We start from the raw sequence: 274,451 nt of genomic DNA on the forward strand, positions 1-274,451 counted from the left end.
ACCCCCAGCACAGGTACTCCCCTTGCCCAAAGGCAGCTAGACCTGCAGCCGCCAAGGTCCTCAGGTTGGACACATCCAGCCCTGACCTACAGCTGCCCTCCCCTCCGTCCTCACCTCCGGGTCTATACCCTGTGTCTCCCCCACCCCTCATCCCCGCAGCGCCTCCCAGGGCCTCGGGGAGCAGGAATAACCCTCACTCCTCCACTGTCAGGCTGAGCCCCCCAAGGTGGGAGCAATGGCCCAGGTGGGGCACGGACCATTGCAGGTGGCAGGTAGCATCGGGATGGGGAGTAAGAAGTTTATTCCCAGGTCCCTGATCTTTCAGCGCCGCCCCTCCCCCCGCCCCCCATTGGCTGAGGTGGGAGAATCTTCCTGTCCTTGCTAGTACCTTCTTCTTAAAGCAAAGAGAGAGCCCGCGGGGCTCAGAGCCCTGGGCAGGCGGAGATCCAGGCAGAACTTCACAAGGTTCGGTTTCCGCAGGATGTGCTTTTACAGTTTCCTCTATCGGTGACAAGTGATGCTGATTTTCCAGTTATGCTAGTTGACATTCTGCGGAAGCTACATTATTTAGAAGTCGGTGGACTGGGAAAAAAGCATGAATTAAATAGCAATTCGAGTAAACAGAAGACATGACAGGAGCCGGAGTGACGTGTCCGTGACAGAAGTTTGGGATTCACTGCTCTGAGGCAAGACGATTGTCGCCTTCTGGGTCAGGAGCTCCTCCTGTTATGTCTTCTTGGGCTTCTCTTGTCTGGGACCTGGGCTCAGGGGGTTTTGGAAGCCGGAAACAACTCTTCCCGTATTAAACAGGTGCATGGCACTTTCTGGGGGCAGCAGGGAGGGGGTGCTGACTGCTTTGCTCATATGAACCAGGAAATCCTTGCTGTCGTCCCTATATACAAGGGAGGCAACTGAGGCACGGTGAGGCTAGCCTGGGTTGGGACCCCGGTTGGCTGGCTCCAGAGTCTGTGCTGTGAGCTCGCACCGTGGGGCCTGCTTCCCAGTCCGGGTGCCCAGCTGCTCCATGGCAACGCTGCCATTTTGTCCCCATGTAGCCTTTTCAAATGTGTCTCTGGGCAGAGGGTGCTCTGCAGAAAAGCCTCAAGTCTCTTGGAGTACACCAGGGCTGCGGCATGGAGTGGGGGCCCCCGCATTCTGGGGACTGGGGGAAGGGAATAGTTCTCAGGTGCTTCCGGCCTCGTCCCCTGGTCAGGCAAGCCCACAGCCAGGGCAGAGTTCGGGGAGAAATGCCACTAAAGCAGGAGCCGGGTATCCTGGGCTCCCCTCTAGGAGCCTGGGAGCAGCCCCACCTGGCTCCTGAAGGGTCGCGGGAGGGTACAGGGTCTCTAGCCCTTACTTTATCTATCGTGTCCTTCCCAGCCTTGCCAGCTGGGGAGAGGGGGGAGCTCGTGTTCTTGGAACGTTTTCTGCTCCCAGATACCACCCAGGATGTGGGGACAGTAAGTGGGATTCTTGGGGGGGGGGAATAGAAGGGAGGTTCTGGTAATCACAGAGAGAGGAAGCTCAGAGAAAGCCCAGAAGTTCCCGGGAGGGGGGCTGGGATAGCCTGTCCCTGGTCTCGGGCAGGCTCTAGATCTTCCCCCAGCTCCCGATGGTGGTCTGCCGGCCTTTGCAAGTAGCAGGAGGCCCCTTGCCCACAGAGAGCCCTGGAGGGCTGTGGTCAGTGATGCAAGGCCAGCACAGGACAGCTGACAGCGTGGCGTCAGACCATCCCATGCGCCATGGGACCTCCTGTACTGGTCCAGAGCCTCAAAGCCTAGGCTGCAGGTCCCCTGAAAACAGAGTCCCCAGCCACTGGGGAGGCACATCCGTCTTTTGCATTCGTGGGCCCTTGGCCTAAATCCCCTTCTCCTGGCTGCCTGAACTGTTTCCACCCAGAGTGTCAGCCCCCATCACGGGCCACCTGGTTTACTTCCAGATGAACACACAGCCACTCCCCCCACTCCCTTCATCCCTCGGGGCCCTCCCTGCCCACAAACTGGCCTTGGCCCTTGGCCTTGGGGCTGAGGAAGTGTGATGTGCCGAAAGGAAATCAGGTTGTGGATGAGCAATGGTCCCTAATGAAATGTGAAACATCCAGGCTGCCAGGCCGCTTCCTCCGGCGCTGGTGACACCGCGGTCCTTGTCAGCTTCACCCAGACAGCATGTGACAGCCCAGGGCCCAGAGCAGCCAGCCCGATGTGCTTTCATGCACTGGGTGGACCACACGGCTGGGTCCGGGGGAGGCAGCCTAGTGCTTGCTTCAGGGACCCTGGGTCTGAAACCATCCAGCGGGACTGCACCCAGGCTGGGGGATCGGGGGGTTTCCCCTGCACCTGCAGGACCTCCCAGGTCCCCCCAAGCAGGGTCAGACACCTCTCTGATGCTCCCGTATCCCTGATCTTTAACATTTATTGCTGCCTTGACGTCCGCATCAAACACCTACGGGCGTTAACTTTACCATGTGCAAGTCATGGTCCAAACGCGCTATGGAGCCTCAAAATGACCCACGAGACAGAAACTACCATTATAATTCCCATTTTACAGAGACAGAAACTGAGACACGGAGAGGCGAGGTCACTGAGCTGGTGAGAGGTAAAGCGGGAAGCAAGCCTGGACAGTCTGTCTCCAGAGCCCTGTGCCCTTGACGGTAGTGCCAGGCTTTCCGTCATGGCCGACCGTCTCCTTCTTGTCTGAGCCTCGGCTCTACTCACCTTTACAGCCGTAGTCATCGGCACAGGACCAGGTCCTCCGTGAAGACCGGTGCTCGAAATGATGGGGGGACGGACAAACGAAGGCCAGCGTCTCCTGTATATGTTGCAAGAGTCATGGTGGGATCCTGTGCAGAAACTCGTTCCCATTCTCGAGGGTTAGACATCCCGCCAGGTCTCAGTCTGGGGCTTTCCCTGCCCATCTGTCCCATGACCTTTATAGCGCGTACATATCCCTTTCTTACTTTGCCTTTTCTTAGCTTCTCAGTCCACTTGGATTTGGGGAGGGGGAGAGAGAGACGAGTGCCCTGTCAGCCATCTGGAACCTCACACCCCACCCCACCCCCCCACCCCCGTGCCCCAAGTGATGCCACTGGGCATGTTCCTTAAATCAGGCTCCTCAGCTGGGGAGGAAGGGGCTGAGTGGGTCCCAGCTGCAGCTAGGTTGAGTCGATGAAGAGCCGATCTGGGATTTACCCGCTGCTAGGTGGAGGGGCTGCGTGTTGGGGAGGCTGGAGGTGGGGATGCAGTGAGGAACATGTCCCCAGGCATCTGTCTCTATGGCTTTCCACGCAAAGAGCACATTCTAGCCCGGCCTGGCGGGGACACACGTGCCATCACCCTCCTGCGTCATCCAGCTCCTTGCGCCATTGCCCGATGCGGCAGAGGACAGAAGTCAACGTGACACGGCACTCCGTGATCACGCCTTCAGATGCCCTGTCCCTCTTTTATTCAGCAAACACTGACCAGGGGCCTCTGTGCGCCAACAGGGCTTGGGTGCTGGGGAGGTGAATGTAGATTCTACTCAAGAGGTCTGGAGTGGGGCTGAGCTCTCGCATATCTTTCTTTCTTTCTTTTTTTTTAAGAGTTTATTTAGTTTATTTATTTATTTGACAGAGAGAGAGAGACAGCATGAGAGGGAACACAAGCAGAGGGAGTAAGAGAGGGAGAAGCAGGCTTCCTGCTGAGGACGGAGCCCCATGCAGAGCTCAATCCCAGGACCCTGGGATCCTGACCTGAGCTGAAGGCAGATGCTTAATGTCTGCATTTCCACAAGCGCCTGGATGCCCTGATGCTCTTAGTCCGTGGACCACACTCTGAGTAGCGAGCAAAGAGGGAAGCCACAGTCTCCTGCTACACACTTGCTTCTGGGCTGAGGGTGATGTGGGCACCCGTGGAACCCCACTGGGGTCCCGATGGAGGTGCTGTCTGCCCTACACCCAGTGCCAGACCTGAACCTTGTTGGTGGGCCAGCCAGGCTGCGGGTCCCGACTGCCCAGGATCACACTGGCCCTTCGTGCCACCGCAGAGGGAAAGCACTGGGGTGCGGGTCAGCTTCAGAGCTGGGGAAGGGGAGACCACTCTTCAGATCTGCGGGGGGTGGCCCTCAGTCAGAGGGGGTCCTCAAATTTCAGAGTTTATAGTAACGTCCCGGTGAGTGCGGAGACCTGAGTGTGGAGTGAGTACACATGGCGGGGGGTGCCGGGAACGTTTGCTTATCTCCTGGCAAATAACTGCAGCGTCATGGCCACTGCCCTGATGCTTGACTCCTGCAGCTTCATTCCAGGTCGGGGTAAAGGCCCCTGGGCAGTGGCAGAGGCTCAGGACCAGGTCAGGTGCGGTCATCCTTGGAAGCAAGCCGGGAGACGCTTCCCCATCCACGGAGCTTCGAGGGCTTTCAAGACAGAAGATTGGCCCCCTGTTAATAGGCTTAAAGGTTAATCCAGCCTGTGACTGAGATAGGCTGGCTCTGCCAGGGGCCAGAGGCCAGGACCCCCAGAAGAGTTGCACATGAACACACCTATTCTGGACTCTGGAGAGACTGCCTAACGCGTCCCCGTGGGGCTGTGTCACGTCAGTTCACCGGCTCACGTTTATCGGTCCATGCGATTCTCACCACCCGCAGCTCAGCCTGGGTCCTGCACCGGACAAGAGCCTCTTACTGGTTTTCTTCCTCACCCGAGTCCATCTCCACACTGGGGCCGAGAAGATCTTTCAAAACCGGAAAGCTTGCTGTGTGCCCCGCTTCCTGGAGATGCTTGCTCGCGCCCCCGGGCCCCAGTCCTCCTGTGGTCTTTCCGCCCTGCACACTGCTCCCTTCTCCACCCCTCCTTCCCAGGCTCAGAAGCTTTGCCCATTTCCAGAACACTCATCTCATCACCCCTGCTCTGTCCCCCGGCGAGGCCCCCATACCGTGAATATCTTCTGCTTTGTCCTGCTGTGTGTCGGGTCCGGCTGACATGGCGTGATCAGACCATGTTGTGACAATGTTTTTACATCGGAGGCTGTGCCTCCTTGCTGACTCACCTTGGGTCCCCAGGGCCCAGCCCGGGGCCTGATCCCCAGTAGGCGTTTGATATGCTCTTGGGGAGCCGAAGTGAGGACAAACTCTCCCACCACCTTGAGGATCTGAGGCTGGATAGGCAAGAGGGAAATTGCTGGAAAACGTCAGGAACTAAGTGGGATGCCGAAACGTGTGTGTGGGTTTCCTAGGGCTGGGGGGACAAAGTACCACAAAACTACAACAGACGTTTATTCCATTCACGGCTCTGAAGGCCGAAGTTCAAAATCAAGGTGCCTCTCTGCAGAGCCATGCTCCCTCCAAGGATTCCAGCCGATAATCTTTGGTTTCTGGTGGCTCCTGGCAGTCCTTGGCTGTGACTACAGAACGTCGATTTCTGCTTTCGTCCTTATATGCACTCCTTTTCTCCTTGTACGTCTCCTCCACGTGTCTTTTATAAGGACCCTTGTCATTCACTGGGTTTAGGACCCACCCAGATAACCCCGGGCATTCTCATCAATAGGTCTGGAGATCACGGTGCAGACATCAGGCTGCCCACATTGGAAAGGGCCAGTGGACAAGGGCGAGGGTTGCAAGGGGACTCCGACAGACTTTCCAGGCCTTACAGTTCCTGCATTGATCAGAGCTCGGACACGTGCCTGGGAGAATAAGACAGAACCCCTGACTCAAGGCATTCAGCAGCCCGGACCCACTTGAGGAAATAAAGCCCAGGTATGAGACTGTCTGATCAAAATCCTTCCTCCCAGAAAGTGCAAGCTTAGCCTACACCCTCTTCCGCTGTCTCCCCTCCTTCTCCCACAGCCTCCCCAAACCTTGTTAAACCACAGCGGTTTTTAGGGGTGTTTGGGTGGTTCAGTCTATCCTTCAGCTCAGGTCATGATCGGGGTCCTGGGATGGAACCCCACATTGGGAGTCGGGGGGGAGGTCCCTGCTCAGCAGGGAGACTGCTTCTCCCTCTCTCTCTGTGCCTCTCTCCCACTCATTCTTTCTCTCTCTCAAATAAATAAATAAAATCTTTTTTAAAAAATCAAACAAAAAAACCCATAGCGGTTTATGGAAGTGGGCAGAGGAAGGAAGAAAAGCCCTCCCTTGTGTAAACTGAGGCAAGATGCCAGAGAACAAAGCCACATTATTTTCAATCGAGTGAGGATAACATCAATATCAAAACCTGCAAGGAAGGAAGGGAGGGGGTGGGGCAGAAGAATCACAGTCCAGCGTCACGTGTGAAGATTCGTGAAAAACTCTAAGGAAGGGGCTCCTGGGTGGCTCAGTGGGTTAAGCCTCTGCCTTCAGCTCAGGTCATGATCTCAGGGTCCTGGGATCGAGCCCCACATTGGGCTCTCTGCTCAGCAGGGAGCCTGCTTCCCCCTCTCTCTCTGCCTGCCTCTCTGCCTACTTGTGATCTCTCTCTGTCAAATAAATAAATAAATAAATAAAATCTTAAAAAAAAAAAAAAAAAAAACCTCTAAAGAAAACATTAACAAGCAGAATCCAGCAGCACATTAAAGGAATAGCACAACTTGTCTCAGCATGTTCCCTCCTGGAATGAAAGGGTGGTTCGCCGTATTTTGGAAAATTCATTAATATGATTCAGGAAAGTCCATGAAGGTAATTCATCATATTCTTGAGTTTAATAAGAAGAGTCATACCGTGAACTTCATAGGTGCTGCAAAGGCATGTGGTAGACTCAACAACCATTTTTTAAAGATTTTATTTATTTTTTTAAGTTTTACTAATTTAAGTAATCTTTCCACCTAATGAGGGACTGGAACTCGTAACCGCTGGCATCAAGAGTCACATTTTCTACCGATCGAGTCAGCCAGGTGCCTCCTGGTCTGTCTTTTTCAAACAAGAATGGTTGTTGGGGCACCTGGGTGACTTAGTGGGTTAAAACCTCTGCCTTCGGCTCAGGTCACAATCCCAGGGTCCTGGGATCACGACCGCATCAGGCTCTCTGCTCAGTGGGGAGCCTGCTTCCCTTCCTCTCTCTCTGCCTGCCTCTCTGCCTACTTGTGACTTCTGTCTGTCAAATAAATAAATAAAATCTTTAAAAAAAAAAAAAAAAGAATGGTTGTTGAGGGGCACCTGGTTGGCTCCATCAGTGGAGCCTGTGACTCTTGATTTCAGGGTTGTGAGTTCAAGCCTTGCACTTAAAATAAAATCTTTTTAAATTTATTTATTTATTTATTTGGGGGAGGGTTTGGGGTAGAGAGAGAGAGAGCCTTAAGCAGACTCCACATTGAGTGTGAGCCTGACATGGGGCTTGATCTCATAACCCTAAGATCATGACCCCAGCCCAAACCCAGAGTCAGCTGCTTAACTGACTGTACCACACAGGAGCCCCATAAATAAAATCTTTTAAAAAGAAAACCATAGAAGAATTCCTTTATCACCATGAAATGGAGAGGCCGTTTTAATAAAGTCAAATAAGAAAAGATTGAAAATTTGATGGCAAAAAAAAAATTTTACCCAAAAAAAAAAAAAATCAGCACAGTAACAAAATCGAAAAACAGACTGGAAAAAATACTGGCAACTCTCACCACAGGCCTAGAGCCAACCTTCCTGATACCTAAGGGCTTATAGAAATTGTATGGAAACCACAAACTGCAATCAAAAAGTTGTAATGGATGTGAAGAAGCAGTTTATAGAAAAAAGAAATGCAAATACATCTTAAAATATATTAAAAGTTGCTCAACCTCACTCATAAAAAAAAAAAAGGGGGCAAAAGTCAGACTAATTAACAAGACACTCTGGAACTTGGCGCCTATGATCTGAGGCTGCCTGTGTCTCTCCCCTGCGCCCCTGGGCGCGCTCCACCTGGGAACCCTTGGACCCCCAGGATGCCCAGGCCAGAATGCCCCAGGGGCTGGGAATTCTGCAGTCCCGGGTATGACCAGCAGGTGGCGGCACAGCTGCACCAAGCCCTGCCCCCAAGCAGCCCCAGAAAAACCAAAAACCCAAATTTTAAAAATTCCTTGGCCTGAGAACCCACAGTCAGTTGGAGATTCCGGGAGCCTTCTGGCAAATCTGGGAGGTTTGACCTTCTGCTGTAAGCAAAGCCTAGGGGCGTCCATGACAAGCAAAGGGCAGGGGAGAAGGGAACATTTTTACGCATATGGAAGAAGGAGATATAGACAAGAATTCCAATTTTCCAAGTGAGGCCAGGGTGGGTCCCAGCCACCAGAATCACCTGGGGGCTTATTTTTAAATGCAAATTCTGGGGCCTCCCTTTGTGGCAGGACCTGGGGAATGGCATTTAGAATGCCAGCACTCCTGTGGTTTCTGACCCCTGCTCAGGTTTGAGCCAGGCTGCCACCAACATGGGAACACCTCCTGGCATGAGCCAGAAATCAGGGGCCGGAGATGGGAGGCCTCAAAGTCACTGCCCCCCAGGGGCCAGGCCTTCCCTTGTGAAGATGCTATTTGCAAAAACATGGCATAAAGCCCAGTTCTTTCCATGTGAGATTCAGCCTTCGGGCTTCTGGACTAGGGCTGTGCCCAATCGGCCCCTCGCTCATGGCCTCCTGCTCTAATTTGGGTTGGTTCTCTCTCCACCTCTCTCTACTCGCTATTTTAAAATTCATAAGGAGAGGCGCCTGGGTGGCTCAGTGGGTTAAGCGTCTGCCTTTGGCTCGAGTCATGATCTCAGGGTCCTGGGATCGAGTCCCATGTTGGGCTCCCCACCCAGCAGGGAGTCTGCTTTTTTCTCTCTCTCATAAACAAATAAGTAGAAATCAATAAAATAATATAACCTTAAAACTAAAGAAAATCTTAAATAAAATAAAACCATAAACAAATTAAGTAAATAAATAAAATCTTAAGAAATAAAATGAAATTCATAATGAATTCTTGCCCACAGAGACAGCTTTGAAATCCAGGCCCAGACCCCACCCCTCGCTCCTCGGCCCCCTGGCTGGGTGTCACAGTGGCCGGATTCTCCAAGCCTCTGGGAAGTTCAGGGTCCAGATGCCTACCCGTACCTCACCCACACTTCCAGCACTCATCAGACTTCTCTCCAGAACTGACTCAGCCCACTCTTCTCCTAGCCTGGGAGATGACTGCCGGCTCCTTGGCTGGCCCTAAGTCTGATGGCAATCCTGAACTCCAGCCTTTTGCTGGGATCTGGTCCATGACAGGCCAGAGGCCACATGGCAGCCAGCCAGGGGCCTCAGAGAGAGAGCTCTGGCTTTGGTGTCTTGTTCTAATCCCCACGCTGCTGTGTTACCTGGGGCAAGCTGCCTGCCTTCTCTGAGCCTCAGTTTCCGTGTCTGGAGGAATTCGCACCAAGGGCTCGAGGGCTGCTATGAGGAGAGAAGGAGAGGGTCCGGACTGCACGGGCAGCACAGAGCTGGACACAGCAAGCCCCCAGTGCCAGGAGCAGCTGCTACTAAGAGGCTCAGTCTAGGTGGCTGGCTTCACCCAGGGTGCAGGGTGACGGGGCTGCCTTCACCCCTCCTCAAGCCAGGCTGGGCTAGAGTTAGACCCTGGGTCAGGGAGGTATGGCTCCACTCACTTTCCTGGTCTGCACACCTGCTCAGCTCCAGGCCCAAGAGGGGCTTCAAATGGATGTCAAGGGATCACAGCCCTGCTTTCTACCTGGGGGAGCTTCCAGTCTAATAAACGCAACCTGGAACCTGGAAATAGAAGCTTCCCAAAATAGTGAGTCTGCAAGCTGGTCTCCCGGGCTGCCTGGCCCGAGGCGCGCAGTAAGGAGAGAATGAGCCCAGGCCTGGGTCCTCCTGGTGCTGGGATCCCACCTGCTTCCCTGCAGCCTGCGGGGGTGGGGGTAGCTACAGAGGACCCTGCCCAGTCCCCCCTCTCTGTGCTGTAGCCAAATGGCCTGAATCTTCGTCCAGCGCGGCTGAAACTCAAACCAACTGTTTCCTGATTTAAAGAGCCACAGGAGAGGGACCTGAAAATTTCGTTTAGGAATGTGAGCAGGCCCCCAGCAGAGAGCTGCCAAAGCCTCCCTCAGGAGCTGCACCTGACTTTCCTGCCTAGGAGCTCACGGTGAGATTGAACTTTAACCAAGGTCACTGCCGGGTGCCACTTCCTCCATGACTGGAGCTCAGTAACATCACAGCTCAGTGCATCCTTTTTTTTTTCTTTTTCCACACCTGCTTGATCTTTCACTCTTGGTACTGGTGAACCAGAGCGCCTTGGAGGCCCCAGGCAGCCTGGGGACAGTGAGCTTTGTCCCTGATGTCCCCTCTCCAGAGGGGTGGGGCACCCAAGCGTCATTCCCTGAAACAGGGTAAGGGGGAGTTTCTTTCTTCAAAGCATCTGGGGCATCTCAGGACTGACTTGACTAACCGGTTGCGAGCCGGCTCTCCCAACCAGCTGCAGGCTAGCGAGGGCAGAAGGCCCGATTGCAAGGGTCCCGGCAGCTGCTAGAGGTTCGGATAGTCGCGGGCTCCCTGACCTCTGGGACAGCTGCCCTGGCCACCTGCGGCTCTGCCCATGGCCTTCGCCGAGCTCCTGGAGCGAGCAGGGGGAGTGGGCCTCTTCCAGGCCCTGCAAGTTCTCACTGTCCTCCTTCCCTCCATCTTGGTGCCCTCGCAAATGCTCATAGAGAACTTCCTGGCCGCCGTCCCAGGCCACCGCTGCTGGGTCCGCATGCTGGACAATAGCTCCGAGGCCCCCGCAAACCTCAGCTCTAAGGACCTCCTGACCGTCTCCATCCCACCGGGCCTCAACCGTGAGCCACACCAGTGTCGCCGCTTCCGCCAACCACAGTGGCAGCTCCTGGACCCCAACGCCACGGCCACCAACCGGAGCGAGGCTGCCACGGAGCCGTGCGTGGACGGCTGGGTCTACGACCGCAGCACCTTCACCTCCACCATCGTGTCGGAAGTAAGGGCCTCCCCCATGCCGACCCCATGGCTCTCTGACCCGGCTTCCCAGGGATGGCCGCCCACCCATGCCTGGAAGTTCCCAGCAGTGGTACGGAATTAGAGGCGACTTGCTCAACACATGCTGGCCCGGACCCTGATCCGAGGCCCGAGTTCCAGGATAAGCAGGAAGACTTTGAGGAATTTTAGAATTGGTCACCATTTAGCCCTGCAGGAAAGGGACAGTGACAGGCACTGTTCTAGAGGCTTTTCCCCCTAGTCTCACTCCGAGCTCACGAGCAGGGGGCCTTGTGTGCGTCTGGGAAGGAACAAAGAGAAGCAGAGTGAGGGAGATAAGTTGGCCAGGACACACAGCTCACACGCTCCAGCAGCCGCCTCAGCCCAGACAGACCATCAGGGGCCGGAAGCTGGGTCTCCATCACGGCCTGTCCTGCGGCTACCCAGGAGGAAAGCACGTCTGGGGAGCAGGGCTGAGAGGCAAGTGGGGAAGGCCTCTCTGGAGGGGAGACTTGGATGAGACAAGGACAGTGCAGAGAGAGCCCAGTGGGGACAAGAGTCCAGGTGTGGGGTGCAGAAGGAGGCCCATTGTGTCTGGGCACAAGGAGTTAGGGGCCAGGCCACAATGCAAGGATCTGCTTGGCATTTTCCAGTGATCACTTTGCCCCGTGGGGACAGGGGGCTCCTGCTTCAGTGGCCCTGGCTAGAGAAGCCGAAACAGAGCGAAGCCGTCAGGTTTTGGTGGAGGACTGCGTAGTGGGGCGTGTTGGGGCCATGGATGTGCGGACCCCGGCAGGAGCACTCAGAAATTACGTACTTAGCCCTCTCTGCTCATCCCCGCGGCCCTGCGAGGGAAGCAGCTGCACCGCCCCCCTTCTGCATGAGAAACCGGGCTCAGCAGGTGCAGAAAACCCCGGGCTCCCCCAGCCAGCCGCAGGGTTAGAACCGCAGCCTGTGGTTCAGCCACCGCGCTCCAGTGCCCACCCCCCGCGCACCCAGAGCAGCCGAGTCACATGCGTGCCATGCAGCTGGCTGGGAGGAGAGAGCGGAGCCCCCCAACCCCAGCACACCCAGTCCCGTCTCTAACGCCTGGCCCGAGGGACACCACCCCCAGGACCTAGGCTGACCAGGTGCTCCTGGCTGGGAACTCCCAACCTGGGTCTCCCTCTGCCGCCCAGGCCCCACTGTTCTGTGTCCCCTGAGCCCAGCTGCTGTGCCCTCCTTCTCTTCCAGTGGGACCTAGTATGTGACAACCAGGGCCTGAAGCCCATGGGCCAGTCCATCTACATGGCTGGGGTCCTGCTGGGGTCCATCTCTTGGGGCTTCCTCTCTGACCGGTGAGTACCTTCACTCCCCGCCGGCTTCTCCTTGACAGAATGAGCTCCACGGGGACAGAAGTACAGAAATGGACCATGAACATCCACATTCCTTGAGAGATGGGGCTCTCCGGGTCTAGACAAGAGTCCCAGGTCCCCAGGGAGCAGCGACGGCCAAGAATCCCATGCCAGATTAAGCTACATTGTGCGTGATCCCCTCAAACACCACGCTCTCTCCTTTGGAGACACCAACCTTCCTCGGCACCCATTCTGTGCCGGGCGCTGCACAGCCCCCTCTTCCTCCTCCTCCTTCTTCTTCTAAAGGTTTTATTTATTTATTTCAGAGAGAGAGAGCGAGAGAGCGAGCGTGCACATGTGCGTGAGCTTGAGTGGGGGCTGTGGGGTGAAGGGCAGAGAGAGAGGGAGAAGCAGGCTCCAGGGCGCCTACGCTGAGCGGGGAGCTGGATGCGGGACTCAATCTCAGGACCCGGGATCATGACCTGAGCTGAAGGCAGACCCCTGACCTACAGAGCCACCCAGGTGCCCCGGCCCTTCTTTCTTCTAACTCCAAGTACTTGGCCCGCTGTGAACTAGAAATCCTCCTCCTCCTCCTCTGGCTCCTCCCCCTTGTGAGGTGGTACCCCCAGGACCTAGCCCCGCCCCTTCTCTTGGCCACTGCCCCCACCACCACCCCGACTTGAGGTTCCAGGTGGAGGAGTATTTGCCTCACATTTGCTGGGGCCAACGCTGGCCTCGTGACCCCCACCGCCAGCCCAACCCCTCGGCACCGGACTCCATCTGGGAAACCGGCCCCTCCCCCCACCCCTCCACCCCCGCCCATGGCACACCCCTAAGCATGGGAGCCAGCCCTGGTCTCCTGCCCTCCCCTGCAGATCCAGCCCCAGGCCCCTCTTCTCCATACCTTCCCCTTGCCCAAGCCACCTGCCTCTCTGGCCTGGGGCAGGCCCTGACCCCCTTGAGGGTGTCTTTCCTCCATTCGGAGTGACTTTGCGAAATCCTCTATGTGGATCTGGTTGATGCCAGCCTGAGGTCCTCCAGGGCCACCTCACTGAGGACAGTTCCTGCCCCCCACCCCCTCCACCTCTGCTTGGCCCTTGGCTTCTCCCCCACACCCATGCAGGCCCTTACTGGGGCTCCCTGGACATCCTGGCTGCAGAGCTTGGAGGGGGCCCATGGTCAGTGGCTGGTGGCTGAGCCTCATTCTGAAGGTTGTCCCCCTGGTTTCTTTGTGCCCGGCACGCAGACCTCAGCCCTAGGCAGCCTCTTTCCACCACAGGCAGGAGGCCCCACCGGGGGCCTCAGGACCCCCGCCCTGTCCTCCGGCACCATGGGTCCCCTGGTCATGCTTTCTGTCCTTACTCACTGCACCTACTCTAACAATGCTCACTTGCTCGCTCACTCACTGGTCAATCGGGGGGCATCCCCCGGGGACATAGCTCCCAGAAGGCAGGGGCACGGCATCCCCAGGTCCCCAGCGTCCAGCACGTGGCAGGCACCCAATCCTTATTCAGTGAACACAGGAACAGCTTCCCGCCTTTGCCACACCCTGTGGGCTCTGGGTCTGGCCCCTGGGTTCCCTCCCCACCTTTCTTTCCCTGGTTCCCTAGAAGGCGGGTGTGCTGCTTCCCATGTCTCCTCTTCCTGTTCTGGGGACCTGGCTCTGTCCGCGGGTCTGTTGTGGGTTAATCACATGAAGGACATCAATCACAGACAGACCTCGGGCTGGGCAGGGTGTGGTGTGGGCTCCTCCTGTTGAGGCTCTGCTACCATCATCATCATCGGTGGGCCTTATTTAATCCTGAGCATGGTGGGGGGCCCGAGCAGCAGGGAAGGACGTGGTCCAGGTGGCACTTTCAGAGGACAGCTGCCATGCGGCTCTGGCTCCTTCCCCTGGGGCTGTCCATGCTGGAAGCCAAATCACCATCAGTCTGCAGCCTACCCAGGGAGCCTGGCGTCGGGGCCCGGTGTCGGCATCCAGCCCTCGCCCTGGGTCTGGGCCACATGTCCTTGTTCCTGGGCAGTGCTCAGACAGGCAGGCCAACCATCGCCCGAATCTCTCCCATTGGATCGACACATGCTTTGGCCAAGTGCAGGCCATGGTTCGGGCTAAGCCAGCCTTGGGGCTGGAGCAGCACGGTGGGTGTGCTGGTAGATGTCCGAGGGCCCGACACGGGTGGTCTCACAGGAGCTCTGGTCCGCGTGCTGGCCAGCTTGCCCAAGGCCACGTGCGCTCCACCCCCGGGCGCGCCGCCTCCTTGCTCGGCATCATGGTTTTCACGGCTCTGTAAGGCCGTCATCACACACACCCCCATTGCACAGACGGGGGAACTGTGGCTTGGAGACATTGAGTCCTGTGCCCAAGGTCACCCAGGCAGGACATAGTTGGGCTCAAAACCCAGGCTTCTGAAGCGTAAAGCCCATCTTTGTTTGGTTTTTATTTAAATTCCATTTGGCTAACATGCATTGTACTATGAGTCTCAGGTATACAAAACAGTGATTCAATCAAAGCCCGTTCTTTTTTTTTTTTTTTTAAGATTTTATTTATTTATTTGAGGGGTGCCTGAGCGGCTCAGTGGGTTACTCCCCTGCCTTCAGCTCAAGTCATGATCTCCAGGTCCTGGGATTGAGCCCTACATTGGGCTCTCTGCTCAGCAGGGAGCCTGCTTCCCCCTCTCTCTCTCTGCCTGCTTCTCTGCCTACTTGTGATCTCCCTCTCTCTGTCAAATAAATAAGAAAATAAAATCTTAAAAAAAAAAAGATTTGGGGCACCTGAGTGGCTCAGTGGGTTAAAGCCTCTGCCTTCAGCTCAGGTCATGATCCCGGGGTCCTAGGATCGAGCCCTGCATCGGGCTCTCTGCTCAGTGGGGAGCCTGCTTCCGCCTCTCTCTCTCTGCCTGCCTCTCTGCCTACTTGTGATCTGTCAAATAAATAAATTTTTTAAAAAATTATTTATTTATTTGAGAGAGAGAGTGAGTGAGTCAGAGAGAGAGCACAAGCCAGGGAGAGAGGGAGAGGGAGAAGGAGACTCCCACGGAGCAGGGAGCCCGATGCGGGGCTCGATCCCAGGACGCTGAGATCATGACCTGAGCTGAAGGCAGACACTTAAGCGACTGAGCCACCCGGGTACCCAGAGCCCATACTTCACCCTGAGGTGATGTTGGCCCTGAAATCCAAGCATTTGCCATTTTTATAACAGGCAGACTCGGAGCCTGCTCTGGGGAGATCCGCAGTGGGGAGCAGGTGCTGTCTGCACGAGGGGCCCCAACAGGTGCCCCACCCTCTCAAACCCTCCTTTCCCTTGAAGCAGCTGCCCCCAGGCCCAAGTCCCCAGCACCCCTCTCCAGGCCCCCACGGTGCTTGTGTCCCAATCCAGGTTCGGGCGGAAGCCGGTGCTGAGCTGGTGCTGCCTGCAGGTGGCTTTGGCCAACACTGGCACCATCTTCGCTTCCAATTTCCTCATCTACTGTGGCCTCCGGTTCCTGAGCGCTTTTGGAGCAGCCGGCATCATCATGATCCCGGCGACGCTCAGTGAGTCCCTCCCTCAGCAATACGTGCCATGATGGGGGAGGGGGAGGGGACAGGCCACCAAGTGGGCCTTACCTGCCTGTCTGCATCACGTTTCAGTGGTGGAGTGGACCACAACCCGCAGGAGGGCCGTCACCGTAACAGTGCTGGGGTGCTCCTATAGCCTGGGCCAGATGGCCCTGGGGGCCTTGGCCTTCACCCTGCGGGACTGGCGGGCTCTCCAGACAGCCGTATCGATGCCCTTCTTTGCCATCTTCCTGATCTCCTGGTTGGTACAGTGTGAGACCTTTGCCCTTGGGGAGGACATCACTCACTAGGAGGGAGACTGGGAGGGCCAGGGTGCCCCTCAACCCCACCGCCCTGACCGGGCGTGGATCCAAGGGGCTGAGAGCCACGGAGGGCAAGGATGTATGCGGAGCCCCTGCTCAGGAGAAACATCTTGGGGTTCAGAGTTCCGGGGTGGGCATTTTAGCCCAAGGTATGAGGCTCCCATCTGGCCAGCCGGCCCCCAGGTCTTCCCTTTCTCAGCCCCAGCTGCCCCCGCCGGCCGGACCCCTTCCTTCGCATCACTGGCCCGACCGACCGCCTGCAGGTACCTGGGTCAGTGCGGACTGGCGTTGGATATGGAAAGATACAATTACTACGGTTATTTGCCGTAACATGCCCTGAGATCTGGAAACACGTGCTTGGGTGAGGGAGAGGGAAACAGTCACAAACTCATGACCTCAACCGTTCTGTCGTGTCTGTGCACCGGGGCTGAGTACACCTGCACCCCGAAAGTCTGCTGTGCGGTACGGAGAGTAGCAAGGACTCACTCATTCCTTCTCCAGCATTTACTGCCCCGTGCCAGACGCAGTTTTAGGTCATGGGGACACATCAGCAAAGAAAACAGATCAAAAGCCACTGACTACGCAGAGTTTTGGCACAGCAACAGAATCAGTGAGCAAGGTGGAGGACATCCCATAAACACACTTAATCGGCCCTTCTGGTCACCTGTGTGGGGTGCATTCCAGATGCTGTTGGTCATACCAGATGTGTGTTCACTTCTTCTAACGAGGAAGGTGATACAATGACCGCCATTTTCAGGTGAGGGACGGAGGCCCAGAGAGGTTCAGTGACTTGCCCCAGGCCACACAGCTGGTAAGCACCAGAGGCAGGATTTGAACCCAGGCAGGCTGGCTCTTTGAACCACTGCACTTCCCTGCAAACAGGGCTGAGCCCCTCAGGCTGGGTAAACGCCAGACCTTTTCACCCAGGAGATGACTCTCCCTGCCGTTTCCCTGAGGCTGGGAAGAAGCAGGCTACTTTTATAGAACCACTCAGTTCTGGCTGGGGATGTAGTACACTGTGCACTGTCACAGAAACGGTCTCCGCATCGCCATAGACCCAGGCAGCCCGTGCACTGGCCACACGTGAGTCCCTGACTGTTGGGAAGCCAGACGGGGTGGCACAGGGGAAAGAGGGCGGCCGGGCATGGGGACCCAGCTTTTCTCTGGAGCCGTGGGGGCCTGCCAGTCTCCTGCCCTGGCACCAGCAGTGCCGAGGGGACAGCAGCTGGCTGCCATCCCTCTCCCGCTGCTGCTGGGGGAGCGGCTGCCCGCATCCCCCTCCCAACCTGGCGAGGAGGGCCCAGGAACCTGGAAGAGTGCAGGGGCCCAGGTAAGCATCTGGGTCTTTACCAGGTGGCTGCCGGAGTCTGCCCGCTGGCTGATTATCACGGGCAAACCAGAACAAGCACTCCAGGAGCTCAGAAAAGTGGCCAGGATAAACGGCCACAAGGAAGCCACCAAGTCACTGACCGTCGAGGTGAGAGCCCCTGTTTGTGACATGTGGGACATAGCAGGGAGACAACAGCCACAGATGCCTTATCGCCGCAACTTCAACACTGCCCACTCCAGCGACAGAAGTGACACTCCTCCCCCAGCTGGCTGGTCAGGGGCTTTCAACCACGTGCATTGCATGGTGACCTCACGGGGCTTCTCGGTGTTTTGGGGGGAAACTGGATGTGCTGCTTGGGTGGCGATTCTTTCAAGAAGCCGGTGTGGGAGGATGTGCAGTAGAAACAAGAAAACTCAGCCTGGGGTTGGGAGGATCAGGGAAGGCTTCCAGGAGGAGGTGAGCTGACCAAGAGTGAGCTGAACACAGGGTGGGGCCCAGAGGTGCAGGAAGAATCTGAATGGGCACTTGTGTACAGTGAGGAGCCCGTGTGGCTGGGGTACGAGGCAGACCCTGGTGCCAGCCATGAGGGGCAAGGCGGGTGGTCGGGTTTGCCTAGGAACTGCCGAGAGTAGCACGTAGCCCGCAGCTAAGAGAGTCAGAGCTGGGACACAAGACTGACTCCCTGGCTCAGAGTAGGGGGTCCCTGTGTGCAGGGGTGGGAGGCCAGCTGCAGTGGGGGGCCAGAGAGAGATCTTTCTTTCTTTCTTTTTTTAATTTACTTGAGAGGCAGACTTCACGAGTAGGCTGAGAGGCAGGCAGAAAGAGGAGGAAGCAGGCTCCCCGCTGAGCAGAGAGCCTGATATGGGGCTCGATCCCAGGACCCTGGGATCATGACCTGAGCCAAATGCAGAAGATCTCCCACAGAGAAAGATCTTTCTGTTTCCGTGTCATCGCCCCCCCCACTTTCCAGTTTCCAGGCTCCTCCCATCACTCTACCCACCTGGGCGCCTTCCCTGGCCTGGGGGCAGGGCAGGGCCAATGCCTCCCGCCCCCCACTGTGTCCTGTTCTCACCGCAGGTGCTCACGGCCAGCATGGAGGAGGAGGTGGCTTCTGTGAAGGCCCGCAGGTCAGTGCTGGACCTGTTTCTCGTGCCCACGCTCCGCTGGAGAAGCTGCAGTATGTTCCTGGTGAGGTACGCGCCCTGGTCATCCCTCCCAGGGCCAGGGCTGAGCGGGGAGGCTGGCGGCATCCGTGGGGCCACCTGATGGTCAGTGGAGGCCGGTGGCCAGGGCCATGTAAGTGGTCACCCAAGGCAGAACGAAAGACACAGAAGTTTATTGAATTTGCTGCAAGGGAGCGGCAGGCAGGACAGCAGAGGAGACACTGAGTGCCAGGAGGCAGTGGTGGGGGTGGCGGGGTTGGGGGGGCGGTACGGGACTGTAGTTATGGGGGAGGGGAAGAGGTAGGGAACGAGTGGAATGTTCCTTTCTTGCTAACAGTGCCCAGTTGCAAGCAGCCAACGGGTCAGCGAGTGGCTGTTTTGAGGTGGGTCCCAATGGATCTGTTTGCTTTCATCCTGGTGGTCTTGCTGTTGGCCCTTCTGCTTTCCTGGGGCTTCAATTGCTCAAGTTCATCGCTTAAAAAACGGCCTCGGTCATTTCCAGGGTGGGGATGGGGGACAGCTCCTGCACGGCCTCCTCGAGAAACACCTTTCTGTTCCAGAGAGGCAGCTCCCCCAGGAGGCAGGAGTCCCAGCCAGCACTGGGGAGGGGCTATGGGGGCTCCTTTGGGAAACCAGTTGAAGGGCAGGGACAGGGGCACGGTGAAGCCCAGGCTGGAGGTGAGCCTATGTCCCTAGAGCTTGGGGAACCCAAGCTCGTCTACACCCCCCACCCCGGGACAGCAGGGCCCAGCCGGGCAGGTAACTTGCCCAAGATGACAGAACAGTCATTTGAACCTCGGCTGAGCCCCCTCCTTGCCCACTACAGCCCCCCCAGGTCCCACATTGAGCACGGACTCCCCAGCAGGCCCCTTCTTAGCACCCTGACAGGCACCTGGGAGCAGGAGAAGGCTCCTAATAAAACAAATTCAGTTCAAGGGACTTGCAGGGACCATACTGACAAGTGAGGGTCAGGTTTGATGGAGACAGGATCTTGAAACTAAAGATCAGGAAAACGTTTTATTTTCTGCTATATTTAACCACATATGGATTCCAATGGCAAATATTTGCTACACCTTAGAGAATGGATCAAATGCTTTTTATTTTTTTTGCCCTGGCTTATGTTTTTTCTGACAAATGAAAAGGAGTGCTTGGTGCCCGGAATGTGGAGGGGGCCATTCTTTCAAAACCTTCAAGGCTTCCTCAGCGCTCCCAGGAGCCCCTCTGCATCCTTTGTTATTCAGATCACAGGCTGGGAAGCTGCTAACCTGGTGGGTTTCTGGGCTTCTACCATTAACCCCTTTGGTGGGTCGGCTGCTTTGAGCCGGAGCTGAGCCCCTCCCCCACGGGGCTTCCCCAAACTTCGAGAAAGGCCAGGGACTGCAGCTTTAGTCTACAGCTGGTATCTTGCTGTCTGGCTGAGTGCTACACTCCGGGGTGTGGCCCAAGGGGAGTGTCCGTGAAGCCGGGCTGGGGACTGATTTGAAAAGTGGTAGCAAATAATTTCACAACATGGCCATCACTGGACCCAGATTTAATCTCCAAACTGCGGAAATCCCGCTACTCTAGGTTCAGCTTTGGCTACTGGGGAGCCTGGGGGGTGGCAGTCTGTCCCGTGTCCACTCTCTACCCCTCCACCCCGCCCACCCTCCTGCCAGCAGACTTGGGGTGCAGGTCAGTAAGCAGGAAGTTCATTGCAGGGGGTTCTTGGGATCCCTTCTTGTGGATGGGATGGGGAGGCTAGGGCAGGGCAGGGGAGCTGAGGAGAGAAGCAAGCGGATGGGGCAGGGGAGCTGTCCCAGGGGTACGGGCACTGCAGCACCCCCCACAAGCCCATGGAGGGCTCAAGGAACTGGGGTGATCCTTTCGAGCCGTCCCTCTGGCCTATGTCATGGGATGATCTCCCCACCTAAGAGGTAGCATTCCCAGAGACTGGGAAAGTACCTTTCTTTTGGGACAACACAGCCCACCTCATTCTATGATGAACCCATCTTTCAGGATAAAGAAACTGGTGTCCAGGGAAGTGCAGAGACTCGCCCAGGTTCATGGCCACTAGAGCTGGGCCAGGTCATGGTTCTGGCCGCGACTGGAAGCAAAGCCAGAGAATGCTAGGGCCAGACCTGGAGCTCGGCTTGACCCACAGAGCCTCATCAGCCTGGAGAGTTATGTGTCCCCGCTGGCTGGTGGCTGACTGGTGGCCAGGAGCCTGAGAGGTGACTGCCTTGCTGGTGGCTGACTGGTGGCCAGGAGCCTGAGAGGTGACTGCCTAAGGCAGAATGAATGAAGCCTACCCTTTCTCTCCTGGGTCGGTCCCACTCTCGAGAGACTGTCCAACATCCAACAGGCTTTTTGGGGTCCGGTAGTGACCTGCTCAGGACAGCCTGTGTCCTGAGGTGTGTGCCCTCTCCTCCGTGTGGCAGGGATCTGATTTCTGGCTTTGCCCTGCAGTTTCTCCCAAATGATCTCCTACTACGGGCTGGTCCTCGACCTGCAAAACCTGGGGAGTGACATCTTCCTCCTCCAGGTCCTCTTTGGAGCTGTGGACTTACTGGGCCGGGCCACCACCACTTTTCTGCTCAGCTCCCTGGGTCATCGCATGACACTGGCCAGCTTCCAGGCCATGGCTGGCCTCTCCATCCTGGCCAACATCTTCGTCCCACAAGGTGAGGCAGGGTGGGGGCGACCTGAGGGGGCTGAGCGGCTGAGAGCCTGGTGTACTGGCCTCCTGGGGTCCTTCCCCTCTCCTGCCGCCTAGCCCAGCACCCCTGCAGCCCTGTGTGCAAGCTGCGCCCAAGCCTACACCTGCCACATCACCTCAGGCTTCGAATCTCCCCATCGGTCCCCCACCACCCCCCTAAGGCAACCGAGGTCCAGAGAGGTGAAGCCTCAGTTGTCTCAGCCAGCCAGTGACCAGTCCAGGGCTGGGATCAGACTTCAAGCCCGAGGCTGGTCCCAAGGTGGGAGGAGGGGCTGAGGAAGCTGCTGGACGCTCTAGGTTGCTTGAAGTGAGGCAGGAACACCAAGCCTGGGAAGCTGGGGTGTGCAGATTGCTGGCGAGGGCCCCTGGGCCGCCGTCTTACTCTTTTCTTTCTGAATGAAGCTCTAATGCCCCGAAAACCCTCTCAGTCTGCATTTATGGCTCAAAGCAGGGCGGCGGGTCGAAGGGCGGGGATCCCAAGTTCTGGGCCAAGAGCCAAACGGGGAGGGAGGCTGAGGGACCACCTCCCATACAAGGCAGTGCTTGGGGAAAATTTGCCGCGACAGGTGTGTGACAGTTCAGGAGACTCGTCATTACAATGTGTGGGAGAGAAAGCTAAGGCGAGGATGGCTTTCTAGCTGGGGCTCCCCGCGAAAGCCAGCAGCAGGACCAGCGTTCCCACGAGCAGACCAAGGGCAGTGCGGAGGACCTGTCATGACCCTCTCCTTCATAGAAGAACCACACCCAGGTCCCAGAGAGACTTGCCCCAGGGACACTGAAGGGAGAAGTTCCAAGAGCCAACCTTGCCTGCCCCAGGATCGCCCACCCCAGGCTGGGCTGGGTTCTGGCCCTGCCCCCCCACCTCCAGCCCCCGAACTGTGATGTCATTCTGCACCCACATCCCTGTCCACCCTGGGCAGCCTGGCACCAAGTCAGCACCGTGGGGCACCTGGGCACAGTCAGGGGCAGGGGCGCTCCGGGCTGACTGGGGACCCCGCAGGCAGACCCCACCATCCCCATCTTCCTCTGCCCAGATTTGCAGACTGTGCGCGTGGTCTTCGCTGTGCTGGGAAAGGGATGCTTTGGCATAAGCTTAACCTCCATCAGTGTCTACAAGCCCGAGCTCTACCCAACTACACTGCGGTAGGCTGAGCGGCGCACTGCACCCGGGAGGGGCGGCCAGACCCCGGGGTGCACGAGAAAAGGGCATCCTGGAAAGGCCAGCAGGGGAAGGGCAGAGAGGGGCTGGGCATCCAGGAGCAGCACAGCAGACCAGGGAGAATGGAGTGGGTCCTTGAGAGTCTGTGATTGGATGTTCTCAGTAGCAGAGGGTAGGAAAATCTAGGAGGGCTCCGTGGAGGAGGTAGTGTCAGGAGACTCTGAGGAGTAGAGCTCCTTCAACCCCGTTTTCCCTCCCCTGGCACATCCTGGCCTAGCCAAATGCCTCCCCCTCCTCTCCACCCACCCAGTAAAGCCTCCTTCTTGAAAGTGGCAGCGGTGACGAAGGTCTGGGCCCTCCTCTCCACCCACAGGATGACAGCAGACGGCTTCCTGCAGTCGGTAGGTCGTCTAGGAGCTGTGATGGGCCCCCTAGTCAGGATGACTCACCAGGCCGTGCCCCTGCTGGCCCCCGTCTCCTACGGTGTCATCCCCATCTTGTCCAGCCTCATCCTGTTTTTCCTCCCGGAGACCCGGGGACTCCCACTTCCTGATACCATCCAGGACCTGGAGAACCAGTGAGTGATCCTTGGCCACCCTGGGAGTAGGGCTGGGCTTCCAGGAGGTAGCTGGGCAGGGCTGCGGAAGTGGGGGACGGGACGGGAGAGCCCAAGGATCCGGGAGACGTGCTAGACAAAGAGGCTGGAGCTGGGCTGGTCATGGAGATGACACCAGCCGCCTGAGTTTTCCAAGAGCCGACAGCATCCCCGGTGCCTTGGGGCAGCGACCCAGTGAGCATCAAGGTTTGCGTCTGAAACCACGTAATCACTGCCACAACACAGCCAGGAAGAGACTATTTCCAACCCTGTTTACTAGAGGCTCAGAGAGATGAAGGGACAAATCAAGGTCTCCCAGGTAGAAAGCGCTCGTCCCTTGGGCAGGGAAATTCAAAGGCTACGAACCAGGCTCTGCAGCCAGACTCTTCTGGGACTGAATCCCTCCCCCCCCGCCGCGCACTGACCTCCCTTACCGCAATCACCCACGAGGTTGGAACCTGACCCTGACCGCCCTAGTTCAGTCTTCCTCAAGGAATCCCAGGCCCAGAGGGATCAAGAGCTCAGTTTCTGGAACACACTCTGCTACCCTCACGCCATCCTTTGAGAGAACAGAAACGAGGGAACATTCCTCAAGTTTATCTTGTGGCCTGAATCACCACGATGCTTCCGCTTCCTCATTCGTAAAAAGGGTTTAAAACAAAACGGAACAAAATGTCCACCCAAGCTCCAAGACCACTTTTTGAGTTAAAGTTATTCTATTAAAGCACCGAGAACAGTGCCGGGGCCCACAGCGCAGGCCCCAGGCTGCTGTGTCCTGGGTGAAGGTGGTCGTGGGGCGGCAACAGGCCGCTGCGCGGGAACCGAGGTCATGCTAATGGCTGGTTTAGCATCCCACTCCTGACTCGGGCTCCAGTCATGATCTCAGGGTCCTGGTGAGCCCCGCATCGGGCTCTCCACGCCCAAGTGGGTGTCGGCTCATCCTTCTCCCCTCTACTCCTCCTCGTTCTTTCTTCCTCGCTCAAATAAATAAATAAATAAATAAAACCTTTTAAAAAATAGTAATACCAACAGCTGGTTCTCAGGGGGCCCTTCCTGTGTCAGGAGAGCATCTCATTTAATCCCAACAACCCCACAAAGTGCTGTTGGGGTCAGTTTCATGGCCAAGGAAATGAAGACACAGAGAGGTCACGTAACTTACCCAAGGATGCTCAGCTCAGAAGCAGGGAAGATGGGACTTAACGTACTCTTTCACTTTTTTGAGCACCTACTGTGTTTCCAGGCACTATCTTGTGCTTTGGGGCCACGGCGGGAAATCCATCCCTAATCCCATGGAGTTTACCTGCTCATAGACTCCATCCCCCAGTTCCTGCCTCCAAGCCCTCCAGCCGCCTCACCGCACAACGCCGCTCTCTGTGTTTTGATTATTCTAGGAAATCGGCAGCAGCCAAGGGCAAGCGGCAAGAGGTGGTCATTACAGAGAGTACCTGGTTCTAGAAATTCTGCCTGCATGGAGCCCCTTTGGCTGAAGATCCCCATGAAGGGAATTACCTCTTCTCCAGTGGAGGAAGGAGGCAATTTGGAGAAACCCGAGGGCCTGGCGTGGCCGGGGTCGGGCGGCCGGGCTGAGAGGCAGCATTGAGGCCGAGGGCTGCTTTCCCACTCACTTCTGTCCCCCACCTCCCCACCCAACCTCAGCTCTGCCTAGTCCGGCCGGTTCATAAGTTGGGTTCTGCCCCCTCCCCGCCGGGCTCCCATCTTCACACCTTCACTCAAAACTCCAGACTCGCTTCACTGAACTGGAAGGAAGCTGCAGATTTCTCACCTCCGGGCTCCCAGAGGGGATCCTAGGACACAAACGGAAAGATCTGGACAGACCGGAGTCCCAGCCCCTCTCTCACCATCTGCAGAGTCCTCATCTGTAAAATGGAAATAATCACAGAACTTACTGGGTGTGTGTGTGTGTGTGTGTGTGTGTGTGACAGGATTAACAGATTTTAGCACAGATCACAGTCCAACACGCAGAACCTGCTGCCTTTGCAGCCCATGGGAATAGCAGGAACTACCGGGGGCCATGAGAGGCATTACAAAGCCTGCAGAGTGACCGCTGGTTCCTGAGGGAGGATGTGACTGGTGTATCTGAGGAATCCCACCCATTGACAGGGGACTGAGGCCCCCTCCTCAGGAATAACAGGAATGGCCCCTGGTTGCCTGATGAGAAGTGCTGTTGGCTATGGGACCATATCTACAGGAGCAGGTGGGGCAGGAGTGGGGTTCAGCCATTTGAGACCCTCCTGGTTTCCCTTACATGTCAAGGGAACACATCACACTGGGTCTTCATTTGAGGTCTTACATCACAGGGGCACCCTTGGTGTCTAACTCAAGGGGTCACCTTTGCCTAATTCACACAACTCTCCTCCCTGTGCTGGTAGCAGCCCTTGTTGATAGAACTGGGGGATCATGGAGGCTGACCACCTACTTTGAGGTAAGAAAAGTAAAGCTCAAAGAGGTGGAGGGATACGCTTGGAGTCACATGGCTGAGCCCAGTCCAGAGCTCCTTCCCACACACCAGGCTCCTCACCTTCACCTCCAGCCCCGCCCCCCCCCAGGCCTGACACCCACATCTGTGTCACAGAGTTACTCCTACAACCTTCCCTGAAGAGCCAGACCCCCTAGACACCTGCCCACTCTCCTTGGATAACTCAGAAGCCTCAAGCCACAGGCTTCCCATCGCATGCACCCCCATTTCCCCCCATCAAATCCAATGCATGGCAGGCCAATCAAACACAATTCAAATAAAATCCCTTATCTGCTTAACACCCTCTGGGGGCTCATGATAAAGACCACACCTCCCCCCACCAACAGGCTTCCGTGGGTCTCTAGCCTTGCTTCACATGTAATAAAGGTTTTTAAAAATTCAAGTCATATAAAGTATGTTCTTGGATCGTCATGGAGAGAAATTGGAAATCAGTAGCAAAGAGGTATCGGGGAAACTCCTTCATACTAAACAACACACTTCTAAATAACCCCGAGACCAAAAGAAGCCATCACAAAGGTAATTAGAAAATATTTTGAATTGAATGAAAATTTTTTTAAAAAATGACATATCAGAGTTTGTGGGATGAAACTAGAGAAGTGATTCAAGGGAAATTTATTTCATTAAGTGATTACATTAGAAAGGAAGAAAGTCTCAAATCCAATATCTCAGCTTTCACCTTTAGAAATTAGAAAAAGAAGAGCTAATTTAAACTGAAGTAAGTAGAAAAGGAAATAATAAACAGAAGTCAGAAAAATAGAAAATGATCGAGAACATCGATGAAACCTGAGGCTGGTTTTTTGAGAAGTCCATAAAATTTATAAATCTCTAGATGTATTGCTCAGGGGAAAAAAAAAAACACAAAGGAACACATTATCAATATTGGGAGTAAAGAAGAAGCATCACTACCAATCCTACAGACATTAAAATGGTAAGGAAATATTATGAGCAACATTTTACCAACAAATTTGACAACTTAGATGAAATTAACAAGTTTCCTGAAGGATATGAACTAGCAAAGCTTCCTTAAGGAAAAATAGATAACATTATTGGCCCCATTTCTGTGAAAGAAATTGAAGTTGTGGTTTAAAACCTTCCCATAGAGGAAATTCCAGGCCCACATGACTTCACTGGTGAATCCTGCCAAACAACTAAACAAAAAGATAGTAACGATTACCCTCAAAGTCTTCCAGAAGATTGAAAAAGAGAGAACACCTTCTGGCTCATTTTTTTGAGGCCAGCATCACCCTAATTCCAAAGTCAGAAAAAGATATAACAAGAAAATGATAAATCAGTATCTTTTAAAACATGGCACAAAAATTCTTAACAAACATTTAGAAAATTAAATGCAACATTATGCTAAGAAGGGCAATGCATCATGACCAAGTGGAGTTTAACCCAGGAATACAAAGTTGCTTTAACATTCAAAAATCAAGGGGCACCTGGGTGGCTCAGTGGTTTAAGCCTCTGCCTTCGGCTCAGGTTGTGATCTCAGGGTCCTGGGATCAAGCCCTGCACTGGGCTCTCTGTTCAGCAGGGAACCTGCTTCCCACCTCTCTCTGCCTGCCTCTGCCTACTTGTGATCTCTCTCTGTCAAATAAATAAATAAAAATCTTTTTTAAAAAATTCAAAAATCAAGATTAACAAACTAAATTATTAAAAAATTATAGAGGAAAAACCATGGGATCATCTCAATAGATACAGAAAGTGCATTTAACAAAATTCAGCATTCGTTTCTGATAAACAACATTCAGCAAATTAGGAAAATTAGTGAATTTCCTCAACCTGACAAAGGATGTCTATGAAAAAACTACAGGTAACATCATACTTAATGGTGAAAGACTAAATGCTTTCCTGTCACAATCAGGACTGAAGCTAAGATGTCCACTCTCACCACTTCTATTCAATATTGGTTTTAATCAGTGCAATAAGGAAAGAAAAAATAAATAAAAGGCATCGAGACAATAAAGAAAGACATAAAACTATCTTTGATCTGCAGCTGACAAAATTGTAGAAAATCCTAATAAATCTACAAAAATGTTAGGGTGCCTGGGTGGCTCAGTTGTTAAGGGTCTGCCTTTGGCTCTGGGTATGATCCCAGGGTCCTGGGATGGAGTGCCGCACCGGGCTCCTTGCTCAGGGGAAAGCCTGTCTCTCCTTCTCCCTCCGCCTGCTGCTTCCCTTGCTTTTGTTCTCTTCCTGCCTCTCTCTCTGTCAAATAAGTAAATAATTTTTTTAAATGCCACCACATATCCACTAGAAGAGCAAAAGTTTAAGAGACCAAACGTTGGCGAGATTGTGGGGCAGCTGTGGGAATGTAAAATGGTACAACCACTTTGGAAAACAGTGTGGCAGTTTCTTGGAAAGTTACCCACATGCCAACCCTATCACCCAGCTGCTCCACTTCTAAATATTTACCAGAAGAAATGGAAAACCGTGTCCATGAGGACTTGCACGTGGATGACCCCAGCAGCTCTATTTGCAGCTTCCAAAAGCTGGAAGCTACCCTCATGTCGATCACCAGATGAGCAGATAAACAGATTTTAGTGTATCTATGCGCTGGATTATAATTTATATAAAATATATGCATAGAAAATGCTAGAAATGCAAACCAGTCTGTGGCACAGAAAGCAGATCTGTGGTTGCTCAAGACAAGAGGAGGGGAGGGAAAAAGGATTTCAAAGTGGTGATGGAGGCTCTTTGGGGTGATGGATACGTTCATTTTCTCGATTATGAAGATGGTTTCATTGGTGTGTACATATGTCAAAAACCATTAAGTTATATACTTAAATAGGGAAACTAATCAGGGACTCCTGGGTGGCTCTGTTGGTTAAGCCTCTGCCTTTGGCTTGGGTCATGATCTCAGGGTCCTGGGATGGAGCCCAGCATTGGGCTCTCTGCTCAGCAGGGAGCCTGCTTCCCCCGCCACACCCTCTGCCTGCTTGTGATCTCCCTCTCTCTGTGTCAAATAAATGAATAAAATTGTTAAAAAATGATTATCAAATGCCTGTGTATGAGAAATGGGGCCTTACTTGTCCTTAGAAGCCCCCGCATGGTCCCCACTGACGTCACTGTCTCCCGGCCACGTGCCTGCCCCTGACCCAGCCCTCAGAACTTTGCTGTAGCAATGCCAGCATGGAATTCTACAGCCTTCCACTGGTCACGACTCTCAACCAATATTACGCGACACATCCCTCCCATTGATGGCTGTGGCACTTGGCTCCCTGACATGTTTATCAAGCTTGAAAGCCAGCCTGGAGCGGAGCATCTATGGGAAGACAGCTCCCCAGTCCAGGCCCTGAGCCCATGCACGCTGGGCTGTGAGTGTGGGGGGGCCAGGCTGGCGCGGTGGTCACACGAGGCACAGGGTTCTGGGTGAGAAGGGGGCCTGTAAGGTCTTGAGTGAGGGCTGACTTGCTATGACCAAGATTCTGAAAGGTGGTCCTGGACAGGGGTAGGAGGTTAGGGGGGTGGGGGTGTCTGGAGAACCCGGGACTGGGCTGCAGGGTGGGGGGCAGGGAACCCTGTCCAGGGAGCTCCTGTGTCCAGGCAAGAAATGACCTGATTCACCCAGTGAGAGTGGTTGGAGGGCGTGATTTGGATGGAGTCCCTTGGATTTGCTGAAATTCAGGAGCAGTACTTGAAAGATAGGAAGCCTGAGATTTTCTTTTTTTTTTTTTTTAGAAGATGAGTTTCTTTTTCTTTCTTTTTTTTTTTTTTAAGATTTTATTTAGTTATTTGACAGAGAGAGATCACAAGTAGGCAGAGAGAGAGAGAGAGAGAGAGAGGAGGAAGCAGGCTCCCTGATGAGCAGAGAGCCCAATGCAGGGCTCGATCCCAGGACCCTGGGATCATGACCTGAGCTGAAGGCAGAGGCTTAACTCACTGAGCCCCCCAGCACCCCAAGCCTGGGGTTTTCTGAATGGCTACCTGGTGGGGATTTACTAGATGGGTGACGTCTTTTCCCCAAATAGGAGAGTGAAGCTCATAAACTCAAACATCTGGGGAGAGCCCTGGGGGTTGGGGGGGGCAATACAAGGCTCAGCATCAGGGGCCCAGGGCCACTCTGGCCCAGACAGCGTCGCCCTGAAGCTTGAGCCCAGGGTTGCCAAGCCTTCCGAGGGTTTTTAAGCCAGAGGCCACAATTTGTTTTAAAGATTTTATTTATTTATTTTAGAGCGATCACAAGAGATCACAGAGAGATCTGCTCTGTAAGCAGAGCAGCAGGCAGAGGAGGGGGGCGGGAAGCAGGCTCCCCACTAAGCAAAGAGCCCAATGGGGGCCTCGATCCCAGGACCCTGAGATCACGACCAGAGCAGAAGGCAGAGGCTTAACCCACTGAGCCACCCAAGCGCCCCAAGAGGCCACAATTTTTATGTGAAATCTCCAGAATATTCCATTGGCTCACTTGTTTACAACACAGCGTTTGGGCCACACCCCGTGCGTCTGGAGCAGCCAAGCCTCTCTTGCGTCCCAGCTGCGCCAGGAGCCCCACGAGGCCTCTCTGGCTGGAGCGGGCACCCAGGCTCCCCACCGCTCACTTTCCCAGGCCTCCCCAGCCGGACTTCCCAAGACTGGGGTCATCTGTGTCGTGGCAACCCTTCTCACAGCAGCTGTGACCCAGCAGACGTCCTGCCCTTCTTTGCTGACGTCAGGACCTCGCCAGGGCCCTCAGTGAAGCCTCGACCTTCCCCCAGACCCAAGATGGCCCTAACTCCAGTCAGCGTGGAAGCCAGACACCCAGGAGGTGTCCTTGAACCCTCCCTCTCTCGCCCCATGTTACCATGTCTCATTGTCTTCCTCTCTGAAACATACATCTGGTCCATCCGTGTCTGTTCTCACCATGGCCACCTCTCAAGCTACTGTCCCCTCTCCCCTGGACCCCGCAGGAGCTCCCACTGCCGCCCCGGCCCTCCACACACAGCAACCATCCACCACGTGATCTCCTGCTTGTGTCCTCTTTCTGTCTCTCTCTCTGTCACTGCCCACGGGAAACCCTCCAGTGGCTCCCCACGTTCTGTGGCTTCTCACGAGACCCCCAGGACCCTGCGTGACCTGGTCTCAGCCCCTGCCGGCTTCCCCCTCGCTCACTTGGCTCACGAAACGCCATGAACTTCACAGGTCCTTGCCCACTGCAGGGACCTCACACCCACCGCTCCCTGCTGTTCTGCTCGGGCCCTCGACGCTCGGCCACTTCCCAGTCTAGGTGTGAGCGCTCGTCTCTCCTGGGCGAGGCTATCCCCACTGCTGGCTGAGGGGCCCTTCCCACCCTTCCCTGTTACTCCCGAGCCCTCCTGATGTCTTTCATCACCCTCTGGGTTCTGTCTTCACAGAGTTAGTGGTTGGTGCACCTGCTGGCGGGAATGCGTCTGTCCTGTTCTCACCGTGTCCCCAGAACTCTGCTCCAGAGCCTGATTCAAGGTATTTTCTAAATAATTGTTGGTGGGATGAACAAAAGAATGAGTGAATGAGTGAATGGCAAAGAAGAGAGCATGAAGGGGCCAAAAAGAACATTCCATCGTTCAGTTGCGTCTCCATTCTCTGCCTCCACCTGCTGGAAGCCTAAAGCCCCACCTCCCCGACTTCGAGTGTGGCCGAGAGGCTCCAGAGATACCCCCCGCCATCCACAAACATCCTCCAGGTACCAACGTCAGATCAGGCTCCCTGCCCTTGCCTTTCCCCCTCCCCGTGGCATCACCAGAAGGTTCCATGTCCTCTGAGTCCAGGAGGCAGCACGTGTCCTCACTGGCCCACCAGAACCACTCCCCCCGCCCCCAATCTGTTTCTAAGCACAGGAAGAAAAAAAATCAGCCCTTTTCTAGGGGTGGAGCAGCAAACACGGACATGTTGGGGCAGTGGCTGCCACACTCTCCTCTGTGTGGAGGAAACGGATTTGTAGCAGGACTGAAGCTAAAACAGGGGCGCCTGGGGAGCTCAGTCCAGTAAGCATCTGATTCTTGATTTTGGTTCAGGTCATGATCTCAGGGTCATGGGATGGGGGCCCGCGTCGGGCTCTGTTCTCAGCACCGCGTCTCCTTGTCCCTCTGCTCCTCCGCTCCTCCCCGTGCCTCACGTGCGTTCTCGCTCTCAAATCAATCTATCAATCAATCAATCAATCAATAAAATCGTTCTTAAAAGGGGTGAGAAAAAAGACTGAAGCCAAGAGAGAAGCAGAAGAAAGGGGCAGAGGCAGTGGCCAGCCCCAGGGCCCCATGCCACCAGTGTACCCACTCCTCCTGTCACCAAAACCCAAGTCTGGCTGCCCGACTTTTGTCATCCGATGTGGCTCAGGAGACCAATGTTGAAGAGACAGGTTTTGACTGGCAAAGAAAAGGAGCTTCATTCAGGCAGCTGGTCACCTGAGAAGGTGGATTCTTGTCCCAAAACCAACACGAGGTTTCTGCCTGGCCCAGAGGTTTTTAAAGGGGTTTAATCAGCTAAGGGAGTATTGGGGGGGGAGGTCTGTGGCTTTTCTTGCTTATGTGGGGACTACCTCGGTGCCTCCAGGGCTGGTTGTGCAAGATGATTCTGTTCTCTCTGCAAAGGGGGGCACGTCTACACATGCACAGAGGGAGGTCAGTGAAGTCCTAGGTGTGATCTTAAAAAGAAAAACCACGTCGCTAAAAGACTGCTGGACTAACCAGAGCGCCAAGGCGGCTTCAAGCAGACAGGCTGGCCTCCGTGGCCTGAGAACGTTTTGTTTTGGTCCCTGATTCCCCAAGCCCAGCAGTGTGTGACTCCCAAGAAAAGCAGACTGATTCCATTACAGATCAAAGACCCTAGGTCAGTAGGCAGGGAAGGTTGTTAACTCGCTTTGCCTTAAGACCCAGTGGGGTGCGGTTACTCCCCTAGCTCATGGGATTTGAGGCAATGTCAACCCCTCCCCAAAGTGCCTGATGATCCTGGGCTGGGGGCCCGGAGCCTGGTACCCCATGGAGGCGGGGTATCCATAGGAACTGAGAGCTGGCCCCTCAGGGATACACTGTCCCCATGAGGAAACACCCCCCCCAACCCCGCTCCAGGCCACATGGGGGAAGGCGAGACCCTGAGGACACCTGGTCTTGCAGGAGACACTACAGCAAAGAAGAGGAGAGGACAGAAGGGTCCTGGGATAGAAGGAGCAGACCTCTGGGGGCAGGAGGAAGCCAAGGAGAGAGAGAGGGGAGGGAGAGAGGAGGCCAGACTGTTGAGTTCCAGCCAGACTCGGATGTCCTCATGGCTACGGGGCAAAGCGCCCTCTGTCTCCTCAAACCTGCCTGACTGAGGCCAGCCGTGCGCACATGTGAGTGTGTCCGTGCAGGCACGCGTGTGCGAGTATGAGCGTATAAAGCCTGGAAGCTGGCCTTGGGTTTCTAGGATACAGAGCGATGGGGTACAGACACGCAGGGAGAGCCACAAGCCACGTGGCAGACAGAGACTCCAGCAGGGACAAGAAGTAACCAGAGGCTGGGAAGCCCCGACTTCACTGCCCGCTGCCCCCCAAAATGCTGCCCCTCCTGCACTTTGTTCAAACAGCATGGATGGGGAGTGAGCCCCAAGGTCCAGCCCCCTCACTGTTCCTCCAGAAGTAAGAGCTCCCCATCAAAACGGCCAAGCAGATACCAGCCGGGTGCGGAAAGATGAATCACAGTTTGACCCAGATTTACAGCAGCCTGAGTCCGTGGATGGCCTTCGAGGCCTGTCCTTCAAACAACATTTACCCGGGCTTGATCTGACGCCGGGCCAACCCCAGCCACCCATGAACCCTTCTCAAGGTAGCTTCCTGGGGCGGCCAGGTGTCTCCCCATCCTCACTGTCCGAAAAATAAAAGATGTTGGTGACCGCATTAATAACGGCCATTCGCTGCTCTTTGGGGGCTGTTAGAGGTGATCTGTGCCCACTTGCACTGGCCTCACGGGAGCTTTATGAGATCAGAACTCTCATCACCTTCATTTTACAGAGCAGGAAACTGAGGCATGGAGAGGTTAAACTCCTTTCCCAAGGCCACGCAGCTTGGGCAGAACAGGGATTTAAACCCAAGCGGCCAACTCCAGAGTCTTCCTGCATAACCTCGGACCACAGGGCCCCTCGTTTCAGAAGAATTCATGGGTTTGTTAAAAACCCGGCGGGTGCCAGCTGCTCTGATCGCCAGCTGTGCGCTTCTCATCCCCAGAAGCAGAAAAGAAAACTCCCGATCTCACAGTGTGTTTGCCCACCGCCGGCCAAATCCCGCCACTGTGTTTTCCAGGCAACATGAGAAGGATTTTGCCAAAATCCCTGTCTTGCCTTCCCCCAACCCCCAAACCTCCAGCTTGTCCTCACACCCACCTAAAATCACTTCTCCGGACAACAAGCTCTGTGGCCCGGTGGCGGGGGGCGGGGGAGGTGTTTGCACCCGACCTTGTTAAAATGTGCCAGCCAGCGGCTGCGGTGGGCCCAGCCCTGCACAGAGCGTGGCAAAGTTCAGCCTGTTGGAGCAGCCCGTGCTCTGACGAGTCTTATTCCGACGGCTGGTTAACATCTCTCCGTTGAATTTTAACATGAAATATCTTTTTGACACAGCAAGGAGAGCGAAGTCCCTTTGGTGCAGGAGGGCCAGACGTGCGCGCGCCGCCAGGCACATGAAAGGGAAGCTGCCCAGCGCTCTCCTTGACCTATTTAAAGCGATTTTGTTCAACAGGCTGGAGGCACCTGGGCCGGGGGCTGCCGTCAGGGGGGCTGCGGTCAAGGCCGCCGTAGCTCGCACAAGGGGGCCAATTAAAGCCACAGCGTGGCCACCTCCCCACAATGGGTCCGAGCTGCCTGCTCTCGGCTGCCCCCCCCGCCCAGCGGAGCCAGCGTGGACGATGGCTATAGCAGGTGGTCCCAGCTCAGCGGGAAGCCTGCTTCTCCCTCTCCCACTCCCCCTGCTTGTGTTCCCTCTCTCTCTCTCTCTCTCTCTCTCTCTCTGTCAAATAAATAAAATCTTTAAAAAAAAAAACAAAAAAAGAATGGGATATCTCATTGGAAGGGCTGTTGGAAGGATTAAATGAGTTGATACAGGCAGGGAATTTAGAATCGTCTCCAACACAGAATAAAGACTCCACGACCATGAGGTACAAGCCCCTCACCATTGTCTCCAAGAGACACTGGGTTAACTCTCAGCTGTTCCAAGGGGAGTTCTGGGTTGAGCCTGTGGCCTCCTGTGGGGCATAGTTTTTAGTGATGAGAAGCAGTGGGGCCACCATATTCTTCCGGAAAGGAACGTTCCAGACTTTCAGACCCGCCCAAAATAGCTGTTCGGAACCAGGAACCACTAGGAGACCAGATCTTCAGAGGTTCTAGAGACGCTGGAACGCTAGGCACCAGCGCGTGGGTGTTGGGGTGTCTGGAGAAGGTGAGAACCAGGACTTCTCACCCCAGAAACAACCCTGTGAAGTGGGGTCTGTAATGCTCTTTCCACAGAGGAGGAACTAGAGGCTTGTCAAGCCGCCCTGTGCCCAGGTCCCTGGTCTGCACACTGGGTCCTGCTCTGGGCACTGTCAGGGGCACCAGGACTCGAACTAGGCCCTTAGGACGCATGGAGCCATTATCTGGCGGAGGGAAGAGGTCAAAGCCACAGCAGGGGCAGCAGGGGAGAAGCTGGGAGGGTGGGGTGGGGCTGGCAGCAGTGGCTCCCGGACAGACGGACGAAGAGCAAACAAGAGGAGACAGCGTGCAGGGCATTTTAGGAACGAGTCGTGTTCTGTGGGGACAGAACGAGCCGTGTTCTGTGGCGCAGGCCCTGGGAAAAAGGCAGCAGAGCGAAGGCTCTGAGGGTGCCCTGGGGGGCAGAAGGAGGCTCCAGGCCGCTTGGTCTTGCCTCTGAAGCACTGGGGTGTCATCGAAGGCCTCGCACAGGGATGACAAGCTGGAGGCCGGCTGACACCTTCAAAGGGCCCGACCCAGAGTGCTCGTCCAGGAGAGTCATCCTGTCTTCAAGAATCCAGCCCAGGGAGATGAGGGAAGGCGGGGCGGGGGCAGGGGTGGCGGAAGGAGAGCAGAGACTCTAATGCCACCTGCATACTGTGGCCCGAGTTCTGGGGACCCTGGAGGCAGAAGCCAGCCCAGCTGGCTCTGGCCACCGCCTCCTCCAGCCACCTGCCTGGATTCCGCCGGCCCTGCTAGCTGCCTGGGGAATTTGCTGAGTCACTGACAGTAAGTGCTCCTGCCTGCCCTTTCTCCTGGCCTGGCCTGGGACCAGAGGCAGCTGCTGTCACCGCAGGACATCGGGGGTTGGGAGGAATCACAAAAAAACCCTGCTGCACGATCCGACCAGAAAGATGTCCACGGTGCATCCCCAGGTCCCAAAAAAAAAAACCCCATGTTGACGAACACGGTGTCTGTGCCCCTTTTCGGGGCCGGATGCAAGCTCCTGGGAACACCTGATGCTCTCGGAGGCTGGTTCTGGGCAGGGGACGCTATGCCTTTCTACGACGTGATCTCCCCTCCGTCTTCGGCCCTCCTGACCCACTCTGTGCTCCTCGTTGCTCTCTTTCCCCTCCATCGTAATCCAAAGCACTCGCTTTTGCAGGCTCCTCCTCTTCCGGACCTCTAAAAACTAGAGACCGGGGGGCTCCATTTCAGACCCCATCTCTGCGGGGGGGAAAGGTTGCTCCCTAGGTGAGCTCACCAGGCCAGGACTCAAAATGTCTTTCAGTCCTAACCATATCCAGGGGATCACCCCCCCACACACACACCCCCGCCGTCCAGCTACATTATATTCAATTTGCTTCCTCTCATCAGGGAGAAGATCCTGAGCTGGGACGGAAATCAAAAATTCCTGTGCTCTAAATTTAGAACTGTCTGTCTTTGGAAGGACTTCTTTCTCTCTGGCTACAGTTTCATTTTTGCTTAGGGGAGACGTTCCTTCAAAAATTTCCTATCCCTTGGGGCGACTGGGTGGCTCAGTGGGTGAAGCCTCTGCCTTTGGCTCAGGTCAAGATCTCAGGGTCCTGGGATGGAGCCCCACACTGGGCTCTCTGCTCAGCAGGGAGCCTGCTCCCCCACCTCCCTGCCTGCCTCTCTGCCTACTTGTGATCTCTGTCTGTCAAATAAAATCTTTTAAAAAAAAAATTTCCTATCCCGCTCTGAATATCAGCTTCCACTGTGATCAACTTCTGACCGGCTACAGTTTAATCCCTTCGAGTATCTTGTGAAGTTGCAGTGGGAACAGAGAGAAAAGACTCCAGGCAGTACCGAAGGACTCCAGGGATGCAAGAGGTGTCCCCAGAGACAGTTCAAAAGATAGGACCCTCCCAAGATCCCGAGCCACCCCCAAAGATGGCCAAAAGAAGGAGGACTGAGATTAATCCCCTGAGAGCTGGCAGCAGGCTGGACGGCCCCAGTTGCAAATGGCGTGCAACCCAAGTTTCTGTCTGGCCATATTTGGGGGACCCCAACCTGATGGCTGCATATGCAAGGACTGATAACTTGTACCCCCTTCTAGACAGGAAGTCAAGCAAGTTCTCAGGACACGAAACCGGAGACAAGGAGGCTATAGCTGTCCGCGGGAGAGAAAAGATGGACAGCCAACAGGAACCTGAATTCACAAGAGTGTGGATTTGGGAAGGAAGGGACAGTGTGAAATTGTACCTTCCTTTTCAACATGGCTCCACAGAGATCCGGGAGAGCTGACTCTGGTAAGAATTCCCACCCTTTGCACCAACATCCCAATGTTAATAATAGTAATGTCCACAATAGCCAAACTATGGAAAGAGTCTGGATGTCTGTCGACAGATGAACAGATAAAGATGTGGTCTGTATGTGTAGACATACAATGGAATATTTCTCAGTCATCAGAAAATGAAATCTTGCCATTTACAATGATGTGGATAGAACTAGAGGGTGTTATACTCAGCGAAACAAGTCAGTCAGAGAAAGGCTATTACATGATCTCACTCATATGTAAAATTTAAGAAACAAAATAGGATCATAGGCAAAGAGAGGAAGAAATAAAACAGGACAAAACCAGAGAAGGAGACAAACCATTAGAGACTCTTTTTTTTTTTAAAGATTTTATTTATTTATTTGACAGACAGAGATCACAAGTAGGCAGAGAGGCAGGTAGAGAGAGAGAGGAGGAATCAGGCTCCCCACGGAGCAGAGAGCCCAATGCGGGGCTCGATCTCAGGACCTGATGCAGGGCTTGATCCCAGGACCCTGAGATCATGACCTGAGCCGAGGGCAGAGACTTTAACCCCCCGAGCCACCCAGGCGCCCCCCATAAGAGACTCTTAATCATAGGAGACAAAAGGAGGGTTGCTGGAGGGGAGGGGGTTGGGGGGACAGGGGACTGGGTGACAGGCATTAACGAGGGCCCGTGACATATTGAGCACTGGGTGATACATAAGACTGGTGGTCACTGACCTCTACCTCTGAAACCAATAATACATTATATGTTAATTCATTGAATTTAAATTTTAAAAAAGAGCAAAAAGAAGAATTCTCACCCTTCTGCCAGCTTCTGTCAGTTTCCCCAGGACCCCCACCTGCTGACACAGTGCCCCCATGCAGGAGTGGCTCTGCCTGGGGCCTAGAAAGTTCTTCCAGCAGACCCCCAAGCTTAGGCGGTTGGATTAAAGCCGAACCTTGCAAGAAGAGGTCCTCGAAGATGTGAATTGTGCCAACAATAGAGAAGAAGACCAAGGACTGGGACTGTGCCGGGAAGAAAAGGAACCAGCGAAGGAGACAGAAGCAGGTTCAGAAGGTGTTGGCCTGGGAAGCACCATCCAGAGGGAGACGGGCCAGAAGCTGTGCTGACTCAAGTAAGGGGAACCCTGAAAAAGTCACCAAATACAGCAGCAGTGAGGTCACTGGGAACTGGGGTGTGACACGGACAAAAACCCGATGGGAATCTATCCCAAAAAGAATGGGAAGGGAAATTGGAGGTGAAGGCTGGTAATTCTTTCGTGGAATTGTCTAGAAATGGTAACAGGAAAAGAGGTGGGTGCCGAAGAGAGGCATAAAAAGGGAAGGATTTTCCTGAGGATTGGGGGGGGGGGGGGTGTGTGTGACATATTTGGGCTTTTTTTAAAAAATTAAGTTAAATTAATTTATTTTTTAAAGTAAACTTTACCCCAACGTGGAGCTTGAACTCATGACCCCCAAATCAAGAGTCAAACGCTCTTCCAGCTGAGCCAGGCAGGCACCCCAGAAACTGGCATATGTGTACATTGGAGGGAACTATCCAGTAGGGAGGGGAAGACAGAAGCCAAGGAGGCTGGAGCAGGTGGAGAGGTGGGTCGCAGGTCACACGGTGAAGGGGCCATGAGGAGGGAAGCACATGGGCCATCAAGATGGCAGGAAAAAAGGCAGAATGGAGGGGCCCAGAGGCAGGTCAGAGAACGAGACTGTTGGCTTCTGATGACTTCTAGTTCCTTAGTGAAATAAGGAGAAAAGACATCTTTTGAGAGAGGATGGAAGAGGAGGGGCATAAAATAGCTCTGGGAGGCTCTGCTCCCATAGAAGGCTAACAGAAATGCCATGCGCCATCACCCAACCAAGACAGAAGAAAAACAGAGCAAGAAAATGCAGTGGGTTCAGTAGACAATAGCAACAAGGAAACCAAGATGTAAAGGGAAAATACAGCAAAGACGAAAACATACCAGAAGTCCACACATGACAGTAATTCCAATAAATGTGAACAGGTTAGAATCGCTAGTTAAAGTCAGAGGCTTTTTTTTTTTTTAAAGTTTTTATTTATTTATTTATTTGACAGAGAGAAATTGCAAGTAGATGGAGAGGCAGGCAGAGAGAGACAGAGGGAAGCAGGCTCCCCGCTGAGCAGAGAGCCCGATGCGGGACTCGATCCCAGCACCCCAAGATCATGACCTGAGCCGAAGGCAGCGGCTTAACCCACTGAGCCACCCAGGCGCCCCAAAGTCAGAGGCTTTTTGTTTGGGTTTTACAAGAGGAGAGGTTGAGCTTGGTTTGCAGCCCAGAATGAAGAAGCTGAATGTGCAAATGACCAGAGCAGGCTCCTGATGTATTTACTCCCAAGTGTCAACAGTGGCGATCCCTGGTTGCTGAGTTTAGGAATGATCTTTGTTTTCTTTGTACCTTTCCATATTTTCTGAAATTTCCAGAAGGTGTATATGTTGGTTTTATCCTCAGGAAAAAAAAAAAAAAAAAAAAAAAAGAAGTTGCTATGAAAACCAGCAGGCCTGCCCCTGCTGTCCAAATCCGTGCTGATCCCAAAGACACCCTACGGAAGTGTCCCTGTCCTCCAGGACCTGGCTGGAAATGGGACTAGTCGGACAGTGATAGAAGGGTGCAGGCCAGTGCCCTAGGAGGGCAGCAAGAATAAGCCAGCCGAGCCCGCTGGAGGAGGAGGCACTTGTAGTGTCTATAGGATGTGGCCCAAAGCTGAGCCCAGGCTGGGAGCATCGGCAATGACAGGAGCAAGGATGGGAGCCCATTAAGCCGGCCCGGGGGACACTGGGGAAGTGATGGGGGGAGTTGGGGCACAGAGGCCAGGAAGGCAAAGAGGTTGTACCTGGTGTGCTGCATGGACGGGCAGAGGGAGGGTGGGCAAGACAGAAAGCCGGGGGAAGGGAGTTACTCCTGAAATAGGCGGCCCCATACCTCAAAGCACAGGAGAAGAAATGGGTGGGAAACCATCATTGCTCCCTTGCCCCTCCTCCAGCCGCCACACATCACGCACACACATCTGCTGACACGGCAGAGCCCTGTGAAGGTCAGAGAGAGGGACAGCTAAGGAGCATGGGCATCAGTGGCAGCAGACAACAGAGGGGAAGGTAGAGGGTGGGGGAGGGCAGGGCCACATCGGGGGAGGTGGGGGTGCAGGTGGCTGACTTGGGCCCAACACCCCCCCTCATACACACACAAGCTGAAGTCCTTGAAGCCCACAGATGTCACTCCTGGCTCACACCAGTCCCAGGATCAGTAAGGTCCCCCGGCCAGCAGTTCTCTGCATGAGCCCTGGATAGTCCCCACTGTGAGGCTGGCAGGGATGCTGGGGGACTGCAGCAGCCCTGCCAAAGCCTCCCCCACACCTGTCAGAGACCAGGTGCCCCTGGCCAGGCCTCCCCGCCAGGCAGGAACCACTGTGCTCTGCCCCTGGGCCTCCCTCAGAGCTGGGTTAAACTTTGACTGATTTCTGACCCCTGTTCCCTAAATGTCACCTGGTCACAGTTTAATTCCAGTCTGGGTGCTTTCAGTCTCTATGTTCCCTGCTTCCTATAACCAGCTTCTCCTGGAGGTTTGGGGCCAGCTGCATCTCTGGAAGGATGCTGGTGGCTTCAGGATCACACCTCACGGCTCCTTGGTCCCAGTCAGAGCCACCACGAGTGACCGTCGCTGGACAGACTTCTGAAGAACCCTGATCCAGAGTCAGCGAAGGAGGGTGGCCTCTGCCATGCTCCAGACTTCTTGGCTGATGAAGCAAGTGCTGCTGTGGGAGAAACACCTCCCTGCATCAGCTCCTTGGCCCTGGGCCAGCTTCTGTGAGGTGGGCACTCCACTGGTCCCGAGTGGGCTCCATGGCATTTCTGAGCTCCTGGACCAAGTGGGTGGGCCTGGGTAGGTTCCAGGTTCTCCAGATGGTGGCTCTGGTGGTCCCCATCGTGTGGCTGACCACTCAGAGCATGCTGGAGAACTTCTCGGCCGCCGTGCCCAACCACCGCTGCTGGGTGCCCCTCCTGGACAACAGCACTGTCCAGGCCAGTGTCCCTGGGGCCCTGGGCCCCAAGGACCTCCTGACCATTTCTATCCCACCGGGCCCCAACCATGAACCCCACCAGTGTCGCCGCTTCCGCCAACCACAGTGGCAGCTCCTGGACCCCAACGCCACGGCCACCAACTGGAGCCAGGTTGCCACGGAGCCATGCGTGGATGGCTGGGTCTACGACCGCAGCACCTTCACCTCCACCATCGTGGCCAAGGTAGAGCCTCTTCTGACACCTTCCCCGAGTCCCCAGCACTTGAGAAGCCAAGGTCAGAGCTCCTATTTGGCTGGACTCAGAATGGCCCAGTCCTGGGAGGGACCCACCTCCTCATTCACCACAGGTGGTTTTCCAGCCCCTCTTCCAGCACATCTCCTGCTCTACGGGAGAGGGGGAGTCTGGGGAGTCAGCAGGGGACTTGGGCTTGTGGAAGAGTGGATGGTGCCGAGAGCCGGGCCGGACCCGATCAGCTGTGACTCAGGGAGCTCTCCCCACCGCCTGTGTCAGGGGGCAGGTGACCCCCCCCCCAGAGTCCAGTCAAATCTGGGCAAGAGGAAGGGGCAGCCTATCCCAGCAAGGGGAAGGGGGCTCTTTGTAGAACCAGAGAAGCCCAGGAGAGTGGGGGCGAGGCCCCAGCTCAGGGTCGCCCTGCAGAGTGGGTGCGGCAGGGGAGAGCAAACAAGTCTAGAGAGGATTGACCCTGGACCAGAGGACAACAGGGTGACAGCCCGGCCCTACCACCCTAGAGGTCCGCAGGCCACCCTCCCCCACCTAGCTCACACGGGGCTTCCCACCCAGCGCCTCCGCCCCCTCCCTTCTGGGCTCAGCTCCTACTCCTCTCTCACCAGTGGGACCTGGTGTGTGACTCCCACGCCCTGAAGCCCATGGCCCAGTCCCTCTACCTGTCAGGAATCCTGGTGGGAGCTGCCGTGTGTGGCCACATCTCCGACAGGTGAGTGCCCCTGGCTCTGGCAGCCCCCCTTCCCTCGCGCCCTGCCCCCCATGCTCCCACAGCGCCCCGCTGCCAGCCACAACATCTGCATGGGTCTCGCTCCTGACACCTCCTGGCTCTGGCGCTGGGCGAGCCTCAGACTCACCCTGGGCCGTGGCTTCCCCAAGTCTCTGGAGTTGGAGAGGGTCATCTGTCCGATCCCGCATTCACTGCTGAAATCCGCTGAGACCCGAGCCTGCCTTCCGGTGCTGCTCCCGCTGGCAGGGGGCTCCTCTGTGCCCAGCGCGCCTTAGAGCTGCCTGGACTTTGGCGACTCTGCCCGTGCAGCCAAGCCTTCCGTGGGTGGATAACTAAGGTCCCTTATGCCTCTGCCTGACAGGCAAACCCAGGGGTGTCCAGAGCCCCGTGGCTAGTGCTATGGGGCGCCGCGGATCCAGCCACCTGTGTGTCTGTGTGCCCGCAGGTTTGGGCGCAGGCTGGTGCTGACCTGGAACTACCTTCAGATGGCCGTGTCGGGCACGGCCGCCGCCTTCGCACCCACCTTCCCCGTGTACTGCCTGCTCCGCTTCCTGGCGGCCTTCGGCGTGGCAGGCGTCATGATGAACACCAGCACGCTCCGTAGGTCCCCTGGCCCGGGCCCTGCAGGGAAGGCTGGCTCAGGCTCCCCGCTGACCCTGGTGGTCTCCTTGCAGTGATGGAGTGGACGTCGGCACGTGCCCGAGCCTTGATGATGACCCTAAACACCCTGGGCTTCAGCTTCGGCCACGTCCTGATGGGCGGCGTGGCCTACGGCGTGCGGGACTGGGCCCTGCTGCAGCTGGCGGTCTCCGCCCCCTTCTTCCTCTGCTTCCTGTACTCCTGGTGGGTGCCATCCCCCCTCCTCAGAGACCTGCCCCCCCACCCCGGGAGCAGAGGGCTGGGGGTGCAGGAGGCCGGGAGCACAGCCAGATGGGAGGCCCAGGGGCCTGGCTCCACTGACGGCCACCGGCCCACGATGCTCACCCAAGTGCCGGCGGCGCCACTCCCTTCCCTGCTGCTCCCAGGGCTGCCTCCTCTACTAATCCTTCTGCCAGCCCGTCCTTCCCATCACTTCTTGGCCCTTTTCCTTCTTGAGTTCCTGCTCGCCTTGGCACGTGTAGGGTAAGATGCAAAGATACAGCGCACACGTGTGCACACACAACCCCGGGCAGCCTTATGTACCGACCTTGTTACTAAAGAACAGGGATGGAGACCCAGTGGTCAGAGGGGACTCCCGGCACCCACACCGGGCTCTCGCATGTGAGAGGTCAGGGAGCCCTTGCGCTGCCCTGAAAGAAATCAGGCATGACTCTTGCTGAGCTCCTGAGACAGAGTAGGTGCAGAGTAAATATTTGTTGGATGGCCTCCTGGATGAATGGATGAAATGGATAGACAAACAGACAGACAGAGAGATGGATGGATGATAAACTAGTGAGTGGATGGATGGCTGGATGGATGGCTGGATGGATGGTTGGATGGCCTTTAGGGCAGAGCTGAGCCTGGCTCATTCACCTACACAGCCAGCAACTTAGTTGCATGGCCATTGTGGTCACTGCAGAGGGAAGGCCAGCAGAAGCCCAGGGGAGGATGGGGCTCCTGTACTGGAAGGACAGCTGACTCACACACCTCCTCAACCCAACGAGATGGAGCCCAAAGCTCTTACAACAGAGCCTTAAGCACCTAACTCGCAGTCACTCTCCAGAGCAGGAGACAACCACACCTGGTGTGCTGGCTCGGAGATGGTGCTGCCTGACAGGTGGCCTTCTGCGGGCTAAGCCTGGTACCAGCAGAGTGGAGGCGGGGGGCAGAGGGCGAAGGGCGAAGGGCGAAGGTCGAAGGTCAGTGAAATGGAGTCCAGGCACCCCTCCTGGCTGTCTGAGGCTGATGCTGGCCTGGCACGGCTCATGGCCCCTGCAGCGGTGAGGGGGGTGCTCCTGTGCCAGTGCTCTCTCCCAGGCCACCCAACTGGGGGCCCCCAGCTCTGACTCCCTCCATGTGCTGCAGACCCCGAATTCCCTCGTGGGTCCTGCTTCTTCCCGGGACTCTAGCCTCCCGTTTGCCACCCGCTGTGTGACATCCCCGTGACGGGGTCTTGGCATCACGCCCCCACACCGGCTCTGTTCCAAGGCTCCTGTAGCAGGGATAGCAGCCCCCACCCACCAGGTCTCAGAGTCAGGGTCACCATGACACCTCCTCCCCATCCCTCTCCCCCACCCACCTCAAGTTCAGCAGGTCACCGGGTCTTGTCAACTCTAACGTGTGCCTTGGGTCCCCCTTCTCTCCCTGGTTCTGCCAACCCTGGAGGACCTCAGGGCCCTGTACACTTGGAGCAGGTGGCCCCACCCCTGGCTGCTGTTCCTGGGAGAAAGGGGGGCCTGGCTGGGGGGGCCTGCCTGAGCAGAGGCCCGGAGGCAAGAGCCAGTGGAGCACGGTGGGCACGACCGGGGACTCAGTGGGCTAGGCCGGTACAAGCAGTCTGGGCAGCTGTTGAGGGCTGCAGGGGTGAGGTTAGAGTTAGGGGCTGAGTCCTGGCATGAGGAGGGGGAGCTGGGATGTGTCGGGTTCGCTAATGTCCTGGCATGGACCACAGGGTCCAAAGTGAGGCAAGGGCAGTGGGGAGGGGTCAGGTGCAAGGTGTACTGGAGGGTGACAGGAATTGGTGGCTGCCTGGGGGCAGGTGGAGGGGCCTGGTGACATCAGGACCAAAGACCCTGCCCCAGGCCTGAGCCCCTGGCTGGGCATGAAGTTGTTCGCAAGGAGGGGCCCCTGGGGGAGGAGCCAGCAAGAAGGCTGTGTGACAGCAGGGAGGCCCAGGACAGGAGGGGACCCGGGCGGGGTGGGGGGGATCTCACAGGTCTGCTGTCCTGTAACCACTGGGGGGTCCTTACGGCACATGGGTTCCTCCAGGCCTGGTTACCAGGTGAGGCAAGGGAAAGGCCACCGGGTTGTTGGTGGGGGACAGGACCTCCCCACCACAATCCGAGAGGGAGAAGGAAAAAGGCAGAAAGGGTGGCCTATAGGGAGAGGAGGGTGTCACATGGCGTGGCCTCCCGGAGCCTGGGGCCTGTGGCCACCAGTGATACCACCCCCGGGGACGGAAGGAGACAGAGGGGCAGTGAGGCTGCGGGCCAGGCCCTGGGAGCCACCGGCAGTGTCTCCTCCCATGTCCCCCCGTCCCCCGACCCCTGCAGGTGGCTGGCAGAGTCTGCCCGATGGCTTCTCATCACAGGCAGGCTGGAGCCGGGCCTGCGGGAGCTGCGGAGGGTGGCCGCCATCAACGGGAAGAGAGAGGTGGAGGATGCGCTGACCACGGAGGTGAGCTCAACCCTTGGACCCCGTCCCTGCCCCCGCCCAGCCCCCGAGGAGGAGGGCCAGGGGGAGGAGGGCTGGCGCAGGGCTCCCAGTGCTGACGGGGCGCCCCCACCCCACCCCTGCAGGTCTTGCTGTCAACCATGCAGGAGGAGCTGAGTGCGAGCCAGGCCCCCCCCAGCCTGGGAACCCTGATCTGTACGCCTGGACTGCGCCTGCGGACCTGCGCCTCCACTCTGTGCTGGTAGACGGACGCCCCTTCCACCCCGCCCTGCCTGGCACCCCAGCCTCTGCCTCTGGCCTGCCTCGGGCTGTCCCTGGCACCCCCATCCCCCCACTGGAGACCCTGGAATCAGGGCTCTGGCTGGCATCCAGTCAAGGGGCATCTAATGACTCCCCTGTCGGCCCACGGTCCTGCCAGCACGGCCACCTCCCCTCTAGTGGCCAGGCTCCAGGAGGAAGTTGGGGGGCGGGTACTGAGCCACCCAGCCAGCTGGGAAGGAGAGCGCCCACCCGCCTGGTCTGGAGGCGTCAGGGAGGAGGGAGGGGATTATCAGAGCCCAAGAGCCAGTGCCACCCGGCAAGGACTGGCACTGCTGAGGTCACAGGGGGAAAGACACACTCAGCAGAAGCCGCAGGCATGGACGGGACAGGATGTGGCACCCAGAGGGAGGGAGGAGGGAATATCCCGCCCAGGCTTCCCGGGCCGGTGCACCTGTGCCTCCCATCAGGGCTCCCCATTGGCCGAACCTCACAGAGAGGCCCAGGGAAAGGTGGTCTACAGAGGCCACCCCACCGCTACACGGAGCCCGCCGGAGGAGGGTGGAAATGGGTCTGGGAACACACGAGCCGTTGGGCAGCTCTCCCCCAGCCTGATGCGACCGGCCCCCACCGCAGGTTCGCCTTTGGCTTCACCTTCTACGGCCTGGCCCTGGATCTGCAGGCTCTGGGTAGCAACATCTTCCTGCTCCAGGTCCTCATCGGGGTCGTGGACATCCCGGCCAAGATAGTCACCCTGCTGCTGCTGAACCGTCTGGGCCGCCGGCCCACCCAGGCTGGGTCCCTGGTGCTGTCAGGACTCTGCGTCTTGGCCAACACGCTCGTGCCCCTCAGTGAGCATGGCAGGGCCGCGAGGCTTCCCGACCTGGGGGCACTGAGCCAGGAACAGAGGGCGCTGGACCAGAGCTGGGACCCAGTTAGGAAGGAGGCTGCCAGGGCTTCCGGGAGAGATGGCTCAGAGCCCGAGTGCAGGGGGAAGGTGGGGAGCAGGGGGCCAGGAGTGTTCCCGGGGTCTGGCTCCGGGTGTCAGGGTGGGCGGCAGTTTGGTGACAGTGAATGTAGCCATGAGGTCCCTCGGGACGTGCTCTGGGGACACCCAGGTAGAGCTGAGTCACAGACACTGGGAGGTCGGAGAGGGGCCTGGGCTGGAGAGAGCCCCCATCTGACCTCGGGGCCCCGCCACCGGCTTCGCTTAAGCCCATCTCTGTCTGCAGAGATGAGGGCCCTGCGTTCAGCCCTGGCCGTGCTGGGGCTTGGGAGCGTGGGGGCTGCTTTCACGTGCGTCAGCATCTACACCGGGGAGCTCTTCCCCACCGTGCTCAGGTAAGGGGGTGCCCGGGGCTGGGAGGGCACGGTGGGGACAGCCTTCCCCAGCCTCGGCCGTTCCCACCGCCATCTCCCTTCCACGTGGTCTCAGGGCCGCCCAGGTGCGTCCCGGCTCAGCCTGGACCCCTGGACAGGGGGTGGGGGGGACCCCTGGACAGGGGGTGGGGGGGGCCCTCACCGGTGTGTCTGTGACGACAGGATGTCCGCGGTGGGGCTGGGCCAGATGGCAGCCCGTGGGGGAGCGATCCTGGGGCCTTTGGTCCGGCTGCTGGCCATCCACGGGCGCGCACTGCCCCTGCTGTTGTACGGCGGGGTGCCCGTGCTCAGCGGCCTGGCTGCTCTCCTGCTCCCGGAGACCCAGAGTCTGCCGCTGCCCGACACCATTCAAGATGTGCAGAACCAGTGAGTGAACTCCACCCGGGGCCACCTTCTTTGTACCCCCAGGGAAGCCCCGAATGGGGCAGCCCTGCCCCCCCACCCCCTCCCCTGGGCAGAGGGAGAAGCCAAGGCGCAGAAGTCTGGCTCAGTCACATCGTACATCTGTGGGAGGGGGGAGGTCAAAGGCTGGGTCTCCTGGATGACAGTGTGGACACGGTCTCCTGCCCTTCATGCTACCATCTGAGGCCCTAATGGCTGGCCCGTCCTCCGCTCCACCTTACAAGAGGTCAAGGGGAAGGATGTGTGTAGTCCTTCGGAAGGGGGAGGGCCAAGGGTGCGATGGGCATTGTTGGGTGGCCTCATAGGCCCCAGACTCTCCCGCTGAAACCCCTGGATGGCTGGCAGGGCTGTCACCGTCACCCCCTCCCCAGGACGCTCTCAGGGAGCTCCTTCCTGGGCTCGGGAGAGCAGGGCAGGAGTCCTGCCCCAGTCCTAAGGAGGGCCACAGTGCAGGGCTCAGAGGTCACGCTGCACCCAGGAGACAAAAGCCTCTTGTCCTTCGTGTCTGAACAGGGCGGTAAAGAAGACGACGCACAGCGCTCCAGGACCCACTGTCCTGAAATCCACACACTTTTAAGCCTCCCGGGAGTTCTGCAAAGTGACACGGGGAGGGGCACTTCTCTCCTTTGGAGAAGGCAGGACGGCAAAGGCCCCCATATCTAGAAGAGGGCGCAGGGGCGGCCTCTCTCTGCCTGAGAAGCCACCTTCAACAGAGAAAGCCCAAGAAGATAGCTTCTGGCTGCCGGCTGCCCTGTGCACCCTCACAGGACTCTCCCTCGTGACTGCGAGAAGGAGCAGAGACCCTGGGAAGCTGTCACCCCCCGCTCCCCTCCCCACTGCTCACGGCCCCCAGCGGCCCACGGCCCCCCTCCAAGCTCGGAGGGCATCATCACCCAAGGTCAAAACTTCCCCAGCTCCTCGCGCTGGCCCCAGAGCCCCGCACAAGTCTCAGATCCTCAGCAGTTCCCAAAAGACAGTGCTGGCCTTCGGTCCCCCTCTCCACACTGCAGCCACAGAGCCAATCCTCCCCACCCCTTCTCTACCTGACTGAGTCCCTCCCAGACCCATGGCAATGGCCTCCACCCGGGGGCCCAGGGTCCAGCCCGAGGCCATAGTGAAATCCTTACCCACAGTCCTGGCCCCGCACCAGAGCCCCACCCGGCCAGCCTCAACATGCCCAGAGGGTTGGGGTGGCCTGCTCACCCCTTGGCCCCAGCTCCCACACAGAGCCTGGCAGGAGGCCCCCTGGTTCGAGGGAGACAAAAGAGGGAATAAAGGAACAAATGACAGCCCCCAGCTGACTCCAGGGATGAGCGGTCAGGGGTGGGGATGGTGGGGAAGTCAGAGAGTTCTGGGGAGCTCCTCAAGGGGCTGGCCCTTTCCCAGACCAAAGCGTCGGCCCTTTCCAGCCTGTTGTGCGCTGGGCATCCCCCTGGTACCCAAGGCATCGTCTTATCTTTTCCCAAACCCTTCAAGGAAGACAGCCCAGTTTACAGATGGGAAAGTAAGGCTCAGAGAAAGCGACCGCCTGCGACCTGCAGCTGGGAGCAGAGAAGCAAGAGCTCAGCCCCGGTCTCCAGAGCCCTGGCTACGACATCCCCTTCCCCCCCAGGCCTCAGACTGTAAAACCGGGCAGCCAGTGAAGCCTCTTGAAGCTGACACCTCGTTCTCAGAACCAGCCAGGGCCCCGTGGAGTCCCCTGGCACCCCTTACAGGAAAACCCCAGACGAGGGCTCAGATGGAAGGTGGTGGACACCCGAGCCCCCAAACACAAACGTGGGTGTAGGAGAAGCCATCTGTGACCCCACCCACATCGGGGTCCCCACCACCCCAGAGCTGTGCTCAGGTGACTTCTGCTTCTGCCTGGGTCACTGTTTATGGGCAGCTCCACGAAGGGGTATGCCCTGACACACACGTACACACACACACACACACACACACACACACACACACACACCAGCGATGGGAACACTTGTGCTGTACACGCAGATGAGCAGAAAAACAGAAAGCTGCTCCTTGCCCCCGGGAGACAGGATCACTCACTGGCCTGGTCTTTCCGCCGCAGCCCGGGGGCCTCTCAGGGGAAGATCATGTCTTTCAGCCATCACAGGCTGCCCCTCAGTGCAGAACCCCAGGACAAAGGCAGTGGGGATCCCGTTTGTAAAGCTGCCCAAAGGCAAGTTTGTCTCAGCCTGCCCGGAACTTTTGGTCCTGTCTGCCTGCTGCCCAGCTGAGCCCCAGCTACTTCCTTAGCCTTGCTCGGCATTCTTGGGGACCCCTGGTGTCCAGAAGCTTCCAGAAGAGAGAACACAGGGCTGGTGAGAAATGGCTCCCCCTCTCCCCTAGAGTGTTCTCTGGTTCACCAAGTGGTCAGAGCTACCCCTCTGCCCACATTCAGAGCAGACTTGCTCCTGGCCCTTCCAGGGGGTCCCAGTCTTCTAGAACCCAGGACCTACCTGCTTCCAACATGTCCTCCCCTCACTGAACTCAACAGGACCCGGAACCTGGGAGGTTCCAGGGCCCCGCCCCTCTCGGGCAGCTAGGGGGTGTCATCACCATGGTGGAGTGGGGACTCTCCTGGCAGTGGTCACAGACCTGCTTTCCAGCTGGACACCGTCACACAAACAGCAGGCCTTGGGCCACACCCTCTCTGTTGATGCTCCCCACAGGTGTCTCCCGAGCCCAGAGGTGGCAGCAGCACCCTGCAATGGAAGAGCCATGGGAACTGGGTGTGGGAAGGACCCATCAACTACCCCCACAGGCTCATTCCCCCCATGGCAGTAGAGGCCTCAGGCACTGGGGACAGGACAGTGGTTCAGGACCCTCTCCAGCCATGCTCCTATCTCCAGCCAGGCCTGCAGCTCTCCCAGAAGGGGGTGTGGGGAGGGCAATGCAGGCTCCTTCGGCTCCAGAGACGAAAGGGATCCAGGAAAGGGATGTCCTCCCAGAAGGGTTCCAGCCCTGGCTGAGCTCGTGTTCCTTCCCAAGGTCAAGGTATCAGCTAGACCCCACTTGGAGCTTCCTCCTCAACTCTCTCCTTGATCCTCCCCAAGTGGACTCCCCTGACATATCCTTGCAAGTACCGTGTGTCCAAGAGTGAGGTTCCTGGAGTTCCAGTCACCCCCAGATTCTGTTTGCACACTCCTGGGGGTCACTGCCAGGCCAGCCAGACCCCAAGAAGCTCAGCTCAGGCCCAGTGTTAAGTTCAACATCAGATACCCAGATGAAGGAGCTGAGACTGAGGAGACCATATCTCACAGACGGATAAACTGAGTCCATGGTAGAGTCCAGAAATCTCTCCTCTTACAACCAAGCCCTCACAGGAGCTCTTAGCTCCCAACACAGAGAGGAAAACACCCAGTCCTATAGCCACATGGCAGTGAGCAGGACCGGGACCTGTTCTTCCAACTCCTGCACTGTCCCTCTTTCCGGTCCCTTACTCTGATAGACTGTTTAGGACAATTCTAGAAATTTCTGGAAAAGAATGTTCCCTTCTTGGCACCACGGAACTCCTGCCAGTTTCTATTTGTTTTCTTTGGCTAGCGGTGATGGGACAGAGGAAACTGAGATGTTTCCATCCCTTGGACAGAGAGAGCAGCCGCCGTCAAAGACCCGGGCGCAAGATCGTCTCTGGCATAGGGACAGGATGTCCTGGCAAGACTGCCCTAAGTCAGGGCCTCCCCCTGGCTTCCACAGCGGGGGTTAGAGCTGACCTCAGTTTCCAAGACTGTGAGCAGCGGGGGGCGAGCAGAGCCCATGCCTCCCCAGGTGGTTGGTTCAGAAGGGCAAGGAGAGGCAAAGTCTATGGAAATCCACACCTGGGGGGTGGCTACAGGAGAGCCCACTCTCTGGCCAGTGACATGAGTCTGGGGAAGAGCTCTCAAAGGTCCCCGGGGAAACACCCCAGGTTAAGGAGGATCCTCAAGCAAAAGCTTCATTCCCTGACGGGAATGGGGAGCTGGAGCGGGGGAGCCCCAGCTCCTGTGGACATCAAGCCCAGGGACCCTGAGAGGGATCCACGCCTAAACATGGGCTGGACTTGTGAGCTGGAAGCTGCAAGAGGGAACTGGCCGGCGACAGAGCCTGTGGTTGGAAGCTCAAGAAGCAGATCCGAGGGGTGAAGGGTGATGGCCAGCCAAAGGCACGAGAAAGCAGAGACAGAAGGAGGTGAGATCCCCCAGCACAAAGTAGAGGAGACCCGAGTGGCAGAAGCAGGGCTGAGTCATGGCTCCTGTGTCCAGTGGTGTGGCCATCTACCACTGCCACGTGGGAGATGAGGACTTCCCACACTCTGCTCCCCAGAGAATGCCCATAGGCCCGGGGCCTCAGGTACGTATAGCCCTCGCCGTAAGTTTCTACTCCTTGCCACTGAGCTTAGCAAATACAGACGGGCCTTGTAGCGTGTTTGGGACCGTGGCCCTGTTCAGTGTCTCCAGGAAGGAGCAAACCCCTGGGGTGGTGGAGGTTCTGGAGCCCAGGACCTACCCACAGTCAGCCAGCACGGACTGGAGGTGGGGGGGGTGGGGGAAGGGCTACAAATGATAGGATCCAAATCCTTAGAGATGCAGAAAAAGCAGAGACTCTGGAATTAGGCAGAACTAGGGGGGTCAATGCAGACTCAGCCACTGAAGCTCTTGTCACCCGGGAATAACACCAGCTTCCCCAAGGTCTTTAGAAACCCCAGGGCTCTTGCAAGACCCACGCACAAGCAGCATAGACACACTTTAACCACTAGGGGGCAACATGACGCTCTTGCCTCTGGGGATTTGTCCTGAGGCTCTCAGGTGGGTGGGCTGTCCCAGGCCACCCACCAGCTGGTCGGCATTCCCATCCTCAGGCCAGGAGGGACATGGGGGTGAGACAAAGACAGGAACCCAAAACCGTGATCAGCCCAAAACTCTGGAGGCTACTTACCAGCTCTCACTGGCCAGTTTGTACCCAAACCCCAGAACAGAGCCAGGACCAATGTCCCAACAGTACCCATCCCCCAAAAAACTGCACAGGACCGTTGGATTTGGAAAGTTTTTGTTTTCTTTTCCCACACATTTCCGGGGTTGGGGTGTTTTCCAAGACTCAGACACATTTGTTAACAAAGAGAGAAAAAAAACTGGGGGAGCAGGGAGCCCGTGGGCAGAGAAGTGACCCCAGCAGTCAGCGGGCAACGCCCGGCTCTCTCTCTTCCCTGATGCCCGCGCCCAACGGGTGCCACAGGCTGCTGCTCGCGGTATCTAGATAATTTGTCTTTAATATATATCTGCATTTGCCTTTCCCCTCCCACCCGCCCCCCCCACCCCTGCTCCTCCAGCAGCTTCCCCATCAATGCACGTCGCCCGGCGGCACACAACACAACAGGCCTTTCCAGGCCCCGAGCCCCTTCCCTGGGCGGCACCAGGCCAGCGCCTCCTCCTGGTGGGCAGAGTCGGGGGCGCTTGGGGGGGCCACCCCACTGCCCCGCCCCGTCCCTGCTCCCCTCCCGCTGGGCCACTGGGCCCACCCGCCCGCCCTTCTCCCACCGACTCTGGAAACCCAAAGGTAGGAAAGGGAGAAACCAGACACACAGAAAAAGAAGTGGAGAGGGAGGGAGGGGACAGAGAGACACAGCAAGCCTGGGATGGGGGCCGGAGGGCTTGGGAAGAGAAGGAAGGCAGGAGGGACCCAGGGAGGAAGAAAAATGGAGGAAATGAACAAGACGAGTAGTGGACACTTTACAAAACCCCCAGCCTTCCTTCCCGCCCAACCCCACCAAAATAAAACTACCCTCCCCCCTTAAAAAAATAAATCAACCCAGGGCTGTGAGCACGTGCCCTGCCCGGGGCGGGCGCAGAGCGGAGAGGGACAGACAGCCCCAGGACGGACAGCGCCGCCTCACTGGACCGTCGGAGGAAGGGGACGAGCACGGGGTTTCCTTTTCTATTTTTTTCTTTTTTCTTTCTTTCTTTTCATTTTTTTTCTTTCTTTTCATTTTTTCTTTCCTTTCTTTTTTCTTTCTTTTTTTTTTTGTTTTGTTTTTGTTTTGTTTTGTTTTTTTGTTGGTTTTTTTTGTTTTGTTTTGTTTTTTGCGTTTCCTCTTCGTGAGAGAAGTCTGAGGCAGCCAGGGAGCGGGTCCCCAGAGCTCCAGCAGGGAGAGGGCTGCACCCTTGTCCCGGGCCCTCCCGGGAGGGGCGCAGCTGGCAGTGGGCGCGGCGCCGGGGCTCAGACGTAGTACTCCTTGTCTTTGTTCTTCTTGGCCTTGCTGGGCGTCTTGGGGGCGGCCGGGGCCTTCTCTTTCACCACGGCCCCGTTGCTCTGGGCCGAGTTACTGATGTAGTTCCGGCTCTGGTCCACCTGGTAGGAGCCCTCGTCGCGGTTGCGGTATTTGTACATGGCATAGAGGAGAATCAGGATACAGAGCGCCGCCGCCGCCACGATGCCCACCACCATGCCCGTGGTGCTGCTGGACTCCCGGATCACCTCCACGGCGCCCGGCGGGCCGCGCTCCCCAGGCCCCGTGGGGTTGGCTGTGGGCAAACGGGGGAAGCCGGGGGCGGCGGTCACGCCGGGGCGCAGGGGAGGGGGCCTCCGCGGCTCGAAAGACGTGGGGGCCCCGGGCCCCAGGGGGGGGTTCTCCAGCAAGGGCTGCAACGGGTCTCGGTGGTTCATTTTGCCCGCAGGCAGGTTGGGGGCGGGGGCGGAGGGGGCCAGCAGCACCCCGGGGGCGCCCGTGGCCCCATCTGTCCTGAGGTTGGGCCGGGGAGCGGGTTTGCGGGGCGAGAGGAGGGTGGTGCGGTCCGTGACCAGGGGGAAGGTGGTGTAAAAGTCCTCGTCGTCCGTGGGGGGGAGGCTGGAGTCAAAGACCTCCCCGGACGCAAAGCCAGAGGCCTCGATGGGCTCCTCGCAGTCGCTGTCGTCCTGCTCGGCCTGGCACGGGCCCCCGGCGGGCGGGCGGCGGGCCGCAGGCGGGGGCAGGGTGTCTTGGGTGGCGCCCACGCCCGTGAGGAAAGGATAGAAGGTGGGGGGTGGGGGCACGAAGGGGGACCGGGTGGCCACGGGAGGGGGATCTAAGGAGTCCTCCGTGATAATGGGCAATATTAACTCTCCTCCTAGAACAAGAGAGAGAAGAGAAAAAACAGGGTGTCAGCGAGGGCCCAGGGTGCAGGCGGCCGGCACGAGAGAGAAACAACAGCCTCACACACCCAAATCGGTTCCAATTGGCTTTGGCGGAGACTAGAGCGGGCCGCGCCCGCCCGCCAGCCGGCCGGAGCACTGCGCTTTAAGCGGGCAGCGGCTCAAATGCCCTGGGCGCCCCTCGCACGGGCTCTGTGGCTCACTGGGTTTTGGTCTTTTGTTTGTCTTAAGAAACCAAAAGGAACAGAAAGGAAAAGGAAATCGAAAAGAAACGGAAAAAAAAAAAAAAAAACTCTACCGGTTTAAGGCTTAAAAACAGATACAAGAGCAGCATTTAAACAAACCTAACAACAGTATCTTTTAGGGTTTTTTTTTTCTAGATTTTTCTCTTTTTTTGCTTTTTTTTTTTTTATTTTTTTTTTAAAAAAGAATATAGCATACCACGGAATTCAGGCAACTTACATCAACAAATAGGCCGTGTGATTTTAGCATGAAGAAAAAAATTACAAACAGAGCTGTGTAAGCGGGTTCTCCCGGAAAAAATAAGAAAAAAACAACTTTTCCGTACCACGTTTTCTGTCTATCTGTTTGGTATCTCCCTCCCTCACTCTTCTCTCCCTGGACATCTTGCTTCCTCCTGAATACTCTCTCTCCTCCCTCACTGTGCCCTCTCCCCCTCATTAAACACAAAGCTAAAATCTTCACAGTGCAGGCTGGCATTGAGAACCTGTTACCGCCACTTGGTGTCAGCGTGTGGGGGGGGGGCAGCGGAAAGGAGGGCTGGGGGAAGAGGTTCATGGCTGGCAGCTACATGGGTGAGAGGACTTGAGAGGGGATGATCATGGGAAGCTTTGAAGGCTAACTGCTGGCCGGCTATGGGAATATGAGAACTTGAGGGTGGGAGGCGACAAGGTTCATGAGAAAGAGCGGGCAAGGAGGAGACAGACACACTGGAGAAGGGTCCTGTCCCATAGGACTTTGGGCAAGGTGGTGAGAAGCCATGTAGAGGCAGGGAGGTGGGGAGGGGGTGGGAATGAGGGAGGCAAGTGGACTGGGACGCGTGAGTCCTGAGCTAACCCTAATCCCCCGACTTTCTCTTTCTTCACCCTCCACCTCTGACCCCCACTGGCTTCCCCCCTCCCCCTCCCCAGAACCCCCATGGGCCGCCAGGACCTGACCAGGGCTTGACTGCCTCTGGCCCTCTTATTATTGTTCAAACAATAATAAAACAACGGAAAGAAGAAGAAAGCAAAAAAAGAAAAGAAAATACATACACAGCCATCTGGGAAGGAAGCACTTGCTAATACAGGGCCCCGGGCAGGGGTTGGGGTGGGGGGACACTAGTGGGCAAGGTTTGTGGGGGGTGATTAGGTCTCCTCTCTCCCTAGGTCTTATAACTGAGGTACTCTGGGCATAAACTGCAATTCCCATCAGCCCTAAAGGATGGGAACTACAACTCCCATTAGCTCTTGGAGGGATAAGGACTACAATTCCCATCAGCCCCTGGGTCAACAACTACGACTCCCATCAGCCCACTACCCCTTCCCAAATACTGCAACCCACTGGTGTGGGGTAGAGCCAGCAGGAGTCTGGCTCTAAGCAGCTGAGGGGAAGTGTTCCTCCTCTTAGAGGGGGCACCTCTAGGTCTGGTTGGGGCTGAAGCTTTCCTCTCTAGCTCTCCCTCCACACAAGCCCTGCCCTAACCTTGGTCTCTGCAGGGTGTGGTTTTCATGACTCCACAACCCCCTACCCCCTCCTTTGGAAGTATCCCAGGGCGCCACTGCAGCCAAGCCAGCCACGTGCCACTGCCACATCGTCCTGCACTCTAAGCCTGCCAGTGTCTGCGCTTGCTGTTCAAACATTACTGATCTTCGCATCCCAAGCTCCAGCAACCGGGCAGTGCTGTCCTTGGCCACGCCAGCCAGCCACAGCCAAGATCTTGCCATTGAACTTGTAGCTTGCCGAGCTCCTCAGGCTGCTCCTCCCACCAGACTCCACTCTCCCCCTGGGCGAGGGCTCACCTGCACCCCAGACTGTGAAGCCCCAGGGCACCTGGCCTTCCTGGGGCTCCGCCACACTGAGAAACTGAGCCAAAAGCAGACAAGCAGGGCCTGTGGAGCTGGGACTGTCCAACATCGGTCTTTTATAGAGGAGGCTGCGGAGGCCTGGGGTGGGCAGGACTTCCCAAGGTCACTAGAGCCGAGTCTCTCAAGGAGCCTGGAATGGTCTGATTCCCCCTCCCCATGCCCCGCAATAATCTGCTTGACTCTTAGCTCGGTTGCTAACCCAGGAGGCCACGCTGTGTGACTGTGGACAAGCTTCTCTCTCTCTTCTCAGTTTCCTCATCTATAAAATTAAAGTATTGGACTCCAGGCCCAGGGCGAGGCCAAGGCCGGGCTCCCACAGACCTCCAGCCTATGGATGAGCAATTTGTCCCTCTGGCCCCTGCTGAGCTCTGGACCCACTACGGACAGCCCAGCACCCTGGTCCCTGGGTAAGGACAACACTCAGCTTCAGCTCCTGGGGGGAGGCTGACAGCCTGTGTCCAGTGATGCCAGGGTTCCCCTCCCTGCTGGGCCATACCCCTCCCCTCTTCCTGCACTTTGCCTTCCGTTCAGAGAACACCTTGCCCCTATGGTTATCTCACTCATCCGTCAAGCCCAACCAAATACCTCCTCTTCCAGGAAGGCTTGAGGCCCATCTCCTTAGCACCCAGCACGGTGCCTCATATCCAGGGATGACATGGAAGCCCCTCTCATGGGCCAGAGCAACTGGGTTCTGAATGGCCTTTCTCTCCTGGCCTAAGACAGCAGGCATTGTGGAGGTCAGCCTGATACCGCCTTGCTCCATGGCCCCAGCCCTCCCCTACAGCCATCTCTACCTTCCATCTTCCATGGGGCCACCAGCAGCTCCTGGAAGCTTCAGGATCAGGCTTGTCTTGGGCAGGCTTGTGTCCCTCAACTGGCTGCCCATACCTAGGGCCCAGGATGCTAGGACCCAGGGAGGAGTCCCATGCTAGGGGGCTCGTCACGCCCTGGAGGGGCTGATCAGGCCAATCAGGGCGCAGACCTTATCTTTCTATTCTCTTTCTCACCCCCAGATAGACTTGGGGAGGGCAGGGGGAAGGGCTTTAGGCCTTGGGCCACAGACAATTCCTGCCCCGCCTGAGCCCTCTGCAGCCATTTGCTCTAACACACTGGTTTTTTGGGTCCTGGGGGCGCACAGGTTTCCCCTGTGCAGTCCCTCCCAAGCTCCAGAGCCCTCCCAGGCCTAGTCACATTGACTCTCGTCCTTGTCCTTCTACCCCCGTTGTGTCCTGGCCTCCATATCCAGGTCTTAGCCCTGTCCCTACGTGCCTAGTTTCTCTAGGAGCTTTCCCTAGGCCCTGCTCTGTCCACGGCTTTGACAGCATCTCCTGAGGGTGTCCTGCGCTCACCCACGTCCTCCACACCAGCTGTCATCTCTGCCCCTCACCGCTCCCACTCTGTCCCCAAGATAGCATGCTGCCAAGACCCCACACTCTCTCCTTCCCCCAGATTCATTCCAGCCGATCTGGGCTCTGTGGCCAGCAAGTCACATGCAATATAGGGTACTGGGCTTTCCTGGGGGTCATACACTGGTCCAGGAGGGGTCAGGCAAGCTTGCTCTGGTGAGGGTCTGGAGCAAGGGAAGTCCCCTCAGAGACTCCTCACTGTGAAAGCCCAACCAGGGGCTCCCTGGGCCACCCTGGCCACTGGACATTGGAGGGAGCGGACTCGCAAAGACTTGTAGGGGTGACTGGGACCGGGTTCAGGTCTCCAAGGGTGCACCCAGAGATGAGGTGCCCCTGGGAGTCTGATGAAGAGCCTAGGCCACTTCCTCCCCTACCCCACATCAGGGGGCTGCGGCGCTTGGAAGAACTCATGGGCGCATTTATCACAAACCCCACTCCTCCTCTACTCTTAAGTTGAATGTCAGAGCACATAAGCCCCACTTGCTAGAGAATTCCATCTGGCCAAGGAGACCAGCGGCCATTCCTGAGCACCCCTTCCTCCCCCTGCTCCCCTACCTCTAGGGGCTGCTGCACCAGCCCGCTGAGCTCTTTCTGCCTTCAGGACACAGAGGCTCCTGACTAGAAACCTACCCAAGAACCCCATTCCCACCCAACCAGGATGGGCCCACCCACAGCATGGAGAACTGAGGCCAAAGCCCCACCCACAAGCTCTTGGTACCTGCCCTGGGCTGGGAGGGCCAGAAAGCCATAGCCCCCAGGGCATTTCATGTGGGTTAAAAAGGGAGACCCTCAGTGTGGCCACGGCTTGTCAGGGGCTTGACTTGGCACATGGTCTCTCTGGGCACAATCAGAATAAGGCACTCTGTCTTCCTGGTAGACACCACCCTGCTCCCAGGACCACGATGAGCAGCTGGGTGAGCAGAGAGCACCGGCTAGGTCTCAGCCCTTACTCACCTGTTCCAGCCCAGAACCAACCACCTATGCCACTGGGTGCGGTAGCCTGGAGGATGGAGCCTCACCCCACTTGGACACCCCAGCATAGCCACAGCAAACATCAAGGTGGACCCAAGGTCAGGCAGGGCTCTGTCTTGTCTTGTGTGTGTGTGTGTGTGTGTGTGTATTTACATGCAAGAATACACCGTCAAAGTCCATTCCTTGCACCTGGGCACACATTTCTAAGCCTGTGTGTATGTGTACACAAGCCTCAATGGATCCAAGTGCATGGACTTGGGCATTAGGGAATCAGAACAGACGTATGCATGTAAGTGAGCCTTTCATGGGGCTTGTGTCCACCCGCCTGAGCCTGAGTCAGAACTCGTGTGTGTGTGTGTATATGTGTGTGTGTGTGTGTGGTGTGAATGCACACCTGTGCTGCTGAGGACATGTGAGCACACCACCACGGGTCTGAGCATATGAGGTAGGCTTCATGAGCGCCCCTTTTCCCAAACTCATTTTCACCTTTTCCACTGAGACTACATTTCCCAGCATCCCTTGCAAATAGGTATGGTCACATGACTGAGCCAGGGGCACTGCCAATATTGGCCCACCGGAAGTCCCCTGTGTGCGATCTGCCGTGTTCTTCCTCCTCCTTCCAGTGACCTTGCAAACCACATGGTGAATTTAAAGGAGGAGCCATAAGATGGAAGGAGTCTGGATTCCTGAAGCACCCCTTGGGGCCAAGCCACCAGCTGACCAGGATCACCTTGGTGGGGCTTCCCCTGAGTGAGAAACCTCCCTTGAGGTACCCACTGAGATTTGGGGGTCATCTGTTCCAGAAACAAATGTTACCTGAACTAATACAGACACTGAACCAGAAACGTGCATCACAAGAACCAGTGGCCTTCCGGTAACAATCCAAGGAAACTGCTGGAAAGATGCAGAACCACAGAAAAGCAGTAGCAGGACACCCGCTTCCAACCCTACTTGTGATGACCTACAGGGAAGGCCAGGTGTCTGCTGAGGCTGAGGCACCAAAGGAACGTGCCAGAAAGTCGGGGTGCCAGTGCCAGCTTTTACTGTCTGCTTTCAGCCACATATCACAAGAAGACAAAGTTAGGCAAGAGTGGGTAGGTTTGCAAGCAGAGAAGGGAACAGAGAGAGCCCAGGAAGGGGAGGGGAGTGCCAAGTGTCAAGAGAGCCCCTGCTTCCAACCCGCAGATCAAAGAGAGGTCAGTAATGGCTTTGAGGGAACATGACCCAGCGAAACCTCCCTCTGAATAAGAAGGGCTCGGCCGTGCCCCACAGATCAGTCTAAGGACATGGCCTCCCCACCTACTGTTTCCAAGGCCCTCAAAATAGTCATGTCTAAATTAAGAGACAAGCAAGGATTCGGAGAAACAAGGAAACAAAGCGCTTGACAAGTATGTCTAGGAAAGAACGCTGAGTGCATTTATCTCGACAGCTTGAGCCTTTGGGCCCCCAAATATGCAGGAGCAGGAAGTGGGCTGTCAACACCATGGGGCCCCCAAGAAGGACATTTTCCCAACACCCACTTCAGAGATGGCCGTGGGGAGTAAGAACTGGGAAGGACCTCACACAGGCCAGCACCAGGGCCACAAAGGAGAGGGCGTTTCTTGGAGACGGGAGAGGTTGAATTTAAGGAAGAAACTTTCCCACTGCAGGGGTGGAGGGCTGGATTTCCTCAACTAGTTTCCTTAAAACCAAGAGCCTCTGTGTGTCTTCTTTCATCCTTCCCTTTCTTGAATTAGAGTGGCCATGGTGGCCGCCTCTGGCCCACCCCCTGGATTCGGGGTGTGTGGAGCTGTGTGGACAGTGAGATCAGCTATCCTGTTAGTTCACAGGGACCCGGACCACATATGGGCCTCAGGAGCAAGTCTGGAACCGACAATGGGCCACCGCCTGCCAGATACCCTTACTTCTGCCTTGATGGCCTTGAGTGGGAGGGGCTTCAGGGTGTCAGGAAGATTGACACGGATTATGGGTGGCCCAAAGGCCACATCAGGTAGATAAGTTGCCATCTGGTCCCCAAATCTGTTTGTGCTTCCTTCCTGGGGGACTTCCTGGACGCAGAGCTGCGGCCACAGGACTGAGCAGAAGCAGCAGATGTAACATGGGTCTCCCTCCTGGGCCTGACCCACAGGACCCACCCCTTCGGGACCCCGCCGGTCAGTCACCTTCCACCACAACTGAGGTCACCCGGGGAGGGCGAGGAGGCCCTGAGTTAGCGCGCGCTGAGGAGCGGCCCACCCACCGGGAACACTGGTTTGTGACTTTAGGGGAAGGACACACACGCTTCTGTGTGACAAATCACAGGGTGGCGGAGGCTGTACCCATTATGGCGACCGGTGTCACCTCAAGAAACACTGGAAGGGGAGCACCTTTGTGCTGGGTTCTGAGCGGTGTGTTCGTCTGAGCAAGCGTGTCTGTGTGTCTGTGGACCTGAGCCCGTCAACGCCTCGGGGGGGTCTCGTCTATGCATGCCTGGGGGCCAAGCCTCAGGAGCGATGTGCACCTGTGGGGTGAGCGCACGAGCTGCTCCCGCGTCTGGGAACCTGACTACACGGGCCCGCGTGCACCCTTGCGGGTCTGATTAGCTGTGTGTGCGCACACGGGGGCGGGCATTTTGCTGGGTCTGAGCATGTCTGCACGGCCCAAGGGCCTGAGGATAGGAAACCCTTCCCCGTGCAGCTGGGGTATATGTCTGAGCACAGGAGTAAGTGGGTCAATACCTGTGCGGGCCCACATGGGCTGGTGTAGACATGAGTGAGTGAGTGTGTGTGTGTGTGTGAGCATGTGTGTGTCTCTGAATACAAGGGTATGAACGTAAGAATGAGCCTCTGCAGGTCTGAGCTTGGGGGCCTCGGAGGGTCCCCTCTCATGGGGCAATGGGAGGGCGGCAAGTGTGCCTCTGTGGGAACAAGCACACGTGCCGGGCCACAACATCCCTCTGAGGGTGTGTCTGAGCATCCGAGTGCCTGTGAACTTACTTGCGGGATGCTGCAGGTTTAAGCATGGGGGCACACTTGGGTGGGGCTGCGCCACAGGCCCCTGAGAGCCTGGGCACAGGTGTGTGCCTCCCGGAACTCATGTGAATGTGTGTGCACGTGTGCGTGCACGTGTGCATGCACGTGTGCGGCTACAACTCAGGGGGTCCGGGTGCCCTGTACATGCCTGTTCTGAACACAAGCACACAGCCCCTTGGAACCCTCTGTGAGCATCTGTAAGTCTGGGTGCGCACGGAGGACGTGGTAGGAGCACGTGTGTTACGCAGCGGGATCTGTACACACGTGTGCGCCTCTGTGCGCCGACCGCAGGTGTGGATCTCTGGGCGTCCGAGGATGTGCGTGGGCAAGCTCACCCTGAACACACTCGCCCGTCGCGAGGGTCTGGAATGGGCGGGAGCTTCTGAGTGTGTGCATGGGATCCCAAACGTTTGGTCTGCGCCTCAACAGGTCGGAGCGTGTGTGGGAGCGTGCTTCCACGGGCTGAAGACGCCCCGGGTGCACACCCTGGTGTGACGAGCACGCGTAAGTGTGAAACAGTATGGGTCTGAGCAGGTGGGCACTGGTGAGCGAGTGGGCAGGTGTGCGTTTGCTGGGAGATCCCTACATGTATGTGCATGGCTGTGTGTGTGTGTGCCTCTGTGTGTGCATAGAAGTGTGTGCCTCTGGGGATCTGAGTCTGGGTGTGCACTTCCCATGCACCCCGAGGCAGGGCACACTCCGATCCCTACAGGGGCCCGGCCCACAACATGATGTGTGGATGTGGGCTAAGGCGGTAAGACATGATCCTCTATGCAGAGTACGACCCCACTAAAGGCAGTCCCATTCCAAGCAATCTAAACGCTGTCGGCCAAACAATATCCTTGGATATCCAACCTCAGTTGAAATGCCCATGAAATATCCTTGGATTGCCAACCTCGGGTGAAATACCCATATTCCGGGATGATCTCACCAAGCCGCAAGGAGGAGTGGGGCCCGGGGTCTCTGAAGGGGCCCGGGTCAAGGTAAAGAAAGGGAAGCAAGTCGGGATGATGCCAGGCTTGACATCTGGACGCAGGGAGGAGGACCTGGCAGGTGGGAAGCATGCCAGTGTCTGGGGTCCGTTGGGTGAGCCCCTGGTTAGCCACTGTTTCCAGCCGGGCCGCCCTTAACTCTAACCCTGACCTTGGAGCCCAAGGAGGCCTGGCCCTTGGCTAGAGGAAAAAGTTTCCTTTTTCCCTCTGGGGACACAAGAGGGCCTCTGGCTGGAGTCCCCTTTTCCTCTAAGTAGGGGGACGACATGGTCTAAATCAGCCTGAGGGGCTCTGGAGTCGTCTTGGTCCTCGCCTGGCCTCCCATCAAGATAAAAATCCAAGTGGAAGCATTTCAGAGCCCCACGAGTATGGAAATGCAGGCGTGTGCTGTGCCCATCTCGGGGAGAACTGGGGGGCTTCAGGGGGCTTCGGGCGGCTTCCTCTGGAGGCTTCAGCTTGCACTCCGCCCTTATTTTGAAGCCAGGGGCCCGGCAACCCTCTCCCCCAGCTTCACTCCTCCTCCGCCCTCCATTCTCCCCTCATAGGTTTCGCCCTTTGATCGGGGGAGGGCAGCTGACCCGCCTCCTTCAGCTCCGGCTCGCTCCCTTGTCCCCACACCACCTAAGGGCGCTCGGCCCGGTGCACACACTCGGCACCGCAGCTGGGAAGCTAGAACTTGGGTAGCTAGCTTGTGGCCCTGGTGCGGCCCAGGACGGGCTTCATGTCCCTGCACCGTGGCAGTCTGGCCCAACACTTTTCTCCGTGGGGTCCAGGGAGAACAGTCCCTTCCCCCCTCCGCCCCCCAGAGTGAGCACATGCATGCAAACATACGGGATGGGGCCAAGTGACCTTCTCTCATGATCCGCCAGCCCTTGGTCCCCAGAGTCCTATCCCAGGGCTCTCATGGGGCCATTCATCACAGCCAGTTTCCAAAGGCCTGGGCTCAAGGCACTGCTTCCATGTCCAGGAAAGCCCAGTCCTGACGAGTCAAAGGAGTAAAGCAGGGTCAAGGGAGGAGGGCCATATGGAAGCTGCCAGATGCCCAGAGCCTCTCAGAGCAATGGCAGAGCACCGGCGGTGGGGGGGGGGGGGGGGTGCAACCCTGAGTTGAGACGGCCTAGTGAGATGGAGCCAGATGGCCCCCCAGCAGAGGGGCGCCCCCATGGTGGAGGGCGTCTGTTCCAGAAAGCACCAGCTCTTGGTTGTGGATGGGGAGGCCTTTCCAACCCAGCAGCCTACAGCTCCTCCAAGTGCCTCAGGGCCCAGGACCACCAAACAACCCTCTTCAGCCCCGGCTGACGGTGTCGGGGGGCTTGTGGCCCAGAACTGTCTCTCCCCTTTGTCTCTAGAAGCTGAGCCTCTACCCCAGGGCTCTACGGTTTTTCCTGCTCTCCCCACACTCCTTCCACGGTTGCAGCCTACCTCAGCTGGAGCGTCTCCTCTGGGACTGGCAGACCGTCCCCACCCCAGGCCAGATTGACACTGCCCGGGTCACACTGCCCACCTCACCTGCCCAGTCACCTCCCCCAACCCCGCAGGAGTCTGCCCAGCCTCCAGCTTTCCAGCAGCAATAGCCCAGGTGCCACGCATCGCAAGGGAACCAGGAGAAGTCTCTGGAAACCCCAGCCAGGGATGACGCTCCAGGCCACCACCAAGGCCCATAACCCTCCGCTGGGAAATCTGGCCACATTCAGTCCTTCCTCCCTTCTCGCTGCCGGCTGTAAGCAGCAGGACCTCAGCTTCCCAGGCGCTCCCTCCCCCCGGGGTCCTCTCAGCCACCCCCAACCCTGCACCCACTGCGCCACTCCACACCCCACCTTTCTCGTCGGTGCTGGAGGCCCACCCCACCCTTCCTTTGCCAATAGGGTCTCTCTCTGGGGCCCCACCCTTCTCTCCCGCTGAAAGGATCCAGCAGAGGCCTGGAACGCCACCCCCAGGAAGCCTTCCCTCCCAGCCCTGCTCTCCTGCAACAGCAGCAGCTCCACTAGACATCTAGACCAGAACTCCGGTCCCGATCTCCCCAGGGGACCACACATCTGGCCAGGCGCACCTCCCAGCCACACACTGCCGGGCACAGAGCTGCTGCATGATAGATAGCCCCAGTTTGGTCTGGCCACCTCCCTGAGACCAGGAAAGAGAAGGGTTCTGGATCCAGCGGAGACCTCTTCTATTGCAGACCCAGGGAAAAAAAAAAAAAAATCAAGCCGCAGGGACTGATGGGAGTTGCAGTTCTGGACGCAAGAGCTGATGGGATTTGTAGTTCCTAGGTCTGCATTCTCCCACCTACCCTCCCCCTCTACCCTCGGCCCCATAAAGACTCATGGGAGCTGCAGTTACTCAACTTGCTTGGGAAAAGTCTCCCTCTTTGTTTCCTGGCAGTCCTTGGCCCTAAACCCCAGGATCCCAAGCTAAGGACCTCACTACCTCCAAGGGCTGGGCCACTGAAGAGCCAGAAACTGCCTTGCCAGAGGGACAATTTGAGGGACCTGGAGGGGAATGGCAGGAAGGCAGAGGAAGCTATCAGGAAAAGGTAAGGCCTGGCAGCAGGCCCCTTGGGCTCGGGCAAGGTGACAGGGACAGTCGCCCCCCTCCCATCAGCGTCACCTGGGCCCGGGGCAGGGGAGGGGGGAAAGGCACTCACCAGTACTGGGCTCACACTCTTCCAGGTCCTCGTCATCACTTGGACACTCAGCAGAGGCCACTAAGAGGTCATCCGTGTTCTGTGGGCGACAGGAGGGAGGGGTGGGGAAGAGGGTTCGGGGGTGGGTCAGTCGGCCCCAAAGCCACCTCTGGAGGTGTGGCACCACACAGGAGATGGGTCCTGGGCTAAGACACACACACCCTGATCTGTTGCCCAGTTCTCCCATTGCTGGCTGGGTGACCGAGAGCCCCCTGTTCCCCACGTGCAAATACAGACTGGCCAGCTCCCACCCTGCAGCAGCTCCCACAGCTCCTGGAGATCAGTGGGATGGCACGTGCTGTGTCTTTCATTTCTAGGAAGCTGAGAGGCTGGACGCCAGACCTGGGGGTGCAGGGCTGGAGCAAGGGGACCCAGGGCATCAGGGATTCGAGGCATGGGGGCCTCTGGAAGCCAGCACAGGCAGAGAAGGGGAGGAGGACCTGGGGTAGGGGGTAGCGGGTGGCTCATGGCTCCAACCTCACTACCCCACCATCCATCATCTCTCTCCCAACCCCCTTCCCAGAGCCCGGAACCAGGCTGCACACAATAATTAGGGCTGTGGTTGCCATGGCAACGGGAGTCGACTTTGTCAGCATTTTCTCTCCTCCTGATTGCAAAGAAAGAGAATCCCCAAGATGAGTGAATGTAAGGGGGCGGGGAGGGCAGTGTGCTCAGGGTGTGTTGGGGAAGAGACCCAAGGAGGGAAACCCGGAATCCAGGCAGGAATGGAGCCCAAGAGGGGCAGGAAGCGGGGAGAGGGCTCCTAAAAGCCAAGGGTGGGAGGAGTCTGGGGTGGGGAGGGGTGAAAGGGCCGAATGGTGCCTTTTCTCCACTGCCCCCCCCCGCCACAACTCCATCCCATCTTCAGAAAACTGGTTTTCCTTCTGCATCCTTGCCCCCCACCAGCCCCAGCCTCTCCTGTGGGGGCTTTTCCAGCACAGCTGTGACCCCGAAGGCCCCCACCCCCTCTTCCACCTGGATGGTCAGTCCGTGACCTCCCACTGAGACAGGGGCGCCCTTCTTGCCTCTGGGCACTGGGCACAGCCGGTGCCCAACCTTGGGTAGGACCATGGCTTTCCCCCAGGGCTCCTTGCTCCCTGGGACAAGGCCTGGCCTTCGGAGACCCTAGCTTTTCTTGGCAGTGAAAGCAGAGGGGACGGGGGTCCAGACTTCTCTCTTCCCCTGCATAAGCCTGTCAGCCAGTGCCAGGCCCCCTACAGCACAGACTAGTAGGGAGGAGGGACTTCAAGTTCATGGAGTCTGGCCCTCATTTACAGACACTGAAGACAGGCTGGTGGTGGAGTGGGGACCCCCCCGCCAGGCTGCCCTCAGACCTCTCCCTCACCCTGGGAGCTCAGAGCTCTCTCCAGGCACAGAGTCAGCAGCCACGGGTGATGAGGGACAGAAGTAGCTTGGGCGAGGGGGACTGAGTGACTTGAGTAAACAGTCCCGGGGCCCCAGTCATTGATGGTGACAATCAGAAAACTCAGCTGGGCCCCCGAGTTGCCACCGTAAGTCATACATGCTCAGATGGCTTTTGGGACCCGGAAAGCCAGGCCTGTCCTGCCCCATGAGAGCCTCATTCCCCAGGTTCGACCCCACTCCGACTACAAGAGAAGATAAACTCAAATCACTTGGGCTTGTCCTGATCCGGAGAGAGCGCCTGAGCAGGTGGGGTGGGCAGCGCGGAGGGTAAAGCACTAGGAAACAGCCCTTCCGACACACAGGCACAGGGTACCCTGCCAGGCAGGGACACCTGCTCCAGGTCCCGAGGAGAAGACACGAGAAGGCAGAGGGCTTGGAGTCCCACTGCGAGGACACCAGCAATCCAGGGGACATTGTTGCGGGCCTCCGAGAGCCCCCAGAGTGCGGCGGCCACCCCCAGCTGAGCCCTGGGCCCTCCAGGGCTGTGTCCTAGGTGCCCAGCCAGAGCAATGCCATCCCAGTTGTGCCCGCTCCCTGCCCGCACCCCACTGGGCCTGGCCTCCGGTGTGGGCAGGCAGACGGGGCCGTCCCTCCCTCAGCCCAGCCCAGACTTCTCCCCTCTTAGGCGGTCTCCCCTGGTTTCGCTGGAGGACCAAACTCCCCCTTAACACTGGGCCCGGGCCCTAGAAACAGTGACCACCTTCCCACAGACAACATCCCTGGTCGCCAGGCCACTTTGGGAAGGGAGGCCTTTCCCACCTCACCTGTACCACTGCCATGATGACGAGGAGACGGCAGCCTCCAGGATCCCACCAGACCCCCCAGACCCTCCCCTGGGCGCCAGAGTTGCTACCGGACATCAGCCCCGCCCCCCGCCCAAAGCCTCACGAGGCCTTGCTGGTGGCCCCGAGGGCCCTCACCTGGGTGGTGCTGTCCCTCAGCGTGGGGGAGCGGCCCCGGCGCGTGGTCGTGGTAGCCATGGTGGTGGTGGTCTCCATGATGGTGGTCGCCATGTCGGCCAGCAGGGTGGTGGCCGTGGTCTCCGCGCTGAGCAGCACGGACGGCCCCTCCCCCACCAGGCGCAGGTGGCCTTCGGTCCGCACGTTGGGGTCGCTCTCGGCGGCCAGCGCCAGCACCTTGAGCCCATTGTAGTAGAGGCCGGACACCTGGCCCTGGAACGGGCGGCCCTGATCCCGGCCCCCGATCTTGATGGCAGCCTGGCTGTTGAAGATGGTCAGCTGGCGGCCTGGGGGTGTGGGGGGGAGTTGGTGGGGGCGATGGGCAGGGGAGGGGCAGGCAGCGGGGAGAGATCGGAGAGGGACAGGGAGAACGGAGGGAAGCCAAGGGAAGGAAAGAGGACGGAGGGGAAACCAGCAGGGGGCAGGAGTGGCGGGTTGGAGAAATGAGGAAGGGGCAGACACCAAAGGGAAAGTCCTTGTCAGCCACAGCCCCCGGCCCAGCCAGGCGGGGACCCCGGAGGGGGAGGGTCCCCAAGGCACACATGGGCTGGGAAAGGGAGCCCAGCTCCCCCCTCTCCCCGCCATGCTCATGCCTCTGAACTTCCCATCCCCCTCTCCTCTCCTGCTCCCCATCCCTCAATTTGATCCCCGTCTTCTCCCCCTGCTTCCCCAAACGTCCCACGCCCAGTGTCCAGCCCGGAGCCATGGAGCCCTCAGAAGCAGCAGACAGAGGAGACAAAAAGGCAGAGACACAGAGAAGGAGACTGCCGGGCTGAGTGGTCAGTCAAAGCAGAGAGGGAGCGACCGCCACCCACCGACGTGCCGGAGGTGAGGACGGTGCGCGGGAGGAGGGCCGGCGTGCGTGAGGGTGGGAGCAGCCACGCAGACCCCGCTCTGCCCTGCCAGCCACACCAAGCCCAACGACCTCTGGCCAGGCTCCCCTCTCTCCTCCCCCCTCTCCGAGGCCCGGCCGCTGCCCTGCCCAGGAGGGGGACCAGGCCCTGGAGAGCAGAGGCCTTCCTCCCCGCCCGGATGTGCAAGCACAGAGATGGAAAACGTTAAAGGGACCTTGCTTCGCTCGCTGACAGCCAAAAAAACCCCGCTCCAGCTCCAATCTCGCTCGTCACTCAGCAGCTGACACCTCAGCATCCCCCCCTGGGTGGGGTTCGGCTGTTCTTTTTGGTTTTAGTGAATCTGGGGGTCGGTTTAACCCTCTGAGTTTGTTGCTTTGGTTTGGTTTTTAGAAAAGAGATTTATTGTGTTTTAAGTTTAGATTTAACTTTTGTTTTGGTGTTGCTTATTTCGGGAGGAGGGGGACAGAGGATTGACTCCACGGCCCCCCCCCCTGCTCCCCTGGACCTTCAGCTGCGGGCGCTGGGGGGTTTAAGACCTGGCTTAGCCCTCGTTAGCCTCTGGTTAGTGTCTCTTTAAAGATCTGGTTTAGAGTTAGGTGTCTGTACATCCTGCCCCCAAAACCTGGGCTGAGGATCGTCCAACTTGTGAAACCCAAACTCTCTTCGGAAACACGGGTTCCCCGGGGCCACCCAACCATCTGTCTGACCCTCCCTGGCGGGGACTCTGCTGGGCTGTCTGGCCCCCTCCCACTGCCCAGCTCTTACTCCAGCATCACCATCTTACAAATGGGGGTGCCGGGACCCACAAATGCTGAGCCCTCGTTAGTAGCAGCTGGAACACCAGACCCGGGGAGGTGCTCGAGGACTACCGACCACAGATAATTCCCAGGCGTAAGAGTTAGGAGACCATGAAGAGGAGAAGCCTCATGGTGGTCCAATGAGTTTGGGAAGTGAACGCTTCACAAGCGACAGCTTTTGTTCTCATAGGACTTCTCAGAGCCTTTATTAAACCAACGTCCATGTGTATCTTCGAGAGGAAGAAACAGGATTTGGCATTTCCCAAGCTCAATTTACCACAAGTCTCTTTCTTGGGAAGCCTCTTATGGGACTTAGGCTGCTCCGGACATGTTTTGGAACTAGAAATTGGCTCATTCGATAAATATTTATTGAGCACCTACCCCATGCCGGAAGCTGACGTTAAAATCATCCCTCCAAAAGGGCCCAGATCTTGCTCTTAAATACCTTCCTGCTCCTCACTTCATCTCATTCTCCCAGCAGCCCCCAGGAGGTAGGCTGAGGGGCTGGGGGGCTCACCCCTCCTGAGAAAGGGGAAGCGAGTTCCTCCTTCCACACTCTGGAAAATACCAGAGCATTTTGCCCCATCTTTCACTTTCCAGAAGCGGAAACAGAGGTCTAAAGAGAGGGCGTGGCCCCGCAGCTAGGGAGGGACCTCTGGGGCTCATCATCACCTGAACAGAAAGCCCCCCCCAGGGGCCTGTCCAGCTCTGTCTCCCTGGGGTCACAAGTTGTCCCAGCCTCAGCCCAAGCTGCTCCCTTGGCCTCTCTGATTCTGGGAGTGGGAGGTGGGTAATGGAGAGGAAGCTACAAAGGTCTGCGAACTTGGCCGCTGCAGCCCCGCCCGCCATGAACTCCTCAAAGGGTTAAAGTTCGCCCCGCTGGAGAGAGCAACCCAGTGCGGCTGGGGGCTGTAGGTTTTAGCGATGTCTGTTACAGTCCCTTTAACTTTTTGTCCTGTTATGGATTTATCACATCTGGTTATCAGCGTGTTTAGTCCCCGCTGGCTGTGCGGGGGGCTGCAGGGGACATTTGGGGATTTAGCTGGGCGACATTTAAAAGCACAGTTATCAGCTGGTTAGGTGGGGGTTTAACAGTTCTACTCCCCCCTAGAGTTTAGCCTTAGAGGTACAGAGCTCGCCCCCTCTCCGGAGGGAAGGGATGGCTTGGCCCTTGGCCCCAACTTCCCTTGGTGACAAGTGGCCTTCTCCCTCACACCCAGCAGTGACTTGCCACTCCCTGTAGCCGCTCAGGGGCCTGTTCTGTCTTCCTCATCAGCTCTAGCAGACACAGAAAGCCCTGGGGGATGGCCACCCCTGCCCCTACCTCCTAGAATCCCCCTACCCCGGCCTCTGTTTACTTCTGAGAGGTCTTCTGGACCCAGGTGGGCCCATTCCAGAGACAGTGTCCCACAGCCACTCCCTTGGTGGCGCGTGAGGGGGGAGGTCTTTCCAGTAAGATGTGAGGCCCCCACACTTGCCTTTCCTCCTGGGATGACTCTGGGGAAGCCTTCCCACCCTCCCTCGGGATCCTAGGATGACCACTTTCTGCTTCTCAGTGCACTGCGGCCCTCTGGCCAGCCCTTCACCAAATCCCGCTCCTGATCTACTCTCCAGCCTGCTTTACCGGGCGGTTCCAGGGTAGGGGCGGGCGCGGGGTGGGGCTCAGTTCCACAATCTCACGGATTATCCTAACCTAACCCATCCCACCCTGGCTTTGGAAAGAGCGCCAGGACTCTCCCTCTTCTGAGCAAAACCCCAGCCCTGTCTGAAACCACCCCTCTTCTTCTAGAGACACAGATGATCTGCACCCTGAGAGGAAAGTCAGGGGGCATCCCGGGGGGTGGGGGATAATCAGGCCTCCGCTAAGGGGCGGGCGATGGGGAAGGCAAGGTGGGGAAAGAGAGAGCTCTGCACCTTTAAGATAGTGTTTTTAAAGTTAATTAATTAATTAATTAATTAATTCTGGTTAATTACCTTTGTCGAGCAGCCACTCATCTACTACTCGACCAAGCCGGTAGGGGATTCTCTGTCTAGCAATCGCCAGGCGCTCGTTATCAAAGTTTCCTTGGAAAAGTTTAGAAAGACAGTAGGTTTCTCAGGCGGCGAAGTCCAAAGGAGTTAGCAAAGTAGTGACGCGTTTCTCAGGAGACTCAGAGTAAAGCAGCAACATCCACCGGAAAGGGGGGGAGGTCCACCCAAGGCGGGAGAAGCAGCACTGGGTCCCTCGTCCTCCCGTCCCCTCCCTAGGCTCCCGTCCAGAGCCAGCCCCACCCGAGGGGCACTAGTGACCCAAAGAAAAAGACAGGGACGTGGAAGAAAAGGAAAGGGGACGGAAAAGAAAAGGCCGCTGGAAGGTCAAAGGTCAGAGGTTAAACAGGTTTATCTGTGTTCAGGCTGTGGCGCCCACCTTCCGTCCCCATCCCAGAGTGGGGCAGTGGGGGCAGGGAGGGGCATTTAGCGGGTTTAAGTTGGGGGATGGGGGGCCTCGGTGGCCCAGCTGGTTACTGAGTTTAGAGGGTGGTTTAGAAGTGGGAGGGTTGGGTTAAGTGGGGTTTATGCGGCATTTAGGGGGTGGCCCGGCCCTCGCACTTAACAGTGACATTTCAACCACTTCTCCAGGCACTCAGTTCCCTTTCCCTTCCCGAGCTCAGCTCCCCGCGGCGCCCTCTTTGCCAGCTCACCCCGCACCCCACCCCACCAGCTTCTACCCCGATTCCTCCCTCTCCAGAGGGCCCGCCACCACAGCTTTGCCACCCAGCCTGCCATCCCTACAGGTCACCCCACCGCCCTGCCGCCCCCCCCCCCCCCCCCCCCCCCCCGCCATCCCTCTGCCCTTCTCCACCTCTCCTGCAGGCATCTCTCCCCGCCCCCCACCAAGCCTGCCCTGGTTCCCTCCCCACAGGGCCTCCCTTCCACCATCTCAGCCCCATTCCAAGACCCTCAGACTCAGCGCTGCTCTGGTCCACTTTTGCCTCTGCACCGGGGAGCCCAGCCCAGCTCTCAACATGCTGTCACTTACTAGTCTTTCTCCTTCAAGCTCCTCCCCACAATTCCTAACCTCACTCCTTCCCCACCCTGCCTGTCCCTCTCTCCACTCACCATTGTCCAGGCCCTGGAGATGGGGAGCAAAGATACTATGTGTGTGTGTGACAAACAGACCACGGAAAGGGGTTTTTCAGTGTGCCTAGGAGTTCGGTGTGCTCCTCCTGCACCCACGGGCTGTGGATTATGCCGGGCTGTTGCAGTGGAAATGGAAATCATTTCCTTTGGGAATCTGGCCACTCTTCCCACTGAAACCACGTACAGTGTTCAATAAGGTGTTGGGGGGCAGCCTTCCTGTTCCTCTTGCAACACAGGGCTGTGCGTGCCCCCAGTGAGGCCAGGGCCCGGGCCTGCCCTGGACATCCCCCCTCAACAAGCACACGACGTGTCCGTGTGTGTGCACGGCTGCTGCCTCCCTAGGTGCTTCTGATGCAACAAGACCTTGCCTTCCTGACAGATTCAGGTCACTGCTGTTTCAGTAAAAAATGGATTGTTCACTCGTTTGGTCACTCAACAAACATTTCTTGAGTGCCTGCTCTGTTCCTCATGCTGGGTACTGGAGATGCAGAGACAGAGGCCTGGCCTTGACCCGCTGAGCGCCCCAGCCAAGCAGGGGAGACTGGCGAGTGACCGGCAATGTTCTTTGTTCTGCTGAAGGTTGCAAAGGACATCCCTGCCCGGGGCTGGGAGTAAGAGACCCCAGTGAAGACACTGCAGGAGGGGTGAACGGGCCAGAAGGGAGTCTGGCAGGGCTAGGGGTCGGGGGCACATATGCAGAGTCGAAGACTCAGGAAGGCAGGTGTCTGTGTAGCTGTCCCTTTGTGTGTCCCTGCCTCATTGGAGCACCTAACAATTCTAACCAAAATTCTTCTCATTGACCACTTCCCCTCTGCCATGCCACTCTAAGGCTTTCCTCGGGTTATCTTGTGGGATTCTCAGGTATTACTAGGAGGAGCCTATTATCCCTCTCTTTCAGAGGTGGAGACAGATTCAGAGGCTGGACAACCCGCCCAAAGCCAAGGACTTATCAGTAGGAGGTCCAGAGGCTAAGAGCTGAGTCTCTGTGCTCCGGAAAAGTCTGGAGGCCCAAGCTCTGCGCGGAAGCGTTCTGCCAGCCCAGCCCGCCAGTGTAGCTCAGGAGGACATTCGGCTTTGGTCGGTCACCTGCCCTTATGCCGCACCCAGGCGGGCACTGGGTTACCCTGCTGGGCGGCTGAGGGGGGGCCCAGCAGTCTCCCCACCCCCACCCAGGGGTCCCTGAGCAGAGGAGAGCAGGCATGAACCCTCCAAGCCCTGACCTCTAGCCTGCTGGGCCCCAAGGGAAGGTGCTCTGGACCCACATCATGGCTTGATGTGGTGAAGCCTTCATGTCCTCCCGGTACAACCTCGTTTGGCCCAGGCGGGGGTCCTCACGGCCACCAAAGTTGCCCTCACGTGTGTGTGTGTGGCTGAGAGAGAGAGAGACTGATGAGCGCATGGCAGGTGCCTAGTCCGGGCACCTGCAAGACTTCACATGGTTGGGTTGGTGTGCCTCAGTGATCCCACACAGGCCCAGAACCTGGGTGTAGGCTGGCCTCCCTCGGGCGGCCTCTCGTTTCTCCTATGTCAGTCTGACCTTACAAGTCTTTGCACTTGTCCTTGTGTCTGTGGTTGGCCTGTATGTCCATCAGCCTCTGTACTTCTTGGGCTAGGGGTGGGGGGGATGTGGTCCTCTTTAACCCCAGAGAGGGCTGGGCACAAACCTGCACAACGGGGACCTGGGAATCGGCACTGGCATCTTTCTGCCAGCGTAAGCGGGCCCATGAGGGTCTGTACACCTGCACCTTTCTGTGTCCTTCTGCCCCCACCCCTCTCAGCCAGCGTGGGGCAGCCTCTCAGCCCCTGCCTCGGCGCCTCGGCTGTCGCTTCGGCCTTGGAGAGGGACTGAGCCTGCAGATGCTCCTTTCTCCTCAGTCGCCCCCGTGTGTGACTATGCAGTGCCCCCATGTGTGACTATGCGGTCGCTCAGCCAGATTATACCTCCACAAGTCTGCACTTCTGCAGTTCTCCCCTGCGGTGGCTCCTTCCCCTCCCTCTCGGTCTCCCACACCGGGCTCTCTTCCTCTTCCTCCTGAGGCTCTGGCCACCTCTTCTCCCACTGGCTGGGTCTGTGCCACGACGTCTCCATATATCTCTCTGCATCACTCCGGGGCTGCCTCCGTTTCTGCTCCCAGTGACTGTTCCCATATCTCTCCATCGCCTCTCCCCTGGCTCCCCCGCACTCTGAGGCTCTTTCTCTGCCTCCTCATTTCTCCCATGTCCTCATCCCCTCCTTCCTCTTACTCTTCAGACCTCGGTTTGTCCTGGGCCGCCATAGCCATCACACTGTGGGACACTATAGAATGGGGTCCGGTTGCATGCTCGTGCTCCCCCCTCCTAGACTGCGAGCCCCTGTAAACAGAGGCCCTGTCCTGCTCCTGTGTGTCCCCCGAGCCTGACACCCAGGAGGCTCCCAGTGAAGGTCTGTGGAATGAGCTGGCACTCCTGTCTCTTGACTTTCTCTCCCTTTCACTGTGTCCCTTATGCCCTGAGACCCTGGGGTTCCTTTTCTCTGAGCCCCTCTGGTCACTTCTCTTCCTTTAACTGGATCTCCTGATACAGATCTTTGATTTGCTCTTCGTAAAGACCTTGGTTCATTCCTTGATTCTGTCCTTGGGATCAGCCCTGCCTCCTTGGCAAGATATATTTTGGGTTACTTATGGATCTTCTCTCTTTGGTTTCTGCATCTGCCTCCTCATTTCTGCCTGTCCCTCAATTCTAAACCCATCCTTTCCTCAGTCGTGTCAGATTCTCCCTACTTCTACCCCTCTTCCTCTTCCCTTCTCCCCTACCCCCACCTGGACCAGGGCCTTGCAGCCTTCCCAGCTCAGCTCCGCCCTCTCCCTCCCAGCCCACAGACTCCCACCACCGTGGTCTAGCTCTGCCTTGCGAATCCCGAGGTTTCGCTTTAGCCACGCCCCCACCCTGGGTCCCCATTAGCCTCGCCTTTGGCGTGGCCTCGCCCCAGCACGACCAGAAACCTCCCCGCTCAGCCCCGCAGGAGATCGCTCCCGGGCGTGCGGGCAGCGATCCTATCAGAGGCCGCCTTGCCCGCCCCGCCCCCGCCCCACCCCCGCCCCGCCCTCAGCGCCTCCTCCGCGCGCCGGCGCCGCCTACCTGCCGGGTACCGCTCATTGACCGGCCAGCTGTCCACCTGCAGGGTGGCGTTGCCGCCACTTCGAGTGAAGCGCACCACGTGGTATTTGCCGTCGCTCACGATGGCATTGGGCTCGTCGATGGTAATGTCGTCCGTGCCCACGTTAAAGATCACCCCCACGGTGCCCTGGTCCTGGGGACAAGGAGATAGAGGTCAGCAACGGGAGGGAATAACCACTCACTCTTTCTAGAACTCCACCTGTGGACCGCACCAGCCCACATCTATGGCACTTTATAGCTTTTCAACGCACATCTCCCAGTCTTGCTTTGACCCTATGACCCGCCCAAAGAGGCTGGCGGGCTTGCCTCTCCCTGACTCGTGGGCAAAGGAGTGACCCAAGATTCAGAGAGGCTGGGACCATGGTGGGGTGCAGAGCCTGGAGCGGGAGCGCTCCCACTAATCACACCTGCCTCTTGCCTTTCAGTTCGTTCAGAATATTCAAGGACGTTCACAGGGCACCCCTTCTGTGCTAAGAGTCACTGAGCCCAGGCCCCAGACAAGGTGACCAGGACCGAGCTGGGGGCCAATGAGAGCTCAGGGCGGGGGCCTCCCTAGGGCATGGGCAACAGAGAAGTCCATGGAAGCCATCCCTGTGCCTGAGGAAAATCTGGCCTCCCTGCTCCCCACCACCCCCAGCCTTGAGACTCCCTTTCCTTGCCCGCTGGGCACTGAGTGGGTCCCCGTGGGCCCCTGTACTAGCGCGTCAACATGCTTCCGGCAGCTCATCAGGCCCCGTGTTGGTCAGGCCTGAGTGCGAAATCACAGGAGCAGAGGCGGGGGTCTGAACTGTGGATTTTGGGGAGTGATGAGTATGGAAAGAGATCAGGGAGGTCAACTCCCGTAGACTTACGAAGGAGAGGTGGGCTTGTGGGTGTAGGGGTAGAGGATGGGGCTGGGAGTTGGGGAAGGAGCGGAAAGTCAGAGACCCAGGCCTGGAGGAGGGGAGCAAAGAGTCAGTCTCAGCAACCTCTGGGACCTAGGGTCCCATGCTCTGGACAGGGCAGGGCCTGGGGAACCCTGCAGAGGCCACCCAGGATCCAGCCCCAGAAGAGTTCCGCTGGTGGCACCGGTATGAGAGGGAGTGCTTCGCTGAACCCCTAAAAGGTGCCCGTCCCTCTGAGGGGACCATACACACGCGTTCTCTTCATCCCCACAGGGACCCTCTTGGGAAGCGATGGCATTCCCAATTCAGCAAGGAGACGACTGAGGCCCGGGGAGGTTGAGTAGCGACCCCAAATCCACATCACAAGGAAAGGAACCCCAGGTTTGCACCCCAGTTGGCCTGACTCCAAAGCCAGTGCTCACTCTCTCCTGCCCACTAGTCTAGGGAGACACTGACTCAAACGCAGGGGCATGATCTGAGCAGCTACTGAGCCCAACCCACCTGAGAGACCAGAGACCTCTAAAGAAGTCAGGGGAAGGCCCAGGAGGCCCTAAAGTTGAGCTCCTATTCCATTCCCCTGCACTACCCAGCAGCATTTGACTCAGCTTCCTGGGTCCCCCCACACTCCTCTTCCTGCTCAGGACAGACACCCATACAGGCTCACTTAGGCTCACCTAGGCCCCCTGAAGCTCACATAGTCACAGGACCCAGGTCATCAGAGAATACACACACACACACACACACACACACACACACACCCCTCGGCTCTTCCTGAAAGACTACTCCAGTCCAGCCTGGGCAGGAGGGCCCATTCAGCCAAGCAGCTTGGTGGCACTGAGGACGGGATAGGGAGACTCCCAGATGGCACAGGAATTGGGGTTTTGCAGAGAGCTGGCACAAGAGAGCTATGGCTCGCCTGGAGATCCAGGCCGGATTCCTTCCCCCATCATGGGTCCAGTCCTCCCCCTCCTAGAACCTGGGAAAGCCACACACACACACACACACACACACACACACAGAGTCATATACGCACACAGCATCTCTCCTCAGGTGCAGTAAAGCAGGGAAACTGAGGCTGGGCTCGCCTAACAGAGTACTCAAGCCCCACGCACCCACCACCCACAGACTGACAGCATCCCAGGGAGACGGGGTGATCACATGCTCCCCACACACAGGAGGGAAACAGCCGATGCTCCTCCATACTATTTTTAGCAGTAACATCGCCCAGAATAGCAGCAGCCCCTTGGCCACCTCCGAGGGTCTCTCCCCCGTGAGGCTCAGGCCAGGCAGGGATGGTGGTCAAGGAGCAGAGGCCACCTGAGAGCTGGGGTGCCAGGGGGGCTGGCCAGGGCAACTGGAAGGCAGGACACCAGGGTTTCCTAGGAGGCAGTCGAGCTCAGAGCCATACGCTCCGGGGGAGAGGCAGCTCCCAGAGCTGCTCCCGACGTGAAGTCAGTTGTCACTTCTGTTAAAGTCATTAATTCCTAATTCCCCAATTACCTCATTAGGCGGCGGTGGGGAGAACGCGGCCGCTCCTACAGCAAATAATTATGGGAGTCAAAATTAATTTGGCAAAGTGGAGCGACGCTTTATTAGAAACGTCAAATTGCTTTTCTCTTATTTTGCGGCCTCCTCCCCGCTCTCTGAGAGCTGTTAATGACGCGGCGGTGGGAGCTGGTGTGTCACCAGGAGAGGAGGGGCTCGGGGGCGGCCCCCCAGAGGCTTCAGCCCTGTCTGGGCCCCGCGCCGCCCTCAGAGGTGGGCTCTCCCGGGGCTCCCACACTTCCTCCGGGGCCCCTGCCCTCGCCGGGCGCCCCACCCCTGCCCTCTGCAGCACCAGGCATCAGCCCTCATTCTTCCGTAACATTGAGCCAGGTGAGGCCTGGAGGAACGCCTGGGGGGGAAGAGGGGGGTCCCCTCTCCCTGCACCTTGAGCCCCTATGCTGTCTCCGGTGCTGGGGAGCCCCAACTCCTAACCTCGCAGGCACAGAGACACGTAGGTGTAGTCAGTGAGGCAGACCCAGAGCACGGGCAGATCTGGAGTCCCTGATGATCGGGCACAGGCTGACCCCGAGCGCTTCCTGTCGCTGGGCCGTGTCCCCAGGCCTTGACACACACAATCTCCCTGGAACCTCCCAGACTCCCTCTTGTCCTTTCACCGTCCTGGTTACTGGACCACTCCGCAGATGAGGATGCTGAGGCTCAGGGCGGGAGTAGGGGCTGGTGACTGCGCCAGGACAGAGCAAGAGATTGGCAGAGCTGAGACTCAAACACAGGCCATCAGCTCCGAAGCCACGCCCGGCCGGCGAGAAAACACAGCCCTCGCTCACTGACAAGGCCATGGACACAGCCACACCTGCCACAGGGTCAGGAGACCGGAGTAACAGCAAATACCACTCTCCCGGGGAAGGCACGCGAGCAGCGACACACGTGATCTGAGGTGAGCCTGTCCTCCACCATCCCCCGAGGTCTCAGTGTCGCTCCTGATACCATCAGTATGCACCCAGCCCCACACGCCACACACAGTCCACAGCCACGGTCTCTCACATTCTGCTGGAGACACTGTCCTGCTCACACAGGTACGAACCTTCCAGGCGACTCGCCCCTCTGCACCCCTTCCTTACACACTGCTCTGCCTAGCTTCCCTCGTCCAGCGCCCAGCGGCTGTCACTCCCACTCCAGCGCCACTCAGCCCACGGGACATCTCACACCTCCTTCTTTTGCTCCCTGGTGTTGGGGGAGGACTGCGCAGGGGGGGACCCTGGACAAGCCGATGTGCTCGGAGGGGCCGGTTGCCGCGGTCCAGTCAGATGGGGAGGGGCAAGAGCCCAAACATGCTTCCTCGTTTCCCCTAAAGCCCAGGGGCCCCCCACCCAGATCTTTTTAGCACAGAGAGCCTGGCCACCCTGCTCGACCCCCCCCCCAACCCAGGAGGGTCCTGGCCAGGGACAGCGTGGGGGATGCGGGCAGCAGGGGGCTTACAGGTGGGATTGAAGCTGGAGCTCAGAGGCCCAGGGGCTAAGACCATGGAAAGGAGAAAGGGGAGAGGCTAAGCATAGAAATGAATCAGAGCAAGGCCAGAGGCCACTGGGAAGGGTGCGGGGTAGGACCAGAGATGTGGAAAGGGTCAAAGAAGAAAAGGCGCTGCCTGAAGGCCAGAGTTAGGATGAAAACTGAGAGGGGCCGTGAATATGGTAAGGGGGGGTCGGGGTATGGTATGCCGAGTAGGGAAGTATGGTCGGTAGGGGGTATGGAGGGTTGAGGGATATGACAAGTGGGGGTGTATGTGGGGTAGGGATACGGAGGGTGCGGGGTATGGCAGGTAGAGCGAGAGGGGGTAAGAAGTGTAGGGGGGCCAGGCGAGTAGGGCAGATAGAGGCAGGTTTGGTGAGAGGCCCAGAAGGAGGCACGGGAAAGCAGCGGAGGTTGAGGCGGGGAGCTGGGCAACGACGGGCAGAGCCAAGTGGGACAGGAGTTCCGGGTGGGGATGCGGCGCTGGGCCAGGAGCTCAGAGAAGAGTGAGCATGGCCAGAGAGGTTATAGGGCAGGCGGGGTAAAGGGGCCGTCGGGAGGGTAAAGGTCATGGGAGCAGAGGTTAAGGGCAGAGCACAGGCAACCACTGGATTTCCAAGGAAGGTACGGGAGCAGGCATGGACCGTGCTGGGGCTGGGAGGTATGAAGAAGCTGAGTGAAAATCCGGCCAGGACACAGTGGGCCGCCCCAGGTGGTCTAGAAGTGAGCAGGCAGTGGCCCAGAGCAGTCACCATGTGGGGACGCTACATGGGCTGCAGGAGAATGGCCCAGAAGGCTCAAGGAGGCCCTGCGTCCAGGAAGGTCAGAAGACCCAGCCGGAGTCAGGGGGCGGGGAGCTGGGGAGCTTCCAACCAGCTAGGGGGGCTCTGGGGAAGCACGACAGGAGGGGAGTGGGTCTCAGAGGCAGAGCCACGCAGAGGGACCTCCAGGAGTTGGGGAACACATGAGGGAAGATTCGAGGTGCTGATCCCATGACCATGAGGGGACCGAGTAGATCTGGGGTGCAAAGACCGGGAGTGGGGGCAGGGGTATGGGGGGCAGGCGGGGGCCAGGGCCCTGGATCCTTACGATATGAAGTTGCAAGTAGTCTCCAAGGCCGGAGGCACTGTCCACCCGCACCAGCACCGCACTGCGCTGGTGCGTGCTGAAGCCCACGGCCAGGCGGTCCATCCTCGTGCTGGGCCGGTCATTGGGGGGCCACGTGTAGGTGATGAGCGCTCCCCCCTTCCCAAAGATGTATGTGGTCCCAGCTGCAGAGAGAAGGGAGAAAGGGAGATGTGACTTCAGGCGAGCGAGTTTGGCAGGTCTGCGGGGCTGCAACCAGAGCGCAGGGCCACCGGGCGAGGGCTGTGATGCCCACACCAGCCGCCGGGCCCTGCAGTCCTCAGGAACAGTTGGCGGGCGGGTGCCCGGTGAGAGCCGGTGCACGCGCGCAGACAGATGTAGCTGCCTCATCAAGAATTCTAGCTTTAATTACAGCAACACAGGGAGGCAAGCGAGAGAGTGACACAGAGAGAGAGCCCAGAGAGAGGTTGCAAAGGGACCAAGAAGTGTACGGAGGGCAGGTAGGCCCTGGGGGGCGGGGCGGCTGGGCTCTACCAGCTCGACATCTCCCAGCACTGGTGGAGGTGACAGATCCAAGGTGTGTCCTTCTGCGGGGCCAAGCTGGGCCAGCACGAAGGCGAAAGGAGCCCCAGGCGACTGCGGGAGGCGCAGGGGCTGTGTTCAGCTCTGACTCACACCCCACAGCTTGGCACCCTTCCACCACCTGCCCCCATTCCCTCCCAAGCCCCTCTGGAAATCCTGGTCCCAGTTTGCCCAGGACTCCTTGCTTCTGCTCCCAGTTAGGGGGCTGTCAGGGTCCCCAAAGACGGGGTGCCTGAAGCCCTACCCGGCAAAGAGACAGGTATTGGGGCTGGGGGAGGGCGGTGGTGTGGAATAGAGACTGACAGCCAGAGGAGGAAGGAGGCAGAGAGACAGACGGACAGAGAGGGCCGGAGAGGGGTGTAGGTGAGAGAAAGTGGGAGAATGGAAGCCAGAGATGAAGGCTCCCTCTCCCTGCCCTCCCCCACCCCACCCTCCCTCCCCCTCTCAGTCTCCTCCATCCGGCTGCCGGGGGCGGGTGTGAGGTCCCTAACGATCTCAGCCCCAAAATAAACCCCATTAGTCGCCATGTTCCCTCCTGCGGCTGACTGGGCTCCCTGGGGGTGGGGTGGGGGGTAGGAGCAGACCCGCGGCTGGGGTGGGGGTTGGGTGCTGGTCACCCAGTTTCCGGGAAAGGAGCCTTGTCTGGGAAGCCAAGAGGACTAGTAGTCTGGGGCCTTCAGAGAAGGAGAACAATCTTGCATTCTTTAGAACATAAATGGAGCAGATGAGATTCATAAAATGCTTAATTAAATAATTAGCCACTAACGACTCCTCTCCAAGCACTTCTTGGGGGAGAGGGGTTCAGCGGAGGGAGGACTTATCCGGAGACAAAGGCAGGTGGGGCCTGAGGGCGAAAGCCTGAAGCAGGCTGGGAAGCAAGTGGGGCCTTTAGCAGGGAGGGAAGGCCCTGGGGTTGGGGACCTGGGAGCTGGGGAGGCCAAGCCCCAAGGAGGGCCTGAGGCCTGAGGCCTGAGACACTTCGGAGGCTGGAGGCCGGTCAACCTGCTCCCTCAAGACGGCATCCCAGCTGCTAACACTAAGGTCAGGCCTCTCCAGCACCATGGGGGCCTCTCACCACAGGGACTAGGAGCCCCAGTGCCGTTTGGACCATCCGGGATGAGGGGGCTCTACCCGAGGAAGCTCCTGGGCCCCCCGAAGGAGACTAGACTCCGAGGGCCTTGGAGGGACGGGGCATCTGTATCACCCGCAGACCCAGGACGGAGCTGAGGCAGGAAGAAAAGCCTGCTGCCTGGGTCCCTGAGAGGCAGCGAGGCCCGCAGGGGTTCGGGGCTGGGGGTCAGGGGGAGCAGGAGCTGTTCTCCAGAGCACTTGTCATCAGTGCCTCCATCTTCCGAGATCTGGCCAGAGAGGAGAGGTGACCCGGGGCCCCAGGGCAGAGCACAGCAGGCAGGAAAGAACCACTCTGAGTACCCCCCAGACCCGGGGAGCTTGACTCCACCCCCTGCCCCCAGACCCGGTATCCTTTATGGTGTGGGGGGGGGGCTGGAGGCTCTTGGGGGGCAGGATTAGGAAGAAGAGCTGGCGGGGAAGTGGGGTACACAGTGAGGCACACCCACCCCCCAGGCAGGTGACTTGCCCGAAAAGGGGCTGGGCCTGCCGGCCAGGAGCAGGGTAGGACTCCACCGGTACAGCCTCTCCACTCCCAACACTGCAGCACTCTGGAAAACCGGCTGTTTCCATGGCAACCGTAATACCCAGGGTCCTCCCTTCCCCCTCCACTCACAAGCTGTAAGTCCAAATTTGGGGGGTGGGGAGGGCCAGGGGAAGGGAGATGACAGGACACCCCTGCCAAAGCCCCCCTCCCTGCCTCCCTGACTAGAGGCCGCAGCCTCTTGGCCTCATCGGCCCCAGGGCCCCCTAGGTCAGGCGCAGGAGGGGCTCCCTGGGCTGCTTGGTCCCTCAGACCCGGCAAACCCCATGTCCGTGGGGCCTGCTCCCAAGCCTCCCAGGCCTAAGAGAAAGGAGGCCCTTTCTCCTCCCTTCCCCACCCCAGGAACCCAGACAGCGCCTCACCCTGGAGACAACCCTGCCTGAGCCCAGAGGGGCCGCAGCCAGGCCTCCGGGAGCAGAGGCCCCCCACCCGGCGTCCAAGCAGCCCCATCCCAGACCGCACACCCACACACCGGCGACGACACACCCAGCCGCACACAAAGCCCCGGCGTGGGGAGGCAGGCAGCGGAGACACGAGGCAGCCGGCAAACATGGCGAGAGCACACAAAGACTGGCCTCGAACCGGCGCCTGTCCCCGCCCCCGAGGCCAAAGGGCACCCCCCCCACACCCCGGTCCCCAGCCGGCCAGGCTCGGCTCAGCCCCGCTTCCTCCCGGGGTTTATTACCCAGCTGTTCTAACACCGCAGCCGCTTCATTACTCGGGCGGGCCTGGTGAAGCCTAAGGGCGGTGATGACACGGTGGGGGAATCGGGTGGAGGGGCGCGACTGGCACCGACCAGGTTGAATGGCTTATTGGACTGGGACAGCAGTAATTACCCTGGGGAGACATTTCTCCCCCCAGCAGGGCGCTTCCGCCTGGTGTGGGGGGAGGGGGCAGCCGGCAGGCAGCGGGTGGGGACCCTGGCCCAGCTCCCTCCTGTGACTTGGGGGGGGGGCCCTCTCCCCCACCCCACCCCCTGCAAGCTGGCCTCCCAGGCCCTGGCCACCAGACTCCCTGGGGCCTGAGGACCGGGAGCCTGGGACACCAGACAGGCATCTAGAACCTCTGAAAAGCTCCAGAAAGGGCTCTGGGGGAGGGGCCTAAGCCAAGGCCCAGAATGTTACTCCAGAATGGCCCAGACCCACTGTCTTTGACCTCCCCTTGTAGCCAGTGAGCTACATAGTGCCTGGCAGTGGGGGAGGAGAAGAGAGAGGTCACCCAACCCTGAAGCCCAAGGCAAGAGAGCCTCTGGCCACAAGCGAGGTGCCTCGGGCCCTGGTGCCCACCACCAGCGGCCCAGCTCTGGCACCTTCTGTCCACACCCAACATCGTCTGGGCCTCCTGGATCCCAAAATTCATGGATCCTAGTAAAACACTAAATGATCAAGAATGTTCCAGAGAGTTCGCACACACCTGCATTCTAGAGAACACCACCATAATGGTTAATAATGGTTAGCTAACACAGACCCAAACAGTAAACACATTCCATGTAAAAACAAACAACAACAACAACAACAAAAACCACCATGAAGTGATGTCCCTGTAGTTGAAATTACATGTGCAGACCCTCCCTGCAGCATCAGAAGCCATGACAAAAACCTTCTGGTAGACCCAGAAGGATGAAAGGCAAAAACTCCTGTACAATCCAGAAAAGCGACGGTCTGGGGTGTCCATAGCCCATGCTGACTCTGTATATGGATCTCCACAACCCAGGGGGACCCCCACGGATCCACAGCCCTGGGCTCAGCTCACTTGATCTATTCCCTCAATTCCTGTGCCCAACCTTGGCCATGACCATCCAGTCAGAAACCCAAGTTAACACACCCATTTTCAGAATCCAGATCAATGCCAGTCCCCTTGAGAAGCAAGCTGGAGTGATGAACCCAGAACCCTGGAAGCTACTGACTCAGAAATGAGGCAGAAATGAAGGTCGCAGGGGCTGAAAGGCTCCAAAACCAAAATTGGGGACAAGGATCAGTAGAATGTCACCCCCTTGGGACATTTTTAGGAGCCAGGTGTACTAGTCTCCCCCCTCCTCGTGGCCAGACCGACATCAGGTGCAGGGGTGTCAATGGGTGTCTGGCAGGTCGGTGGGGATATTATGTAACAGGAGGCATCGGGGGATGGAAAGTACATGGAGGAAAGAGTGAAGAGAAGGAGCGAAGGAAGGCAGAAGGGAGAAGCCAAGAGAAGGGACATGGAGAAGCGAGGGCAGAAGGAGAGGCTCCCTCATACGGGGGGAAGCTGGGGAGATGTTGGGGCAGAGAGGAAGGCTCTCCCCTCCCTTGCCAGAAAACTCTCCCAAGCTGGCCTCTTCCTCTAGCCAACCCTGGGGCCCCAAGAGAAGCCTGTCACTTCACCTCTCCTCATGACTAAGGTCAGCGGAGGTGGAGGCCAGCCATAACAGGTGGCGTTCTCTGATCTCTTCTAGCTGCCCTTTGACCCTCTTCCCTTCCTCACCTGCCTGACCCTTCCGGGCTCCTCCCTCCAGGCTCCCACCACCTTCCATCCCTGTCCTACAGTGCCCTCCTGCCATCTTCCTCTGGTGCCATGTGGCGCTGGGCAGCCATTAGCCCTCATGGGGCTGTTCTTCTCCACACAGCAAGGGGGTGGCCATCTCTGAGGCAACCCCAACAGCGACATTCCACACACACACACACACACACACACACACACACACCCTCCCATGCTCTCTCCTCCATTTTCTCTCCTGTTTTCCCAGCTCTTTGCATCCTGACTCGAGCTCCCTCACTGAGTCTCCCTGTGCCACTCAGCGCCAAGGAAGGTCCCTCCTCCCAATCTGCTCACCTGCCCCGGGCCAGCTCCTCTCTTGGTCCCTTCCTCTCTCACCTCCGGCCCTGCCCCCCCCCCACACTCTCCTCCAGTATTCCTGCCTCCCCTTCTGTATCTCACCCCTCCGTGCCTCACCTCAGTGCCCAGAAGAACCATGACCTCTGGGGCCCCTTTGGGAGCAACACTGGGCCTCTGGGGAGTCAGAGGGGACAATGAAGAAGCGAGAGGAGGTAGAGGGCCAGAGAGCTCATAGGGAAAAGAAAGAGAGTCAAGAGCCGGAGAAGGTGTGGGCTGGGGACGTGGAGGAAGAGCGAGCAGAGGGAGCGCTCTCCAGACAGGACCCCCGCCGGGACAGGGACGGAGATGAGCCGAGGGACCCTGCGCTGGGGAAGAGAGAAGACAGCAATGGAGAGGGGGCTGGGAAGGGGTCACACTTGGGAAGTGGACAAAGACAGCAGAGAGGCATGAAAAAGGAGTTAAGACAAAGTGGGGGAGCAGGGGAGAGTAGAAATGGGGTGAGACGGTTGGAAGGGACACGGGGGCAAAGGTCGGGAGGCAAGCATGGACAGATGTGGAGCAGGACTGGGAGGCTGACGTGAGCGCAGACCTTGTAGGCCCAGAGAGGCATGGCTGGGAAGTGAGGAAGATCTAAGCACGGAAGATGAGGGAGGAACAAAAATGGAGTAAAAAAAAAAAAAAAAGAAAAGAAAAAAGAAAGACACGAGAGGGGATGGATGGGCGGAAATGGGTAGTGAAGCAAAGAAACGGGCGGTGACAAGGGAGCAGAGTGACAGCTGGCGGCGGCACAGGGACGAGAGCCCAGGGGAGTCCAGGTAAAAGGTGATGGGAGCTTGGAGATGTCAGGACACCATGGGAGTCAAGCTGGGAGGTGAGGGGGCCGGTCTAGGAGGTGAAGGACTACAGAGGTGGGAGGTGACGGGCCCTATGGAAAGTGATGGCGGTGTGCAGGGAAGGGGAATGATGGGTAGGCTACAATGGGAGGCTATGGGGCCTCGGCGATGGGCGGGGACAGGGGTCTGAGGTGGAATGTGCAGGGACTCAGACGGGAGGTGATGGGGTCTGGCATGGAAACAAGGTGCCACGGAAAGACGGCCGGATGCAGAAGTGATGGGAAGTGCACAGGCAGAGGTGTGGGCTGTTGTGATGGGAAGTGATAGGCCGCAGAGACCAGGGAGGACAGAGATGGAAGGCGACAGGTACAGAGTCAGACACGGCATACAGGGAACCTTGGGGCTGAAGCTATGAAGGGATGAGGGGCCTGAGACGGGAGGGGATCCAGGCCAGAAACAAGAGGTGACAGAGGTTGGAAATGGAAGGTGATGAGGTCTGAGAGGGAGGATGAAGCAGGTGTTGAGATGGAAGGTTACGAGGGGTTGAGACTGTGGAAAGTGACAGAGGACCGCTACGAGGGGCTATGGGGAGACTAGGCGGGGAGGTGAAGTGGGGGTGATGGGGTGACAGGGAGACTGGAATGGGGGTGAGGGAGAGACCGGGATGAGGGGTGATGGGGAGATGGGCTGGGAGATTCCAGGCCTGGGCTGGAAGGTGATGGGGAGCCCAGGAGGGGGGACTGTAAGCTCCAGCAGTGGAGCTGCAGAGGGGAGGGATGCTGGGGGTCAGAGGTGGAGGTATGGCAGCGACCAAGGGGCCTGCGAAGGAGACAGGAGACTGGGAGACGGCTGGGGCGGTGGAGCCGTCCGTGAGGCAGGTGACGGAGGGACAGTGGCGGCGTCGGGGGAGAAGGGAAGGTTGCTGGAGGGACAGAGGCGAGACAGAGACGGGCATGGAGAGGTGAAGGAGGAAGAGATGGGACCTGTCAGAGGCAGAGGTGACAGATGGGACAGATGGGGGGACACGGATAAGAACCCGGGCGCGGAGATGTGGGAGCCGCCACGGGAAGGCAGGGAGAGGCAGCGGGGAAGGGAAGCCGGCTGGAGAGATGGGAAGGGGCAGAGCTGGAGGAGATGGTGAGGAAGAGAGACCGGGTAGGGAAGAGCCGGACAGAGGATGAAAGGACAGATGCGGGGGTGACGGGAGCGGAAACAGGAAGGTGGTGACAAGCCCGAGATGGGAAGAAGGAGCTGAAGGTGAGGCAAGAAACGAGCGATGGAGACCGAGCAGAGGGCGAGGAAGGAAGGGGCCGATGGAGAGCGAGGGCGGGGCTCAGAGGACGGGAGCCGGAGCCGGCAGGCGAGGGAGCGCGGCCCGCAGAGCCGAGGGGCCGGGCTTGGCGCGCACAAGCCGGGGTGCGGCCCGCGGGGCCAGGGCCGCGCGCAAGGGAGGCCCGGGAAGGGGGGGTGGGGGGGCCCGGCCGGCCACGGCAGCGCCACTTACCGTGCCCGCCGCGGGTGAGGAAGGGCATGCGGTTGATGGCGATGGGCACGGTGCCGTGCTTGCTGTGGAAGTGGTGGACGTGGTGGGTGGTGCTGAGGCTGGAGGAGACCCGGGCCCCCTCGGCCGCCCCCAGAAACAGCAGCAGCAGCAGTGGCAGCAGCGGCAGCAGAGGTGGCGGCGGCGGCGTCAGGGGCCCGGCCAGGGCGGGGGGGCGGCGCGGGCACCCCCCCGGCCCGCTCCCCCCGGGGGGCATTTCGGCCCGGGGGCGGCCGCCTCACAGCCCCATGGCCGGGGGCGGGGACGCGGGGCTGCGCAGCCCCGCGAAGCCCCCCTCCGGCTCCGAGCCCCGGGAGGGGGGTAGGGGGTGAAGAGAAGGAAAACCAGAGCCCAAGCCTCGGTCCGGAGCCAACGAAATCAACTGGATCCCGCCGGGGAATCCGAGGTCCGCGGAGCGGCAACGCCAAGGTCCAGGACGCCTGGGTCCATCTCGAGGAGCTAAGGGTCTGCCCGCATCCCGGCGGGGTCGGAGCGGCGCAGAGGGCCGTCAGAAACCCGGGGGAGCGCCCGGGGGAGGGGGCATGGTGCCGGGTGGAGAGGCAGGGGAGGCGCGGGGGCCAAGCAGCGATGGGAGAGCGGGGGAAATCCTGCGGAAAAACCGAGCCGGGGGAGGGGGACTGGAGGGGAGAAGCGGGAGACCGACGGAGACTAGAGCCGGCCGCGCCGCTGCTGCCGCTGCCGCTGCCGCCCGACGGAGGCCGGGGGAAAGGAGGGAGCGGCCGAGGTGGGGGGGGGGGGGGGGCGGGAGAAGGGAGGAGGGAAGCAAATCCGGGTGAGGGGGGAATGAAGGCAGGAGAGGAGGGGAGAGGAGAGGAGGGGAGCGGGGCTGAGCGGAGGGAAGGCGCGAGCCTGCGAGATTCCGGCGGAGAGATGGAGGCAGCGGAGTGTTGCTGCAGAGGCTGAGGGCTGGAAGGGAGAGGGAGGGAGGGAGACGGGGAGGGAGGAAGGGAGAGGAGTGGAGAGGGGAGGGGAGAGGGAGCGCGGGAGGAAGAGGGGGCAGGGCAGAGGGACCGGAGCGGCTCCCGATCTGCGGGCGGCGCTGGGCAGCTCCGCCGCACGGCACCTGGCTAGCCCGCTAGGCGCTCGCCTCTCCTCTGCGCGCGCCCCGCCCCTCCCCCGCGCCCGGGCGCGCGCTCCCCTCCCGCCCGCTCCAGAGAAGGGGCCCTGCTGAATAATTGAACAGGACCGAGACTAGCAGGAGCGGCAGCTCTCTTCCTCCTCCTTCCCTTCCCCCGCACCTGGACGAACCCCAATAGTGCTCTCTGGTCCAGCGCGCAGTGCTGTGGCCACGGCCACCTCTGCACGCACCCCTCGGAACACACGTGCTCGCTAGGATGTGGACGGGTATGGAGACACCCACGTGCCCATACAGGCGCCCGGGAGCGCGCAGGCACACATAGACTCAGACACATACATGCAGACATGTGCTCATAGACACTGGCCCACGGACTCACACATGCACACATGTACACATGCACAGAGGCACACATGCGCCCACACATACATGTCTGGCCACAAGTGATGAACAGCTGACAAACACACAGACACCTCCTCTCATCTTACCCTCCAAAAATAATGACCCAGAGCCTCAGAGGTACTCAAGAGTAAGACATGTCACAAATGCATGGTGTCTTCTCACCACCTCCCCCGAAGGATGTTCCCCTACCCCCTGCACGACTCCCCCAATCCTTCCTCTGGACTCCCCCTGCAGGCCCTCCCCCAGCCTCAACCTCTCCCTCCACGGAGTTTCCAGGACACCTGTCCACTGAGTGTCCCACGTAGGAAAAAACCCTTCGTGGGTCATTTATGTTCAGGTGAGGGAGCCGCTTCCTCTAAGTGCCGCTCCACTAGGATCGGCCCCCTCCCCAGAGTTTTGGGGACCTCTAGAGAGCACTGGTCAAGAGGTAAGTGCAGAGAGGCTCCCTTCCTTTCGTCTGGATGTGACCTCTGTACTCACATCAATCTGGGCTGGGCTAGGCTCAGAGAAGGATGGGGGGGGGGCGGGGAGGAGGATTGGAGAGCCAAAAGGTAGAGAAAGAAAAAGGGAGGGAGGCGGAGATGGACCTGGAAGGAGTCAAAGAAATAATGTAGTAGAGCGGGGAGGAGAGATGGTGAAGAATGGGTAAAAGGAAAGGGGAGAGAGAATGGGGGCACCCAGGGAGGAGAGGGCTGGCTCCTGATTATTGATTCTGAATTCCATCTTGGAGCAAAAACTGTCACCAAGAGCGGCACAGTGCTTCACTGCCCCGCCGAATGCAGTCAGCACCTGGGACAGCTCCTCTGCTGCCGCGCCCCTCCCCCACCCGGTGAGCCAACAGAGCCCCCTCCCCTCCAGTTAGGCCCCAGGTTCTTCAGAAGTGAAGAAAGGGGTCCTCAGAAAGGAAGGCTTCAAGGCGCTACAGGGCTCCAGGAGGGAGGAGAGATGGCAGCCTGCAAAGCAGGGCTGGGGTCCCCCAAAGCCTTGTCCTCCTGGCCTCTCCGTCCCATTCTTATGTCCCTGGCTCTGGAATAGAGACTGACAGAGCTCTGAGCAGGCAGAAAATGTATGGTCCCAGAGGGAGGGAGAGAGGAGCCGGTGGCGGTGAGAGAAGAGGAAGGGAAACCGCCTAGAGGCCAATCAATATCAGTGAGTGGGAAGTGGAGAGAGTTGGAGGGGGTGACGTTGGGGAGTGGGGGGGAGCAGAGGGTACAAAAGAGAAAGGTGTGCGAGAGATCAACAGAGGCTGTAGAGAGGGACAGAGCAAGAGGATGAGCCCAGAAACAGACAGGGGCAGACTCAGTTCACAGCCTGCCTACAAGGAGAAGGCTCTGGAAGACAGAACCCCAGCGGACCTGATAGGACCGCCGGGGCCCGAACCCCAGCTTCATGGCAGCGAGAGTCCCTCCTTCTCTCTTCCTTTCCTCTCTCGCTTCATATTCTCTCTTTCATTCTCTCCCCGCTTTCCTCTCTCTCCCAGCAGAGATGGGCTTTCCCAGAGTGAGCTTTAAGGGGACACGGAGGTCCCTCACATCCCATGTCACAGGTGGAGAAACTGAGGCCACAAGTTGGGAAGGGCTGTCCCGAGTGAAGGTCAGACCTCTCCTCTTCCCAGTCCCTCCCCCACGAGACAACCCCAACCCTCTGAGGACACCCTGGCCATGCCCACCCTCCTCCCCATCTCCAGGTACAGGTTTCCTCGGTGCCCAGGGGCAGAGTGAACTGAGCAGGCCTCAGTCGGTCCGGGACAAGCTCAGCCTGAGAGAGGCAGTACGAATGAGGAAGAGCCGAGCGTGCAGACTTAGGAGGCACAGCCCCAGAGGAGAGGAAAGTATGGTTCGGGAGGCAAGGGCAGAGACCCCCACCTCCAGGTTCCTGCTCTGCCCTTCTCAGAAGGTCCCCCAGGACTGGCATCTGGAGAAACAGCAGTCAGAATCCCGCCAGCTGCCAGGCTGCACCCACCTTGTGTTTACCTGTTCGGCTCTGCTCTGGCCAGACACACAGACCAGTGCTCGGGGATGGTGACTCTTCCCAAGATGTCCCCGGCTCCCCAGCCCCCATTACCCCTGCCTCCCACCTGCCTGGGATATGGAGAAGCTGTTCCAGCCCCTCTTCCCACCCTTGCTAAAAGATGGCATGATTCCCTAAACCCCCATCAATCACTGTGCCCGCTTCCAGAAGGTTCCAGTGTGTGGGAGTGTCGTAGTGACAAGGGGCAGCGACATTTCTTGACCTTGATCCCTTGCACCCTAGGCAACAGATGCCCACTCTTAGCACCACCACCCCTGGGCCTAAAAGAGCCGCAGGAGCTCGCAAAGGCACAAGCTCCTAGGCCTGGCTGCACCCTGCCCCCAGCACCCTGGGACTCAGGGTACACAGCCTCGGTGTCCTCAACAGTTAAACAGGACTGTCGGTCTCCATGCCCCTGCCTTCACTGAGGAACAAATTCAAAGGGCCTTGTAAGCTGCCAAACACGAAACAGTCAGCGGGCATTGCTACTATTAAGCAGCAAAATTACCACCATTTGCAGAATGCCTGTGCACAGCAAGCGAGCAGGGTAGAAAGAGGCCCGGGCCTGTCTTTATTCCCCTAAAGCCCGGGCCCAAGAGTCCCTGAGCTGGCCATCATCTGGGGGTTTTGGAAGGAACAGAGAGCAGCAGGTCAGACGAGAGAATCCTGGAGACAGGAGAGGGATGTGGAGGTTCTCCAGGCTGGGCCATGCCTGAGAGCACAGGATAACACTGAGGGAGATGGGCTGGACATATTTCCAGAGGAAAAAGAAAAAGCCAAGGCCTGCCCAAAAACCCAAGCCCTGAAACAGGCAGATTTACCCCATAAGAAACTCAGGACTCAGGCCCAGAGGACGAAGGCTCCAAGGCCTGTCACAGAAGCAAAGTCTCTGACCCCAGTTTTAAGCCCAGATCTGCTATTAACTACCCCCCAAAAACCCACCGACCCCTTCAGGCTTCAGTTTCCATCTTTGGAAAATGAAGAAGCCTGGTGCTGCATGGGGTGTGTGTGTGTGTGTGTGTGTGTGTGTCTTTCCACGGGCCTCTGACTTGTCACATCCTTGGTCTCTCAACAGGGCTGCCCCCAAAAAAACCATTCAGGTGATGCCCGAGAAGGCTGCCCTCTCCCCAGCTGCTGCCCCCAGCCCACCATCTGAGAGAAACTCCACAACTCCCCCCAGGTAGGTCACCTCTCCCCACTGCCTGCCCCAGCTCTCACCAGCTGCTGGCCACCAACCACGAGGGAGTGGAGACTGCTGGCCACCGTGCCCTCTCCAGGGAGGGGCCTCAAACAGCGTGCAAGTTGGCAGACAGATGCCCAGACAGAGAGGAGAAGAACCAGACAAGGACACGAAAGAGTGTCCTTGTGGCTCCAAGGATCAACCAGCTGCTGAGATTCTCCGGGGGGTAGGGGGAAGAAGGGGGGTACCAGGGACCCACACAGCCAGGTCTAGAGATGCCAGCTGGACCTCGCCTCCTGGGAACCTCCTGAGCTTGCCCCCTTGGGAGTGGGCCCACTCTGGGCAGGAAATAAGAGACTTGCACTGCGCACTTCCAAGGGCACCAGCAGAAAGGGGGTGCAGAACGCCTGTCCCCCATCCTGCACCATAGCCTGGATGGGGGAGCTACAAATAAGACACGGGAGACCATCACTCACATCTCACAGGGAGAAAAACAGAGTCTGATGCCTTTGGTTATATGTGAAAGGAGCAGGGTCCAACCAGACTGAGAAGAAAGGCCATCTGTCAACAGATTGCCCCAGAGACCCAGCAGTCACAATCCTGCATGGCCCTAAAGAGAAGACTCCAAGAGTGGACAGCAGCCAGCAGCTCCCCTTGGGCTCTTGGGCCAGGAAGAGATAAGAAGGGAGCAGGCAGCATGGCTCTTGGAGGACACCCCCCCACTCAGTCCCCACGGCTGGGCCTAGGCCAGGATGCCCCCCCCCACACCACCACCCCCTGCCACCCTGCCCTGGGCACTCACGGTCGTTGCAGACAGGGCCTCCGTAGGAAGTCATGGTGCAGTCACAGGTGAAGCCATCCCACTGTTGCAGGCAGACGCCCTGGTTGGCACAGGACTCTTCGGTGCAGGTGGTGCTGGGGCCTGGAAGAGCGGGAGGAAGGAACACCCCCCACTCAGCCAAGCCCCCTCCCTCCCCAGGAGGCGTGGAAGGTGCCGAGCTAGGCGGGAGGTCCCGCTTTCAGCCCTGCCAGACTGGAAGGGCCAAATCCTGCCAGGGTCATGCGGGGCAGACAGGTGCTCAGGGACTACGAGGCCGGGCCTTGAACTGTGATCAGGGGACAGGGTGAGAGGCAACGGGAAGGCCAAGTGACCCTTTACCCCTGCACCCCTGCCCCAGAGCTCTGGGGGCACTTGGCCGCTGGGATGCACCCCTGCAGCTTGGCCTTCCTGCAGCCTGCAGAGTCACCCCTCACTCCTCCTCCGGACACTCACCGTCACAGCCCCTCTCCACCTGCCCGATGCGGTGCAGGGCGTCGGCGATGAGGTCTGGGAGGCGTCCATTGAGGTCCACTGAGGCCAGGCAGCCCTGAAAGCCGTCCCGGGAGGCCACCAGCTTGGGCAGGTTGCTGAACATGTTCTTGCTCAGACCACCGATGTACAACTCCCCTGCAGAGGGAGGGGGGTCAAGACCTCGGCATCCGGGTCCCCGGGCCCCTCCCAGGATCCCAGCATCTGGCTGGCCAGCCTTCCCAGCCTGCAGCATCTCCTCCCAGGCTCGGTTCCATACAGAGATCCCACAGCCCACCCCCTCTTCCTCCTTCCTTCTCCACTTTGCCATCTGTCTGCTCCCCTCCCAGAGAAGCCCAGATGCCCAGGGCGGGCTTGCGGTGGGGGGCGGGGGGGGGGGGAGCAGCTGGAAGAGCAGCTCCAATGCTCTCTCCCACACATCTGATTCCAGTTCCGGCCTGTAATCAGGGCCTTTCAGAGCCGCGAGGCCCTATCCGCCCCACTCCCACTCCCTCCCTTCTCCCCGTTCCCAGAGCTTTCTGGGGCCTCTCCCAGCCAGCTCTCCGTTCCCACCCCTCCTGGTGCTCCAACCCAGCTGCCCTTTCCCCAACAGCTAGGACTGGGCCTGGGCGACTCTGAGCGACTCCTGGAAGCAGTGCCCAGCCACATCACACCTCGCTCCCTGGAAGTCGTGCAGCGCCTAGCCGCCGGAGCTCAGCCACTGGCTCCCAGCAACACCAGCCCAACCCTGAGACCCCTCCGGGTTGCCGGCCGGCCAAGGATTATCTGTGACACGTTGCCCCCTTCTGGGAGCTGGGGGGATTGGCGGCACTGCCAGCGCCAGACCCAGCTTCTAGCTCCAACTCTGCCTCCTGCTCCCAGCTTCTGAAGCTCCCATTTCCTCCTCTCCCGGGGGGGGGGGGGGTGTGAATTCAAGAGGGTCTCTGAGGACCTTCCCCAAGCCCAGATGGTCTGAGTCACACTGACACGCAGGGGTCCCCAGGGGGCCGAGGGCTGCTTGGTGGAGGAGGTCGCCTCCGTTGCCCCAGTGGGCTCTGGAGAAGCTGCAGGCCTTGGCTTCATTCCTGTTCCTTCACCCAGGCTGGGCTCTAGTCTCCTCCTTCCCTGGGCCCTCGAGCACCCATTCCCAAGACACGCGAGGCCCCTGGGGAACGCGTGACCCCGGTGTGACACAGAGACTCCAGGGCAGCCTGGGTCCCGAAGATCCCCCACGAGCTTGCCTAGCCAATGCCCAGCGTATATGACCAAGGCAGCGGGCAGGGAGCCCCCCACCACCCCACCATGGCTGCTCCCTCTTCCCCTTATCAACTGTCCCCTCCCTCCCATCCAGGGGAGGCACCTGCCAGGACGCTAAGCTCCCCATTCTCCTTCCAACCTCTTTCTAGCCCACAGCCAAGGCCAGCTTCTCCAGCTTGGAGGCCCAAGAAGCCTTCAGCGGCCCAGCTCTAGAGCAAGGGCCCCAAGGTCCCCATGAGGCCCATCCTGCGGCCAGGCTTTCTGTGTTGAGATCAGTTTCACGGGAGAGCAGAACAGGAAATGCCCGGCTAGACCCAGCAGAGAATGGGAATAGGATGCAAACCGCGGTGGCAGCAGAGGGAGAGAGGAGCCCAGGGCCCAGGGCCCAGGCAGAGAGCTCACTGCGACCAAGGGGAGTTGGGGGGGGTGGTTCTGGGTTAGGGCCAGGCCTTCTCCACAGGCCCCAGGCCCCACCTTTGAGATCGAGGTTGCGGGCGCCATTGGAGTGCTGCGTGACTGTGCGGGAGTCAATCTTGAGCGTGTGCACATTGCCCGGGTCCCTGGACACCACCACGTTGTGCCACTGGTTGTCATTGACTGGTTTGTCTGAGTTCCCCTTCATCAAGGACGGGCCATTCCCCAGGTCAAACACGTAGTGGACGTACCTGTCCCACGGTGGGGAGGAGACACCGGGTCAAGGCGGGGGCTGCGCTGCGAGGGCAGGGTAAGGAGGAGCCGTGGCTCACAGGGGTCCCAGGGACTGAGGGATGGAGAGATGGAGAGGGGAACCCCAGAGTGGAGGGACCCAGCCCAGCGGCAGGAGGACTCCCGTCACGGGGAGAACGTGGGGAGAGAGGGCCATGGAGCAGCCAACTCCCATGACAGGTGCAGAAGAGGAGCTGGTTGGGGGACAGGTTTGTGGGGACAGCAAGGCCCTCAGGGGGCAGGACAGAGCTACTGTAGGATGGGGTCCTCTCAGGCAAGAGAGGCCTCAGAGGCCGGGCCCTGCCTTCTGCCTGGAGGAAGGCCCCGCCTGAGCCCAGACAGTGAACAGAAAACAGATACAACTGGGAAATCCCGGCGAGGTCGTAACTGGGGTCACCCGAGTGGAAGAAGGGGTGCTGCTTCTCCATCTTGGCCGGTGGCTGGGGACCTGAACCTTGAGCTGCGGCTCGAGGGGACTGGATATCTCGGCCAGCGGCTGGGGGCCAGGTCGTGGTCAGCAGGGGAAGGGGAGCCCTTCCTCGCCAGCCGTGCGGGCCCAGCACCTCACCCCTTGACCAGCTCGATGACAATGAAGTCATTGCCGTTGCCCGAGTTGAACAGGAGAAGCCCGTCGGGGGCCGTGGTCTTAAACTGGAAGAAGAGATGCATGGAGGCGTAGGCTTGGAGCGTGGCGAGCGCCAGGTAGCTGCTGCGGCTCTTGAAGGTGACGGGATCGGCCACGATGGCCCGCAGGCCGAAGCGAGCGTTGAGCTCGCAGTAGGTGATGTCGCCGTCCTTGCACTGGTCCATGTAGGGCTGGCCGTTGAACACCAGCCCGCTCAGGTGCCCGATGAAGTTGGAGGGCACCACGGAGATGAAGCGGCGCTCCGTCATGATGCCCGTCTCGATGTTATGGAATTCCAGCCGTGTATGGGCTCCTGCCATCTGTCCTGCTCGGGACCAGAGACAGAGATGAGGCGGGCAGACTGGGGAGCATTTCCAGGGCTGGGCCTCAGGTCCCCCAGGAGTCTCCACTCTACACAAGAACTTCAGTGGGCCGAGGGGGGGGTGATGGGGATGAGGGGTGCCAGCAGCTGGGCCCTGGAGGAGCTGGGCGGCTCACTGGTCCAGCGCTCACAGGCCCGTGCCACCTGCTAGGAGCCCCCCACCCTAATATGCCACCCCTCGAGGAGAAAGGCCGGCAGTAGCTTGCCAGAAAGCTGCCCCAGGAAGGGAGGCCCAAGCCATTGTCACGGAAAAGAGAGCCATCCACAGGTGGCTAGGGATGGCTCCACTCCCTGGTCTCTGAGCACTCACCCTCGACGGTGACGTTGTCCACAGACAGCTGCAAGCTCTTGCCACGCCGCACCACCCTCACTGTGTGCCACTCGTTGTCATTGAGCTTGTGGCCCGCGAAGAGTGTCTCGGGGCCTTTACCTGTGGCACCAAGGGGGGAGTGAGCCCCGTGCTCCTGTGTGCCCGCGTGGGGCTTCCTGTGCCGCGCGGAGCACACAGAGACCCGCCCCTGCACACGCAGGTGTGCACAGGTGCACACAGACAGGCTACGGCTTCTATTCAGCTGTGCCACGCACCCACACGCACCAGGACACACACTACACGGTGGTTACACACCCAGTCCTAAATCCAGATAACGGTACTGCCGCCCTGGACGACTCCCAAGGGCGTCACTGGAATCGAGTGAGATGGGAAAGGTGCCTCTAGACTGGTGCCCCAAGGCCCTGCACATGGACACTCATACCGATAACCAACATTTTCTTTCCAAGTCTTCTAAGGAACTTCAATGTCAAGGTGTGTAGCCAGCAGTGACATTCCCAGCCTATAGGCATAGACCTATAATTTCCAAAAAATACAGAGCATTACCGTGCCCCCATGTGAGTCTGCACCCACAGCTCCGTTGCTGGCAGGGAAGCCTTCGCACAGACACACAGCTCCCCCATCCACAGAGGGACCCCGTGGGACCCTCCTGTACACAGCTGGTTAACTCCACACACCTGGACATGCGACCACACACGTAGCCAACGTGGCCAGAGAGGGGAATGTTTCTTAGGAATTATGACCGTTTATTCAAGACCGGGATTATCCGATCCCAAGACAAAATATATTTTTCTGTAGAATGATGCTATGCCATTCAGCACGCCCAGATCGCCACTGGCCCCCCAGTGCACAGGCCAGCAGGGACAGGGTTAACCACACATGCGTGCACAGGGACCAAACATACGCACAGACACGCTGAGCACACATGGCCCCTCTGCCAGCATCTGCTGCGCTCCTGTGCCCTCTCCCATGACATCAGGGCACACCACACAAACACTCTCTCGGAGACGGTGGGATGCTCAGAAATGTCCGCACCTGCTCTCCATCTCACCCCAGCTGAGAGCCTCCCCGTGTCCCCTCTGAGTGCACCCCAAACTTGGCAGAAACTCGGCCCCCACCCGCCGCAGGAGCTGTGGAGGGCTGAACTTGGAAGCCGGGACCCTGCTCCCCATCCCCAGCTTCTTTCTTGCGTGCCTCGCCCTCCCCCTTGTGGCCACCTCTGGAGATGCAGTGGAATGTCCCAGCTCCTCTCTGGCTTCTTTGGGCCAGAGGGTGGTGGGCTGTCCTCCCACAGGTGCCACCAAATCTTTGCCCCACCCTCCTGAGGACTTGAGGTGATAAGGTTTCCTGGCTTTCCTTTTCTCAGACCTAGGGAACATGCTGACCCAGAGCCCTCCCCCATCGCTTCCTGGTTCAGCGTCATTGGGCCGTTCTGCCCTCCACAGCCGCACCCCCCACCCCCATGCCTGCTCCCCTCCCCACACCCACGGCCCACCCCCCACACAAGCTAGTGAGGAGGCCTCTCCTCCCCGCTCCGCTCCGTCCCTCCCCAGATCCCCAGCGATCAGCATCTCAGGCCCCTGGGGGCTCTGCAGAAGAAGAGGGAAGCCACTTACTGGGTGCGCAGCCGACACGCAGGCAGTCTGGGGGGGCCATGGGGCGGGCAGAGGGGGAGGGGAGACAAAAAGGCAGAACAAGTTTTTTTTGTTTTTTTTTTTTTTTTACATCCTTCACAGGCAGGGGTGTCTGCGGGCGGGGGTTCCCCCCGGGACCACTTTCCGGGGACCACGCGTGCCCAGGTGCCCTCTCCCCTTCCTCAGTTGGACCCCTGTCCCTCCTGCCCCCAAGAGGGCTCCAACCCTCCCTGGAGCTGGGAGGCAGGGCTGTCGGGTGACGGGAAGAGGGCTTGCGTCCCCCTTGGAGGGGCCCAGGCCTCTCGTGTTTGAGGAAGATGGGCACCTTGGGAATCCCAGTCGTACAGGGGATCATAGTGGGGCTGCAGGCTTGACCAACCCCACATCTCCACATCTCTGGGAGGGAGACGGCTGGGGTGGGTCAAAACCCCTGCATCCCCTGCTCTGGGACGACTCCCTGCTCAGAGCCCAAGTGGTGACACGTCTGTCCTCACGCCCCCTGGGCTCTGAGCTAAATGGAGGGGTCTGCCCCAGGGCTCCCTTCCCGTGGCCATCCACCTCCCAAAGTCCCAGGGGGCCAGCACCACCCCTCCAGGAACCTTCCTTCTACCCTTCCTAACACGGAGGATGGCAGGCTGCCACTGGGGACTGGAGGGATCTTTCACCCTGGAGAGCAGCTAGCCTCAATCTGTTCTCCTAGGGAGGGGCCAGGGCCTCACAGATGTGGATACCGAGGACACAAAGCAAGTCAGGGACAGGCAGGCACAGTAGGCTAAATCTCCTGCCTCTGCCCCAGCCCCACCATTGCTCTCCTGTGACTCCAGGATCAGCGGGCCCCACATGGCCAGAAAGCACACCACACTGAACTGCAACCTAGGGCCCCGGGGCCTTGGACCAGCCTCTCCCCCGCTACCTGCCTCCGATGAGACACATTACCCACGATGTGTTAGTGGGCCAGCCTTTTAGAGGAAATGAAACACTAGGGTCCTAGAAAGTAAGGGCTTAGGCCCCTTTGGACTCCTGAACCATGCCATCTGACCCAGAAAGCCTCAGGGCTACAGAAAGTCCTACACTCTGAGGCAGAGGAGCTGGGCCCTAACCTCTATTCTCTGAGCCTCAGCTTTCCTCCCTGTACACAGGAAAGAGGGCTTCAGCGAGGAGACCTTTGTCTTTCAGCAAAGGGGCAGTTTCAGGCAGTAGCCGAGTATCCTACGGCTTCTCCCCGGGGCAGACTGCCCGCACCCCAGCACCACGGAAACAAAGGTGGGTGGGGGCATCTGGCATCCCTGGGGCCCCTGAAGGTTCCTGCAGTGGAGGTGAACAGATTCCCCTGTGGCTCTGGGGGCCTGGGCCCCTCGGGCAGTACGGCTGAGCTCTACACGCGTTGTCAACCGCGGCAGAAGAGTGGGGGAGCAGCCGGGACCCTGAGCCACAGCCTGGCACCAAGGGAGGGAAGGGGAAGTAGAGGAAGGCCAAGGAGCAGATTCAGGGGGAAGTCGGAGGCAGAAGGTCGAGAGGGTGTAGAGAGAAAAGAGGAAGGAAGGGGCAGCCAAGGGAAGGCGAAGCTAGACAGACGGAGTGAAGAATGTCAAGGGCAGCGCGGGACGGTGCCAGGCCTGGAGCTGGGTCACGGAGGCTCTCTTCGGGCCAGCAGAGTCTTCACCAATGAAGGGTCCAAAAAAGAAAAAAGGGGTAGGAAGAGCAGGCCGATCCCCTGTTGGGAAAAGTTCAGTTCTTCCCCTCCCCAGCAGGGGGGCGCCAGGAATGAGGGTCCATCTGTCCAGAGAAGAGGTGTCAGCTCCAGGTCCACCCCCTGCAAGGACCCCACCCTCGGAAGCCCCGCTCCAGTGGCGTTTGAGGACACTGAGCACCCCGTGAAAATGGGCACTGCGGGAAAGAGCCGGCACCGTCCCGGAGGCAGGCAGAACGGTGGCGGGGCGTGGGATGGGGCGGGCACCAGCCCCCCATGCACACACCCGCCCGGAGCCCAGCTCAGGCAGCATTAGCTAGTGAGCTGCACTCAGCTAGTGAGGTGACAGGTCTGTGCAGACCCACCAAAGTCCTGGCTGGACACAGCGACCAGCACGAGGGGATGTGTGTGTGAAGAAACAGGTGGGAAAGGTCACCTGCATGGTGAGGAAACCAGGGTAAAGAACCCAGGCTTCCCATCGCATGCCCCACCTGATCCCCTGCTCCCACCCAGACCCCACAGATGGCACAGATCGGAGATGGTGGTCCAAGACTCCCACGCAAGGAGCCTCAGGAGCCCACTGGCCAGAAGCTCATCTCAGAAATGATATGGATGAGCAGAAGCACGCAGTCCTTGTTCAGAGCGATCTTCCCAGCAGTCCAGGCTATGGCAGGAGCCTGAGAACCACTGACAGCAGCCGCCCCGCCCCGTGGGAATGAGGCACCCTGTGTATCGAGCCTGGCTTAAGACAAGAATGAGTTAGACTCACTGTGTATGGCCTGAGAGGGCAGAACTAGGTCCACAAGTGGGAATTTCAGAAGGGGCGGCTGACAAGAAGGAAGAAGGACTCAGGGATTAGAGTGGCATCGGAAGTGGGGAGCTCCTGACATGGGCCTGTGAGCACAGATGGAAGAACTAACGGGTAATTCACACATCGGGGCGGGGCGTGCTGGTCGGAGGAGATAACCACTAATGGTATCTCCAGCGCGGAGATTCTCTGATGACAATATGCCCTTCGAGTCAGCATCATGAACCCCTGGGTCTGCAGGGGCATGCCTGGTGGAGGGCAACAAGGGACAGGACAGGCTGGACAATGGCCCAAGAGGCTGTATCTAGGGCAAAAGGACCCAAGAACACAGGTCACAGTGGAACAGAGCAAAGAATCCAGGGGACTCCAGCATTTTCTAGAAACAGAAACCAACCACCCCGCTCACTGACTGCTGGCACAGGAGGACAGGAGGCGCAGTCTAGTGTTTCTAGAATCCTCTGCCCAGAAGGAGGTAGCAGCTCCCGGTTGGCCGTTTCTGGCCCAGCAAACGCCCCACCTCCTGAGGCTGGCGTGGAGGGCCTCCTCCCAGCTGTCCCACCAAGTGGCCACCAGCAGCCTCCCTTTCTTCTCTAGGACACAGCACCAAGTCTGCGACATTCCACGGAGCATCCAGCAGGTTGCAGAACTGCCCCCCTCTGCCTGCCTTCCTTCCCTACAGGATGAAACCTTGAGGCCAGAGACCAAGACTTGTCAGGCTTCTCTTTTCCCAGCAGTAAGTCCAGCCCAGGACCAGAGCCTTGGTGGCACTCCCTGCCTGTGTGGCCCCACAGGCCCTGGGTAGCAAGCAGGGTCGGGAAGCGGCAGCCAGATGGGGCCATGCAATGTGGAAGCAAGCCTCCAGGACTGGCTCGGAGCTCAGGACCCTATCCCGGTCATATTTTCCTTCGAGAAGGCTGGGTGAGTCTCCACACACGTCCTGCCTCTGTATAATGCCTCACTCCCGTTTTCCACCGGAGTCTCAAAACTGCCACAGGTTAACAGAGTGAGGACCCTTAACTTCATTTTACAGATGATCCAGAGGCCAGGCAGAGGGGAATGACTTGGTCAGCAAAGTGACCAGGTGTGAAACCCAGATCTCCCGGCCCCAGACCCAGGGCTTGTCCCATCAGAGCCTGAGGCTGATAGTTGGGGGAGGACCACGGAGCAGCCACCCACCTCCCTGCTCGTGTGTCCCTCGGTATTGGGGACAGATGTGTCTGCACCGAGCGTTTGGCCACGGCTTGTCATGAGCTATTTTAGAGACGGCGTCTCTGCATGGGGCTCGGGGCAGCCGGGGTGGGAGCAAGGGACAGGCAGGAGGCGGAAGGCTGGTCTTGCTGGCTGGCATCCTGACGGCCACCTTGTTCTCTGCCTTCTAGGTACTTACAAGGCACAGACAGAAAAGCATGCTGATGGGAAGGAGAAAGAAGATCCTAAGAAAGAACTGTCCCAAGGACCCCCAGAGAGTATTTTCCTGGCTGAGGACACCGTCTTCTGTCTAATCTAAAGGAACCCAAACTTCCTCCCCAAGCACCTAAGATAGCCCAGGTCAGGAAGAAGCATCTGCCTTCCCTGCTAGATGCTAGAGATGTTCCCTACCGCATCACTACCCAGCACACAGAGCCATGTGCTACTGTGCAGAGAACACACACACACACACCCCCGCCAGGATGATGGAGTGTGTCACGTTAGGTCTGGATACTCAGACCAAGAAGCAAGGGGCCACTCATGGGGTCCTGGGCTGGTGCCCCCTCCTGTGACCATTTCAGATGGCCCAGGGATGTTGTACAGACTGTGGGACATTGGCCAAAGGGTGTCTCCATTCCTACTTTCCCCCTGCAGCCCTGACACCCAGCACCCACTTTGTGGGCTGTGATGATGGCCCAAAGCAGAGCTTCATGGAGCCCTTATGGCCCCCCAACTCTGTGGCCCTGGCCGCCTACACACCTCCCTGACTCCAGCCCCTACCCTGCTTGGCAAATCCTCGTCCCGGGAGGGCAAAGATCAAGTGGCCAAAGGGGAAAGGGAAAGACATAGTATAAATTTATTAATGAGGCAACAGGTCCCCAAAAGGCCACAGCCTGTCCCACAAATGATCTGGCAACCAAAGTTAGGTTAAAACTCCAGATCGAGATTTAAAAGTTTGGGATGCCTGGGTGGCTCAGTTGGTTAAGCAGCTGCTTTCGGCTCAGGTCATATCCCAGCGTCCTGGGATCGAGTCCCACATCGGGCTCCTTGCTCGGCAGGGAGCCTGCTTCTCCCTCTGACTCTGCTTGCCTCTCTGCCTGCCTGTGCTCACTCTCTCTCTCTCTGACAAATAAATAAATAAAATCTTTTTTAAAAATTCTCTATTTCTTAAAAAAATAAAAACTCAAAGCTCTGTGTTCTCTCTGGTTGAGGACCCTAATTTGCTCAGAAGAATCCTGCTTTTCTTCCTGCCCAGGACGCAACGAGTGACCCTCATGGCCTGAATCTTCCTTTGTGGCAGGCTCTTGGGTCCTATACTTGCATGTGCTAGCGAGGCTAGTATGAAACGGACAGTCGTGAGCCCAGCCTGGACGGCTCAGGACCTCCACCTTCCAGTGTCCCCTGACTGACAGCCCCACAGAGGCGAGATCCTCGCCTTCGCTGCTGTTGGAGTGCAGGGCAGAAGACACTGGCGTGTCCCGTAAATACAAGCTGACTGAGTGCACCTGACGTCTTCTTCCTGTACCAACAGACCTGACAGTCCCACCCGCACAGACGCCTTGGGGACGGCCCGGTGATGTGGGGCCTCAGCCTGCTCTGGGCGGGAGCAGAGATGGCGAGGGTCCCCGTGGCCCTCCACCCACCGGTCTGTTAGAGACAATGGGAAAACACTGTACATTAGGGCAAATGGCCTGGGTTTGAATCTGGGCTCCTTCCCCAACAAATGCTGGTTTTGCCACATTGGATGTGTCGCCATGTGAATATTACAGTCTGTAAAACAGGCAAAGCACAGCCCAGCAGGTAACCCTGTGGCTTCACAGGGCAACTATGGGACTCAAACGTGAAAGCCTACAAGGGAAGATACGTCCTGAGGCGTCCTGCATCACGTGGGCACCTGTGCACACAGACAGACACGGCTCTTTAAACGCAGAGCTGGTGAGAGTAGCTGTGTACAGGGCCCGGTCCTCCTCATCTCCAGGTGAGCTGCGCTCAGCTCAGGCTTAGCCCCGGGAGGCATCTGCAAGTCCTTGCCAAAAGAATGAGCCAGTGAAAGACTAAACCAAGAATGAGCTACGTCATCACATATGGATACAGGACAGACACCGTCCGACCCAAAGGAGCATTCCTGGAGCACGGCTGTCACACCAAGACACACTTGGGTGGATGACACAGCCATAGTGGGGGTACCCCATACCCAGGGCTGCCAAACACCAGCACCCCCTACTCAGCATCCTCGCTGGGGATGAAGCTCTCGGGGGTGCTGACCCGGGATTGGCCCCTCCCCATTTCCCACCCTTGGTGGCGCCACCACCAGCTTCTCCAGACAGAGGGGGGTGTGGTCAGAGGCAGGGACAGGGAAGAGACCAGAGCACAGGGCGGGGTGGTTACCGAGGTTGACCGTGAGCTTCATCTGGCCCCCATCCAGCTCAAGGCGCAGGGTGTCGGCGGACTCCCTGGAGGTGGTGGCCATCATGAGCCCGTAGGCCCGCTGGGACATGAAGCGCAGCGACACGTCCTCTGCCTCCGTGTGCATGGCATTCGGCAGCATGATCTTCATGTACATGGAGCCGTCGTAGCTCAGGACCGTGGCCTCTGCCCCGGAAGTGGGAGAAGAGGGAATCGGGGGACAGAGGAAAGCCAGTGGAGAGAGAGAAGACGGAGAGGATCGTTACAAGGATGACAAACCCGGGCCTGGTCTCCGCGGGGCACCCTGCGGAGGAAGGGGCCCAAGGATGGGCAGCGGGGACGCCTGGAATGGAAACAGGCCTCACCTCTCTCACAGACGCGCCCCAGAAAGCCGGTCCCGATGCAGTCACAGACGAAGCGGTTCCAGCCCTCTCGACAGGTGCCCCCATTGCGACAGGGCGCAGATGCGCACTGCTTCAGCGTCTCCCGGGAACAGAAGGGGGCGATGCCCACCGCCCCCTGAGCCTCGGCCAAGCCCCGGAGGTCTCGGCTGCGCCCATCTATGAAGAGGTCCCGCACGCAGCCCACGTAGCCAGCCCGGAGCGCCGCCGTCCACACCTCCGGGGGCAGAGGGAGGTCTACCCGCCCCCCCTCAGGGAGACCGCCTAGGTACAGCTCGCTCTCCAGGTCCAGAATCTCACTCTCCCCGGTGGCCAAGAACGGTGTGCTGCGGCTGTTCACGGAGATGGAGCCTAGGGATCAAAGGAGGGCGGGCCTCAGTGACGAAGGCAGGATCAAGAGTCAACATGGGCCAGAAAGAGACCCCTGATCTTCCACTCCACGCTCTACAGCAGCCCTGGGCCAGAAGCTCGGCCTTATTTGCTGCCGTGGATACTACTAGACAAAGATGTCAAGTTCAAGAACTCAGGTGAACCAGCCCCAGCCGAGCTGCGGTGTGAGGGGCCTCTGTCCACACACCTCCCTCTGCACCCGAGTGAGTCCTCGGGGTCTGCACAGGAGGTGGACATGCCCCCAAAGGCCTGGACCATCGCCCTGGCCAGTGCCTTAGACCAGAAACCAGAGGCAGAGAAACCTATGGAGGCTGGAAGCTTTGACTCCAAAGCGTTTTCTTCCTCCTATCACTTATTGAACTTGTATGACCGCATGTCAGACCCTCAGCAGTTCTCTTATGTCAGAGTCTCAAGGAAAGGAGCCCTTTACGATCCCATTCTGAAGCGGCATGTGAGGCCTAAGGAGATTGGGGAAGCTGCCCAAAGCACCAGGGAGGGTCAGGAGCAGAGCAGACCGCCATCTGGAGCCCGCATGGTCCCACCCTCTGTCTGGCTGGACGAGACAGGCAGGCAGATCTGCTTCCCGGGCCTGACACAGGATGACAGCCAGGACAGGGGTGGCTGAGCACAGAGCTCCCGAGTTGTACGGCTTCTTTGGAAGGAAAGGATGGTTATCTTAGAAAAAATATTTGGGATCAAGTGGGAGCTCCAAAACCTTCACTGAAATCTTTAAGCAGTAGAAGACTATACATTAGAAACTACTCTGTTTATCTATTTTTTTTCTGTACTTTTTCCTTCCTCTGTCTTTTCTCAAGAGGAATGCTTTAAAAAAAAAAAGTCTTTGGGTGCCTGGGTGGCTCAATTGGCTAAGTGTCTGCCTTCGGCTCAGGTCATGATCCCAGGGTCCTGGGATTGAGGGTGCACTGGGCTCTTTGTTCAGCGGGGAGTCTGCTTCTCCCTCTCCCTCTGCCCCTCCCTCCTACCTCCCCAACCCATCCACTTGTGTGCTTACTTTCTCTCTCTCATAAATAAAACAAAATAAAACAAAACAAAATAAAATAAAATAAAGTCTGCATATGTCCATGAAGTTAAAGAGAGGTAAGGAGGGTTTGGTCTACATCAGGCCTGACCAGGCAGAGATCTAAACAGGGTGCGGGTGCAGCAGGAGATCAGAGCATGAATACAGGGTGTCAAATTCAGGAAGCAGAATTAGGACCTCCTCTACGGCTGGGATTCTTAATCTGGAGTACGTTCTCCTCTGCTCAAAACCTTTACTGAACCAGAGAAGTCACTCCCGTGTGTCCCATTTTCATAACATGGCCCTCGCTTGTCTCTCCTGACTAGGTGTCAGATGCTCCAGGGTCTCCCTGCTAAAACCCACTCCCCCAGCAGATCCCCAGTCACAGCCCTCTGGTCACCCACATCTCTACTGGTAGCAGATCCCCAGATGCCTGCTCCACCCACCTGCTGTGGGGCCTCCTGGCCATGGGCGCTACCCAGCTAGACTCTCAGTAAATGAATCAAATGTGGGAGAAGAAAGAGGGAGGGAAAGGAAGAATCGGGAAAAGAATGTATAACAGAGAGTCAGCAAAAGGGAACCAAAGTGAGTATAGGCCTTGCTCCAAGATCCTTGCTCCAAAACACGGAAATGGAACAACCCAAGCGTCTATCGGCTGGTGAAAGGACAAACAAAAGGTGGTGGTATTTACATGCAATGGAATACTATTCAGCCATGAAAAGGAAGGAAATGCTGAGACATGTGCTGCATCATGGATAAAGCCAAAATCACACTGTGTGAAGTGAGCCAGACAAAAACGGACGTTATATGATTCCATTTACAGGAGGTCCCGAGGGTAGTCAATTCATTGAAAGAGAAAGGATTTGGGCTGCCAGGGCCTGGGGGAGGGGGAACAGGGAGTTAGTGTCTCGTGGGGACAGAGTTTCAGTTTGGGAAGATGAAAATGTTCTGGAGGTGGATGGTGGTAATGGTTGTACCACAGTGTGAAGTTCCTTAATGCCACTGAACTGTGCACTTTTAAAAAAATGGCTAAAATGGTAATGTTATGTGTAATTTAACACAATTTTTTTAAAAAGTCACGGAAAAGGTCAAGGAGAGTTTTGTTGGGATGGCTGCCCCAAGTCTGGGCTTAGGTGCCCAAATGAACATGGGACATCAGAAATGGCCAGAGCTGGTCAAACAGTGACCCAAGGACCCGTCAGTCCTGGTATGTGGGCTCTAGAGCTCTGTGGGACGCTAAGGAGACCACCTCATGAAGGGAGAGAGGAGCAGAAGGCCCTGGGGTTCTCCGCAAAGCCTGGGCAGACTTCTAACCTAGAGAGTCACAAGTCACCTATGGGGAAACCCTGAGAGGTAGCCAGCTCTGAGAAGAACCCCGGGTGCCATCAAGAGACAAAACCAGGGGATGAACCCACATACTGTAAAGCCTGGGGAAGGTGACATCTCTGAAGAAGAGAAGGGAAGCAACAGCCAGCCATGAGAGGCTGGTGTTTCTGGGAGCATAGGGCCTCCTTCCACCCTGTGTGTGGGGGGAAACAGCCCCTCCACCCAGTCTCAAAGGCCTGGTGCAGTAGCAACAATGTAGCTGATGTGATAAGTGCTTACGTTGGGTAATGTGTCAGTTCTCCTTTACATCAACTCCTTCTCTGGTGGACAAGATGGAGAAGAGTGAAGAGAGAACTGGGCAGAAAGCAAGACGGTGGGAAAGGAGACCAAAAGGGAAGAGTAGAGGAAAGGGTGGTCGGAAGCAACAGAAGTTTCGAGAAACAGCACCCGTCTGGCCCAAGCAACTCTGCCCTCCGCTTCATTGTGCTAGAAACCTCAGCAGGTGGGATTGTTGGTTGTTACTTTGCACCCCGACCCCCCAGAGCATGAGCTCCATGACAGCAAAGACAGTTTTGTTCCCATCCCAGCACCTTGGACAGCTCCTGGCACACAGTAGGTGCTCCCTAAGCACTTGTGAGTGAGTTAATAAAAGAAGGTTGCATGGGCCTAGCTAGGAGGAAGGCATGGTTGGGAAGATTTTTTGTTTGTTTGTTTAAAGGAGAATAGGATTTCTACTCTGTGTTAGGCACTGTGCTTTTATAGATATTCTTTTATTTTCTCCTCTTAAGGACCCCAGTGTAATGGTTCCTTTTACAGATAATAAAACTGGGGCTTCAAGGGGCTGAGTAAGGGCCTGAAGTCACACACATGGTAAGTGGAGAGCTGAGGTATGAACCCAGCTCTGCTGACTCCAAGCAGTACCCTCTTCCCTGTGATGCACCATGACAGGACCGGCCCCAATGGGAGGAGAGAAAGGACAGCAGTGGGAGGAGCCTGGAAAGGATGGGGAGTGGCCGGGGGGAATGGGAGGGGTCCAGAAAGGATGGGGGAGAGGCCAGGAGGTGAGTGGGAGGGGTCTGGAAAAGAAGTCAGGCAGGGGAAGGGTGGAAAGGGCCCCCCACCCCCCAGGCCATCTGACCTTTGCGCCCATCCCTTTGGAAGTCCACGTGGCACCACTCGCCATCATTGACCTTGCGGCTAGACGCCCGCAGCTTGATGCCCCCAGAGCCCATGTCCAGCAGGAGGTAGAGGTAGCCATCCAACAGCTCCATGGCGAAGTAGTCAGCCCGCTGGGCAGAGCTGTGGCTGCCAGCCCCAGCCCCAGCCCGCCGGCCCTGGCTGAAAAGCAACAGCCCATTGGGCTCAGTGGTGCGGAAGTCGAGGGAGATGGAGCCGGTGCGTTTGGCACTCCAGCGGGGCAGGGCCACGAAAGCTTCAGGACTCTCAAAGGTCACGGGGTCGAGGGCAGCCACATCCTCACAGCGGAATGACAGGTCCCCCTGAAGCTTCATCTTGGGGTCCCCTTCCTTCGCCAGGCGGGACAGTTCCAGCTTGAAGTCGTTATTCTTATAGACCACCTGCGGGGAGGGGTGGGGTCAGGGATGAGGAAGCAAAGCCACTCAGGGCTGGCCACTCTGGCCCAGCAGCAGCCACCACAGGACCCTGCCATTGTGTGTGTGTCGGGGGGGGGGGGGTGCTGCTCATTGCACCAGATCACTGGCTTGGACCTCTGTTCTAGAACTTCACATACAGAGGCTCTGACCAAGCACCTCCCTTGCCCCACTTATGGTCTGTGCTTTGTCCTCCAGCCCAGCTGAGCAGGGCAGCCCTCAGTACCCGCTGAATTGGGATTCCGAATAGTGACAAGACAATCACGGCTCCTATCTAGCAGACATCTTCCAACTGACAGAGTATTGTCATTTACACTCTCGTCTGGCCCTCACATCTACCTTGAGAAGTAGGTACTGACTACTCACTTTTTAGATGAGGAAACTAAGAACTCGACAGGCCGCCAGACTCGGCCAAGGTCACAGCGCTAGTGGGTGGGAGAGCCAAGACCAAACACAGGTCTTCAGGCTTCACATCCAACATTCTTTCCTCTGCACCACCGCTGCCCTCGAGAGTCCTCTGAGAGGACAGGGGCTCAAGGAAATAAGAGAGAAAATTCTTGATAAAATCAATGAGACTTAGGTTTGGATGAGGGGAGGTCTCCCCACACCTTGGACACAACAGAGGAGGCAGGCAGCTGGCCAGCTCAGACTAAATCACACTGAAGACAGGGACCAGAGGGTTTCCTGGCTGAGCCCAGACCCTTCCAAGCCCCACTCACGTCCTTGAGGCAGCCCATAAAGTTGTTGCTGACGGGCGAGCCAGGCAGGTCAGCCGTGTTGGGACTGCCCCCGATGTAGAAGAAGTCATCCGAGCCCAGCATGGTGTAATCCTCCTGCGTGTAGCCTGTGGTGGTCAGGATCCCGTCCACCGAGATGGTCACCTGCCCAGCCCAAGGAGGGAGGGAGAGAGACAAGGAGACAACCGGCATCAACTCCCTGGGAAAAGTCACGGGCTGGGCAAGGGAGGGGCCGGGGGGCTGCGGGGGAGGGGGACACCCCCATTTTTATGTCTGCTTGTCTTGGAAGAGGAACAGTGGGGGGAGAGAGGGAAGGCAGGAGAGGAGGTAGCACAAGATTTGATGGTTTCAGGGTGGGCTAAGGCCTGCCCCACAGCCCCCAACTCAGCAAGCAGAGGCCTGAGGTGTACTTGGAGAGCTCACCATGAAGAACAGCAAGAAGCAGGGCCTGGAAGTGGCTCCAAACAGGAGTAGGGACTTCAGGACAAGGCCCCATTATGGGGGGATCCAAATGACATCCTCACCTCCCCCTCTTCAGGTGCTTGCTGGAGCCTCGGGTGATTTCAGAGCATTTTTCATAAAGGACATAGGGAGCACCAGTTCTCCTTGAATCCTGGTGGCTTTGCCTCACCTGCCGCTGTCACTTTGGGACACCGAGGAGTCCTTGAAGCCTTAGCCCAGCAGGGAAGTGGGAGACAGCACGGGCATCCAGAACACGGGGATAGTACTGGAGAGCGTTGGAACTTCTGGGGGACGCATAATGCCTTCGGGGCTGATTCCCACCACCACCACCCTAACTTCAAGGGCTCCCACTGGTCCATGCCTTCCTCCTGAGTCTGTCTCTTTATTCCGCAGTCCCTCCATATACTGGTGGCTCTCTTCTCTCCCACGGAGAGTGTAGCTCTTTACCTATTCATTAGCCTGCCCTCTTTTCTTTGTTGTCTTCCCTACTAACGCCACGATCATTACTAAGGGCCAGGTTAGGGAACAGGGGAACAGAGCTAACCTCATGATATCTTAATCCTGGGCTGAAAAGTCAGCGTAGAAAGCAACATGGGAAAGGAGTGGGGAGTACCCAATGTTCCAAGGAGAGGACAGGGGCTCAGCAGTGGCCTGGGGAAGGCGGAAGTGACCTTGGGGAGAAGGGACAGATGCAAGGAACTCTCTGTCTAACCCCTCCCCAGACAAATCCCCACTTGGCCTTGAAAAGTTCAGCCATAGGAGCAGCCTACAAGGGCTCCAGAAACCCAGCAAGACATGGGGGAAGAATCCAGGGCTTCAGGACCGTGAGCGCCCCACTGGAGGGGAGCTGTGGCTCAGGATGGTCACCTGGGAAGAGGAGAAGGCTCCTATGGGAGTCTTCAGGAAGCTGGATCACAGTGAAGCCAACACTGTGCTTCCGCAGACCACAGCTCACCCCCGCTTCCCAGTCCCCAAACATGCTTCAGGACCCTCTTTTTAGGCACAGTCTGGAGATTTGGGTCTTCCAGTCACATCCTGTGTGTCCCTGCCCACACCGGCCCACATGCATGCCACCAGCCATTTCCCCAAGACTGGTCTCCAGGGTTCCACTGTCTTGGGGGTGGGACGAGGATGTTAGGGACTCCTAAAGAACATGGGTAGAACGAGGCAAGGGGGACTTCCCCCACAGGGCCCTCGAGTCCCCCTCCTTCACAGTGAGTTGGGGGCACAGCTAAGCAGAGTGAGGGCTGAAGGGCTCCCTCCTGGGAACCATCAAACCTTGTGCTGGGGGACCAGGTTCAAGGACAGAGGTCTTTGTGGGAGGGGACAGTTCAAAAGCTTTTGAGTCTTATTTTGAGGGGGAGGGCTGGTCATTATTGTTTATTTCTTCTTCCCTCCACCCACCTAAGGCTGGGAAGTAGGGGTTGGGGTAGAAGAGGGAAGGGTCAAAGTATTAGTCACAAAAACATGCAGACAAGATTAGGATGGGCAGAAGGGGGCTACGGAAAGGGAAGAAGGGGGTTGGGGTGAAGGGGTGGGTTAGGACAGGGAGGGGTGGTGGGTGAAGGGGTCTCCCTAGGGCAAATTCAGCTCTGTCCCACCCTGCACCTCCACTCTTGATGCCACACCAAGACCAGGGAATGGGCCACTAATTAGTTCCTGAGTTGTGTCTGCTCACCCCAGCTAGACAGTCCGCTCCTGAAGGGCAGGTACCCGACCTGACATGTCCCTATAACCACGTTAATCCCATCACAATCCAGGAGACAGACACATCATGATCATTAAAGGTGAATGTCAAGTCATTTCGTGACCCAGAGAAACACTGGTTCTCCCTGCCTGTATCCCGTCTATAGACACAGCACCTCGGGAGACTTGAGTGGACAGAGCCTTCCTCCTCCGAGCCTGTTCTAACCAGGTGCCCTTGATTCTGTATGGGGGAGGCCCCGGCTGGCCCCCAAAGTCCTCAGGAAGAGGCTTCCTGGCCTCCTCGACCTTCTAGCTCCCCTGAGCCTCTCAGCTGTGTCCTCCCTCCCCCCAGCCCCAGCAGCCAGGGCAACAGCTCCAGCCATTATCCTCATCCTGTGGGCTCTTTGGCCCAGTCCATGCAGGGAGCTCACCTGCCTTTGCCATTCTAGAGTTAGAAGGACCAGACCTATGGGGAACACCCTCCAGGATTCCCCTTCACACTGGGCATGAATCTGACCTTGCCCTCTATGGCTTTAAGCAAATCACAGCCATCTGGTGCCCCTTTTGGAAAAGGGATGCCTTCATCACCCTCCTATCTGTCCCCCCAGATTCACGACTATTTTTTAGAACAGGGGCTGAGGGAGAGGGAAGTGGGAGAAGGGTGACATACAGAGGTGCACGGAGGAAGGGGGGGTCAGCCTGGGGGTGGAGGACGTAGAGGGAGTGGGAGGGGAGGGGCACCAGGTGGAAAGGAAGCCGAGAGTAGGGGAATGGAGGACAGTCTCTGGGGAAGGCAAGGAGGGAGATGACGGAGATTAGTAAAACCCAACTGTTCCCTCAGACAAACCAAAGTCCAGACACAAAAATGGCGGGTTCGTTAGTAAAAGCAGGAATCAGGGGAGTAATTCCCCCGTCCCCCTCCACCCCAGGGGTTCATGATGCCCCTGCCCCCCAACCCCCCCTCCCCGCGCAGCTTCTGGAAGGGGTGGGGCCGGCGGGGGAGGAGGGCAGGGGGGCCGTGCGAGAGAACAGCCTCTGCAGCTGGGATACATGCGGGTTAGAGGGCCAGGGTTGGGAGCCAGGCCCAGCAGGAGAGGAGAGAGAGAGGCAGCCGCACGTGAGAGGGCATGCGGGGCCAGGGGAGATGGGGAAGAGCAGAGATGGAGGCGAGGGAGCTGTGGGTGCAGGAAGGAGAAGCTTCCTTCCAACGGAGGAGGAGAGAGGAGCCACCACTAGGACAGAGACATTTACGGGTTGAGAAAGAAAGGGAAGGGACACGAGGCTCAGATCTTCCTCACCAGGGGGTGACTCAGACACTCACTGCCACCACCCATTCACTACTGATCAATGACCCAGACACACCAGCTCACACACCACATCCTGCTGAAGGCAGTGGACGGAAGTCCTGACCCGCTCATCTCCAAGCGTCCTCTTTTCGGTCATCAGCACCACGGCTAGCACCCGAGACACAGCAGACTCGCCGCCCAACCCACACCAACCCATCAACACGGACAGGCAGGGCCCCCGAGTGAGAGCTGAGGAGGCCAGCGGGAACGAGCCATGGCTCCGCCCTGGAACAGCCATGTGCAGCCAGGGAAGAAGGGGTGAGGCATGGAAGACCCGGGAACCCAGCCTCCCTCCTTGCTCCAGGAGCTCGGAGGGTGGCTAGGCAGCCACTGACCTAGGCGGGGTCCCAACTCTCCCTGCTGGGCCCACCTCTCATCTGCTCTGAGCTCTGCGTGTCGCTCTTAGGGAGGCTGGTAGGATATGAAACCAGGTCCTGGCCATAACTGTCCCCACAGGCGCCCTCCATGCCTGTCCTGACCCGGGAAGAAAGGCCGAGGAAGAGGGAGAGCCCCTCTGGCATCATCCAGAGCCTACCCCAGCTGCCTGCTTGGATCACAGGGTCACCAGCCTCCTTGGGAGGGGGACTTATTCAGGGGAGAATAGGATGGAGGGCAGATGTTTTTGACTTATGGAGGGGCTAGATGGGTTTCCAGGACATTGTATGCAAAAGTGTCTCATTTGTCCATGGCTGTCAACAAATTCTCAACGGGATCTAGAAGCCAAAGGCGGTTAAGAACTAGTTTAGCGGGGAGCCTGGGGGCTCAGTGGGTTAAGCCTCTGCTTTTGGCTCAGGTCATGATCTCAGGGTCCTGGGATAGAGTCCTGGGATGGAGCCCCGCATCGGGCTCTCTGCTCAGCAGGGAGCCTCCTTCCCCCTCTTTCTCTGCCTGCCTCTCTGCCTACTTGTGATCTCTGTCAAATAAATAAATAAAATCTTAAAAAAAAAAAAAAAAAAGAACTAGTTTAGGAAGAAGGCCCAGGCCTCCTCTTAGGACGAAGTGGGGTGGGAGTCGGGCATGAAGACAGGATGGCTGAGGGACGTTGTGCAAGCCTGCTTCCGGCTCAAGTTCAGCCATCTGTCTGGGGTTAGGGTGAAGCTAAAGAGAATCAGGTTGAAGCCTCGCAGGAAAATGACTCGGTTAGCAGTTACAGCCCTACAGCAACTCCTGACATCTGGATTTGATAACATTTGGGACAAGAGGGGCAAGACTTCAGGTCAGAGAACTCGAGCTCCTCTTCCGCCTTTCCTGTTTTCCACAACAATCTGTGCCTCTCGTCTGCCAAGGGGGTGTAATGACCTCCACGGTGATGACGCGGATCGAATGAGCTAACAGGAGGGAAGGCACCCGACCCTCCAGAACTGCTACATGCCCCTCACTGCTGTCTCTGGGCCTCAGTTTCCCCACTGGCTAACGGACAACAGTCTCTGCCTGATGCCTCAACCTAGCCATTTGCCAAGTTTAAATTATATGCAGGATGTGAGGACTATTTAGAAGAATCAGAGACCCCAGTGTGTGCGCAAAAAAAAAAAACCACACCTATTATTATTTTTACAAGGAAACATCCATCCTCCTTACCACACCTGACCCGAACCTCTCAATGGATTAGCCTCTTTGGTCTGTATCCACCCTCTGCCCCGAGGAGAAGCGCACCGATAACAACAAAAGAGACCATATAAAAACGAGTTAGTAAAAATAAATTCAAAGCCAACTAGAACTGGGGCAGAGGGATGCCTGGGAGTAAGAACAGGGTAAACCCCATTTCTTTCGGAGCCCCATGCTCCGACTCCAGTCCCCTTGAAAAGGCTGATCCCCGGGGACAGGTTTTCGAGGGTCTATGAGGCTCCTCAGGCCACCAGGAGGCAACCAGCCCTGATATCATCGAATAGTAATGCTCACACCGTGCACTTTAAAAACTTGGAATTTTGCAGGAACGTTCCTTGCCAGGGCTGAACCCAGACAAGGCCGTTTGCCTCTTAACCAACTTAACCACGTTCCTCCGCCTTTCCTCCTCCTGCCCGGACCAATTCCGGAGGCATTCTGGGGCCTCTTGAAGTCATTTTGAGACTGATTCCTAAGAAGGGACAATAATGTTCTCTCCCATAGGGCCAAAGATGCTGTATTCTCCAGGCTTTGCGATGGGAAGGGAATCACTTCTTTACAAAACATCCTCATCCTGGAAACACTGAGATAGATAATCAGTTAACATGCCATAAAGATGAATAAAACCATAATTTCCTTTACAGAGTACGGATGCTTTCACTTCCACTACCCTGCTTTATCTTCACACTGACCCCAGGAAGAAGGCAATGGACTCTACCAGCTGTTCAGTCGATGGGGAAACTGAGCTTTGGCCCACGTCCATGTGATCAATTTTTCACGGAACTGAGACCGGAAGGAAGATCTACGGAGTCCCGAGTCTCAGATGGTTTTTCCCTGGTGTTTGGGGTGCGCCACACGGATTTATCTTGCCTCCTTTCTGTCCCCAAAGTCACAGGTTGACTGTCCAGTGAGGCTGCGTAAAGAAAGAGTTCCAAATGCCCAGCTCCCGGCCTGGCCAGAGGGGTGGGCAGAGGCTAACTTCTAGAAGCAGAGGCTGGAGAGCGGAGCCTGTGGGTGGCACTGGGATGCCTGGAGTGACCAGATGAGACCCTGGCTCGGGAGGGCTGGCATGGCTGCGGCTGTGCGCACTGCCTTGGGGACAGGGCAGAGGACAGGGCCAGCACGGGGATGTGGGTGCAGGGAGACACAGCCCGTGTAAGCATCAGGACAGGCCCGACGTAGCCTCACAATCTGAGCCTCTGCGGAGGTCAGGGAGCCCACTGGGAGCCCCAGCTAGCAAGCTTCCCTCGTGGCCAGCCACGCAGCCTCGCAGATCAGGGAGGCTGGGAAGGCCAGGCAGCTGCCCCCAGCAGCGCGGGCCCCACGGGAGCAGACACGTCCATCTGCAGGGTCCCCAGCCTGGTGCTCAATCACTCTGCATTATTAATAGGCGATGACTAACAGCCTGTCGCCACAGAGCCGGGACGGGCGGGCACGAGGGAATCCCAGGGGATGGCGCACGGCACAGCCAGCAGGCACACACTCTAAGGCAAGGCGAGGAGCAAAGGGCCGGTCCCAGCTCCTTGCCCTCTGCTCCTGCCCTGTTCCTGCCCGTCACGGCCCCAGACCTGAGGGCCAGCTCCTGCCCGCCTCCACCCAGAGCCCTTCCCAGGCTCAAACCTCCACCCCGTCCCACAGACCCCAGCTCACACCAGCGTTTATACGTGTGGAGTCACCAGCAGAAGCGCGCAGACACACAGCACAGTCTCCCACTAACACCCCCTAAATGTCACACCAACATTTACCCACAGTCGCACCCACACACCAACACACACCAGCTGCGCTGACACACACACCCACACCGACACTCACGGGGACTGAGCCCAACCCAAACAGGGGGGTTTGGCAACAACTAGCCCCGCTTCACCCCTGCTGCGCCTCCTCCTCTCATCCCCTCACCAGGGAAGGCAACCACCCCCATCCGAGGCCATGCGGGACAGGCAGGGGACGGAAGGTCAGGGGAGATGGGGGGGAAGGAAGACAGTGTGAAACAGAGTGTTAGTCAGAACAGCAGAGCGGTGGGGGAACTGGCCACTATCCCTCCTGGGGGGGAAAGACCATTCATGCCATGCAAATGTGGGGGGGACGGAACCAGGAACCCTCAAGGCTGAGGCGTGAGAGAGGGGATGTCACCTCTTCGCTGGCAGCCAGCATGGGACTGAGCCCAAACTGGTATGAGCTGGTCCCAGGCCACTCCGCGTCTCCCAGGGCCATCCCCACCACCCTCCACTTAGGAACCTGCCCAGCTGGCTGCCACAGGAGGCTCAGCCCCAGCCCCCCAGCTCCCAACTGGAGGGGTCTGTCCGGGAGCTGACAGTGAGCAGAGCGTAGCATGTCATGGGATGGTGTTTTCCATGGATTTTCAGGAGACCAAGAAAGAAACTAAATCAAAGAGAAAAAACGAGGGAGCGAGGGGGTGTGGGGGAAAAGGAACAAAATAAAGCAATAGAAATCAGCAGCCTGGCATCGGGGCTGGTCTAACCAGAGCCGATGAACATGGGGCCTGCCCCCCAGGTCTCTCTGGCCAGGAATCTGAATTCAGGAGTCAGGGTTAAGGCAGGGACAGGCCAAATTCCTTGGTTTCCACTTGTCTTTTGGATTTGAGTTTGGGCCAAAAAAAAAAAGAAAAGGGAAAGAGGAAAAACTAAAAGAGAGAGAAGCAAAATCTGAAGATTGTCCAGGACGCCAAAAAAACGATCGGAAGAGCAAAACAACCAAAACCAAACGGGGAAAGGAAACAAAAGAGGGAGAATCGAACAGCTAAAAAAACCCACGGCAAACCAAACGGTAAGACAATTAGAGTGATATCTACCAGATAATGCAGTTTGTTTACCATAGCGTGTCCAATCCCTGCGTGCTTCACCGGAGATATGGGGGAGGGGTGGGGGGGGTCAAAAAAAAAATAACAACAACAACAACAAAGACAACAACGAAAGAACAGAACGAAAAGAAAAGAAAAATAAAATGACCAACTGTGAAACTCAAGGAAGGAGGAAAAAAATATATATCCATATGTATTTGGTTGGTTGTTCAGACCCTCCCACCGTAGGCTCCGCTGAAGCATTTCGTTTAAAGAAAATTAAATTATAATGGGAGGGAGAAATAAAACACACAAAAAATTAAATCCCTTCTTCTCCCAGTCCCCCCTCCCACCCCCTCCCCTAGTTTCCTCTGCCCCCCACACCCCTCCCGGAAGAGCCGGCTGCAGAGAAGGGGAACAGTTAAAGACCTTGGTTAGTAGAGAAGAAAACAACAAAAGAACTGGACCAGGAAAGCAAAGACTTAAAGATGGCCGACATTCCGCAATGAGACAGAAAGGTTAGTTCGGTTTTTCACTCATACCTCATCCCACCTGTCCCTGCCCATCCCTTGGTCCCCTGGGTTATAAGCGTGTTAGTAACACACACAGAGTCGGCAACGGGGTTTTCCAACAGAGGGTGAGAGGGGAAGGCAGGGGGTTAAGAAGCAGACCCATTTATGCAGTATTAGTAAGTCCTTTCAGCGGGAATGTTAGGGAGTTGGAGGGAAGGAAGGGGGGAGACAAGGGATGCGAGAAAGGGACGGGCTATTGACTCGGGGAATGGACGATGAGTTGTTGGCTAACTGGTCAACCAGATGGCCTTCTAGAGAACCGGCCTCCGGGCTGACCAGTGACCATATCAAGTTAATGGGTTAACTGGCTGGTGGTGGCCCAGCTGGCTGTCGGGCTGGGAGAAGGGTGGCCAATGCCCCCCAGAGAGTCCCGGGACTGGCTAGAATGAGAGGCAATTTCATTTGGAGGCGAAGGGAAGAGGTTCCCCAAGGAGCGTGGGAAGGGATATTGGGGTCTGCTTTTCCTGGGCACGGAGGAGAGGTAAATCGATCCAGGGAGTCATGGAAGGGAGGGGTAACTCTTCTTTTATTGTTTCTCTTCCTTGAGAAAATTAGAGAGAGTCGCCACCTGAACAGGGAAAAGGAAACCTTGCCCTCCATGGGCCGGCCGAGGGCTCACGTTCACCACGTATCTCATCCCCAACCCCCTCCCCCTCCTCCCACTCTCCCCCTCATGGCTGATCCCTCCTTCCTCCCTAATTTTGACTTTCCAGAGCCCATTTTCCCCCGAAACTTCCCCAGTTCTTCAAACACCCGACCCTCATTCTCTTATGCTCCTCTGGGCAGCTTATCCGTCCTGGAATGAAATGCCCCCCCTCCACCGCCACCCCTGCAAGCCCTGGAATGGGAAAGCCTTTCCCAGCAGCCCAGCCTCCTTCCATGCACGCCACAGACCCCCAAGCCTCCACTCCCCACAGCCAGCACCAGAAATCCATATCCCCCACACACCGCATCATAAAAAGGAACACAGAGGCCCATTCACCTCTAAAACCCCTTACTCCTCCCTAAGCCATAAACCAGCGTCTTCTAACCCAGTCTCTGGAGGCCCCATCCCCACGTGGCTCTTGTTTATTTTCTCTTCTCGAGGCCAAAGGCAGAGGCAACCATCACCTTCCAATAACCCTTGTGTTTGTGGAGGAGAAATCAAAGGGACAGAGGTGGCTTGGCTGAGGGGGATCCGAGATGGCGGGACACTCTGGCTGGATGTCCATTAAAGACTAAAGGCATACCCGAGAGGGTGATTTCAAGAAGAAGTATTCTAGGGACAGATCATTACAGCATTATTATCACCAGCGAGCCTGGGACCAATTCAGAAAGACAATTAATAAGGGCCTCGTATAATGAAAAATAACAGAATTCAACACTGAGCAATCAGGAGACGTCCAGACAACGGGTGTCGATTCCTAGTGATACCGAAGCACTTGACAAAACAGGAAGGCAGGGGTCAAACCGCAGGTTCAGGGACCAGTGCGAGGGGCTAACCCGGGGTCCGAGGATTAGCCCTGTCAGCTGGCGGGACCATGGCGAAGTGAAGAAGCCAACCAGTCAGGACGAGGGACAATTCGTTTCAGGCCAGCGAAATCAAGGGCACCCAAAACGTAAGAGTTGTTGATATTCCTGCCTAGTCGAGCAACACAGGACAAAAACAGGGCATGGGGGTGGGGTGGGGATCAGAGGTAAAAATCCAACTACTATTACTCTTTTTGAATTAGAACTGGTTGTGGAGACTAAAATAAGAAAAAAAAAAAAACAGTTTTCAACTTTCTGAGACAACTTTAATTTTTAACAAGTAGAACGGCAAATTCAGAAACAGGGTTGAGAAGAAAGGGAGGTGAGTTCAAAGCCAGGGCCTGCCGCGAATGTCAGGACATCCCGGCTTCCTCTGAAAAACAGCAAGTTTGGAGTAGTTGAAGTAGGGGTGGGTCCGGAACCCGGAACCCGAAACCCAAGGCGACTGCGGCCAAAGTAAGTCGAGTGGAGCGGGCGCTGGAAGCCATTCCTGGTGGCCCGGGACATAGCACAAGGAGGGGTCCGCAGCAGCCCCTGCCTTCCAGAATGCCAGGATGCAGAATACTAAGGCTTCCCACTAGCACATGAGTGGTGAAGGTTCTTCCCCACTCTAGGAACAGAGAGGGCTCCTGGAGTCCGAGAGCACAAGAATGACAGCGCATGAAGAAGGAAGGCCTCAAGTCATGGGGCGGGGGACTCAGCCATTATATCCAGGGGCAACTTAGCCCCCTCTCCACCTTGAACTCTGGCTGTAGCTCTAATGCTAGAGCAGCTAGCAGAGACAAGACTCATCCAAGAATGGAAGATCCACCAGACAAAGTAATTCTGGAGGCCTTTTTATTTTGCTCCAAGGGACACCAACCAGGGCTCTCCCGGAGAGGTAGGGAAATGGGTGCGGCTTCGAGGTCAGACTTCCAATCCTATCCCTTCCTGAGGGGATAACTGGGCAAGTTCTCTAACCTGCGGAGTCTCGATTTGCTCATTGATGAAACAGGAGTACGTCCCACGACACAGTATGATTCGTGAGAATTAGGCGAGATACAAAACAGAAAAGAGATTGCCAGTGTCTTCTGAAAAACACTGTAAGAAGGGACACGGTCCTGAGACAATTCTGAAGGGATGTAGGGAGAAGTGCTCTTTCCTCTGACTTTGCAAGAGAAGAGGAGTTGTTCCCAGGGCATGTGAAATAGATCTGCTGGGGCCTCACGTCCAAAATCGGCCTCAGTAGAGCGCCTAACGAACCAGGAAAACTGCTTGGAAAACAACTACAAACGTGCTTTAGCTGCTGGTTTTAAGCCCTCAAGGAGCAGGACCCCCCCCCCCCCCCGAGAAAAGAAATTAACACAGATATTGACCACGTGTAAGGAACGTGATGACGGGCGGGAACACAGTGTCTCATCCGCAGTGTCTCCCCAGGGGGCCTGAGGGGACACACTGTCCTTGGTTGGGAGCCTCACAGGACCCAGGATCTTGGCTGAGGAGCCCTGAGAAAACAGGCAGGGACTCGGAGGGCCTGGTAAGGATGGACTCGTCCATAGGCTGGGTCTTCAGTGGGGACAGTGGGGACAGAGAGTCCAGAGCGCAAGCCCGAGGCTGACCTACTCGGGAACCATCACAATGACCAAAACGGGACTGCACCTCAAATGTAAGCATGTGGATCCCTCCAGAAACCCTTCCTAAAGACCACCTCAATCCAAGTCTTTACCAGACACCTTCTTTGGCCCTGAAGGCCTGGGCTCAGGTCACCACGACCAGACTCTGCTCGGACTCGTCATAAAAGAGACCAGGGGAAGGGGCACTTGGGGGCCTCAGACAGTTAAGCGTCCAAGTCTTGATTTCAGCTCAGGTCATGATCTCAGGATCCTGAGAGGAAGCCCCCTGTTGGGCTCCGTGCTCAGCCCGGAATCTGCTTGAGATTCTCTCTCCCCGTCTCCCTCTGCCCCTCCTCCCACCCAGGCTTGCTTTCTTACTCCCAAAAAAATAAATAAATCTTTAAAAAAAAGAAGAAGAAGAAGAAAAGAAAGAGAAAAGGCCAGGGGAAGTGATTTCCAGCAGTTAGCAGCTTGAACCCCCCAACTCTGGGAGCCCCAGGAAGAGGCCACCATGGGTCCCTGTCTCCACTCGGTGCTGCTGGAGCCAGGCCTCCCCCACCTCCCCCAGCCTCCTCTCAGTCACTCCAAGTTTCCAGAACTTTTAAGGTTCCTGCTGCTCCCTGGCATGGGCCTAGCTTTGCTCTGCTCGCTTTTAACAGATTCATCCTGTGTCCCCAGGAGCCGGAGGGCCGGCAGGGCATGGACTGCCTTTTTCCCCTCTACACCCACTGTGGATGCATGATGTGTTTGTTGACCAGCAACATGTGGATAGGGACCCTGGGCTTGCAGCATGTTCCCAGAGGTCAGTACCAGGTGACAGTCCTCGTCCCTCAAAGGGAGAGTCATTGAGAAGCACCAAAGCAACGCCCCTTCCCCCCAGCAGGTGCCACACATGTGGCACCTACGAGTAGGACAAATGTACAGGACACACTCAGGTGTGCTCAGACAATAGTGACAACACAAGACCGCCCTCCAACGGGGTCAGAGAACAATGTGACATGAAACAAGGCACTGCCCTGAGGAGGGTCCCCCCAAGCTTGGTACCCCTCAGAGCCCAGGGACCACGGAGAAGAGGCATGTGGGTAGGAGCCCCGCAGCCACAGGGAGCAGCAGGCTCGAGAAAGAGCCCCAGGATTAGTCACAGAGACCTCCCAGCAAGGGGGAAGATGCCAAAGGAGGAGCCCCCATGCGGTCATCCCCCAGGGGTGGCAAAGAACAGGTAGGAAGAGCTCGAGGTCAGCCGGGATCCCCCTGCCCATGGAGGATCCTGTCCGGGAGACAGCGGGGAGAAGGAGCATGGGGAGGACCATCAGGAGAGGCGGCGGAAGGCGAGTGGCCTCGAGGTTGGAACTAGGAAGGACAGAGACGATACCTAGCAAGAGGAGGCCTAACCCAGCAGCGGTGAAGCACCTCCTGGGACAGAGACGTCCGTGTCCCTGGTGGCCCTCAGCCTGCTGGAAACAGCTGGAAGAGCTTCCCTGCCACTCGCTGCAAGAGAAAGCAGTGGGTCTGAGAGAAGAGGACCAGCAGAAGCCCGGGCCCCCGGCCCCTGCCCGAGTGCACGGAGAGAGGAGTCAGGAGGTATAGACGGGTGTTGCTGGAGGCACGGTGGCTGCGCTGGCAGAGGAAGAGGGGTCTGGCTGGGAGGATGCTTAAGGCAAGAAGTTGTCAGGGCCGGAAACAAACGGGGTGGGGGGTGTGAGGGGAGTGGGGGTCAAGCAGAAGCCCGGCCAGAGAGATGGCCTGACCCACCGTGGCCACCCTGGGCCTTAGAAGTCAGTAGCACAGAGGCCACGGGGAGAACTCTAGAGCTGCTGCCCCTGCTGGGGGAGCCGGCATCTGGGAGCCGCTGCAGAGAAGAATCTCGTCCTTCCTGCGGGGTCTGCTCTGGGCTCCTGCAAGGGGCCTGGGGGCCGCGGAAAGATCGCCACGGGCTGCTGGGCCCGGCGGGAGGGACGAGGAGAAGGAAGTGTGCAGCCTTGGAGGAGAGGCGCGGCCAAGCACGGCCAGCAGTCCTGCTCTCCCTCCCACCTGCCGCACCTTTACCCTGCCCGGACCCCATCCCTGCCTTGCCCTGGAAAGGCCCCGCCGGTGGGCAGGCCACACTCTGTCCCCACACTTACACCGGTGCCCTTCTGCCCCAGAGTCAGGGAACCCACAGCTACCAGGCCAGAACCTTTCCACGGGCTCCCAGGACCCACCCACCCAGGCTCTACTGCCCTCTCCCCAAAAATTGCTCTCCTGCCAGCTCACCTGACGTTTTAACCCCAGGGGCCCTTGAATGCCTAGCGGCGGACACCAGTGAGAGCCGGGTCCTTCCCCTTCCCTCGGGCCACACCCCAGGCAGCTTTGCCGCTTCTTCTCCACTCGCCTTCCTGGAACTTGCAACCTGGCCCCCGCCCTCCGCTGCCCTGCACTGGAAGCCTGGAACTTCTCCGGAACCACACCTCTTGGGCGGGGCCTTGATGCCTCACCACGCCCCCCACCTCCCCACCCATCCACCCCCGTCCACGCCCCTCTACGCAGGCCGCCCCCCTGCGTTGCACTCCGGTCCACCCCAGCACAGCTGCCACCCGCCCCCCGCCCTCGCCTCCTTCTCGCCCCCCCTACCTGGCGCAGGTTTCGGGTGACCCGGACGTCGTGCCAGGCGTTGTCGTTGAACTTGCCGTTGACAGGTTCCACGAGGGCCTCGAAGGCTCCTGAGCCCAGGTTGATGACCAGCCAGACAGCCCCAGACTTGAGGGACAGGTTGACGTAGTCGGCAGACTTGCCCGTGTGCAGCATCAGCCCGTTGCGCTGCAGGGTGCGGAAGGCCAGCGTGATCTCGTCCGTGCTGCTCTGGATCGGGTTGTGCGACAGGTCGTAGCAGAAGAACTCGTTGCCTTTGAAGGTCGCCACGAACTCCTCCTTGCCTGGATGCCGCGGCGTGGGGAAACGGGAGAGGCTGAGCGGGACAGGGCACACCGGACCTGCCGCTGCCCCTCCAGCGGCCCGGGGCACAGGTCCTGGGCACCAGAGGGAGCCCGGCAGCTCCCTCTGCAAGTGTCAGGCCCTCTTCCGTCCCCACCCCCACCCATCCACCCTCCCTCTGGATGCGGACTGTCAGAAGTCGCCTTTGCCTGTGTCCATGGCCAAGGCGGGAGGCTGCTAAGCGGCGCTCACACAGACAGCTGACAATTTAGCTGCCACAAGCCTGACGCTTACACTCTCCCCACACCCATCCCCATCCCCAGCCGGCCTTCGGCCACTTCCCTGAACCAAGGGTTGCTGGAGCGTCTCCCCTAAGACTGGGGCACTGAGGGTCTCCTAATGGCAGCCCGCCTCCTCCCACCCCTGCCTCTTCTCTGCTGCTGGTCGTTCTCAGGGCCCGGGGCAGTTTCGGGTCTCATGTGGTGGGGAGAGGCCCAGCAGGCCTGGTGGGCGGCAGGGAGCAGAAGAGGAGGCTGGGGAACGGTGGGGTGGGGTAAGACGTAGGGAAGACACAGGGGAGGACAATGCGGGTGACAGCGATAAGCACAAGGGAGCTGAGGGCCACCAGGTGGGGCTTACACAGATGACCGCAGGCCGGCCACCAGGCCAGGCCCTGGCCGCTCCAACCTGAGAGGACAGTGCAGATGGGCCCTAGGCCAAGAGCCTCTGAGGGGCCCCAGAGGGCAGGGGTAGGACTCCTGAGTGCCAGCAGATGGTTCTGGGTCTTGGGCACACGTGCGGTGCGTTGGCGTGTGTGCGTGTGTAAGCACCCGGTGCGGGGCTCCCTCCAAGGGCACTTTTCAAGCAGAAGCAAAATAACACTTGGGAGACCTTAGGGATTTGTAGCATCTATAAGTGGGTGACAAGTGACAGGACGACAGCCGTGTGGAGAGATGTTGAGGGTCCCAACGCCGCACCGCCACAAGCTAGAGCTTGTGGAGGAGGAAGAAGAGGGGAAGTGGAGTCAGGGCAAAGCAGAGGACCCGGATGAAGACAGGGACTCGCTTCTGCCAACACTGGGCCCACCTCCCACTGCGGGTTGGGGTGGGGATGGCCGGCCTCAGGCCCTCATGGAGCGCAGGGTCCTCAACCCAGGCCACCAGGCCCAGGAAGGAGCAGGGCACAATGCCAGGCACACGCACAGCCCTCGGAGGACACCTGCGCCCCTGTGAGCCCGGCCACAGTAGCAGCACCACGTGTGGGAGCGGCCGTGACCCGGGTGCGCTTTCCGCCGACGCCCCTCCCCAGCACACAACAGCCCCGCTTCTCTCCCTCTGGGCGCGCTGCCCGGAGACTCCGTCCTCGCTGCCTCCGGATGCCAAGGCACCAGCTGCTGCCCCAGAGCCTGGCACTGCGCTCGCTGCAGCTGGCAAGGCCCGGTTTCCTGAGGCCACGGGGCCGCAGAGCTGGTGGGGGCAGGAGCAACACGGGGACAGTCGGAACCCCGCTCTGCCTACCTCCGGGCTCCAGCGAGAAGGGCCAGGAAATGAAGGGGAGCCAGGCAGAGGCGGAAAGGGGTCCTGGGGAGGAAGGGCGACGCAGAGGGGAGCCACAGAGAGGGGGAGAGATGGCCACAGGGGGCAGAAGGGACATGGAGCGGACTCAGAGAAGGACGCAGCAAGAGGTGACAGAGCAAAGCGGCCTGATTAAAGACGAGCCGCAAGCCGAGGGGGGACAGGTGAGGGGGACAGAATGGGACCAGCAAGGAAAGGGGGACAGGGGCCTCTAGGGAATGGAAGCCAAGGCTTTCTCAGGGCCTGGGTGTTTCCATAGCAACCAGGCCTGCTGCCCAAGTCTGGGCAGAGCCAGGGGGCTCAAGGACTGGAGAAGGGGATGTGTTTGACCTTGGGTTTGCCACACGCACCCGTCCTTCCCAGAAGCCAGGCCTCCCCTCCCGTTCCCTCATCTTCACTGCAGTCAAAGGAGCTGTCATTAAAGGGACAGCAAACAGAAAGAAAGAAGAAAGCCGTCCTGGGAAGAAGTGATGGGGGCAGAACAAAAGAGAACAGAGTGGCAGCCACGGCGAAACGAAGAAACAAGGCCATTCCTCGACTCCTCGGGGCTCTGCCTCGGATCTCCTAGGAGAGGAGGCAGAGCCAGCCATGGAGTCGGAGGAGTCTCCGTGTTCTCCGATTAAGCCCAGAGATGGACAGAGGCTTGGAGCCGCCAGAGAGAGCGGGAAAGAATTGGAAAAGAGGGACAGAAAGGAGGTGAGAGAATGTGAACCAGACAGCCCAAGGTTGGCGGGCACGGCAGAGCAGACCCGGCATGGGGAGGAGGCCAGCAGGACCTAAGGGATTGCCGGGGGTCTCTGTGGCTGTAAGGGTGCCCAGGGTGCTCAGGGGGCCGCAAAACAGACCTGGGAGGAGCCAGACCCAAAGCGCCAGGGGGCACTCTCTCCCCCACCACCACCCTCAGACCCTGGGTTGGGGGAGGCTACAGCTCCCAGGGGCCTTGAAGAAACAATGGCAGCTCCTGATGCCCCACCCCCACCCCGGCTCCAGAAGAGGGACCAGGGCTGATCTGTGTTCACCTCCCACGGTCAGGGAGTGGGGAGCCCCACAAGCGTCTCCACTCAGGACCAAGGCAGCTAGAGACCCATCGTTAGGCTCCTGGAGTTCTAAGGGCGGTGAGAGAGCACCTGCCTCCGTTCCAGGCCCAGCTCGAGGCCCTCCTCTGGGAAGGTCTCCAGCCCTCCTCGGCCCCTCCCTCCCCTCCAGCGCTACAGCTGTCTGTTCTGCTCATTTGGCACTTACTGCCTAGTAACCTCTTGTACTGCTCCCTCGAGAGGAAGTGTGATGTGAGAAAGAAGACCTGGGCACTAATGCTGGCTCTCCCACCAGCTTGGTGACCTTGACCAAGAGGCCACTCTCTAAGCCCCAGCTTCCTCCTCTGGGCAAAGGGGCTGACCGTCGGCCTGCCTCACAGGCTGCTGTGGCATCTAGAAGTAGAACAGCTGGGGTGAAGCTTTGTAAACTGTGACCTATTCCACTAATAAATGATGCTTGCACTGATGTGTAACTTTGTGTGTGTGCGCGTGAGCGTGCGCGCGCGCGCACTTGCTGCCTCTCTCTCTAGATGAACGAATATGCTAACTCCTCTTGAACAAAGTCTGCACTTTTCAGACACTTTGCATGGACCACGCTTTTTTGTGGTTACTTGTTAGAATGTCAACGAGCCCCTGGAGAACAGAGACCATTTACCCATTTCAAATAAAGTCACGGAGCTTGTGCTAGGAGCTGCCTGAAGCCTTGTTGGTGTACAGGTGACAACACCCCACCCCTGCCCTGGGGAGGGGTGGGCAGGGGCTCAGTCTGGGGGGAGGGGGAGGCTAATAGGGGAAGCGCGGAAGATAAAATGGAGGCACTGAGCAGCGTGTGGATCTGCTTGCAGAGTTCAGGGGAGACCGCTGGGGTGGAGGGCCCGGCCACTTTTTCAAAAAGATTCAGTATCAGAGAGATACTGAATAGTCGGGAAGAAGGCAGGGGTGGTGGAAAGCCAAGCCAACAGCGCGCACGGCGCGTACGAAGGAGCACAGACGGATCCAGGATCGGGACGTGATAGCCCCAGGGCTTGGCACCCAGCGAGCTCCTTGTGGGCTGCTAGACTGCCCCTACCCCAAACTCCTTAGGAAAGAGGATCTCTTACAGGAGGCAGCCTCAGAGCAGAAAAAGTCACTGAGAACCTAGACAGCCCCAGGATGGACTGAGAGGCCACGAGCCGGCTGCAGGGGCCCGGGCAAGCGTCACCTTTCGCATCTGTAAGCCCAGGGTGGTGAGGCCATCCACAAAGGGAAGTGAAGGCTCATTTAGGGGATACACACATATTATAGAGGCCTTGTCTCCTAACCAGAATCCCCCTGGGCTGCTGGCATCTAGCAGGCTTCCAGAATTTGGTGGTTCAATGGGGAAGGCACCCTGCTTCTTTACCCTACTTCCCAGATAGTTTCTAGGGATGGGCTTGAACATCTGTCACCAAAAGACATGCGTGTTCTAGAAAAAGGTCATTAGGACAACTGGCATTTGTGGCCCTTCACAGGAGGACAGGTCCCAGGGACGCAGGCCCAGCCATCTCCGGGGACCTCAGAGGGGGGACAAAGGGATACACCTTTGCTGACTCATCTGTCCCCCCCCAGAAGTGCAGTTAGCCTGCAAGGGGGCTGGGCTCTCTGGGGACTGTGGGGTCACTGACCTTTCGTTGGCTGGTGCACATCGCTGGCTCCTCCTCTCCCGGCCCCCCCCTCGGAGAACAGTAAGGACCCTACTGGAGAAGCAGAATTGGGGAGTCAGGCACAGGGGGGCTACCCAGCCAGTCCCACCCCAGCCTTGAGGTGATAGAAGGCCCTCTCCAGGGTCAAGGTCCTGCTTGGAGGTACAGGTGAGGCAGGGGGTGCTGTTCTGGGGACTTACTACCTTCGGGGCCAGATGACAAACCCAACAGGCCCGCAGAGCCCATGAAAGTCACAGCCACCAACTTCTGCCCTTGGCCCAGGGCTGGGGAGACTGCGGCAGAAGCAGGGGCCCTGATGGTTCAGAAGCTCCTTCTTCCCAAGAACATGCAGACAGGCCAGCCCTGGGGACCCTAAGCCTCCACTTCCAGATGCCCGCTCACTCGCTTCCCCACTCTGCTTCTTCTGGAACCTTCTCTGCTGGGCGGGAGTTCATGCTTCTCACTCCTCCAAAAGCCTGACACAGGCGCCCTCCTCCCAGACCGTCCTGATTCACACACCAAAGGCCTCTCATGTTCTTGGCCTGTCCTCAAGGCAAATCTGGTCCTCCGTCTACACCTGGTTCGCTTAGTGGTGAGCGTTCCTGATGTCCCCTCTGTCCCCTGCTTTGCCAATTAGATCATGGGGCTTCCCAGGGCCAGGGCCATGGTTGCTGTCATGGTCTTCTGCAGGGCTAGGCCCACCAAGAGAGGCTCTTCCTGGCCGGAGTTTATCATGTATGTAGGCAAGGCCTTTCTCAGGGCTGACTTCCCACTTCCTCCCACGCGGCCCATCAAACCACCAGGCCTCCTCTCCAAAGCCCCCGCAGACACATGTTATCACATCTGGGTTCCAGGCTGGCTTGAGCTCCCCACCCACCCCTGCCAGGGACTCAGGCACTCAACGCCTGGCTCTCAGACCCCCACAGCTACTGCCAGAGCCCATGGGAGGGCTGGAGAACGGAGTTTAAAAGTCTGTGTCTGGGTCCTTACTCTATCTCAACCCCAAATCCCCACAAGCAAAGCGGGAATCCCACCTGGGCTGTGGACCTGTCAGGGGAGGGGGACAGAGGAGCGGGGGGCTGGGGAGCGGGGCGCTGGTTCCTTGGGCTTCATCTATGACAAGGTGTACCCTCTCTGGACACCAACAGACCCAGAACAGGCACTGAGAGGCAAGAAGGATGCGAGTGAACCACCCCGGTCCCGACTACTCCCGCGGGATGGCCCCTTATCCCACCGTTTTTGCCAACATTTCACACCCCTGCAAGAATCCCAGACCCCTACCTTCCCAGACCTAAATCCATCCCAAATTCCAGAGCGGAGCCTCTCCCCACAGTCCAGTCTTCGTCCCCTAGGCCTCTCCTGCCTACAGGCTAAAAAGCCCCCCTCTACGGGAGAGGAGCCCTGGCAGAGGACCCCCTCCTGGGCATGGGGAACAATGATTAAGGGTCTAGAACACCTGAGCTCAAGAATCAGGGACTGGGAGACCCCAGAGAGCTTAGTGCTGGGGGCGTGGGGGGCGGGGCAGGGCACGGGGATCAGAGTCAGGTTTGCTCAATGCCAGGGCTTTTAAAGATGGTAGGGACTTGGCAAGGAAGGGGGGCTAAAAATAGAGAAGCCGCCCCAATGTTACCACCAATTAAAGGCCATCTAATCACTAACAAGTCACATCCCTCTGTGCCTGACTGTCCTCCTCTGTCAAACAGGGTCAAGAGATGCTGGTGAGGGCAGACGGCGGGACAGCTGTGCCAAGAGGGTGTCCCACACCTCCAGCCCCCTGCCTCTCCCCATTTCAATGCAGCCACTGCGGACAGAGGGGACACCACGCAGCAGCAGGGGGAGGGCGGCGAGGCTGCCTAGAAGCCTCTGCCTCAGGCCCCTGCTTTTCTCCTTGTACTTGGGTCCACAGAAGAGAAAGAATGATCAGAATGAGTGGAAGGAAATAAAACACCATCATGAGGAGGGAAAAAAGAAGATACAGTACCAGGAAAACGCAAAAGGGTGACTGGAGACAGCGGCAGGAGTTTTAACATCTCTTGATGTCAGAAACCAAGGTGAGATGCGGGCTATGGAGGGCGGCAGGGAGGGCGGGGGAGGGGGGAGCACAGTGGGGGGTCGGCCCCGCCCCCACCCCAGCGCCCCAGTCCCGGAACACGGAGAGGACAGAGGCAGCGGGGCCAGAAGGGCGGAGAGGGCGGGAAGGCGGTGGGGCAGGTGGAGCCTGGGAGAGGGGGTAGGAAGAGGAACAGAAAATGCAGTCGCAGGTTGGGGGCAATCCAATCCAATCCAATCCAAACCAGAACTTCAAACCATACCTTCGCTGTTTAACGTCAGGTGAGCCGGACCTTGGAAAGGGGAAGGGGAGAAAGAAAGAAAGGAAAAAAAAAAAAAAAAAGGGAGAAAAAAGAAAGAAAAGGGGAAAGAAACAAAGAAAACACGAGTCATCAAAATCAGCCAGAGAGAGGGGAGAAAAAAGCTTTTGCTGCCACAATTTAAAAACCCTTTTTAACTTGTGACAGGCATCGAGGGGAAAGCCCCCAGCCCTGGAAGCTGAGGAGAGGGGCCCCCGATGCCGGAAACAGGGTGGAGGGCACAAGGGGGGGGGGGGGACAGAGAGAGGCAGAAAGAGAGTGAGAGAGGCAGTACCAGAGGGGGTGAGGGGGTACAGGCAGAACCAGAGGAAGGGTCGGGGCAGGGAGTCACTGCAAGGGGGGGAGAGAATTTGGTTTCTTTTTTTTCTTCTTGCCGGAAAAAAAAAAGGAAAAGGAGAAGCATGAGGCCGGGAAGGCTGCTTTTTCCTTTTTCTTTTTTTCTTTTTTTTTTTCCTTCCGGGAGGCGGAGAGAAAAAAAAACAGTCAACGAGAAAAAACGATTCGGATGGAAGAGAAAATAAAACACGACACAAAAATCAAAGCCACCTGGAGAGAGAGAGAGTGTCCTGTTAGCGCGGGATTAAGTGGACAGGGGGGACGTCCAACCCCACCCCACCTCCACCCCGCGACCTCACCCCTGTGAGCCTGGCACAGCAGGTGGAGGCGGGCATGGGGGCCTGGGTCTAGAAGGACTCCTCCACCAAAGTGGGCTTTGCAAAGGCTTCTGTCCAGCCTCAGTCCTCTCAGATGCCCACCTCCCCAACAACCTCCACACTGATCGCTGCGCTCCTGGACTCTACAAGGAAAGCGAGGCCCAGGAGGACAACGTTAGAGCAGAAGCAGATCAGAGATGGGAAAAGCTGGAGCAGAGGGCTTGAGCTTGGGTCCTTCCACAAGCAGAGCTAGGAGACTGGGGCCCGCACTCGGGGACAGCCAAGGCCTGTGGGCAGGAGGTCTGGCTCTCTGAGAGGTCAAAATTACTCTGCGGACCCCTTTTCTCTGGCCCAGCCCTCCCTGAGATGAGCCAGAAGCTGAATTTTGAAAATGGAAAACAGAAGTTCCAGCTCCAAGACTCAAGGCAAGATGGGCTGGGACTTTTTTCCACCATGACCTCGGCCCCTTGGAAAAGCCTCATCAGCCCTGACCTGGGTCTTCCTAAACCTTAGGCGGGAAAGAGTCTGGCCAAGTGGACCAGCACCCTAGTCCTGGGAAGGCACCCGCCACGGAAAGCCCTCCCCCCACCCCGAACTGAGGCTGGCAGCCCCAGGTCTCACAGCGAAGCCGAAGCCCCAGGCCTCCTTGACCCGACCAGCCAGGCCCTCCCTCTCCCAGGCCCCTGCATCCCAGGTCTCTAGCCAAAAGTGCAGGGAAGGAAGAGTCCTTGGAAACCTGGAAGCCATCCCAGTGCTATGGCAGTGAGAGGGTGGCCCTCGGGACAAAAAGTCAGGCCAGAGTGGGATTATCAAGGTAAAGATCTCCAGGGGCCAGGAAGGGAGTGGCCAGGGGTCAAAGGCCTGGACCCTGTGGAAAATGTGGGCAGAGGTTCACATCACCCCCCCCCCCCGCCCCGTCTCCTCTCTCTGGGGAAAGGCATGCATCTCCCCCAACCTCTGCAGCTCAGGCCGGCCCTTCCTGCATCGAAAGGGCTGCATCAGGAGAGAACAGTTCTTGGGAAGACAAAGGTTTTAGCCACAGAAGTGGGGAGGACCCAGCATTTGGACTGAGTCTTATTCTTGGCTCTGAGTGCCCCCCATGAACTTTCCCCAAGGTCTCCCAGCATTTTCTTCCAAACCCCCTAAACCCAGGAGCCAGACCCAACTCTTCCAGGCAGAAATAGCCTTGCCTGTGGCCTCCCATCCTTGGAAATCCAGGCCCAGGGGCTAGAGGCCCTAGGACGGGCCCTCTGTCCCCCCTGTAGGCCTGTGTGGCTGTGTGGGGTAGGGACGGAGCCAAGTCTCTCCCCTCACAGACCCTTCCACTGCCCAGCTCCCAGGCAGCCTCATTAGCATGCGGCACTTTCCCTCCGTCACCACGGCAACCAGCTGCTCAGCTCCCTCAGGCGTGACAGCACCAGCCATCTTGGGGAAGGGGAGGCCGGTTCCCTGCCCTGTCTACCCCCTGGCTCCAGCCAGCCTGGCCTGCGGGTGCACCCCCCTAAAGCCTACATCTCCTCAGCCCCCGCCCCCCTCCCCCAGGCCTGAAATCTCGGCTCCTTCCTCGTGCCCAGTGGGCCGGGGTGAGCGCTCCCCACGTCCACCTGTGGCGTTGGCCCCTCCTCCCACCCCAAGAGGCCGGCCGTGATGGATGGCATTACCAAGGGCCCTTTCCTAGGACACTTTATCTGGCTGCTTCTGGGTCTTCTCTCCCTGTTACCAGAGGCTGGGGAGGACCGAGGAGGGGCTGTCAGGGGCTGGGGAGCTGGTTGGCCGGGTTCCTGGGAGAAGGCCAGGATGAGGGCACAGCATTGAGGGACAGGAAAAGAGGGTGAAGGCGGCACAGAGGACTCTAAGATCTCAGCGGCCGAGTCCAGAGCACTGCGCCCCAGAGGAGGCCCCAGCCCACCCCAGCCCCCCAAAACCACTCCCAGTCTCACTCCCTGCCCTTCTACCAGAAGCCCAAGATGACCCAAGAAGAAAGAGGGCGACAGGGGACAAGACTGAGAGACACACAAGCAGACACATCGCAGAGAGACACACAGATTCGTCACACCCCTGGGTGTGTTACACACACACTGACACGCAGACACACACACTGCCCCTTCCAAACCAGCAGGCCAGCATGCCGCCCCCAAGAAATGGGTCCGTGGCATCCAAAGGGGCTCATTCCCCACTTGTCCCCAGCCCCAGCTTCCCTTCTTGTCCCTGTCTATCCTGCTTGCTTGGGAAAGAACTGACGGTCCCTCTCCTGTCCCCTCCTGGCTCAGTCCCCTTTCCCCAGCGCCCTCCTGCTTTCTTCTTTGGCCTGGCTGTTTCCCCTCCCTGAGTTCTCTCCTTTCTGTGCCTCCCTCCACTTCGTCTTCCTGCCTCTACTTACCCCCTCGTTCCCGCCACCTCTCTGCCCCTGTCTTCCTCCCCACGAGCCTCCCCCTTCTGGCTCGTTCCCCTCCCCTCTCTCCCTTTGTTCCGGAGGAGACATGACATCAAGAGCAAGTAAAAGTCACATCAGCACTAAATCTTATCTCCAGCCCTCAGACGGCTGCGTCCACACGACACACAGACTCCCTCTCTCACGCACGCGGAGGTAAACACTGACACACAGAGAGGCAGACACAGACGCAGACGCGCCTACAGAGACACACAGCCATGCGGACCACGCCACAGATGACACGAGGACAGGCGTACACGCACCTACACACACACGCTCAGGCACGAGCACAAGAGCATAGAGGGACAGACGTGCACAAAGGCACACGGGCAACCAAGCAGCCGAGCCCAAGGGGCACATGTGCACACAGCTACACGCAGTCTCTCTCTCTCTCTCTCTCTCTCTCTCTCTCTTGCACACACAAACACACACACACACACACACACACACACAGATGGGTGCCTGCCCGCCGGGACTGGGGAAACGAAGCTACTCAGGGAAAAGAGACATCAGTAAGAGACAAGCCAAACCATGGACGCCACAAGGAAAAATGGATTCCAGCCCACACTCTGGCTGAAAGCCCTCCCCTTCTTTCCCAGCCAGGACTCCCCCATCCTGAGTGCTGTCCCCCTACCCCTGCCCTGCCAGGGCCCAGGCCCAGGGAGCTTCCAGCCCGAGTAGAGTCGCAGCATCGCGCGGCATCCCTCCCACTCCTGCCCTCTTCCTGCTTCTCCAGGAAAAGAACATGGGACAGGTTTGGGGGCCGGATCCCACCTCCCGCCCGCCTCGCTGCCTGCCTTCCTCCTGGTGGCCGCGTGAGCTGCCCTGCCACCCAGGCCCCACACCTGCCCAGCCCACCGAGTCTTCCCGTCTCCCGTGCACCCCAGAGGAGGGCAAGGAGCAGGGCACACCGTGACGTGAGAGGGGACGGTTCAGAGACTGACAGGAGCCCCGAGAGAGCCTGGGGAAAGACAGAAACAGAGAAAGAGACCCAGAGATGGAGCCCTGGAGAAAAGAAAGGTTAAGACAGAAACCAGAGAGAGTGGGAGAGAGCGAGAGAAAGAGAAAGGAAAGGCAGACGAAACAGGACAGGGGAGGAATGGACAGAGGAACTCCAAAGAGGGGCAGCCTCCGGGCCTAGCGCTGGCCCTTGGCCGGGGCCCAGAGAAGAAGCAGACCGCCCCTGCCGTCCAGCCCAGGTGTCCGTGAGAGCGGAGAAGCTGCCACCCACCTACACCCACGGACCTGGGGACACGGCCCCCCACCCTCTGCCTGCCTCCTCCAGACTCAGAGCGGACCCCACCCAAGCAGCCCCAAGACCCCCAGCTGCATGGCCCTCGTAAGCTCCCCCGGCTGGGCTGGCCAAGAGTGTCTCCTCACTCCCTTCTGGGCACTTAAGCTCCTCCAGCCCCACCCCTTCGTCCTTGCCGCGTCTCCTCCCTAAAGAAGAGGACATGCCGGACGGTGCACCGGCCCACGGGAAGGCCTGCTCTCTGCCCGGCAGCTCTCCCCAGCAAACCGATAAAGAAGAGGCGAGAAGTGGGGCCGAGGCAGCCAAGAGGACCCCCAGACATCCTTCCCCTAGGGGATCCCCAAACATGGGCAGGAGAGGGAGCCCTCCGGGGGCCAACGACACCCCCTCACAGAGGACCCTGCGGTGATTGACCACCGCCCCAAAGACAAGAAAGCATCACTCACCTTCCATGGGGTGCTCCTCTGTAGGCCGGCGAGGTTCAGGAAAAGGAAAGGCAGAGAGAGAGAAGAAAGGAGGGCTGGTTAGTGGGGGTACCAAGGACAGAGCTCCCAGGGGCGTGAGGAGTTCAAGGTCCCTGAGCCCCACCCAGGCTGAAAGGGCACAGAGACGGAGCGGCCATCTGAGTCAAGGCCTCACACACGGGTCACTCAGTCCAGGAGGCCCCACATCTCATGTTACATTTCAGGAAACTGAGGCCCAGGGGAGGGAAGTGACCCTCAAGGTCACACAGAGACTCGGGAGGCAGAGCCTGGAGTGGCAGGCAGGCCGGCTTGCCTCTCTCCCGGGCACGCTCCTCCCCTTCATTCCACGGTGCCTCGGAGACAGATGGGGACACGCTCACACAGGGCTTACCCGAGACACACTCACACTCGGTGACACACTGACACACATAGGCGCTCAGCGATCCGGAGACACGTGTCATCTCTCACGCAACCCACACTCGAAGCCTTTGCACACACGGATGCCACCACCCCCTCCCCGCAACACCCCACCCCCAGGGGAGAAAAGTCACCCACACACAGTCAGAAGGTCAGAAAGCCCAGTTCTGCCTCAAAGTGCCACGTGATTCCTATCCTATCCCAGTCGCTGGACCTCTCTGAGCCACCTGTCCCTCCTCTGTAAAAATGAGGCAGGCGGACTCGAATGTTTCCAAGGCCCCTCTGGCTCCGGTTCTGTGATTCTAGGGACAAGCAGCTGGGGGAGGTGATCAGAACACAGTGGGCCACACCGGACCGGTCCCTAAGTCCCACCGCAGCCTCTGGGTCGCCAGCCCTCACCTAGGGGCTCTGCCTGGGCCTGGGTCTTGACCCCAGTGGATCAAGAGAGGTTGGAGACAGCTCCTTCGAAGCAGCGACAGCAGCCCAGGCAGGCCGAGCTCTAGTCTGCCCGGGCTGAGGCTGGGTCACCCCCTTCCCTGAACATTTCTCACGCACCCACCTCCTGGGAGACTTCGGAGGAAGCAACAGGTGGCAGAGAAAAAGCGCAGCCTACAAACGCACAGACCCGATGGGGAAACACACACACACGCACACGCATGCACACGCACATGGGCCTGCAGGCCACAGGACACACACACACAGCTGCTGGGAGCACACGCCCTCCCACAGGCCTGCACTGTCCCCGGCCTCCGGCGTCATTTTGTGTCATTTGTTCAGCGGCTCTTAGGGGGTTAGGTCTCTCCAAAAACACATATGCTGTCATTTATCAGACCTTATCCCACCTCCTTAATACACACGCGGGGGCTGAATGCAGAATCAATACCCACACGGTGATCTAAGAGCTAATATTAGATGTGTCCACCGCCACCACGCCCAGCTCTCCCTCCGCCCGCTGAGGACTCTGTGATGAACACAGCCCCCTTTTTGTCTGTCTGTCGACCGTCTATCTGCATTTCACACAAGCCTTTACCTATCTGCGCGTGTTACACACACAGAACTGCTTCCACCGGCCAGATGCACCCCCCCAAAACTGTGTCTACACAGTGTTCTTAAATAAACTGGATTGCATTGCTTTGAAGGCAGGGGTTGCTATGTGGGCTAGAAAGGGACCCCCAGGAAAATCCCAGGGCTCTCACGAGGAGCCGCGCGTCTGGACCTCTTTGGCCCCGTTTTGTGTAAACGCCCAGGCAGTCAGCGCAATCATCTCTCCAGCACCTGTACAAACAAAGAGGCAGGGTGATGCTCTAGAAAATCCAACATGGCTGGTCTTTCAAAAAGTATTCCCACCTGCCACAAACGTGGGCCGCGCTATACCCACGAAGACACGACAAGCCAGCGAGGTTTGAGGGCTGCGCGAGCCTTGCCTCTCCTGTCTTCCGGGACAAAGCTCCTGGAGACTCACTGACCTCGCCTTCTGTGTGGCTCTTTGCTTTCTGCTGATTCACCTGCCATCACAGACCCTTCCGGGCTGGGTCCTATGCCCTCACACTCCTTCCTTCTCCCTGCCCTCCTTGGCGATAGCTCACTTCCGAGGCTTAAGGACTCCCCAGCCTGTGTTTGTAGACTGGGCTTCTCCCCTGGGTACCCGTGGTGGGTCCCTGTCTGCCTGCGCAGCGATTACTCAGCTCCCTGACACCCAAAGTCCACCACGAAAGCCACGTTTCTCTCCACCCTCGCAACCAAAGGCCCGTTGCCCTGCATTTGGCAAAGGCATTGTTGGTTGCATTCAACCAATGCTTCTCAAGCCCCCGCGAGGTGCCCCCAACTCAGCCAAGCTAGAGATATCGCTAATTAGCCAAGTGGCGGACATCCTACCGCCGGCCGTCAGCAGGGGGCTCACACATTACCCTCCAGCAACCTCAGGAGATTGGTGGTGTTACCTGCTTCCTGGGGGCAGGGAAGGGGACTGGCCCAGCAGCACAGAATCACCTCTGACTTTGACCACTGTGCTCCTGGGTCATCCTAGACCACCCTTCCCCTCCGGTTTCCTCCAAGAGCCTCCTGCTCGTTGGTCCCCTGCCTATCCCCAACTAGGCTCTCATGGCCCAGGGGCCAGATACACCTGATGAAATACTGCTGTGATCAACACACATGCACACACACATGCACACACACATGCACACACACAGAGGCACATGTGCACCTGCATACACACTCGGAACTTTTCAGTGGCTCAAACCTCTCTTCTCTGTTCTCAATCTATGTCCCCACCTGTCTTCAGAGGAGTTTTACCTGGGCTTCTCGCCCCCAACGTGCCCAAGATGGACCTCCTAACCCTTCCCTCTCCTCCTACCTGCTCTCCCTGGTCAACGTAGGCAACCAGAAATCAGCCTTGTTCTTTTTTTTTTTTTTTCATACCAATCACCAGGTCCTGTCAATTCCACCTTCTAAACCCCTAAAAACTAAACACAACTCCTAGAAATGTTTTTCATCCTTCCATCCCTCCCCCACCATGGCCCCAAAGCCAGACCCTTCTCAGATCCTCTCCCCGGAACATTAATAAGCCTCTTCAATGATCTCCCCCCACAACAGTCTTTTCCCCTACAATCCTTAGTCCATACACCACTAAAGCGGTCCAACCAAGTCACAACCCTGCTGAAAACCCTTCAAGATTTCCCAGGACACTCCTCCAGGATACAGTCTGATCTTCTCAAGCAAGTCCATTGGAAATTCGGCCATGCCTCCCTCCAACCTCCTTTCCTGGGACACTCCGGGTTCTAGCCACACCCAAAGGCTGTCCGTTTCCCTACTGTCCCACATTTCTGTACGTACTGTTCCCTTGGCTTGAAAGACCCTTCCCTAGTCCCACTCTTCCCACCCTTAGCTCCCTGAGAAAGCCAGCTCTTGTTTTAAGACCAGGTCAGTATACCTCTGTGTTCCCAACTGGCCTCACAGGCAGGGCTAACCGCCCCTCCTCTGTGCCTGCTCTCAATATGTACATTGTATCATTATTTCACTTTATTGTATCTCCAAGGCGAATTACGTTTCCATCTCTGCTTCCTGGCTGGACTGTGTGATATCCAAAAGCAAGGACAATGTCTCATTCATCTCTACCTCCAGCTGCTTGCACAGTTCCTGGCTCAGAAAAAGGCATGCTTATGTTTGTTGAATGAATAATCAAAAACACTTCTTACATACTGAGTACTTCAAGGGTGCCGGGCTCTTTCCATGCACTGTTCCCATCTCTCGCCACTATTGCCTTGTCAAGGGATGCTGCCATCACTCTCTCGCAGAGACGGGGAAACTGAGCCTCCTAAAGCAGGAGAAACTTGACCCGTGTCACACTGCCAGTGAGGGGACAGAGTCAAAATCTGAACCCGAATCTGTCTGGCTTTAAAACTTCCCATGATCCACATTCTTGGCTGGAAGTCAAGACTTTTAGAAGCTGACCTGACTCTACAGTTCTGATCTTATCTCCCCCAAAGTACAACCATCTTGGTCTCCTCACACGCACCCCAACACACCCAACTCCCATCTCCTAGACCTCGCGTTTAGGCTGTTTTCCAGGAGGGAAAGCCCTGCCCGTTCGTTCCTTTCCACCTCCACTAATCTCACTCAGTCCTCGTTCAAGATCTAGCCAAGTCCCGCCTCCTTCTTGCAACCTTCTCTGATCACTAGGATTGATGATCAGAGTCGCCTTTATGGATCATTTAGAACAGTGCCTAGGGGCGCCTGGGTGGCTCAGTGGGTTAAAGCCTCTGCCTTCGGCTCAGGTCGTGATCCCAGTGTCCTGGGATCGAGCCCCACACGGGGCTCTCTGCTCAGCGGGGAGCCTGCTTCCTCCTCTCTCTCTGCCTGCTTCTCTGCCTACTTGTGATCTCTGTCTGTCAAATAAATAAATAAAATCTTAAAAAAAAAAAAAACAGTGCCTAGCCCATTGTAAAGGATTTCCATATAGCTCATTGTGTCCTTGTAACGACATCATAATCTCCATGTTACAGACCAGGACATTGAAGAGCAAAGTGATTAAGTAAATTACCCAAGCTGACACACACAGCAAGTAGAAAACTTGGATTAGACCTCGGGCCCCCCTTGCTCTTAACCACTCCACCAGCCACTCCCTGAACCACTCTCTTGAGCCCGGAGCCATCTCTCTCGCAGCAGAAACTGTCAGGCCCACAGGCATCGGATATTAACAGCTGACATAGTGGTTCCACATACGTGACCTCATTTACTCAACTTTCACACACAGAAGTCTTATCTGCCCCACCAGTGGGCGGAGCTGGTATTGTCTTGCCTAACGTGAACTCGGGATTCCAACAGACTAGACTCATTATCAAGGACAGTAAGAAAGACCAGAACAAAAGAAAAGAAAAAGTTCTGAGCGGCCACAATGAACATCATTGATGGTGATGCATTAAAAACTATTATATAGGGGTGCCTGGGTGGCTCAGTGGGTTAAAGCCTCTGCCTTCAGCTCAGGTCATGATCCCAGAGCCCTGGGATCGAGCCCTGCATTGGGCTCTCTGCTCAGCAGGGAGCCTGATTCCCTTCCTCTCTCTGCCTGCCTCTCTGCCTACTTGTGATCTCTATCTGTCAAATAAATAAATAAACTCTTAAAAAAAAAAAAAAACCCTATTATATCCTCTTAGGAGAACCTCTCAGACCTTACCCAGAACCCACTTACCGGTGGTGACCCACAACCCCAACACACTTGGGAATGCTGATTTCCAAGTTCACTAATGCGAGGAGATGTAGGCTGCCGCATGACAACCCTTCCTAAGGACGGAGGTGGAAAAACTCGGGAAAAGCTAATCTAAGAACTATCCAAATACAGCAGTCAGGCATCATTTCAGGCAGGGACAAACCTCAGTGAAGGAACCACAGTATGACAGTCCAACACCTAAGGGGAATCACGACATCCTGAGTCATCCGGAAAAGGTTAAATCACTTTCCAAATATTGTGCTCGGGGAGGCAGAGAGGTGTGCGACATATCTCGGGAAGATTTCCGTCTGAAATGCTTTCAGTGTTGGTGAGTTGTGGATTTTAATGGGATAATGCTCCACTTTCCAGGGTGAGTTTCTCCCCCAGGGCCCCGGAAGACTGAGATTTTACTGATCGATTTCCACTGCCCTCTCTCGGCGTTGGGACAGCTGCTGGCACACACGGCAACACCCAAGGCACAGCAAACGCTCACTAGCTGTGAGGCCCCAGGCTCTCCCCCGCTTGACTGTGTGATCTGGTCTCTTTTTGTTCTAACTGCCCCTTCATAATGTCTGCAGCCACTCCTCTCCACCTGTGGGCTCCTATGAAGTCTCCTCACCTTCTCCTTGGCCACCTCCTCTGATTCCAGAACTACAAACATTCTCTCTCTCCACGCACACCCCCGTGGCACCCAGGTCTCCATCCACAGCCCCGCCTTCAATGCAAAGCTCTGGTCTCACCTTTCCAACAGCCTGGGTGTCTCTGTCTAAGAACACCAAGGGACACCGCAGTTCAACACGTGCACGATCTGGGGCCCAAGGCTGCTCCTCTCCCACGGCCCCCCTTTTCCCTTCACCCCTCCGCTGCCACCACCGTCCTTCCAAGCAAACCTGAAACCACATCCCCTCTGAGTCCCAGAGCTTCCATCCCAGCAACAGCTCCCAAGCACCTGCTCCTCCTGCTGTCCCAAAGGCCACCACCCTTCCTCGCCACTCCCCAAGCCCAGCAAGATGTGGGGGCCCCAAATCTCTCTCCTGAACTGTCTCCCAACTGACTTCTCCACTGCATAACTCTGCCACCCATAATCCTTCTACAGTAGACTCCCAGCTTCTGATATATAGCTTTTATTCATATATCTGCTCAAAACTGTGGACCCTTGGGGCACCTGGGTGACTCAGTGGGTTAAGCTTCTGCCTTCGGCTCAGGTCATGATCTCAGGGTCCTGCGATTGAGCCCCTCATAGGGCTCTCTGCTCAGCAGGGAGCCTGCTTCCCTTCCTCTCTCTCTGCCTGCCTCTCTGCCTACTTACAATCTCTGTCTGTCAAATAAATAAATAAAATATTTTTTAAAAAAACTGTGGCGGCTTAGTGGCTACATTTGCCCATACTTGGGACACAGCATCCAACAAATGTTGGTTGAATGATTTAAGTCAAAACTCCAAGACCTGGCTTCGGCCCGCTGCTCCTGTGTTAGATTGCTCTAGTTTCCTTATATTCTTGGAGTCCCCTCTATGGACGGGCCGTACATGTCCCTCCCTCCCATGCCTTGGCTCCCACCAGTGCCTGTGCATGAAGTGGCGCCCTCAAACCAAGCTTACTCATCCACGGTCAAGGTCAATCCTCAAAAGCATGCCTTTTATTACCAATCCCCGCCAACTTGTAAAGCTATCGCCTTCCTTGCAACACCGGTAGCACCCTGCTGGTAATAGTAACTACCAACTATTCACCACTTTTCATGTATCAGACATTCATTTAGTTCCCACGACAGACCTGCGAGACAAGCCTGCTTATCTCCATTTACAGGTAAGGAAAAATGCGTTTGAAGGTTAGGCACTCACCTGATGGCTTGGGCCTGGTGAGGGCAGAAGGTCAGGTTGAAGTGCAGACCTGACACTCAGGAGTCTGTGTTTTGACCACTGAGCTGCACCATCTTGCTGCATCTCTTTGGGGCGTATACCACACTATTTTTTTTTTTTGAAGATTTTATTTATTTATTTGTCAGGGACAGGGGAAGCAAGCACAAGCAGGGGAAACATTGGGCAGAGGGAGAAGCAGGCTCCCCGTTGAACAAGGAGCCCAACGTGGGGCCCCATCCCAGGACCCTGGAACCGTGACCTAGGCTGAAGGCAGACACTTAACCAACTGAGCAGCCCAGGCATCCCGATACCACACGATTTTGTGCCTTGTTCTTTTCCTGGTGTTTATTGAGCATTTTCTATGTGCCAGACACTATTCTAAGCACTTGACATGAATTAGCTGATTTAGCTCCCATAACTCTGTAAGGTAGACACTATTATTGCCTCCATTTTCCAGAAAAGAAAACCAGGGCAGAGAGAGCTAAAGTCCAAGGTCACTGACCCAGGCAGGGCTACATAATCCATGCTCTTTCCCACGCACTGGACTGCTTTTTTATCGGCTTCCCCGAGTAAACAGTCACCACCCAGAGCAGCATCTTATTCATTTCTTTTTTTTTTTTTCATCTTATTCATTTCTGACCCTCCCCCTTAGCCCTCAACACGAGGCCTCACACAAAGGAGGCCTTGATAACTACTTACTGAATTCAGTCAGCGACCACCATAAGAGAGACACACATAAATAAATGGGCATCTACCTCTCTGTCTCCTGGCTTCATTCTTCTCTCCCAAGCTACGTGTACCCCTGCCACTCCGTCCCACACGCGTGTGCCCCCATTCCACTTGAGGGTGGGGGGAAATCCCATGCAAATCCCTGCCCGGTGCCCCGTGGACTTCAGCCTGGCTTTGACAGATTATCAGCACTGGGTCCACACGCTCAGTCGCTCAGTCTCTCCAACTTGGCTCTCTCTTCAATTACCTGTGGCCAGACAACTCTCCTTCCCCCCCGCCCCAGAGAAAAAAGAAGCACATTTCCTAACAGGGAGGTTCTCAGTCAATGGGTAGGCCCAGACCCAGGAAGGCCTGGGTTGGGGGGGTGATTCCAGAGCACCCACAGATCCATATGCACACCAGATGCTGAAGGCAGATTGATATGTCTTGCCTGTAAGGCTAAAAAACTTTTTTTCTAATGTATATTTGATTAACCACAATGGCAAATACAACATCGAAGTCATCTAAAAGCTTTCCTGAATTCATAGTAGCTTTGAGTCGTCCCTTTTCACAACGGACAGATATAAAAATAACTCCTATTTGGAAAGGGTATTATGAATTACTGACATTTTTAAATGCCCACAATCTCAAACAAGCTGAGCCTCCCTCAAAGAAGATAATCACCAAATGACGGTGACTTCAGAGGGAGACGTGGGGACTCTGGGTCTCTCCGCTCTGTCTCAGGGATGAGCAGTCAGGCCTGTTCCCCTTAAAGTCTTTCTCCTCAACCCCCAAGCCCAAGGGTGGGAGTTTGCACTCCCCTCCTCGGCTGGACGGGAATGTACCAGAAGTGTAGCGAGCACAAGATATTACAAAAGCTGCCCAGCAAATAGGAACAAATATAAGGAGAGGGAATGAGGTCATGGGGCGGGGAGACGGATGCAAATCAGCAGGGCCGTCCCGGTGTCTGTCACCTACGGACACGGGCAGTGTTTACCACCCCGCGCCCACCCACAGCACATATCTGAAAAATATTCATTTTCAGATACCCATTCAGCCTCACCCAAGCCTTCATTTTCCCCAATACTTATTAATATCTCTTAATTCATCCTGCAAATTTTTTATTAAACACCCACTAAGTGCCTGGTACTATAATTAGGTACAAGGAATACGGGGAGGCATATCCCCGCCCCTTTATCGCAGACAACGCGCCGCCCCTCCCTCAAGAGCTCCCAACACACACACACACACACACGCTCAGAGACAACCCTGCCCTGACCAGCTATCTGACACCCACCTAATGCCCCCTTTCCCTCTTCTTCATGATTCTCATACACACACACACACACATACACACACACACATACACAACGGGTCAAATAAGCAGCTGTCTCTCCCAGCTCCAACACAGTTAACACAAACATTCATCTCATTCACACCCAACACACACATATGATACACACACTGTCCCTCCCACACACAGGTACTCCAACACACCTCAGACACACAACCGCACAACCCGTATTCAGAAGCACACACCTTATTTGGCTCACTGGGAGCCTCTGGCCAGTAAATCCTTTTGGGGACTGGACACAAGGGTCTGACTGACCAATGTGCCTCTGGCTGTATCTTCCAAACACTCAGGCCCGATTCTGCCAGTGAGCCCAAGGACCGGCTACTACAACCTCTCCATAGCTCGAATTCCCTTTCCGTCAAGTTAGATGGGTGGTTCAACTGGGGTTTTTTTTAAGATTTTATTTATTTATTTGACAGAAAGAGATCACAAGTAGACAGAGAGGCAGGCAGAGAGAGACAGGGAAACAGGCTCCCTGCTGAGCAAGAGCCGGATGCAAGGCTCAATCCCAGGACCCTGAGATCATGACCTGAGCCGAAGGCAGAGGCTTAACCCACTGAGCCACCCAGGTGCCCCTTCATTCTGTTTTCTTAGAAAGACTTGGAGGGGAAAGGTCATGGAGATCAGAGAATCAAATTCAAAGTCATGGAAAGAAAGATTTCTTATGGAGTTCCAGGCTCTTACTGAGGTCTCGCATTAAGATACATGCAGGCGGGTACTCTTTTGTGTACTGGTTACTCTCCTGGGCCCTGCAGCTCCTGTCTGTAAACCCCACTCTAGTTAAGCAGACCATTCACACGTAATACACACTGCCAGACTTCCAGCCTCTGTGTGCAGCCGAACACACACAGACACACATTTTCACAGTTTAGAGAGCACCTGCATTCCTTGGAGAAAAGGCGAGAAGGTGTCAGGTTAACTTAATACACACAGTTCCTGAAGATACAGTCCACCACCTTATGCAAATAACCCCAAAAAAGCAATTCAAACAGTTTCCTTAAGGATTCCTCTACCACAACCATGGATACACAGTCAAAATACAGCGCATCCCAAACCCAGGGCCACACGGCAGCCTCGGCTCCTCCCATGGCTGCGCACATGCTGACAGCCAGGAGGACACCCATCCCCAAAACAGTCCCACTGCCGCACTAGTTTGAGGGCACACACACACACACACACACACTCCCCAAAAGTCTCCACCTCTCCGGGGAGGGGGCAGACAGACACACACACACAGTGGCTAGGTGGCCAACAGCTTCTAGGGGTCTGGGGCAGAGGAAAGCATGCCTGCCGCCACAGACCAGGGTCAAAGGAGATGCCCATCCTAGTCCCCAAACTGATGGGGAACGTCTCCTCCACCGCCCCGCCAGACCAAGGTACAACAGGTGCCTTCAAGTCCCTCCTTCCCTGTCCCCCTGAACCACAGCCCTCAGGGACCAGGACCGGCGCCACCCCCACGACCTGTCCCCTCATCTCACTCAGCTCCTCTCCTCGAAGCTGGGGAGCTGGTGGAAGCTCTCCCTCCCTGAAATCTCCCTTTCCAGGCACAACCTGGCCATCCCCATTGTCCCTCACCTGCCCTCGCTGCGTGCCCTCCTCCCCATGCCCAGGTCCTCTTTGTCCCGTCCAGCCCCGGCCTCACCAGCCATACTTCCCAGGCTTCACTCTCAAATTCTCCGATGGCCCCGGCAGACAGCACCTGCCAGCACCTGCTCCACGGGCCTGGCCCCGGAACGCCTCGCCTCCATAGGCCCCGCCCATACCGGCCCCACCCGCAGCCCTTCCCGTTCCACCCCCCCCCCCCCCGCCCCACCACGGACAGACCCCTCACCGTCCCGACCTGCACAAGACCTGCACAACGCCTAGCCTTCCAGGCTGCACCCACAGTAGATCTCACAGCCCCATAGTCCCCGCCCACAAAAGCCCGCCGGCACCCATCCTGTCGGCACACCCCCTCACACACCCGACCCACAGACCCTCAAGCCCTCGGACCCTCGGGCTCCGGCCAGCCCCTTACAGGACCTCTTACAGATGGCACAGTACTACCCAGAGGCCACGTCAACACAGGTCACTGGCTAGCCACACGCCCCCTCTCCTCAGGACGGTCGTCCTCACCCACCCCTCGCAAGGACACGCCTCGCGACCCCGCGGGCTGGCACGCTCTCACACGTCCTTGGCCGCCGGCAACCCCCAAGGCCATGAGTGACCCTAGGACCCAGCGCGGGCAAGCCCTGGCTCCAGAGCCCAGGCGCCCAGCAGTGGCTCCCCCGGGCTCACCTTCGCTGCAGAACTTGCCGCCGAAGCCTGTGTGGCTGCAGTCGCAGCCCACCTCGCCAGGGGCCAGCACCGTGCAGAGGCCGCCGTTGGCACAGGGGTTGCGCGCGGGCGCACACAGTGGGTCGGCGGCGGCGCCGCGCAGGCCCTGGCTGCCCAGGAGCGCGGGGGGCCTCTCGCCCAGCTTCAGGTTGGCCAGGAGGCCGCGGAAGGGCGGCTCGTACTTGACGGTGCTGAGCGTGAGCGCCGAGAGGCGCACGTCGGGCGGGATGCCGCCCACGAACAGGTCGCTGGCCACCTGCATCTCACGCCTCTTGGAGCGCACCTCGGCCGCGCGGGCCTCGCCGTCCACCGCCAGCGCCGTGCGGCGCGCATCGCGGGTCAGCAGCACCATGTGCCAGCGGTCGTCGGCCACCGGAGTGTCCAGCTGCAGCGTGGCCGGCTCGGCGCACGAGAGTGTGAAGCGTAGCCGCAGGCGCCCGTCCACCAGCAGCAGCTCCAGGAAGTCGCAGTCACCACCGTCGTCCAGGTAGAGCAGCAGAGCGCGCGTGGCGTTGGTGCGCAGGCTGAAGCTGAGCTCGCCACTGCTCGCCGCGCCCGCCCAGCGCGCGTAGCGAGCCCACTGCCCGGGGCCGCCGCCGAACTCCAGGCCGCCGGCGCCCGCAGCCAGCACCAACAGCAGCAGCAGCAGCAACCGCGGCGACCGCGGCCGCCACCGGCTCTCGGCCGCCATGCCTCCGGCGGCCCCGGCCCCGCCCGGCCCCCGGCCCCGCTCAGGCTTCAGAGCCGCGGGCGCATGGGGCGGGGAGGGGGCCGGGCGCCCCCCGCACCGAGCGGGGCTCCCTCTCTGGCTCACAGTGCCATGGGCCCGGCCGTGGGGCGAGGCGCAGAGGCCCAGGTACCGGCTTCCCCCGGCGGCGGAGGTGGCGGCGGCGGCGGCGGCGGCGGCGCCCCTCCCCCACTGCGGGCTCCAACGAAGGATGGGGGAGGGATGCCTGCGGGGGAAACAGAGAGGAAAGGGTTAATGAGGGGTTCGGAAGAGGGGAGAGGGTTAAGGAGGGGATCAGCAGTGCTGACTCCCCCATCACACCAGCAAGCACTCAATTGTTTCCCTTTAGGACTCGAGGAGCCGGCCCTACCCGGAGAGGGTCCCAGAGCAAGAGACACCGCCACCGAAGACCGTAGGACTGGGGGCCCAGCCCTTGCAGAGTTATGGCGCTCATTAAGGTAATTATTAATTTGAGATGTGGACGGGTGGGTAGTAGCATCTTAAAGTCAGATAGGAGCCCAAGTCGGACGCCTTCACCCTCGCCTCCCGTCAGGACCAGGGCCAGTTCCTGTGGGTGAGGCCTGGAGACGCTCCACCAGGTGGCGACCACTCCCGCGCCCCGCCCCCGCCCCTTTCTCTCTGAACCACCCAAGGCCTCGGTGATGCTCCCACCACCAACCATCCAGTCGGGGGCTCTCTCATCAGCTCCTGATGCTGGATAATGAAGCTGCTAAATAATTCATTGGGATTAATTAAATGGCAATTCGTCAATAGGATTATTGGGTAACCTGGATGAGAAGGGGGCAAGGGAAAGAAGCCAACTAGGACCCAGGCACCCAGGCCCCAAACCCTCCCCATCCATGCAAAGACACATGTCTCCAAATGCCCCCAAACAACACTCACCTCTTCCTGGGCCCCAACCCCACTGTTCACCAGCCCAGATCCTTCCAAAACCTAAACGTCTATCGCACTCAACCTCCAGTTCCCAGTCCTCAGCCTCAGGCCCGGCCAGGTACCTGGGTTCTCTTCACCCCTCAGTTCGGCCTCCTCCCCATTCAGGGCTGGGGGAGCCACCAGGAGGCAGGCAGCCTTATTTACATAAAATTGCCTTTCTGAAATGATTACCCTTGTAACGGGCTGTCAGAGAGCAATTTATACCCCACACCGGGGAGGGGAATTTGCATCTCGTTAAACTCCGAGTCGTAATTATTTATATCCAACAACCCTCCTGAATATTGCATTGATTTTATTTTGGGGAGGGAGGAAGGGAAGGAGGTGGGGAGAAGCCTGTGAGTGCAGCAGGGAAGGGCCAAAGTTTAGGAAGAGACAGGGAAAAACTGAAGTTTGAGGGGTGGAAATCACAGGAAGAGTGACAGAGACAGAAGAGTAATGGAGGAGAAAGGAGGCCTGATGGGGAGAAGGGGAAAGAGACCGTAGAGAAAATTAATCCTAACAGCATTTGTCAAGGCCCTGCATATTGAGCCTTTTTACAAATAGCATTTTACTAATCACTCTCAGAAGCCCTGCTATTCCCACTAACCACTGGGGAAGCCCTCATAGAAAGACTAGAGACTAGCCCAAGGTCACACAGCTCGGTCAGCAGAGAACTGGGACTTAGATCCTCATGTGTCAGACTCCAGGCTCCCCACGAAGGACACAAAGTGTGGGGCAGCCTCGGGTGTAGCTCAGGGCAGCGGGAACCCGAACAAGAGAAGAGGGGTGAGGCAGAGGTTCGGGGGGGTGCAGTTCCCTTCTCCATGGGAGAAAGCTGGGGTATGAAGGGAGACAGAGAAAGCTAGGGGACCCCTAAGAAAACAATAGCAGAGGAGTGAGGAGTGAGTCACGGGAGGGCAGGGATGGTTGGAGTGACATGTTTGCCAAAGGAAGAAGGGGCACAGAAAGCCTTAGGAGAACAGCAGGAGAGTCTGGGGAGCCATCCCCAAGAGACCCTCAAACCCCCTTCTCAGGTCCTTCCTTCTGGCTTCTTCTGACTGCTGCCCACCCCCCCATCACCACCACTCCCCAGCCAGACCCACCGGCATCAGTGGGGACTCAAGTGTCCTGCTTCACGGCCCCCGCCAAAGGGCTGCTCCTTCCCAAGCAGGGGACAGAGCAGGCAGACAGCCCCCTCTCCCTGCGAACACTGTCCGGGTTATATATAGCTTTGTCACTGCCTCTCCTCATTGGGTAATGGAGATAATTAACATGCGCGGGCTAATTAGCCAATCAAATTAAATACAGCACCTGCTCCCAGGCTGATTGACGCCCTTACCCCACACACACACACATGCACCCCCACCCTGGCCCAGGGCAGGGGAAGGGGACCCTCGGGCTTGGGGGAAGGGAAAAGCCAAACCCCCTCTTCTCCAGAGGGGGCAGGGAGACCCCCAGCGGAGGCACAGGCCAGAAGACCAGAAAAGTGACTGGTCCTTCCTCTCTCCCTCCCCGTGCAGGGGTCTGTCTCTGACTGGCCCAGCCTCTCTCTGCCTCTCTCCCAACCCCCACCCCCACCTCCGGACACATTTTGGGGAGGGAATTAATTAGCTATCGATTTCCACTAGCAGAGGGAATAGGATTTCGTGCTGCTGTCCACTCGCCCTCAGCTCAGGAGAGGGAGGGAATTAGCTCCCCTGCCCCACCCCGAAACCCAGTCCCCCTGTCATACTCACATCCCCCCCCCTCCAGGGAGCTGGCAGAGGGCTTCTTACTGAAAATGCCTCCGGGGCCGGGTCTCCCTTGTTCGGGAGGCTGGCAGAGCACTGATCCAGTGGAGGTTGGTGAGGAGGCCCCCAGAGGCTGGGCGGTAGACACCTGGGTCCTAGGAGCCAGAAGGAATGTCCCTGGAGGCCAGTGGGGGTGAGGGGAGGTAAAACGCATGAGAGTTCGGGAGGGGATGACTCCACGGGGCGCGTGTGTGCCAGGCTGTAGAGGGAGAGTGTGAGTAGGGAGCGGGTACTGTGCTGAGAGGCAGCTGTGGGGGCAGAGACTGGGCCTGGGCGGTGTCTCCAGGGAGGGGTGAGGGCAGGGTCTGGGAACCAGGGCCCCTCAAGACTCATTACTCATTCTCCCCACAGCCCACAGCTCCACAGCCCAGGCCAGGCTGGCTCAGTGCCGGGCACAGGGGCTGCCGGCCTGGCCAAGAGGAAGCCCCAGTCCTCCCCGGGTCCTCTCTGCAGGGACCCAGAAACCCTTGGGGCAGCTGCAGGCTCGGGAGACAGAGATGACCCCAGAAAGAGGATATGCTAAGCGGACACTTGGGTCCCTTCCACCCCACCCCACCCCACAGTTCCCTGGGAAACCTGCCGCGCCCTCCCTCCCCTCCCCTGGATGAAGCTTCTGCTGACCCAGGCTCCAACCCCCGCTTCCGCCCAGGATGCAGGGGTTTCCTGCAAACCTAGGACCCACTAACCTTCCTCTACTCTTGGCACACGGCTCTCTGGCCTCAGATCTCCTTGCACAACTACATCAAGTAAATGGTTCCCCTGGAGTTGTACAGAGCAACGGCCCCTCCCCCACTGGGAGCCCCCTGCCCCCACCATCCAGGCACTGCTCCCCAAGACCTACTTTTCTTCTCCAATGCCCACTGTCAGTGCCGGGAGAGAGGCCAGAGCAGCCTCGGGATATCCTGTCGGCTGACTGACGTCAGCGCAGTGCACACTGCCAGCCACGGCTGGCCCCCGGCCACTGTTCCTCTGGGGACCTGACCTCTCCCATGTTCCCTGGGACTCTGCACCCAGTCAGCCTCCTAGCACCTCCTACCCACAGATGGCCCCTGGAGCCTGGAGCCGGTGGGGAGGGGAGGCGCGCGGGGGCCGGGGGTGTGGGGTGACTAGGCTCCTCTGAGAGGCCTACTCTCTCACCCACTGAGCCCGCTCCCACAGACTCTTTCTAGGCCTTTCTAGGCTGACAGCCGCCTTCCCATCTCCCACGGCCAGGCCAGTGTCACGTGGGCTGTAACTTCTGGGCTCTCTAGCTGCGTCCAGCGCCTGGCTGGAAACCACACACACTGTCTCATCTCACCCTGTTTCGGCAGTTTGATGGGCCACCCCATCGCCCCAGGCTTCCAGAGCATAGCAAGATAAATCCATTCGCGCAAGTGTGAGTGCAGGTAAGGGGTGGGCAGTTTCCAATGCCTATGGCCTTCCTGCCACCTGGTCCGCTCCACAGGCCACAGGGAAGGAAGTGTTGAGCTCGGAGTCCCCCTTTCTCTGACGGGGACTTCACAGGGGCCACTGCCCTCTTCAGACAACCCAGACTGAGCCTGCCCCCGGGAATGAGAACCACAGAACTCAGAGCTCCTGGAGTTCAACCCTCTTGCTTCTCTGAGGTGGAAACTGAATCCCAGAGAGGGGCAATGACTGACCCGGGGCCACCCAGCTGAGCGAGACTAAAACGAAGGTCCCTGGCCTTCCATTCTAGATGCTTCCCACTGTACCCACTGTTCCAGACCTGGGCCTTCAGCCTGACCAAAAGCCTCAGCTCCCTCCCTGCCCCCCACCTCCCCATGACCATCAGGGCAACCTGAGCGAATAGAGACAAATTCCAGGAGGACAGAGAGTCTGTGCCCACTCTGGCAGAGCCCCTGGCCAGGGGCCTTCTCCCCACACCCACCCACCCCATCTCGGGCCACCTCCATAGCACGCGCGCGCGTGCGCACGCACACACACCTCCAGCCATGGGAATGCCAGCCTCCCTCTGGCTCTCCGCGCCTCACGCCAGCTCCCCTCATGCCAGCTGGGAGTATGACAGCAGGGGCCTCCCCCAGGCGCCAGGGAGGAAAAGCTGGGTTTGCACACATTCTGGTGGCCCCAGAAGGCAGCCCGTGGACAGGTGGGAGAAGTGCGTGTTAGGGGGAGGGAGATTTTGGCTCGAGCTACAGAGAGGCTTGCTGGCAATTTAGAACCTCCAACAGTGGAGTAGGCTGCCTCCGGGGGGGTGGTGGTGAGTTCCCTTTCTGTGGAGGTGTGTGCTCTGAGCAGAATGACTACTGCTCAGAGCGGCTCAGGAGAGGGCCCTGGGATCCTATGGGAGGGGCCATCACACTACTTGAGTCCTAAGGTCCCTTTCAGTCCCAATGTGTTTTTTGGAGGATCCCTTCTCCTCCTTAAAACCACAGGCAGGCTTGGTGGGCCACAAACAGTTCTGATCTCCCTCCTCCGCTCCTTCCTTCCAGCCCTGATGACTTTTTTGGGGAGACTTAGAGCGTGTTGACATCTGGCCTCACCTTAGCAACCGGCAGGAACAAAGCAGTGATCAGAGGCACTCACCCCGGAGCCTGGGTTCAAATACCAGCCCTACCCGTTTCAGGCTGTGTGACTTGGGGCAAATTACTTAGCCCCTCTGGGCCTCAGTTTCCTTACATGTAAAATAACGGTAAGACTGGTGTTGTCCAAATTAAGAGTTAATATATGTATGTAAAGCACTTCATGACAGCGCCTGGCGTAGCCTGGATGTGTTGTGTTAATGATTACATTTAAATCTCATCTCAGCATCTTGCAATTTGCAAAACTCCACGTGTCTCGTGTTTCCTTTGATTCCACCAGGCCCAGTGAGGGAAGCAATCAAGGCAGGGCTTCTCACTCCCCCCTTTTGCAGATGGGGAAACACACTCAGAGAAGGAAAGGGACCCCCCCGCCAAGGTCACAGAGTTTGGAGGTGGCAAAGTTGGGACTCAAATTTTGCTCCCTGGGCCCTCCTCAATTCTATTGGGCACCTCTTCCTGCCTAGGAAGGTGGGACAAGGTCTAAAGACCAGAGGGAGTCCCCCATAGTGGCACCGCCTGAAGTGAACGTCATACACATGGCGGCCCCCTGAGTGGGTCTCTGTGCACGTGGAGAGAAGCATCAGGGGGCTGGGCATAAGAGGCGGCAGCTCAAGGCACACACAACGAGGCTGTTGTCAGGTGTGGGGCTGAGAAGTTGGGTGGGCTGGGGGCGGAGGTCCGTTGGAATGACTCGGCAAAGTGGGGGCTGGGGCACGGGTGCCTAGGAGCCTGGGGGCAGACAGTGGGAGCACTGAGCTCACCTCTATGCCCATCCCTGAGCTGTGCACAGCTGGGAGACACCGACCTGGGTGGGCACACCCCAGTGATGCAGAGGGAACAGATGGTTTCCAGGGGCAGCCTTGTGAGTCAGCAGGAGGTACCTGGGTCAGTTCCTAAAGGTACCCAGGACAGGTGTGTGCACACGCGTGTGTGGAAGGTTACATGATCATGATGGAATCAGTCCCCGCTTGCCGGAGGCTCGCTCCGGTCCTGACAAATACAGGAGGTGAATTTCAGAGTGCTTGGCCCAGAGCCGGGTTCACGGTAGGAACGCGATGCATAAAGTTGTTACCATTATTGCTCCTTATTTGGTCCTTGCAAGAACCCCACAAGATAGGTACAAGGACCCTCCCCATTTTACAGATGAGGAGCGGAGGCTCACTGAGGGGCAGAGCGGAGCCCACATGGCCCCCCAAGAAGGCTTGGTAATGGCTTGGGTGCCACGATGTTGGCTTATCTGTTGAGTGAGTCTCTGAGCCCCACGGGCCTGCCTGCTGGTGTGGATGGGGCCAGGCGGGGAGCCGCCCCGACAGATGGAGCGGCAGGGTGGGTGGCGTGTGAGACACATGGTCTGCGTCCCCCTGGGGGCTGAGCTCAGAGCTGGGAATGAATGGACAGCGTGGCCCCTGTGTCAGGCGGGGGTAGGGCCCCGAGGATTAGTGGAAGGGGTGGGCTGGGAGTTCCTGGGGAAGGCCAGGTGTAGCTGAGTGACAAGGAGGACTCCGGTCCTGATCCGGGATGGGTGGGAGGGCCTGGGGCTTGGGGGGGGGGGGGGCGGTGCTCTCTTTCAAGGAACAAAGATATGCGAGTGAATGAAAGTGGGGGAGAAGCATAGGGGGTGAGCCAGGGCATAAAGGGTGTTAGTGAGCATAAGTATGTGCCAGGGTGCACAAACACGCACACACACACACACACAAAGGCCTGAGGCAAAGTGGCACCATGACCCATGTGATGCTGACTGGAGCAGGGGGGTGTCCAGGAGGGTGTGTCCGGGGGCGAGGGTGTGTAGAGAGGAGCGCAGGTGCGCTGACTCGGCTGTGTCATCCTGGGGAGGTGAATGGTGGGCGGGGGCTGTGTGTGTGTGTGTGTGTGTGTGTGTGTGTGGATGAGGGCTGACAGCGCAGAGCTGGGGCTCTGGGGCCAGGTAGGGGCCAGGCGTGTGTCGTGTACAGGAGCACAGGGCACCTGGGGGAGGTCTCGGAGGCAGGCAGCGAGGTGGCAGTCTCCCCGGTGGGGAGTGTAGGCGGGGTGCTGCCGGGAGGCGTATTGTGTACGCAGGTGTGTGTGCCTGTGTAGGTGTGTGTCTGGGTGGGTGCCGCCGAGTGTATGTATCAGTGTCAGCTTGTCTGTGTCACTGACAAGGGCGGGCAGGAAGGAGCAGCTGGACCTGGGCAGAGACGGAGAGCTGCCCAGAGAGGTCCCTAACAGCACCCCCAGAGCCCAGCCAGCCTCTCAGGAGCCCATAGTATGGATTCAGCCCAAGCGGAGAAGCCAGGACAGGACCTCGACTCCTGGAGAGGGCTCCCCAGCCACCCAGTGACCACTGGCCTCTGCCTGTCTGTCAGTCCCATCCACCCCTGTGGCTCTGAGGACAGGAGGGGTCTGAGAACACTTCCTACAGTGGGAATGAAGGCACCCCCAGCTAGACCCTTCTGCCCTGCCCTCAGGAAGATCCAACCCAGCCTCAGATGCCAGCATCCCCAGGGGCGTCCCTGGAGGCAGGAGGACTTAGGGACTGGAGTGGCCGAAGCACCCCACAAATCCAAAGGCCTCACAATTAACAGACCACCCGACCTCCCTCCACTCTTTCTTCCTTCTGTCTCCTTTCTCTCTTTCTACTTCTCTGGCAGAAGATAGAGAATGCAAAACCCCCAAGCCCCCCAAAACGAATACCCAGACACAAGGCAGGTGGCCAGAGGCAGGGGCAGGAGTGAGTGGGAGGCCATCGCCCACCCCACCCCACCCCACCCCCAACACATACAAAACCAGGGTTGTATGGAAACCCGCAAAGCAGTGGAGAGGACTGGACACCCAAGACCCACCCCCTGAGGCTTATTCCATCCCTCCAGGTCTGGACGACTACCCCTCTCACCTCCAGGCACCAAGGAACAATCGCCTCCCAGCCCTGGCTCGTTCAATGAGGCACCAAATGCCTTCACCCAGGACTCAGGTGGGGGTTAAGAGTAAAGAAGACAACCGCCCTCTGAGAAGCCCATTTCGCCTCCAAGGGCCCATCAAGGGTTCAAGGGCTCACACCCAGCCCAAAGAACCCAGGGCAGATGGCTCCTTCAGCTGGGGGAGAGGCTGGGACATGAGAAATGGTCCCCTTCTCTTTGGGGGTGGGGGAGCCAGCCCAGGGCCCTGCAGCTGCCTCTCCCTGCAGCGCTCTCTGACCATAACCCCGTCGCAGCCCCCAGCGCATTCCACCCCAGCACAGCCCCCTCCTACTGATTTCCCAGTCTCCCTCTCCATCGCCCCCAACCTTCCCCGCAAGCTTCCGCTCCTCTCCCTCAGGCCCCCCCATCTTTCCCGGCTCTCCACCAGCACAGACCCATCTCCTCCTCGAGCATCTTGGCACCTTCCCCTCTGCTCCCTCCCGATAACCTCCTCTCCCCTTGGCTCCCATCCCCCAGTAAAGCCTGGTGCCCCCCAGTATGAAGCCCTTGGCCTGGCCCCTGCTCCTTCCTTGCCTCTCCACTTCTCTCTTTCCCCTCTCCAGCGCCCTCTCCTTCGCCCACCAAGCCCAGTTCCTCACTGGTTCCTCCCCTGCAGACCCTTCAGAGCACAACAGCTTCCCAGCCCCTCTGGACGAACACTGCTTCCAGCCCTTGGGGCTAGCTCAGACTGGGGACCCCCATTCAGAGCCTCCCTCCCAGCCCTCCAGATGCCCCTCCGTTTTGCCCCATCCCTTCCCCCAACGACCCTCCATCCCACCCCTCTCCATTCACCCCTGCTCAGGGCCAGTGCCCCTTCCACAGGGAGCCTCCGACCCCCAACCCCCTCCCCAGCCACTTAGCCTCCTCGCTGTCACCCAGCCAGCCCTCTCAGCGCGGCAGCGCCCCCGCCCCCCAATCCATCCTTCCTGCCTCCCCCGCCCCTCCGATCGCTCCCCTCCCCCGATCCGCTCCCGCCCCCCGCCCGTCTCCGCCGCAGCCCCCCCCCCCCGTACCTGGTTCTGGGGGCAGCAGGAGCTGGAGGGTGGGGATCAGAGCCCCACGGTCGCCCCGTCTCCAGCGGGTGGCAGAGCCGGGGCCAGCGGTGTCGGCCGCCTCGCGCCTCTCTCGCTCCCCGCCGCTTCCCCGCCCGCCGGCTCGTCCGCCCGCCCGCCCCGCCGCGGTGCCGCTCGGAGGAAGATGCTCTGCGAGTCAGGGCGGCTGCTCCCGCCGCCGCATCCCTGCAACACCGACTGACGGCAGCATCAGCACCAGTGTCCGCCCCCCAGACACGCGCATTGGGCCACGCTGCGCTAACGGACGAGCGGCGCAGCCAATGCGAAGGCGCAGAAGCCGCCAGTCCCGCGGCTTCACGGGCCCACCTCCCTCCCCTGCCAGGGACCCAGGCGTCCCGGCCCCAGGGCATCCGAGCTCTTCCCCGCCTCTCGCGGTCCTTAGCCCTGGCGCCGGGGCTCCCAACCAGGCAGACCCCCAATCCAGCCCCAAAGTCTTTTCTGGCGACCCAGACGCCCTAGCCTCTCCCTTATTGGGTCCGGCTCTCCGTTCCCGCATCCCTCGGCCGACGGCCCCGTGTAGCAGCGCCCAGGACTGGGACGTGCCCAAGGAGAGGCTGTGGGCCCGGACTTGGGGCACGGAGGGAGCCCGACCAGTGAGGGACCCGGGTCGCAGCGCCCTCTACTGGTTACGCCCAGGGCGGGCCCAGGCTGTCGGGAGCCCAGGGAAGGAAGACCAGCCCGAGGCCGTGGGGGGCTTTTTCCAAGCCCTTAGCCTGGCCTCCGCCTCCCACCGCCCGAGGACGCCCTGGCTTCCCCTAGAACTGAGGCGTGAGGGTCTCTAAGGAAGGAGGCAGTCGGAGAGGGAAAGGCAGCGATGGTGGCGGGCTTGACCTAAGGGCTTGGGGTTTCCCAGCGCTGCCTGATGGGAATCCTAGTTTGGAGCCTGGTTCCCGGTCCTGCCCGGAACTCCGGACGTGGGTAGGAGCAGGTCTGGGGGCAGAGGCGAGGCTGCACTTTGCCTGGATCCCTGAGGGAATGCTGGCAGCAGCCGGGTCCTCTGTGCTCCTCCCCACAACCGGGAGTTTCAGAGTGAGCGCGGCGCTGGGTGGAGGCCTTCCCTGTGAGGACACCCTGAATGTGCTCGTGGATGAGTGTGGGAGGAAGGGGACACCCCTTCACTCACTCAGCCAATCAAAGGTGGACCTGGCACCTAGTGTGTGTACCACAAAGTTGGACACTGGGCTTCTGAATGAGGCTGTGTGTGCGTGTGTGTGTGTGTGTGTGTGTGTACCACACCATTCTGCCACCTCACCCAGAACCCTGATCTCTGTCGCAGGGACCATGATTTGCATAGCCCGTAGTAGGTGGTGTTTCTTTAGCCGGAGGTAATGCATGCACAGGCACAGCGCAGCACACTCACGGCCATGCGCACCTATCCATGTGCACACAGGCATTCCCAAAGAGACACACAGGGACAGTTGCAGAAATGCCCCACTGCGAGATGGGCAGTGGTCCCCTTGCTCATCTCCTGTGGGCAAGATCCCCACAGGAAGCACATGCTTGCCCAAGAACATACACGTATGTATACAAACTTGAGCACACAAGCGCCAGTACACTCCGAGGTGAATGCACGGGGCCAGGGGAACAGGGCTCACAGAGGACTGGCTCACAGGGTCATTCCGCCCCCGCAAAGCACTTTGCACAAAAGTGGCCAGTTACAGAGAATAGATGGGCGACGATACCCCCCAACAAGTGGTCTTCCTCTCCGGACTGTGTGGGGGAGCAGGGGACCCAGACTGCAAGGGGCGATTTCTAGGGGTCTGGAAGAGCTATCCCTAAGCCAGCTCCCAGACTTGAGGCCCACGCTGACCATGGAAAGACCCTCAAGCTGGCTCCACCAAGGCCACTAGAGGAGTCAGAGAATGGGCACTGCTGAGGCAGGGTCTGTAGATGTGAAATGGCCTCTCTGACCCCAAAGCCCACTGCCGTACCCATCCCCCACTGCTCCTCTCCCCGCAGCCTACACACACCACATCCCCACACACCACATCCCCACACACACACATCCACAGACGTGTCCAGCCAGGCACCAGGACACAGAGAGACAGGCGGACAGGGGCAGTGACTCAGAGACTCTCACAGACCCTTTTAGATGGGTGTAAAAAGGGACAGGAGGGCAGGGGCAGGGAGAGATGGAAGAGTGAGCATTTGTCTCCTGTCCCGCCCCAAGCTCCCTGGGCCACCTTTGCCCATCAAGGGCAGGAAAGGTCACCTGGTAGCTGCTGCACCTCCAGCCCCTCCTCCCAGCTACAGGATCGTCTCCCCCCAAGGTCCAAGGTTCAGGTGACCCAACCTAGCTGGGACCCACCACCTGAAGGCACCCCTCCCCAAAGTCACCCACCCAGTGTGGCCCTTCACCCAGGCATAGTCCAGTGGGAACCTAGGGTGGAGGAAAAATGCAGCAAACAGAGCGCGTGCATCTGTGCGCACGCACACACACACACACACGCAGTGTGGAAGCTTCTACATGACATTCACACATGCAACCGTGAAACGACAGTCACACGTGACCCTCCCTGGGCAGGGCAGACCTTGGGCACACATCTGCATACACACACACACACACACACACACACATGCTGGGAATAGGCCAGGCTGGGGCGGAGGGCTGCAGGGAGGGGAGCCGACCAGGCTGCAGGGGTGGAGGCGGCACAGAGAGCGAGCCGCTCTTCACAACACAATCCCCGTCTGTTGTTATAGCAACTCAGCCCCCAAATCGTGAAACGGATATTACAGCCTTCAGAGGGGGAAGGGCCAGGAGGGGGCTGAGGCCGCTAGAGCGAGGGACCCGATGGAGGACACAGGGACATTACTGGGGGGCCTGATGGAGGGCGGTGCTGTGGCTGAGAAGTAACTGGGCGGGGCGGGGTGGGTGACCTCAATGAGGAGTTGGTGGAAGAGCGGGGTCTCAAGGGGAGAGGTGGGCATGAGGTCAGGGAACCCGGAGGGAGGGGCTGAGGCCGTTGCTTCACAGGTGGAAATTGGGACGCCCAAGCCTCCACCCCCCAGGACAACCCACAGCTGCTGTAGGATACACCCTAGGTTCAGGGGTGAGGAGGTATCTCCCCCACTCTCTGGGGGGAAAGGGGGCTGCTGGAGCCTGGCCCAGCTTCAGAACCTTTAGAAGACCCCCCAGCCCCCCTCTTCACCCAGACCAGCCTTAGAAGCAGCCTTAGCCTTCCTCAGGTAGCGGTGACCCCAAAACCTCCGTGCTGTAAACTCAGGAGGGAAGGGCTGGGCTGGGAGAGGCCACAGGAGGCTGACAGCAGGATCAATATGCATTTCCTCTGGAAGTAACTGTCCTTCCGGCTGGCAGCAGCACAAGGCCAGGAGGCTACAAGCTCAGAGTGCACACCCACCCTGAGGCATGCAAGCCCAGTGAGAGCTACTGGGGCCTGAGCTGCCCAGGGTCCCACCCTCTCTCCCCCATGATTCTCTGCAGTGAGGTCCCCATCACTGGAAGGATTCAAGCTTAGAGCTAAGAGGTCACCTGTCAAGCAAGAGAATTTTGGCTATGGGCTGAAGGCTATGGTTATCCATGACCACTGGACCCAGTAATTCTGGAGCAAGGAAGCATAAGCTTCAAGTTTCAGATGCCCAAGTTTCTGGATTCCTGGGGATTCTAGACCCTCCCCCAAATTGCTATGTTCCAAGGTTTTTTGGCGCTACAGTTCCAGCCCCCAATTCTAGTCCCCCTCCGATTCCCAGCACATGAGATTCTAGACCTCCCAAGAGTCTCTGACTACAAAGTTCTAGACTCCAAGACTCTAGTCCCTATGATTACAGTTCCCACCCACCCCCCACTGCACCCCCCAGCCACGTGAAGATTCTAGGCTCTGATGGTCTAGGTTAATTACATGGGCCTTTTTTATTCCATCTGGAAAGTACAAATATTCACAAGAGTCTGTACAACCTTAGGGACGCCAGCCCTGGCCCAACCCTCTGTTGCATGCCACCCTCACACCCCGCCCACCCAGCCCCAGCCTGCTGCCCCAGCACCCCAGGCTTTCTGCTCTGGTCCAAGTCTTTTCTCCAAGGCAGATATGAGTGTTTGATCCAGTCACAGCTGGGAAAGAAAAAAAAAAAAAAAAAGCAAAAATGCAAAGGTTGTAAGGAAGACCTTCCCCCCCAAAGTAGGAGTCCACCTGAACTGGGCCATTTGCACAGAGCACCTGTTTCCCTGATCCCTCCCGCCATTCCCTCCACGCCCCCAGCTCTCAGTGGCACTCACCATCCATTACAAGTGGATATCAAATACGCCATCCTCCACTGTCTGCACATCCTCTTCTCGGATCTCTGCAGGGAAATTGGTGGGGGGCGGGCAAGGAACAAGTCCTGGGTCCCAGTGCCTTGGGCAGCCCTTCCCCCACTCACAGGAGACAGCCCACCCCATCCTGGAAGCAGACCCATCCACCAAAAATCAATTCACTGAATGACCAATCGGCCCCATTTTTGAGGCTCTTTCTCTAAGTTTTCATTCTGCCGCAGCTTTTCCACAGCCACAGATTTGTCTGTGCAGTTTGCTTAAAATGTCAATTTTGTGTGTGTTTCACATTTTAGACCCCAGCACTTCTGGAAGGCTCAATGCAAATGGTTTCATCTTTTCAATTTTTGAGGACTCATGCCTGGTGTCTGCCTCTATTTTTTCAGGACTTATGCCAATCCAAACGGTTGTGGTCACTGCCTTAGACCCCCGTTTAGCATGGCTGTTCAGACTGTTCTCAGCAAAATAATCATTTGGGGGAATTGTCATTCAGCAAACTGGCCTAAAGCCACCAGAGACCCCAAGAGAGCCGCTGGAGATGTTCAGGGCAAGGGACTTGTCTCAGAATGGCCTCCGGAGCAGCCAAAAAGGGAAAATACAGACAAAGGGCTCATGCAATTCCCTCTCCGATCCATTGTCAATCCCCCTAACAAAATTAGAGTGTGACTGGATTTTTTTTTTTTTTTTTTTTTTTTTAGGTAAGCTTTATGCCCAGCATGGGGTTTGAACTCACTACCCTGAAATCAAGAGTCACATGCTCTACTGGCTGAGCCAGCCAGGTGCCCCCGCAACTGGAATCTTGAAACCTCTTTCCCTTTTACTCTTCTTTATGTATTAGCCTCTCTGAGCTTCCCAAGATCAAGGGTTCCTGAGCCACCTTCTGGCCCCCTTACCTGTCCAACCCTGCCGGATCACCCCACCAAAATAAGAGAACTACAGCTTCATTATGGTTTGATCCTGGGTAAGTGAGCACTTTGCCAGCATGGCGCTGCCTCCCTCCCTTCAGAGACCAGCACAGAATGAGATCCCCTCTTACCTGGAGGCCTGGAGCCTCGGCGCCCAGGGCGGGGCAGGGAGAAGCTGAAGGCCCGATGGTGGGTGTGGGTGGGGGAGGGAGAGGGCGCAGACCCCTCCAAACTCACACTCTGGGCCCGGCGTCGGCATTCAACTGACAGACGGTCTTTACACTGTTTGTGGCAGTTCACACCACAGGCTGGGGGAGGCAGATGGCGGGGACAGGGGGTAGGCAGTTGGCGGGGTCCCCCTGACCAGGGCCATGGGTCGGAACACCCTCATCCCCATCTCCAGGCCTGTACTTCTCCCCAGTTTCTTTTGCTCCTGAGCAGCTGCCCCACCAAAATAAGAACCCCCTTCCAAAGTGTTCTCTTCATCCTACTTGCCAGGCCCTGCCCTCTCCAAAGTGCTCGGTTCCCTGGGCAGCTGTCTCACCAAAATAAAAGCCCACTGGATGGGTACCCCCCTTTCAATATAATCACTGTGCCTCTCGGGCTGCCAAGTTCTTCACTGCTCCTCAAATGCCCCACCCAAATAAGAATCACCACCCAGGGAGTAACTCTTCCCCCAAAATTTAGCCCACCTGCCCCGCTCACCTCGGCATTTGAGGCCCTGTTTGTAGATGCCCAGGATCTGAAATAGAGAAGGGGGCCGTGCTGGCGAAGAGGTCTTTAGAGCTAAAGGCTCTCCGTCTTCCTTCTCAAGGGCAGGGTCTGAGGCTGGCCCTCTCTGGGGCCCCCTCAGGGCTGGGTAGGCGCAGAACAGCAGGAGGAGAGGCAGGCGGGATTAATATGGTAGAGAAGGCTCCAGCAGGGGCGGGGCAAGTGGGGGGAGGGGTCTGGCCTGGGGGCGTGGCTTGGGCGGGGGCTCACCAGGGCCTTGCAGTGGCGGCAGGCAACCGGGCGCAAGGAGTTGCTCTCCTGGAAGTTGTGCACGAAGCCCATGCGGCCGCCCAGCACGGAGCTGGAGCGCAGGAAGTAGGAGATCATCTCCTCCCTGCTGATGCAGCCATCCCTGTCGGGGGAGGGGGAGCGCCTCAGGTTGGGCCCTCCCCGGGACGACCCACCAAGCAGCCTACCAGGAAAAAGATCCTCACCCAACTCCTGATTTGGGACTCCTGGTGCAGCAGGGAGACGCTAGCCTTGGAGCGAGGCAGGCGCGCAGGCCACTACCAACTACTTGTGTGGTCTTGGGCAAATCACTACCCCCAGGCCGCCTTCCCAGAAAAATGCGGATCGAATTTCTGCCCTGGCCACTTCACATAGTAGGGGTGGACACTAACTGAAAGGGCTGTACACCTGCTCACAAGATCATTAGCCTTGGAACACCAGTGGGGAGCCCTGAGAATTAGATTTCTGAGGAGCTCCGGCTGGGAAAGATGGGGAAAGGCCACTTGCATCTCACTCTCATGTGACTGACTGACTGCCAGAAGGAGAAGCCCACATAATCCAGGGCTGCCCACAGAACCCTTTTCTTACCCATCAATGTATGGTAGGGCAAGAGTGAGCATGTGATCTGGAGACAGACCTCAATTCAAATTCTGGTCTGCTACTCCTGGCTGTGTGACCTTTGGGCTAGTTAATCTCCCTGTGCCTCAGTTTCTGCTTCTGCAAATGGGGACTGTGATCATCCCTGCCCCTCAGAGGGTTTTGGTGAGGATTTGGTGAGTCAGGTACACAGTAAGCATTTACAACTGTGTCTTTGTAGTTAGTGGGTCCTGGGCCACCAGGAGCTACTCCCAGCAGGGTTGGTCCTTGTTGGAAACTCCTGTCCATTATATCTCGGGCTCTGTGACATGATCCGGTGACCAACCCTTCCGTTCAATGGGGCATGGGGTCCACTGTCCATCTAGAAAAGAATATCATCCTAGATCCCTATCTCACACCGTGCATGAGCACTAAAATCCTCACTGAACTGAGAACACTAATATAAAAAAAAAAAAAATTATCAAAGTCTCGGAAAAGGTGTAAGAGAATTACTTTGTAATTTCCAGGAGAGTAGGGCCCTTCTACACATAACACAAATCTGAGAAGCCATAAAGGAAAAGACTGACATATTGAGCACACGACATTTTTTAAAAACTTTATATGGCAAAAGACAACATAAATGACAGACTGGGAGAAATATTTGCGAACACATTCAACAGCAAAGGGTTAATATCCATTAACAGAGATTCTGAAAATTGATGAGAAAAAGACCAATGAATCCAGTGGAATAATGGAGAAAGACTATGAACAGGCAATCCACAGAAGAAATACAAGAGGCCAATAAACATATGAAAAGATATCCTACCCCCACTAGTATTGAAGAGATCCAGATTTAACCAAGACACCATTTGCCAATTAGACTGACAAAATTGTAAAGCTTATTATAGCGTCCACTGTTGGCAAGGAAGTTGGGAAATGGGCACTTGCTCACTGCTGATCGGGGTGCAAGCTGGCACAACCTTGCCTGAGGTCACTTTGGCAGTCTCTCTCCTAATTTAGAATGTGCATATCTTTTGATCCAATTATCCCACTTCTAGGAATTTCTCCTACTGAAATAGTGGCCTGAGTGCATGGGTACAAAGATGCTCACAGCAGCGCGGCGTATATTAATAGCGAAACACTGGGAACAGTCTCCATGTCTGTCGGCAGGAGAAGAGGGAGCCTGGCTACACTGTGGAGCTCTGCTGCAGCTTTTCTAAACAACGAGGTCGGGTTCTGCATGAAGCAGCATGGGAAGCTGTCCATGATAAAGGGTTAAGTGGAAAACAAAAACAAACCCAAAAAGCCAAGATGTGCAATTCCATCAAGACAGGGATTAAAAAGAAAAGAAAAAAAAAAAGAAACCAACAAGAACAACAACACAAAAACCTGACAATCCTACTGCTATGAATACATAGATTCTGGCATTAAAATACATCCACTTGCTTCAAGGACAAAGGTGAATTTGCCAGAAACAAATGGATGCCCCCCAAGGCGCAGATACAAAGAGTGAACTTCAAGCTAATGCAGGGAGTGGGGACCAGATGCTGAGGCTGCCCCAGGAGGGGCTTGCTGGTCTCCCCAGTGAGCTGGGTGCTGGTTTTGATACCCAGATGGGCTGGGCACAAGGCTTGGTGTGTGGAGAAGGTGGGAGGTTAAGGCTTGAGACCCCTGTGTGAAGCTATTTCCAAGGTCTCCAAGGGCTGCACCCTCACTGAACGTGTGACCTGGGGAAAAAAAAAAAAAAAAATCCACCCACCCACCCAGGGACCTAACCTAGAACTTGGTCTCAGTTCTGGGAGCAGAAGCAAGGCAATGACAACCAGCGCCATGGGCAGAGGCAGATTTATACAGTAATCCTGTTTGTCTAAGGAACAGACCCAGACAGACAAAATCTGGATCAACTCATACAGGACCTGGGAAAAAAAGCCTGGAAGGATACACTGTAGCCAAACCAGCAACATTGCTAATGTGTTGCTAAGGATAATAGAACCTCTTCTGATGGGAAAGATGGGGAAGAGAAGGGAACTTCTGCTTCTTAATTCATAGGCTTTGTTCACTATAAATCTATTTCGCTACCTGGATTTCTTTTTTACCATGTGGTTTTACAGTATGGAAAATTAAAAAAAAAAACAGATTTTTGAAACATGAATAACATTAAAATATAACTCAACCCAAGCTGGACTGTAAAGTGTTTTGTCTCTGCTCAGCAAAATGGGGATCTGAACGTGGTTGCGGGGGGCATGTTTAACCTACTTCACAAAACCAGCTGTTTGTCCAAATTGTCAGGATGTGAACTGTTGATAAGCAAGTGGGTGCTGCTAATTACAGGCCTTTCTTTTCTATTCATTAAAACAGGCTACCCAGGACTTGAACTTGCCCACACTTTTTGCCAGCTGTGAGCTCCACTGTCCCCAGGCCCCCCTCTTTGTAAGAGTCAGGTGGAGCCCCCCCATCTGCCTGAAGAAGTGAGGTGACGCTGTGCTGCCACAGCTGACAGCCTCCCCCCACCCAAATAAGAGCCCCTCCCCACACTGGTAGCTTCCTCTGCAGAGATCATCTGGTTCAATGGCCTTCTCTTGCACAGCCGGAAGCTGAAACAGGAGGGGAAGTGAGCCTGCCTTCCCTCTCCCCCAGCCCCCAGCCCTCCTCACTGGTTCTGGTCGAGGTCCCCAAAGGCGCTGAGGTAAGGGAAGTTCCCACGGATGATCTGGAACTCTTCCTGTGAGATGTGGCCGTCCCCATCGACGTCAAAGTTCCGGAACACAGACTGGAACACGCAGAAGGACATACAGGGGCAAGAGCATAAAACAAAATGCCCATCTTCCCAGCCCGTGTTACGAAGGGTGGCTCAGATGCGGGGGCCTCTCCATCTCTCCTTTTATCTCCCTCTTCCAGACTCCCACTCCAACTCCACCCACTGGCTATGCCCCTTGCCTTCTGGAGACAGAGCGCTGGCCCTTGAACATGGCACTGGTATGGCTCCAAGGGTAGTGGCCTGGCAAAATCACTCTTGATTGACCACTACAGACCTGCCCCCCAGCCCCTCAGGTGCCAGGGCGGGCTGCCACAGAGTCTCACCTCTACCATCTTCTCGATGTGTTCCACCATAAGAGCCTGATCCAACTTGGGCTTGGCAGCTGAGGTCCACTCATCCAGCACTGGGGGCCGGGGAGGCGGGGTGCAGCTTGTGGGGCTGGTTGGCTATGGGAATGGTCAGGACTGAGTGAGGGCCAGAGGGAAGGAGCCCAGGGCCCAGGGGAGCAGGGGAGGGGGGAGCCCGGGGGAGAAGGGAGCCCGCCCAGCAAGCTGAAGAAATGAGGTTGTTTCTAAGAGCTCTGCTTGCCCTCACATCCTGGGATTCTCAGGAAGGGCAGAGGTAGGGGAGGAAGAGGTTGGGCAGAGTGGGGAAGCAGTGATTCCGCATCTTACCGAGGACTTGGAGCGCGGCTCCCGCTGGAGGGACAGCTGATAGAGTTCATCCTCTGTCTGATACTGATCCAAAGATACCTGGGACACACACAGGTCTCATCATACCCATTGCCCCCTGATGCCCTCAGGAGTCCACTGTCCAGAGCCCAGGGTCATAGGTCCACCTAGAGGCCACAGCTCAGCCTGGAACCCTGTCCAGAAGCTAGACTCAGGACAAAGGTCAGCTTAGAATACACCCCAGCAGGGCGCCTGGGTGGCTGAGGCTTGATTTTGCCTCTGGTCATGATTCGCTGTCATGAGATCGAGCCAGCAACCACACACCAGCCTCGCACATGGACCACATCTTGGCCCAAACCTGGAGCAGAAGGCACTGCCAAGAATCTGGCCAAGAATCTAGGTCAGAACATAGCCAAGAGCTCTGAGATTAAGTCCCAACCTAGAACCCAGTGTCCACAGTCCAGCTCAGATTTCAATCCTGATCCCAGTCCAGAGCCTAGAAACAACTAAGAATTCACTCTAAACCCAAAACCCAAGCCCGAGTTCTGTGTCTAGAATCTAATCCAGATCTGAAATAGAACTTCACTCTCATCCTAGACCCCAAAACTAAGTCCAAGTCTGGACTTGAGCTCAAGGCTATGTTTAAAAACCACTCCCACACCCAGAACCCAGCGCTGGGCCCCACGCCTTGAATACAACCCAGTCCCAGGAACTCAACCCAGGACCCAGGCCCAGCTGCAAGGCCCAACACAAACAAGCCCACATGGCAGCCTCGAGACAGACCTCCATCCATAGCCCCATTCAGAGCCCGGAACTCATCTCAGAGTCCGCTCCAGACCCTGCAGCCCAAGCTGGATCTCCATCCCTCGATCCTCCATCCCTCGGACTTCAAACTCAAGGCCACATTTGCAGCCTTGCACAAACCCAAGACCAGGTATGGTTGTCACCCCCGGTGCCCAGCCACCCAGCATCCCTGCTCCCCACCGCTCACCGTGAGTAGGCTCAGCAGATCGGGGTTGGCCTGCACTGGTGGCCGAAGGCTGGTCACCATGGCCAGCTCCTCCAGGATGCTGAAGAGCTGTTTCATCTTGGCCCCATTAAGTCGGGTCCGGGCAGGGTCCAACCAGTCAGGCAGTGCCAGCTGGAGGGCCACCAAGTCCTTGAGGTGTACGCCCAGGATGGGAAAGCGGAAGCCCACACAGGCGGCCAGCCGGCGCCGATAGTTGCCATAGTTGCCGGTGGCCGTCACTAGTTCTGTCAGACCTTCCCAGAGCTGAGGGGTTGGGGGGGAGGCAGAAGGCAGAGGGTCATGGTCACACACACACACACACACACACACACACGTCACTGGCTCAACTACCCTCCCACCCGCCCAGGAAATGTGGGAGAGGATGAGGAGTCAGAGTCAGGAATGGGCAAAAGATTAAAAATCCTCCCTCACTGTCCCCCAGAACTGTCTCCCTTAGCCCCAGGAGGGGGTCAGAGTTCGTAGGTCATGAGCTCAAGGGAACACCCACAGGCAAACACCACACCTCTGCACCAGGTCTGAGCATGGACTAGCACCAACACTTCATAAGAGAAAAAACTGAGGCTCAGGGAGGCAAAGAGCACAGGAGAAAGATCCAGAAGAATGTTTCTGGCTGCGCCATTTGTGACAGCCCACACTGGAAAGACCCCCAGATGTTCAGCAGGAGAACAGATCCACACACTGTGGTTAGGACTTACAATAAAATATCATACGGCAACAGAACCACATGAACAACAGCTCCAAGTAACAGAATGTGAGGATGAAAGAAGCAAGACATAAAATAACATACAACAGGATTCCATTCATAGAAAATCCAAAAACAGGCGACAAAAAACCCACATTGTTTGGAGATTCATACGTAAGTGGTAGAGCTATAAAGAAAACCAAGGCCATCATCATTACGAAAGTCATGACATGGGTTACCTCTGATGGGGAGGGAGTTATGCTCTAGGGTGCTGGGAGCTTCGGGGGCTGGCAATGTTCTATTTCTTGACCTGTGTGGTAGTTACACAGGCATTTTCTTTATAATTTTTCCTTAATCTCTACATTTGCTTTCTATATGTCTCTATATGTACATCACCCGATATGTGAGAAGATAAATATAAGGAGAGGAGAAATGTGCCAACTCTGGGGTCAGGCAGACCTTGTGAGCCCCCCCTGCCACTCTCACTGTGTAACCTAGGAAGAGCACTGAACCCCTCCAAGCCTCAGTTTCTGTATCTGTCAAATGGGGACAGGAGTGCCCAGCTCCCAGCACTACTCAGGAAGGCCAGACGTGGGAAGGCTGACCCCAGGCTTGACGAGGCTCTTCCCCTGACACCCCCCCAACCCCGGGGTCCCAGGCACCTTGATGGTCTCAGGGCTAACATGACTGTGGGTCTCCTTGAGGCGGGAGATGGAGCTGTGACTCAGGCCTCCGACCACCGCCATCAGCGTGTTGAAATTCTGCAACTGCAGCAGCTTCTGGGGGGGGGGGGGGGCAAACGAGGAGGAGCGAGGCAGTGAGTCACTGGACAAGGCCCTAGATTTGGCCAGGCTTCTCTGGAGAGGAGGCAGTGAGTGAGCAGAAAGGAGGGAGTCACCCTCCTTGGGAGGGCGGGGCTTGGGAGAGGGCGGGGCTTGGGAGAGGGGCGGGGCTTGGGAGAGGGGCGGGGCAGGCACCTCTGCCACGTGGACAAAGTGCGTGATGACCAGGGCACGCTGAGGGGCCGTGGGCTTGCTGAGGATCATGAGCTGCACCCACTGGGAGACACTGTTGAAAAGGGAGATGAACCGCTCCAGGACCGGGTTGTCCACCGTGCAGCCATGAGTCACAAAACTGTGATAGTCCTGGAACTGGGGGTAGGAGTGGCCTCAGCCCCTTCAGGCCTCTCCCCTCACAGATGGCCCCTCCTCACCCTCCGGCTGCCCTTGGTTGGTGACCCTGAAACCCCCATCCGGCCCTGTGACCCTGCCTAATCCCAGGGACCCTGTCCCTCCTGGGACACTCTTCCCAGCCCACCCTACCCCAAGGCCCGCGGGCCGCACCAGGATCTTGCAGAAGGAGCGATACTCCAAGTAGGTGAGATGCTCGGCCAGCTCCATAGGCTCCAGGTGGTCGAACAATAGGGACATCTTTCGCTTTTTCTGTCCTACAGGGTTCCGCTGGGTCACCTGCCTCTTCCACTTGTAGGTGGGGCTGGGAGGTGGAGTAGGAGCCGGGGTGAGTCCTTTGCTGGAGACGCCCTATCCGCTGCGGCCCCGCACTCATGCAGACGCACCACTCAGGCTCACGGGGGGACCTACACCATCTGAAGCACTATGCCAGATGGACACCGAGTTCCCCGTCCCCACAACTCCTACAGTCTCCCCCTCGTCATGCACTCAGGCACTGTACTAGGCACTGGGGGGGGTAGAGAGAGGAGCAACACACAGTTCCTGCCCTTGAGGAGCTCACAGTCTACTGTGGGAGACAGACACAGAAACAACCACAGAACAGAGTAGCACGTATGCAAGTCTTTGCATGGGGCAGCGGGGGCGGGGGGGGGGGGGAGGGGGGCATGGGGAGGGGAGGGCGTCTCCGCACAGCGTCTGGTGGCAGGGGACACAGGAGGGAATGACAGATTCTTCCCCGGAAGCCTTCTGAGCCCTCCGAGCCCACGGACACTCCATGCCTGAGTGGAGTCTCCACAACCCAGAGAGGCAGGCAAGGGGACCCAGATGAGCAGAGCGCCATGGTGGGAAGGGAGGGAAGGCTGGAGAATGGCGTGCAGCTGCGGTATGAAGGGCGTGGGATGAGAGCGGGCTGTGGAAGATGATGCAGGAACGCCAAGCTGGCCGGAGACTACCAAAGGCCTTAATCCCCGACCGAGACATTGTGAAGGTGACAGGGAGCCACAGGTTTTCAAGCAAGAGTGACATGACCCTCACTCATTCAATTCAACAAACATTTATTAAGGACAGATGGTGTGGTTCGCTGAGCGCCCTCCCCAGCCCTCTAGCTCGCCCCACGCACACGCTCTCGATGTCAATGAGGCTGCTGTGCCGCCGGTTCCCTTCTTGGTCAAGCAGAGCCTTCAGCTCCTTGATCTGCTCAGCGAGCTCAGGGTTCAAATCAAACTCTGCTGGGAATGCTGAGATCCAGTACCTGCTAGAAGCTTCGAGTCACCCAAAGCAGGCCTCCCCCTCCGTCCCCAGAGACTGGAACTCCCCAGAGAGAGGGAAAGAGCCCCAAGACTGTGGTCCCGCCACCTCCGGGTTTATTCCTTCCCCATCCCTTCTGGGCAGATCCCAACACCGGACCCAGACGAGCAAGGGGCGAGCCGGCGGCAGCAAGCCCACCATGGACAGAGCCGGAGCTCGAACCCACACGACTGACTTTCCAGAACGGGACCTTTCCACTCCGATAGGCCAATCTGAAGCCTGAGAGAAGGGAGCAAAAGGAGGGGACAGAGCCCCAAAAGGAAGACTCACCTGACCAGGTGGCATGTTTTCACCTGCAGCGAATTAGAGTTGTCCTTCCGGGACTGCTGGTAGGTGAAGGGGGGTTAAGGAAATCGAGAATGGAGACGAATTCTAGAAAGGGAGGCTGCAGAAGGATTCTGAGTTCCGGAGGGAGGCTGAAGGCCGGGCCTGGTCCTAGGAGAAATGCTGGGGGCGGGATCTGGGGCGGGGCCGGTCGGAAAGGGGCTGAAGGGTGGGGTGAGGGGTGAGGTTTGGGTGGGTGTACAGATGGGGAGGGGGCTAGGTTCTGGGGGTGGCTGACAGCATGGCCTGGGCTCCAGAAGAGAGGCCAGAGGAGGGACCTGGGCTGGGAGCAGGGACAGGTCTTAGACTGTAGGGAGCAGGAGAGCAAAGCCCAGGTTGGGGAGGGGGCGGGAGGGGGCGGGACCTGAGTCTAGAAGAGGAAAGGGGCGGAGCCTAGGCCGTGGAGCGAGGCTGGGCCAAGCCTGAATTTTAGGACACAGGAGGGGCTCACGCTGTAGGAGTAAAGCCCAGTCTCGGCCTGGGCTGGGCCGGGCAGCCAGGCTCCCTCATGGACCGGGACCGCGGGGCCCATGGCGCGGCCTGCGAAGGATATATGTGAAGCAGTTTTGCCGCCAGCTGAGAGGACGGGATGTACCAAGGATGCATCATGAGGAACATACGCACCAGCTGAGGGTCCCGCACCTTCCCGGAGTCATCTAACTCCGAGGGGTCAGAGAGGAGAGGGTTGACCCTTCGTCCCGCAGCTGTGGTCCCTCAAGCCTACCTCACCGCCCGCCGGATATCTCCCCCTCCCCGCCCATCACCTGCTTTCCCGGGACTCTGAAACCAGTAGGCAGATATGGGAGAAAAGGGAGAGTGGGAGACGGATAAGGCAGGATCCGAAGACCTGGAGGAGGGGACTGTCCGATCCGGCCCACCATCCCGAGGGGAACCAGCTGGGGCGGAAGAAGCCTGGGTTCCCCAGAGTCAGGAATCGAGAGGTCATTTCCTGTGTGCTTGGGGGAAGGGGCACCCCTTCACCAGATAAGCCGCCCCCCATCAGCCGGAAACAGCTCCCAGGCCGGAGATAGAGAGTTCCTCCGGAATCTCCGGGGAGACAGATAATCGCCTCATGTGCCAGAGTCTGGGGACCCCGTCCCACTCCCTTCAACGCCGGCGTGCTAGGGAAGGGGAACAACCTTTCTGAAGCCTGTGGATCCCTCCACCCTGTGATGGAGAGCAGGCTTTCGCTAAAAAGGTTGCAGCCTGCGAAACCGGGTGGGTCTAGGCTGGCGGTCTGTCCTGGGAGGCAGGGACCCCGCTTCAGGCTCGGGGCTGGGCTCGGGCTGGGTGTGCCCTCGCGTGCCACTCACCAAAGGCTTCGATGCAGCCGCGGAGCAGCTCCTCCACTGTGCAGCCCTTGTCCAGGTCTAGGGTGCCCGCCATGACTGCCGGAGCGGGTAGGCTGGGCCCAGCTGCACTCCGGAGCCTCCCACAGGGCTCGGACAGGACCCCTGTCCCAGGAGAGGCAGAGAGGGAGTCTGCGGAGGGGCCGGCGGGGGGGCGGGGGTTCGAGTCGCGGGGCGGGCAGGGGCGGGGCGGGGCGGGGCGGGCACGCCCCCTGCTGGGCAGGGGCGGAGTAGTCCACTGCGGCCACTCCCGGGGTTAAACGGTCTGGCCCGGGATGGTGCAACCCACCAGTTGGGAAACCGAGCGGCCGAGAGGCTTCCGGCTCACCCTCGGAGTCACGGGAAGGCCGAGGGGGCTCCCCGGGAAGGGGGACGAGACAGGACTCCGGGGACTGGTTTCTGCCCCAGCCCCTCCTAGGCCTTCTTCCCCTCGCGTCCTCTCCACCAGAGGCACCTGCAGCACCCCGCGGCTCGGCTCCGCGCCCCTCCCGCTTCCCTCCCGCCACAGCCTCCCTTCCCCCGCAGGGTTATTTTGGGAACCCAGAGCCTGAGGGGACCTCGGAGGAATTTCTCCCTGGGATGGGAGGGAGGGAGGAACCCAGGCGTCCTGCCCGCATCGCCCCCTCCCGGGCTCCCGGGGAGGGGAGGCGGGGCTGTGGCAGCCCCCAGGGGCCTGCCCTTGGGGAGGCGAGCTGGAGTGGAGAAGAACATTCCTGGGGCGGGGTGGGGGGTGGGGGTGGGGGTAGCCCGCTGCGGCCGGGAGGCGTCAGCGGGAAGCCTGAGCCTGGGAACCTCACGCTCCCAAGCCACCTCCTCAGTGAAGGCCCCAGGGGTCCAGGCTCAGCCCTTTAGCAGACCATCTTCATCCCCAGCCCGAGTTCCAGGCCCCCATACTGCACAGTCCAACTGTGAGCGCACACAGAGGCCGGCCACATTCACGTACACAGAGCAGGGTGCCCAGAAGGGGGCGCTAGTGCCGTGAGGGGTGGAGAATGCCTGGCGGTATCGGTATCCATCAGCAGGGTCAGACGCACCCAAGCAGGGACATACACTCGTTCTATATCCGAGGCCAGAGGCCCACATTGGGGTGTAAGACCCTCTCCCCACACACACACACACCCGAGCCTCTGGCACTTGTCTCCCATCCTCTGTCTCATACACACAATGGCACGCACAGCCAGCACACACCTGCAGGAAGGCACCCTCCGGCGCGCACACCCAGCCTTCCAGCCCAGAATGCGGCCAGCCCTTTGATGGGGCCCGTTCCCGGACTTGCAGCTCACTAGAGCCAGGTCAGCCTGGAGTTCCGCGGCCACAGAGGCGCTGGAATCGCACACGTGTGCACACACACAAGACAGGACACCTACACGCATGCACACTCCCACATACGCACACACCCCCGTGGGTGAGCACACACGCCCATTCCGCCGCCGCCCCCCCTTTCATCCGCAGTCCAGGAAAAGCTCTGCGGCCACAACGCCCTGACAACCCTCATCCCCGGGCTCAGGCAGGGCCTGGCCCCACAAAAAGGTACCCCGCCCCTACACAAACTCCCCTGGGCTGGAGGGGGGCTCCTCTCCCGAGTTCTCCGGCGGACTTTTCCTAGGAGCCACCCTTTGCCAACCCCGTCTAGCCCTGCCGCTGTCTCGCTGTGTGACCTTGAGAGTCACTTGGCCTCTCGGAGCCTCAATTTTCTCATCTGTCAAATGGGGGGTTCCGCGGGAGAAGGGCCAGCTAAGACGTGGCTGGGAAGAGCCGGTTGCGCCGCGGATGCCGCCCTCTCCCGCGGGTTGTCCAGGGCGCTTCAGCTCTCTCCCTCCCACCCCGGACCCGGCCACAGACTCCGCACCCACCAATCCATACCCGCTGCCCCCAGCCCGCCTGTATCGCCCGCGGGGGGACCCCTAGGGGCCGGGCCCTCTTCTGCCCAGCGCCCCGCCCGCTCTCGCTCACTTACTCTTGGGACCCGCGGCACAGAGCCCGCTCTCGGCCGGGCCGGCGCCCCCTCCGTGCGCTCCCGCCCGCCGGCCTCGCTGCGGCTGCTGCTCCCTCCCGCCCTCCGCGCCGCTGCCCCGCTTCCCGCCGCCCCGCCCCCGCGCCGCGGCCGCCCCCTCCCCTCCCCGCCCCTCCCGCCCCTGCGCGGGGCTCCGCACAGCCCGCTGCGCCACCCCCATTGGGGGCTCCCTGTCGCCCCGCACGCGGCGGTCCCTGCGGCAGCTTAACCCCTCCCCTGCCGCGCCGCCCGGAAGGCCAGGGCCGCGGGCTGGGGCTGAGCCACCCGCCGCGCCAAGGGTGGGCGAGCGGAGGTCGGGCCTCGCGGTTCCTGGAGGGGGGAGCCAAACCGAGAGCCTCTCCCCCCACCCAGATGCCCCTATGCCCCCCGCCCTGCCTGGTGTTGGGCAGAGGAAGCCGGGAGGGGCAGGAAGCGGACTGCGGTGGGGAAGGGGCGCCTCGCCCCGCCCCCGGCCCGGGTTCCTGTTTTCGAGACACACCGTTCCCACGGGGCTAACCGGACCCGGGGCTGGGCGTCTTCCTGCGGGCAGAGGGGGCAGAAACCTGGTAGAGATCGGGGGCGTGGGGAGAGCGGGTCCTTGTGATAGCCTGGAGGAGGGGCCAGGAACGTTTTGGGGACAGGGGCCTGTGGGAGGGGGAATGAAAATGCTGCTACCTGAAAACGTGGCCTCGATGACTCGGGGAATGGGGACGGGGGGTTCCAATTCACACAGTGGGGACGGGCCCTGGAAGCCTGGCTCCCCACGGGGCCAGATGGGAAGGGGCAGCTGCAAGCCACGGGTGGGTTCTGCGCAGCTTGGAGACTGGAGACCTGTGTGCGGGTCGCCCCTCCCCCCGGCAGAGAGGAACTTGGGAGGGGCAGCCACAGGCAGTTGGGGTCCCCACAAGCCGAGCCTAGGGGAGCCAGTAACCATTTCCGGCGGTTTGGGTTCAAACGCACTCACTGCGAAACCGCGGGCCCCAAACCTGCCTTTCGAGGCTTGCCCTTTCCTGCCTCAGGGCTAGGGAGGCAGTACCTCCCCCACACCTCAATCTTGGTAATACGAGGCCCAGAAACAGGCCCTTTCCGGTCCTCAGTTTCTCCAAAGTGTGTGGGGGGGCGCAACACTGGCCTTGCCTAGACGGTCTGTGAGTGTCCTCCGCCCTAACTCCCCCGACCTTAGACCAAGTGTAGCTACCTGCTTAGAGACCCTTAAACACCGCAATGGGGCGGGGCTAAGGGCGGAGTCAAAAAGGCGCCAACCACCCACAGGCTCCTCCCCCTCCTAAGTCCTGCGGGGGACAGCGTGGATCCTCGGTAGTCCCGGAGGCCTCTGCCGGAGTCCCAGCTCCCGGGCCCGGGGGGGCCCCACCCAGGAGAGGCCCCGCCCTCGGCCAGCCAGGCAGGCCGCTGACCTAGTATGGACACAGCTCTGGGAAGAGAGGCGTGGAAGGTGACTCCCGAAAGGAGGCTGGAGAGTTTCGGGCCCCGCCCCCATGGGCTGCCCCCTCCTTCGCAAGGGACGCACCTGCGGGTGGAGGGGTCGGTAAGGCGTGGTGACTGCGCAGCTGCTGTGATGCCTGCCCAGAGCTAAAAATATTTCCCAACAGACAGGGGAGTAAGGAGGCTCCCAAGGAGAATCAATTTATTGGGGAGTGGTTGCAGTCGGTCAGACCCATAAATAGGAGGGGGCAGGGAGCCAGAGGCCGGGATGGGAGCAGTGCCCTTAGTCACGCCGGACACTAGGATCTTGATGCCGACGAGGGGGGGTGAATAGGGGGGTTCCAGGAAAAGGCTGGGAGATCTAACTCCAGTACCACCCTCCAGATGAAGAACTGGGGTTGGCGCAAGGGATTGCAAACAAACTCAGGGGCCAGTCTGGGGTCTGGAGGCTCAGATGCTCTCGTCCGGGGCTGGCAGGCGCTTGCGCGAAGGCTCGACGCCCCAGATCTCCCGGGCGTACTGAGCAATGGTTCTGTCGCTGGAGAACTTGCCAGATGTGGCTATGTTCCGGATCACCATCCTCGTCCACTCTCTTGGGTTCTACAGGCCAAAAGAGAGCTCTGGTTCATCCTGCCAGTGGGTGCCCCAACGTCCACCATCGCCCAGCCGGGGCCACCAAAGCCTGGCCGACCCCTGGCCCAGGACGCCTCACCTTGTACAAGGCACTGACTTTCTCCTGGCATTTAATGTAGTCTTCATAATCTGCAAAGACTTTAAACCTAGAAAGGAATAAAGAGGCAGGAAGTTCCAGGAAGTCAAGGCCAAGCCCATCCTGTCCCAGTGATCTTCTGGGGGCCAGGAGAATGGAGCTACTTCCAAAAGAGCCTAGCCCCCACTGCCCAGGACCCCTGCACAGCCTCTCCACATGGCGCACAAGCCGGGTTCAGCCTGGCAGCTCCTGCTGCACGTTCCCTGGACTGTCCGCTCACCGGTCATGGTGCATGAGCATGTTGACGATGTCCTTGAACAGGTCTGGCTGTTTGGGGGAGAAGAAGCCACTGCTCAGCTGCTCGATGATCTGCCGAAGCTCAGGAATGCGGTCATAGTACTCCTGGGCGTTGTATCTGGGTGGGGGTGGGGAGGAGAGCAGTCTGCACCCTGGAAAGGAGTTCCTGGCTCCTCCTCCAGGCCCCGCAGCTGCTGCTCTCCCTGGGGCTGCCACAGGCCTCTGGGGTCCTTCCCTGGAGGCCTCCCCCCTTCTCTGCTCAGCTTTTCATCCTGCAGAGCAGCAGAGCCAAGGCCCTAAACCAAGTACTCTTCCTCCCACACACACTACCTCTACTAACCTGTGTGTTTCATTCCTGAATGGCTGGTCTCCCTCCCTCTCCCAAGTCCACCTGCCTTCAGGCCCCAGGCACGTCCTTGGGAACCTCCTTAAACCCACTGTCCAGCTGAGCTCATCATCGCCGGCCCCCGCACCCGCTTGACTCCTGTGGGCCACTTTCTGAGGCAGCACGAGACCCCTCAGCCACCTGGGCTCAAAACCCTCCCCAAGGCCAGCCTCGTCGCTTTCCTTCCCTCCGCACGTCCGTCCAGCCACCCAGGCCAGGGAGTGGGTGCAGTGGGTCAGAAGCCATAAATACAAGGGGGCGGGGAGCCAGAGGACATCCCTAAGCCCCGCCCCAGCGCTGACACCGCCCTTCTCTTCTCAGGGGTTCCGGTGTCAGCCCCTCCACGCCCCCACCTGCGCTTTGCCCGCCCCCCACATCCCTGCCACCCAGGGTCCACCTCACGGCCAAAACTCGTCCATCGGGACTCTGCTTCTGAGCCTGTTGGGTCTTGCTCAAAACATGTCCTGTCTCCCTCCTTCAGAGTCTGAACTTCCTAGTCAAGCCCAAAAGGGGAATTTCCTTTCCATAGTTCACGCCAGCCCTCAGAAGCAGTTGGTGGGAGTGTATACTGGTAGAAACTTTCTGGAAAGCCATTTGGCAACATGCACCAGGAGCCTTAAGAACTCGTACTTTTAAAAAAAAAAAAAAAAAAAAAAAAAAAGAACTCATACTTTTTTTGACTCAGGAATATCTCCTCTGATCATTATCTTAAGGAAATAAAGATGTGGACATTGGTATAAAAGGATGATCAACGCAGTGATATTTACAAGGATGAACAGCAGAAATCAACCTTAATGTCCAACACTATAGAACCAGTTCAGTAAGTGATGGTACCTCCGTTACAATGGAGCCCTATGCGGACATTCAAAATATTTCACAAACTATTTAATGACATCAGGAGTCAAAATTATGTGATGACATCAAAATTGTACAGGCGTGGGTCCCAACTTTTTCAGATACCCCCACACATGTAAGTACGTAGAAAAAGAGCTGTGGCTTTAAAAATGGATGACAAGATGATGAATGACAGTTATTTTATTCTTTGTAGTTTGTATGTTTCCAATTCGGGAGCATGTCTTGCTTTTATGATATGGAAAAAATATATTTTTGAAATAAATTTTAAGAAATGTAAAGCCAGGAAAATATCTGCTTCAAAGAATGGCATTTCTGACCACAAGCACTGCTGTATGTACTCTGCTTGTATTTCCCTTTTTGCCACCACTGCCAGGGAGCTCAGAATTGAAATTTACTTCCAGAAATTCTGGAAATAATATCATATCCTAGGATTGATATAATTTTCTTTGCCTTTGCCTTCAGTTCTGTGTGGCTCCTTTCTTTTCCTACGTGATTAACCTCACGTAAGTTACCGCAAAAGTTCTCCAGAATCCTGAGGGCCAAAACCGAGACCTTGCGCACACTGGGCCAGCCTTTCCAGGCATGCCCTCTGGCCCCCAAGCCCTACCCTCCAGTAGCCACACCTCGGTGCCTCCTGCCCACAGACCATGAACTTTGGAGCCCTTCCCCCGCACACCATACCCTCTCTGGTCAAGCTTTTCCACGTCCTCCACCCGCATGCCGAAGATGAAGAAGTTCTCTTCTCCCGCCTCTTCTGCCATCTCTACATTGGCCCCATCCATGGTGCCGATAGTCAGAGCCCCATTGAGCATGAACTTCATGTTGCCCGTGCCTGAGGCCTCAGTGCCTGCCGTGGAGATCTGCTCGGACAGGTCAGCAGCTGGGATCACTGTGGGGCAACAGCAGGGGACTAGTTCAGCTACAGGAATAGTCCCACCTCAGCCGGGGACTGTGGAGTTACCCAGATTCCGAGCACCACCCCCACCCCAACCCTTCAGAAGTCACTGTCCAAGTCTCCCTCTTACCACCCGCCCCCTGTCACCGCTTGGAGATCCTTGACCGTCTCAGATCTAACCTGGATTCTCTCCCTGCGCCCACCCTACTATGTGTGTGTGACTTGAAGGGCAAATCTGCCTGAAATTCCACCATGAGAGGGGGCCATCCTTGTGATTTGAGCCTTGTCCTCTCCAGATTCTTCCAAATGCCAGTAGGCTAGGAACAGGTGACCAATGTCTCTTCCTGGCACTGTACTCATCAGAGCCTCCTTCTGGTGGCACCCCACCTTTCTCTGCCAGTGAGACTCGGTAGTTCTCCAGGAAGATCACACGGAGGCGGTCTCCTACCACTGGGTCGTGGTTAACCACATCCCCAATGGCTGTGATGAGTTTGATGATCATCTTGGCCATGTGGTATCCAGGGGCAGCCTGTGGGGGCACAGTCAGGGCTCAGCCCCACAGCCCGGCCCCCTACCCCCTAGCCTGCAACCCAGCCAGGCCAACCTCAGCCTGGGTGTCAAAGGACCAGAGCTGCAGTCTGCGTCCTGGCTTCTCACCTTGCCTCCAATCATCACAGTTCGGGGCACGACAAACCTATTGGGATCCTGCTTGATGCCTGTGGAGAAAACAGAGGTCAGTGGGCCAGGTCGTCCTTCTGGGTGACACCTCCGGACAGCACCCATCCAGCCTGGGCCCTGGCTAGGACACAGTAGACCTGATTTGGGCAACCATTTGCTATGTGACCTCAGAGCCACCATTTTCCCCTCTCTGAACCTCAGTTTGCCCATCTATGAAATGGGGATAATCCCATGTCCCAAGAGGTGTCCCAAGGCCGAAAGAGAAACATGGATCAGGAAGGATGGGGTACACACAGAGGGCAGCCCCAAGAGACAGAGGGACACCCTGCCACTCACGGTTGTACAGGGTGATGATGTGGAGACAGTTGAGAAGCTGGCGTTTATATTCATGGATTCGCTTCACCTGGATGTCGAAGAGCGAGTTGGGGTTGATATGGACTTTGTATTCCTTCTCTAGGTACGCAGCAAACTTTAGCTTGTTTTCCTGAAGATAGGGAGGGGGACGAGCTCACCAACAGGCCTCAGCCTCAGGAAACCCCACAGTGTCGTTTCCTTTCCAGAAAGGTAGAGGATGGGAGGCTCACTAGCCACCCCTCTCCATGGCTGCCCCACAGCAGACATCACTAATCAATGTCAGCACTCTTCCAGGGCGATCAGATGATGCCTTCCTGCCATGGACTCCAGGCAACTTCTACCAGGAGCCTGAGATTGCAGGAGAGATGGGCTCCACTGGCCATTCCCGGAACCAGGCACGCAGCACCTCTGGCACGCTCCCTCCCACCCCGGGGCGAGCGTCCCAGGGGGCCACCCTGCCTACCTGCTTCACTTTGGCCACATCCCGGATAAAGGCTTCGTCATCCACGAAAGAGAGCAGTTTGCGCAGCTGGTCCAGGTCTGAGATATAGTCCTCCCCAATGCGCTGTGGGAGAGGGCAGTCAGGCCTCTGTCCCTGCCGCATCCACCTTCATCGAGGGGTCCCTTTCCAGGTCAATGGAGCCCTGTCCCCTGCAGATAGCCCCTCTTTCTAGAGCCTCCCAGCAGGGTCTTGGTGTGTGCACAGCCCTCTTCCCTCCGGACCTTGACCTCTGATGACTGACCCCACTTGACCCCAGGAGGTCTTCCTCCTGGCCTTGTCCTTAGACGGGCAATGACCTTGAGGCTCTGCTCACTGTCTCTGCCGCCTGCCGGTCTCACTTCAGATGGGACCTGCTGACAACCTTCTCCATTAGACTAGGAACTCCCACCTTGTCGACCACAGTCAGGCCTCCGCTAGCCCACAGAGCAACCTCACACAAACAAAAAAATTGGTCCCCCATCCCTCACCCCACCTGGGTGGCTCAGTGGGTTAAGCCTCTGCCTGCAGCTCAGGTTATGATCTCAGGGGACTGGGATTGAACCCCACATCGGGCTCTCTGCTTAAAAGGGAGCCTGCTTCCCCCTCTCTCTCTGCCTGCCTCTCTGCCTACTTCTGCCTACTTGTGATTTTTCTCTCTCTCTGTCAAATAAATAAATAATCTTTAAAAAAAGAAAAGAAAGAAAGAAAATGGTCCCCCTCCTCCAGGCACATGGCAGGTTTGGGGAACGCAGAGCAGGATAGATTTCAGCCCTTCCGGGGGTGAGGGAACCCCTACGGTGACTGGTCCATACACAACTGATCCCTGCAGTGACCGGTGTTGACCCCTCCTGGCCATACAGTGACCTCTCACCTCAGCAATGACCTCTGCCAGCCCAGGGTTACACAGAACTAGCCAGCGACGAGGGGTGATGCCGTTGGTCTTATTCTGGAACTTATGAGGCTCCAGCTCGTAGAAGTCCTTGAAGCTGCAGGATGGGGTTGGAGGGTCAGTACTGGTCCCTGTGGGAGGAAGGCCTCCTCCCTGAGGCCCTACCCTGGTTTCTTGCTGAGAGAGGCCATTTGGGGACAGAACTGTTCTGGACATCGGGGTCATGACCCTTCTAAAAAACCGTGCTACCTGTGCAAAGGGCCGGCCGGGGTCAGGTAGCAAGGGAGCCGAGCCTGTAAACCATGGAGGTGGACCGGGGGCGGGACCAGTTGAGGGTGGGGCCAGTGGGAGGCGGGAATCTCACTGAGGGGCCAGAGGGAGGGGCGGGGCCAGAGGGGCGGGCCCCGGGGGAGGAAGGGAGGTGTCTCACATGGTCTTCTTGAGGATCTCCGAGTGGATGCGAGCCACACCATTGACCGCGTGAGAACCGGCGATGCATAGGTGGGCCATGTTGATGCGCTTCACTGCGCCCTCCTCCACTAGCGACATGCGCCGCAGCCGGTCTACATCACCTGGGAACGCAGCTGCCACCCGCTGTTCGGGAGAGCCCAGAGCTCAGGTACAGACATGGAACCCAGGTCCCCAGCCCAGTGCCCCCAGAGCTCCGCCCACAGCCCTCCGCGCTAATGTCAGGATGCCTGCAGCAGCCCTGCACAGCCCACCTCCCCAATGCCTCCCCTTCGATCCGCCCCCACCCGACTCCAAGCCTCCTCCGCTCACATTCAGGAAGCGCTGGTTGATCTCATAGATGATCTGGAGGTGGCGGGGCAGCAGCGTCTCAATGAGATGCACGGGCCAGCGCTCCAGGGCCTCCGGCAGCACGGTATGGTTGGTGTAGGCGCAGGTCCTGACCGTCACGTCCCAGGCCTGATGGGCAGGATTGGGGGAGTCAGGAACCCCAGGGCCTAACCACCATGGCTCTCCCCATACAGCATGCAACCCGGAGCCTGGGTTCTAGGACACTCTCCCTCGAGGCCTCACACTGCTCTCTGTTCCGGGGGGTCTGCACTCGCATTTTTCCACCTCCCAGACCAGGAAGGGAACCCTGGGACAGAGAGAGGGTCAGTCGCAGGGGAGGAGGGGTCCGAAAGCCTACCTTGTCCCAGTCCAGCCGCTCCAGGTCCACCAGGATCCTCATCAGCTCAGGGATGGCCAAGGAGGGGTGGGTGTCATTCAGCTGGATGGCCACCTGTGGCGAGGGGGCCTGGGGGTCAGTCTGGGAACCAAACCTTGGCTATGATCCCTGTGCTTTGTCCCCTCAGCGCACCCCTCTAAGGGCCCCCATGGCCCCAGGGCTGAGCTGGGGGTAGAAGCCCTCAGAGGGGCAGCTGTGGGCAGGAGGAGAGGGACAGTCCTCAGGTTATGTGCCCATGGATTGAGGATCCTGGGCAGGGCACCCTCAGCCTCTACTGCCTCACCTACAAAGTGAGTGGGGCAGGCCGAGACTGGAGGGGAGAGGTGGCGTCGCACACTTCATGGGAGGTGTAGAGAGGGGCCCTCCCCGGCCCCTGGCACCTTGTCTGGAAAGGCATCGAAGCTCGTGCGCACAGGGTCGCGGCACCCGAACTTGGAGGACTTGAAGCGGCGGATGATGTCCTGGAGGGTGGCGGCCACGACAAAGTACTCCTGCTTCAGACGCAGCTCCTTCCCCTCAAAGAACTGGGGAGAGTTCAAGGCAAGGCTAAGCAAGTTGAGGTGGTGGTTGGGGGGCCGTGCTGCTAATGCTGCGGTGGGCGTGGCCAGGAGGCTCCTGTCCTCCCCAAGACCCATGAGCCGTGAACAACCGCACCTCCGGCGCCCAGGGGTCTTTCACCCACCAAGAAGTGGTGAGGAGGACGGTGTTAGGAGGAGAGGCCACACAAGGACCGAGCGTACTGTCAGCGCCATCGCTGGTCAAGAGCGGCCCCTCCAAAGTGCCCTGCCTAACTCGCTGTCCCCAGGACTTAGGTGTCCTCTTAAAGAACTCGGCGAGGTAGGGGAGGGGAACAGGACACACAGGTCCCAGGGTGCAGGGCACATGGCTTGCTCAGTCAGAAAAGCACATGACTCTCCATCTCTGGGTCGCGAGTTCAAGCCCCACATTGGGTGTAAACAAACTTAAAATATAAACTTAAAATAAAATAAACAAACTTAAAAACCAAAAAATATGTCCTGGGTGTGACTAGGTCTCCCAGAGACGGTCCCTCCCGGTCTTCGCCCTCTCCCAGGCCCTCAGGCTTCCTGTCGCAGCCCAGGAGGTGACATACGTTGTCATTCGGGTACAGGACACGCGAGATGTTCTCAGCAAGGTTTCGGTCCAGCACGGCTTGGATGTAGCCACCGACGTTGACTAAGGGGTGACAGTGGGGACAGCGTCAGGCTGGGGCTGAGTGGGGGCCGGGGTTGGTGGGGGGGGGGCTGCTGGCAGCTGGGGCTGGACTCACAGTCCTTGAGGTTGAAGTCATTGGGGGCCTTGGCCGACCACAGGCGCATGGTGTTGACGATGTTGTTGCGATAGCCGGGCACCGGAGTGTCGTAGGGCATGGCCAGCACCACCTGCAGGGGTGTCGGGCTTGGTTTCAGGAGCTGGGTCTCGGCCACGCGACTCGTGGGGCTCTGAGAGCTGGAGTTCCAGTCTTTGTCCCTGTGCTCTGCCAACTCCTAACCCCGGGTTCTCGTGCCAGCTCGGGGTGACCGTGAACAAGCCTCTGAACCTCTCTGGATGTCGTCCGTAGAGGACGCCCCCCAGGACCTCCCCATACCCGCCCATCCCATCTTGCCTGACTGCTTGTGAGGGTTACAAGGGGCAGTGAAGAGCCCAGATTCCAGAGGTGGGCTCTGTTGGGGGCCACCCCGAAGGGATTGGGGATGAGTTGGCCCGTCTGGCCTGAGCGCAACCTAGAGGACACCCCCGGGCTCATGAGAAGGCTGGAGGAGCCTGGGGCCCGGCTGAAGGAGACACAGATGTCAAGTCCATCCCAAGGGCTTATGCCTGGTTGACCACAGGGCTAATCGGCGGTGACTAAGGCCAGCCCCACCTCCCGTGATGAGCCATCGTCAATAATTGCTGCCAATGGCTCCTGCTACCACAGGGCGGGGGGCACATCACGTCCCCCAGGGGTGGCACCCCTTCTCCCCAGCACTAAGTCACTGAGCCCCTGATTGGAGCGGAAGCTGCAGCTCAGAGAGGGAAGGGACTGACCCAAGAGCACAGAGCTAGGCAGGCTGCCGGAGCCCCCGCTGAACCGTATCAGTGGAACTGGTGCCCGAGTCTGAAGCCCAGAGGTTTCTGTGCAGCCATCAGGACCTGCAGCCACCGCGAGAGAACTGACAGGCCTGGGATTCAGACACCTGGTTTGGCTCTGGTCTCCCTCTAACCTGGGTGACCTTGAACAAGTCAATTCCTCTCTCAGGGTTTTCATTTTCTCCCTGTTCCCTTCTCTGGGCTGTTGCTTTGCTCCCCATCAAGCTACCAGGTTTAAGGTGCTGAGGAGTCAAGACACTGTGATTACCCTTGGATGAGTCTTGTGGGGTAGAAAGGAGCTGGGTCAGGGGAAGGGTCCTGGTGGAGCAGAGTGGTCTCTGTCCTCCTCCTGGGCTCTGTGCTTGGCCTGGCCCCTCTGTGATCCTGACTCACGCCTCTCCTGGCTCCAGCTATGTGACCTCGAGTAAGTCACTTCACCTCTCTGAGCCTCAGTGTCCTCCACACTAAATAGCACTGGGCCCAGGAGCCTCCAGGCTCCTGCCCTGTATCTCCTCGACTTCTTCCAGAGCCGCCTCCTCCCCACTTTCTTCTCACTGGGGGCTCCCCCCACTCCCTCACCTGTGTGTCCACCCACTTGGCCCCCTGGCTGGTGTGCTCCACTCGGCCATAGAAGTGCACCGGCAGCGTGAATTCAGGTCGGGCCTTCTCCCAGGGGTTTCCATAGCGAAGCCAGTCATCAGCCTCCTCCATCTGAGCCCAAGGCAGGTTGGGGAGAAAGGGAGGCAGCGTCAGACCCAGGCTCAGACCCAGACTCACATCACAGGGGATAGTGGGTAGGGCAGGAGCCAGGCCCTGGTGTGCCCTCTCTAAAGTGTAAATTAAGGGCCCTGGAGTGGGTCCCTGGACTGGTGGGGTAACCGATGGGACGCAGCATGTGTATGGGAGTCTAACATGTCCACAGGCATGGACCACCCATTCCAAGAGTGACCAGCAGGTTTTGGGGCTAGGGGGTGCCAGGGAGAAGGGACAAGGATGCTTTCTGTCAAAGCTGAGTTTGGTTCTGGATCTCTCTGGAGGTGGATGACCCAGTGGGAGTCCTCTCCATCATGCCTGGGTCCCCACAAGGCCAGGGCCCAAGGCTGCTCACCTGCCAGCCCCCGCAGATCTTCTGGTTAAAAATCCCAAACTCATAGCGGATCCCATAGCCGTAGGCAGCCAGGCCCAGCGTTGCCATGGAGTCCAGAAAGCAGGCTAGGGGTTTGTAGGGAGGTGGGTGTCATGGACCTGGCAGAAAGCAGCTCTTCTGTCCACCCCTCCCCGGCCACCCTGCCCACTTACTTACCGGCCAGCCGACCCAGGCCCCCGTTGCCCAGCCCCGCGTCCTCCTCAATCTCCTCCAGCTCCTCCATGTCCAGGCCCAGCTGGAGGGGGGAGGGTGTGGCAGTGGTCAAGGCCAAGGGCCAGCAGGTGAATCCCCCAATTCCTCAGCTTGCCCCACTCCCTGCCCCACTCCCAGCCCCCTCCACACCTGATAGGTGGCCTCATCACAGGCGTTCTCCAAGGCCAGGTTCACCATGGTGTTTTGTAGTGTCCGTCCCATGTAGAACTCTAGAGACAGGTAGTAGATCCTCTGCCCGGAGAGACAGGTGCGGGGAAGGATCAGGGCAGCCCAGTGGCATTTGCCCAGGCCTCTCACCCCTGAAGTCCCCTCCTCAGGCCCAGCATGTGCCAGCCCTGTCTCCACTTATTTTCTTTTCATTACAGGCTTCCAAACCCATCAGGAAAGTTCCGGTCTAGCATTTCCTCTGACTTGGGACACTTCGCTTTTCTTCTCTGAGCTTCAGTCTCCTGCCCCGGAAAATGGGGCTGCCCTAGCTACCTCGGTGACTGAGGTGCGTAGAAGAGGTGAGAACCCCCACCAGCGCACACAAGCCTCCCCTTGACCCACAGGGGAGTCAGGATGCAGAGAAGCCCCTCCAAGTCCTCCGCCAGAGGGGAAGGCCAAGATGCAGAGAAACCAGTCATTTGCTCAAGGTCACTGTGACTCACTCATGGCTAGAGTGGGCCACCTCCTGTCCTTGAGGTTCCCCCGTTCCCCTTGATCCTCGAGGCTCGGCCCCAAGAAGAGGACAGAGGATGCTGAGGGTGCCTGGCCTCTTGGTTTCCTAGGTCCCCTCCCTGGCCCACTCGCCTGGCCCTCCCCCTCCCCTGCCCAGGAGTGTCGGGTTGCTGACATTTACCATGACCCCAGCAGACACTTGATCTCACTACCCCAGCTGTCCGCAGTGGCGCACCAGCCCCACCGGTGGCACAGGGACACCACTCTCAAATTTAACGACCTGGCCTTCCACTCCAGGTCCAACCCAGGCTGCAGGGATCTTCCCGACCACCAGAAGCCCCTCCGCTCTCTGATCTGATCTGGCTCAGCCTGATCTGAGCTCCCCAAACTTGTCCCCGCCACCCCCTACCCAGGTTTCTTGGCCCGGGGTTGTCCCAGCCCCAGCTCCCCTTGGCAGTCCTGCGCCTCCAACGTCAGCAACCTGGAAGGCCCCTTTATTTCACCGCAAAAACCCCTGACCCCACAGAGAGCCGCTGCTTTGCCAAGATCCCTGGGCTCCTCCCACAGCCCATTCCCCACCCCCAGGCGCCCCAAGCAGCACCTTGGGGTCCTTCTCGTAGTAGTGCTGCTGCGTGCGGATCCAGCGGCCCACGAGGTGGTCGCGCACGGTGTGGGCCAGCGCGAAGTAGTAGTCTCTGGGGGTGGCCACATTGCGGTCCTTCACGAGTGTGAAATGCAGGTGCCGGTTGAAGTTCTTCTTGAGCTCGGTGACATTCTCCACGCCGGCCAGGCCGCGCACACTGATTTGCTTCCTCCTGTCCTGGTCCGACAGGGGCCGGGACATGGCTGCGGGAGGGCGGGCCGGACTGACGGTGGGGGGGGGGTGGTGGACAAGCGGCCTCTGCCGTGCCTCCAGCCAGGGGGTGGAGATCCCCCGGCTGCCTGGGGTTTTATAAGCCTGGCTCCCCGGAGGCCCGCCCCGCCTCCCCCTGCGATGGGAGGGTCTTGGCCTGGCTGCTCAGGGAGCTATTTTGGGGGCAAGGGGGGGAGAAGGGAAAGGGGCCAGGAGAGCGGGCAGCCTGGCTCATTCACAGCCCTGTGCTGACCCACTTCCTGCAGGCCTTGCGCGCTGGGGTCCGCTGCCCCCGCCTCTGCCTCTTGCGGGGTCAGAGACTGGGTACAGCTGCCTGTCACCCCTGAGAGGCCTGGGGCTTCTCTGGAGCTCGGGGACTGTGCCTATAACCAGGAGGCTAAAGGGTCCTTTCCTTGGGTTGTGGAGGAAGAGTGAAGCCAGGTTGCGGCCTCGTTCGGGGCTCCCGGAGAAGCCAAGGAGGGCTGTCGGGGGGGACAGGCAGCAGGAGGCGAAGCCATCCTCGGAGCAGCCTGGCTGCTGTTTTAGACATTTGCCCAAAGCCGGCCAGTTCCAATCCAGAAGACCTCTGGCCAAGCTTCCATGGTGGCCCTCCCCAGGGAAGGGGGGAGGGCTGCGCCCCAGGGGAGGAGAGGTCCTATGCGGTGGCACTGGGGACCACGACACCCCCATGTAGGCTTAAGGGCCAGGGGCTGAGGGTCAGCTGAACAGAAGAGGAGTAGCCAGCAAATGACACTGGGCGCCTGAGAGAAGGGGAACCAGGACACTGGGTTCCGGGGGGTGGTATGGAAGAGGTCACCTGGGACAAGGCTCCTGCTCCCCTCACCCCCACCGAAGTCGAGCCTCCCAGAGTTGCCCCTGTTGCTGTCCTTCAAGGAGCTCTGTAGTGACCTTCTGAGAGGGTTGATAGATTACAGGCCAGTTTTGGCTAGGGGCTGCCAGCCTAGAGCAGGGGCCTCTGGGAACTGTAGTCCTGGGCCTGCGGTGGCAGAATACACAAGCATCCTCCACCAACTCCTGAAAACGGCCAGTGGCACTGGAGACCTCCCTCCCACTCAGGGCCACATATGGGTCAGGATTCACAGCTGTGACCTCACCTGTAAAATGGGAGCCTCTGCACCTGGGACTTGAACACCACCACCCACTCATCTTCATGGCCAGGCAGGTATGGGGCTGTCCCCAGTCCACTGCTCATGCCCCAGCCCCAGCACTGATTTGCTGTGTGACCTCAAGCAGGTTGCTTTACTTTTCTGGGCCGCGAATGCCTTCATCCAATTTATACTCTCAAATGAGAATATAAATTCCTGCCTCCTCCAGCGGCTGCCTCCTACTCTTGTGGAGGCGACTGGTTCCTGCTTTGTTCTTTGAGCAAAAGGGGCCCAGGGCTTTGTGCTATTTCAGAGGATGCCTGGGCCTCCCTGGGCAGTGGGCTGGTGGAGAGGAACTGGGTGTTCTGGTCTGAGGACCAAGGAAGCAGGTCAGAGGCCTAGACAGCTGTAGGGTGCTACCGAGAGCCTGGTTTCGGGGAAGGCCGAGCAGTCTTGGGAGGACATTCTGAGCCACAGCAGACCCAGCCCTGGAGGGACAGTCTTAGTGGGGGGGCACTGCCCTCCCCCGCCCCCAGACGACATTATGGTGTTCATCTCCCATAGCTGCCATGCTTCAAAGTGAGAAAAAAGATCAGGAAAACACCCAAGTGTGCCTACACAGATGTAGTGGGAATATAGAATACTTGAAATTTCTCAGTATTTTCCAGTTTCTCCTTTTGGTCTTTTGTACGTTCTATTTCAGGAGTGTCTGGTGGCTCCCTCGTCTCTCCCGAGCTCCCGTCCTCAGGGCTCCCTGCCAGGGCTGTGCCTCTGCAGGGTCACCCACCCTCCGAGAAGCTGGTCTCTGGACTTGGCTAGCATCTGGGGCTGCTGGGCCTGGACCTGCTCTCAAGAGGCTGTTCTGAGCCAGGCTGAGTCTCCTTAGTGCAGCGCTCCCTGGGGCCTGCTACCTGTGCTCTCGCCCCACACCCTCACTGCGGCAGCGCCCTGGACCCACAGCCCTTCTCTGCACAGACCCCTAGTTGCCGACCAGTTTACTTTCCTGCCAGTAAAGACCTGCTCCAAAACCATTCCCAAATTCTCATCCTACTCCCCAAATGAATCCAATTTTCTTCCAGCTGGCTGGCTGTGATGCCCCTTCCTGTGCCTCAGCACTGTGCTCGCCCTTCCTTGGTGCTCAAGGGACCGGCTCAGCTGGGACTTAGCCTGTTTCTACTAGGAAACAGAAATTCCTTTTTTAAAGTAGGCTTGAACTCACCACCCTGAGATCAGGAGTCTCACGCTCTATCAACTGAGCCAGTCAGGCACTCAGAAATTACTTTTGATTTCTCCAAATACCTCCCTTGTGGGGCCCTTCCATCTTTGTTGTCCGTGCCCCCCACTCAAGCAGTTTCCAGGCTTTTTCCAGAGGTGACAACACCCTGGGGCCCTTCCTTTTATTTTGCAAGCCCCGGCCTAGCAATGAGACCTTGAAGGCTCAAACTGAGCCACCTCTTGTGTCCCCATGTCCTCTCCAATCCCCTCACTCCCCAGTACCGCATGGGCAGATCAATCTTGAACCCTGGAAGCTCTTGACCAGTTTGAACAAGGTTATTTATGTCTGACTAGGTTTCTGACCAGAAATCCTGCCTCCTTCTCTGGACCAATCTTGGGTTTCTCCGGAGCCCTAATGCTGACCTTTCCCAACTGGTATTCCTGTCACCAAGCAAGCTTGGGGGCAAGGAGCCAGCGCTGCTGCGGGGCACAGAACAGTCATGGTTGAGCAAAGGTTTCTTCCTCCACCCCAAGCGTCTCAAGGCGGGTGAGAAAGTGTTTCTCCTCTACCCCCACTCAGCCACAAAGGCAGGTGCTCCAGGCACTTCTGAGGACCAAGCCTTCCTGCTGTCTCTCTTCCATCCCAGGGCCTGGAGCTGCTTGGAGAAAGGCCTTAGACAGGGCGCCTTAGTTAGCCACTTTGTTACTCTCCAAAACCTTAACAAAAGCTGACGGCAGGGAGCAGGGAGGGAGCTAGCACAGGAATGGAGCTGGCCCCAGGGGAGAGAGACAGAGGAGATAGCTGGGCTGTGGTTAAGTCATCTATTGATTTTATTTCTAAAACCCACATAGCGCCACTTTGCCTCTTCCAGAGCTTCAAAGAGCTAATTAACCGCCCAATGAGCCCACCAGGGAAACGGAGCTTGTGGGGGAAGCAATGAGGTGAAGCCAAGGTCAAAGAGGGTTGCTAGGCCCCAGGCCCTGCCCCCATCCCATCAGTTAAGGACAAAGAGAAAAAGATCATTCTCTTCTTTCAGTCAACTGAAGTTTTGGGCTTGGTTAGGGAAACCCACTGAGCAGGACAAACATCTGGGACCTGGCCCACACAGCTGGCTTTTGCTCCAGACACAGAGCAACAGAGCAGTGGTCAGACCCCACCTGAAGATGGAAAGCAGCCCAGGCCAGAGTTGGCCCCACTGGCCAGGTGCTGGGGGCGGCAGGAGCTTGCTGTCCCTTAACCTCCCCAAAGGAAGGAAACCTTCCCCAGGGGAAGGGCAGGTTCAGCGTGGCTCTCCCCTGGGAAGGAGCAGCACAGCAACCGCTGGGTCAGTACCTCATGCCTCCTGGAACCCTAACGTGGGTTTTTTGGGTGCCAGAACCAGCACTGCCCCAGAGGTGAAAGAACCCAACAGCCTGAGACCCTCGGCAAAGCAGCACTTAACAAAGCACAAGTCAGGGCACTTTCTTCTCCACCCCCACCCATCCCCAAAGCCCGCGGGGCTGGTAGGCTGCAAGTCACCCGCAGGAAAAGAAAAAGCCACTTGGCGGTTTTAATTTTAGCTCTCTGTGCCTGGCAGGCAGGATCAGTTGGCCTGACCTTTAGTGCTGATGCCGCCCTAGGCCCAGGGCCTTAGTCACGTGGCAGCTTCCAGACAGAGATCGCAACCAGAGCTCAGCAGATGTGGGGGGTCTAAGCCCCAGGAAAAGGCCTTCAGAACAACAGGGACCAGGAGATAGAGTAGTGATGGGGGTGGGTGGTTGTGAAGAACCCGGTTGTCAACTGTGAACTAGTAAACAAGGTGGAGATGGGGGGGACCACCCACACACTCGGCTGCCACCCAGCAAAGCCACACACAGGGACACAGGCGGGAGGCTCCTTAATGAACGTCCCAGGGGTTCCCCAGAGAGAACGGGATGGCTGGGGCCAGGTGCTGAATGCAGGCAGGTGAGGGAACTCTGGAGCTGCTGCTGTGGTACAAGTCTGATGAGAAAAGAAAATAAAGAAACAGACCCAGAAAACCACACTGCTCTTTTATTCAATGGAACATCCCCCTTTAACGCAGTGTTGAATCATACACCGAAAAAAAAAAGCCCAGAGAAATTTCTGCAGATAAACCAGTGAGGAGAACGCGCGTTATACATTCTTGTCAACATAATCACTCCACGAAGAGGGAAGGGAAGAAAAAAGCAGAACGAAAAACAAGGGGCTCGAACCCCTAGACACTGCAAAACATTCAGACGTTTGGGATTAAAATAAAATTTGAAAGGAAACCTTCCAGGAAGGAGAAGAACAAATGGAATCTGAGGCAGCTCAGGTGCTCAAGGAGCACGGAAAGGACTCTCCAGGATGGCAGACAAGCCTGAAGTGGCTTAGGTGGCCCCACCTATCACTGGCAGGGGTGCCAGGATGGGTTTCGGCCCCGGACCTGGAAATTAACCCACTACCCTATAAAGGTGGCAAAGACAAAATGTTACACTACAAAAAAACAAAAAACAAAAATCAACAACTCTGGGGTGGTCATGGCAACCTTGAAAATCTTAGAACCAAAGGCCCCTCTCCCCCCACAAACAGACTGACATTAATGGCCAAAGCTTGCGCCTAAAACCATTTGCTCCCTCCTCTCCTTGGGAAGAGAAGAACAAGGAATGGAGAAAAAGGAAAGGAATCTAATTGCAGCAGAAGATCGGGGAAGAGCATCTCCTTGGACGGAGTCTGAAGAAAGTAAGAGATAAGGAAACAACAAAGGAAAAAGAAAAAAATTAATAAAAATTTCACGATATGGAGCCAGCGTGTTCCGAATCCATCCACAAAAATAACTCAGGCTGCTTTGCCGAACCATCCTGTCCACCAGGGGCGCTGCTGAGGCTGTCTGCCTGGAAGGGTCACCAATGGGCGCGGAAAGTCCTCACTCTCATGGCTCGGGCCATCGCCGCTGCGGGGAGGGATCCTGGCGGCCCGGTTTGGGGAGAGGCAAAGGGAGTTGGGTGAGGAGAGAAAGAAGACAAAGAAGACACTCGATGCTACGGGGCGCCAGGAGAGCCCAAGCTGGCGCCCCTACTACCACCTGCCCGTTCCCAAGCGAGTCCTCAGTCGCTTGGCCCAGCCCGGTGCGTGCACACACACACATGCGTGCACACAAATCACATGCGTGCATCCCAATGTCTGGCTCCATATGGTGAGGTTCGGCGTGTGTTTAAACGAGACCAATTCTCTCTATATATAATATATATTTTCTTAAAAAAACCGAGTCTAGTTCTGTGGTGGAGGCGGTGGGGGAGCTGGAGGCATCCCGAAGGGCGGCATGCCCGCCACCCCCATGCCCATCATGGTGACAAAGTTAGAAGGGTCCATGGGAGGCGGAGGAGGAGGGGGCGGGGCATACATCATGCCGGCGGAACCAGGCGGCGGAGGCGGCGGAGGGGGAGGGGCCCCGGGCGGCAGAGGCGGCTGGACCCCGGGGGGCAGGGGCACCATAGTGGGGTTGCCTTGCATCTGAGGGGCTCCTGGAGAAGCTGCGGCAGCCGCCTGCTGCTGTTGCCATGGCGGGATGGACCCTGTGCCAGCGCTCGTGGTGGTAGTCGTCGTATCTGGGGTGGTAAAGAAGCCCAAGGTCACACGCGCGGGGGCACACCGCGGCTCTCTGCGGCGGCTGCCTTGGGATGGGGGGGCGAGGGGCGCCTGCTCCTTGCTTGGCATGCGGTACGGTGGTGGGGGGCGGGCGGGCGGGGCTGTCCTGGTGATGGGGAGTGGAGGGGTGGGCAGGACTACCCTGGGGTCAGCCTCGAGGTCTCTGGGCTTAGCAGAGTAAGCCCTTTGTCACCAGTGCCCCTGGAAGGGCTGAGGGGAAGGTACCAGACACAAGAACCGGCTCTGACATCCCTCCGCCCATCCGCCGCCACCACCGAACGGCACATTCAACCTCAAGGCCACAGCTACTCCCCCGCCAGCCCACTCCCATCCCTGCAGTCTCTCAGGCCCCAGTCACATCCCTCTCCGCAGCATGCAAGCGCCCTCCCCACCCAGGCCTTCCACACAGGCTCGGGGCGGCCCGAAGCCGGCGGCCAGCAGCCGGCAGCTCCCACAGCCCAGCCAAGCTGCCCAGCCGGCGTGAGCCTGCACTTCTGGCACCCCACCTACAATGGCAGGTTCCCTCCAGGTCCCCCAAAACCACTCCCCAGACACAACCACGCCAAACATCAGCTCTCCTCCCCCAGAACCCTAGGGGCCACGAGGCCCTTTCCGTTTACACCCCGGGGCAGAGAGCAGCGCTCCTCCCGGGGTGTCTGCCTGCCTCCCAGCGCCCGTGAGGTGCTCGCTCCTGCTCCTCTCAGCCCCACCTCCCCATCCCGCCCACCCCCACAGGCCCAAAATAGTGCACTCACTTTGCTGCCATGGCAAGGGGGTACTGGAAGCCATACTGCTGCTGGGCGGAGGGGGTGGCGGAGGCTGCTGCTGCTGCTGCTGCCATGGGGGAAGAGGACCAGAGGGAGGGGGCGGGGGCTGCCCACTGGGAGGCGGCGGCGGCGGCGGCATCATGCCCATAGGCGGCGGCGGCATCATACCTGCAGGTGCGCAGAGACAAGGTTGAGGCCTGGGCAGCGAGAGGCGGGGAGAGGGACCCAGGCCGGAGACCCCACTCCCAGGTGCAGAATGAGCAGCCCAGAACGAGCAGGTGACGGGCCACATTACCTTTTCCTTGATGCAGGCGATAGACCCCAGAGCCCACAGGCGTACTTCCCAGGTACTGATCTTGATGGAAGGAAAGAGCAGGGACTTAGCAGGACATTTGAACAGGCCGGGAAAGATGCCCCCACTGACAGCTGATTCGGATCACACAGCTTGAAACCATACAATACCCTAGTATGAACGATTCTGGAACCCTGCCTTTAAGAGGGAGGCCTGTGTCTAACCCCACACAGAAACCATTTCCTAAATCACGATGAAGTCTTGCTCCTTCTGGAGCCCCAGCCTTGGCAAGAGATCTGGTGCGATATCCAGCCACTGTGGAAGCTGCTTCCGGTTCACAGCAACCAGGTATCACCCTTGCTTATCCCAAAGCCCCAAGGTTTCTGGTCTGACACTTACTTACCCATTGGAGGAGGGCCATGATGCCCAGGTGGGTGGGGGCCCTGGTTCATCGGTGGTGGAGGCGGCTGCATCCAAGGGGGTGGGGGTCCGTTAGGGTTGTGCTGCATGGGATGTCCACCGTGCCCACCTGTCAGGCTGGGTAACGGGTGTGGGAAGCTGTGGGGGCCACCTCCAGGCCCACCAGGACCACCTCCGTGCATGCCATGGTATGGCCGACTTTCTGAAGGACCGGAATTCATCCAGGGTGGGCGGCTCTGGGTGGTGGACATGAGAGACTATGTGAGAGCATTTCCCGCCGATGTCCCGGCCTGCTCCCCCTGGTGGCAACACTGCCCTTCCGGCTGTGCCAAGAGGACCAGGAAACACGCAAGGACAGGATCTTCCTAAAGTGAAAGATCCCTGAACATCCTGACACCCGGAAGAACAATGTTGCCAGCCATGTCTGTCAGTGTGCTCTACCCAAAGCACCTGGCCATAACCCCCAATCTCTGCGGAAGAGAATGGGGGGGCCAGACCCTAAGAACCAGCCCCCAAACTCACCGGAGGCGGTGGGTTGTTGGCAGGAGCAGCAGGCCGGGGTGCACTGGCCAGGGGCGTGGTGGCGGGCCCAGAGGAGGAGCCCACGGATGCTGGCACGGGCGCTTCGCCCAGCTCGGCCATGAGGGACAAATATTCTTTATCCATCCGTGCTTTATCCTGAGCTGACTGGGGGTCACCAGGCCTGAAGTGGGATAAGGGACGTGAGAGAGAGAGGAGGGGAAAAAAAAATTCATTATTAAGAAGGAAAGTTCTAGCGGCGCCTGGGTGTCTCGGTGGGTTAAAGCCTCTGCCTTCGGCTCAGGTCATGATCCCAGAGTCCTGGGATCGAGCCCCACATCGGGCTCTCTGCTCGGCGGAGAGCCTGCTTCCTCCTCTCTCTGCCTGCCTCTCTGCCTACTTGTGATCTCTGTCTGTCAAATAAATAAACAAACAAAAAGAATCTTTAAAAAAAAAAAAAAAAAAAAAAGAAGGAAAGTTCTATCCTGAAGAACTGACAAGGAGTTTGGAGAAATTCAATCATCCTTTTTAACTGTTCCTCAATATAGTAAGTCCTCAGTTCCATGCCCAGCTCTGCATCTGGGAGACCACTTGGCTTTCTGCCGCACCCGAGAGCACCCAGCCAGCCACGAGCCAGGAAAGCACAGGCTCTTCCAAAGAGGAAACTTTCATCAAACCCTACATTCCCAGTTTGAGGGCAGAAAAGTCTATGCAAGACCAGAGCACCTGCCAGGTTTTCCAAGAGAGAAAAAAGCAAAAATATGTTGCTATCAAGGGCTGGTTCAAAAATGGTCAAAAATTCAGATGACTTCTGAAACCAATCCTAAGCAGCAAAAGATAGTTAATATGAGCCCCAATGGACACATTTATACTCAAGATGGAAATTTCTAGTTTTCCTGAACTCAACATGATCCACAAAATATGCACAAGCTGCTTCTAGTCACCCTCGGCTTTAACATCACACTATTACAGACCACACTCACAGAAAGCAAGCTGCTCTTGGGGCCAAAAGTTAACAGCAACCAACCGACACGCTCAAGAAATGTCTTGAGCACCATGGGCTACTAAGCAGCCACAAGCCCAGGCCCTCACCTTTGGAATTTGCAATCCGAAGCAATGTGTCCAGCCCCTCCACACTTGGTACACACTGTGGTGTTGGTAATGCTGCGTGTCTCTGAGCTCTGCCAGGGTCTTAAGATTCTGTCACGGAAGAGGGGGAGAAAAAAGTCACCTCAAGGGCTATGGCCAAGCTTCCTCCTTCCACAAGTTCTTGAGGTTTTCACTCTGTCTACTCCAAACCAATCACACACCTATTATCATCTTCCCGAAGGGTCCCATTCAAGCGAGCCAACTCCCGAAGCTGCATCTTCCGTAGATCATTCTGGTCCTCAGGGGTCTCGATACCCTGCTTCAGGATGTTTCTTATCTAGTGGAGATGCAATGGGCAGTTACATAAAGCGCTGGGACCACCACCAGGTTCCTAGCAAGAAGCTCCCTCTCTGGCTACCTCACCTGCTCCACAGCTTTCTTCACATTCTCCATGGTGTTGGCAGTAACTAGGGCATGAAGCGGCTCGTCTTCTCCAGGCAGCATCTGGCCATCCTTTCGGCCAACTTTCCCTTCTTTGACAGACCCTTTCCCTCGGATCATAATCTTGGCATTACACTCCTTCTCTATGTTTTTCAAGGTGTTCCCTCTATCGGGGGCAGAAAAAAATGAGTTGACAGACTTGACAAGCAAGTTCACATGCCCGAGGGAATAGAGCAGGGTGATCACACTGGCAGGAAACTGTGAGTGCAGAGAGTTGGGGTTTCCCACCAAGAGCTCCATGATCTCTAAGGGCAGCCACACCAATCCTCAAGATTTGAGCTCTCTGCAGTTAAACGGGGTCAAAGAGAATTTCTCACAGGAAAGTGTGAACACCCACCCGAAACAGGAAGATAAGCCATCAATGGCACCCAGCTGGGCCCAGCACTGATACTGCTCATAGTTTCTTAGAAATCAATATCCCACAGGGTAGCAGTTACTCACCTGGGCCCAATCAGCAGCCCCACAAAGTTGATTTCTGGATATTCATCTTGTGGAATCATTACTTTATCGCTCACCCGTGTTGCTGGAGGTCTAAAAAAGACAAGACTCACAGACTCTGCATATATTTCAGAGAGGACACAACCCAGAGCTCTTCAAAACCAACCTCGCTACCACGTATTAACCATACATGATTTGAGGTTAAGAGGTGCGACATTACTACCAAAACAATTCTATTTGTACAGAGGACATGTGACCTGTACCAGTCCTTGGCCTGGACAACCCACCCTTCTGCTTACTTGTAATCTGCAGGTGGCTTGAAATCAGGGTTGAGGGCAACCATCTCGGTGATGAGGTTGTGTCGCTCCTCTTCAAGCTTTTTGCGGGTGCGGAACTCGCGGGTGTTAAGCCGCTTCCCCTCACTATTGTAGATGGGCTCAGGGGAAGGGGACCTGTGGGAAACAGATCACCGTTACTGCTCTGCCTTCACTTTTCTCATCCCACATGGGCTAAAATTAGTCTTCCCCAGCCCCTCTGCCTCTCAGACCCTAACACAACACCTTCGGAGGAACCGACCATAACGTGTGCTACTCAAGATCGTGTGGAATGGGGAGATGAAAGCTGGCTTAGCATCAGGGGGACTGGGGTGTGTGTGAGAAAGGAAAAAAAAGGTCTTGCTTCTAAGTGTTGAGAAGAAAAAAGTCTGCCCCGCTGGGGGAAAATATCTGGACTGTAGATGGCAAGGACAGTATCATCCTCTGGAGTCTTCTTGCCAAATATGATTTTTCATTAAAAAAAAAAAAAAAAAAAAAAACTATACAGTATTACAACTTTATGAACCACAGAAACCCCAAGTTTAGGTAAAACGTGAACTCTTGCAGAGCTCGTGCCCTATCAGGAAGAGTGTCTGCACCCCTGCCACATAGTAAGGATGAGCTCTTCAACCCAATGCCACTGGGACTCAAGGCTGCTGCAGCTACTTGGCCCCACAATGGAGAGAGATGGTTCAAGGCTTCGTCTCTGCTTTTCCTTCAATGGCCTGGCTGGCTGTGTCCAAGGCCCAGGAGTCAACCTGTTTTCTGGCTGTTCGAGGTTGGGGAGTCTGGGTAGAGAAAAACGTTAACGTGCTAAAGCAGCGTCTGCTAGAGGCTGCAAATACAGATTTGGTCAAGTACTTGTCTAAGGTCTGGACCTGCAAACGGCAAGGGGAAAACCTAGGATTCTCCACCAATGTTTACAAGTCCAGAAAGCAGATTTTCTCTCTCTCATTTTTTTAAGGAGTAAAATGCTGTTGCTACAAGTAAAAAATAGTAATGATAAAATGGTCAGTTTACCACAGCTGGATTTTGCGGTAATAAAAAAAGAGAAGTTACGCTCCTAGAATTCTGAGTTGAGATAACAAAAAGGACCATAGCTTGATATTCTGAATGAAAATTTAGTAGCAGCTGCAAGAAGGGAAGAGACCATGTGGATCAGGTTATTAAAAAAACATCCTGAAAGTAGTCAAGACTCCTACACCCTTGGTTTAGTTGAGAGAACCTTGCCTAGTTGGAGAGCAAGGACTGAACTCGGCTGCTCCCACTGTCTTCAGCCTAAAGGGAACCATGTCATACCACGTTACACACACGATGGAATAAAAGGTCAGGTTTGTTCATGGCTAATGACGGCTAAATGACACCTCCGTTTCTAGCATTTATATAAACTGTTAACACAATCCAGTAATAGTGAACAAAAACAAACATACCCCAGCTCATTAGATCATTAGACTATCATCTTATACATTTAAGTCTACAAGGTATTTTCATAACATTTTTAACTGTGCAACTTAAGCAACATCAAAATAGCATAGTGGCTTAATATTGAGAATACACCTTCTTAGGAAATAACCTTAGTAAAGGTACGAAACCCATGCAGTTCCCTCCAACCTGGGCTCAAAAGCAAAACCAATCAGGCATTAGGCCCTCTTTCAAACTGAATACAGGGAGAAAAAAAACTGCTCTGATTTTATTTCTGACATGACTGACATTTCTAATTCCCACCCCGTAGCTGTCTAGAATTAAACATTTCTGGCTAATCAACAAAACAAGGTTTACCAGTACCAAATTGGTCATTTAAAAGCCTCACAAAACAGTTTAATCTCTTCCCAAATTGTTGATGTGAAAAGGCAAAAGCTAATATTCTAGAGGTTAGATTGGCCCAACTTCTTCACTTCAAATCGTATATATCAACTAAACTCTAATCCTGTTTCTCCAGGAAGCAAAGGTTTGTTAAAAATTCAACCTTTTGAGAATTGCCTGGTAACCTGTTAGACATTATTATTAAAGGGAAAAGGGCCAAAAAAGCACTATACAGTTGTGGTCTACAACCTACAATGCAAATCTTTGGGGGGGGGGGATATGTATTTATAAAACACAACACATCCCTCCAACCGAAATCTACAGGTAAAAAATTTACTAAATTTCATTAAGTAAAATTATAGAGCCCATGTGGAGAGATTAAGTTAACTTGTTCCCTGCGAAGGGCAGCAGAAAGATGCATAAGTGTGTGGCTTCTAAAACCATTACATCATCTTCCTGATTTAACAAGCCATTAACTGGATAATAAAAGCTAAAAACACTACTTTTTAAAGTGAAAATATTTTCAATTATGCTGCATGCATTAAGAATAATTTCACAGAGAGGGAGGCATACTGCCCTCATTAAATGGACCAGATTTTAGCTGTTCAAAGTTCAACCAGCTAATTCCTGGTTAAAAAGTTCATTTTCCTCAGACTTTTTCCTTTTCAAAGGTGAGAGAACTTATAAACTGAAAGGATGTGACCATAGTTGTTTGAAGACCACACTCTTAAAAAAAAAAAAAAAAAAAAGTGATTTGGGTTGGTTGCTAGCCTTCCCAAAACAGGCGAGAATATTCTGGCCCCTCCCAATACCCCCAGGCAATGGCCGAGGCAGGAAAATTCACTGGCAGTGAAGGAAGCTGGTTAGAAATCTCATCTATTTTAAAACCATCTCAAAACCAGGAGCAGGAGACTGCAGCAAAGAGCTAACCAGACCCAGCTTCTGGTCTGCTCAAACTCAGTGATGCTCAAAAAGTATTCTTAATCCCTGCACCCGTGTACCTGTGAGAAAAGCTCTACCCCCTCGGCTTTCAACCCAAGCAGTTACTGAAAAGGCTGGTTACCGGGCCACCTCACTGTCCCTACGGGCGGGTAAGTCAGGTGGAAATCTGCATATGCTTACCAAATGGAAACCAGGTGTGCATTTTCCCGTAACTTTTTATTCTGCTAGTAATTAAAAGTTCCACTCCAATTCTCTAACTGACCACTGACCATACAGATTGCTAATCAAACCCTAGGCCCCAGAATGATCAGAGTATTACCAGTCGACTCACTAGGATTTCATTGAACTGACACAATATGTTGCCACCAGTAAAACGTATTGAGAAAAAGGTAAAAGCGTTACTGTCAGCTGGTTAAAACTGTTTCCCAACCTGTCCTCAGGGTTAGGGGGGATGCCCAGGTCTCCTGTGCGCAGTTTACGAGTCAGGTCTTCTATCTGCAGTTGCACTGGAAGAAACCAGGTTAGGAAAGAAAAAAAAAGGATGGAAAAAAGACAATGTTACCAAAAAACATCTCAAATCTCAATAACAAGCATGAAGAACTCGGAGACTTTGAAAGGGACGACTGATCAGTGAACACATTGAGGCAACCCCCAGCCACCTACCGGCAGGAGTCCACTTACATCTACAGGGATTTTTCACTTCAAAATGGTTATCACTTAAGGAAGCAAACAGTTTGCTGGAAGAGGGGTTAGCGGTATAGACTGTCCCCTAAGGCTAACATCAAAGCAGTTACCAGGAGTCTCACCTCTCCCGCCCCGCCAAGGCCTGCTAGACAATTGGCACCCAGCACAGACCATGTTTGTCATTGCCAACACCCTGTTCCCAACCAAATTACTTTGAGGGCAAGACTCTTGAGAGTTTATTTTTCTTCATTAAATATTAAGCATAGCCCAAAATGAAACCCAATTAACATGGGACAAGGAAAAAATACCAGCTGAGCAAAGATCATTTCATTGATACCAGGTTCAAAATTCCTTAAACATTTAAGACATTTAATAACCAGTTCGACACCTCTTCAAAAGCCCGTTATACATACTTTCTGTACAACCAGATCCATATTATTAAGGATCTCCCGATACCTGTTACTTTTATTCCAGTCTGAGGTGACAATCCATATACCTTAATGAAACCAGTAACCGTGAGCCGTTAAGAAGTCTGCTCTCAGACTTGCTCCTCACGAGGGAGTAAAAGTAAGGAATGTAGAAAATACAAAGTGTGGGTCAAGGACAGTGTGTGTGGCCCTCGGACCTTGACAAAAGGAGGCTGTATATGAAAGAGAGAGAGGGTTTCACCAAAGTTCAGTGACTCCAGGGAAATGCTATCCCGGTGACTTAAGATAATGGCAACTGTAGAGCCAGATCACGGCCTTCAGCGCGCTGAAGAACCACCTGTTTTCTTACCTTTGCGGCATCTGAGAGTTGTGAGCAGGCACCTCTAGTGAGGGCAAGTCTTACTGGGTTGGGTTAAAGCTGAGCTGGCTCCAAAATAGGATTACTGCAAGTCTAACCCCAGACAGCCTTCTAATTTTAAATATATCTCATAGGGCTATACCACACACCATTCCACTCCAAAGAACTGGAAACCCACATTCACATCAAGAGAAGATACTGGGGATATTGTACAAAGCAGTGTGTACCGCGAGAGACAAAGAATTAAACTACATGGCTCGCTAACCTCTTCTATGCCAGAAAATTTCTGACCTGACAGTAAGTACTAAGGTCAAGAACTCAAGGTGGAAGTCAGCTTCATGGTGGCAGGCCTGAACTGTAGGGGTGTGGGGTCTGACCCGAGGAAATAGCTGGTACTTCAATCAAAGGGATCGTTCGTTCTTGGATCTGAGATCTACACTGGCCTTTGGCTCTTTCCACTTTGGCTTATAGCTAGAGATACTCTCTGGGCTCAGTACATTAACTCCCTGCACAGGAAGAGGACTGGAGACCTAGAGAGTAAGTCTGTTTTGCCCCCTAAGTCTGCGTGTGTTCTTGGAAAGTCATTCCACTAAGGACATTTCCACAAGGTTGTAAAGACCCAGGCCGATCTAATGAGACAAGGGGGTGGATGGAAGTAAATTGGAACAGCGGGGAAAGAAGAAATATTAGTACTATGAAAACAACATAAACCATTCCAACACCTCAAAACCTCTCAGCAATACGATCCTCAAGAATAACACATGCCAGCCTTGAAGCTTTTTATCTGTGAAGGATACAGCCTCAGAGGCCTAGGCGGCCTTTGCCCTAATTTACTCCAAAGGGATTGTTTATTTAGTTAGGAGGAAATGTTTAGCAAGTGAACTTTTTGGAGACAGCTGCAGATACATGAATAAAGGTGAAACTTGCATTAAAAACCTTGTATTTAAAAAAAAGGTAATTTTGAGGTTAACTTCATTTACACTGTGGACAATTATCGTTAATTCTTGAAATATCGCAACAGTTAAGATCCTTTATCCTACCACTCATTCCATATCCAAATAGTACCCCTTTCCCAGCGGAGTTCTTTGACAATAAATAGTAAAAGAGCCCTCGTTTTAAGACAGCTCTCCAAAGACCAAACCAGAAAAGATGCTGAAGGAAAGGTTAAGTTCAACAAAATGGTAAAAAGGGGTGCACTGTTCAACACTTTCAGGACCACTCTTTGATTAAACTGAGTTTTTCTTTTCAGAAAGTACCTATAAAAAGTAAAAGACCACATTTTGAAGGGGAGGGAGGAATGTAAAATGGTGAAAGGCCATGCTGTGAAAAAGGTACTTAGTTTATAATACTTGCAGTGTTCTCCACTGGGGCCGTGTCCAGAGAGGCAGAAGACACTCACCTCACCAACTGGCAATGAGCAGCAGCTGAAAAGGGCGGGTGGGGTGGGGTGCTAGACTGGGGACTGCCCTCACTAAGCGGGTCCCTCTACCTTCCTGGCACTCATGGAGAACACTGCTATTACGGAACAGACCAGAACAAGGAGCTTGAAATGCAGGACTTAAGAGAGTAGGGTTATGTTACAGTCGTGAAATTACACCTGACCATACCTCACCTTAAAAGAACAAGACTTTATGGTCTCAAACTTAAGACACATTAAACGTTGCTCAGAATAAACCGTTAACCATCTGAAAACGTATTTGGATGCAGAACGTGTATTTACCTATATAAGCTCTTTCTTGTTCCCGAGTAAGTCCAGGGGGGATGACTGTCGGCATTCCTGGAATCACTGTCTTCTGTTCCATGGTATCTTGGTTCCAGCGGCTCCTCTTTCGCTTCTTACTTGGGAAGTCTAAAGGCAGATAAAGTCCATCAAATGCAAATATAAACCAGCAAATTAACTACCAACAGGCAGTTGAGGATACTTATGGGACTAGACACAACCTCCGCAGACTGGGAAAATGAGAACTTGACCTAAAATGTAAATGGCAAAAAATGAACACAAACCGGAGAAGTTAGAGACAAACGGCCACCACAAGGCTACCTGGTTCTGGAACCAAATAGGTAACATTTCACATTTATAACACATATCCAAGAAAACCGCAAAGTATGTGAACAAGCAAATACACCTTCATGCCTGAAGCGTCAGATACGTGACATCAACCATGATTGTGTGAAAAGCCCCAGCGGAGGCAAGGTATACTGAATACTCAGACCTTGGTAAAGCAAGACCCGGGAAATTGCTGTTTCTTCTCACCTCTGCTCCCCACCAGTCACCTTTCCAAATGGGCCAGAACACAACCAAACCAATGATTTACTAAGTGAAAAAGCCCAGTTCTTCAACAAGATCACTTTTTTTCTTCAGAAATTTAGCCGAGATAAGGATTCAATTTTCCTGGCCAACTAGGCAATTAACATCTGAACTCCTAGGGAATGTATCAAAGTCCGACAAACAGAAATGCATACAATAGCAGCCAAAATCTCCTCCGAATCAGAGGCATAAACTCCCTACACATTCTGGTACCCATGTCAGTTATAACTGCCACCACCACCCAGAAAGCCCCAACAAGAGAAGGCTTATCAGACTTCTCTAAGATAAATGGAGGTAAGGAAAAAAATTCCTTTCTCCAGAAGTGCATCGGACCCAAACACGACCTGAGAATTTTCGACCTCTTTATTTCATCATAGTGAAAACCTTGCCTTACTATAGAGGAAAAAAAGCTACAGTTGCTACTTTTCTGCTTTTTGGACTTATCTAGAAACAGGAAGGAAGTGCTCCACGTCATCAGTAGACCCTTTCACGCCCTCCTGACATGCACACCCACCACCCCGTCCACCGAGTCAACCCACTGGATACCCCTCTCCTATACCAAGCCACACAGACCCCCGCCAAATTAGAAGCCGGCCACAAAGCGCGGCCGCCACAGTGCGCCTGCGCCTCCGCTCTCTGCCCACCCCACCCCCCATGCCAGCGCGCGTGCGCACTCGGGGCCCAAGAACCGGGCCGCGCGCCCCGTGGCGCCTCCGCCCGGGGCCTCCCCGTGCGCGCGCGCGCCCCTGCCGCGTGCAGCCGCCGTCGCCGCCGCCGCGCACCCCTCAGGCGGCCGGGCCCGTCCGCGCGACGCCTCTCGCGCTCTCTCGGCCCGACTCACCTCCTCCGCCGCCGGCCGGGCCCGGCTGCTGGTCCTGACGGGGCGGCTGGGGTGGCGGCGGCTGCGGCGGCGACACGCGCTGGTAGAGCGGCGGCGGAGGGGGAGGCTGCGACGGCGGGTACGAGGAGCCCGGGGAGGGCGGCGGCGGCGGCGGCTGCTGGGGAGGCGGGGGCGGCGGCGGTGGCGGCGGCGGCAGCGCCGCGAAGGGGAAGGCCGCGGTCAAGGCCCCCACCGAGCCCACGGGCGGGGGTGGCGGCGGCCCGGGCACCAGCAGCCCCGCCCCAGGCCCGGGAGCAGGCGGTGGCCCCGGCTCGAAGCCCCCTTTGGGCCCGGAAAGGGGGGGGAGGCCGGGGGGGCCCAGCTTACCCAGCGGCGTGGCGTTCGCTCCGGTCGCCATGGCGCCCCCGGGGACCGGCACTGGCGGCTCCTTTTAGGCGGCGGCGGCGGCTTCTTCTTCTTCGCGAACCTTCCGGGGGGAGGGGACCCGACTGCGCTGCCGCGGAGCGCGCCGAGCCCGTCCTCTCACGCGGCGGGCGGCGGCGGCGCGAGACGCACAAAGAGGGAGGAGAGAGGGCGCCGCGGGGGCGGGCCGGGGGCGACGGGTCCGAGGCCTGGATTGGGCCGAGCCAAGGCAAGAGGGTCGGAATCGGCGGCCTGCGATTGGTGGAGCCTTAGGCCTCCTCGATGCACGCTGGGATTGGCCGGACCGTTAGGCCCGGCGAAGAAATGGCGGCCGAGCCTGGCGAGCTGGGAGGTGGCGCTGCGCGCACTTCATTTGTTACTGCGCGAACTGAGCTCGGAGTCCAGAAAGGAGGGGGATAGGGTGGGGCAAACTGTGACGTGAGAGCAACGGGCTTTCTCATTGGCTGACGCTGGTTGAGTCCATCATTCTCGGTTGCGTTGTAGTGTCATGGGATTGGCTGTCGCTTGTTCGATTTTTTTCTTCCTCTACTCCCCTCCCACGGGGAGCAGCTTCGCTGGGATTTAGCGAGAGGTCGCGGCGGTACCGAGGCCGAACGAGATTTGCCGCCGGGGAGGAGTGGAGCAGGGCGCGCATGCGTAGACGGGTCAAAGCTCCCTCTCCGCCCTTCGCTTCATGGTCGACCGCAGGGTATGGCGCGGAAGCCCTAAGTGACGTCAATTCTCGATTCCCATGGTAACCCGGAACCGAGGTACGGGGGAGGGGCCGGCGCGCGTCCGTAAACCGGATCCGTTGACGCGCCGCAGGTAAAAAGGGACTTCCTGTTTTCTTTAAAAAAAAAAAAAAAAGAAGAAGAAAAATTAAAAGGTGTAAAATAGTCTTTGTGAAGGATCAAAGCAATATCTGAGCCTGGAGAAGAACACGTAATCTTAGGCAGAAAACAATATAAAGGCAATTCCAACATTAATTTACAAATACATTACATTTCCACTAAAATCAACTGGATTGGGGGTTGATTACATCATCTTAAAATCATATAATTTCGGAATATAGTGGGGGCGCCTGGGTGACTCAGTGGGTTAAAGCCTCTGCCTTCTGCTCAGGTCATGATCTCAGGGTCCTGGGATCGAGCCCCGCATCGGGCTCTCTGCTCGGCAGGGAGCCTGCTTCCTCCTCTCTCTGCCTGCCTCTCTGCCTACTTGTGATATGTCTGTCAAATGAATAAATAAAATATTAAAAAAAAAAAAAAAAAAAAAAACATCCTGGGTAGCTCAGTTGGTTGGCTGTCTGCTTAAAAAAAAGAAAAAAAAATTTTTTTTTAAATAGTGGGGACACTTGTGAACGAGATTGAAGAGGAACTTGCTTTTCAAACAATAGGAACATACAAGACATTATAATGACACAAAGTGATTTTGTTGTGGGAATAGAGACTGGGAATAGATTCCCCATATGTAAGTAGATTCAGTAAAGAAGAAATTGAGCTAACAAATGGTATAGGGTCCTGAATTAAAAAATAAAACAGACCTAGAGGGCGCCTGGGTGGCTCAGTGGGTTAAGCCGCTGCCTTCGGCTCAGGTCATGATCTCAGGGTCCTGGGATCGAGTCCCGCATCGGGCTCTCTGCTCGGCAGGGAGCCTGCTTCCCTCTCTCTCTCTCTCTCTGCCTGCCTCTCCATCTACTTGTGATTTCTCTCTGTCAAATAAATAAATAAATAAATCTTAAAAAAAAAAAAAAAAAAGACCTAGAATGCTATGTAGGCTACTGTCAGGATCATCTAGAGGTAGAGACTTAGGAAAACAAGAAACTGAGAGTAATAAAAGATATACGTGATCATCAAAGAAATTAAAACTGTATAATAAGGGGGCCTGGGTGGCTCAGTTGGTTAAGCGACCACTTTCAGTCAGTCCTGATCCTGGAGTCCCAGGATCTGAATCGAGGCCCGCATTGGGCTCCCTGCGCCGCAGGGATTCACTTCTCCCTCTGACCTTCCCCCTTTCTCATGCTCGGTCGCTCGATCTCAAATAAATAAATATATATTTTTTAAACTGTATGATAAGGGCCACTGGGTGGCTCAGTGGGTTGAGCCTCTGCCTTCATTTGGGGTCATTTCGGTTCGGGTTATGGTCTCGGGGTCCTGGAATGGAGCCCCACATCCAGCTCTTTGCTCAGCGGGGAGCTTGCTTTTCGCGCTCTCTCTCTGTCTGCCTCTCTACTTGTGATCTCTCTGTCAAATAAATAAAATCTTTAAAAAAATAAAAAGAAAAAAAATTAAAAACTGTATGATAAAAGTCAACAGACAGTAACACATTAGGAAACTATACTTGCGACACGTGATAAAGAGCTAATATGCAGGGCGCCTGGGTGGCTCACTGGGCTAAAGCCTCTGTCTTTGGCTCAGGTCCTGATCCCAGCGTCCTGGAATCATCCTGGAATCAAGCCCTGCATCCAGCTCTCTGCTCAGCGGGGAGCCTGCTTCCACCTCTCTCTCTGCCTGCCTCTCTGCCTGTCAAACAAATAAAAATCTTAAAAAAAAAAAAAAAAAAAACACAAAAAAAACCTAATATGCAAATAAGTCTTAAAAACTAGTTAGAAAAAAAGACAAAAACAATGGAAAATGAGCCAAGACTGAATAGGCTAGTCTCAGAAGAGCAAATCCAAATAGCAAAAAAACATGAAACCGCACCAGCCCCCGCCCTCTGCAGGGAAATGCAAATTAAGGTGATAATGAGGAATCTCTTTATATAACCACCAAAACAGCAAACAACAAATGTGCTAACACTAGTGAGAATTTCTTTTTTGGAAAGCATTCTGTCATCTATTAAAACTATCCCTTTCAAGAAAAATTAAAAATAAGCGCTTTCAATATATTAGCCCCACTTCTGGGAATCTGCCCCAACACAAGGCATGCGATTATGTAATGTACTGCGTTCATGGTCTTCTACTGCCTTTACTGTAGCGTTCTCTGTAGTAGCGAAAATCTTGAAACAAAGTGAGTTTCCTTTAATAAGTGAAGGGTTAGGGGCACCTGGGTGGCTCAGTCGTTAAGCGTCTGCCTTCCGCTCAGGTCATGATCCTAGGGTCCTGCGATCCAGCCCCACATTGGGCTCCCTGCTCAGGGGGAAGCCTGCTTCTCCCTCTCCCACTCCCCCTGCTTGCTGCTTGCGTTCCCTCTCTCGCTGTGTCTCTATCAAACAAACAAATAAATAAATAAATCTTTAAAAAAAAAAAATAAGTGAAGGGTTCAGCAAACTGGAATCCCTAACCAGGATTATTAGGCAGACTTGAAAATCAGTTAATTCATACCAAGAGGGACTTCTGTGCTGTCATTAGATAAGAAAAGCAGAGAAATGTATATTCCATGATTTTGTTTCTGTAAAACCCCATGTATCTGCGAATGTGCATGTCTGCATTTGAAGACAGACAAAGCTATAGGAGGGTATACAGCCCATGTTATTAGTGAGGACCTTGGAGAGGAATCAGGTTACCTGGACATTGTTCAGTACGTTTTAAGAACTCAATGTATTTTTATTTTTATTTTTATTATTTTTTTATTTGACAGATCAAGGGAGGCAGAGAGAAAGAGAGGGGGGAAGGGACGCCTGGGTGGCTCAGTTGGTTGAGTGGCTGCCTTCGACTCAGGTCATGATCCCCATCAGCATCCTGGGATCGAGTCCCACATCAGGCTCCTTGTTCCGCAGGGAGCCTGCTTTTCCCTCTGTCATTCTATCTGCCTGTGCTCTCTCTCCCTCTCTCTCTCTCTGACAAATAATTAAATAAAATACTTAAAAAAAAAAAAAAGAGAGAGAGAGAGGGAAGCAGGCTCCCCACTGAGCAGAGAGCCCAGTGCTGGACTCCATCCCAGGATGGCCTGAGCTGAAGGCAGAGACTTTAACCCACTGAGCCACCCAGGCACCCCTTTTTTTAAAAATGTGCTTCATGGGGCTCATGGCTGACTCAGAGCACATGACTCTTGATCTCAGGGTTGTAAATTAGAGCCTCATATTGGGTGGAGAGATTACTTAAGAAAAATCTTGGTACCCCTGGGTGGTTCAGTCAGTTAAGTGTCCAACACTTGACTTCTGCTCAGGTCATGATCTCAGGGTCATGAGATCAAGCCCAGCACTGGGCTCTGTACTCAGTAGGGAGTCTGTTTGAGGATTCTCTCTCCCTCTGCTCTGCCCCCCACCCACCCCACCCCACGCTCACACTTTACATATTTCTCATTCTCAATAAATCTTTTTTTTTTTAAGAATTTTTTATTTTTTCACACACAGATCACAAGTAGGCAGAGAGGCAGGCAGCAAAAAAGGGGGAAGCAGGCTCCCTGCTGAGCAGAGAGCCCAATGCAGGGCTGGATCCCAGGACCCCGGGATCATGACCTGAGCTGAAGGCAGAGGCTTTAACCCACTGAGCCACCCAGGCGCCCCAATAAATAAATATCCTAACTAATATTACACTGTATGTTAACTAACTAGAATTTAAATTAAAAATTAGGGGGAAAAAAGCATTAAATAAAAATAATAAAGTGTGCTTCATCCTTTTAAAAAATTTATGACAATCCTGTTTTTTTAACATATAACTATAAACATAAATGTATTGATAGGAAAACACCAAATTTCTTTTTTCTTTAAGATTTATTTATTTGGGGGCGCATGGGTGGCTCAGTGGGTTAAAGCCTCTGCCTTCGGCTCGGGTGGTGATCCCAGGGTCCTGGGATGGAGCCCCACATCTGGCTCTCTGCTCAGCGGGGAGTCTGCTTCCTCCTCTCTCTCTGCCTACTTGTGATCTCTGCCTGTCAAATAAAATCTTTTTTTTTTTTAAAAAAAAGATTTATTTGAGAAAGAGAGATGAGTAGGGGGAGGAGCAGAGGGAGAAAGAGAATCCTGAAGCAGATTCTCTGCAGAGTACGGAGCCGGACACAGGGCTCCATCCCAGGGTCCTGGGATCGTGACCTGGGCTGAAATCAAAGAGTCAGATGCTTAACCAACTGCACCACCCAGGTGCCCTGGAAAATCACGCAGTGGGATCTCAGGTAGTTTTTTGCTTTTTTTCTCCCTATTTCTATACGTTCTGTATTCTACTTGAAATTTTTTATGCTGAGCAAGTATTTGTATAATAAAAATGAAGCTAATATTATGGACAAGAAAGGAAAAATACAAGCTGTTCAAATCATCTGTTTGAAAATGAAGGAAAAGTTAATTTATTCAGTAAATACAATTTCTCTGGAGGAGGAGAGAAAGGAGTCATTCAATGTGTGAGCAACTGTTGGGTGCAAGACAGGTTGGTGGGTACCAGAGTAAATGACACACAGTTCCTGCCTTCCAGAAAATCAGTCTAGTAAAGGAGAAAGACAAGCACACAAATGAAAATGTACTGTTTTTTTTTTTAAGATTTTATTATTTTTTAAAAATATTATTTATTTATTTGATGGAGAGAGAGACACAGTGAGAGAGAAGGAACACAAGCAGGGGGAGTGGGAAAGGGAGAAGCAGGGAGCCCAGCAGGGACCCCAACATAGGGCTTGATCCCAGAACCCTGGGATCATGACCTGAGCCAAAGGCAGAGACCTAATGACTGAGCCACTCAGGTGCCCCAAGACTTTCTTTTTGTAAGTAATCTCTAAAACTGTCACAGGGCTTGAACCTACAACCCCAAGGTCAAGAGTCACATGCTCTACTGGCTAGACCAGCATAATGATGCTACCATACAAAACTTGGTAACAGTTACAGCTCCTGATGTCTGATGGGGCAGTCTTTCTCACTGCTCTCTAGTCATTTCAATTGCATTTCCTCTTATTTTTTTTAAGATTTATTTATTTGAGAGAGAGAAAGAGAGAGAGTACACGCACAAGCAGGGAATGGGGGAAGAGGGACAGGGAGAAGCAGACACTCGTGCTGAGCAGAGAACCTCACATGGGGCTCAATCCCAGGACCTGACCTGAGCCAAAGGCAGATGCTTAACCACCTGAGCCACCCAGACACCCCCGTGATCGATTTTTATATGTGTTCCAAGGACCAATGAAAAGCTAAGAGTCTGGATGTTGGCTACTCCAGGCTCTGTTCTGGGTTTCTTACGTAGAATAGTAGTTCATTTCATCGTCACAACCACCTTCAGAGATGGTTATTATCTCTAATTTATAGATGAGAACACGGAGGCACAGAGAGGTTAAGGCCACCAGCCCAAGGTCACACAGTCCACCAGTATCATCTACCAGTCCGAGACCCCTGTTTGGTCCGAAGAGGATTGGAATTCAGTCCATGCCACTTTCTGGCTGAGGGCCCTCAGGCTAACTCTTCCCAGTTCTGAGGCAAGTTGGAGCCTTACAGACCCAGGCCAGCCATCCACCAGCTAGCAACTTAGGAAGTAAGTGAATCTCTCCATGCTTCAGTTTCTTCTTCTGCAGAGCACAGACATGGACGCTGCCTCTACAGGATACTGTGCTGATTCAGTGAGATCAGAGAGCACTGTTGCTTTGTCTAGGATACTTCTTGAGCTACAGGGTCAAGAACTACACGCAGATATCCGACACAGATGCCTCCTGATTTTCTACAAGGCTGCCGTACAATAAAAAATATATATATATAACTTGTCTTTGTCCCCAGATCCGGGCACAGAGCTTCAAAAACCCTTAGGATTTCCTGAGTGATAAGACCATCCTTCCTTATTCATAACAAGCCCCTTTGGGTCATGACTGAGTTTAAGCTAACAGGTGACTCATTGCCATCTCTGAGAGCCCTGGGATAGCTTCAGGATCGCAGGGTCCAGGGAGCCCCTGCATCAGGCTCCCTGCTCAGCAGGAGAGTCTGCTTCTCTCCTTCCCTCTGCCTCTTACCCCTGCTCATGCTGTCTTCTTTCATCTAAATAAATCTTTTTTTTTTTTTTTAATAAAATGAAACTCTGAACAATGATGTTTGGAGAGCTTTTGGACTGGTGAACAGACTGATATGACAGGATGTGGTACATACCCTAATTCCGCAGGGACATCATAAGCTTCTGGATTCAGGATCCTTCCAGACCTCACTGTATTTCTTCCTCTCGCTAGTCATTTGTGTTCTCTATAATAAAACGGCGATCATAAACGCAGCGCTTCCCCAAGTTGTATGTGTCATCCTGGCAACTTTCTGAGCCTGAAGGGCCGTCGTGGAAACCCTGAATTTGCAGCCAGGTTGGACAGAAGTGTGGGGGTAACCTGGAGACCCAGGACTTAAGGCTGAATTCCTTCACCTGTGGGGTCTTCACCAACTCAGGGCAGTTCATGTCAGAATTGAATCAAATTGTAGGACATCCGATTGGTGTCAGAGAATTGGTGTTGGAATGTAAAAGGTACAAAGTCCCAGCCCTTCCTACTGATCTTTGGCATTTTCCATCTTTTAACTCCCTCTGATAGTTCAGAAGCCCCAACTGTAGGCAAGACTGATTAGTAGTATCATGTGCTAGTTGACGCTACAGAAGGAGCTAGTCCGTGGCTGTTTGCCTCCGTGTCCACACTTGGGAGAGCCCCACCCGTGCTTCCATTATGTGAATTAGGAGTAGCATCTACCATGGAGCGAAGGATCCAGTGTGCACTAAGAACTTTTCATAATTTTCTTTTTCCTGGAAAAGTATGTTTATTTACCACTTCCTGTTAAAGGTAATTTGAACCATGGAGAGGGAAGTAGTGGAATTTGTGACTTAGGTACATAGATTAGAAATAACAGGATAATAGGTACGTGCAAATCACGTATCTGATGAAGGACTTTCCAGACTCTTGAAACTCAGCAAGATGACAACCTCACTTTTTTTTTTCAAGATTTTTATTTATTTATTGGACAGACAGAGATCACAAGTAGGCAGAGAGCCAGGCAGAGAGAGAGGAGGAAGCAGGCTCCCCACTGAGCAGAGAGCCCGATGCAGGGCTTGATCCCAGGGCCCTGAGATCATGACCTGAGCCAAAGGCAGAGGCTTTAAACCCCCTGAGCCGCCCAGGCGCCCCCAACCTCACGTTTTTATACAGATTTTTAAATTTATATGCCAAAGAGAGCACGCACAAGAGCACATAAGCAGGGAGAGAGGCAGCCAAAGGGAGAGGCAGCCTCCCTGCAGAGCAGGGAGCCTGATGCAGGGCTCAATCCCAGGACCCTGGATCATGACCTGAGCTGAAGGCAGATGCTTAACGACTGAGCCACCCAGGTGCCCCTTCTTTCTTCTTTTAAGTAATGGTGACACCCAACGTGGGGCTCAGACTCACAACCCCGAGATCAAGAGCCACACGCTCCACTGACCAAGCCAGACAGGTGCCCAGAACACTCTTTTCCAAAGAAGTTGTACCGATGGTAAAGACGCGCAGGATCATGTTCATCGGTCGTGAAGGACATGCAAATGCAAACCACTGTGAGGCTCCACTACACATTTGTCCGAGTGGCTAAAATGAACCAAGACCGACCGTACTGAGTGTTGCCGAGGAAGTGGCGAGGTTAGAACTCTCCTGCCTTGCTGGTGGGAATGCCAAATGAAAATGGTACAGGGGTGCCTGGGTGGCTTAGTGGGTTAAGCCTCTGCTTTCAGCTCAGGTGGTGATCTCAGGGTTCTGGGATCGAGCCCCGCATCAGGCTCTCTGCTCAGCAGGGGGCCTGCTTCCCCCTTCCCCTCTGTCTACCTCTCTGCCTACTTGTGATCTCTCTCTGTCAAATAAAATCTTTGGGGGAAAAAAAAAGAAAATGGTACAACCGCTCTGGAACAGTTTCGCAGTTTCTTAAAAAATTCAACCATGTTTCACCGCGTGATCCAGCCCTTGTATTCCAAAGGGTTTACCCAGAGAAAGGAAAGGACACGCCCACACACAAGACACAGACACATACGTGAATGCTCATAGCAGTTTTATTTGTAATGGTCCCAAACTGGAAATAGCCTGAATGTCCAACAGGTGACTAGCCAAACAGACTATGGGACATCTGTGAAATAATAGACTTGTACTTGGCAATGGTAAAGAGCGGTTATGAATGCGACGACATGGGCGAACAACACGGGTGAATCTCAGATAATTTGCTTAGTGAAAGAGGCAGAGAAAAAAGTGTATACTCTACGATCGTATTTATATACATTCTGAAAAATGCAAATTCATCTATAGTGATGGAAAGCAGTTCAGTGGATATGTTGAGCAGGAGGGCAGGGTTCCAAAGACGCGGGGGAAACAGGGTGGTGGTGGTTTCCCAGGTGTATACATGTGTCCTCAACAGATAGTACTTTTTCAATTCATGCGGTGTATCGGATACCAATTTTCCCTCAATAAAGCTGGCTTTTAAGATTTCATTTTTATTTTTTTTTTGAAAGCTTTATTTCTGTGAAAGAGAGAGAGTGTGCACGTGCACAGAGGTGAGGAGCAGAGAGAGAGAAGCTCAAGCAGATTCCCAGCTGAGTGCGGAGCCTGACTGGACCCAGGATTCAATCTCACATATCTGAGATCACAACCCGAGCCAAAACCAAAAGTCAAATGCTTAACCAACTGTGGCATCCAAGTGCCCCTTTAAGATCTTTTTTTTAATGTCATCTTCTTTTTTTTTTAAGATTTTTTAAAGATTTTTAAGATTTTAAGATTTTCTGGGCCGGGGGAGCACACAAGTAGGGGGAGCAGCAGGCAGAGGGAGAAGCAGGCTCCCCGCTGAGCAAAGAGCCTGATGCAGGGCTCGATCCTGTGACTTTGGGCCTATGACCTGAGCCGAAGGCAGCTGCTTCACTGATTGAGCCACTCAGGCATCGCTTTTATATTTAAGTAATCTCTACACCCAACATGGGGCTCAAACTCACAACCCTGAAATCAAGAGTTGTATGCTCTTGTGATTGAGTCAGCCGGGTGCCCCTCAATAAAGCTGTTTTAAGAAACAATAGAGGAAACTGGAGAGAGAGAGCGATCTCCAATAGTTCTACTCACAACACTGATTATTATAATCCAGGAAAGGATTATCTTGGCTTTTTGTCTTTGTTTTTTAACCCATCACAAGGTTTTGTATTTTGATTATTTTTTGGCTATATATATTTTTTAAGATTTTATTTATTTATTTGACACAGAGAGAGAGTTCACAAGTAGGCAGAGAAGCAGGCAGAGGGGAGGGGAAGCAGGCTCCCCACTGAGCAGAGAGCCTCGATCCCAGGACCCCGAGATCACAACCTGAGCCGAAAGCAGAGGCCCAACCCACTGAGCCACCCAGGCACCCCTTGAGTGATTATATTTAAACTTACATTTTATTATATAGTTTTTTGATACATACAAAGGACGTTTGGCACCTTGTCTGAGTTAGCAACCGACATACATTGAATGCCCACCAACCCATCTCCCAACCTGAGAACCAAGATTGGACCCAAACCCTTGCAAACCCCTGGGGTGCTTCCTCCATCGTGCTTCTACTCGTCTGAGACCATCATCTTGAATTTTGTACTTTTTCTTTCCCTGATCAAATAGAGTTGTAGCCCACATGCCTGTCTCATCAGACAAGAAATGGTTTCCTTTTGCTGGTTTTTTGAGCTTTTGAAAATGCAACCGTACTGTGTGGAGTTTCATGCGATTAGTTGTTTGAGTTTGCTATTCGATCTCGGAGGCTCCTCTGGGTTGTGGCATTCTGTGTATTTTATGGTATTTTCAATCCTCCTTGTGGCCCTGCAGGCCGACTTAGCATTTGCTCTATAGGGAAAACACAGCTCAGCGACTGACCCTTCACTAGGATGCCGCAGGAGGACGGCCAGGCCCTCCCCACTCCGAAGTACGTATTTGGGTTGTGGCCTTGACTTCTGACCCTCACTTGGCTATGAGTCAGTTCCCGGGTGCGTCTTCCACTTGCCCACAGAATGGCTCCAAGAGGCTGAGCTGCCCCATCTCCGAGGCTTCGCCCGTTGTCTTGTTCTTACAAGAACAGACACCACCGCCCTGACCCAGCCATGCCACTTCCGGAAAGTCACCTTACAGGATGCTCAAAGGCGCAGGGTGGCACGGGCATGGCATTTATTGCACAAGGATATTTATTGCAGTGTCCCTCGTAATCTCAGAGCCGTAGCAACACAGTTACATCGGCAGGGATCTAATCGCAATTAGTGAACAGGAGTCACGGCAGAGCTATACGGCGGAGCGCCCCTGGCCGTGAAAACGACAAAGGTGGGCGGCACCGATGATGGAAAGCTCTCCAGGACAGACTTTAAAAGGGTAAGAGCAGAATAGCATGTGGAATAATGTTACTGCACGTATAGAAGGGGGAGAAGAGTAAATCATCCGGAACTGCTTAAATACTTCCACAAGCATTCCGAAGTAACTGAGACCGAGTTCATTGTGTCTATTTTTTTTTTAAAAATAGTGTGCCACAGACAAAGGCTACCTACTTAAAAAATACATAAATAAAATAACACTTTTAGTCTTTTTAGTGCAAATTCCTAGCCTCCTGGCCTTTCTTTGGCTTGTGGCCAGCCTGTGCTGCCAGTGACTACTTTATCAGAAGCCCTTGGTTCCGCCCCCTGCCTCCCCCAGCCCCAACGTCCCACTTTTTGGCATGTTACACGCTCGACTTCCCCAAACCCCCTTTGCAAACCCCGGTGGCGCCACAGGCTGGGGAAACCTGCCACAAGGTGGCGCTCTTTGCCGGCTGCTGCTTTGTTGGGGGCAGGGAAGAAGGGTCCATCCTCTCCGCTCTGGAGAGGCACCTGGCCCGAGAGTCAGGTGCCTCTGCTGAGTGGGATCCCACCTCTCCACCCCTGGCACTCCTCAACTCGGTCCCACACCTCCACCAAGAAATTTGGAAAATGGGAAGGTAGGGATCTATCACGTCCCTCCACCATTTGGTCCATCAGACGTCCTGCAGGCAGGCGCAGACCGTCCGAACTTGGGAGGTGCCTGCTACCCTCCTTCGGGTCTCAGGGAGAGGGTAGGCGTGCTTGCCCATGTCCAGCTCTGTCTCCCTCCCGGTCTGACAATCTCTTTCAGCCAAAAAAACCCCTAGGAGTTAGAGCAGACGGGGCTCTGCAGGAGGGCGGACAAGGGGACGACAGCACAACCTGGGATGGCCCGGGGCCCCTGGCAGGGCAGTAGGGACTGGGCTACTGCAGGCTCTTCACGTGAGCTGCCCCGTGCATCCATTTATCAAATACCAGCAACCTAGCGGGTGGAGAGGAATTCTTCATTCAAATACTTGTCTGGAATATCAGAAGATAACTGGGCCACACTGGAGACCCGACCGCTGGGCCTTTGCTCAAGCTCTTCCCCAAACCCAGGGCCTTCCTACCCTAGGCAGCCAGGGTCCTGTGTGGGCACCTGACCTCTCCTTCAAGGCTAGCCGCCATCCTGCCTCTTTGGCCTCACCTGCCCAGAGGCTCCAGCAGTCGAGAGCAGCCTGGTCAGTGCAATGGCGGGGTGGGGCGCCCTGGCCTGAGGATACGGAGCCCTCTAAGAGGAAAAAGTGCGAGAATGACAATGCAAAGCCCAAGGTCAGCCATGGGCAGACAGACGTACCCTTGCGATGCAGGCTCCGGCAAGGATCGCTGCCTTCACTGGGAGCTGGTCCATATCTTGGTACTGACCCTCTGTGAGCCCAGGGTCTGGCGCTCAGGCCATCTGGGAGTACTGGTGAAACGGACACAGGCTGATCTTCCCAGAGTCCAGCCTGTGGACGGTGCCCGTACTCTGCAGCCGGCCCGATGGAACGCGCTGATACCTGGGCAACAGCTGGGGGTAGGGAGGTAGCCCCAGGCGTGGGCAGGGACACAGCTCATAGCAGGCTGTGTCTATAGCAGCAGTCAGTGGCTGGCCCTTCCCAGGCCCTGGCTGCCCGGTGAGATCCCGGGTGGGGCAGGGGTGCCCTGGCTGAGAATCCCTTCGTTCGGGGGCCTCACCCCACCTGCATGATTCCTGGGCCACAAAAGACGCCTCACACTTCAAAGCCGAGGGCTCATGCTGAGCAGGAGAGTCTGGGAAGACAGTACCCCCGAGATGCCTTTTGGGGACACTGGCCTCTCCATCAGCTCTGCCTGGTTCCCCCATGGGTGGCCCCCCTTTTCTGGTGCCACAGAGAGATGAGCTGGAGGGAAGGAGGGGAGGGGGAGGGAGATGAGACCATGGGCTCAGCTTCCCCCCCCAACCCCCCGCCCCCGACAAAGAGGGATCAGTGGAGTAAAATCAAACCAGCTTTAATACCAATATAGTCTCTCTTTTAAATACCATGTTCCCCAGGACAGGGTGCAGGGGGCAGGCTCTTGGCAGGAAGAATGGAAAGGAAATGTGGAACAAAATGGAATGGGTCGCCTGGGCCTGCCCCCACCCCGCCCAGGGCCCTTGCCGCAGGGCCCCAGCTGCGCACAGGGGAGGGGGAGGGGACAGCAGCTTCCTCTGGTCCAGTTTTGCCGGGGGAGGGGGGGTGGGGGGTCTGGGGTGGGCTCCCCTCCACTCCCCTCTGTAGTCCCAAAACTCTTCTCAGGATTATTTCTGCCCTTTGGGCCAGCGCAGCCTGGGCTCCTCTGACCGGGGAGAGGGCCCTCTGCCTAAACGGATGGCAAGGCCAGACCCGCCCCCTCAGTAGCTGCTCTGATGGCCGGTGAGGATGTAGAGGTTGCTGTGAGCCCCTGGGTTGTCGGTGGGAATGCTCTCAAGGATGATATCTCTGGAGGCGAGAGAGAACCGGATGTGAGCAAGGCAGGGAAGACCTGTGGGCACCTGCATCCAGCCGCAGGCGCATCTGAAGGGGAGTTCGGGGCACCGTGTCCTACCTGTGGGCCCCGAGCACCCGGAAGATCCTTGTCTCGTCTGTGATCTCCTGGGTCACCTGGGAAGAAAAGAGGCACTGAGGCCACCCCAGCAAGTCCTCTCCTAAGGGACGGGGCCAACAGGGCATGGGGTTGTGGGGGCAGCCAGGGTCCTGAGTTCCACTCACCTCGTTGGTGTCCAGGCTACGGCCTTGCATCCCATGACTCCAGAAGGCCAGCACGCTGTCTTGCAGACATACTAGGAGGCATCGGGCTGCCTCAGGCCTGCACTAGCTCTGAGGACACACCACCCCCCACCCCGCCCCAGCCACACCCTGGACCTGGCCACAGAGGTTCTTGCAGATGGCAGGTGAGCCGTGTGGCTCTTGAGAGGGATTGGGGCCTGCCCCCTCATCCAGCTGCCCACCCCCAGCCCCCGAGGGGCCACAGTCTGTGCTCCAGGCTAGGGACCTTCCCGGCCCCACCCCCATCCGGCTCACTCACCCACGGTCTCGATGGGGAAGTCAAAGGTCAGCACAGGCGCCAGTGCGGCCGTGGGCTCACCCAGCAGGTCGACAATCCTCACGCAGCCTGTACGGGGAGAGGGCTGGTGGGTGCGAATGGGGTGGTCCCCTTCTGGGGAGGCGGACCCTTACTCACGTGGCTTCCCTCAGCCTCCCCGCGGCCCCTCCACTGCCCCCAGCCCTGACCTCAGGGGCACTCACGGTCAAAGCAGACTAGCACTGTGTCCCTGTCCACCTGGATCACCTGCTGGGCGGTGCCGGGGAGGCCCTCTGCAGGCAGACAAGGGAGACGTGCCCGGCTAAGCCACCAGCCTCGCTGGGGCCCGCCAGAGGGCCAGCTGTCCCCACAAGCACATTCCAACCCCACAGCAGTCTGACAGACGCCCACACGGGGCAGTGTGGGGAACTGAGATTCAGAGTTGCTGAGTGACCCGCCTGCGGGCACGTAGAGAGGCAGAGGGGCGTCCCAGGAGGCCGGGGAGGCCAGGGTTTCTGGAGCCATGGGAAGCACAGTGTGCGACTCTGCCGCCATGTGACCGCATGTCTCTGAGCGGTCACACTCGCGTTCTCTGCTCCCTCGTGCGAAACACAGGCAGGGCAATGGCGACCTTGCGGGGCCATCGTGCGGATTAAGAATGAAGGCCGGTGTGGGAGGCCCCTGGCTGGGGGCACAACTTGGCCTCAGTCCAGTGCTCCTGTCCTTCCTGACCCACGGCCACCCCCTCTGCTCCCCTGAGCCATCCCAACCCAGTGTCCTGCTTCCCCTGCTCAGAATGAAGACCTCGGTGCCCGCCTTGCCCAGTCTGGTTCTGTCCCTGCGGCCCCTACCGGTCTTGGTCAGGCTTTTCTCAGCTGCCAAGCCTGGGGTCTCATGAAACCTTTTATTTTTTTTATTTTTTTTTAAACCAAGATTTTATTTATTTATTTGACAGACAGAGATCACAAGTAGGCAGAGAGGCAGGCAGAGAGAGAGGAGGAAATAGGCTCCCTGCTGAGCAGAGACTGATATGGGGCTCGATTCCAGGACCCTGGGATCATGACCTGAGCCGAAGGCAGAGGCTTAACCCCCTGAGCCACCCAGGTGCCCCTCACGAAACCTTTTAAAGAAGCCCGGCTGGAGTGGCGCTGGGAGCTCTGGGCTTCCAGGCTCTCCGCGGGGCCCTAAGCTGCTGTGAAGCCAATCCCTAACCCTCCACTCCCCCCCCCCATCCCCCTACACACAGCCCTCTGGCTTACCAGGGGGTATGAGAACATCAGGAGTCAGACCAGCCTCCAGGGGCAGGACGTGGAAGAGGACTCGGCAGCCAGGCCCCTCCGGGCCCTCTGCCCCCACGCACACCTGCGGCAGCTCCTTCCCGTCCAGCACCAGGGGTTCCAGCATCCCTGCTGGGCTGGGCAGGGGGCTGGAAAAGTTCTGGGGGCAGCAGCGGTGCTCAGGTCTCCATTTCTCCCCCCAGGCCCACTGCTGCCGCCCAGGGTCGCCCCTGTCCCGGCCGCAGCCCTCCCCGCCGCCACCCCCGTGGCGTACCTTCAGCAGCAGGAACTTCTGCAGCGGCTCATACCACTGCAGCAGGAGCAGGCTGGCGGGCAGGGCGGCCAGCAGGAAGGTGCTGCCCGTGTAGGGGTTCCGCACTGCAAGAGAGGCCGGCGATGGGGACCGGGACGTGGCTGTGACCTCCGCCCCCCCCCGCCCCCCAAAACTCGGCTCTTACCCACACGACACTGCAGGCAGCCTTTGGTGTCTGGAATCTTGGCGGACAGGGCAAAGCGCCTGCAGGGGGTGACGACCAGGGCGTGGGTCATGGGCGCCATCCAAGGTCAAGGCCCCCCTGAGCCCTGAGATGGGCACTATCCCCTTCCCTGCCTGATGGGGAGGTGGGGAGAGACTGAGGGTCCAGCGCCCACCTCCACAGCCTGTGCAGCAGGGGTGTGGGCACAGAAGTCCCTTCACCTGCGCCACTTTGGGCAGCTCGCTTGACCTGCCCCTGCCTCTACTTCCTCATCTGGAGAATGGGGGTCACTGTGGCACCGACCCCGCGGGGAGGAGAAGGGCTTCCAGCAGAGCCCAGTGCGCTGCGTGCACTCAAGCAGGGCTAGCATTTCCCAGTCTGAATAATTACTTTCCTGCCCACTGTCAGTCACTGAAAATCCTTCTGAGGCGAAGGCAAGATCTAAAAGCGGCCGTGAATGGAGGAACAAGGGCAGGGGAGGGCAGGAGCGGATGGCGGCTCCGGCCCCTGTGAGGCCCGTCAGAGCACCCGCCCCCCGCCCTCTGCCTGCCACATGTCACACATGTCACACGTCACAGCAGGGCAGGCGGGCCCAAGGGGATCAAGACTTGCAAGAAAACCACAAACAAACGGCCTCGGCTGAAGGGATGCCACAGGGAGGCCAGCAGGTGGCTCAACTACCTGGGCCACCTCGGCAGGGGGAGAGTAGGTATCGTCCTTGCTTTGGTTATTGGCTGTCCCCCAAGCCCCCAGGGGACCTCCAGAGTCCGAGTCCTTCTCTGGGGAACAGGGTTACACGTCTGGAGGCCTCCCAGCGACCCAGGCCGTCTGCCCTTCTGTCTCCTCTCCCTTGGCTCCGGCTGCTCTCTGTCCCAAATGGCCTCTAGACGGGACAGAGGCATATATTTTTGTATCTGTTTTTTTTTTTTTTTTTCCTCCAAACAATTCTGGCTCTCTGATTTTAATGTGCAAAGGGGTCACCATGACTCTGTGACTTTCCAAACACACACCCAAGCTGGGGCTCTGATGGGCCCGTTTCCTGCAGGTCCTGGGACAAAGCAGAGGTTTGCTCGGGAACTGAGTTCAGGAAGCCCCAGGGCCGCAGGGCTCCAGATGTGGTACATGAGTGAGGCCGCTGCAGGAAGGGCCTGGGCCCACAGCTCCCCAGCAGGGGTAGCCACCAGCATGACCTCTCTCGATGCCCCTACCAGCTCCCACCATGCCCCCTGGGCAGGGCAACATCCAAGCCCCACAGCGAGGACCCCTCCTCGAATCCAGACACAGCTGGCACACAGCTGCCGGAGGTCCCGCTTGCACATCTCAGACTCTATGCGACGACACCATCTGATGACAGCTCTATCCTTCCTGCGGCCCAGGCCGAAAACCCCGGAGTCATCCTAGACTCTCGCTCCCACCCACCAACTGTCAGGAAATCCTGCTGATTCAACTTGCAAAGAAAACCAGAATTCAGCCACTTATTATCTCCTTCACTGCTACCCTGACCCGTGCCCCCATGGCCTCCCGCCTCCTGATTCCAAGAACCTCCTGACCGGTTTCCCTGCTTTCCCTTCAGCCCGTCAGTCTATTCGCAACACAGCGGCTACAGGGATCCCTGGTCCATGAACCTCAGAAAACCTCGGTCCACGTCACTCTTCTGCAGCGGCCCTCGGGCTGCAGAGAGTCAAAGTCAAAGGCCTCACTGTGGCTACAGGGCCCTCCCAGATCACCTTCCCTGCACTCCGTCCATCTGGCTACACCAGGCTCCTTGCTGTTTGTCAAATAGGCCAAGCCTGTTCCTGCCCCAGATCCTTTGCACTGGCCGTCCTTGCCCCCTGGAATGCCCCCCCACACCCCAGATATCAACAAGGCTTGCTCTAAGTCTTTACTCAAACAGCACACGTCACAGGTCCTTCCTGACCACCTTGTTTAAAACACAATCCAGGCCCCACCCCTCCTATTTCTCCTTCTCCCCCTGCTTTACGTACCATTTCCCCCTCTGCACATCATCAGAGAATACCCTTTTTATGTTGATTGTTTGTTGTCTGTCTCTCGTGACAAGAAAGTCCAGAGAATACGAGGGACTCTAGTTCACAGAGGGCCCCAGACACGTCCAAGGTGCTGACCTTGGACATCCCCTGGACACCTCACAAAACACACGGCACCATCTGCTCCCCCGAGGTCCCCCAGTCCCTCCCTGCTCGCTCTTGCTCACTCCGGTCAGGCCCCAGATCCGGTCAACCCTGCTTTCTGAACATGGCTCAAGCTGAACATGGCTGTCAGCACAGCCAGCCAGCAGATGCCTCTGGTCTTCATCTGTCTCTCTTGACCCCCAGCTCTAGGACAGGGCACGTGACCCAGGTGGGCACGTCCCTACCCCCTGAGCTCCTCATGCCGTGGCCACAGGGACAGGCTCAGAGTGGGCGGGGACCTAAGCTAGACCCATGGACTTTGTGGGAATCCCTTGGAAGCCAAGGTTCTAGTACCACAGAGCTGTTAGCTAAGGCAACGCTGGTCTGGATCGGCGGGCCTGCCTCCCTGGGCAGGAAAGCCTACCTGAGGAGGAAGGGGATAGAGGAAAGCAGAGCCAAGAGATGCAGGTAGATTCCTGATGAAGCCGTTTAAGCCTGGATCCAGCTGGGCCTGAAGCTAACTCTACTCCTGACCTTGCAGTTACATGGGCCACTAAATCCCCTTGTCTGCTTCTGTCAATGACCCCATCACCGGCAACAAGCAGAGTCCCGACTGACATACTAAGGGATCCTTCTAAAATGCTCCCCGTGCTGCTGCCGGTTGAACAAAACCCAGATCCTGGGCCTGGCATCAAAGGAAAGGCTCTGACACCCATGTGTCTTCCCCTAAGGCTGCTCTGCCTTCCTCCCTCTGGCCAAACGACTCCCCAGATCACCCACAAGAATTCTCTCATGCTCTTCCCCTGCACAGAAGCCTGCTGTGCACCTGCCAACCCAACGGCCTTGGGTGGCTGCCCTCCCAGAGGCCTCTGCCCCCCCCCCACCTCTCCCTCTGGTTCCCTGCCCGGCCAGGTACTGACCATTAAGGACGCATGTGATTTGCTGTCTCTAAGCCTAGCTTAGGCACAGACCTACAGCAAGTGCTTGCTAAGCATTTCCTGGTATCCTAACGACCACAGCTGCCTCACCAGGGTCTCCCTACTTCCAAAGAGGCCGGGAGACCCAGGGGCCGGGGATGGGGGCTACCAAGGCTCTGACAGAGGAGGCAACTAGGCTCAGACAGGCAGAGCAACCTGTGAGATCACAAGCCCAGTCCCATACAAGGCCATAGTCCAACCACGGCTCTGCCCCTCCACCTCCCCCCTTTCCTGCCCCCCACCGCATCATCCAGGCTCCTCGGCTGGGGGTCCTGACCTGGGGATGATGCGCTGTGTGAGGCGGTTGGTGGGGATGGAGAGGGGAACCTGTTGCTGGAGTCTTCGCTGCTCAAACAAGCCTGGGAGGTCATGGGCCCAGATGTGCGTGGATTTCCCTGCCGGAGAGAGGGAGAGAGGGGCTCAGAGAGCGTGGGTTGGGGGGGGGGCAGGCCCCAGCCCCTGGCGGCCCCAGCCCATACCTGAGAGCGACAGCAGCACGTTATTCACACAGTAGAGCCAGGTGCAGCGCTGCGAAATCAGCTGGAGGCCACAGAGCGATGGGTGGACAGGGAGTCGGCACCCCAGCCTCCCAGGGCCCTCCCCCCTCCAAAGCCGGCCGGGCCTCACCTTCTCCAGCGTGTCCTCATGTAATTCATGCAGGTTGAGGGTGTAGATGCCTTCCTCGGCCCCCACCACCAGGAACTGGTCTGCGGGGTGGGGAGGGGGTCTGGGGTCAGGGGTCCGCCCCCACCCTTGGCCCAGGCTGGGGGATTCCTGGGCTCCCGCTTCCTCCAGGCCCTGGCCTACCCCGGGTGACAGGGTGAACCCAGGTGACAGCCGCGTGGATCCGCAGGGGGCAGCCATTGAAGACCTTGGAGAAGCAGGCGCCCATCTGGAGAGAAGGCAAGAGGCTGGTGAAGAAGACAGAGGTGGGGGGGGGCAGGAGGTGGGCGGGGGGTGGGGAGCGGGCAGGCAGGGCTGCAGGACACTTACGTGCACCTTGGGGGTTGGGGGGAGCCCATGGCACAAGGATCTCTGGAAGGGAGGGACCAAGTCAGGGCCGAGGGGGCACCCCAGCCTCCCATCTTCCCGGCCCCTCTGGAGCGCCGTCTCACCTCAGGATCCTCCCTGTGCTTCATGGTGGCCCAGGCAGTGGGGAGCAGCGGGGGGCTGTTAGGGCCTGGGGGCGGCGGAGGTGGGGTTCCTGCAGGCACAGACCGGCTGTGAATTCCAGCTCCAGCCCCACCCGAGCTGGCCTCCTGGTCCCCCAAGACTGGACTCACCCAGGGGGCTGGAGAGAGGGTCTTCTTCGGCTGGAGGCTCAGCAGGGGACGGCCCCAAGAACGGGGCCCGCTTGATGGTTCCTGTGGTATCGTCTGGGGAGTCCAGCTCCTGGGAGGAGAGTCAGGGGACCGAGCCTGGCTGTCAGCAGGTCCCCCGTAACCTGGTCTCACCCACCTGCACCCTCTGCAGCCCCCACCCCCCAGCCCCAGCTCCAACTCCCCTCCACGCTGTACCTGGAGTTCTGAGGCTGGCCGGATGGTCAGGCTCCTGTGGGGGACAAACCAGGGGGACGTGAAGTATGAGATGTCACCGGGCCCCAGATCCAGCTGCCCGACCCCCCTCCCCGGCCTTCCGGCCCAGTTCCTCACCTTTCCTCTAGGGCCTCCTCCACGGACTGTAGCAGGCTCCTGGGCAGGAGGCGATGAGGTCAGAGGTCAACCTCTTCGGCAGCCCCCCCCCCCCCCACCGCGTGGCTTCCCTCTCCCTCACTCACCCACTCAGCTCCTCCTTTCCCAGCAGCGTCCACTCCTCCTCCCACTGCGGGGAAACCAAGTCAGAAAGGCCCAAAGGGAAGCAGAGAGAAGAGAAGCAACGTGAGAGGGCGCTCGAGGGACCGTGGGAGAGCGGACAGACAGACAGATGGAAAATGACACGGTACAGACAAGAGAGCTGTGATCGAGAGACAAGGAGGGACAAAGAAACTATGAAAGAGGAGGACAGACAAAAGGCAAGAGAAGGGGAGAGAGAAGCCGCAGAAAAAGGGACCAGAGAAGGGGAGCCAGAGGTGGGGGGTCAGATAACTGGGCCCAGACACAGAACACCAGAGAGAACCATGCCGAGCGGGTGGGGTGCGGGCTCGTGTCTGTGATAGGCCCGTTTTTTAGAAAGGTGTGATCACGGTGCCCAGAAGCACCCCCCAACCCCCTTCGGTGTCACGGTTTTTCCCCAGGCCCCAGGAATCTGAGGCGCTCAACCTCTAGCCCAGCTCCTCCCACGCCGCCTGGGCTCACGGACCCCCCTCACCACCGGCCCCCCTCACCGGCTCGTTTAGTGGGTCTGTTTCCTTCCTTCGTGGGGCACCAAATTTCACTTGGTGAACTGGGGGGCCCAGGGTATGCGAGTTAGCAAGGTAGTCTCTCGAATGACTCTCATACTCACACCACACATACACCACACTCACACACCAAATGCCCACACACAGCCCCCCACCAGATCCCCTACCACAGCACCCCACCCCAGGTCTATGCACACGGCTCCCCCACCAGATCCCACAGTCCCCAACCAAATCCACACACACACAGTTCCCTACCAAATCCATACATGCAGCCCTGCCACCGGAACCCCCCGCCACAGCCTCCCACCGGTCCACCAACACAGTCCCCCCACCAGATCTACCCACACAGTCCCCCCACCAGATCTACCCACACAGTCCCCCCACCAGATCCCCCACAACCTCCCACCAGATTCACACACAGCCCCCCAAATCCACACATAGCCCCCAAGTCCACGCAGCTACCCTACCAAATCCACACTCAACCCCCAGCAAATCCAAATCCCAGCCCTCTTACTAAATCTACACACAGCCCCTCCCAATCTACATACAGCCTCTCCCCAAATCCAGTCAGTACCCCGTCAAGTCCACACGCCCCCAACTATATCCAAACACATAAGCCCCCACCAAATCCACATCCGCACACACAGCACCCCCCACCAAGTCCATCTACATAGCCCCCACCAAACCCCCCCACAGCTCCCCCACCAAACCCCCCCACAGCTCCCCCACCAAACCCCCCCACAGCTCCCCCACCAAACCCCCCCACAGCTCCCCCACCAAACCCCTACATGCATCCCCCACTGGATACCCCCCAGAGTCCCCCTGCACAGCCCCCCACTGGATCCCCCACACAGCCCCCAGCCAAGTCCATCTACACAGCCCCCCACCAGATCCGCACACACAACCCCACTAACCTCCCCTACCCCCACACGTAACCTGCTGAGCAGACTCACACTGGATCTCCGAGGGGGTCCTCTCGGCCGGGCCGTGCTGCCCCCGGGAGTGAATGGTGTCTGGAAACATGTCATAAGTCTAGGAAAGAACACAGACAGTTGATACGCACCTGACACTTGCTCAAAGTCCTTTACCCACATTTGGTTTTCACAACAACCCTCTGAGATTATCGTAAGATTCAGAAGGAGAAAACCAGCACAAAGCAGCAAGTAACCGGCTAAAGATCACACAGAGACCAGATGAGAGCTTAGCCAGGGTCAGGTCAGCCTGAGCCAAGGGCAGGAATTTATCAAGTGGGGGTTCCTGGGGGGCAAGATGAGCCCAGGAAAGATTTCTAATAGGTGGGTGCCCCTGGAGGAAGGCTCCCAGTGCTGGAAATACTCAAGTCAAAGGAACCTGACCCAGGCCGCCTCTGCATTGCTTCTCATCTGCCCAGGCCAAGATCCATTCTTCAGCTCCCCTCACTTACCTCTAGGTCACAGTCCTCTGGGGAAGGGGTTCCCAGGTGGGGGTCATTGGCTTTGTCCAACAGCTGTGTGAGGAGAGCCCGAGGGAGGTGCTGGGTTGTGAACGGGTGCTGGAGGAGCAGGGGGTGGGCACAGGTTGGTTCCTGGCCTCTCGGCCCCTGCTTGCTAACCCCTCGGCCCCTGCCCTGCCCCGCCCCCATCTCCCACCTGCAGAAGCTTCTCTGCTGTTGGCCTCTTCTTGGGGTTCTTGGTCAAGGCCAGCTTGAGGAAGTGGTGGAAATTCTGGGTCCTAGTGGGCACAAGAACCCCCCACCCCCAGACCCAAGTTAGCCCTCATGGGGGGCATCCTGCCGGCTCCAAAGCAGGGAGTCTGCTCCAGGAAGGAGGCAGACTGAGGCCAAGGGCAACCAGCCTAAGCGATACCACTGTTGTGACCGGGTGGCTCCTTGGTCATTAACCATGTGCCCTCCCTCCCTGCCCACACCAGGTCCCCGCGCCCAGGGGCAGGGGTGGGCCCCGCCCCCGCCCACAGACAGTCCACAAAGGCTGAGAGCACAGAGCTCCCCAGGTTGCACCCTGGGAGTTGGCAGAAGGTTCTCCGCCCCCGTGGAGACTGCTGGAAAGGAGGCCCCGGCAGGGGACGTGGGCCCTCACCAGCGCGTCTTGTCTCTCAGCCTGGGCGGCTGGAAGCTACTCTTCGACATAAGCATCAGGGCCCTGTGGAGAGCACGAGGTCAGGGGACAAGGTCTGCAGGGCACTGGAGGTCAGGCAAGGGGGCCGGTCAGTGTTCAGCAGACCTCATGGGGTGTAGATGGAAGAGAGGGGGCTGCAGCTCGCCCAGCTCAATGGCGGTGATGCCCAGGGCCCAGACGTCACAGAGCTCATTGTAGCCTCCTTTGCGTTCCACGGCGGCCACCTCTGGGGCCATCCTAGAGAGGGGGTCACAGATGGGATGGCCAAGTGCCCGATCTGTGCCCCCCCACCCCCCTCAGCCAAAGGCACAGCCTCACCAGTATGGAGTCCCAATGAAAGACCTCCTCTTAGCCACGGACGCCGTCAGCTCGCCTGACACCCCAAAGTCGGCTGCAGGGACAAAGAGCTGTTCCCACCTGCCCTCTGGCTACAGCTCCCCACCCACCTCCAGGGCTGAGGCTCGGAATGCACCTAAAGGGTTCAGAGAGCAGGCGACCCAGGTTCAGCCGCAACTGCCACACGTCCAAGTCGAGGCCAGGGCCCCCTCCAGGAGGGGTCAACCACCTTCTATCCCTGACCAAGTGTGGAGTCCCAGGTTAGACTCCATACAGACCCAACCACATCCAACTGCTAGCGGGGAAAGAGGGCGGTTCCATGTTCTCATCGGGGAAGCTGAGGGTTAAGCGGTGAAGTGACTCCCTCAAGGACACCCAGCCCTCCAATGCAGACCTTAAGACTCCACAGGCTTCCAGAGAACCCTCACCCTGATTGTGTCCCCGGGGTACTGACCCAGCTTGACATCTCCCTGGAGGGTGAGGAGAAGATTGGCTCCCTGTGGGAATGGAGGAGAGAGAATCCCGTCTGGTGCCCCCGAGAGCCTCCCCCCGCCCTCCCAGGATGCCCTTGGCCGGACCCCTACCTTGATGTCTCTGTGGATCTTCCCCTGAGAATGCAAGTGGTGCAGGCCCTGGGGACAAAGAGAAGCTCCTGAGAGCAGCCACCCAGGACTATCCCCCCCTTTCCTGAGCCCCCTCTCTCCACTGGGGCCCCCCACCCAAGCAGCTTCCTCCTCCCCTCTCCCCAAACAGGAAGTGACTGAGCCAAGAGGGAAATGTGCTGCTTCCGGCAACAGGGCTGGGGCCCCTTCCCCGCCAGGACCCACAGCCCCTCAGGCCAGCTCTGCCTGAGCCACTCCACTCAACCCCCAACACACACACACACACACAGGCCAGGCCAGCTGGGCTCCCTGCCCATAGCTCCTGGGACTGGGGGTGTGAACAGCCTTAGGGGCCCGGCTACCTTCAATGCCTCTCGGCAGACATAGGCAATCTGCCGTTCCTCCAGGGGCCCGGTGGCTGGAATGGAATGGGTGAAGGCTGGCATGGAGGTCTGGAGAATAGGCTGACCTTCCCAGGCCACCCCTTGTGGGGGAAAGCAGCAGGCACTGCCAGGTGAAATAGATGTTGACCACATCCCCTCCCTGCACAGCCTGGGATACAGAGCCCAGAGAAGGACACCGCTTCTCTCAAGGTCACACAGCCAGTGAGGAGTGGAGAAGGGCCCGAGTCTGGGACCCCAGCTCTTCTCTCCTGCCCCATGCTGGGGAAGGGCGGGCTGGAAAAGGCTGTGGCCCTCTGGGGCCTGGAGTCCCGGTCCTCACCGTGGTAAATCTCCTGCAGGGACCCCCCTCCGCAGAACTCCATGCAGATCCACAAGCGGTCATTCCTGGGGGGTGGGGGGGCACAGAACTGGGGTGGGCACACAGCAGAGCCACATGGGGGCTGCCTGGGTGTAGGCAAGGGGATAAAGCAGCCTCACCTGAGGTAGCTGCCAATATAGGCCACCACGTTGGGGTGACGGCACTCACGCAGGATGGTGATTTCCTGCTGGAGGGAGCTGGTGTCGTCCCCTGGGGAGAACAGGGCATCATGGGGAGGAGGCGCCTAGGGATTGCTCTAACTCAGTGCCCCCATCTGCAAAATGGGCACATCCGGGCCAGAAAGATCCCAAGTGACAGTACCTCCTGGGGCCTGCCCCTCAGGGGGTCAACTCTCAGCGCCCTCCTGGCGCTCCGCCCTCCCTCCAGCGCAGAGGCCCTGCCCCGGGCCCTCACCTGGGTCTAGCTTGACTATCTTGACCGCGGCCAGTTCGGACGTGACCGTGTCGCGGGCCTGCAGGGGCGGAGGAGGTGAAGCGGGATGAGGAGGGGGCGGGGCTGGGGGCTGGATGCGCGGTACGGCGCAGAGCCGGCACCCTCCCCGCCGCTCTCCCGCCCGTCCGGCCGCCTGGCGCACCTTGTAGACGTCGCCATAGGTCCCGGCCCCCACGCGCTGCAGCAGCTCGAAGCGGTCCCGTGGATCCTGCAGCGACACGTCCCGCAGCAGCGCCATTGCCCGGCGCCGGGCGGGCCGGCGGGCGGGCAGTCGTGAGCTGCGGAGCCGCGGAGCCGGCGCGGGGCGGCGCGGGGCGGGGTGGGGCGGGGCAGGACCGCCGGGGCGGGCGCGGGTGTCTCCGAGGCCGCGGAGGCGGGGCCCGGGCCAGGGGCGGGGCCAGAAGGGGGGGGGCGCGAAATGCCCCGCCGCCCGGCCGGGAGGAGGCGCCCGCGGGACAGGCCCTCGCGGGGAGGGGAAGCCCCGAGGCCCGGCGGAGCAGACCCGGCAGAGGCCCTTCGGCCGGCCACCGGTTGCCTGCGCCGTACAGGTGGGGAGTCCGAAGACCAGAAGGCAGAGGGAAGAGGGGACACCCCTTCCTTGTCCCGCCCGCCCCTCCCGCAATTTCCCCGATGAAACACGGACGTGTACTTTTTTTTTTTTTTTTACAAAATGTATTCATCTTCCTTGGAACTGAAAAATAAATCTATGTACAAAACAGGAAGAGATCAGGCTCCCCTCACCCACTCGCAAACCCCTGCAGATTTCCTCCAGAGTCCCCTGAGACGGGCTGGACCTCGGGGAGGTTCCCAGAGGGTCGGAAAGAGGTCTGCTCTGATCTGGGGCCAGTTTGGTCAGGAAGGGGGCGGGGCTCAGGATTCACAGGCCGGAGACTGCGTTTCGTGTCCCAGACTCGCAGGGCAGAGAAGGGAAGAAGCTAGGATTTCCAAACTCTGAAAGTTTAAGTTCTTTGGGGTCGGGGGCTTGGATTCCCAAGGGATGGAATTCTGAAGTGCGGAACTGTACTCCTAGGGGCCGAGCGGAGTCCCAGGTTCCCAAGTTGGAGGCGGGACCTGTGCTTCTGGGGTGTAGGGCGAAACCTCAGCCCCACAGGCAGGGAGCAACCGTGAGCAGCCCCGGTCTGGCCCAGGGTTAGAGCCTCGGTTCTGAGGTGGGGCCTGTTTCCAGTGCTTGGACCTTTAAAGATTAATGATGGAGCTCCAAGTGAGGTTTCCCTTGGCCGGCTGGGATTCCAGGGGATGCGATCTACATTCCAATGACCGGCAGAGCCGGGGAGTGGTCTGCCCTCCCTCAAGTTGCAGCAGGGGTTCCGGGTGGGGGTGGGGCCTGAAGGAGGGGCTCAGGCCCCCTTGGCCCGGGGGCGTGGCTTGGGCTCGAGGGCCGGGTGGGGGTGACGGGGGTGGCCCCTCCATCGGGACCGAGTGCCCTTGTCCCCCCACCGCAAGGGCCGGCAGGTAGTTCAGAGGCCCTTGCGCTGGCGCTTGAGGAAGGAAAGCGTGTAGTCGCTAGGTGTAGACACCTTCTGCTTCTTCATCTGCACTTGTGACTGCGCCGTGAGCTGCAGCTTGATGGCGCTCGAGTTGATCTTGGTGGCCACCAGCAGCTCCTTCATGCCCTTCATCTTCTCGCTCTGGAAAGTGAGCACCGGGCCCTCGGGCGGTGGCGACGCCGCAGGCGCTGGCGCCGGAGCCGTGCTGCCTCCTTCCGGGCCGCGGGCGGTGCCGGGGACCGTCCCTGGGGGCTTCCGAGGAGGTCCTGACATCGCCCCCTGGCCTCCGCCCGGGACCTTATCCAGCGCCGGCTTTTTAGGCGGCGGCGGCTCCTCAGGCTTGGACTCACGCCGCGGGCCTCGCCGGCGTCCTTCACGGGCTTCCTCGCCCCAAAGCTCCTCCGCCTCGGCCGCCTCGGCCTCCCGACTCACGATGCGCACCTTCTGCCGTACCTGGCCAGGGAGGGAAAGTGGAGACCAGGCTGCAGGCCTGTGGCTGGAAGCCCAGGACCAGCCTCGGGCCTCGCATCCCAGGGCCTCAGTCCTATCTGCACCCAAAGGGGACAAGCCAAGCCTCTTCAGGACCACAAAGGTTCTGCTTCGGCAGCCGCCATCACCCCCCTGCCTCCCCCGCCGCCCTGCGCAGCTGCGCCTCACCTGTCCCTCGAACCGGCCTAGGGACTGCACAAGGAAGGTGGCCCAGCCCACGTGCAGCACCGGCGTGGGGCTGCCCTCTTCCCACTTGCAGATGCCGTCATAGAACCGCAGCAGGTGGGCAAAGCACTCCGGGTCCTGCAGGGCAGAACCCTGGCTCTGGGCACCCTGGGCAAGGGGTAAAGATGTCTTAGATCTTTCAGAACCTCCTTCCTTTTATAAAACCAGTCCTTAGCCAGGACTTGGGGGAAGGCAGAAGCCAACTCTTACCTATACCCCACCCCCCCAACTGAATGAGGGGCACTGACCATGAGAGAGATGGGCTTCCACACCCTTTCTCTGCAGGCACAGAGTAGTGACCCCTAAAATACCCTCAGCTCCCTCAAAGCCAGGCCAGGGACCCCCTACAGCAGATAGAATGTAGCTCTCCATGCGGGGCCACCTTCCCCCAGCAGGCCCCAGTCCCACGCAGCAGTTCCTGTGGCCACGGACGGGGAGCTCTGCTGGGGGGGCAGGGAGGCCCGCAAGGTGAACACAGGCTGCCCCTCCAGCCCTTCACCTGGGTCTGCTCCCCTGGCCGCTCCTCGCCGGCCTCCAGCAGGCTGGCTGCCTCCTTCAGCAAGTTGGGGATGACATCATTGGCTACTTCGAAGAACTCCTTGTAGATCTCCTCGTCCTCACGGCAGTAGTTGTAGCTGTGAGAGCAGTAGGGCACTGTGGGGTCTGGGCCATGGCAGGGACCCCCAGGGACCTGGTGAGCGGATGAAGTCTTCCCTTGGAAATCATGGGTCTGAGTAAGGGGTGGGGGGAGCATGGGGCGGGGGGTACAAGTTCTCCCGCTGGATGGCAGTGGTTGCAAACTGGGAGGCCATGGGAGCCAGGGAAAGGTGTGAGGCCCTCATCAAGGGGTCCCAGCCTCCTGGGTGATGGTGGCTTTGGCTGCCTGGGGACTGGAGGGAGAAGGGGTAGGGCTGGGGACCCAGGCCTCACGCCTGGATGAGGGTGGTTGGAAATTAGGTAGAAGGGGAAGGCCAGCCGGCCTGAGGCCCTGGCAGGGGGATCCTCACTCCTGGATGACAGTGGCCGTGTCAGCCCAGGCCTGGAGGGCTTCGCGCACATTGCGGTTGCGACAGTGGTAGCCGGCCAGGTACATGTAGGGGTAGATGTGCTCATCCCGGTAGTAGGTCTTGGCTGAGGCAATGCCCTGGGGACAGAGCGGAGGGACCTCAGGGCGCAGCCCCAGTGGCCGTGGATGGCAAAAATCCCATTCGGTCATACCCGTGAGGCGCAGTGGGCCGATCCCAGAGAGTCTCGCCTCTGATCTCACCCCACCCCGCTCTGTCCTCTCTGCCAGTTGCTCCTGCCCAGGCTCTGCAGGGGGCTACCTGTTGAGGCCTGGACCACACTGCAGGGGGCAGAGACCCCCAGAGAACAAGGGCTAGGAAAGGGAAGGGACCCATTCTCCAAGCTCAGGACGCATCCATTTCCCAGGCTTTCGGACACACTCCTACACAAACACCAAAGGCTTTTAAGCCCGGCCCAATGTCCCTCCTACTCCCCCAGCCCCACAGAGTTAACAACCCCTTCCTAGGGCTCACGCCACAGGTGACCTCTGTTATACTCCAGGACAGTAACAGGCAGCAGAAAAAGCAGGGTTGAGGGGACCCTCCCACGCTGGGGAACACAGAACACCCCTTAGACAGCCCTCTGTGCCCTCAATACATGCGAGGCAAAAACTAAATGAGACACGGATGGGCGATACCCCTCTATACACGTCAAGTTCCTCTCTCCTCACCTGCCCCCTCCCAGTCCCCAAACAGAATGGGACCCCAGCCACTGTTGGGCCTCCCTTCTGTACCCTCCTGAGATGTCCCCACCTTGTGGTAGAGGGTGAGTGGGTCTGGCCGGCCGGGGGTGGGCTCCAGTTCCTCCAGATCCGCCAGGTTCCCCAGTGCCATGGGGTACCTGGGAAAGGGTCATTGAGTCCAGGCTGCCTCCCAGCCACCCGCTCGGAGGCCCAGCCTGGCCACTTTCCCCTACTGACCTTTCCAGATGTCCCAGGTCATAGAGCAGCCAGAGCAACTTCTGGGGGTGGGGGGTGAAGAAGAGAGAGAGAGAGAGAGAGGCATGAGGGGGGAGGGGAGGAGGGTCTCAGTCTCCCGGGCAGATGGGAGTTCGGCAGCAGCAGGGACCTCCCACCAAGTGGCTGGGACCAGAATTGAGGAACCAGCCCCTTCGGCAGTCCGAGCCCTTTCACATCCCAGTTCTACTTTTCCCAAGAGCCCTGGGAAAGGCCAGGCAGAGAATGATCAACCTGTGTTCCGGAAGAGGAAGCTGCAGCTCGGGAAGGGAAAGCGCCCCCACCCGGGGTCCCCCAGGCACCCCTCACCTGCTGGAGCTGCAGCAGCTCCAGGGAGTCGGTGTGCAGGTCGATGGAAGGGTTGATGGCACACACCATGAACGCCACCTCCATCTTGCGGTCACAGCGCAAGTACGAGCCTTTCAGGTACAGCCAGCTCTTGGGAAAGGACAAGACCAGATGTCTCAGGATGGCCCACCTGGGCCTGCTCCAGAAAATGACCACCAGGAAAAGGGGATTCCCCCCTCGTTCCTGGCTTATGGAGGTGATGCCAGGAGGAGGGGAGGTGGCTTGGGCTAGGAGAGAAGAGTACCAAGTGCACCAAGTGGGGGGAGGGGCAGTACCCGCTCAGCCACACCCGCGTTGACCGTCTGGCCCCTGCGATCCTCGTTGCCCTTGCCATGCCAAGTGACCTCAGCTGTCTGTTCTCCGTTGGGCCCAAACACTACCCAGGCGTGGTCCTCGGACAGGGCCAGGTGGACATCGCGGAGACCCAGAGCCTGGCAGGCCCCCACCACGGCAAAAGCCACACCAGAGCTGTCCAGTTTTGTGCCTGTGGAAGGGAAGGAAATGCAAGAGGGTCCTCTGAGCTCTGACCTAGGGGAAGGGGCCAGGTCGTGATGGGTCATGCTTCCTCCCATGCTCACCTCCAGGCCTGTGCCCCAAACCTTAGAGGCTCCTGCCCATCAGTTCTCAATCCCTTTCCTCCTTTGTGTTCGAAGCCTCTCCCTCCCCCTTGACGTGCTGCAGCAGAAGACCTTCTAGGCTTTCCCGCAGCTCCACCCAGTCTTTGACCCTGTCCCTTCTCTTTCTCTGCAACCACATTATAATTGCTTTATTGTGCCTGTTAGGTTATAACAGGGACAGCAAAAACGGGACCCTCTGGCCAACACTCCTTCATACATCCACTAGTAGATACTCCTAATTTCTGTTACTCTTTTCCTGCTAGGCACAGAAGCGGCCTCAGATTCCTTCTCAGCGTGGCACTCCAGGACCTGATTGCCAGTCTACTGGGCTTGGAGCAACGAAGAAAGTTCTTTGCAAGCCCTGAGTCTTAAGCTCCTTGACGTGAAGCCCCTCCCTCATCTACTGACTTTCATGTTAAGTGTCTGAAATGTAGCCGGTTTATGGCTCCTCACTCCCCGAATCTGCTCCTGCCTTCAGTGCCTCATACTGGGCTGAGGGACTCCTGTAGCTGCTCAAGGGTGGGGATGGGGGTACTGAGGAGGCAGAGTCAAGTGAGTGGGGTGCAGGCCATTCTGTGCCTTAGGCATTATCACTTCCCTTCTCTGGGCTTCAGTTTCCCTTGCTGCAAAGAGGGTAGTAACACTTGCCCCACTTCACAAGGCTTACAAGTCTTAATGGGCTCTGCAAACCAGACAGGGTTGTGAAGAGGTGGGCCAAGGTTCCCAGGTGAGACAGGATTCTCGCCCTTTGCCACCTGTCAGGCTCCAACCTGTGATGAAGCTGAAGAGGGATTGGATGTGGGCCCGATCCTTGAAGTAGGAGCGGCTGAGGCTGTTCCAGATGACATCGGAGACCTTCTTCACCAGTTCTCGGCTGGAGACACCCCCCTCTCGCGGGTAGAGAGACAGGTCGACAGCGCCACGGATCTGGGCGGTGAAGCGGGCATACAGCGCAGCGATGATGGACAGGTCAGCCACAGGGAAGTAGGTAAGCCCGCCAGGTGGGTCGGGCGCGGGGCTGGGCTGGAAGGTGAGCTCGGGCACATTGGTGGGGATGACGCGGTTGACAGCAAGGAAATGCTCCACGAAGCCCAGTACCAAGGACAGGAGCACCAGGTCCGGTTCCTCTCGGCCCAACTCAGCGGCGAACAGCCGCACCACGTCGTCGATGGAGCGCAGCGGGAACAGCGTCTTCTGGGCGGCCTTCAGCCCCATGGCGGCGGGCCTCGGCCTGCGGGCGAGCCGGAGGAGGGAGGGTCGGGCGGGTACGACCGGGGAGCCCCCTCCCAGGCTCAGCTAAGGTTCTACACCCCCATTCCCTACATTCTCTTGCTTTCCTGCCCCCCCGGCCCTCCGCTCGTCTGTTCCCCCTCTTCCGTGGAAGACCCCTCAGCCGAGGCTGTAAGGGCCTCCTCGTCCCCCACAACCCAAGGAGCCGCGGCCCCGACGGGGGTGCGCCCCTAGGACCCCGCTGGGGAACCCTCCCTGGCCGCCCCGCCCCCTCTCTACGACCGTACCCCAGGGCACCTAGAGTCCGTCCGGAACACGCCCTTAGGCCAAGCCCCCCAAATCCCAAGGAGAGTCCTGGCCTGGGTCCCCCGCGCCCACCTCCGCGCTTACATCCCACACAAGGCACCACGGCGCCCGCCGCCTGGAGCCTGCTGGGAAATGGAGTTCCGCCCCTTGGGCCGCACCGCCTGCCGGGAAGTGCAGTCCCGGGCCCTCTCCTGTCCCTGCTGCGTCTTGAAATGGTGGCCGGCCCGACAATCCGCGGTGGCTGATGGGAGTGGTAGTCCCGCAGCTCTTGGCTCCTGAGCAGTATGCGAGGGGTGGAGGCTGCGCCACCTTCCTGAGATCCTCCGGGATTGGTCACTCCATTTCACGCCCTCCAGGTAGGCCGTGGAAGCGCGGTAGATTCTGGGAGATGTAGTCCAGGGAGTGACGCAGGCATTCTTCAGACTGCTCTGGCTTTCGGCTTTCCCATGTAGTCAAGATGTGAGGAACACGGGTACTTTTAAACAATGCAGGGTTCCGTAAGTGCCTTCAAACCCTTGAGCTGGGTATTTATCCGTATCCATTAACATGTAAATGTGACTACTGTATCTAGCAGTTCTTCCCTAGTTCTGTTCTAAAGGAAGTTTAATATCTGTGCAAAGAGGAACATTTAAAGAATCATTATAGTTACTTGTAATAGGGTAAGAGCATATTATTGAGGGGGGAAAAAAGCTTCAGAACGATATTTGTGATAAGATATTATCTACATTAAGAAAAAAATTTTAAGAGGCATTTTTTATTTTTTAAAAGATTTTATTTATTTATTTGACAGAGAGAGAGAGATCACAAGTAGGCAGAGAGGCAGGCAGAGAGAAAGGGGGAAGCAGACTCCCCGCTGAGCAGAGAGCCCTCTTCAGGCCTGGATCCCAGGACCCTGAGACCATGACCCAAGCCGAAGGCAGAGGCTTTAACACACTGAGCCATCCAGGTGCCCAAGAGGCATTTTTTTTTTTTAAAGATTTTATTTGTTTATTTATTTGCCAGAGAGAAAGAGAGCATACAGGCAGGGGAGCGGCAGTCAGAGGGAGAAGCTCAGTGGGGAGCTTCATGTGGGGCTCAATCCTAGGACCCCAGGATCATGACCTGAGCCAAAGGCAGACACGTAACCGACTGAGCCACAAGTCGTCCTTATTAAGAACATTTCAAACCAATACTAAATAATTTCTACAGAATCATCCATTCGCCTTCCTTATTAATTCAACAAACAGGTTTTAGGTGCTTGTGGGCCAGGCACTCAGTCCTAGGCACTGGATATATAGCAGTAAGGAAAACATCAAATTTCCACCCTTCTTCATCTCCATGGGTATTTCCCCCCACATCCATAAGTCTAGTCTCATCATGAGAAAACATCTGGCAAGCCCAAACTGAGGAACATTCTACAAAACACCTGACCAGTACTCTTCAAAAGTGTCAAGGTCATAAAAGATGAGGAAAGACAAAAACTTGCAGATTAGAACAGAGTAAGACAGGACAACCAAATGCAACATGGTATTTTGGGTTGAAATCTGGGACAGAACAAGGACATTAACGGAAAAAAATGGTCAACAGGGTGACTGACCTTTGTAGTTTGCCTAGGACTAAGGGGACGTTAGGAGTATGGGACTTTTGTTTTTTTAATAAAGATTTTTTTAAAATTTTATTTATTTATTTTTTTAACAGAAACACATCAAGAGAGAAAACCCAAGCAGGGGGAGTGGGAGAGGGAGAAGAAGGAAGCAGGACTCCCACGGAGTAGGGAGCCCAGTGCAGGCTTGGGATCAGGGCCTTGGGATCAGGGCCTTAGCCAAAGGCACACATCCAACCACTGAGCCACCCAGGTGCCCCAGGAACATGGGATTTTAGTCTTAAAACCAAACCAGTCAGGGTACCTGGGAACCCTCCTTGTGAAATTTAAATAAAGTCTATAGCTTTGTTCATAGTTTTCATCAGTTAGGTTTGATAAATGTATCCTGATTATGTCAGATGTTAACATTAGAAGAAGCTGGGCAGAGTGTATACGGGAACGAGAACACCAATGACCAAGTTCTGGGGTACTTCTTCACATACAGATTAGGAGACCAGGAGGAATAAGCAAAGAAGACTGGCCAGAGAGATAGGAAGAAAATCAGATGAGCCTTTGTGCAGAAGACAGAGGTGTGACCAATAGTATCAGATGCTGTTGATAGGTTAGCAAACTAAGCATGGAAGGCCGACTGGATTTGGTTCAGAGGGAACGCCTGGTGACCACGTTAAGAGCAGTTTGGGAGCAAAAACCTGGAGTTCCTTAGCTCAAGAAAAATGAGAGGAAAGAAATTGGTGACAGTGCTAACACTCAACACTTTCAGGGAGCTTTGCGGCAAAGATGGAAGAAAAACAAGATGGCAGCTGGTGGGCGGGGCAGGGGTTGGGGGGAAGAGGGTCAAAGGAGGTTGAGGTGGTGGTGGTGAATAGAGCCTCCAAAAGGGGCGCCTGGGTGGCTCAGTGGGTTAAAGCCTCTGCCTTCTGCTCGGGTCGTGAACCCAGGGTCCTGGGATCGAGCCCCACATCGGGCTCTCTGCCCAGCAGGGAGCCTGCTTACCCCCTCCCTCTCTGCTGCCTCTCTGCCTACTTGTAATCTCTGTCTGTCAAGTAAATAAATAAAATCTTAAAAAAAAAAATAGAGCTTCCAATGCATGGAGGGTATGAGAGTTCCTGAGTGGCGTGTTTGGCCTTTGCTAGGAACATGAACAGTTTCCCTGCAATAATTGGAGAGAAGGCAGACTACACGGGCACAGGTACTTGGGGACTTTAATGTTCTCGGTGGCAGGCGAGAATTCTACCACTGAACCACCCATGCGCCGATTCATGTTCTCGGTGAAACAGGAAACCCAGTTGGTGGTCTCTTTCCCTCCACACCTTTGCTCAGATGTCACCTTCTCAATGAGGCTGACCCAGACCTGACCAGCTTACTTGAGATCACGCTCTCTGAGGCGCCTGGATGCATCAGACTCTTGATTCCAGCTCAGGTCATGATCTCAGGGTGCTGGGGTAGAGCACTCCCCGCCCCCCCTACCTTCCACACCCCGCCTTGGGCTCTGCGCTCAGGAGGGAGTCTGCTTGTCCCTCTGCCCCTCCCCCCATGTGTGCACTTGCTCTCTCTCAAATACACTCTTTTTTTTTTTTTTAAGATTTTATTTATTTATTTGAGAGAGAGACAGTGAGAGAGAGCATGAGCGAGGAGAAGGTCAGAGGGAGAAGCAGACTCCCCGTGGAGCTGGGAGCCCGATGCGGGACTCGATCCCGGGACTCTGGGATCATGACCTGAGCCGAAGGCAGTCGTCCAACCAACTGAGCCACCCAGGCGTCCCTCAAATACACTCTTAAAAAAAAGATCATACTCTCCAACGCAAATTTCTCTTTCAATCCCTCCACCCTGCTCTACTCACCGCCCCCCACCAAATTAGTAACACTTTCTAGAACAGAGTTTCTCCACCATGCCCTATTGACATTGGAGCCTAGAAAATTCTTTGTAGTTGGAGATAGCCCTCTGTGCTCTGGGATGTTTAGCAGCATCCCTTGTTTCTATCAACTAGATGCCAGTAGCCCATCTTCCTCTGTTGTGACAGCTGATAATGTCTGCAGACATGGCCAAGTGTCCCCTGGCGGGGGGGCAAGATTACTCCCAATCGAGAATCACCTTTCCAGCATCTTATATAACTTATTTGTTCATTGATTGTCTCCTCCTACCAAAAAAAAAAAAAAAGCTCCACGAGGACAGGATATTGTCTCTTTCGTTCACTGATGTGTCCCATGTGCCCAGAATAGAGTCTGGCGTACAGTTGGTCTTCAGCAAAGATTTGCTGAATAAATAGATGAATTCTGCGGGAGAGTAACTATAATGATTGACCTGGAATTTATGCTGTGTGAGGAGGGACGGAAGACACATCAGGGACGAGTGACAGCCCAAGTGTGGCAAAATCAGTGGATTGTAGGTTCCAGTGGGGTCAAAAGTTTACTGGGGTTGGGGTGTTAGAGCTGGAAAGATAGGGGTGTTGGTTAGAGATGCTTGAGATAGGAATGCTTGGGATCAAAGTTACAGGGAGAGAGCTGTCGTTATTGGCAATGAAATGACCTAGCACGGTGCTTCCAGTAGAAATGTAACATGAGCTATATATATAAAACTTTAAAATTCCTAGTAACTACATTTAAAAAAGTAAAAGACTTAAGCAAAATTAATTTTAATTATGTCCAAATGTTATTTCAAGTTGTAGTCGATATAAAAATTATTAATATAATTTATATATTTTTTGACACTGAGTTTTTGAAATCCGCTCTATTTTATATGCACAGCACATCTCACTTCAGGCTAGTCCCTTGTCAAGGGCTCCAGAGCCCGTGTATTTGGTGGCCGTCATGCAGGCGGAAGCAGCTTTCCAAGATGGCTATGGGAGCGTGCGGCTGGGGCAGAGTGGAAGAAGACGAGGTGCCATGGGAGAGGAGGGTTCAAGGCACAGAGAGACCCAGCACTGGGTCATCCATATGTTCTATCAGAGTCTCTAAGAATCAAAACTGGAGTAGGAAGGAGACAGTGACAGCAAGTCAGGAGCTGGAATGCAGGCCCTCCTGAGTGTCCGAAAGGAGGAGGAGGGTGTCCGTGAGCGGCTGTGAGAATCCTGGAGAGCACCTACCCCACCTCCAGCCCCAGTGTTAGAAGGAGGTGCAGTAGTGACCTCAGGTTCCTGCTAGAGTGGGCGGTTGAGGACCATTTACAGAAGGGGATGAGGACACGGGGGATTTTGCTGGAGATGGCCATGAGCCTGGAGGGCACCGTGGATCGCTAGTCGGAACTGTGCATGGAGATGAGGTCAGAAAAGGGGACAGCCAGAGCATGGAGAACCTAGGTGGCCTGAGTCCCTCGCGGGACGCTGAGCAACAGGGATAAAGGGCAGGACTAGTTTTGATGGTCCTGAGGCAGGAGTGAGGTGGGGGGGCCGGTGTGAGGGTGAGAGTACTGAGGGCTGGGCTTCCTGCCAACACTAGGAAGGGCCCTAAAGCTCTGACTTGATTTCTGCTGATGGAAGCAAGGTGACTCGGGGAGGGTAGCCCCTCTTGATGTCTGCCAGCGTATGGATATATACGGGCACATATGACAGCACAGAGACGTAAATTCACCTCGTGGGGGGAGAGGAGAAAGTCACAGCAGAATTCACTCTCTAATTTACAAAACAAAAGGTATCATAATTAAAATTAATAAAATTTTTTAAAAGATTTTATTTATTTATTTGACAGAGACACAGCAAGAGAGGGAACACAAGCCAGGGGAGTGGGAGAGGGAGAAGCAGGCCTCTCGCCAAGCAGGGAACCTGACGCGGGCCTGGATCCCAGGACCCTAGGATCATGACCTGAGCTGAAGGCAGATGCCCAATGACTGAGCCACCCAAGTACCCCCCAAATTAATTTAAAATAGCATCAACTATGTAATATTCTTTTTAAAAAATTTTTTTTATTTATTGAGGCTGGTTAAATGTCTGCATTTGGCTTAGGGTATGATCCCAGAGACCTGGGCTTGAGCCCTATATCGGGCTCCCTGTTCAGTGGGGAGTCTGCTTCTCCCTCTCCCTCTGCCTCCTCCTCCTACTCTAGTTTTCTCTCACTCTGCTCTGTCTCTCATTCTCACTCTCAAATAGAAAAAAAAAAAAAAAGACATCCGCCCCCCAAAAAGATTTTATTTATTTATTTATTTGAGAGAGAGAGTGAGCACGCACCTGTGAGTGGGAGTGGAGGGTACAGAGGGAGAGGGAGAAGCAGGCTCCCCGCTAAGCATGGAGCCCGATGCGGGGCTTGATCCCAGGACCCTGAGATCATGACCTGAGCCCAAGGCAGACACTTACCGACTGAGCCACCCAGGTGCCCCGGCTATGTAATATTCTTGACAAAAATGTTAAATGTGAATGTAATGGGGAAACCATCAGAAATATGTAAATTGCAGGCCATTCTACAAAACAATAGGCTTAGACCCATGGAAAAAAAATGTTAATATCATGGAGGCAACAGAAATGGAGGCCAGTAGAATTGTTCCAGGTTAATGGAGACTAGAGAGCTTGGACCCCCAAATGCAACCTTTGATCTAGAATCAGATATCTGATTTTTTTTTTTAATGCCATAAAGTACATTTTGGGGGCGCCTGGGTGGCTCAGTGGGTTATGCCTCTGCCTTCGGCTCAAGTCATGATCTCAGGGTCCTGGGATCGAGCCCCGAGTTGGGTTCCCTGCTCGGTAGGGAGCCTGCTTCCCCCTCTCTCTCTGCCTGCCTCTCTGCCTACTTGTGATCTCTGTCTGTCAAATAAATAAATAAAATTTAAAAAAAAAAGATTAAAAAAAAGAACATTTTGGACACAGTCGTACCATGAATTGGCCGGCTTAAACAACAGAAAAACACAGAAATGTCTTGTCCTCCCATCTGGAATTTGGAAGGCTGCGGTCAGGATGTCCGCCAGGCTGATTCCCTCTGAGGCCACGAGGAAGAATGTGGTCTAGACCTCTCCGCAGCTGCTGGGGGTTTGCTGACAATCTGTGGTGGTCCGTGGCTTGTAGAAGCGTCACCCCAATCTTTGCCTGCACCCTTACATGGCCTTCTCCCTGTGTGTCTTTGTGTCTGCTTCTCCTTCTGCCCCTCCCCGTTTGTACTCTGTCTCTCAAATAAAATCTTAAAAAAAAAAAAGGTAAAAAAAACCTTTTTTTTAAAAAAATATTTTATTTATTTATTTAACAGACAGAGATCACAAGTAGGCAGAGAGGCAGGCAGAGAGAGAGGAGGAAGCAGGATCTCTGCCGAGTTGAGAGCCCGATGCGGGGCTTGGTCCCAGGACCCTGGGATCATGACCTGAGCTGAAGGCAGAGGCTTTAACCCACTAAGCCACCAAGGCGCCCCCCAAAAAAACTTTTTTAAAGCAAACTCTAACCCCATGGGGCACAAACTCACAACCCCAAGATCAAGAATCGCACGTTCTACTGACTGAGCCAGCCGGGTCCCCCAAGTTTTCCTTTTCTTAAAGTAACTGGTCATATTGGATCAGGGCCCACCTTAATGAACTCATTTTATTTATTTATTTATTTATTTATTTATTTATTTAAAAGATTTTACTTATTTATTTGACAGGCAGAGATCAAAAGTAGGCAGAGAGGCAGCCAGAGAGAGAGGAGGAAGCAGGCTCCCTGCTGAGCAGAGAGCCTGATACGGGGCTCGATCCCAGTACCCTGGGATCATGACCTGGGTCACTCCTTGTTCTTAAGGGATGCCTGTGAAATAGGATGCCTCAGTGTAAGACGTCTGCAGCTTCCTTCCAAATGATAGCAGGGTACGTGGTATACACAAATGCAGATATGGATAGATACGGAGGGGAAGCCAAAGCAGCAAAATGTGAACAGTTGGTGAGTAGAGGTGGAGAGTGCTTTCTTGATCTTTCCGTAGGTTTGAAATTTGTCCACATAAAACATTGGAAGAAAATTAATTCTATTTATTTATTTTTAAGACTTTATTTTTTTTAAAGATTTTATTTATTTATTTGCAAGACAGAGAGATCACAAGTAGAGAGGCAGGCAGAGAGAGAGAGGGGGAAGCAGGCTCTCTGCTGAGTAGGGAGACTGATGTGGGGCTCGATGTGGGGCTCGATCCCAGACCCTGAGATCATGACTTGAGCTGAAGGCAGAGGCTTAACCCACTGAGCCACCCAGGCACCCCTTTAAGATTTTTTTTTTTTTAAAGATTTTATTTATTTATTTGTCAGAGAGACAGCGAGCAAGAGCGAGCACAGGCAGAGTGGCAGGCAGAGTCAGAGGGAGAAGCAGGCTCCCTGCGGAGCAAGGAGCCCGATGTGGGACTCGATCCCATGACGCTGGGATGATGACCTGAGCTGAAGGCAGCTGCTTAACCAACTGAGCCACCCAGGCGTCCCAAGATTTTATTTTTAAGTAACCATTATGCCCAGTGTGGGGCCTGAACTCATGACCCCAAGATCAAGAGTCACACACTTGTGACGCCTGGGTGGCTCAGTTGGTTGGGCGGCTGCCTTCGGCTCAGGTCATGATCCTAGCATCGTGGGATCAAGTCCCGCATCGGGCTCCTTGCTTGGCAGGGAGCCTGCTTCTCCCTCTGCCTCCGTCTGCCAGTGCTCACTGTCTCTCTCTCTCTCTCTCACAAATAAAATCTTTAAAAAAAAAAAAAAAAAAAAAGAGTCACACACTCCACCAGGTGCCCTGGAAGAAAAAAAATTTTTTAAAGATTTTATTTATTTATTTGACAGAGCAAGATCACAAGTAGGCAGAGAGGCAGGCAGAGAGAGAGGAGAAAGCGGGCTCCCTGCTAAGCAAGAGACTCAGTCCCAGGACCTTGGGATCATGACCTGAGCCGAAGGCACAGGCTTTAACCCACTGAGCCACCCAGGCGCCCCGAAAATAAATTTTTAAAAAATGTGAAAATCTTTTGGCTGAATCATTGCTGGGTGTCTGGGAAGCAGCCATTTCCCCAGTTTGGGGAGGATGGTTGCGGGCCTTAGCTTGCGAGAGGCCTCAAGGTCCCTGCCCCCTCTCCGGGGTCTGCATCTCAGTGGGTGGGAGCAAACATTTCCAGAGGGGGCTGAAGGCATTTTGCACTCATTGCACCGAAGTCTCGCCAGAACATCCCATGAAGTGGGTCTTAGGATCCCCCATTTACGGATGGGAAGACGGAGGCGTAGAGAGGTCGGGTAACTTGTCCATGACTGCACAGCTAGGCTAGAATTCAGGTTGTCTGACTCTCAAGGCTGGGAATTCCCAGGGCACCCTCCAACTCCCATTCCCAGCCAGATGTGACACTGGGGCCCCTTCTTGGTACTGTCCCCGGTTTAGGGCTGGCCATGCGTCTCAGGGCATAGTCCTCAGCTCCCCAGGCCTTTCCTTTTTTTTTTTTTTTTCCTTAGATTTTTATTTATTTATTTATTTGAGAGAGAGAGAGAGAGAGAGAGAGATGGCAAGTAGGTAGAGAGGCAGGCAGAGAAAGAGGGGGAAGCAGGCTCTCCGCCGAGCAGAGAGACCGATGTGGGGCTCGATCCCAGGACCCCGAGATCATGACCTGAGCCGAAGGCAGAGGCTTCACCCACTGAGCCACCCAGGCGCCCCTCCCCAGGCCTTTCCTGACCCCAGGGCCACAGGCTGTGTCCTCCCTCCCCATGCACCTCAGGCCTGGGTCCTGCTCGGTCAGGGACCCTGGAGCTGCGAACAATGAGCGCCCTCCCACACCTACCAGCCTGGGTGGGGCAACAGGGCGCCGGCGCCACCGGAGGGCCCGGCGGATCCCGGTCCGGCTCGCTCCACCCAGCTCTGTGCCCGCAAGGCTGTTCTGCGAGCTGTGGGGACCAAACTCGACGGTCCTCTGGCTGCTGCTTGTGTTTGGACAGAGGGAGGCAGGAGGTGGAGGGAGGTATGAGGAATGTACTCCTGGGCTGGCTGCCTTTCTGCTCAGCCACAGCCAAGTTCGAGGAGAGCCTCCGCTCCTATCGGGTGACACCGCCATCTCTTCCCACGTGGCTCGCGCTCAGGAGCCCCGCCTCTCCTTGGCAGGTTCCATGAACACTGCCCACATTTCTGTAAACCGTCCCTTGGCTGTTGAACTGTCCTCACCCCCACTGGCATGTGTCATCTGATTCCTGGAAGTATGGGGGAGAGAACTCAATTCTTTAACTATCCCGACATCCCGGTTCCTCCGTCCATCTTTGACCCCTCCCCGCCACCCCAATTTCTGAGCCCCAGGAAGACAGATCCAGGCAGGGAGGCCAGCAGCTTAAAAAGTCATCTTTATTGGTTTCCAACTGACTCACAGAGCATCAAGGTCAGTCCCTCCTGGGAATATGGCGTTTGAAGAGATAAATACTTATTTTGCCCCCAACTTGTCAGTAGAGGGAAGTTTAATAAAAATAGTAATATAATAACAATAATAATGACTATGATCAATAATAAAATGCCTCCTATGATCCCCTAATACACAGGTGGTTGAAGCTTTGAGAGAAAGGACCACCTCCCCCTTTCTGGGAGGGGCCAGAGTGTGCCTGGAGACCCTCCAGCGGCCCCCATCAGGTGCCATCTCCCACCAAGTAGCCTTTATAAATACCCTCCCCATCCTGTCCCTGTCTAGGAGTGATCTCCCCCTGGGCGGATTAGATACAAGGTCAGTTGGTTCACAGGGCCCCTCTCTGTCTCCAACCCCGCCAAGCTCCTCCCCAGAGAAAGGCCCCTATTAGTAGTGTTCTCCTCCGGGCCCCCCTCGGCTCTACTGCTCCTCCTCTAACCCTCCCCTCTGGGTGCCCCCACCCCCTCCTGCCAGTCACTAACACCACCGCCCTCACTTCCTTTCCGTCCCGACCTTCTCCTACTTCCTTCACCTACATCCTCCCTCATCTACATTCTCTGTTCCTATTCTCCTTCCCTTTGAAAAAAAAATATATTTTAATTTTTAAGTAATCTCTACACCCAACATGGGGCTTGAACTCACAACCCTGAGATCAAGAGTCGTATGCTCTACTGACTGAGCCAGCCAGGCGCCCCATTCTCCTTTCCTTTGGATCAGACTCTGTCTTTCCTACATTGACCCTGAGCAGATACTGCGATACACCCCAACGTGGCCTCACCTACCGTCTAGACAGTCCGCAGTCAAGACCCCCCCATTGCTCCCAAGGCCCAGTCCTTCTCTACCCCTCATCCTGACTCTTGCTTGCAGGCTTTCTAAGGCTTGGCACGGAAAAGGAGAGCTTTGGCACAATTGCCCCAGGACTCCAGGGCAGATGGGCCCCCAGGGCAGAAAGGGGGCCATTCTATTCCCATAGCTAGCACAGACAGGGGCTGGGAGCAGAGGGGAAAGGCAGGATAAGGGCTGGGAGTCAGGCCCCCCGGGTCCTGGGTACCCAGACCAGCTTCCAAGTCGCTCTCTGACCCAGGCCCTCCCTGAGTCCGAATTTGCACACATCCCGGGCCAGCCGGAGCATGGCATTCCTCAAGCTCTTTGCTCGTTTCTGTCTCTTGGTCCTGGGATCGGGGTGGGCCCTGCAGAGGGTGTCAAGGGGAGCCCTCTGATTCAGGGGCTGGGGGAAGGCTCCGGGGCCGTTCTGACACCTGGAGGGGAAACAGAAGGAAAGACTCTTTCCTCACCAGACCAGTGCCCCCCACAGGCCTTCCCAAGACCCATCACCTGCTGCATCAGGGCCCTTGGAGGAGGCCAGATGTGAGGTGGGAATAGGACTATAGGAGAAAAAGCCCTGGGTAACTCCTACTTAACCCTGGAGCCCAAATCAAAGCCCCTTTGTTCATTTACTCAATTCTTCATCAGTCAGCAAACACACTTTTCTCTAGGCAGAAGCCAAACTTGACCCTCACTATCGGGGAGCCCACAGCTGAGGGAGGAGGACTGGCATCGGAGGAAAACCATAGCACAGAAGGATTGATGAGGGATGCGGAGCAGGGCCCGGGTCCTAGGGAGGCTGGTGGCTGCCAGGCAGTGATATTAGTGGAGAGCCTTGAGAGTGGCCCGGACGTTAATGAGAGGGCATTCACGCCAGGGGGATGTCAGGGCCAAGAGCCTGAAGGTGTGAAAGAATATGGCAAGTCCCAGGGCTCTGAGTGGCCTGGCGTGGCTCCAGTGGGGGTGGCAGTGAAGAAGTGACCGGAGGGTGAAGGGGAGCCTTCCCAGCTCTTACACCTTCCCCGGTGCCCAGCCAGAGCGGCCTCTCCTCTGATCCTCCACCCCAGGTTGGGCCTCTGAAGAGTTCCCCTTCTGTGACTTCTCCCCATGTGTCAGGCACCCTGCTGTAGTCATCATCGCCTCATACAGCTATCATTTCTAGAATAATCTCACAATAACCTCATTTTATAGGTGAAAGGGAGGCCGGACATCTCGCCCAGGGCCACACTCCTGGGACAGTGAGGGCCAAGATTCCCACCTAGGGTGACCTGACTCGAGGCCTCTGTTGGGGCCCACTGTGGGGCGAGTCAGCCTCTCTTAGTATCCAGGGCAGGGATGGGCCCAGCTTGTTCTGTGGCTTCAGGTCCCAGCCCGGACAGAACTGCCTGTGCTTTTACAGGGGAGGAGAAAACCCTACCAGCTCACCTGTATCAGGGAGTCTGCGGGGCTCAGAGATCCCTGGGGGCAGGACACGGACTCGCTGGACAGAGATGTCCAAGGCTTCCTCTTCACTGCGCCAGGAGCAGGATGGTAGGGGTGGGGGTGGGGAGGGACACAGAAATCCAAGGTCAAATATGAGGAGTCCAAAGGGGGTGGAAACTTCTGGGAGCGAATGAAGGCAGTGGAAGCAGCGGGGTTGTCCTTACTGGCGTCCGCGTCTCCAGAAAGCCCGTCACTGCCCACGGAGGCTGGGCGCCGCGAAGCCTCCGAGAAGCTGTGGGGACGCTGCGGGCCGGAGCTGCGCGTGCCTCGGCCCTTCCCTTCTGGAGCCTGTTGGGGGGCAGTGCAGAAGGGCTGGGACCGGGCGGTGAAGCCGTAGCAGTGGGGACCCCCGCCTGGACAGGCTGAGGTCTCGGGTCCCAGGTAAGCAGAGGCTCAAGCGGGTCGGGAAGGCCGGTGATTGGCTGAGCCTCCGCACGGCGGCTTGTGATTGGCTCCGGAGAACTCACCCGGGGCAGGTCCCTGGCGCTGGGCTTCCCGTCCGTGGGGCCCACGTGCACCAGGTGGTTGAAGTTGGTGGGCGGCGAGATGAGCTTGGAGCGCACAAAGGGGTCCTTCAGCATCTCCCTGCGGGTGGAGGGATATGGGGGGAAGGGGTAACTCCTTCACGCGCACCCTCTCCCCAAACGGACCCGCCCCCGGGACGGGCCTGGGTTTAGCCCCGCCCCCAAGCTCGGGAGGCCCCGCCCAGCTACCGCATCGCGCAGGCGCACCTGCGCCGCTGCTGCCGCTGCTCTTCCGACACGCGAAAGAAAAAGTGGCGCTTGCTCTTGGTGCGGAACAGCTGGCGTCGGCTGTTGTCAGTGAGGTCGGGGATGTCGAACTCGTCCTTCTCTGTGGGAGGAGCAGAGGGCCGGACGGTGCTCCCAAGTGCTCAGGGCCCCCGTCCGCTGGAGCCCAGCGTCACACACCCACACGTGAAGGCACACACTCGGGACTGTCTTGCACACGCACTTCTCACCTGCCAGCCGGTTCCTGAGGTAGGTCAGGCGGACCTTCTCCGTGCCAAAGAGGAACAGGGAGCCCTCCGGGTTTAGGGGTCGCACCTGAGGCAGCAGGCACAGAGGTCAGCCGCGCTCCCCGACTGCACCCCACTCCAGAGCCAGGGGTCTGGGCAGGCCCTCACCTTCTTGAGTGGCACCGTCTGGACCCATTCTGCTTTCCTTACATCAAACACGTCGATGGAGTTCTCGCTGAACACTGTCAGGTAGGGGGCTGCATAGCCTGCGGGGCAGGAGACGTGCTGAGCAGCCCCCGCAAGCCAGGCACCTCCGTAGCCTCATCTCCTCCGCCGTGGCCCGGGGAACACCCCCCTGGGTCCTGCCGCCACACAGTAACTTCCACGCCCCACCGAAGGTCCTTCTGAAGACTCCAGCTTGCCCCACCCAACATCCAGAAGAAATCAGATTACAGTCTCGGAGCACTCACTAAGTGGCATGCCAGGCATAGTTCCCACCACTTGGCAGACTTTTTCTCCTTCATTTCTTAAACAACTCTGGGCAGGTCGCGTTATCATCCCTAACTTACAGATGACGCAATGGAACCCCAGAGCTGAGCAGTGGCCAAGGTCACCCAGTGGTGAGTGAGAGCTGGGAATTAGCCCTGGGCAGCCTGATTCCAACTCCTACAGACGAAGTCTGTGCTACACCCAACCCAGAGGCCCAACCCCAGAAAAGCCTCTGCTTGTGAAGGGAGCTGTGTCCCTGTCTTCTAGCCCAACGCCATCTCACAGTTACCTGCGCATGTGCTGGACTCCTCCACTGCCCTGTTCATTCATTCATTCATTCATTCATTCACTCATTAATTCCTCCAAACATTTATAGCCCCTAGGATGTGCTTCCCTGGGCTGGTGCAGGATGTGATGAAGAAACCAGCCCCAGCCCATTCCACAAGACCCCCACCGTACCAAACCAGTTATTACAAGAAGGTACAAAGAGCAGTAGGGCTGAGGTCTGCACACACAGGTAGGGGAGCAAAAAGAAACAAAGGACCAGAAATGGGGGAAGGCAGGGTGGGGAGCATGAGAGCAGCAATGACAATGACAGAAGTCGTGGTGGTCATTTACGGAGAGCCTACCAGCTCCAGGCCCTGAGCTGGCATCGGGGCTGAACTTGGCTGTTAAGAGTTTGCCAGGTACAAGAAAAACAGTTTAGGCGAGGGGAAGAGCACGAGCAGAGAGGCCCAGGAGAGGAAGATCTGGTGCGGTCCACCGAGGGCAAAGCAGGGGGTGGTCAGGCAGGAGGACCCTCCGCAGCCTGGCCCTCAGCAGGCCTTACCCCAGCCCGTGGGCACTGCTGGCCACAGCAGCTCGTGGATGCGAGACTTGCGGCCGGCGCTGTCCACATAGACCCCCGCGGTGGTGAAGAGCAGCAGGAACTCACTGAGGCTGAGCTCCACGGCGCCCAGCGCCTCACCCAGGCCCCCGCGGGACGGTGGCAGCTCCTCTGGCACCAGACCGGCCCCTAGCGCTAAGGGCGCAGCCTCGTTGAGCAGCGGGTAGAGGGCAAAGGCACCAGCGGCTCCCACGCACAGCCGGTCGCCCAGCAGCCCCAGGCTCTGCACAGGTGCTGGTGCCTGCAGCTCCCGGATGCGCCGCTGCCAGGGCCCTGGGCCCGGGCCCAGCTGGTAGCAGAGCACTTGGCGCTTGACAGCTACACAGAGCACAGGGGTGCGGGCCTGCAGGATGCGCCCGGCTGCCAGCGCCTGGCAGCCTCGAGACTCAGGGATCTTGGCACCCACCACCTCTGTGCTCTCCAGCTTGGCCAGGGCGAAGAGGCGCACGCTGGGGCCGCGGCCGCACAGCACGACCAGAAGGCCCGCCGCGGGGCTCACAGCCAGCCGCTGCACCCGCCGGCACTCGCCCACCTGGAAGATGTCTTCGGGGTTGGCAGAGGAGAGTGTCAGCAACCGTGCCCATCCTCCCCCTGCCCCTGGGGCTGACCCCCACCCAGGCCTACCCCCGCCCTGCCGGGCACGTACCGTTGCTGTGCAGGTGGATTACAAAGAGGCCCTCCTCAGTGCCCAGAGCGAGCCGGTCCTGGTCTGGTAGCGGGAGGGAGAGAATCGGGGCTCAGGGGGCCCATCGGCAGCTGCAGATGAGGCAGCCTGCCCATCCTTACTAAGCCTCAGCTTCTCCTGAGGACATGGGGACGGCAAGCCCGCTGTCCCTGAGTCACCCGACCCTTTTCTCTCAAAGTCTGGGCTGGCTCTACAGGGGGCCGGGGGAAGGCCCACAAGGGCCAGGGGCAGAGTGAGAGGCCCCCACCCCAAGTTGTGGGATTTGGGGTAAGTCCTGTCACCTCTCAGAGGCTTGTCCCTCCTGAAGTAAAGTGGGGACAAGGGGTCCTTTCTCCCAGAGCTGCCCATGAGTGCCCGGCTCACAGCAGTCCCTGCTCAGCCAGTGCCCTTGTCCCCCCAGTGACCGGTGGACACAGGGGCCCTGTGTCAGGAGGAGCTGCACAGTCTCTCCTGGGGTGCCCACTCTGAGTGCAGGGGGAGGCCCCAGGTCTCCAGGGCAGGGGCTGGCTCAGGGCCAAGGTGAGCTGCCTAGGGAAGCCAGGAGGCACTGCTCCCTCACTTCTTCATGGAGGTCCCGCTGAGCCCCAGGCTCCTGGACGAACACAGCGGCCCCACAGAGGGCAGTATGAGGCTCCCCCGTGGTCTCCCCGCTGCCGGTAAGAAAGCCAGGATGGGAGCCCTCATTCATCTCTTGCTAAAGCACTTAAGATGCTTTGAGAAAAAGCAGAAACTCTGAGGCACAGAGAAATGGAGTGGCAGAAGCCTAGACCTAAGCCCCTGGCTCTGGGCTGCCCACAGAGCCATGCCTTGGGGAGGGTCACGGACATAATGCAGAGAGTCTGCAGCTTGTGGATATAGGGACCCGGCAGGGACCGGGCAGTGACCAGGCAGGAACCCTCCCGACAGGCCCAGGCTCCTCCCCAGAGCCATGCGGCTCACCGATGATGGCGGCGCAGAGTGCGTGGGGCAGCAGTGGCAGCCCGTTGTCATAAGCTTCCTTCAGCGTGTACACAGGCCTTGGCCTTGGCCGTGTGTCCAGCAGCAAGCGCTGCAGTTCGCCCAGCACCTGCAGCCAGCGCTCCCTCTCGGCCTCGCTCTCGGCCAGCAGCAGCACGGTGCACACGGCGGGCGGCACGGTCAGCTGGGAGGCCGTCACCTGCGGGCAGGGGCCCAGGCTGGAGGGCTGTGGACCAACAGTCGGCCATCCCCTCCCTCCCTGGGCCGATGCCTCTTAGCACCATCAGGAGCAGTCAGGCGCCCGGCTGGAAGCTGTCTTCCAGCAGGTGATTTGCCAGGCAGGACGGTCAGACTGGCACACCAAGGCCAGAGCCCTGAGCCAGTGCCACGGTGGGGAGGGATGGGGCATTGTGGGAACATCCAGCAGGGCCCCGGGCCAGGCTGAGAGGGAAGGATGACCTCTGTGGGGAAGAGACATTTCCGCTGGAGCCCCGAGGGTGAGCGGAGTAACCGGGAATGGTCCAGGCTGGGGAGAGGCTCAGGGGTGGCCTGGGCCGAGCAGAGGACACGGGATGGGAAGGGTCCGTGTTACAGGGCACTTTTGGAACTGGAGAAAGCAAGCTGTGTTCAGAGCAGAGAGAGGATCCAGAGGGAGGCCAGGGAGGCCTGCAGGGTCAGAAATGGGAGGACCCAAGGCCACACTCAGGAGCACCCTGAGGTGATAGGAAGCCACAGAAGGATCCTAACGGAGCAGGACACGGCCAGCGTCACAAACAGAAAGCGTGCTGCACTGTGGGATGGAGGCTACGGTAGCTGTCCCTGTAGAGGTGATGGGGTGGTGGGGGCAGGGGGCGGTGAAGAGGGCAGCCACGGAGAAGGACACAGAGAAGCGTGGCTGGAGCAGGGCCAAGCAGAGGCGGACGGCGGCCCGGCTCACCCCGCCCGGCACTCACCCTAAAAATGCATGGCAGGTCCCTGGACTGGGCGTGGATGACATCAGAGGCCAGGACCGGGGTGGCTGAGAACTGGGGGTCCCTGGGGAGGTCCATGGAGCTGGTCAGAAGTCACAGGGCCCCTGGCTGCCTCCCCCCGACCCCTGCAGCCCTTCGCTCCCACCACCCCTGCCTGGTACCCACCTCAGATCCAGGGCCTGCATGAGGGCCCCGCTGGCCGGGCTGAGCCGTGGGTCAGGGGCGTCAAACAGGAGCAGGCGGGAGTCACTGAGGGCAGCAAACACGCGCTGCCAGCCGCGCCGGACGCCCGAGGGCCGCGGCACCTGCAGGGTTGGGGGGAACAGCAGGCATGGGAGGGCCCGCCGGGCTCTCAGCCGACCCGCGCTGGCCTCCCCCTCCCTGGCCAGACCCAGCTCACCGACAGGAAGCCCTCGTAGGCTGTGCCCGTGCCCGTTTCGGGGTGCACTCCCAGGGCCGTGCGGAGGAGGTCAGGGGGCACGGGGCAGGGCGGGGCTTGGGGGGCACATGCTGAGTGACAGAAGTAGCCACAGGCTGTGGGGAAAGCAGAAGCCGGTGGTGTGAGGCTGGGTGGGGACAGCCTGGAACCAGGACTCTGAACTGTCACCAATTCCCCCATCACGTGAGAAAAAAAAAGAGAGCACGAAACAGAGCAGCAGGAAAACTGGGGTGCGTCCGGATCAGGGCGTCTCATTCCCTCCCCCAGGAACAGGAGCGGGGCATGCAGGTGGAGTGGGGCGGGGTCTCACCATCACAGCCCAGGCCCTGGCGGCCCAGGCCCAGCATCAGCGAGGTGCAGCGGAGACACTTGGTAGGGGACGGAAAGGTCCGGGGTCGCAGCGCATGCGAACCAGGCTGGGGAGGCAGGACACGCCTGTTACCCACAGCTGACCGTGGCCTCCCAGGACCCTGTGGCCCATCCCCGAAGCCACCCTCCGGTGGATCCAGGGGACGAGCCTTGGCAGTGTAAGCCTAGCCCCAGTGAGCCCGTCACGGTGCTCAAACTCACCGCCCCCGTCCCCTGTGGAGTCTGCCAGCCGTGACGCCTGGGGAGGGACCCAGGCAGGGACCTGGCAGAATGGCTTGGTGCCCCCACCCCACTCCAGCCCTCTGGGTGCTGACCTTTGCTGGAGGACCTTCAGCAGGGGCGGTGGGAGCAGCAGGAGCTTTGGGGAACACGGCCTACGGGGGAGGCAAGTGGATGGGTGAGGAGGGCACAGGCAGCCGGGGGGGCCCAGCCCCAGCCCCCGAAACGCGGGACTCACGCCTGTCCTCACCCCCAGGCGCAGGCTGCGGCGGCCCTCTGGCCTCAGCTCTGGCTCCACACCGGGCCTCGGGACCTCTCCCGAGAGACCAGCATCCTTGGTGGACTCCTTCTGGGCAGTGAGATGAGGAGGAAGTCAAGACCCCTGTGCTTCTCCCCAGGACTCCCTCCAACTGGCCCTGCCGCGCACAGTTCTTACCTCTGAGCTCCGGAGGGACAGGAAGGGAATCAGGGAGTTTGAGGGCTTCGTGTCTGCAAACAGAGAGCACAGGTCACTGGGGGTGGGGCCCTGGCCCAGCCCTAACCCTCGCTCCTGAGGAACTGGGGGCCAGACAGTGCCTCAGTTTCCTCCTCAGTGAAACGGAGCATGGACGGCAGGCTGTGGTGGGTACAGCAGGCGTTCTGTAAGTGCTGGGTAACAGTGGGGTAAGCAGCAGAGTCTGGACTTGTCTCCACAATCTTGTAAGGCCGTCGTGGACCCCCCCTCAGTCCTCATGAGGCTGGAGTCGGAGGCCTCACTCCAGCACAGGCAGGTAGACAAGCACTCACCCTTCGGGCTGCGGGAGCACCCACCTCTGGGCTGTGGGAGCACTCACCCACCCCCACCCCCGGGCTGTGGGGACACCTGCTCCCTGGGGCCACAGGAACACTCACCTCCTGAGCCGCGGGCCGCCAGCTCCTCTCGCAGTGCAGCCAGCTCCTGCTGCAGGCCCTGGTTCTGCTTCTGGGCCTCCTGCAGGCGGCTGGGAGACAGGTGGCAGAGGGCTCGTCAGAGGCCTCCGCAGAGGTCCCGAGCCCCCTTGGCGGGGCCTGCCCGTGCTCTCACCTCTCGGCCTGCAGCTGGGCCTCCTGCATCTGCGTCAGCCGCTCCTGCAGGCTCTGCTTGGCCCGGATCTCGGCCTCCAGCGCCGACTGCAGCTCCAGCCTGGCCGAGGCCTCCATCTTCTGCAGCCGCCGTGCCTTCCACTGGTGGTCCTGGTGGCCAGGGGGCGCCAGCGTAAGATGCCTCCCAGGGCCTGGCTGCCTCGGAGGGCCCTCCCACCTGAGCGCACTGCCGTCCACGCCACCTGGCCAGACTCAAAGCCCTAGACTGGCCACTGGCCTGCTGTGAGCTCAGGCAAGTCACCGATCTTCCACGAGCTCAATGTCCTTGTCTACCGAGGGAGGCTCCTGGGACGCCCGCCCCCCAGGGTGTTCGCAGGCTCTCACCAGCGGCCGGGAAGGGAGCGTCTGGGTGCCCACGTTCCGCAAGGACTCCAGCTCCTCGGCCATCTTGGTGGCCAGGGCCTGCAGGTAGCCCCTTGAGACCTTCTCGTCGTTCACCCTGATGGCAAACGGGGTTCATGGTCATGGCCTGGACCCTCAGCCCCACCTGGGCCCAGCCCCTCCCCCCTACCCCGTCGGCTCCCACCAGCTAAGGATGTCAGCGATCTGGGCCTCCCAGTTGCTCTCCGTCTCCCGCCGTTCACCCTCCAGCTGCTGCTTGCTCTGCTGCTCCCGTTCAAGCTCTTCCACCAGCTGGGGACCAGGCAGGAAAAGGGTCAGTCCCCGGGGGTCCCAGCACCCTTCAGCCCCATCCGTGTCCACCCTAGTTTACCCACCATAGCTCGCCTGCCAGCTGTGGGTGCTACCGGGCTGGGGAGACCGCCTGCTCTAGGACCCTGGCAGCTCGGACCATCCCCCCCGCCAGCTCCCCACTTCCGTCCCGCTGCCTGTTGGTCTGTCCACCTCTGTCCGCCATGCTCACCCGCTCCTGCTCGAGGCTCAGCCTCCGGTTCTCTTCCTGTAGCCGGCACAGAGCCTCCTCCTTCCCACTCAGCCTGGGGAAGCGAGGATGGCCCGATGACTCCCAGCACAGGCCCCCTCCGCCCCCCCAACCCCGTCGGCCCAACTCACGCGTGGCCACGGGCCTGCTCTAGCTGCGCGCGCAGGGCCGCCACCTCCTTCCTCAGCTGCGCTTCCTGAGGCCCGGCCTCCGGCAGCCCCGTGCCATTGGTCTCAGAGGCAGTGTGGATGGTCTTGGGGACATGAAGGCAGGTCAGGGCAGGGGCCTGAGGAGCTATGGCCCACCGCGCTCCAGGGACCCAGGCGGAAGTGCCCCTTGGAAGAGGTTAGACCGCACTACCTTGACCCGGAAAGAGTCCTTCTCAAGACTTCGTTCCCTCTGTCTCTGGAGCTGTGTCACCTCCCGGCAGAGGGTAGCCACCTGGGCCTGTAACTGTGACGAGGAGGCATGGGGACAGCCACTGCTGACCATGTCCACACCAAGCCACTCCCCCGCCTTGCTACACTCTCTGGGCCCTGGCAGCCATGGCAGGAATGCAGGCAGTGACCCTCCAGCCGGGTCCCCCGGCCAACGCATCCCCTCGCTTGGGCCTCGGGCATCCACAGTGGGGGTGCAAAGGTGTGCGGTGTTGCCAGCACCAAGCCCCAAGCTCCCAGGGCTTCTTCCAGTCCCAAGGGGTGTGTGTTTATGTGTGTGTGTGTGTGTGTGTGTGTGTGTGTGTCACAGCAGCAGTCCCCACCTGCCCCTATCACACACCTTCCTGCTGCTCTCCTGGGCTTCCTCCAGCTGGGAGCTCAGGGTCTGGGTCTGGCTGGCTGTGGCCGCTTCTCTCTCCTGGGCCTCCCGCAGCCTCTGGAGCAGCTCCTCCTGCCGCTCCTGGGCTCTGCGTAGCTCCTGAGCCTGCTCCCGCAGCCCCGCCTGAGCCTCGGCCAGCTCCTGGGGGCCCAGAGAGCGGGTGCAGAGGGCAAGGCCTGGAGTCAGGGCACAGATCTCCTGAGCACAGAGCCCTGGGCTGCTCCCCCACCACACCAGGCCCTCACCTGGACGAGCCCGTCTCGCTCCTGCCGTAGCTCGCCGTCCTGGCCCAGGCTCCCACCGTCTGTCTGGGCCTTGCTGTCCCTCGGCGTCTCTGCCAGGAATGGTCACTGAGGCCCTTGCATACTGATGGCCTCAGCCACTCCACATGCGCCAAAACCCTCACCCCAGCCCAAGAAAATGGGTCTTCTTGGCCCATTTCCTATGGGTAGGTTCAGAGAGTTTAAAATATTTCTCTAAGACCACACCTCGTGTCCAGAGTCGGGACACGACTGGAATCCAGGCTGGACCCAGGGGCGCCAGTTACACTGCTCAGCCTCCCGGGTGAGGATGGGGGTAAGAGATCGGGGGGCATGGGGGCGGGGGCGCGGGATACCTGACAGCCTGCCCTGTAGAGTCTGCACTTCCTTCCGTAGCCTCTCCAGCTCCCGATGGTCTGAGGAGAACTGCAGGGCCTCTGCGGGGCAGGGGGTGGGCACCCGTCAGTGAGCAGCTAGTCCAACAGCTCCCCGGTCAGACCCCACCTCCAACCCCGGCCGGGCTGGCTCCCCAGTACCTTGGAGCTTCCGGCTCAGCTCCGTCTTCTCCTGCTCCAGACAACGGAGCTGCCGCTCGAGGCCAGCCCACTGCTCGGAACTGCTCTCAGGGTCCGGACTGCGGAGAGCAGGACGACATTTGGTGGCAGAAGCCCCACCCCACGCAGGGCCCCTCCACCTTCCCACATCCACTCATCCATTCATCCAGGAAACACCCTCTGCGTGCCAGCTCCGGACCCAGCCCTGGGCTCTGTGCTGGCAGAAACAGACCAGACCGGACCAGACCCTGCCTCCAGGATCCCAGTGGGCAGGGCCGTGCCCCAAGATCCCCCAGACCCAGGTTCAAGCCCCAGCCCTGGACCTAAGAGGCCGCTTGAACTTGACTGGTCACCTAACATATCTGAGCCTCAGTTTCCTCAAGGCCCTCTTCCAGGGACTGGCACGAGGACAGTGATCAGGGCCAGCTGGCCCCATCCCCGGCACACGGTGGCGCTCAGAGTGCCGGTTGGATCCGTTTGCTGGCCCCTCCGAGCGCCTCCTCACTGCCGCCGCCGTCTCAGGCCAGCCCCTCGAATGATCTAGGTCACCTGGCCCAGTGTAGAATGGGCATCAAGAGGCATAAAAGGTGGCTCAGGGACTGGGAGGGGCCCTTCCAACTCTAGGTCTCTGCTTCTGAGTCTGGGACCCTCTCAGCCTGTGTGGAGGGTCCCCTAAGGGCCAGATGCTGGGATGCGACCCAGATGGGGCATCGGCATGGCTCCACCAGAATTTGAGCACATGGGACTTGTCTCCCCGAGAGCTCAGAGTACACACCCAGACTCCATTCACGGACAGGCACCGGGTAGGCCATTCAACCTCTTTCCCGGGGTCCTAGTGGCCCACGTGCCCAGTGTCCTCCAGGCCAGGCCTCCTAGGTATGTGAGGTCTAGACTCACCTTCCCGAGGTGTAGGTGAAGCCCACGAATGGCAGGTGGTGGCCAGAGAAGGCCCCATGGGAGGGTGGTGGGAGGGTTCCCTGCAGCAGGAGGGGAAGGAGTGTCACACCCCACAGGCCTGTCTCCAGGCTGAGGTTCAAAACCCGGAGACTGCCCTGGGACCGGGAATGCCGACCTCCTCCTGCTCAGATGGAACCGAGGAAGGTGACCTGGTCCCCACCTAAGCAGACCACGACCCCTGCGAGTCCTCACAGCCATGGCCTCCCAGGTGCCACTGAGAGTTCTTCCTCACAAGACCTCCGGTTAATAGGATAACACTTGAGGTCCAAAGACCTTCACTCGTTACAACCCACTGTAGCACAGGTGAACCGTAATGCCTGTGAACCTCTGGAGAACTTCTGGGGGCTTCCACAGCCAGCAAGGTCCAGCAGCGGGACCCACAACTCACCGGATGGTTGAGCGTGTCGTCATCCACGTCGAAGTTGGAGGTGTCCACGGGCCCACGAAGCTCAGGGATGTAGGGGGCCGTGCTGGTTGCCAGGCGCTCCCAGTCCACGCCCTCAAAGAAGGGGTGGTTCCGGAAGTCATCCAGCCCCCCACGGCCCAGCCGGTCCTCTTGGCGGCACAGCAGCTGGCGGATCAGGTCCCGGGCAGCGGCGGGCACGTCGGGCATGTCCGAGGGAAACTGCAGGTGATCCTGCAGGCCAGGGGGAGGGAGGGTGCAGGTGGGCGTCCCGGACCCCACCCCCGCCCATGGACATCCCAGCCGTGGGGGCTTAGGACTCCTGCCACCCTCCTGGCAGCCAGACCTCGTGGTTCATGATCTTGCCGTAGGTTTCCACGAGGGATTCAGCATAGAAGGGCGTCTCCCCGAAGAGCAGCTCGTAGGCACAGACGCCCAGAGACCACCAGTCACACTGTGGGCCGTAGTGGCCCTTGCCCTCCTCCATGGCCTGCAGGATCTCAGGGGAGATGTAGTCCGGTGTCCCCACCGCCACTGATGAATCCACCTGTGTGTGTGGGGGGGCGGGTGGAGGGGTGTTGACACCATGAAGACAGCCTTGGGCTTGGCTAGGCCTGATGGCTCCTCACCAGAGCCCCCGGGTCTGGCCCTGACACTCCCACTGGCCCAGTGACCCCACCTGCGGCCTCGACCCCGTCCTTCCTGCCCTGGGGAGCTCTGCGTGCCAGGGGGCCCCTGCCCTCACCCTGGGGCCTTACCATGCCGCTGTTGTTGAGCCGGAGACACGAGCCGAAGTCAGCCAAGCGGATGTGACCGTTCATGTCCAGCAGGACATTGTCCGGCTTGACATCCCTGAGGGAGCGCAGGGGAAGGGAAGGGCTTGAGCCGTGTGTGCAGGGGTGTGTGCAGGCACATGCCTGGATGGGAGTACGTGGGCACACGCACGCTGGCGTGTATCTGCTCACACGCATCTCCGCGAGCACACAGGAACAGTGTGTGTGCATGTGTACAGAGGGCCGGGGGGTGGTGGAGGCTGGTGACGAGGCCTCCTGACTCCCGGGAAGGGAGAAGCTGGTTAGACTGGGAAGAAGGACCCGTAAAGATGATCCCTGGAGGGAGCAGGGCCCACCATGGGGGATGCGGGAGTCAGACTGCCCCAGTGCAGACCGCTAGCTAAACCCAAACTAAGCCCAGACTTTCTCACCTGGGGACAAGGGCAGCGCCCCCCTCACACAGGGTTTTGGTGGGAGGACTCAAAGGTGTCACGTGTACGAAGCAGCCAGCATAGGGCTTGGCACGTGCTAAGCACACAACCACTGGCAGCCGTCCCCAGGGCAGTCAGCGGGTGGGCTGGGGGCCCTACCTGTGGACGTAGCCCAGCTGGTGCAAAGAGTGGATGGCCAGCACCATCTCAGCCAGGTAGAACTGGGCCAGCTCGGGTGGGAGGCGGTCTTCAAAGCGGCTCAACAGAGTGAGGAGGTCCCCCCCAGCATAGTAGTCCATCACCAGGTACTGGATGGTGGTGGAAGGGGGGGTGGCCAAGAATCAGACAGTGGGGGGTAACTGTCCTGGGGCCCTGGCTTTTGCCCACCGCCCCATGGTCCTGAGGGGTTCTGGGAAGGCATGAGTGTGTCCCAGCAGCTCTGGGGTCACTAGCGTCCAGCCAGAGCATAGGCAGGGGCTCCAGGCCCAGCAGGTGGTAGGGAGTGGAAGCCTCATGGTTCCCACAGGAGGGGTCTCTCTCTCCTCGGACCCAGCATCTCCTTCTTCCCCTCACCAGGTACTCGTCATCTTGGAAGGCGTAATGCAGAGCGGTCACCCAGCGGCTGTCCCCCTTCACCAGAACGTCCCGCTCCTCCCGGAAACAGGCAGTCTGCAGCAGTTTTGGGGAGTGGGGCAGGGGGGAATGGTGGGATCAGGGCCCAGGAAACCCTCCTCCCCAGCTCAGGGGATGGAGGAAGAATCAGTAAGTCTGGGAGCTCAAAATGAGGTTGCGTGTGTGAGCCGGGGCCTGCGCTCTATGGCTCTGGGCTTCAGTGTTATCATAAGGGAAATGGGAACTATGTTAGCTTCTAAGAAGGGCTTATCGTGGGGAAGCAATGGGGGAGGCATGCTCAGCAGCATCGCCTGCCCCTTCCCCGGTATGCCCCGTACACCCCACTGGCAGCACCCCCGTCCCCACCCCTTGCCCGTTGGTAGGATGCCCAAGTCCCATCAGAGCCCAAACCAACCTCAGCCCTCTTCAGCATCTCCCACTTGTGCAGCATTTTCATGGCAAAAATCTGCCCGCTGTCCCTCTGCCTCACCACGGCGACCTGAGGCCACAGGGAGCACCGCGGTCAGCTCTGCCCGGGTGCAAACCCCTCTCCCCACCCATCCCATGCCTTGCGCTCACCTCCCCGAAGGCCCCTCGGCCGATCACCTTCAAGATCTCGAAGTCATCTCTCTGCAGCCTCAGCTCTTTTACCTTCGCTACGAAGGGGCTGGCTGAGGGGACACAGAGCAGAGCTCAGGGACGCCAAGGGGAGGGCCCCGGCTCCGGCTCTTGCCTGGGGAAAGCAGGAGCTGCGACCCCCACGAGGCCAGGGCAGGGATGGCCTCCCCAGGGAGAGGGGAGTCTCTGGCCAAGTTGCTGAGAGGGGCTGCACCACCCCCGCCTCAGTGGTGGAGTAAGCAGCACGGAAGGTGGGCTTTGCTGACCACCTGGCCCCCAGACCTCCTGAAATCCAGGGTTCCCTGACTCTAGGCAGTCTTGGTTCCAGGGGCTGATGGAACTTGTAGTCCTTCCCAGTCTGGGGCTGACCCTGGCTGACCAGGTCACCCTGGGGAGGAAGGGGATACACCATTCCCACCCTCAGCTCACAGTTCTTGGCACCTGGCAGGACCAGGCCCGGGCCTGTCTTGGGAAACTGGACAGACGACATTCCTTGTCCCCAGAGAGGCTTCCCTGCCACTGGGAGCTGGGAGCCCTGGTCTTGGGACCCTACAGGCACGGAGGTACCTGGCTGGGAGGGAGGCCCGGGGCAGCCCCAGAGGACAGGACACACGGTGGCTCTGCAGGGCTCCGGGAGGGCAGGCTTTGTGTGCCCTATGTGGGGCCTTCTCAGTCTGGAGGCATAAATAGGTCTGCCCACGTTCTCACAAGACTTAAAAACAGAGCCAAAAACCTTTCCCTGGCGCCTGACGCTGGCACCTGAGGGAGTGAACCCTCAAGATCTCCTCCAGGCCTGACCAGCCCTACAACTCTAGGCCCTGCCTCCCTCTCTGGACTCGGCTTTCACCCAGGCGAGAACCCCCTCTTCTCCCAGTCGCCGATACTCCCTGGAGGGGCATCTCCAGCCACTCCCAGGCCCTTTCCAGGCCCTGAGAAGCCACAGGCCTATGGAGGGGATTGGAGCCTGGAAACTCAGGGAGGCAAGAATGGGTGGTGGGGTTGGGGGGCAGCTGCAGTCTGGCTCCCTGCCTCAGTTTCCCCCGGCCAGCAGGTAAACTCCCTGCCAGCTGGGCGGGTCTGTGGGTGGGACGGAGAGCTGCTCCACAGGTTTATCAGGCAGAACCCCCGCAGCAGGGGTGGTGTGCAAACCTCATTACAGAAATTAATTGTCTCTTTCCCAGGTCTGTGTGTGCAGCTGGGAAGAAGCAGCCACAGGCATCCGGGGGGGAACTGAGGCCAGGGTGGCTACCTGTCAGCCAGACAAGAACCAAAACCCGGGGCCCACAGTCGGGAGGATCAAGGTCTCCAGGACAAGCTGCCCAGTCCTCTTGCCTTGCCACAGGGGATGGGGGCTCTGGGCTGGAGCGGGGACAAGTTGGAGCAGGAGCAGAGTGAGTCACCGCCCTGCTGGGTTACCTCGGGAGATGTCAACACACAGGCCCCCATGCTGGGGTCCTGGGCAGAGACGCTAGAGGCTGGCAGGGAGGAGCACATGTGTGTGCAAATACACACACACACGCGTGTGTGGGCGTCACAGCAGGTGGTGACAATGCGGTCAGAAACACAGGAGTAAGGTGCAAAAAAGTCCCAAGGAGAGTGGCAGGTACCAGAGGCAGGGGCTTCCTAGCTGCCCTCATCCTGGAGGAAAGGGCTAGGCTCGGAGCCAGCTTACTGGACTGTCTTGTGGGCCCCCAACCAGGCCAGGCCTTGTGCCTACCCAGAGCTAAGGAGTGCCGGGAATGCTAGTCACCCACTGGGCAAACACTCGCCTCACCCCACCCTCCCGGCCAGGCTCCATGCCCTCCCCCCACCACGGCCTGGCCAGACATAACCAGGGAGGCCCAGGGCTGGTGCCAGGCTGGTGCCAGGCTGGTGCCCACACTGGGTTGACCGTTGCTCTGGGTCACCCATTTCCAGTGACTCAGAGGAGTCAACTAGGAGGGGGTGCAGACCCACCTCCAGCCGGAACCCCCCACCCCCACCCTGGGGAATAGACTCAGGAAGCCTGGCCAGCGACCTGCACAGGGAAAGGGGCTGAGGTTGGTGCCTGTGTCCAGTTTGGGGTGGCCTTGTGTGCCATGAGATGGACGTGTTTGTGTGTGTGTGTGTGTGTGTGCGCGTGTGTAGGAATGTGCAAGTATGCAATCCCCATGGATCTGTGAGTAGTAGGCAAGTGTGTAACAGCCAGTGTGGCTGGGATGGCGTTCAGGGCGAAGTGTGGGGCTCCCTGGGTCTCTCCTTGAGCTGTGAGGATCTCAGCATGTTTGTGCGGTATGTGGGAGACTGAGAAAGCGTGTGTGTCAGTGCGTGAGACACACGGGTCTGCGTGTGTGCCTGTTTGCTCTCCGGGGTCATGAAGTATGACGGGTGAGTGAGGAGTCCCTGACCCGATTCTGTAGCACATGTGAGGTGGACACGAGTCTGAGGTCTACACTTGGGACCAAGCTTGTGTGTGTCTGCGTAAGTTGTGTATTGTGAACACGCGCCAGCTTCTGTGCGTGGGAAGGAGTGTGTGTGTGAGTCTGAGGGAGGGTAAGGTGTACAGCTCAAAGGGCCCAAGGGGTCCGGTGGCACATGTCAGGGCCAGTGCGGGCTCTATGCGGGTAGCTCGTCGGGGTGCCGCTCCCCGCGGGAGGGTCTGTGGGCGCAGGGCGCGGGAGGGAGAGGGTCTCCGCGCGGTGTCCCTCGAGCCGCCCCACCTCGGTCCCGCCCGAGTCACTCACCCCAGCTCAGGAACTGCGCTACGTTGCGCTCCCGCCGGAGGGGGGCGCTGCTGAGCTCGTGGTGCAGCCCCAGCAGCAGATCCAGGAGGCCGTCGAGCCCGGGGCCACCGCCGGCCTCGCCCCGCGCCAGCCGCTCCAGCGCGCGCAGCCGCCGCTCCATGGCTGCGGCCGGAGCCCCGCGCCCGGGCTAGAGCCGGGCCGCTCGCATGCCGGCCCGTCGGCCCGTCCGTCTGTCGGTCCGCGGGTCGTCCGCGAGTCCTCCCCCCACCCCTCCCGCCCTCCCCGCTGTCACCTTCCTCCGCTGCCGCCTGCGCGCCCACACCTGGGCGCCGCGCCACGCCCTCTGCCCCGCCCCTCGACGGACAAGCAGGTGAGCTCCGGCCAATGGGACACGCGACTGAAGGTGAAGGTGGGAGGGCGGAGGCGCCCGGGGGCGGGGCCAACCCTCGGCCAGGAAGTGGGGGGGCGGGCCCCGAAGAGTAAACTCCTGGCTGGGCTGGACAGGGGGTTCTTTCTGTACGGGCCGGGAAGGCTGCCTACATCTCTGTGCGGCCCCAGGCCCAGCCCTACCGGGCCCTTCGCCGGCCCCCAACCTAGATAGGGGATGCCCGGGGCAGTTCGGCTTCCCTCGCTTCCTTGGGACAGCGACTGCGTCTTCCTTAGCTCAGGGAGAGGGGGCTGGAGACGCCCGCGGCCCCGGAGCCGGATGGGAGTTGTAGTCCCCTCGCTCCCCGGGATGCCCGCCGCGCTTGGCACACCCCCCTACCCCCAAGAGCGGGGCAGGGGTGGGAACCTCGCTAGTTTCTGATTTCATTTTATTTGTGTCGTTACAGCCGACCCGGGAGACAGGTAGGTGAGGCAGGGATGGTTACACCCATTTGGCAGATGGACACACTGAGGCTTGAGAAGGACGGAGGTGAATGGAGAGTCTGAGGGTGAGGAGGCCCTGCAGCTAGACCCTGGAGTGGAGCTGGGCTGGCAACTCCACCACAGGCTTTTCAAGCCTCGGCAGGAGCAAGGCCTGTGGCCAGCCTGGAACGTGAGGGCCAAGGAGAGGTGGAAGCTGGGCAGGAGGAGGTGGGAGGGGGAGGGACTGATTCTGTCCAGTGACATTTGATTTCTGCCCAGCTGTCTCCAGCTGGGCTGGACCGGACGCCAGGGGACTGTGGGTCTGTCCAAGAGGAGAGAACAAAGGGTGGGGCATTTTAGTGGCTTTAGACAACAAATTCTTCCATTAGGAGATCTCTTTGGGGACTTGCCTGCCCCCTCAGACAGGGACCTCGTAGAGTCCAGACAGGGTCATTGCCAGTGTTGGTGGAGGAGGCACTCTGTGAATGTCAGCGGAGTTGAACCGAGCCTCCCTGGCGGGACACAGGGGACTTTCTCTCAGGTGTCCCATTTGCTGTCCTCTGAGACTTGCCCTGTGGCTTTCCTGTGCCCACCGTCAGCGAAATGGGGAAATGGAGTCAGGCTGTCTCACTCACTCCTGGCAGGGAGTGGGGGCAGGAGTTCTGGGGTGCTCTTACCTGAAGCATTCTGGGTCCTCCTCATGGGGCAGGGCTGGGGTGGAGCCCACAGGAAGAGTCCCCCCCTCTACAGACCACAGGAGGGCGCCAGAGACCAGAGGAGGGCCAGGTGCTCAGGACAAGTCCAAGTGCCCATTTTCTAAGGAACTAGAGGGTAGGCAAAGTGTCCTGGGTGGGAAGATGGGCCATTCCCCCTGCCCCTCTTGGACACCCTGATTCCCTGCTCCCAGCCCCCAGGGGTCGGCAGTCACGGGCCAACCAATGAGGCCTCTGGATCCTGGATCACTCCCAAGTGCGACCTCTGGCAAGTCCCTAGCCTCTGAATGCTATTCTCAGACAAGGCTATCCTCTTGCCCAGAAGTCTCCATCCCCACAGGGACCTGAATGCCTGGAATTCCTGCCTTTTACTAGGGGCTCCCTATAAAAAACATCACAACAGGGGCACCTGACTTGGTCAGTCCCTAGACCCTGGGACTCTTGAAATCTTAGGGTTGTAAGTTCAAGCTCCAGGGTGTAGAGATTACTTAAGAAAATTAAAAATCTGGGGCACCTGGGTGGCTCAGTCATTAAGCCTCTGCCTTCGTCTCAGGTCATTATCCCAGGGTCCTGCTTAGCGGGGAGCCTGCTTCTTTGCCCCTTCCCCTTCTCGTGCTTTCCTGTCTCTCTTTCTCAAATAAATAAAATATTTTATTAAACATCTTAAAAAGAAAAGATTCCATGCCCACATTGGACAGCAGAGGGGAAACTGAGTCACAGGCCACAAAAACGGGAGTCCTGCCGAGGTCTGCTTGGGCTGAACTGGGACCAGGGCTCGGCACTCCCCGCCTATCTGGTACTTGGTTCAGTTTGGTTCTGTATTCACTTTTGTCACATCCTTGTTCCAAGTCTCAGTTTCCTTATCTGTAAAAGGAGGTTGGGTGCTCTGCCCACTCCCACGGGGCTCCAAGGTCGGAAAACCTCTCAGCACTCAGTCAGTGCCTGAACTCCTCCTCCGGCCTCCACAAGCACCTGTCCTCCAGCCCTGAGCCCAGAAAGTTCTTGTACCCAGGGTTGCTTTGTCTCAGTACATCTGTCTCTGAGCTTAGGTCCTTGCCCCAGGGACCCCTGTTGTGGGCCAGCCCGGTGGGTGCTCAGCGGGTGAGTCTGAGCAGGAAACCCCCCACTACTTCCCTCTTCCCTACTGCCATCTCGTTCACTGCTTGTGTGAGGCCCACCCAGATGCGGCACCTGCTGCCCTCATAACCTCTTCTCCCCTCTCTTACCCAGTCCGCAAAGAGCAGATCTCCAGATTACACCTCACATTCCATTCCTGCGGTGCTTCTGAGCATCTCAAAGGGACTGCAGATCTGTTATCTTCTCCAGGAAGGGGTTATTATTTCCCTCCTGTAATAAATTAATACCTTGAGCCTGGGGAGGGGGGAGGGGGGCAGTGCCAGCTTGCCTCCTGACCCAGGCTGCAGGTCTCCGCCAGCGCCGGGGAGCAGGAGGGCAGTGTGTTGTGCCTTTATGCTGGGGACAGGAGTGAGGAAAGGCCAAATGACAGTGGACTTGACATAGAACTTCTGCAAAGGGCCTTAGACGGTGTGACCTGGGCTTAGTGGGGGAGAGAGGCCAGCCCAGATAAGGGGGTCCCAAATAAGGGGCACGGAACTCTGCTTCTCCTGTCCCCCGGAGTACAGCCCTCTGGGGCTGTGAGAAGCAAGACAGGCTCCAGGGTCTCTCGCATTGACAGCCACATCGTAGGCCTCCCCAGCCTGGTCTGTGGCTCCCCTCTCCCCCAAAGTCGAGAGAGAGGCAGCCCCGTGGCTGAGGCTGAACCCTTCCCAGCCGTGCTCTGGAAGCCGCTCTAGCGGATGGTCCCACAGGGGTGACTAGAGTGCCAGACGGCACTTGCCCTTGGCCGCCCCGGAAGCAGTGACCCACTCCTGCCCTAGAGGACTGGGGAAAACTGAGAGGCTGGCTGTGGCCTCATACAGCCCTCCCTACTGTTGACAGGGCATGTGGTCTGCGGCCCCTCTCTTCTTGGGCCGTGGTCTCTGTGCACCAGGGAGAACTGCCCAGCTCAGGCCAGAGATGCAAAAGAAGACGGACCACCAATGGCTGCTGGAGCTTGTCTGTCCAGGAAGAGTGTGTGGTTGTCGGGGAGGCAGGGTGGTCGCTGTGTCCTGCTGCTCAGGCACTCGGGTTTAATGGCACTGTCTGTCTGTAGGGGTGGCTTTTCGGGGAAGAGCTGATGGAGATGGTGTGGTGGGGCCCCCCCACTCCCCAAGCTAGTCTTGGCAGCCCAGCATGCCCACTCCCCTGCCCTCCCCAGCACACCGGGGGTGTGTCCTTTGAAAAGTCCAAAGCTCCAAATGGGTGGACATATGGTGATTTCATCATCCTGGTTTTTCTTCCAAAAACCTTCTCTGTGCTGCTCCAACACGCTATAGGGGCTCCCACGCTCCACAGCCGTGGCGGCCCCACGTGGTTTTATAATTATCAATCCCTCTGGGTGCACAGGAAGCCAGGCCCAGGAGCCCCTCAGCCACCACCCCCTGACCCACGGGCGCCACCCAGTCTGTGAGCCGCTTCAGGGAAGGGTGGGCCCTGCCTGCTTTGTTCTGGGACTTGGGTGGGGTGCTGGGCTTCCCCGCACCAACCCTTAACACCCCACCCCCGCAACAACCATAGCGGGTGGCTGGAGTAGGGCACCCCAGGGACCCGGCCTCAGTGAAGCCGGGGTCCCTGCATTTGGCACGGAAAGAAAACAGTCTCGGGAAGGGAGAGGCTGAGTTCTGCCAAGTGGTGGAGCTGGGATTCTAACTCCTGCCTGCCTGGCCTGAGCCCCACAGTAGAAGAATAGAAGAAATGCTCATTCTGGTGTGTTCTCATGTGGAGCATGAATGTGTGAAACAGAGCTGCCACGGGGGCACCTAGGTGGCTCAGCTGGCTGGGCGTCTGTCTACCTTGGCATGGGTCTTGATCTGGGTCCTGGGATGGAGCCAGCTCCCTGCTCAGCGGAGCTCCCTCTGCCCCTGCCCCTCCCCCTGCTCGTCCTCAAGCTCCAGAGCGCGCGCTCTCTCTCTCTCTCTCTCAAATAAATAAGATATTTTAAAAAGGGGCACCTGGATGGCTCAGTCAGCTGGGTGTCTGTCTGCCTTTGGCTCAAGTCATGATCCCAGTGTTCTGGGATCGAGTCCCGCATCAGGCTCCTCGCTCAGCGGTGAGTCTGCTTCTCCCTCTGCCTGCCACTCCCCCTGCTTGTGCTCTCACACTCTGTTGCTCTTTCCAGCAAATAAATAAATGTTTTAAAAATATTATAAGAAAACATGGGGCGCCTGGGTGGCTCAGTGGGTTAAGCCGCTGCCTTCGGCTCAGGTCATGATCTCAGAGTCCTGGGATGGAGCCCCGCGTCGGGCTCTCTGCTCAGCAGGGAGCCTGCTTCCTCCTCTCTCTCTGCCTGCCTCTCTGCCTGCTTGTGATCTCTGTCTGTCAAATAAATAAATAAAATCTTAAAAAAAATATATTATAAGAAAACAGAGCTGCAGAGTGCAGCTTAGACAGGGGTGGCACCCATGGCTCCCTGGGTGCTGGACTGAGGTGCCCCTCATTCCAGGAGCTCTGGGGGCCGAGTGCAAGCAGCCCCCTGTTCCCCAGACTAGGCTCTGAAGAGGGGTCTTTTGCCCAGAATTCTGGCCAGCTGTGGGGTGGGGAGGAGGAAGAGATGTAGCACCGGTCCTCAGGGGGGTTGGCCACTTGAACCTCAGCCTGGGAGAAGACACCCCACTCCCCCCAGCTATAAAACACAGACTAGGGGGGCGCCTGGGTGGCTCAGTGGCTCAGTGGGTTAAAGCCTTCAGCTCAGGTCATGATCCCAGAGTCCTGGGATCGAGCCCTGCATCGAGCTCTCTGCTCGACAGGGAGCCTGCTTCCTCCTCTCTCTCTCTGCCTGCCTCTCTGCCTACTTGTGATCTCTATCTGTCAAATAAATAAATCTTAAAAAAACAACAACACACACACAGACTACGGACACAGGCTCTGAAGCAGCAGTGGGGCAGACAGCTGCCGAGGGCCTCTCCTCCAAGCCTCAGATGGGCAGCACCCCTGTGCAGTGTGGGCCGTGGCTGGAGGCGGCCGAGCCCGCCAGCAGCACCTCTCACCCACTTTCCGTAAGAACTTGGAAGTTTTGTTTTCTTTCTCTAGCAGCTCGAACAGCACGCTCTACCTCTCGGGTGACCCCTGGAAATTGAGGACTGTCCTGAGCCTTCAAGGCCCTGGGCCGGAGTGACCGCAATGGGGTTCTCAAACCTGAGTCTTTCACACAGACTTTGGGAGCACAGTGAGCTTTTCTTTTCTAAGATTTTATTTGTCAGAGAGAGAACACAAGCAGGGGGAGAGGGCAGGCAGAGGGAGAAGCAGACTTCCCACTGAACAGGGAGCCGGATGCGAGGCTCGATCCCAGGACCCCGGGACTATGACCTGAGCTGAAGGCAGACACTCAGCCGACTAAGCCCCGCAGGCGCCCCACGAGCGATTCCTTTTTAAAGGCTGCTTCCGAGAGCTGGTAGTCTGCAGTCGGGCCAACCGGGCTGGAGTCCCCAGCTCTCCCCAGTCTCCGGTTCCTGGTGGTGAAATGGGAAAAAGCGATTTCCTGAGTCTTGGTGGTCAAGGCAAACCCTCGGAGTGGTACTGGGAGGGCCGGCGAGCCCCCGCTAGCTCGGCCACTGGCCATCAGACCAGACAC

The 274,451-nt window shown here is 57.4% G+C and overlaps 9 protein-coding genes and 1 long non-coding RNA gene across 62 annotated transcripts; 3 read left to right on the forward strand and 7 right to left on the reverse strand.

The window, feature by feature from the left end:
- Nucleotides 1-10,146: 10,146 nt before the first annotated feature.
- Nucleotides 10,147-25,499, forward strand: SLC22A11 (solute carrier family 22 member 11). Of its 4 annotated transcripts, none has more exons than XM_032360054.1 (11): nt 10,147-10,267; nt 10,586-10,866; nt 12,096-12,199; nt 15,573-15,727; nt 15,824-15,992; nt 17,407-17,530; nt 18,461-18,576; nt 20,992-21,206; nt 22,276-22,384; nt 22,774-22,977; nt 24,387-25,499. In XM_032360054.1, the coding sequence occupies exons 1-11, from the start codon at nt 10,216-10,218 to the stop codon at nt 24,448-24,450; spliced, it is 1,593 nt and encodes a 530-aa protein (XP_032215945.1). In that variant the 5' UTR covers nt 10,147-10,215; the 3' UTR covers nt 24,451-25,499. The 4 variants fall into 4 exon arrangements, with proteins under 4 accessions (XP_032215945.1, XP_032215946.1, XP_032215944.1 ...); XM_032360055.1 differs by having other exon boundaries at nt 10,174-10,199; XM_032360053.1 differs by lacking the exon at nt 10,147-10,267 and adding an exon at nt 18,884-18,929 and having other exon boundaries at nt 10,289-10,866; nt 21,068-21,206.
- Nucleotides 25,500-40,646: 15,147 nt separating this feature from the next.
- On the forward strand, nt 40,647-48,790 carry SLC22A12 (solute carrier family 22 member 12). Its single transcript, XM_032359599.1, is given in 11 exon segments — nt 40,647-41,021; nt 41,023-41,391; nt 42,021-42,124; nt 42,588-42,742; nt 42,817-42,985; nt 45,334-45,457; nt 45,580-45,695; nt 46,349-46,563; nt 46,945-47,053; nt 47,255-47,458; nt 48,008-48,790. Coding segments are annotated over 11 exon segments (1,785 nt in total). The 5' UTR covers nt 40,647-40,865; the 3' UTR covers nt 48,072-48,790.
- A 4,741-nt stretch (nt 48,791-53,531) lies between these two features.
- On the reverse strand, nt 53,532-158,426 carry NRXN2 (neurexin 2). Of its 29 annotated transcripts, none has more exons than XM_032357718.1 (23): nt 158,170-158,426; nt 148,192-149,183; nt 136,858-136,875; nt 132,019-132,048; nt 129,689-129,757; nt 125,138-125,439; nt 118,888-118,911; nt 110,941-111,102; nt 109,750-110,188; nt 105,842-106,228; nt 105,459-105,662; nt 99,367-99,393; nt 97,733-97,852; nt 96,984-97,365; nt 96,185-96,375; nt 94,439-94,612; nt 93,968-94,087; nt 81,043-81,224; nt 76,019-76,190; nt 71,756-71,845; nt 68,092-68,417; nt 65,708-65,786; nt 53,532-53,991 (listed from the first exon to the last, which is right to left on the reverse strand). In XM_032357718.1, the coding sequence occupies exons 2-23, from the start codon at nt 148,919-148,921 to the stop codon at nt 53,687-53,689; spliced, it is 4,533 nt and encodes a 1,510-aa protein (XP_032213609.1). In that variant the 5' UTR covers nt 148,922-149,183; nt 158,170-158,426; the 3' UTR covers nt 53,532-53,686. The 29 variants fall into 29 exon arrangements, with proteins under 29 accessions (XP_032213609.1, XP_032213587.1, XP_032213608.1 ...); XM_032357696.1 differs by having other exon boundaries at nt 53,532-54,573; nt 97,733-97,861; nt 158,170-158,425; XM_032357717.1 differs by having other exon boundaries at nt 129,689-129,760; nt 158,170-158,425.
- On the forward strand, nt 90,496-91,801 carry LOC116598626. The gene is made up of 3 exons (XR_004289120.1): nt 90,496-90,804; nt 91,459-91,568; nt 91,663-91,801. It is a non-coding gene; the product is annotated as an uncharacterized LOC116598626 (long non-coding RNA).
- Nucleotides 158,427-162,072: 3,646 nt separating the features above from the next.
- Nucleotides 162,073-176,691, reverse strand: RASGRP2 (RAS guanyl releasing protein 2). 8 transcript variants are annotated; one of them, XM_032357221.1, is made up of 17 exons: nt 176,675-176,691; nt 174,250-174,390; nt 173,490-173,592; nt 172,883-172,945; nt 172,425-172,559; nt 171,458-171,608; nt 171,092-171,265; nt 170,777-170,893; nt 169,394-169,675; nt 168,406-168,483; nt 168,055-168,177; nt 167,628-167,743; nt 164,380-164,521; nt 164,104-164,140; nt 163,530-163,706; nt 162,461-162,525; nt 162,073-162,295 (listed from the first exon to the last, which is right to left on the reverse strand). In XM_032357221.1, the coding sequence occupies exons 2-16, from the start codon at nt 174,320-174,322 to the stop codon at nt 162,467-162,469; spliced, it is 1,830 nt and encodes a 609-aa protein (XP_032213112.1). In that variant the 5' UTR covers nt 174,323-174,390; nt 176,675-176,691; the 3' UTR covers nt 162,073-162,295; nt 162,461-162,466. The 8 variants fall into 8 exon arrangements, 7 of the variants coding, with proteins under 7 accessions (XP_032213112.1, XP_032213107.1, XP_032213106.1 ...); XM_032357216.1 differs by lacking the exon at nt 176,675-176,691 and adding an exon at nt 176,243-176,367 and having other exon boundaries at nt 172,425-172,556; XM_032357215.1 differs by lacking the exon at nt 176,675-176,691 and adding an exon at nt 176,243-176,367.
- A 1,205-nt stretch (nt 176,692-177,896) lies between these two features.
- On the reverse strand, nt 177,897-189,501 carry PYGM (glycogen phosphorylase, muscle associated). The gene is made up of 20 exons (XM_032357214.1): nt 189,169-189,501; nt 188,037-188,138; nt 187,851-187,929; nt 187,656-187,759; nt 187,127-187,258; nt 185,748-185,859; nt 185,571-185,653; nt 184,840-184,983; nt 184,421-184,513; nt 184,045-184,191; nt 183,695-183,858; nt 183,247-183,361; nt 182,358-182,459; nt 181,877-182,024; nt 181,520-181,578; nt 181,250-181,391; nt 180,649-180,856; nt 178,711-178,845; nt 178,434-178,500; nt 177,897-178,321 (listed from the first exon to the last, which is right to left on the reverse strand). The coding sequence occupies exons 1-20, from the start codon at nt 189,409-189,411 to the stop codon at nt 178,172-178,174; spliced, it is 2,529 nt and encodes an 842-aa protein (XP_032213105.1). The 5' UTR covers nt 189,412-189,501; the 3' UTR covers nt 177,897-178,171.
- Nucleotides 189,502-193,751: 4,250 nt separating this feature from the next.
- SF1 (splicing factor 1) lies at nt 193,752-207,872 on the reverse strand. Of its 11 annotated transcripts, none has more exons than XM_032357229.1 (14): nt 207,440-207,872; nt 205,645-205,773; nt 202,885-202,960; nt 199,695-199,847; nt 199,399-199,488; nt 198,880-199,063; nt 198,678-198,793; nt 198,460-198,567; nt 197,371-197,551; nt 196,828-197,105; nt 196,432-196,491; nt 196,125-196,304; nt 195,125-195,329; nt 193,752-194,689 (listed from the first exon to the last, which is right to left on the reverse strand). In XM_032357229.1, exons 1-14 carry the CDS (start codon nt 207,468-207,470, stop codon nt 194,654-194,656), a joined length of 1,827 nt encoding a protein of 608 aa, XP_032213120.1. In that variant the 5' UTR covers nt 207,471-207,872; the 3' UTR covers nt 193,752-194,653. The 11 variants fall into 11 exon arrangements, with proteins under 11 accessions (XP_032213120.1, XP_032213116.1, XP_032213114.1 ...); XM_032357225.1 differs by having other exon boundaries at nt 196,832-197,105; nt 207,440-207,871; XM_032357223.1 differs by lacking the exon at nt 195,125-195,329 and having other exon boundaries at nt 196,832-197,105; nt 207,074-207,872.
- Nucleotides 207,873-220,618: 12,746 nt separating this feature from the next.
- On the reverse strand, nt 220,619-233,476 carry MAP4K2 (mitogen-activated protein kinase kinase kinase kinase 2). Its single transcript, XM_032357235.1, has 32 exons — nt 233,294-233,476; nt 233,113-233,170; nt 232,818-232,908; nt 232,660-232,724; nt 232,299-232,354; nt 231,919-231,966; nt 231,789-231,831; nt 231,317-231,389; nt 231,104-231,235; nt 230,960-231,022; nt 230,513-230,594; nt 230,308-230,415; nt 229,838-229,916; nt 228,870-228,928; nt 228,324-228,367; nt 228,199-228,237; nt 228,064-228,097; nt 227,830-227,938; nt 227,662-227,750; nt 227,540-227,581; nt 227,354-227,438; nt 227,174-227,253; nt 227,026-227,086; nt 226,824-226,941; nt 223,423-223,481; nt 223,239-223,342; nt 222,947-223,124; nt 221,912-221,980; nt 221,691-221,777; nt 221,375-221,445; nt 221,211-221,266; nt 220,619-221,104 (listed from the first exon to the last, which is right to left on the reverse strand). The coding sequence occupies exons 1-32, from the start codon at nt 233,387-233,389 to the stop codon at nt 221,017-221,019; spliced, it is 2,466 nt and encodes an 821-aa protein (XP_032213126.1). The 5' UTR covers nt 233,390-233,476; the 3' UTR covers nt 220,619-221,016.
- Nucleotides 233,477-234,504: 1,028 nt separating this feature from the next.
- MEN1 (menin 1) lies at nt 234,505-240,071 on the reverse strand. Of its 3 annotated transcripts, none has more exons than XM_032357236.1 (10): nt 239,979-240,071; nt 239,129-239,589; nt 238,017-238,225; nt 237,703-237,831; nt 237,358-237,398; nt 237,191-237,278; nt 236,381-236,517; nt 235,873-236,008; nt 235,317-235,481; nt 234,505-235,112 (listed from the first exon to the last, which is right to left on the reverse strand). In XM_032357236.1, coding segments are annotated over exons 1-10 (1,851 nt in total). In that variant the 5' UTR covers nt 239,981-240,071; the 3' UTR covers nt 234,505-234,629. The 3 variants fall into 3 exon arrangements, with proteins under 3 accessions (XP_032213127.1, XP_032213128.1, XP_032213129.1); XM_032357237.1 differs by having other exon boundaries at nt 239,967-240,071; XM_032357238.1 differs by lacking the exon at nt 239,979-240,071 and adding an exon at nt 239,886-239,960.
- Nucleotides 240,072-249,681: 9,610 nt separating this feature from the next.
- On the reverse strand, nt 249,682-268,847 carry CDC42BPG (CDC42 binding protein kinase gamma). Of its 3 annotated transcripts, none has more exons than XM_032357493.1 (37): nt 268,200-268,847; nt 265,438-265,529; nt 265,274-265,357; nt 264,820-264,915; nt 264,406-264,554; nt 263,801-263,894; nt 263,389-263,589; nt 263,028-263,276; nt 262,580-262,659; nt 261,665-261,762; nt 261,485-261,565; nt 261,114-261,202; nt 260,830-261,009; nt 260,413-260,505; nt 260,184-260,305; nt 260,035-260,107; nt 259,699-259,805; nt 259,497-259,611; nt 259,114-259,262; nt 258,942-259,030; nt 258,487-258,539; nt 258,301-258,396; nt 258,146-258,205; nt 257,773-257,878; nt 257,424-257,557; nt 257,189-257,328; nt 257,006-257,105; nt 256,035-256,251; nt 255,057-255,119; nt 254,354-254,953; nt 253,204-253,301; nt 253,039-253,123; nt 252,791-252,911; nt 252,527-252,644; nt 252,224-252,347; nt 252,003-252,088; nt 249,682-251,011 (listed from the first exon to the last, which is right to left on the reverse strand). In XM_032357493.1, exons 1-37 carry the CDS (start codon nt 268,357-268,359, stop codon nt 250,955-250,957), a joined length of 4,659 nt encoding a protein of 1,552 aa, XP_032213384.1. In that variant the 5' UTR covers nt 268,360-268,847; the 3' UTR covers nt 249,682-250,954. The 3 variants fall into 3 exon arrangements, with proteins under 3 accessions (XP_032213384.1, XP_032213383.1, XP_032213385.1); XM_032357492.1 differs by having other exon boundaries at nt 258,301-258,399; XM_032357494.1 differs by having other exon boundaries at nt 257,006-257,087; nt 258,301-258,399; nt 268,200-268,846.
- Between the last annotated feature and the right edge of the window lie 5,604 nt (nt 268,848-274,451).

This window comes from Mustela erminea, chromosome 9, assembly GCF_009829155.1.
Source record: "Mustela erminea isolate mMusErm1 chromosome 9, mMusErm1.Pri, whole genome shotgun sequence".
NCBI lineage: Eukaryota > Metazoa > Chordata > Mammalia > Carnivora > Mustelidae > Mustela > Mustela erminea.

Coding starts and splice junctions, on each gene's coding strand:
- SLC22A11 (XM_032360052.1), top strand. CDS start 10,474: ATGGCCTTCGCCGAGCTCCTGGAGCGAGCAGGGGGAGTGGGCCTCTTC. Junction 21,207..22,275: donor CAACATCTTCGTCCCACAAG/GTGAGGCAGGGT, acceptor TCCTCTGCCCAG/ATTTGCAGACTGTGCGCGTG. Junction 22,385..22,773: donor CTCTACCCAACTACACTGCG/GTAGGCTGAGCG, acceptor CTCCACCCACAG/GATGACAGCAGACGGCTTCC.
- NRXN2 (XM_032357695.1), bottom strand. CDS start 148,921: ATGGCGGCCGAGAGCCGGTGGCGGCCGCGGTCGCCGCGGTTGCTGCTG. Junction 105,663..105,841: donor GGGGCGCGTCTGTGAGAGAG/GTGAGGCCTGTT, acceptor CTTCCGGGGCAG/AGGCCACGGTCCTGAGCTAC. Junction 99,394..105,458: donor GAAGCTCACGGTCAACCTCG/GTAACCACCCCG, acceptor TGGCCCCCCCAG/ACTGCCTGCGTGTCGGCTGC.
- RASGRP2 (XM_032357221.1), bottom strand. CDS start 174,322: ATGGCGGGCACCCTAGACCTGGACAAGGGCTGCACAGTGGAGGAGCTG. Junction 171,266..171,457: donor GCTCCTTCTGCAAGATCCTG/GTGCGGCCCGCG, acceptor TCCTACCCCCAG/TTCCAGGACTATCACAGTTT. Junction 163,707..164,103: donor ACAGGGCCTCAAATGCCGAG/GTGAGCGGGGCA, acceptor TGCCTCCCCCAG/CCTGTGGTGTGAACTGCCAC.
- PYGM (XM_032357214.1), bottom strand. CDS start 189,411: ATGTCCCGGCCCCTGTCGGACCAGGACAGGAGGAAGCAAATCAGTGTG. Junction 182,460..183,246: donor TGGCAGAGGTCATTGCTGAG/GTGAGAGGTCAC, acceptor CCTCTCCCACAG/CGCATTGGGGAGGACTATAT. Junction 182,025..182,357: donor ATGTGGCCAAAGTGAAGCAG/GTAGGCAGGGTG, acceptor CCCTATCTTCAG/GAAAACAAGCTAAAGTTTGC.
- SF1 (XM_032357223.1), bottom strand. CDS start 207,470: ATGGCGACCGGAGCGAACGCCACGCCGCTGGGTAAGCTGGGCCCCCCC. Junction 205,774..207,073: donor CCCGGCCGGCGGCGGAGGAG/GTGAGTCGGGCC, acceptor ATCTGCCTTTAG/ACTTCCCAAGTAAGAAGCGA. Junction 197,106..197,370: donor CCAACAACCCACCGCCTCCG/GTGAGTTTGGGG, acceptor GCTCTCACATAG/TCTCTCATGTCCACCACCCA.
- MAP4K2 (XM_032357235.1), bottom strand. CDS start 233,389: ATGGCGCTGCTGCGGGACGTGTCGCTGCAGGATCCACGGGACCGCTTC. Junction 232,355..232,659: donor CCTGCAGGAGATTTACCACG/GTGAGGACCGGG, acceptor ATTCCATTCCAG/CCACCGGGCCCCTGGAGGAA. Junction 227,939..228,063: donor GGCCAGCCTCAGAACTCCAG/GTACAGCGTGGA, acceptor CTCTCCTCCCAG/GAGCTGGACTCCCCAGACGA.
- MEN1 (XM_032357236.1), bottom strand. Junction 237,832..238,016: donor ACGCGGGTGTGGCTGAGCGG/GTACTGCCCCTC, acceptor TCCTTTCCCAAG/AGCTGGCTGTACCTGAAAGG. Junction 236,518..237,190: donor CACTCACCCTCTACCACAAG/GTGGGGACATCT, acceptor CTCTGTCCCCAG/GGCATTGCCTCAGCCAAGAC.
- CDC42BPG (XM_032357492.1), bottom strand. CDS start 268,359: ATGGAGCGGCGGCTGCGCGCGCTGGAGCGGCTGGCGCGGGGCGAGGCC. Junction 260,506..260,829: donor CCCAGGAGAGCAGCAGGAAG/GTGTGTGATAGG, acceptor TCCTCGTCACAG/TTACAGGCCCAGGTGGCTAC. Junction 260,306..260,412: donor AGGACTCTTTCCGGGTCAAG/GTAGTGCGGTCT, acceptor CATGTCCCCAAG/ACCATCCACACTGCCTCTGA.